Source organism: Hemiscyllium ocellatum, chromosome 2, assembly GCF_020745735.1.
Source record: "Hemiscyllium ocellatum isolate sHemOce1 chromosome 2, sHemOce1.pat.X.cur, whole genome shotgun sequence".
NCBI lineage: Eukaryota > Metazoa > Chordata > Chondrichthyes > Orectolobiformes > Hemiscylliidae > Hemiscyllium > Hemiscyllium ocellatum.
The window spans coordinates 40,899,573-41,149,242 of NC_083402.1; the positions used below are offsets into that span (position 1 = coordinate 40,899,573).

Genomic DNA, 249,670 nt, shown 5'->3' on the forward strand with positions numbered 1-249,670 from the left:
AGGAAAGACTGGCATTTATATGGTGCCTTCACAACCTCAGGATGTATTGGAGTGCTTTACCACTGGATGAACTATTTTTGAAGTGTAGTTTGTTTTAAGGAAGGAAACACCACAGCCAATTTGCATATGGCAAGGTCTCACAAACAACAATGAGATAATGACCATATAATCTGCTTGAGTGATGTTGGTTGAAGGATAAATATTAGCCAGGACTAAGGAGAAAATTTTCCTACCCTTTTGTGAAATAGTCCCATGGAATCTTTTATGTCCTTTTGCAGGGTCACATTGGAAGGACAGCATGGGGGATGGGTGTTATTTTAACATTTCAGCCAACAGGAAACATTATTGAAAGTGTGCATTCCTTCAACATTATACTGAAAGGTTAACTTGGATTATATGCTCAAATTTCTAAAGTGGGACTTGAACCTACAACCTTTGTGATTCAAAGACTAGAGTGCTGCCATTGAACCATAGTTTAACAGTTCCCAGATGGTCTATGTCTAAATTATGTACAATTATGCCCGCTTTATGGGGGCTCATGTGCATAGTGGGAGTGTCCCTACCTCCCTGAGCCAGAAGTCCTGGGTTCAAGTCCCACCTGTTCCAGATGAGTATTATAACATCAATGAACAGGTTGATTAAAATGGCTAAATTCTAGACTGTGATGACATTTTTTTTGGCTAAATGTAAACTCAAATGAGTGCAATATCATTTTCTGATGATGGTGCCACAATGCTTGGGTTTTGGTACTTTCAAACATTAAATAAAATCATGATGCTGAAATTGTCATTGTAATTGCATGATAATGGCACCCAACACTGCTTGTAACTTGTAACTTTAATATGAAATGCTGTAGGAATTTATTTCAGTGATTTACTTTATATCATAATTAACACCCACTTGTCCCATTTAAAAGAAATATTTAAATCAATTGAACTTCTCCACAAGCAAGGCCGGAAATTACTATAATAATTCATGGGCAAATATATCACAGAGGGCAAACTGTGTATGTTACCCCTTTAATGTTTGTAAAATGCAGCTATTCTCCAACTGCTGATATTGTATGTATCTATGACAGCAATAGCTCCCGGCAATACATCCCTGGCTCCCAATAAGGGTCAGAACTGAGCACTTACATAAAGGAGGACTTCTCTCCCGGGCCTTCCTTTTTAGCTATTATGGGCCAAAGATCGTTTATTTGAAAGATTATCTATAGTTCTCTCTCCAAGGATGTGCCCTGATATTTCTGCTTTTACATACAGTAATTTTTGAGACCTCGATTAGGAGCACCTACTTTCTCAATTTTTTTTCTTGATTTTTATAATGCCCAGAGCGTGTGCCTACTGTGGGCTGTCAAACAAAAATCCAAAATCTCAGAGATCATTTCAGGATCTAGGATGTATCCAAGCGTTTTACGGCAATTTAAATATCAAACACTTGCAAAATAAGGCTGCCAATTTTGTCGGCAGAAAGATTCCATAGATAAGATGATTAAATGATTTTTTTGAAGATGTTATTAAGGGGTAGCTCTTGACCAACTCACTGTGAAGCACATACTTATTCTTTGTTGAAATAGTATCATGACATTTTTATATCAAACTACGAGTCGGCTCCACTTTGAACACCTCCCCCGTTTGCCAATATGGTCCACAGTACAGGGCTCCCTTATTACTGCACTGGACAATCAGTGTAGACTTTAACCCTATTAAACCAGTGAAATGCAATAACCAGACTAGGAACTAAACCCTTAGTTTAACTGGGCATGGAATGTTATTGAAGCACAGTGTAATTCAGGGTAATTCCTCAATATGTTTCATGGCGAATTGAGACGCGAAAGCAGAGTAAATTGCAATTTACCGGTGAAATATAGACAGATCTAATTGCACAGAAATTCTCGGTGTTTCCAGTTTAACTGGATGTGATAGCGAGTGTGAAGAGACAGTGCTCTCGATGCTGGTCAGAAACCTGGAAGCACAGCTCTTTGACATTTCCCTGGAAGTCAGCGCCGAGTGCCTCGGGTTGGGTGTTCAGTGCAGGAGCCTGACCACTCCGCAGCCTTCCCAAAGCAGGTCATGCAGCGGTTAATACTGAGGCGAAGACAGACCGACCTTGCTTGGCTGTGCGGAGCTCCTCTGTCCCATCCAACAACGAGTTACCATCGGGAGCACCCACCGCTTCTTCCGGCTCTGTCCCTGACGGTCAGGGAAGGTCAGTGATCTGGACCAGGCTCTTGTAACCACATTACCACAAACAGATCGATAGCAGTTATTTATATCTAACAGAATTGGGAAACATCCACGCCCCTGATGTCTGCGAGATAGTTACGTCTCCCCAGGCTGCCTTGTCAAACCTACTCCCAACTCGCCCTGACTGGTCCCGTCTGGATCCAGATCCCTGCTCAACCCTCCTCACTTGACCCCGAGTGAAGGAGGGCGACCCACCACTCCGAGATCGTTTTACCATCGGGTGCTATATAAAATACAGACTTCTTAAGAATGAAACTTCTGTGCCCCAAATGTGCTATTTCTGGGCCAAGGTCTCCGTGAGAAAAACGACAGCTTTTCACCAACTTTGTAGGGTTCCCTTCGAAATGATACCTGAATTCCATACATCTCGCTTCTTACATCCCTTCCTGCCTTTGGCTAGCAAAAAGCTGCCATCTCAGACTAAAATTATTCATTGAACTAACGTCTAATGCATTCTTTTTTTGCGGGAGACAGGCAGTTATCCTTGGCGTTTCCCTGAATGGCGTGGCTTAGAGTTTAAAGGTTCCATTGTCAGAAAATTCGACAATCAAAGTATCCCTTCATACATATTCCTGGGAGTACCAGTCCAGTTTGTGTAATCCTGCCTCAATACCTCTAACCCATATGTAATCTTGGTCAATCTACACTCCCACCAAAGTCAAAATAAGACTTCCATAGTGCCCTAGACCCATTAACACAATATTCTCCCAGTGTCTGCCTGGGTTTCTTCCGGGTGCTCCGGTTTCCTGCCACAGTCCAAAGATGTGCAGGTCAGATGAATTGGCCATGTTAAATTGCCCATAGTGTTAGGTGCATTAGTCAGAGGGAGATGGGTCTGGGTGGGTTGCTCTTCAGAGGGTCGGTGTGGACTTGTTGGGCCAAAGGGCCTGTTTCCACACTGTAGGGAATCTAAATCTAAATTAAAATCTAAATGAAGTGTCCTCTGAACAGGATTTTTTTTTCAGGGTTTTGGAAGAAAAAAGTTTTTTAAAGCTTTTCATTAGCCTCTTTGATTTGCTTTGTAAACATTGTGGTGATGTGTTGTGTTTACAAAGACTACTCTATCTCTCTGGTCCTCCAACTTTTTAATTCTTCACCATTTAAAAAATACGTTGACTTCTCTTAGAACCAAGGGGATGACTTCACCTCTACCTGTTTCAAAATCCATCGACCATACTTCTGTCCATTCATTTAATCTATCAATGTATATCTTTATGGTCCTACTTACTATATGATTTGCTATTGTGCCATTAACAAACCAGGATCTATCATTATTATGTTCACTCAGTCATAGCATGGTGATTGTCAAAGTATCAACATAGATATTTGTGGGATACCATTGGGCACTTAATTTGAGTCATCTCAAATATATTACACAAAATATTTACAATGGAGGAGATAGCACTAATGTGATTACTCCAGCAATTTGTAATCAGAAATCTAGGCTAATGCTCTTAGAACATTACACATCACAATAGTTGGTGGAAGGTAAGTTCAATTATTACATTTGGAATTTAAAAGCTAACCTAATCATCTAATGTTGACCACAAAACAATTTCCAGAAAAGATATATCTGAATCACTTTTCAGAGCAGGAAATCTGCCATCCCAACAGACCCTCAGCATTGTAATTGAGTCTTAACCCACTCTGAAACAGTCTTGTAAGAAGCATGTTTGTGTCAATGTGCTACCAAGCCAAAAGAAAGGGATGAAATTCAACTGATGATCCAGCATTGTGCTCATAACCCAAAACAATAATAAAGTCAACATGGCTCTATGCCAGAGTCCTCCTTCTTCATATTTAGCTTGTCTTCAGCTAATTTGATTCACTCCAGGTAATATGAAGAAATGGCTTGAAGACACAGGAATTGCAAAGGCCATGGGCCCTGACAATATTCTGGTAATAGCACTGAAGACATGCTCCAGAATTAACTGTTTTCCAACTAAGTTTTTCCAGGACAGCTACAATATTGGCATCTACTGGGCAATTTTGAAAATTGGGTGAGCACATGAAATCCAAACAGAATCAGTGAGCAGGTTATGTCTTTCTAGGCAGAACTTGATAGCACTGTCAATGAACCCCTTCCGTCACTTTACTGATGATCAAGAGTAGACTGATACACAGTGAATTGACCAGGTTGAATTTATCCTGCTTTTTGAGCACAAAGACATTTCTGGATAATCTTCCACCATGTCAAGTAGATTATAATGTTGTAAATGCACTGGAAAAGCTTAGCAGGAAGTGCAAATCATTCTGGAACCAATCTTTAGTACTATTATTACTTCATATTGTTAGGGCTCAGAACTTTTGCAGTCTCAAATGCTTTCAGCCATTTCTTGACATTATGTGAAGAGAGTGAAATTAGTTGAAGACTAGCTCTGTGAAAATACGGACCACTGGAAAGGCCTGGAGTGTTTTAACCGCTTGACAATTCCAGCTGAAGACTGTTGCAAATACTTCAGCCTTGTCTTCTACACTGATGTGTGAGGCTCACCCATTATTGAAGATTGATAAATTTGTAAAACCACCCCTTCCAGTTTGTTGCTTAATTACCCTCAAATACTTATGACTGAATGTGTCAGGACTGCAGAGCTTAGATCTAATTTAGTAGTTATGACATCAATATGCTTTGTCCCATCACTTGCTGCTTCTGCTATTTGGTACACAAGTAATCCTGTACTATACCTTCGCTAAATTGACACCTCATTCTTAGGTGGGTCTGGTGCTGCTCCTGCACTCTTCATTGAACCAGGTCTCTTGGCTTGATATCAGTGGAAGAGTCAATGCTCCAAGGTTACAGATTGTGGTTGAACTCATTTGAATACTGCTGCTGTTGCTGACCCACAGCACTTCGTGAATGCCCAGTTTTAAGCTGCTAGATCTATTTAAAGTCTGCCACATTTAACATAAAGTTAGTACCACTCAACAAGTGGAGGATATCTTCAATGAGAAGAGTTCATCTGGACAAGAACTGTGCAATGGTCACTCCTACCAGTAGTATCATGGACCAGTGCAACTATTGAATGGTGAGGACAAACCTAAATAGATTGTCACTATTGGTCCCTTACCACTTGCCACAGATCTAATCTAGCAATTACGTTAAAATGAAAGAACCGTGGATGCTGTAATTAGGAAGGGTCACAAATATTAACTTTGATTTTTCTTCATAGATACTGCCAGCCTTGCTGATCTTTTCCAGCAACCTCTAGCAATTACATTCTTTAGGTTCACAATAGCTTACGTTTCCATCTGGCTTTGTACCATCAGTAAACTTAGATAAGTTACTTTCTCCCTGATAATGTCATTAAATTGTAAGTAGCAGAGGCCCTCATAGTGCTTGACTATTCACTGCTGGCCCTTTGTATTCCATAGAAGAAAAGACAGAGGGTCCATAAACAGATCCTTGTATGTGAACTGATAATGGATCCCTTGTCTTAAATCCACAGAATATCGGGGTTCAAACATGAACCTATTATATATGCTTCATCTCTAAATCCATCCAATGAGGATGCTTGCAGAAGTTTGTGGAAGGACCTGCCACAGGTTTGTTGGGGCCATGGGAAATATATGCCAAAAACATTTGATGGTCCACCAAGTTTAGTCAGGTTGACTGGCACGCTCCTCCAGCTCGTGAAGAGCAAATACCTGTGGATGGAAAAGCTAACCATGGAGTTCTACTTAAGGGGAGTAAGCACATGCAGCTCCTACTGCAAAGGTTGTAGCAACAATGTAGATGGCGTTTTTATAATTTCTACCTCCTTAAAAATTGAAGCTCTATCTTGTTCCTCCCCACAGATATTAAAACGTTTGCTAAGGCCATGTATTCTCACTTAGCAGGCCACATGATCCATTCCAACAGATCCTAATGTTTCTAGTTCAAAGTATCCACAATAGCTTCCACCTGGTTTGTGACCTGATCCTGGCTATCTCGCTAAAATCTCAGAAAAAAAACAGAACTCTTTCTACTTACATTGATTCTAATGGGGCAGCAAAATTGCACATCTGCTGATATGAAATTTTTTTTATTGAACTGAATCTGCTACTGGTCTTGCCACAATCTCTTTCTGAATGGTATCCATTAATTAAGGAAATATTTCCACAACTATCTCATCAGGTAGCTTGTCTAGTCATTAGCCCAGTTTTTTAGAAATGCTGTTTTGATGCAGTGATAAAAAATTGAGCTACTTTTTTAAAAAAAAGACAATAACTGTTAGAGAACTGCAAATTAAAAAAAACATCTACCTGTCCTTCAGATCCCAAGGTCCAAATAAGTTCTTTTGGTTGAAGAAGATGTGACAAATATTTCTTAAATGATAAGAATTGGGGAAACTGTAGATGTACAAAAGGATTCAGATATTCATGATGATGTCACTGAAGGCTAACATGCAGGTTCAGCAAACAATTCAGGAAACTAATGGAATGTTCATTTTTATTACAAGAGGATTTGAGTACAAGAATAGTAAACTCTTGTGATGGTTTATTGGTAATGTCACTGGACTCGTAATCCAAAACTGCAGTCTAATGTCCTGGTTATGCAGGTTCAATCCCAACCATGGCATACGGTGAAATTCTAATTCAATGTGATCTGGATTTAGACTAAAGGGAGCAACATAGCTGTGCCAATTGTTCTAACTAACATCCTTTTGGAAGCAAAACTGACATTCTTGCTGAATCTGATCTACATCTGACTCAGCATGCAGGTACACCACCAATTAGTAAGATAAATGTTATGTTAGCTTTTATTGCAAGGATTGAAGTACAGATATAAAGAAATTTTGATAAATGTGTACACAGTTTTGGTAGAATCACATCTGGAGTATTGTGAGCAGTTTTTATTTCAATATTTAAGAAAGGATATACTTGCACTGGAGATAGTGCAATGAAGAACCACTACATTAATCCCCGAAATGAGGTGTTCTCATATGCTGAAAGGCTGAGTAAATCAGGTCTATATCTTTTGGAGCTTAGAAAATTAAAGGCAATCTCATTGAAACATATACAATTCTGAAGGAGCATGATTAGATAGGTGCTAAGAGATCATTCTCCATTGTATGGGGAATCTAAAATATGGAACCACAGTCTTAAATAAGGGGCCAATCATTTAGAACTGATATGAGCAGAAACTAATTCACTCAAAGGATTGCATATCTATGGAATTCTCTAAAAAAGGTGTGGTGGATGCTCCATTGAGGAATATATTTAGGGATGGGATAGACAGGATTTTAGTTTCAAGGGATATGGTAACCTTGGAGGAAGGTGAAGTGAAAGCCCAAGATCAATCATCAATTATCAATCAGTGACCTTATCCAGCTCCAATTTCTTGTGTTCAGTTATTATGTAATCAAATTCCACACAATGTAAAACTTGTGCTGAGTACGCAGTAGCTATAAAAATCTAATTACGTTGCAGTGAAGCAAGCTTAACTTGCTAAATATAAACATATGATGATCCATTATTGATTATTATAACATTTATGTGATAGATTTGAAATCATTCTAATTGATTAACTAACCAAACTTGAAACACAGGTAACATATTTCTTAACTTAACTGTGGTTGGCTTGGTAATTATTAGTTTTGAGATTGCTTTGATAAATTGAAGCATTTGTTTGGTTAGAATATGCCAAAGATCACAGACCTTTTAGATTACTCTTAGGCATTTCAAGTGTTCCAGGTTATATTGTAACATAGCAGAACTATCAATTTGTTTCAAATACCATAGGGAAAATATTGAATCCAAATGGGGCTATTGTTTGAAAATATTTTTGTTAAGTATTATGTCTAAAGTGTTGTCAGGCTTTATCTATTTATGCATGGAAGCACAAGGTAAGGACATTGTCTAAGTTTATAGAGTAAGCCAAGACCATGTGAAAGCATTTATTTCAAAACTTCTTTAAACTGTTGGTATCAGCAGTAATGAATAGATCTTTCAATATACATTGATCTATTTGGATCCATTTCCAACATTTCAAATATTGTGAGCAGTTTTGGATTCCCTATATTAGGTGTGGTTGGAATTGAACAATGTTCTAGTGGAGGTCAGACTGATGTTTTATAGAGAATTAATTTCCACGCTCTTATACTGTGTATACTATTTTATCAACTCATCCTGTTATCTTGAAAGGCCAGAGCATGTGAACCCCTAGGTTTCTCTCATCACACCTTTGTCATTACTAAATGAAACAAATTAGAGGAAACCTTCAAGACCATCAATAATACCCTTACCAATTCACTAACAAGGAGGAAAACAACAACAAACTGGCATTCTTAGATGTCACAGTAGGATGAACAGCCAATGGGGAATTTCAAACTACTATCTACAGGAAAACAACACATACGGACCAAATATTGAACTACAGAAGCAATCATCCCAACATCCACAACTGATGCTCCCTGCCCATTCATGTATCTGTCTAGATACATCTTAAAGACCATATCTTATAGTCTAATGATCTACACTGTGGTATGTATGCAAGAATAAGATACTGCAATGTATACCTAAATTTCAATGTCTACAACAGGAAAAATAAATTCCCCTTCAAACCTAATGCCAGTGAACCAAAAGTAAATTAATGTATATGGTGCATGAACTTTATAGGTTAATTGTAAATTAAACCATAATGTAAATATAACATTGGAGTGATTTACCTTGTTAGAGTATGTGAAGTAGTTTTAGAACTATGGTATGATATGAATGAAATTGAATGAAATCACTTTTATTTACTTCATTATAAGCAATGATGCCTTTACAAATAAGAGACTGACACTGATGAGCTCACACCAAGTAAATACCCATGCTCCACACAAAAATGATCTTCACTTTAGTACAAAAGGCATTAATTCAAATTTTCCAGTTGTGATATCCTAGATGATGTAGTAAATAATGAGGAAGGCGTGCTACCAAACTTCTGGAAAACATTGAATCCTGAAATGGACACAAAGATGGAAGATAAAATTTAATGCAGAAAAGGGTGAAGTGATGCGCCTTTGAAGGAAAAATATGGGGATGCAGCAGAATGAAATAGATACAAACAAACTACTGCAATCGGAAAATTTAAAAAAAAGTGCTGGGAATACTCAGCATGTTGCGAGAGAAACAAAATTAGCATTTTGAGTTGAATATCACACCTTATCAGTTCTGAAGGTTAGGTAAATAGAACAATTTTTGAAAAAGTGTAAGAACAGAGAAATTTAGGGTTCCCATGCTCAGGCCTTTCAAGATAACAGGATGAGTTGATAAGATAGTATGCAAAGTATAAGAGCATGGAAGTTAATTCTCTATAAAACACCAGTCTGACCTCCACTAGAACACTGTTTGACTCCAATCACAACCATTCAAAAAGTATGTGAAGACCTTGAAGAGGTTGCAGAGGGTATCTACTTGAGTGGTTTCAGGGATGAGCAGTTCACATGCAAAGGCTACAGAACCTGGGATTGATCAACGTTTGGAGAGACCATAATGACTAGGAACAGAGCAGGCAATTCAAGCTTGCACTGCCATTTAATACCATCATGGCTGATGCACTTCCCTGCACATTGAATTGGTTCATCAACTGCTTCAATCCAGAATCTTGTGCTCCTATTGGACCAGGAAACAAGGTGGATGGACACACATTATTGCATGGGAAACAAAATGTTAGTGCCACCTAGGTGGGGAGAAAGTTGAAAATTAAGTTGTTGGCGAATTAAAAGCAGAAAACCATTTTAATGTGTTTAATTTGTCATGCAGTCATGAAAACTAGATTAAATTGCCTTTATAATAGGGCAACTGAGAAACACTTGCATGCTAACAATTGGTTAATGATGGCATGAAACTGATGAGGTAGCCTTCCTTATGGATTTATACTGAACGGGTATCCTTAAGTCTTGTTTGGGAAGATTTTTCTAACAGGAAAGGTGGCATTGATACAGGGAGAATTGATTGTAGCTGTGCAGACATGGGATAGAGGCAGCAAGCGTGATGTCAGCCCTATGAAAGCTCGTGGGGATCAGAGGAAGGAAGCTGAACTATTGAACCATAAAAGGAACATCAATCTATACATACAAGTGATCAAGGTTAACATAGGACAGGCAAACAGTGAAGTCCTGAAAGCTAAGAGTAACAGACGTTAGGTCAGAGATGAGAGAGATTGGGTCGAAGATGATAGATTACAGGTTGAGTGCAAAGTGGGTCAGTGGGTGATTTTAGTGGGGACTGAGCATTGATGACAAGAACGACTGGCTATAGGGTGAACGAAAATTGGTTATGGGTGGCTAAAAGGTCAATGAGGTCGGGCAAGGGTTAAAGAGTGAGGATTGGGTGTGACGGAGGAAAGATCAAAGGTTACAGAACATAAACATATTGATGGGTTAGGACTCCAGGATCACCGCAGGTGTGTCCAGGGTCTTGGCTGTGAAACACACAGGGATATCAGCAGAGTACAGGTTGAGGATGGAGTAGAGACCAAGTTATGGCTAATGCAAAGTATGCAAATCATTCTTTGGATTGATTAGAAGTGCTCAGGTCAGGAGAGTTCCATAAAAGCTCTGATGTCTAGATCTTTGCCTTCTTTGTTTACCTCAGTCGGGGAAAATTGGTCAAGTTCATGCAGCGATGTAAACTCAGGCATAGTTGAAAGCATCCAGCAGGTGGTCCAAGGCCTTATGCAATGCCTGTCAGAATGGCAAGATGCACTAGCACAGGGGAAGGCTGCACAGACAGATCACAACCAGAAGCCACACAGATGATCATCAATGACACATAAACGAATGTACCACATGCAGAGTAACCATCTGTAAAACGTTAAGATAGGAATTAGAAAAGATAACTTAAGATGGTACAGGCTCCATCCCTCACCTATGCAAGTTCTCTCAACAAGTCCTCTGTCTTCATGAATTGCATGGGAATCCAATGCCATTAGCTACAAAAGTCGTGGTAAAATTGATCACAAGCATTCCAGTACTCTCAGGAGCCATGTATGGGATCATGTATACAACCACGGACAAATACAGTGTAGTCACCAAATTCCTGCTCATAAGAACTGATGCATCTGTGCAAGCCACCACAGACCCTGAAAACCAGACAGCCAGGGCTGCACTTTTGCTGGATTTCTCCAGATGTAAGGGCAACTCAAAACAGCTAGTCATACCGATAAAGCCCAACATGGGAGCATAAAACAAAAGGCTGAAACATTACCCAATATCTTTAGTCAGTAGTACCAACAGGATGATCCTTTGCAGACATCTCTTGAATCAAATGGATAAGGACTTTCCTCTATGATGGCAACATCTTCATGTGGCATCAAGAAAAACTGATCGCAGTAAAGACAACCCTGGTGATGCCGTTGCTGTAGTACTGAATATCTGTGCTGTATGTTTACTAAGTTGTTTCAGAACAGTTATAACACTGGCAAGCAGGGAGAGAAAAAATGTCCACTATATTGTGTTCGTGAAAAATGGAACATATTCAAACTAAGCAATCACAACTCGATCAGCTGATATCAAATTATTACCAAAGTGATAACGATTCATCCCTACTGCTCTTCAGCAAGATGTTCAGCAATCCTGAGTGCATGAGCCAACAGGACTACTGTATTCCCAATTTCATTGCAACCTTGGTCCAAACAAAGGTATGAGACATAAAAATGACATAGGGTCGGATGAAGTGGAGTCTGTGTGGGTGGAATCGAGGAACCACAAAGGCAAAAAAACCATAATAGGAGTTCTGTACAGACCTCCTAACAGTGGTCAGGACCAGAGGCACAACATGTACCGGGAAATAGAAAAGGCATGTCAGAAAGGCAAGGTCACGGTGATCATGGGGGACTTCAATATGCAGGTGGACTGGGTAAATAATGTCGCCAGTGGATCCAAAGAAATTCTTGGAATGCTTACAGGATGGCTTTTTGGAACAGCTTGTTATGGAGTCTACAAGGGAGCAGGCTATTTTGGACATAGTGCTATGTAATGAACCAGACTTTATAAAAGATCTTAAAGTAAGGAAACACTTAGGAAGCAGCGATCATACTATGGTAGAGTTCAGTCTGCAGTTTGAAAGAGAGAAGGCAAAATCGAATGTAATGGTGTGACAGTTAAATAAAGGAGTAAAAAATGAGGTCTGCAGATGCTGGAGATCACACCTGCAAATGTGTTGCTGGTCAAAGCACAGCAGGCCAGGCAGCATCTCAGGAATAGAGAATTCGACGTTTCGAGCATAAGCCCTTGCTTATGCTCGAAACGTCGAATTCTCTATTCCTGAGATGCTGCCTGGCCTGCTGTGCTTTGACCAGCAACACATTTGCAGCTGACAGTTAAATAAAGGTAATTATGAGGGCATGAGAGAGGAACTGTTGAAAATTGACTGGAAGTAGAGCCTAGCAGGGAAGACAGTAGAGCAAAACTGGCAGGAGTTTGTGGGTATAATTGAGGACACAGTACAGAGGTTCATCCCCAAGAAAAGAATGATTATCTGGGGAGGGATTAGACAGCCATGGCTGACAAAGGAAGTCAGGAAATGTATCAAAGTAAAAGAGAGATTCTATAAAGTGGCCAAGAGCACTGGGGAAATCAGAAGATTGGGAAGGCTACAAAAACAAACACAGGATAACAAAGAAAGAGATAAGGAAGGAGAAGATCAAATATGAAGGTAGGCTAGCCAGTAATATTAGAAATGATAGTAAAAGTTTCTTTCAACACATAAGAAACAAATGACAGGAAACCAAATCATCCACTTACAAACCTTCGCATAAACCACTCATCCGCCGACATTTCCGCCACCTCCAAAAAGACCCCACCACCAGGAATAAATTTCCCTCCCCACCCCTTTCCGCCTTCTGCAAAGACCGATCCGTCCGTGACTACCTGGTCAGGTCCATGCCCCCCTACAACCCACCTTCCCATCTTGGCACTTTCCCCTGCCACCGCAGGAACTGTAAAACCTGCGCCCACACCACCTCCCTCACCTCTATCCAAGGCTCTAAAGGAGCCTTCCACATCCATCAAAGTTTTACCTGCACATCCACTAATATCATTTATTGTATCCGTTGCTCCCAATGCGGTCTTCTCTATATTGGGGAGACTGGGCGCCTCCTAGCAGAGCGTTTTAGGGAACATCTCCGGGACACCCGCACCAATCAACCACACTGCCCCATGGCCCAACATTACAACTCCCCCTCCCACTCTGCCAAGGACATGGAGGTCCTGGGCCTCCTTCACCGCCGTTCCCTCACCACCAGACGCCTAGAGGAAGAATGCCTCATCTTCAGCCTCAGAACACTTCAACCCAGGGCACCAATATGGACTTCAACAGTTTCCTCATTTCCCCTTCCCCCACCTCACCCTAGTTCCAAACTTCCAGCTCAGCACTGTCCCCATGACTTGTCCGACCTGCCTATCTCCTTTTCCACCTATCCACTCCATCCTCTCCTCCCTGACCTATCACTTTCATCCCCTTCCCCACTCACCCATTGTACTCTATGCTACTTTCTCCCCACCCCCCTCTAGCTTATCTCTCCATGCTTCAGGCTCACTGCCTTTATTCCTGAAGGGCTTTTGCCTGAAACGTCGATTTTGCTGCTCCTTGGATGTTGCCTGAACTGCTGTGCTCTTCCAGCACCACTAATTCAAAAGCAGGCATTGGGCCACTTCAAACTGATGCTGGAAGGGTAATGATGGGAGATAATAGCTGGAAAACTTAATAAGTACTTTGCGTCAGTCTTCACAGTGGAAGACATGAGTAGTATCCCAACAATTAAAGGGAGTCAGGGGGCTGAGTTGAGTATGGTTGCCAATACAAAAGAGATAGTGCTAGAAAAGCTAAAAGGTCTTAAAATTGACAAACCTCCTGGCTCTGATGGGCTACATCCTCGAGTTCTGAGGGAGGTGGCTGAGGAAATAGTGGAGGCGTTGGTTGAGATCTTTCAAAAGTCACTGGAGTCAGGGGAAGTCCCGATGATTGGAAGATCACTGTTGTAACCCCATTGTTCAAGAACGGATCAAGACAAAAGATGGAAAATTATAGGCCAATTAGCCTAACTTCGGTTATTGGTAAAATTCTAGAATCAATTGTTAAGGATGAGGTTTCTAAATTCTTGGAAGAGCAGGGTCGGATTAGTACAAGTCAACATGGATTTAGTAAGGGGAGGTCATGCCTGACAAACTTGTTAGAATTTTTTGAAGAGGTGACAAGTAAGTTAGACCAGGGAAATCCAGTGGATGTGGTCTATCTAGACTTCCAAAAGGCCTTTGATAAGGTGCCACACAGGAGGCTGCTGAGTAAGGTGAGGGCCTATGGTGTTCAAGGTGAGCTACTGGCATGAATTGGCTGTCTGACAGAAGGCAGAGAGTTGGGATAAGAGGTTCTTTTTCGGAATGGCAGCCGGTGACAAGCGGTGTCCACAGAGTTCAGTGTTAGGGCCGCAGCTGTTCACGTTATATATTAATGATCTGGATGAAGGGACTGGGGGCATTCTAGCGACGTTTGCCGATGATACGAAATTAGGTGGACAGGCAGGTAGTACTGAGGAAGTGGGGAGGCTGCAGAAGGATCTAGACAGTTTGGGAGAGTGGTCCAGCAAATGGCTGATGAAGTTCAATGTGAGCAAATGCGAGGTCTTGCACTTTGGAAAAAAGAATACAAGCATGGACTACTTTCTAAATGGTGAGAAAATTCATAAAGCCAAAGTACAAAGGGATCTGGGAATGCTAGTCGAGGATTCTCTACAGGTAAACATGCGGGTTGAATCCGTGATTAAGAAAGCGAATGCAATGTTGTCATTTATCTCAAGAGGGTTGGAATATAAAAGCAGTGATGTGCTACTGAGACTTTATAAAGCTCTGGTTAGGCCCCATTTAGAATACTGTGTCCAATTTTGGGCCCCACACCTCAGGAAGGACATACTGGCACTGGAGAGTGTCCAGCTGAGATTCACACGGATGATCCCTGGAATGGTAGGTCTAACATTTGAGGAATGGCTGAGGATCCTGGGATTGTATTCATTGGAGTTTAGAAGATTATGGGGAGATCTAATAGAAACTTACAAGATAATACATGGCTTGGAAAGGATGGATGCGAAGAAATTGTTTCCATTAGGCGAGGAGACTAGGACCTGTGGGCCACACAGCCTTAGAATTAGAGGGGGTCAATTCAGAACAGAAATGCGGAGACATTTCTTCAGCCAGAGAGTGGTGGGTCTGTGGAATTCATTGCCGTGGAGTGCAGTGGAGACTGGGATGTTAAATGTCTTCAAGCCAAAGATTGATAAATTCTTGATGTCACAAAGAATTAAGGGCTATGGGGAGAATGCGGGTAAGTGGAGTTGAAATGCCCATCAGCCATGATTAAATGGCGGAGTGGACTTGATGGGCCGAATGGCCCTACTTCCACTCCTATGTCTTATAAATCTGAACTTCAGCAATTGATGAGGTAGGTGCAGCTGCAACAGCACTGAAGAGTCTTGGCACCATTCAACAATTCACCAGTATTAAATCAGCCCAGCTTTCCCACTTATATTCTTTGAGTTGCTCCCAATCCCACAGTATTCATCATTTAGAATGATAGATGCATAAAAATTCAAACAAATTCACAGCTCACCCTGACTTAAATATTTATTGCGGTATTTATCACCGACAAAATTCTGAATTCTCACTTTGACATACAGGAGCTCTCTCAATTCTCCATTACAGATCATTGGAAGTCTTCATTATTATCTTTTTAAGGTTTAGTCCAAAGGGTAGCACCTCAGGTAATCTTTTGTAGCTGGACTGACCTTCAAATGAACTTCAATTATTTCTCTTTTTCCAGAAAAACACAAAACAAAAACTACATTCTCAGCCAATTTTTTTTTTAAAAAGAGTTTTATGTTTATTGCCTGGAATCGACTCTACAAGACTAACACGTGTAAAGTAAGAAATAGCAGGAATATACTTAACAGATCTTCAATTATTTACACCATTTAATAAGAGCATGGAACTCACCTCCCTTAATTCCTACATTATTCAAAGATCTATCAACCGTAGTCTTGAACATACACATAGATGGAACAACGACAGCCCACTAGGATGGACAATCCCAAAGATTCAGATTCTTATCAATAAGACTGGGCCAGGAGCTCTATCATCACAACAGCATCAGTACCAGGAGTCGTCAGGATTGTGACCACTAGCCATCCAGTGATTCAAAGTTTGGGAGTCCTGGAAAAGGTAAGTAAGGTGATCTCAAGGTGGGATGGAAAGAGGGGAAGGTTTCCTATTGTAAAGTCTCGTGAAAACACCTTTTGGGTGCCCAACGTGTAAAGGACCCCATTGACAGAGGTGTTCTCTTCTTCTTGCCTGAAGTCTGAGCAGAGTAACATGTCAAGTTGAGCCCTGTCCTTGAACTTCTCCCGCCAATCTCAAAATTGAGCCTGCATGGGAAATATGCTTAAGTGGTGATTAATTTCCAGTGAAAACATTCTCTGATAAATACATGAATTTCATACAGCACACAGTAATCAAACTTATAGTATATTTATTTATAGGTACAGATTTAAAAGATGTAACAAGATACACTGATAAAATTAGCACCATGAAAATCAAAAGAACCTGGATATTTGAAGAAAGTAAATCAATACATTCACAATCTGGTTTAGATGATCTGAAAGGCCATCACTACAACGATGCAAGAACTAGTTCACTAAATATTCATACTTAATAGATTACACACCCATACATTTTGGATCATCTAATATAGGCTTTGAAAAGGTATTATTGATCTCATACATATTTATAAATATTTGCTCCATACATGCAATTCAACTTATTAGTCATAGCCATTTTATGTTCACAAATTTTCATTTGTTCAGCTATTATAATAAAACTCTGCAATATAATCAACTATAGAATGGACAAATATTGTGATTTATTGAAGATCACATTCAGGAAGTTCATGTTCTGTTTAATTGGTGGTGTTTTATCTTTATAAATTATATCACAACTAGTTTCATGTCTATTTATATAAGCAAATGTCACGTCAGAAAGGACAATATGGACCATGTTAAATTGCTTGGTGATATTGGAAGAAATAATTGCCATTTACATTTTATTCTTAAATAACAATTGCATATTGATTTATTCTTTGCATAATTGATTGTATGATAACAAATAACTTACTTATTTCAAATTCATGTTTCCATATATACCGCATAAGCATTTTATTAATCTTACCTTTTTAAATAGCACTATTTCATAAGTTTATTTCTGGCATTACTTAGCAATTTCAATTACTTAAAGAAATGGGACAAATATTGTTTTACAGATAACTCAAAAATATTCATGGTGATGCATAATTCAATAAACTGCTGTTGTTAATCCTTAGAATAACCTTGAGCTTCATACCTAAGCTCAGGATTTTTAACATTTGTTGATCAGGTGTGGCCGTTACTGGTTAGATCAGCATTTATTGCCCAGTCCTAATTGCCTTGGAGAAGCTGAGAGTGTGCTGTCTTCTTGAATCACTGCAGCCTGTTTGTGGTGTTGAACCACAGTGCTGTTACAAAGTTCTAGGGTTTGACCCAGAGACAGTGAAGGAATATAGTTCCAAGCCAAGATGGATTAGAACTTGCAGGTGGTAGTTTTAGTTCAGTAGAAAGTCAGACAACCTTTGTGCAACAAATGTGTCAGGCTTCAAAACTAGCATGTGCTATTCCCATCAACCTTCCCTACGCTTCTTTCTAGGCTTACAACACAGCAAGGAATAAGTTGGATTTTCTTCAATTTTAACGTCAGGCAACTCAAATTCAGACATGTTTTGATTTGAATCACACAGAGATATCAACCCCTCAGTTTATCATTTAAGAGATTAGCTTTAATGAGTTGAGTCAGCAAGTATTGACAAATTATTCACTATTGGTAAGATCAGAATGAAGTACTATACTGTCCTCAACCAACGCAAGCATATCATCACTATTTATCACAGCTCACAGGATTTTAATCAGATGCTGTTTTTTTAAACCCTCTTCTAAAACAGACATATCAAATTCAACCATAATGTCCCAAGACTGCTTTATTTGAAATTAACTTAGGGATGGAACAGAAATCAAACTTTCTGTGGCTGTGGTAGTAAACTTGCTTCTGGGTCAGAAAGTCTGCGTTCAAATTCTGTTCCAGTCTGGAGCAAAAGAGAGACTGACAGTTTAGTGGTTGAAGGTGCAGTATTTTAGATGAGACATCAACCCAATGCTCCATTATCCTCTCAGATGGGCATAGAATAACCCCTGGTAGTATTTCAAAAAAGAAAAAGGAACTCTCAGATGTAACCAAGCTGAATGTATATCCAGCATCAAGTAACCCTACTAAAACGGATTGTCTGATTATCTGCTGTTTGTTGGACAACAGTACAAGCAAATTGGTCGTATTTGTTTTGTATTACCAACAGTGACTATATTGCAAAAATATCAGTGATAAGGTGCACTCAGACATTCTGAATTTACAAGAGGCCTAATGAATGCAAGTCTTTCCTTCCTTCTAATATTTGTCCTCTTAGCTTCTGGACAGCTGGTTGTACTTACGTTAAGAATTATGATCAAAGTGATGATACTTGCCACAGACCTTCGAAGAAGCTGCCTATAAAAGATCTAGCAAATTACCATGACATTCATTTCTTCTTTTCCAATTTCATTTTTAATATAGAATCAAGTTAAGAGATCTCCAGGTTTCTAGCAACAGTGATGTCATCTGGCAAATTGCCAAACATGCTGAAAATGCCCACTGATAGCATAACAAGTGAAATGTATTGTATTTTCTACATTTAATTTTTAAAATTACCACACTTTAGGATTTTGCAGATGAATCATTGTTAATGGCAAATATTAACTCCGTTTCTCTCTCCACAGACTCACACAGCTTCTCCAGCACCTGTTTTTATTTTAGATTTCCAGCATCCCAGTGTTTTGCTTTTGCCTTCTTGAAGGTACAATTCCGAGTAAAGAGCAAATGAATTATTCAAATAGGTGGCCATAACCATGAATTCCAAGTCTGTTCCCATAAAATATCCATGTAGATACATTTCCAGCAGGCATCACCAGACAGCTTCTCTGCAAAGTAGTCAGATGGTTTATTGCTTTGCTAATCCATGGGAGTTTATGCCCATTATATAGCTAAGCCTAGAAAGTCTGGAATAAAATTAAACCTTTTAAATATTTTGCGGTTTTTCAGACTTTGTTTAAAAGTTGACTGTGTTCTCTACACCCCAAGATTATTTTAACACTCACCTGATCATGAAATATTACATGAACGTGAATTATTATAGCAAATCACATGTTAAACAGCAGGTGTATCATTTATCAGGCTAAAAACACAAATATCTTATGTTTCCCAATACAATGGCTACAGTTTATTGCAAATAGCCCATCAAAAGAAATAACATTTTTGAAATACACTGTTTCCACAGACTCCAGTTTTATCACATTCATTTCCCTTCCAAGTCCAAATACAAAAGTATTTAAGGATTATAGCATATTTATATACAAGTTTTTGAAATATTCATACATAAGAATAATTAGCTTAATAGAGTTTCATTGAAAAAACCTAGTGGCACAATAATTGACATAAAGGCACTTTTTGTTTTGAAAAACAAACTTCCATAAAATAAGTCTCAATGCTGGCACGTGAACCTTAGCTTCAGTACATTGTGTGTTGGGGTTTTTAAAGAGCTTTTATCTGTGTGTGTATACACAATTAGGCAAAATAATAAATTGACCTGAAACTCTGCAAGATATAAAAACACTTCCAGTTTTGCTCAACAAGATAACCTGGCGAAATACCAGATGACATTTATTTAATTTCTGAAGTAACACAAGTACACTTAAAAAAGGACAGATAAATCCAGGCACTCCCAGTTCAAGAAAGTACTGGAATACCACCCCTATGATAATTTTTTTTAAAATGCTGCTATCTTTTGGACAACAAAAATATGTGTAACTGTAGACCAGCAACTACATTCTCAGTCTTCACAAAATATTCTCAACTATTGACAGTTGTTTTAGTGCATCTATATTGACAACAGGAAGCCCACAGTAGGAGGACGCACTGAGTGGATAAAGCAGTAATGGCAATAGGTCCCAAATGATTGGTAGCCAATTTTATAGGGATTAGTGAGAATTCAATTATACAGAAATCTATTCATTAATTGCACTGTAAATAAAAACAATTCAGTATTCTTCATCTTGCAATGAACTGGCAGTTTGTTCTGAACTCTTTTTTTGTACTGCTTGTGACATTGTGGGCCTTTTCGCAAATTTGAAAATTTTTTGCAATGATCATTGGTATCATAACTTGGTTTTATTATATCTGCATGTGTATAAAAACTTAAAAATTAATAACCCACAAATTGACAATTGGATATGCACTAACAATCCAAATACACAAATAATTTAATGGTCTGCAGCAATGTTTCAGAATTAATCTGAAGACTACGAAAGTCACTTGCCAATAGTATAGTGCCAGATGATTTTTCATCCTACCAACTCCCAACAATCCTTGCTTCGGGGTAAGAGTTCAGAGTCCTTAAGAGTTCTGTAACAAGCACTACAACTCACCATCATTCAAATATTCTCCAGTTACAATCATGACCAAAACTTTGCGTTATGTTAGTTTATGACGTACATGGTACCACCCTTCAGAAAATTACCTCCTTGTATGGCACAAGAATATAACATTGAATCAGAAAAGTTGTAGAACAGTTCATATTCACCTATATAAATTTCTGTAACTTATAGATTTATCATTGATTTAAATTTTTTTTGTTGCAAGAGCAAACCTTACAATCAGCTAAACTTGGTAATTTGTAAAATTTTATATGTTTACACAATAGAAGCACAGTGAAGGCAAATGGTTAATGCTGGTTCTTCTATTATATATATTTATGTGTGTTTGATATACATTATACATTTTTACATTTTCAGCATAACTACTGATCACTTGTTGCTCTTCATTAAAGTCTACATAAAATCATGTATTCAAAGACATTTACTTTATACTTCCTGAATATTGCAGGTTTCAAAAAATTAAACAGTGTTGAAAATCACATCAGTGCTAATTTAATGTAATAAAAATACAACTTATTCTCCCCCAAAATGACTTTTTTTTCTAAAAGAAAGTGCATGTTTAAATTGTGTAGTATGGATTTTCCTTATAATCCAATGACCAAAACAGGCAAAGGCAGAATTTAAATTTTAAAGTTTTCATATCCTTGAAAATACTCTTCTTGTCCATTTTGTACTCCTGAATGCAGTACTAATTGTAGCTGGAAGGCAAGTACAAATGTACCATCAAAATAAACACCTGACAGTCAACTTGTCCTTCACCAAGGTTCAATGTGCTGATGGAACTGTCAGCAATCTGCCATGTATCGGCCTGTTCAAGAGAGAAAACAATAAATACTTTCTTCAAAGACATATCCCATACACATGAACAGAAATCCAATTTAAAATGAAAACTCCCCAATAATGACATACCATAGATTATTTTGTGCACAGCTCTTAAAAAAGCATTGCCATTGAGCAGTTTATTAATCTATAATTAGCATGAACCAAATGGCAACAGAGAAGCTACAGAACGCCCAACAGAACAATATTTTATTTTGAAAAAAGTCAAATGCAATTTTTTTTACACAACTTATCATTTTTGGTGTTTGGATTTCAAAGTAGTGGCATATGGGGGTTAGTTAATTTTGTGAAGTGCTTTCATCGTAAAAAAGGTCAGAGCAACGTTCTGGAACAATGATCTAATATAGGAGAAAGTGAGGACTGCAGATGCTGGAGATCAGAGTCAAGAGTGTCATGCTGGAAAAGCACAGCAGGTCAGGCAGCATCCGAGGAGCGGGAGAATTGACATTTCGGGCATCAGCCCTTCATCATTCTCCTGCTTCATGGATACTGCCTGACCTGCTTTGCTTTTTCACTAATCTAATAAAGTATTGCTCAGAAAGTGCTATAGCCCCTATGATGAGCAAATGAAAAACTGTTTATATTGGGTATTTACAAAAGATGGGTAAACATTGAAGCTTTTAACTTTCTTTCAGTTCAAAATAACTGTGGATTGATTTTAGTATAGAAAACCAGAAATTTAAAGTTTTAAAGGTATTTTGGAGGAGACTTAACCGAGGTCAGAAGCAAATGAAGTTTCTCTTCTGATAGAAGTCTAGGAAAATCACAGTTACCTTGGTAGAAAAGCTTAGTTCTTGCAGCTTCCAGACTGTAAGAATTTGGTTAGAAATCTGAAGGATATTTGAAGCTGAGAACGTCTAAGCTCTCAGTTTGTGGGCATTCATGTAACACGCCACCACATCTCACAAGAAAGAAACTGAGGATAATCAATTAGGTTGAAGTTAAAGATTTATCATTGAGGAGTAGTTTTTCTAAATTTAAAGGTTCAAATCGATGGCTTTAGGAGTGTCTAGTACCAGAGAACACAATCTCAGAATAAAAGGTCCAACATTTACGTCAGAGGTGGAAAGGAATTTCTTTTCTCAGAGGCTAATGAATCTGTGGAATTCTTTATCTCAAATGGCTTTAATGGCTGGGTTGTTAGGCATATTCAAGGCTGAGATAAACAGATTTTTCATCAGTAAGGGAATAGATTATGGACAAAATAGGGGAAAAAGTAGAGTGGATTTGATCTCAGCCATAACCTTATGGAATGGCTGCCAGACTCAACATGCCAAATGCCCGACTTTGGCTCTATGTCTTATGGTCTTACAGTCCTCTGACCTCAGACTTTCCTGCAGTGGCTACGTCAAAGAATATTTTTAAATATTACTTGAGAGACTACTTATCATATATATACCCAAGTAATACTCAATTCATGTAAAAGTCGACCCCCTAATTTTGGCCAAATAGCCTGGAATTTTTCATATATCTTGTGTAAAAGTCGATCCTAATTCTTCACAGCTAACAGATCAATGTTTATGAGTCAGTGTGCCAAACGTCACGCTCCAGCTTTCTAGTCTGCCAGTTGTTCCGCTCCGCTCCGCTCCCAGTTTTCCAGTCCGCTGGCTGTTGTTTTCCGCTTTGACTTTTCAGAGTTACCATAATTTGGGTTTTTTTTCTTTATTCGTTTAGAGATCAATTGGGCTTCTGCTAATGGTACAGTATGAATTTTGATGGGCGGGAATTTCAGCCCCTCAAAAGTAGTATCCATATATTAGTCAAACTCATAAATTTAGCCTTAAAAAGTAGTCAAAAAAATCAACTATTACTCGGGTGTATACCGAGTAATAGTTATGCTTGTTTTCAAGATGTTGATATTTTAATCTTACTTTTATATTTCTTGTCCCGAGCATCAGTTTCCACAGTATTGAATTTAGTCTCTCATCCACCTGAGTTTAACTAACTTTTAGAATCCTTACAGTGTGGAAACAGGCCACTCTGGAGGGACTCTACGATTCTAGTTAAATTCTGATGGATGACAGACTAAATTCAGTGCTGTGGAAACTGATGCTTAATTTGTCATCAGTCTTGATTAGTATATCACAACAATCCAATCTTAATTTTAAATGGAAAGAACTTTAAAAAGTAGCAGTTTGTATGATTCCCAACTGATGGTACTACAAGAAAAGTCAGACCCTAGAATAAAAGCTGACTTGATAGGTTTTTATTTAGTTATTTAACCTGGTGCTCAGTCACTGTATTTAGAAAGGCTGCAGATTTTCTGTAGCAAAATTGCATAGCTTACTATAGAAAAGATACATGATTAAGTAGCATCAGCATGGCTTCATGAAAAGAAAATCAAACCTGACAAATTTACTAGAATTATTCAAGAAGATTACAAGCGAGTAGATAATGGGAAAGCAATGGATGTTGAAAAGGTCCACACTTTTTTTTCATCCATTCATGGGATGTGGGTGTAACTGGCCATTATTTATCACCTGTCCTTAACAGCACAGAGGGCAATACAGACACACCTTGATGTGGGTCTGGAGTCGTATGTAGGCCAGACCAGGTAAGGATGGCAATTTCTTTCCCCAAAGGACATTAGTGAACTCGATCAGGTTTTATGGCAATGGACATGGATTCGTAGTCATCATTACATTTTTACTTATTTCAAATTTTACCATCTGATATGGAAATACATTAACAATGATAGAGGATTAGGTAAAAACAAGGACTGTAAATGCTGGAAACCGGAGACTAGATTAGAGTGGTGTTGGAAAAGTGCAGCAGGTCAGGCAGCATCCCAGGAGCAGGAAAATTGACGTTTCGGGCAAAAGCCCTTCATCAGGAATCATCAGAATCATATTGCAAAGACTCCCAACAGTGAGTGAAAATATTTTCTAATTTCTGCTCTAAATGGCTGACCATCATCCTGAGATGGCGACCTTCTAGATTCTCTCACTTGGAGAAACAAGCTCTCCATATCTAAAGACTGAACTATAATCTGCAAAATCCCATGATGGGATTTGAATTAATTTCTAGGTTTTGAGGCCAGAAACAAAAACAACTATAACCCTAGTGTGTCTGTTTGTTAAAATTTCAATAAGTCACTCCATGATTGTTCAATTGCATCCAGAAGTCTAAAAGTTCTGCAGCTCTTACCTGTAGCAAATCTCTTCTTTATTAAAGAAAGTCTATAACCAGTGCCTACAAGCTCTACATCTGCTCCTGATAGTGTGGATCCTTCACTGAGAAATTGGACTGCAAGAGTTGATGGCTTGGTTGGACCTTCTGACACGTCAAATTTTGCTCTGAGGGATCCAGAACCTGAAAGAATAGGAGTAGTTCAATGTGCAGTAATGCATGCAAACAAATTCATTACTGGCTCAAAATCCTGGAACTCTCTCTTTAAAAATAAATACTTCCATCAGTACATCCTTCGATATGCTATCCTTCAAATAGATTCTGGACTTAGCTCGTTGCTGCACCTGTCTCTAAACTTTTAAACAGTTGGTCAATGTTCCATGTCAACATGAACAATTTGAGAGTAAACTGGGTCTATGCTTAAGTTACCTGTGCACCAATATATAAACTAGGTCGTTACCATGGAACTTTTTGCAGTCCAACCTTTTCTTCTCCGTTTTCTATCTGCTGTCTACGTATCATTATGACCAGATCTCCTGAACAGGATTCCAAAAATTGGTACAGTTCCACATGGATACCCCAAATTGTTAAGCTCTTGGCTAAAGATGGTTGAACTGCCTTCCCATCTTATTTGTCTGTGCCCTTGGTTGGTTGTAACAAGGTTAATTCAAAAATGATCCCTCTGTTCTTAAAAGGAGACAAGTTAACTAGGTTTTCTTTACTTAACAAAATAATTTTATTAGTCATTAATAGCAAATAAATAATAATACAACACACAAATATGTAATAAAAAGTGAGTCAAAAAATCAAAGTTAAAAGATACATGGATCAGTTTCTGAGTGGCTTGTGAACAGCAGATAATGTAACATTGATAGCTGAACAGTTACGTTCAGAGCTCGTAGCTTTGCAGTTAGTTGAAACCATTTTGTCCCATCTCCTTTTTATAGTAGTTGGCTGGCGGTTCTCAGAGTGAGGGTCTTTTAGACTGATTTGCTGGCTGCCTGGCTTCCAGCACTCAAAATTGAGAATCTTTTTACCTATAATGCAAAGGTGACTAGTGGATGATTCTTCAACTGTGACCTTCACAGCACACTAGTGTTCAAACTCAGGCTATACGTCAATGCCTCAGTTCACTAGCACACCTTCTTCCATTCGTCAACACAGATCAGGGTTGGAGTCAGTTTGTAAGACCTTTGTGTATTTCTGAAAGGACAAGTGTCCCCAAAATGTGGCTTTCTGCTGAGTGGCATTGGAGGTGAGGGGAAAATGAGTGAGCCCCTTGTTATCTCCTTCTGTTACACCTCTATCTCTGAAAGTGCTGGACACTTACAGGAGCAACATTCCACAGGTTTCACAGCAATCTTCTTTTAAGAAACACACTTTGGAACTAAAAGTTTAAAAAATGTTGATAATACTTTGGATTCTGATCTGTCATTGTGATAATATAGAACAAATAAAATGAGATCCATTTTAATTCATTACAAAGGATGAAAAATAATTAAACATAAAATAACAAACATACTGTCACATATAATCATTCCCTTAGTCTGGGTCTTGTCTTTTCAATTCTAATCGGGTTTCTTTAAGTTCTGCACAAGTCCTGCACCAATGTTGATGTGACAGTCAAAAAGGTGCAGCAATGCCTCTTCTTCCTCAGGATAAGGAAATTTGGCATGTTTGTAAGGATTCTCACCAACATTTATAGATGCACCATAGAAAACATTCTATCAGGATACATCATAGCTTGGTATGGGAACTGGTCTGTGCAGGGTCGTAAGAAACTACAGAGTTATGAACACATCCCAGTCAATCATACAAGCCAACCTTCCATCAATTGACTCCATCTACAGTTCTGACTCAGAAAGGCTGGTAAGATTAAAGATCATTCCCACCCCGGTTATAAGCTCTTCCAAACTCTTCAGTCAGACAGAAGATACAAAAGCTTAAAACGCACATATCAACAGTTTAAGAACAGCTTCTTTTTCACTGTTATAAGCCTGAATGGACACTTCAAATTTCAAATCTAATGTTGATCTTGCTTTTTGTGCACCTTCTTTGCAGCCTTGCTCAGTTCTATCACTCTATGATCTGCCTGTACTGCATGCAAAATAGAACTTTTCACTGTGCCTACATACATGACAATAATAAGTCAAATCAAAAGTTCATTCAGGAGGTTCAACATGAGCCCTAAACTGACTGGATCTTGGTTGGCAGACCATACTTGATGAAGAATTGGGTCAATTCCCTCATCAATGTTTTGACAATAGGAAACAAGTGGCATGGGAGAATCATGCGTGTAGGTTTTACTGCAGGTACAGTTTTCCTATAACATAACTGGTACTACAAAACTCTATGCAAAAACCCTATTATGTTCTATGGAGCTGTGGCCAGTAGAAATGCTGGCTGATGTGGACTTAGGTTTTTGCATAAGTCTATTGGAATTCCATGATCAAGCCAAAATATCGCCTTATGATATTTTGGTGTCATCACTACTTTAATGGTTCACTGTCTGTTCATTACTTGCAGGTGTCTATTTCCATATTAGCACATTATTTTTAATATAGTAATATTCAGGGACAGGTTGTGCCTCAGCTTCAGTGTGATCAATCTGAACTATTGTTTTTAACACTGGACCAGCTCATTGAGCTGCCACCAAAGAAGTTCTACTTATTACCTCATTGAGATCTTCTAGACACCCAAAGGTTTCAGATAACTGGTTTTGAAGGTCTTTTGTCTGCAGTGCCACCTTAGTCTCAACTGGCTGAGTCTGTCAGGCAACAGATCATGTGACTATATAGTCAGGGATATGCTGGGCATTTCACCTGCAGCTGATGGGTTTTCCTGACTTCCACAGACTTTTCAGAGAGCCCATGAGGATGATATTACCTTTGATCTCAATAGGTCACTGCCAAGGAACAAGATGATTCTATCCACAGGCAAAAAAGGGATGATCTCACTGGTCGTTACTCAGGTGCAGTGAATGGCAGGAAACAAGAGAGTTGGAATTATGGGTAAACACTCAGTTTGGCAGAAACTAACCAGGAGTGTCCTGCAAGGATGTGTATTGTGGTGTAAATTATTCACAATATCATTAATGACTTGGATAGTGGCATAGAAAGTCAAATATCCAAATTTGCTGATGACAAAATTGGACAGCATTGTAGACAGCATTGATAGATTAGGTGAATAAGCAAAGCTGTGGCAGATGGACTTTAATATAAGCAAGTGTGAGGTTATCCATTTTGGACTGAAGGAGGGTTATTTTTCTCAGAATGTAAAAATACAGTGGATGTCCAATGAGATTGGGAGGGGTTCAGGTGCACAGCCATTGAAAATGCCTAGAACAAGTGCAGAATATAGTCAAGAAGGCTAATGGAATACTGGCCTTCTATCTAAATGGCTACAGGATACAGACATTATGCTGCAGTTATATGAAAGACTATAGTTAGATACCACTTACTGTACTGAAAATTGATCTGGGCACTCCATCTTAGGAAGGATGGAATGAGTTCAATGCACCTTTATAAGGATTTCTGGAGTTTAGTCATGAGGAAAGACTAGGCAAGTTAGGCCTTTAGAATTCAGAAAATTAAGAGGTGCTGTATTGAGGTTTTCAAGATATTAATATGAAATGACAGAGCAGATAAACTATTTCTAATGGTTGAAAATTCTAGAAATGGGGGCATAGTTTAAGAATAGTGGCAGGTCAATCAGGAAGGATAGGCGAAAGTGAGGACTGCAGAAGCTGGAGATTGGAGTCAAGATTAGAATGGTGCTGGAAGAGCTCCTTCCCGCAACATTGATTTTCCTGCTTCTTGGATGCTGCCAACCTGATGTGCTTTTCCAGCACCACTCTAATCTTGACTCCAATCAGGAGAGATGTTAAAAATTATGTCTACACAGTAGTGAAGGTTGCTAACTCTTTTCCTTAAATAACAGTCAATGTTAATTCAATTGTTAAATTTAAATCTGAGATAGACAGATGTTTATTAATTAAGGGTACCAAAGGCCCAAGCCAGGGACATGGAGTTATGCCAGAGTTCAACCATGATCTTAATGGATGGCAGAGCAGGCTCGAGGAGCTGAATGGCTTACTCCTGTTCTTACATTCCTAACGAGAAATGGGAAATCTATCAATCTTCAATCCCATTTATGAGCACCTTGGCAATTACTATACTCACTGATGGGGAAAGTCACACCTTTTCCCAGCAGTAGAGTTTAGTTGGCTCCAGTATTCCCTAGTTTACTACCAGCTTGCCTGTATTACCCTGGGGAAATGTGGCCACGCTTCCTTTAGATGTAAAATCCTGGTAACTCTTAGGATTTGTTTAATTTCATCTACACTCTCAGCAGTGTCTTTACAGGGATTTGCAGTTGTAGTCACAGCCATAGCCTGATCTGCTACGCTCTCTGACAAACTGCCATTCTCTGCAGTGTGTTGTGTCTGACTAAATGCTCCTGGTGTTTCTTAGCCTTCTAGCAGTTGTACTGGACATGGCCTGCCTTTCAGCCATTAAAACAAAGGTTTCTTGGAGCTCAACTTTCATCGCAGCACTACCTTTTCCATCCTGAGGACTGTTCCCAGCATTTTCCTCTCTACCATGGGTGCTCAGTTTTCTATCACTTTTTGCTTTCTAATAATAATCGGAGGTGGCTAGGAGAGAGGTTGTCTTGGAATAGGAGTTTGTGGATCAGCTCAAGCATCAGCCAGCATGGCTGCATACCCTGACCCAGTCACACTCTGTTCCTCCTACAGCACTCTTATTGGGAATGGGGGGTGGTGGTGGGTTTTTTAAACCCTTCAAGAATTGTTTCACTGAGATTTTTGTAAGTGGCTTCTAAATTAACTACCTACTGCTGCTTAAGCTTGTCAAATTCCAGATATGTCTGGTTAGGCTTTTTCTTCAAGGCACATAATTTTTATGGGCACCCTCTGGTATATAATTAAGATAACCACTTTTACTACCTTGTAAGTGCCTGGCAATTTTCTCAGGCAAGAGGGAATAAACTTCTTGCCTCACCCTAAAAGCCCAATCTGCATTAGTATTGACCAATGCTGGACTGGCTCCATAAATTGCTGAGTTACCAGCTCCAAAGAGATGTGAGAAGTTTCCACTTCTGTCTCCTCAAACTTTGGAATTAAATGAGCAAATAATGTTGCCTCCACCCTTAAGTCTGGGCCAGTAGTGTCTTCGTGGGACACAATAGGTTTCCTGCTTTTCAGCTTGGCTGTCTCAACTCAAATGCTTTGCTTGCCATTTTTCCTGCATTTCTCTCTCTACCCCCTTGCTCTTTTCTCCATTCCCTATTTCTCTCTTTCTCTCTCTGTCATTCCTTTTCTTTTTCTTCAAATGCTAATTTCTTTGCTCGAACTTTAATTTCTCTATTGTTAATTTATCACTGTCCTCAATTTAGCCCTGTAAACAATTAGTCACCCCTTTAAAAAGTAAACTTTAAATCTTCACCCTCTTATTTTCAAGTCATTACATGGCATCATCCTCCCATCTTTGATATATCAACATTCAAGATATCTTTCAATTTTGGCTTAAGAATATGAAACTTTAATTTGCCCATCAGAGGTAACCTAGACTTCAGCAGTCAAGGCTCTAAGCTTGGAAACTCCTCCCATGAGTAACTCCTCCTTTCTTTTCTGCCTTAAGGCATATCTTAAAAATCCACCCCTTTAATGATGGCTATCTGTTCTAATTTATCCTTAAGTAACATTTATTTGTTTCATAATTGTCCTCTGAAGCACCTTGGGAATGTTTTTACTACATTACATAAAGACTCCAAATAAATAAAAAGTATTAATATTCTCTATCAACAAGAACAGAATTAGATTAATCAATTCTGGCATTATTACAGGTTGTTTCTGTGACAAACGAGCAGTTATTAATGAAGGGACATATCGCTAGATTGGAAGTAGATGGCTCTGTGATATTTTGGATATGGAATTAGACATTCTCCTCCAAATTAAAAAGGTGTCCAAATCTCTGACAGTCTGCTCTTGAGATAGTAGCTGGGAAGGAAACTTGCTTCACCATAAGTGTTTGTGACAAAGTTTGGAGAGTTATCACCGGCCTTAATGATTCATAAATAACGTTTCATTTTCTGAATTTAACTCCAAAAATAAAAATGCACTCACTGTTGGCAGCTAATTGAGAAATGAAAAGTAGTGATTCACATATTCTACCTACCTCCATTTTCAGATTTCTCCGAAATTTCAGACAGCTTCCATAAGGCCTTCTTCTGTTCTGCATTCCTGAATCAAGGCCAGGTGAACAAATGAAATGTATGAATATGCTAGCACTTATACACTCATTAGAACATGACGCAACAATGCAAAATCCACAGAACATTAGTGTCTTACATTGCTTGATGCCCTGCATTAACCCAATTCGTGGGATGTCCTCAATTAAGGCCCTTAAGTGAGAAATAAATGTCCTTCTAATGTATCTCACCACTGCTGGGATCTAACAACCAACAGATGAATAGCACCCTTACCTCTGGATTAGGAGTCCAGGGTTCAGGTTCCACCTGCTCCTATTACTGTACACCTCTGCGTAATAACATCTCAACAGGTAAGCCCCACTGGAACTAGTTCTTCCTCATATGCCCCAACAAAATCAGTAATGATCTTGAATACCTCTAGCAAAACTTTGTTTTTCTTACTTTGCTCCAAGGAGAATAGCCCCAGTTTTTTTCAATAACTTTGCACAACTAAATCTTTTATCTAGAAACATTACAGAAAATCTGCTCTACATCTTCTTGGATTGCAGCTTCCTCCAGTCAAGGAAGAAGGGAGAAATTTGATATACAAGACAAAACAATGACTGTGCCAACATATTGTTAATAGTAAATGGAACATACATCTTAATGGGGAGTCTTAATAGGTCAACTAAACAGAGATCTATTTAAGATATATTAGTAACAAGCTTCAGAATGCTCTTTCTTTCTGATGTTAAACAAAATTCTAAAATGAATAAAAGGTTCAGATTTCTAAATTACCAAATAGCTGTAGGCAGTGACTGCATGCCAGTAACTCCACCATCTACTGGCATCAAAATCTGAACATTTGATAGCACAGAAGGAGAAACCATAGCTTCTGGGTTATATTTGTAGTCCACTCGAATGTCAGTAGTGGTAAGACTGCATTTCCAGTATGTAGCTAGGTTTAGTGGTGTTGATTGGATACCATTGGAAGATACCTGCGCCACAGAGAGAGACAGACATCCATAAAGATCAGAGCACTCAAAAGTTCTCTTCAGATAAATACCAACACTTACACAGATTTGTTTGAAGAGGCCAAAGAGGACAAATGATGAGTTTTGAGAAGATTTGTAGCTCAGGTTGAGGTTCTGGACGTAAGTTTGCTCGCTGAGCTGGAAGGTTCATTTCCAAACATTTCCATGCGAAGCTTCTGAAGATGTTACCTATTAGGGTGACGAAATGTCTGGAAAATGAACCTTCCAGCTCAGTGAGCAAACCTACATCGAGAACAAATGATGCAAGTCATGCCAAACAGTATATATTTTACAATAAGGATTTCATTTTCCACAAATATAAATGAAAGAATCGTAATTGTTGTTCCTTTGTATCATTCAATTGGCTGCAAATACAGATGATATTTTTAGATTTATCAATTTGTCTTGAAGACTAAGGGACCATTCTAAAAATATTTTTTTTCCCTGATTAATGTTTTGTTTAAGCAAGAATTCAAAATATCTTGAAAGAAGCTGGTTAAACTTAAACATTACGGACATATTTTGCTTTGTTAGCTTGAGAATGACTATAGTGTTGAATTGAAGTGCAATTAAGACAACTACAAAATGTAAGGGAAGTAGTAATATGCCACTTGGTTCATTTGAGTCTACTCCACCATTCAATGAAATTACGGTTGATCTGATCATCCTCAACTCCACTTTCTTGCCTTTTCCTGAACCTTCAGTTCCCTTACTAAGATTCTGACTATCTCAGCAATTAATATACTTAATGACAGTCTCGACAACCATCTTCAGTAAAGAATTCAGATTCAGAGTGGTATACATTTGGGAGGGAGTTACCCTGGGAGTCCTTGACATCGACTCCGGATCCCATGAAGTCTCATGGTGTCAGGTTAAACATGGGCAAGGAAACCTCTTACTGGTTACCACATAGCATACTCCTTCGGCTGATGAATCAGTACTCCTCCATGTTGAACAACACTTGGAGTAAGTACTGAGGGTGGCAAGGTGCAAAATGTATTCTGGGTGGGAATTTCAATGTTCACCAGAATGAGTGGCTCAGCAGCAACATTACTGATCGAGCTGATCGGGTCCTAAAGGATATAACTGCTAGACTGGGAGAGCAGCAGTTGGTGAAGGAACCAACAAAAGGAAAAAACATACTTGACCTCATCCTTACTAATGTGGCAGCTGCAGAAGCATCTGTCCATGACAATATAGGTAAAAGTGACCACTGCATTATTATTGTGGAGACAAAGTCCTGACTTCACATTGAGAATAACCTCCACTGTGTTGTGAGCAATATCACCGTGGGACAGACTTCGAACTGACCTAACAGCTCAAGAGTGGGCATCCATGAGGTGCTGTGGGCCATCAACAGCAGCAGAACTATACTCCAGCACAATCTGCAACCTCATGGCCAGGCATATCCTTGACACAACCATTACCATCATGTAGGGGGATCAATCCTGGTTCAATGGAGAGTGCAGGACGGCATGCCAGGAGCAGCATTAGGCTTATCTAAAAATGAAGTGTCAACCTGCTGAAGCGACCAAACAGGACTACTTCCTGCAGCATAAATAGCAAGTGATAGACAAAACTAAGTGACGCCACAACCAACGGATCAGATCTAAGCTCTGCAGTCCTTCTACATCCAGTTGTGAATGGCGGTGGACAATTAAACAACTCATTGGAGGTGGAGGAGGCTCCACAAATACCCCCAACCTCAACAATGGAGCAGCCCAGCACATCAGTGCAAAAGATAAGGCTGATGCACTCGCAACAATCTTCAGTCAGAAATATCAAGTGGACAATCCATCTCGGGCTCCTCCAGTTGTCCCCAACATCACAGATACCAGTCTCCAGCCAATTTGATTCACTCCATGTGATATCAAGAAACAGCACTGGATACTGCAAAGGTAATGGGCTCTGATAGCATTCTGGCAATAGTACTGAAGATATGTGCTCCAGAACTTGCCACTCCCCAAGTCAAGCCCTTTTAGTACAGTTACAACACTGGCATCTACCCAATAATGTGAAAAATTGTCCAGGTATGTCCTGTACATAAAAAGCAGGACAAATCCAACCCAGCCAATTACAATTACCGCCCATACAGTCTACTCTCCATCATCAGTAAAGTGATGAAGATGTCATCAACAGTGCTATCAAACATCACCTGCTCAGTAACAACCTGCTCAGTGACGGCCAGTTTGGGTTCTGCCAGGGCCACTCAGCTCCTGATCTTATTACAGCCTGGGTTCAAACATGGATAAAAGTGCTGAATTCCAGAGGTGAGGTGAGAGCGACAGCCCTTGACATCAAGCCTGCATTTGACAGAGTATGGCATCAAGGAGCCCTGGCAAAATTGGGATCAATGGGTATCAGTGGGCAAACACTCTGCTAGTTAGTTATACCTGGCACAAAGGAAGATGGTTGTGGTTATGGGGTGTCATCATTTCAGCTCCACGACATTGCTACAGGAGTCCCTCAGGGTAGTGTCTGAGGCCCAACAATCTTCAGCTGCTTCATCAATGACCTTCCTTCTGTCATAAGGTCAGAAGTGGGGATGTTCGCCAATGATTGCACAGTGTTTAGCACCGTTCGCGACTCCTCAGATACTGAATCATTCCGTTCTCAAATGCAACAAGATCTGGTCAATATCCAGGCTTGGGCCAACAAGTGGGAAGTAACATTAGTGCCACACAAATGCCAGACAATGAACATCACCAATAAGAGACTCCAACCACCACCTCTTGACATTCAACGTTATTACCATCACTGGATCCCCCACCATCAACATCCTTGGGTTACCATTGACTCAACTGAACTCACCACATAAACACAGTGACTACAAGTGTAGGTCAGAGACTAGGGATACAGTGGCAGGTAACTCACCTCCTAACAATCCAAAGTCTATCCACCATCCACATGTCAGGAGTGTGATGGACTTGCTCGGATGGGTGCAGCTCCAACAATATTCAAGAGGCTTGACACCATCCAGGTCAAAGCAAACTGCTTGATTGGCAACACATCCACAAACACTCAATCACCCCACTACTGGCACTCAGTAGCAGCAGTGGATGCTATCTTACATGGTTGAGCCCCTACTCTGAAATTATGCCCCCAACCCTAGACTCTCCCCAGTCTAGGGAAACAATTTCTTAGGGGTTTAACAGTGTAGAAACTAAGAATCTTACATGTTTTAATGAGGTTGTCTCTCATTCTTCTAATCTCCTTTGAGTAAAGGCCAAACCTACTCGACTTCTCCTCATAAGAAAATCCCTTTAAATCTGGGATCATGATGTTTGTATTCTAATTCCTTTGAAATAAAGGCCAATATTCCATTAGATATCCCTTTTACCTGAAGATGTGTATGATGCATACACAAGGACCCCCTAAAGCACACTGTATTGTAATTTCCTATAATCTTTCCTTACTTAAATAATAGCCAGATCCTTTAACATTCCTGTCAAAGTGCATAATATCACATATTCCCACATCAACTTCTGTGTGCCCATTCACTTAATTCTCTGTAGACTCTTCGTGTTATTCTCACCACTTGTTTTCCCATCTATTTTCATGTCATTCACAAACTTGGCAATTGTATGTTCACTTCCCTTACTTAAGACATATATAATATATAGTAAACAACCATTGCTCCACAAAGCAAATTATGTCCGTAATGTTTAAGCTTAACCAGCTTCTTTCAATACATTTTGAATTCTAGCTTAAACAAAACATAAATTCAGGAAAAAAGAAATATTTTTAGAATGGTCACTGTTGCCCCTGCAGCACTTCACTAGTTACAGACTCAATTCTGAAACTGCACCCTTGGTTCCAACTCTGTCTTCTACTGGTTAGTCAATCTTCTATCCATACCATCCCCAACACCATGAGTTGTTACTGTATTAAGTAGCTTATATGCTGTACCTTATTGAATGCCATTTGTAAATCCAAATAGATATACCTACAGGTTCCCCTTTACCTATCCTGGTTGTTAACTCCTCAAAGAATTTTAATAAACTTTGTCAGGCATGATTTCCCCTTCATGAAGCTACGCAGCTGCTGGTTGATAATATTACTGATTACTGTCTGTTTTTATATAATTTGCTGGCCTATCATCAAATTTTATTTTCTCAACTGTTTCTGGTCATCCTTTCCAATAATCACTATTCCCCAGGGATCTCTTCCACTCAGATCAGTTATTAAACCTGCCTCATGATACAATACCAGATCCAAAACAGTCTGATTCCTCATTGAATCCACTTAAAATTGTTCAAGGAAACTGGCATGAATACATTCTCGAAGTTCTTCCTTGTGGCTACCTCTAGCAATTTGATTTTCTCAAGGTACCTGAAGAATACAGTCAACCATGATTAATGTACTGCCTTTTTTACATACCATCATTATCTCCTGACTTATTCTATGTCCTTCTGCTGGATCACCTAAAATCTACTCTCACTGGCGTTGTCTTCCCTTTGTCATTTCTTACTTCTAATTTTGCATCTTCTGATCCAAGAACATTTCTTGCTATCATACTCTTCCATCTCACACTATTGAAATTCCTTGTCACCATTTCCTTCCTGCCTGCAGTTTCAAAAAGTGATGCACACCTGAATTTTACTTCCCAGCCTTGACTATCTTGTAACCACATCTCCATAATGGCTGTAAGATCATGACTTGATTTATGCCGTTAATTCATTTACTCTGTTCTTAAAACTACAAATATTTAAGTAAATAACCACTAATTTTGGCTTGTTATTATTTTGCACACCTCCTGCCCCTCCCTTTAACCCTATTTGCTGCTCTTATTATGTTTGCACACTTTGTCCCTTCCTGGGTATCATTACATTAATACTGCCCTGTGATGCTGCCATGTTCTTTTACTTCGTAAGCCTACGTATCCCCTCTCAGAACCCTCCACATACTTACAGTTATTTAATGTTCTCTCTACAGCTCTAGATATTCAGTTTATCAAGGAAGTTATCCTGGCATGGTTCAATTAAAGTTTGTTCTATCAGAGCAGTTTCCATTTACTCCAGTACTGGTATCAGGGCACCACAAACTGAAATCCATGAATAATATTGAAGTCTCATCTGCAAATATGGTGACATTAACATTGTAGCATATTGATACATGGATGCAGAGCACCATGAAGCACTACTTGTTAAGTTTGTTCCCTACTTCATTAAGGTCTTATTTAATCTGTGTTATTGTGAAGATGGCATCTGGCAGACAGAATTTCTTTGCAATGGGAAGGGTTGAAAGAGAGCTGTAAAATTATCTAGCGCTGTTGACAGGTGGTTTCCATAAGCTGGTTTAGCAAGTCTGACAAATCCTATTGCATAGTGTGCATGTAGGTAACACACCTACAGGCTTGGCAGGGTTTCTTTACTGAATGTACCCATGATCCTCATAATCTAAGCTGACAAATGAATAACGGCTGTTTGGGAGAGATGCTAGAGTCATATTGTTCAACAAAAATAATTAATTAGCCACATGTGTGGCTATTACAACATAATTTCAATCACTTTCACCAATACACTACATGTAATTTCACAACAGTACTGTTAAGTGCAGTTCACTTGTACTTTTATTGTACCAAGGATAACCAATGGTCAACAGGAACCTGAATACTCTTCTTGCCATTGTGCCAATACACTTGCAAATGCTGTGCAATTATAAGTCATTGAGATCGTATACATGCAATTATGCATTTTATTTGCTAATCAGAATGTGTTCAACCACATTTGAATTACAAATTAGCCATATGTGGTTAGCATTAATGTACTATATTAATATGTGAACTAGAGTGAACAAATTTCATAAAATTCCATACCAATGTGGGCCTTAAAAACAAAGAAACCAGAAAATTGAAGGCAAAGAATCAGTTCTTGATTAAAACAATTTCTACTATGATTAACTGAGCTTAACTCAGCTTAACTGAGCATCTCAAAAGGCATCAAACCAGCAGCTTGCCCTGGGAAATGTTAAAATATTGTTCACATTTATATGCATTTCTAATTGCATTAAGAACTCTAATTAAATGTTCTACAAATGTAGAATAACAGGCTGTTAAGGATTAATTAGCTACATATAGCATATATTCTACCTTTTCATTTAAATTTGAGGGCATGGGAAGGACAGAAGCAAAGGACATTTAGCATATTCATCATTCAGCAATTGAGCTAAATTCTTTCTATTTAAGTATTATTCATAAACTCTAATGCAAAACATTTGTTTTTCATTAGTTCAAAAATGCTGAACTTTACATGTCATTTAAAATAGTTTGAATTTTTAGTTCAGGGTGTAGTGCTCCTTGACACAGATTTAGCAGTTTGCAAGAGGATAAATTTACTTTAACTTTAATGTTCTACATGATTTAATTAAAACAAAATAAAGAAGTCTGCATTCTATGCTGTGAATGTTAATACACAACTATAGCCAAGAGCTCAAGTTTGTTTAACTACCTCACTTCATAGCTCAATGGTGAGAGTCAAAATGCACTTTGTTTTATAAATAAACCAATCATAGAACATTCATCTTAAAAGTATTACGCACTTGTTGAATGATGAACTATAGCAGCTTTAAGGAAACTTAAACTATGATCGATATCATGATCTCAAATTTGGACAAGTCAGATCCTAGAAGTCAGTCATGGAAACATAGTCACACAAGACGGCAGATGTACTGTAACAAGAGAACACAAGTTTTACACACAAATATGTGCATAACAAAGTTATGTTCCCCAACACCATCCATTACAGGCACTCAATCCCAGAGAAATATCACACTCACTTCAGCTTTTAAATCTTTACTCAACTGACACCCTTCAGTTTTGTTCCCTTAGGCTGTTCAGGCAGATTCATTTTTATGATTCCGTTCCGAATCTGATAGCATTAACATCTCAAAATTCTGATAGCCTAAACATTTCCAGTTGAAACAACATAAAGATGTCTGTCTGAACTCTTCCATGTAACTTCTGTGAAATTCTGAGTTTCTCACAGCAAGAGAATCAAGACAGTTCAAGGGAACCAGTCACACTGATTTAAATATTTGAGATTGGAGTTTCCAAGCCACAAAAGTTTAGGTAGGTGTCTGCATATTGTTCAAAATGAAAACATTTAGGCTAACAGAAGTTTGAGAAGTTAATGCCAGTAGATTCAGAAAGGAATCAAACACAAATCTGCCTGAACAGCCTAAGGGAACAAAACTATGAATTCTGTTCTATGAAACAGTTCCATCTTCTGAACTGAACCTTGGGTTGCTTTGAAGTAAAGCTCTGGATTTTCTGAAATCAAAATTAATCTAATCACCTTAATGTTTTTACTCTCTTATCAACCCAACAGCATAAACATTTCATTCATGAACAATACATGCGATTCTTGTGGATACTCAACTGCAATCACACACTCCTATGAAATGGATGTATTTAGGTCACCAAATGGCTTCCTAACTTTTCAAAAAAGAAAGTTACAGAACTAACCCGCATTCCTCTACCTCTATTTTGAAATCCAAATCCAAGAATCTCAAGAATATAATTGTACAATACATCCAACATCACAACAGCCATTCAAATTGCATAGAACACAAGAAACTGAAGCAAAAGTACACCATATGGTCCAACAAAGCCTGCTCCACCATTTAGTATGATCATGAGTGAACACAGGCTTCAATTCCAATTTCCTGCCCTCTCCCATATTTCTCAGTTTTTTTGAGAGATTAAATGATTTGGTATGTAACGATATTATGGTTTTAAGAGGTGTATTTTGTCCTTTTTTAAAGAGTGGTTTTAAGATAGAGGCGGCGAGCTGTCTATTTGGATCGAAAACAGTAAACAGCGTGTGAGGCCTTTGGTTATTTTTAAAATGTAGGAACAATAGAAGCAGCCTGAATGGATGGGGCAAGCTGTCACACAACCATGATATTTAGATTTTCAGTAGCAGCGTTCTTAAAGATGTGGAAGGTTGTTTTCTCTTTTTCGGTTACAGCCAAAAGGTGGGAGTTCTCTCCCTGTTGCTGGAGTTGCATGTGAGACAATTTGTTTTTTTTTAATTTGCCTTTGTCAAGAATGTGTTTATGGAATGTTACTATATTGGAGTAGGTAATTAGTAGTAGTTAATAATCTATTAATCTGTTAAGTCTTCCAATAGAGTTAAGTTATTCCAACTTCTTTCTTTTGTAGCATTTTAACTGGAATGTATGAATAAAGAGTATTTTGCTCCAAATTGGGTAGTTTGATCTTTCGAATTACACCTGGAATGCAACATCTTACACTTACCTTTAATGTAAGAAAAGTTAGGGTCTAGACTCTGCTGAATATATTTTGATGGCTTGGCCTGGTCCATAATAAGCGATGGAACATGTACAACCATCTTGTATAAAATGTATTCATAGATTTACAACCCTTTGAGTTAAGTAACTCTCCTCATTTCAGTCCTGAATGATTAGCTCCTCATCGTAAAGCTGTACTCATGTTTCAGGTTCCCAACCAGCAGAAACAATCTCCTAATATATACCTTATCAAAAGCCTCTTCAGAACCTTATATCCCTCAACAAGACTGTTTCTCATTCTTTAAAGCCCAGATAATTTAGGCCCAATATAATCCAATGTTTCATAGTATTATGAAAGCTAAAAAAAGTCCTATTACTCTTCACTACTTCAATGCATCTGTAAGCTTCCTGCACCAGTAGTATTGCAAAAAGTGCTCAACTTAGTTACTTTTCAGAAACTAAATCTGACAAATCTGAACTTGCATTGAAAAAATGCATATTACAAAGTATGTGCTTCATTGCTTGCTTTACCTGATATTTCAGGATGTCCACATTATAATAGGAGGAAGATGGGTTCTGTTCAGCCAGTTTTTTGAGGTAGGCAGTGAGAGTTTGCATGTTCATCCAAAAGTCCTTTGAGTTTGAATCATTCTGTGATGGATCACTAAAAGAAAAACAACAAACACTTCTGATCAGGCTGCACAACTGCAAACATTCACAAATTCTACATGTATTAACATGATTGTTGAGAACTTATTCTTAATTCTTCTGTGCATTTTGAGCAGTTCATCAACATCTTTCCTTTTTCAAATAAAAGAACTGTTCAGCAATAATTTCCAATCTCGACCCAGCATTGAAAAAGTATTTTAAAAATTGTTCAACTCTTTAGAGCTAGGAGTTCTAAAACAAAAAGACTGGTTCCTTCTCCTTAGGTCTTTTAATTTGCAGAAGCTCATAAAAATGCTTATTGAAAAATCTGACAACTCAAAACATTTGGAATATAAAGCAATGGCTAGGGCAACTGGTTATGCTAAGTAAGATCTCTGCTCAGTAACTGGCCCCATTTTTCTATGAAAATTAAAACCTAATGGACAATAAAGTTTGATCTGACCATAATTTAAGTTGCAGATTTACTGTACATACCTTTTAGTTTACATACTTACGTAAAAATTAAAAATTTGAGACCAACATTTTAAACCAAAAGTTAGGCTTTTATGCCTGTAGTATTCGTAAGGGGTGATATACATTCTTGGTTTGGGATAAAGTAGACACAAAATAAAATTGTAACAATGGAATAAAGAATTCACATTGTTTAACATTTATTTTATAATTTTACAAATTACTTATAATACATTCAATGCAATGTAATTATATAATTAACTACAGCAATTCACATTGAAATTTTCAGAATAACGCTCATCACCATCTGTCAAATTTATAAGAATTCTTTGAGGAGCTAAGAAGCAGGATAGACAAAGGGGAAGCACAGGATAAAACACAATTGGATTTTCAGCAGATGTTCAAGAAGGCACCACACATTAGGCAACTTCATAAGAACTGATGGTGTTGGAGGTAGTATATTTGCATGGATAGATGATTGGCTAATTAATAGACAGAATCACGACAAGGAGGACATGTTAAGGATGGCAACTTGTAATCAGTGAAGCCTCAAAGATCGATACTGAGGCCACAAATTATTTACAAAATATATTAATGACGTATATAAAGAAAGTGAATGCACTTAGCCATACTTGCGGATGAAAAAAATGGGTGGGAGGCAAATGGTGAACATCATTCTGCAGTGTGTTAAAGACAGGTAAAGTGAGTGAGCAAATACTTGGCAGATGGAATATAATGCTATGGGGTCAGCTTTCACACAAGATCAACATTACATGAGTATGTTGAAGAGAAAATCTCAAGTGAACAGAAGTACGTTTTAGCAGTGATAATCACAGAAATGTCTGAAAACAAATGTACATAATTAAGGTGCAAGATTTATCTTCTGAGGTAGACAATGGAATGTGACTTCAACAATTTTGATTTCTAATTTTCCCTCTGCAATTACCTCCAATTCAACATTTCATTCTAAAAATAACTTATTCTGCACAGTTCACAGACAATTTCAGTAATAATAGTTGTTGCAAATTCTGGCCAGTTAGACAGGCAGAAGATACGTGCAGAATTCTGAGGTGACCTTGAGTGCAAGGATTGTTCAAATTCCAGGCTGACAAGACATACTGCCAGCTGTGTGAAATGTTGATGATTAACACGTATGCTTATTATTGAAGCAATCATTCTGTAAATCATTTTTTCTTAACTAGTGGGTGGATTTAATGTAGTTAAGCTGGATGTTATAACTTGCAAGCTCAACGTTTGCATGCAATACGGGTTTTGTGTACTAGCCATTTTACTATGAATTCACCTCAAGTCTTCAACCTAATGACCCCTTTGAAAGAACCTACATCTGACAAATGCAGTGGTGCTTATTCTTCCTGTCATTGGTGTTATTATACAACATAGTGCAGAACCCACTTTTCAGGACAAAACACAGTTTCAAAGCTGAAGAGAATTCTCGATTTTTACATTAGTAATACAGCAACCTCAAAGATAACACAAACCTACAGTGGAAAATAAAGAGCCTGCAGGGTATGGGCATGGATATTTTTAGACAACCTCAAAATGACTTGACGTGCGAATTTCAAATTCTGATTTCTGCCAGAAAATAGCGATCAACAAAAGCCTACTAACACTGACTGGCAGTGTAAAAAAGCTTGAGGCTTGCATATATATCTCATTTCATCAATGAGACAGTTGGCCACTTACATCGTTCTGTTCTTAGAATATTCTGTGCTTTCATTCCATTGTATTGGCAATAACAGTATGCAGAGAATAATCATCTAACAGAAATATGCAAATGAATTTAAACCAGAAAAATGAACTATATTCAATTTAAGCCAGTTAAAATAGGCCCAAGATTGGATGACACCCTTGAAAGTTAGAATTTTGTTTTAATACAAGACAGGAAGGGATCCCTCAGTGATTTTTCAGCATGCAAATCACATGGGCTATTTTAACTCAAAACAAGATCTTCAAATGGTTGTAGCATACTTTGTATTCAAGAGGTCATTCACTCTAAATTTGGAATATTTGCAATAAGGATTGTAAAATGAAATGCGACACATAAAAGTTTGTAATTTCAAACTATGTAATGTCTGTGTCATCTGGAGATTAAGATTATGAAGGTGGAAGAGCACTTCGCACCTGTACTTTGAATACTGTCAATAGACTTTGAAAGGCAGTTGCTCAAAACAATGCACAGAATCACAATGAAATCTAAACTATGTATTCAGTGCCTGAGCCTACAACTTTCTGACGTTAGCAAGTCTTCAACCAACATACAAATACATGATTTATAATGCTTGTCACTAAAAGTCTACACGATTATACAATTACAGCAGACAGCACAGTTTTATTTCCTTTTTTAAATTAAATTCTAGCAAATATAAATTTTGTTACTGGATAACCCAAATAGAACAAAAATTACCTATATACAAGCTGTGCATTTGGGAGGATTTGTTCAAATTTGTTGGTATTCCGTATTCGGAAGCTAAGCACTGCTGGTGATGGATTGCTGGTAAAAACTTTAATTATTCCACTTGGAAACGACATGGTCATATCACCAGTGATTTTGACTATGCATCTGCAAAAAGAGGACAAAATTAAAGCATCACCAGATAAGCAAGCAGAAACAGAAGGCTCGTTTTTTGCTTTAGACATTCCTAGGCTTCTGTTGGCAAAATACTTACATCACTACAATCCATCATTGCAGTTTAGCAGGCAACTTTCCATTTGGATTGATCACAGATATATGATGCAAATTAGATTTCAATTAACCTTTATTTTGTTCTTTAGTGAAATATAGGAAACACTAGTCATGTCAGCATTTGTTGCCATCCCAAACTGCCCCTGTGAAGGTGGTGGGCTGCTTCTTGAACCACTGTAGTCCATCTGTTATTAGTATTATGTAGCTGTTTGGAACAAGTGAACAGGTTGCTCAGCCTTTCTGACGGAAATGAAAAGTCAAGCACACTTCTGTGGCTCTCGACTCATGAATGCCAGACCAGGTTTGCACATATCCTTCAGGTAAGGCAGTTAATGATATTTTGTGATCACAATTATTGAAATTATCTTTTTATTCCAAATTCATTAATTCACGGAATTTAAATTCTACGAGCTGCTGTAGTGGAATTTGAACCCACATCCTCAGTACATTAATCTGGGTTTCTACATTATGAGCCCAATGACATTACCATGAGGCCACAACCTCCCTCATATGATTCAGGGGTTTAGGGGAAGAAGAGAAAGAAATGTTCCATTGTTATTTGATTTTTGTAAAATTTTCCGCCTTCAGCAAATGATGCTTACTCTGCTACAGGAGACGAAACTGGTAAACTTGATTACCATGCAACAGATTAAGATTTATTTGATTGCTAGTTAAAAAAAAAGCAGTTGAGGGTAAGGTTACTACAATATACAAAAGTATAACTATATATAAAGTTCAATATCATAATTAAATAGTTCCTTCGAACATATTAAGGATGGCAGGATTGGTGATGTGTCACAGTTTTATTGTATGTGGGACTTTTTGAATACCAGTTTGGTCCAGAGTAAATAAAAACTGAAAGAACTGCAGATCCTATCAATCAGAAACAAAAACAGAGGTTGCTGGAAAAGCTCAACAGCTTTTGAAGAGTTACTGGATCCAAGACAATAACTCTGATTTCTCTCCACAGATGCTGCCAGAGCTGCGGAGCTTTTCCAGTAACTGCTATTTTTGTTTCTGGTCCAAAGTAAACATGTCTGCAGCAATTCTTGAAGTCCCCAGCAATTCAAACTTTATGAGATGGAAGCTAAAGTACAAACACTGCAATGGATTGGTGGTGGGTGGGGGAGTTGTTAACTGGATTTTTTGCACCAGGAGATTGTTGGACCTTTTAGCAGTGGATTAATCAGTGTTCTGGGACAGTAGTGCGACTGAAGTGAGGCACGTAAAAGAGAAGCCACAGTGCAGGACTCTCAGGTTTTTGCAATTGTCCAACAGATTTGAGCTTGTTTCAGTGAGGGCTCCAGGGAAGTTGAGCTAACTGACCATACTTACATGGTACAGGAAGCCACTCAAGAGCAAAGAGTAAGAAGGAATGTAGCGATAGAAAGAGACAGTATAGTGAGGGGCACTGACATTTCTCTGCAGCGAAGAGCACAAATCCAGATAGCTGTGTTACAAGGCTAGTGCCAGAGTTTGGGATGTGTGCTTAAAACTAGAGAGGAACTTGGACTGGAGAAGGAAAATTCAGTCATCGTGCTCCATGTAGGTACCAATCATTTAGGTAGAACAAAAAAAGGAGATACTGTAAGACATGATGAAAATCTAGGTATTAAATTAATAAGCAAAACATCAAAGGTCATAATCTCTGCATTATCATTCGAGCCACATGCGAATTGGCACAGGGCAAATCAGATTAGAGAGATAAACGGTAGCTCAAAGTCTGGTTTCGATAAAGTAGCTCCCAATTCATGGGTCACAGTTAGTTGTTTTTTTGGGGGGGGGTGGGATGCACTCATGTTCTTGCTGGCCAAAAAAGTAGGGAAATACAGAGGATTTTAAAGTGAATATTGGTACAGAGGATCAATTTTGGGAAGGTGTGGTATATCAAAGAGTAGAGTCAAGGCTTAAGAGACAAAGGTATTAACATGGAAAATGGGACACAGACCATCACAAGTAGGGTTTAAAAAATACAAATTCAAGAGTCAACCAACAAATAGGATTAGAATTTATCCTTTCACTGTTAGGAGTAATAGGATAAAACTAAACGCATGTCGCATTCAAAAGCAAACAGATGAATGGAGTACAAATAGAAATGACTAAGTATAAAATGGAACCATTAGAGAGACACACCTACAGAATAACAGATTGGGACCTGAAGTTTGAAGGGAATACAACTGTAGGAAAGTATGAAGAAATGGACAGAGGTGTTGGTTGGTTAATGATCAAATTAGCACAATACAGAAGGATGACTACAGTTCATGAAATCAAGATGAGGAAACAGGTTTTGTAGAAATGAAGCAATAAGTTCCTTGTGGGACTCCTAATTATACGTACAGTAGGGTGGTGAATAATCAGCCTCCTAATCATACCATACAGTCGGGTGGTGAATAATCAGCCTCCTAATCATACCATACAGTCGGGTGGTGAATAATCAGCCTCCTAATCATACCGTACAGTAGAGTGGTGAATAAAGTAAGAAATAATGATTGCTTGTCAGAAAGGCCTGGTGATTATCATGGGAGATTTTAGTCTACATAGCGATTGAAAAAGTCAGGTAAAAAGCTTAGGTGAAGAGTTCATAGAATGCTTTAGAAGCATAGAAAATAGGAGCAGGAATAGGCCACTCATTTCTTTGAACATGCACTGCCTTTCAATACGATCATGACTAATCATTCAACCCAGAATCCTTTTCTCACTTTTTCCCATATGCTTTTATTCCTTCTAGCCTGAAGGTAACTCTTTCTTAAAAAACATTTAATGTTTTGACCACAACCGCTTTCTGTGGCAGAGCACACCACTGGCTCATCACTCTCTGAATGAAGAAATTTCTCCTCATCAAAAATGGCTTAATTCATATCCTTAGACCAACTCGTGGCTCTGGACTCCTTGGTTATCTGGATCAGTGTTCCTGCAATGACCTGTATAGATCTGCGAGAATTTTATAGGTTTCTATTGAGTTCCCCACTCATTCCTCGAAACTCCAGGGAATACAGTCACCAGAGTCATACAACACGGAAACAGGCCTTTTGGTCCAACTTGTCCGTTCCAAGTTTCTGAAACCAAACTAGCGCCAAATATCTGCATTTGGCATATATCCCTCTAATTCTTTCTTATTCATGCACCTATACATATGTCTTTTAAAAGTTCTAACTGTACCTGCATTTACCACTTCTTCTGGCAGTTCATTCCACATATGAACCACCCTCTGTGTAAAAACATTTCCCCCCTGATACTTTTTAAATCTTTCTCCTCTTACCTTAAAAATCATAACCCCACCCTATGGAAAGGACTTTTGCTATGCATCTTATCAATGCTCCTGGTGATTTTATAAACCTTTATAAGATCACCCTTCAATCTGTAATAGGACATGCACTACGCAGTTAAAAGTTCTGCACAGGGCTCATCTGGCACCAGGCCGTCTGGCAAAGTCTAAAAAAGGGGGAACTTCAGTGTGCTCCAAATGTAAAATAAATGTAGATACTCTTACCCATTGCTTCTGGACATGCCACAGCTCCGTGTTTATTGGAGCACTGTGGCGGAAGAGATAGGGAGGGTATTTAGGACTGAAGTCAAAGCAGTCCTCAAAGTTAGTGGGCGGCACGGTGGCACAGTGGTTAGCACTGCTGCCTCACAGCGCCTGAGACCCGGGTTCAATTCCCGACTCAGGCGACTGACTGTGTGGAGTTTGCACGTTCTCCCCGTGTCTGCGTGGGTTTCCTCCAGGTGCTCCGGTTTCCTCCCACAGTCACTAAAATGTGCAGGTCAGGTGAATTGGCCATGCTAAAGTGGGGTAAATGTAGGGGTATGGGTGGGTTGCGCTTCGGCGGGTCAGTGTGGACTTGTTGGGCCGAAGGGCCTGTTTCCACACTGTAGGTAATCTAATCTAATCAGACCCAATATCTCTCCTCTTAGGTCTACCGAGTTTACCATCTTTAGATGGGCATGGGAAGAAATTATTTAATATTCTTGCATATTGTGCACAGAAGAATATTCTGATGAACTGGGTGTCTGAGAACCTGCTGGCCTTGCTGGGATTGCAGAAATTAATTATGGAGCACATTCCCTTGGACATTTTTACAAACATGGTGCACCACACAACAGACCATTTTTATAAGACATGGCAGCCCTACTTGAGTTATGTGGATATAGATTTGTCAGTTATCTTAACTAGGGTATTTGTTTAACCAGGATGGTTAGGTTTGTCAAGCCCTGGGCCCTGGAGGGGGTCTCCTGAGCGCAGACAATGCTTCCGTTCAATTGTTTGGGTGCTTTGCGCTGAGCATAGCTGTTCTGTATTTTGTGTTTTTTTTAGCTTTTCTTTTTTTTGAACTATTAATTATTTACCTATTTATTGGTGTTACTTTGCACAGGGTTAGGGTTTGCTTTGAATTATAGGGTAGGTTAGTAGTTAGTCGACAGTAGCTGTATTGTAATTTATGATTTTTTTCTTTTTATTTTACTGATATTTGTTATTGATTGTATTTTTCAATAATTTTATGTGTTTATAAAGTTAAAAAAATTTGCTAATAAATATATTTACAAATAAAAACCACCCTTCAACCTCCTATACTCAGTGAAAGAATAGGAGCCTATACAGCCTTTCCTTATTACTCAAGCTCTCAAGTCCTGATAACATCCTCATAAATCTTTTCTGAACCCTCTCCAATTTAATAATATCTTTCCCACAGCAAGGCAACTGGAACTACACACAGTACTCCAAAACTGGCCTCACTAACATCCTGTACACCCTCAACTTGACATCCAAATTCCTATACTCAATGATCTGACTGATGAAGGCAAGCATGCTAAATGCCTTCTTAACCAGCCTGTCTACACAACTTTCAATGAACTATGTACCTGAAACCAAGGTCCCTCTCTTCTACAACACTACCCAGGTCCCTACCATTAACTGTATAACTCCTGTCCTTGTTTATTTTACCAAACTGCAATCCTTTGCATTTATCCAAATTAAACTCCATCTGCCACTGCTCAGCCCATTGGCCCAATTTGTCAAGATGTCTTTATAATCTTAGATAACCTACTTCACTGATGACTATACTGCCAATTTTGGTGTCATCCGCAAACTTACTAAACATATCTCCTAAAGTCTCATCCAAATCATTTATATAAATGACTAACAACAGTGGATGCTGCACCAATTTCAGCATTTATTGCACATATGTAATTGCTCTTGAGAAGATCTTGGTAAACTGCCTTCTTGAACCACTGAAATCCATTTGGTGTTGGTATGCCTCAAATGCTGTTTGGGAGGGAGTTCCTGGAACCAACAGTGAAAGAGTAGCATCATACTTTCCGATCAAGATGGTGGGCGACGTGGAGGGAAATTTGCAGATGGTGGCACTCCCATATTTCTGCTGTAATTATCTTTCTAGATGGTAATATGTGGGTTTGAAAGGTGCTAAGTAGCCTTAGTGAATTTCTGCATGCATCTTGTAGATAGCACACACTATTCCCTTTAATGTGTTGTTGTGTCCCAAACTTTCATACAAGTATGAAAAATTGACAAAGGAGGAGCTATTAGGACAAGAAGTGATGTCAAGTTCAGACAAACAGATGGATTTTACTGAAAGTCTTAAAGCAAAATAAAGACAGAGATCAGGAAGTATAGGGAAGGAATCTTTGGTTTAAAAATGGAATGGGGGATCCACATGAGGCTAGAACTGGAAGCATGCAAAGTTCTCAGACAGTTGTAGGACTAGAAGAGATTATACTGGTAAGCAGTTAGTCCTTAGAGTAAGTGAACAGGAAGTTGAAAACGTTAAATTTAAAGCGCTGGTAAAATCACAGCACTGATGGACATTGAAATCAAGGTTGATAAATGAGTGGCAATATAGGACGCAGCCAGTAAAGTTTTGGATGAATTCAAGCTCGCATAGGTGGAACCATATCCTGAAGAACATAGCAGACAAAAAAATCATGGACAAACTGAAGGGTGTCTCTTGATTGGTTAAGGCACTGGAACTTCAACTTCAGTTTGTTGTAATGGAAGCATGACTCTCATCATACCTTAGCCTGCCTGGCACCCTCTCCTCATTCCTGATGAAGGGCTCTGGCCCGAAACGTCAAATTTCCTGTTCCTTGGATGCTGCCTAACCTGCTGTGCTTTAACCAGCAACACATTTTCAGAACATAGAAGGAGCCTGATTCAAGGAAATTGAGGGCTATAGTGACCTTGGCAGCCATAGGCATTGTGTGACTACCTAATCCTCATGGGGGGGGGGGGGGGGGGGGGGGGGGGAAGTTGTTTTTAGAAGGTAGCAGATTTTGCAGCTATCTATCATGAGAACCACAGCCATCTCAGGCACTTTTATTTTTGGCACTGCTTCCTGCAAGAAATGGTCTGAGAGAGAAAATATATTCTTAATATATATCCTATCAAGCCCTCTCAGAATCTTATATGTTGCGATTTAAGTTTAAGACACGAGTTTCAAATCAAAGTTTCTCAGGCTCAAACTGAATGCTCATAATGTTAAAATCACAAAACATTTTACTGAGAGATCATTTATTATTTTGGTGTAATTTCACATTGCTAGGTCTAAATCACCCTGTGGACTGGATGATTCCAGAACATATTATGCTCCGCAACTGTCCTGAATATACTCTGAACTCATCTCCAAAATTACCTTTGCCAATTTGATTTTTCTAATTAATAACATGATTACTATCACCCACATTTTGCAATACTTTTCTTTCAAGTCCCTATTATATTATAATTTACATTCTGTCGTACTGGGTAACTATGGCTATGCCTATAAAATAGTGACTTCTTTCTATTATTATTTTATATTCTCAACTGAGACTGTATCACTCCTACCCTGATAGATCTAATCCCATCACACATCTTCTTCAACAGCTTTTCTTCCCACCCTTCAACAATCTTGGGAATTATCTGGAGTTCCATCCTTATTTTTTTCTCATGCAAGTCAACATGCTGCTCCTTTGTGACTTTTTTTTTGCAAATAAAGAATTGATTTCCAGATAAACAAATATAGCCAGCTATAAATCTCCATCCATCTCTCAATCCCCATGGTCTCAGGCTCATATTCACCCCCTATTGCAAACCTTTTGCCCTCTCCATGACTTCACTCTTCTCTCATTACAAAGAGCAATACACTTCAAGATGCAAGTGGTCTAACTCTGCCTATTTGTCATCCCGAAAAGCTTCTACAACATTGTCTCCTTCTTCACTTCTCATCATCTGCTGTTTAAGCTCCTGTCCATGTGTCTATTGCCTTATGAATCAAAGTTCTTCTAGCCAGCCTCCTTTCTACTATTTAATGTAATCTGCAACAGATCCAAACCTCTTCTATCTCTTAAACTGAGTCAGACTGCATTCCTCATCATCTGCTCTCGCTGACTTTCAGTGATTCACAGTTTCTCATTATATCCTGAACTGCCCTGGTTCATTCTCTTTCTTTTATAAAATTCCCTCATGGGATGTGGATGTGCTGGCTAGGCCAGCATTTGTTGACCATGCCTAATTGACCAAAGGGCAGTTAAGGATCAGCCACATTTCTGTATGTCTGGAATAACATACAGATAAACCAGATAAGGGTGGCAGGTGTTAGTGACCAGATAGGTTTTAACCTGCAACAGGGTGTCCAAATCTACAAACAGCTTTAACTGTTGCTTAATCTATGTTAAATTAATGCACACAGGCACAGGTATACCTGTACTAATGAAAAAAACTGTCAATTCAAGAAAATTGACTCAATTTGGTTAATAAAAGGAAAACCTAGTTCAGGTTTTTATTCTTATAGATTATTGTCTCGAACCACATTTAAGCTTTTCATAACAAAATTGTAGAACTTGTACTTTTATAGTCATTAAGCTGCTTTTCTCATGAACAGATATAGCAAAAAGCAATTTTATCCCAATTTTTTCCTCATCTCTACAGAAGAAACAGATTGTTACTGATTATAGTTCTTGGGGTACATTTAATATTTTATCCTTTCTTTCACATATTGATAGACCATCACTCATAATAGCGAATCTTTTCATGGCCATACCATACACTGATTTAAGGACTCCAGCAGAACCTACAAGATAGCCATTAAAAGTGTGAATGCCTGTTGACTTAATGTTTTTCAACCAGGGAGGGAATTGAGACCAATTGCAGAGCTTGACTCTTGCTTGAATGAGGTCTGCTAACTCAGCACAGGAGGTGAGCCAGAGACCTTCCAGCTTGCATGCCTAGAGCACATAGAGAAATTCCTTTACTTATTAGTGATAGGAGAGTAAATTTGTAACAATATGTCTACAAATTGCAAATCTAAAAGACTCCTTTAACTGAGAAATGTAATCATTTGCATTTCAATACACCAGTATAGGTTGCATAACAGACTAAATCATGCTTACGATTAATCTCATTTGCATTCAATTATAAACATAGTACTAATTACAGTATGCTCTGCAATCAAAATTTATCTGTAAAATTTCAAGTTTTAGAGCACCACTGTTTGATGCCCTGAGATTGAACTTTCATGTTACAATTGCAATCATTCAAAATGCAACAATTTAATAAAAATACATGGGCAAGGTACTGTAAATCAGTTATAGTTCAACAGGTTTATTTGGAAGCACTAGCTTTCGGAGTGCTGCTCTGCACAACCACCAGATGAAAGAGGAGCACTCCGAAAGCTAGCGCTTCCAAATAAACCTGTTGGGATTATAACCTGGTGTTGTGTGATTTTTAACTTTGTACACCCCAGTCCAACACCAGCGTCTTCAAATCATAAACACTGTAAATCAGATCCACTTACTTTGATGGGTCTGCTCCTTTGAAATAAGCATTAACTGACTCTGTGAAAGCAGTTGCAACTGGTAAGGAATCTTGTGTCCCAAGACTTATTGGACTGGGTCCACGAGAAGTGCCTAGCAGATAAACACAGGAAAATAATGTATTTTATGTTAATTTATTTCAACAATAGGTTTTGTGCCAGTACTTATAGAACATTTTTACATGTTTAGAAATCTTTGTAAGTTTCAAAATCAAATCTTGAAGTTGTACACAGACCGTTAGGTTCATACTTTTAAACTTGAAATTATCAGACATACAAATTTGATTATTTGAAACAAGTTAGTCAAGTTGAGAAATTCTGAAGAGCAAAATATAAAACAATTTTCTTTTTTAATAGTGCAAATTGTAATAGTAAAGCAAACGTTTGGTGATGCACAACAACAACAATTTCGCAGCATTTTGATAAATAATGTCATTATTGAAACGCCAACACCCAAAAGAGAGAAACTTGCAATGGTGTTGCTCTGCCAACTGCAATACAGTGCCAAAGGTTCGAGTTAGTGTCTCAAAAATTCCAAGTATCTTCCATTTAAGCTAAATTAGATAAGAAGAAGCTACTCACAGAACCTTACGGTGCAGATAGAGGCCATCATGTCTGCACTGATCCTCCAAAGGATATCTTACTTGAACACACCCCACCACCTTGAGGATGTAACCGCACATTTAAATCCGCCTAGTGATATACAAGCTATGGGGCAATCAACCTAATCTTTGGACTATGGGAAGAAACTCATGCAGACACGGGGAGAATGTGCAACACACAGTCACCCAAGTCTGGAATCAAACCTGGGGCCCTGGCATTGGACCCTGGCGCTGAGCAACAGCAGTGCTAACCACTATGCCAGTGTTTATTGGTGGAAATATATTGGAAAATAAGTAGAAATAACATAGAACATAACAGCGCAGTACAGGCCCTTCAGCCCTCGATGTTGCGCTGACCAGACATACCTATCTGAAGCCCATCTAACCTACACTATTCCATGTACGTCCACATGTTTGTCCAATGACGACTTTAATGCACTTCAAGTTGTCGAATCTACTGCCGTTGCAGGCAAAGCTTTCCATACCCTTGCTACTCTCTGAGTAAAGAAACTACCTCTGACATCTGTCACGTATCTATCACCCCTCAATTTAAAGCTATGCCCCCTCGTGCTCGCCATCACCATACTTGGAAAAAGGCTCTCCCTGTCCACCCTATCTAACCCTCTGATTATCTTATATGTCTCTATTAAGTCACCTCTCAACCTTCTCTCCAACGAAAACAGCCTCAAGTCCCTCAGCCTTTCCTCGTAAGACCTCCCCTCCATACCAGGCAACATCCTAGTAAATCTCCTCTGCACTCTTTCCAAAGCTTCCACATCCTTCTTATAATGTGGTGACCAGAATTGTAGACAATACTCCAAGTGCGGCCGCACCAGAGGTTTGTACAGCTGTAACATAACCTCATGGTTCCGGAACTCGATCTCTTTATTAATAAAAGCTAAAACACTGTATGCCTTCTTAAACATGGATGCATCTTTAGCCCACTCTCATTTCTCATCTTAATGCAGCTCCTTGGTTACAATAGCTGAATGCAAAGCGTTGGTTTTATAAGCTGACAATACCCAGTTCTACCTTAACATTATTCATTTTTCTCAATCTTCCACTGCTGCTAAATTATCACATTGCTTCATCTGACATCCAATACAGAATAAACAGTAACTCCATCAAAAAAACACTGGGAAGACTGAAACCGTGAACTTTTGTTTCAAACTCTGTTTCCCAGCTACTAGCTGCATCCTTTGTCTCAGAAATTAAATTCGTCTGTTCACTACATGGATGTCACACATCATCATGACATGATCCTCCAACCTCATATCAGTCATCATTATGACTCCTATTTCCTTCACCTATATTGCCTGTCTCAGCTAATTTGCTGATTAAACCCTCACTTATTGCTTAATTACCTCAGGTCTTGACTATTTCAATGCACTCCTGGATGGTCTCCCACATTCAATCTTTGTGTGCAAGTTGGCAGAAATCATTCCATCCGGAGCTCCTGTGCTTGTCAGTTGCTATCCCTTCTTCTTTATTTCCCTGTTTGTGGCAATTTTTCTATTCCCCACTCCCTCCAAACTTTTAACTTCTTAAACTAATGGAGGTGAAATGAAGGGAGATGAGTCACGAGCTGGAGCACAGAGCACGGAGTAGAGAGAGTGCAGGCCGAGTCCCGAAAATGAGTCATGGTCGTGCCAGGAGTGGGGAGCAGAGAGAGCACAGATTGAGTCCTGGAGAGGGGAGAGGAGCCACTGTGGGCCAAGTCATGAGAATGAGTTGTGGCCGGAACCTGGAGCAGGAAGAAGAGCAAACGCTGGCCGAGTCCCAGAAACAAGTTGTGACCGAATCCCGAGCAAAGCGAGTGTGGTCCGAGTCCCGGCCGGAGCCCAGAGCGGGGAGTAGAGCAAGTGCAGGCTGAGTCCTGGAGCAGGGAGCAAAGCAAGCGTGGGCCAAGCTGGGAGCTGAGTCACGGCCGGAGCCCAGAGCTAGAGCATTGTGAGCACAGGCTGGCTGGGTGGATGAGTCCTGAGGCAAGTCTGGGACAGAGGGAACACCTCGTGTTCTGAAGTCTGGCAGAGTACTTTAAAGACACTTCTTATTCTCATTCTGGACTTTTAGACTTTGTATTCCCATGCTCGTTTTTTTATTTCTTCTATTTCAATTCTGTGAGTACAATTAAAGTATCTGTACCTAGGTACTCGGTACCTAAGATGGCACCGAGAGGTGACATTATAAACTTTTCACGATACCCATTCGAGTGCACATGACAATATGGGCTATTCTATTCTATTTTATAAACTACAATCATTCAAAACTTTGTTGTTGATACCTTAGTGCACGCTAGGTCCTATATACAATTGCTACTTGTTCACACTAATTTACAAATACTCTTGGTCAAACCATTACCTGATTTTAAAATATTAATCCTTGTTTTCAAATTCTTCCATAACTTTACTCTCACTTCTTCCTCTAGCTACATAATTTTCAAATATCTGTGCTTCTCTAATTCTAGCCTCTTAAACACCCTCCAGTTTTAATCAATCCAACACTGGTGGCCATGTCATCAGCTGCTTAGGCTCCATGTTCTGGAATACTGGATGTAGGTTTGCTCGTTGAGATGGAAGGTTCATTTCCAGACATTTCATCACCCTACTAGGTAACATCTTCAGTGAGCTACTGAGTGAAGCACTGCTGATGATTCCGGCTTTCTATTTATATGTTTGGGTTTCTTTGGGTTGGTGTTGTAATTTCCTGTGATGATGCCATTTCCTGTGACATCACCAACTCAAAGAAACCCAAACATATAAATAGAAAAGAGAAATGCACAGGAGAATAGTGCAGCAGTGCTTTGCCCGGAGGCCCACTGAAGATGTTTTTCATTGGCAGAGCATTTTAAAAAGTGTGCACATCTTTCTGTATGGACAATATAAAGCTTTTGGGGGTATCAGGCAACAGCAGTCTAGGTAAAAATCAAAATAATTTGCCTAGTTAATTGTAGTTACATGCTTATAGTATTCCTACATAAATACTGGAATTGACATCAGAATATTAACCTTCTTGGGCAGATGGTTGCAGGTGAGTGAGATTCAATGAGAAATGTGATGCAATGCAATTTGGCAGCAAGACCATGTGAATTGTACCTCTTCTTTTATATTATCTTTCAAAAGAGAATAAAGGAACACAGGGACCTGGGTGTACATATAAATGATTCATTGAAGGTGGCAGGACAAGTGGAGAAAGCAGTTAAAAAAAGTATACAGTGCCTTTGGCTTTACGAAAAGAGCCACTGACAACAACAAGGAGATTTATGCACAGTCATGAGTGCCATGTAATAGGAAAGATGCCAATGCATTGGAGAATAGTGCAGAAGTAGTTTACAAGAATGGTTCCAGTAATGAGAAACTTCAGTTATGAGAACTGATTCAAAAAGTTGGGACTGTTTTCCTTGGAGAGAAGACTGAAAGATCTGATAGACGTTTTCAAAATCATGAGTGGGCTGGGTACAGTAGATAAGACAAAGTTGTGCTCATAAAAGGAACAAGAACAAGAAAGAGCAGATTTAGAATGGTCTGCAAAAGAAGCAAAGGGGATGTGAGAAAGATTCCTTTTCACTCAGCATGTAGGTAGAGAATGGAATACATTATCTGGATTGTGGTGCAGGCAGATTATGTGGATAGAAAAAGAGTGCAAGGATATGGAAGAAAGCAGGAGATTTGCACAGGGTAACAGCAGACAAAGATTGGCCTCCTTCTATGCTGTAACAATTCCATGATTCTGTTCTCTTTAACATCAAAGTTACTTTCTTAATAATCAAAATTGGTACTTTTCTGAAAGTCTAGCTGCGCAGAAAGTTAACCCAGAAAATAGATTTTCCTAACTAGGTGATATACCTTGTATCACATTATTTTTTCACCCGTTGAATGTAAGCATCACTGACCAATATTTATTGTAGCCTTTGAGAAGGTGGTGGGGAGCTGCCTTCTTTAACCACTTAAGTCCATGTGCTGTAGACAGACCCATAATGTTATTAGTGAGGGAACTCCAAGATTTTAACTCAGCCACAATGAAGGAAGCACCAACTATCTTGTTGCCCTTGTGTTACTGAAGTGCCTACCAGCCTTTATTTCTTGGTCCTTTACAATAGGAGGTATGACAGGCTGAAACAAAAGATGTGCGGCCTGTTGGTAAGGAATCCTTAACAAACTCAATTACAGAATAAAGATGACGGATTCTCGGGACCTGTTTTTTCTTCAAATCACATTTCACAGATCTAAGCTCGCAATAGTTATAAGAACTCATTGGATTCACAGGAACTTCACATGAATGAAACCTTTTAAATTCAGTATGACTAATTTGTGTTATCACATCAGTACACTTCAATATATTAATCTGCACATAAAAATGATCAAGTAATAAAATAAAAAAAGTTTACCTTCAAAGAAAGGATACCTTATTGCCAGTAGAGAACAGATAACTTCCTGGAAGGGTATATACTTTTGCACAAATGTTTATTGCCAATGTAGTCAGTTGTATCCATTATTTATTCAAAGAACTCACAACTAAAAACTAGTAAGTAAAATCTTTTGCAATAGTAGGACTGATGCCTCTATGAAATGGTTCAAAGCTTTTCATCAATTACAGTACCTGCAGGTGTCTCACTGTGCCTCTCAAATGAAGAAAGTTTTCCAGTAAATATATCACCATCTAGTACAACAAACACATAAACATAGGGACAGAGACCAAAAGACAGTGACCAGATATGAAAGCAAATGGGTCATGCAGAGAGATGCTAAATTTTCTAGCTCTTAATTGTGCAAAATTTAAATGTCAAGATTTGGAACAATGAAACTAGATACTTACTGATATACAGATAACTTCATCTAAATACTAAGGACATTCATAAATTGTAACAGAATGTTCATTTTAGTTTTATAGATATTTTTAAAAATCTGATGAATTTATTTGCAGTTAAAATATCTGACAAAATATGAAAAACATTTAGGAGTGGTTGCAATGGTGCACTATTTAGTGCCATTTTAGCAAGCTTTTAAACTGACATCACATATTTGGAAAGAACAGAATTCAGCAAAAAAAATGCAGCCAGTTATAAACATTTTATGATTTATATTAAGCGTATATGAACCAGCAGATATGATATACCAAGTTTCTAAAGTATCAGTTTCATCACAACTTATATGCATTTTCCTTCATTGCAAAAGCTAGCTGAATGACCAAACCATATCCTTTAGAATAGCAGGTCAAAAGATTTAAGAAGAATGCAAAGTAGTGTGAATTTAACTGAAGATATCTTTAACAATAACATTTTTCTTTGTTTCCAAACCAATTATTTGAATGCAAATGAAATTGAAATGACATCTAAATGTTTTAAAAATATAGTGAATAAATCAAGGTCAGTATAAAACATTCCCTTAAGACTTATTGAATTTATTATGCTTTGAAAGCTAGATTTCTAGATAAAATTAGATAAGAAACTGTAAGACATGCTCAATACTATTCTCAAAATGCATCAGAATACAGTATTAAGACAGTGATTAAACAAAGCAGAATTTAAGTTAACAGCGCAGAAAAACACAAACAATGCAAACTAAATAAATAAATTTATTAAAATATTAAATTAAAATTTGCAGCATGCACAGAAGATAAAAAAAGTGGTGTTCCTATTTTGTTCATTTTCCAAAATTTGGGTAACTTCAACAGTTAAGATGGCCTGACCAATAAACATCAATTAAACAGCACCAATTACTTACAGGTGAAACTGAAACTTGGTTTCAATGTTATTGTTAGAAATTGTGCCTTAATTTGTTCTGATTAGAACAAGTCAACATGGATTTAGTAAGGGGAGGTCATGCCTGACAAACCTGTTGGAATTCTTTGAAGAGGTGACAAGTAGATTAGACCAGGGAAACCCAGTGGATGTCGTCTATCTAGACTTTCAAAAGGCCTTTGATAAGGTGCCACACGGGAGTCTGCTGAGCAAGGTGATGGCCTATGGTGTTCGAGGTGAGCTGCTGGGATGGATTGAGGATTGGCTGTCTAACAGAAGGCAGAGTTGGGATAAAAGGTTCTTTTTCAGAATGGCAGCCGGTGACAAGTGGTGTCCCGCAAGGTTCAGTGTTGGGGCCACAGCTATTCGCATTATATATAAATGATTTGGATGAGGGTACTGGGGGCATTCTAGCGAAGTTTGCAGATGATACGAAGTTAGGTGGACAGGCAGGTAGTACTGAGGAAGTGGGGAGGCTACAGAAGGATCTAGACAGTTTGGGAGAGTGGTCCAGGAAATGGCTGATGGAATTTAACGTGAGCAAGTGCGAGGTCTTTCACTTTGGCAAAAAGAAGAAAAGCATAGACTACTTTCTAAATGGTGAGAAAATTAGTAAAGCCAAAGTACAAAGGGATCTGGGAGTGCTAGTCGAGGATTCTCTAAAGGTAAACATGCAGGTTGAGTCCGTGATAAAGAAAACGAATGCAATGTTGTCATTTATCTCAAGTGGGTTGGAATATAAAAGCACCGTTGTGCTACTGAGACTTTATAAAGCTCTGGTTAGGCCCCATTTAGAGTACTGTGTCCAGTTTTGGTCCCCACACCTCAGGAAGGACATACTGGCACTGGAACGTGTCCAGCGGAGATTCACACGGATGATCCCTGGAATGGTAGGTCTAACATATGAGGAACGGCTGAGGATCCTGGGATTGTATTCATTGGAGTTTAGAAGATTAAGGGGAGACTTAATAGAGACGTACAAGATAATACATGGCTTGGAAAGGGTGGACGCTAGGAAATTGTTTCCATTAGGCGAGGAGACTAGGACCCGTGGACACAGCCTTAGAATTAGAGGGGGTCAATTCAGAACAGAAATGCAGAGACATTTCTTCAGCCAGAGTGTGGTGGGCCTGTGGAATTCATTGCCACGGAGTGCAGTGGAGGCCGGGACACTAAATGTCTTCAAGGCAGAGGTTGATAGATTCTTGTTGTCTCGAGGAATTAAGGGCTACGGGGAGAACGCTGGTAAGTGGAGTTGAAATGCCCATCAGCCATGATTGAATGGCGGGGTGGACTCGATGGGCCGAATGGCCTTACTTCCACTCCTATGTCTTATGGTCTTAATGAGTTTCCATTTTCTCCTAAACAACTAGAGTGGTAATAATGAAGCATTCCACCACCAGAATGAGAGATGTATACATATACTTGATATAATTTACTTTCAAATTTATATTAGCGTTTCTTGGCGGGATTTAATGATTAACTTGAGATATTTCTGGAGTCATGGTGATTTTTTAAAAATCACAGTGAAAGAAAGACTTCCTGGAGAACAAAGGGTTTTCTTTTACATTGGGAAAATATGAAAGAACAAGGAAAAGAGTGTTTTCAAGTGCACGGATTTTCTTTTTCTTTTCAGTAGAAAAACACCCATGGCTTGAGAAAAATCTTTATCAGTTTGTTTGGGCAGATCTGATGGGTTCTTAGCTGAAGCTGGATTTGTAAAACTGTTGATCCTGAGAAAGAAAGAATATGTTTTGAATGGTCAGAAATAGATTACCTCAGTGAAATGCATTTAGGAAAAGTTCCTGGCCAGAAGTATTTAGTTAAAATCCTGAAAAAGCTATGTGAAGCTGAGAAAGCTTAAGCTTAGTGATATGAAAACTTCAGGAAAAGACCACCTAGTTTTCAAGACTAAGAGCTGAAATCACAGTTAAAATAAGCTCTGTGGAGGTGATGGAGAAAGGAATTTTCTGACTATGTTAAAGAGATTAATGGAATTATATTTTTTAACCATATATTTTGAAAACATGTTTAAAATATTATACATAAATAGTTTAATTTATATTTTAACTTCATTTCTTTTGCATAATACACTTTCGTTTTACTATTGAAACAAAATCTACAGCATGGTATGCTAATGTTTCAGTGAAAGATCACATTGGTAAAATCAAGGAATGAACTATCGAGCCAGATATGTCTGGGATCTGACAGATCCAGTAATAACATCAGTTGGGATCATAACATGATTATAATCAGATGACAGATTTCGAATTTTCCAGGTTTGCAATCAAATTTTCTGCGATGAAGAATCTTGGTATCTATTGTCTTGCTATCACCATATAATTTATTTATCACGGATAAGTGAACTTCTGACTTTAGAAGAGTAAAGGTTTTACTCACAGTTATTGGCAGTGTTTGACTGCATAATGACATGTGTTTACAAATGCATAATTAAATTCTAAAGCTGAACAGTTTTTTTATTATTTTAATGTATGATAGCAATTAGAATGCATAGTATTTTGAAAAATAAATGCAATTAAAATTAAAATCTTTATCTCCTGTGCTTTTCTACTTACTGAGTAGAGCCATTAGTTGTTGTGGGGAGGACATTTAAAGGAGTATATCGTTAAATCACATCCACATGCAGCTTGTTGAAACAGCAGCTGGAATTTTCAGAAAAGTGGCAGATTCTCAACGTAAGGTGGGATTTGGGAAGGGTCTTTTTATGGGTCACGATGTCCCCAGAAAGAATAGACACTTCCTCAGAATTCACTCACAGACCAGCTAATGGTGCTCGTCATATCATGCCAGTTCCCTCAAAAATGAACAAATTACCTACAAAGGCAGGAAGAAGCCTTTAAATGCCCACTTAAGTGCCTCAATTGTTCTGTAGGTGGGAGCTAATCTGCCACTTTTCCTGCCTCAGGAAAGACAGCATGTCATTGGAAAGATGTTGAGGTTGCCACTCAAAACCTTCCTGCACCATTATGCCATCCAATCTACTTCCTAGTTTACCCTAAAGGGGTGGTAAAACTCAGCCCAGAATCTTTCCAAAATTCACAATAGCCAATATGTATGCTTAGTTTCAAGAAACTAACTATTATGCAAATTTTCACTTACATAAATCTAATATTAGCATTTAATTCCTGATTATTTTGGGCAACAGTAACAGTATATCACCCACTGATAGTTTCTCTGAAGCATTAGGTAGCTTAAATTTATTTAGAAATTAGTTTTGAGATTTTGAAAGCATTTTGTTCTGTTATTTCTGACGAGATGTTAAACTTAGTGTTTACATTATTTAAATGAAAAAGATCCAATGGCCTGACCCAATACTTATTCCACTACAATGCAAAACAGAATTATTTTTTATTCATTTATATGTTGTGGGTATCACTGGCTATGCCAGCAATTATTGTAATTCCTAATTGACCTTGAGAAAGCTATGATGCTTTCTTGAATTGCTGCAGTACATCTGGGGTAGGTAAATCTACAGTGTTCGAAGGAAGTTCTAGGATTTTGAAGCAAAAATAATTAAGGAACAGCAATATTGTTCCAAGTCTGGAAGCTAGTCAGTATCCTATGTGAACTTGCAAATGGTAATGATCCCATCTAATTGTTGCCCTTGTCATTCTAAGTGGCGAAGCTCAAAGGTTTGACTATGTTGTCTAAGGAGCCTTGGTGTGTTGTTGCTGTGCATCTTATAGATGGCACACATTGCTGCTGCGAGTGTGTCATTGTTGCAAGGACCAAATGTTGAAAGCTTTAAATGGGATGCTGTGAATGTGGTTGGAGCTGACTCATCTAAACAATTGGAGGTAGTTCAATTGCATTCCTAACTTGTGTCATACTAATGGGGGGTTAGCTTTGAGTTAGCAGGAGAGGAGTTAGCAGTCACAGAATTCTGAGCCTCTGGCCCACTCTTACAAATTATTTACTGTATAAGGCTAATCCAGTTCAGTGGTCACAGGAAACACAGAGAGAGTGTCAAGAGGCAATTGTTGGATTCTCTTGTTAGGGATGGTCATTACCTGAAACTTGTGTAAATGTTATTTGCCTCATATCATCCCTAGCCTGAATTTCAGCAAGGTTTTTCCCTTTTTGGGCATGGATTGCTTCAGTAAAAACAATATCTCAATAGTTCTACCAGACCATAGATCTGTTCTCTCATTAGAGAGGGATAATTGTGGTGGCTTAACTTGAGGGGAGAGGTTGAAAATGAGTGTCTTTCATGGTAATCTTAGTTGGTATGAGAATTGAACCCATGCTAATGGCATTACTCATTGGTAGTGCTGCACAACATGATTGTGTGGGGGTCGGGTTGTGGGGGGCACAGGGTTCAAACTTCAATGTGAAACTGGGATTTCACATCCACAAGGATTGTTAGGTGGTCATACCTAACTATACTGTTGTGTATGGATGCATCTTTCACAGGCAGTTTGGTGGGGACTAGGTCAAGAATGTTTTCCCTTTATAAGTTCTCTCATCTCCTGCCGCAGGCCTATTTTGGCAGTTACATCCTTTATAACTTTGTCAGAGGTGGTGCTACTGAGCTACCGTTGATGATGTACATTGATTTTTACTACCCAGAGTATATTCTATGCTCTTGTCACTTTTAATGTGTCCTCCAAGTGGTGTTCAAGGTGGAGAAGAACTGAGGGAGGAGGTGGCAATCAACAGGTTTCCTTCCTTATGTCCGAACTGATATGATGAGATTTCAACTTCAACTCCCTCCCTCAACTACCATTATGTTGACACTACTTGTGGATACTTCCTGGAGACAGTCATACTCATGGAATCACAGTTTTGCAAACAATGTCAGGCTGTTGCTCAACTAGTCTGCAGGACAATTCTTTCAATTTTGGCACAAGGCCAAGATGTTAGCAGGGAGGCACAGGGTTATTAGGGGCTTGGTTGATGCTGAACCCATCTGGTTTAATTCCTTTTAGTAGACTTTGCAATGGTTACTTAAAACAGAATAGCTTGCTAGGCCAGTAGGCATTTAAGTCAAGTTATGTCACATGAAGACCAGGTAAAGATAGCAGACCCATTGCTAAAGGACATTAGAGAACCAGATGGGTTTTTACAACAATGGTTTCATAGTAACCATTAGACTAGCTTTTAATTCCACCTTTATTCATTGAATTCACTATCTACTGCAGTGGGATTCAAACTCATATTTTTCAGAGCATGAGTCCTGATCTTTAGTTTACTAGTCCACCGCATTCCCTCAGTCTTAAAGATCATTAACTTCTTGTTTGTACAAACATACCAGGCATAACTTAGTTGTTGTGGTTCCCTACATTACATGAGTGACTACATTCAAAGTTACCTAACTTGATATAAATTTTAAGGAACATCTGGAGGCTGTGAAAAGTGCTTTTTAATGCAAGCTCTTTTTTATCTTGAAGAAATGCCAAAAAAGATAGACTAACAAATGTCAGGTATAATGCAAATAGTTTGAACCATGGTCTAATACTGTCATAGCTGGGAATCAATAAGTTTCGTTATATAATAAAATTAAATCATTTAAATATTCACTACATTACCACATTAGTATTATTGGCATAATAATGCCAATGGAGAATTATAAACAGTTTATAAACACTTGGTAAAATGTGAAGTGTTATTTGGAACAATATTACAAAAAAAAAATCAGATTTAAATAAATTTTCCAGACACAGAATTATCATGGAATGAAAAATTGAGTAAACATGCCTCTGTTGATCTTGTGATGCACATTATACACCGAAACTAACCAGGTAGAATAGTTAATAGATAAAACAATGCCAGATATTGGCTTTTCAATTGTAAAATTCATATGAAAAACTCAGCAACTAACGGGAAATTTTAAAAAATGTCTATAGACAGAATTTAAAACACCAAACTGAAAGAATTTCAAGTGATCTGATATAATGACACTACTGAGAAGAATCATAACTGCTCCAGCATTAATTAATATTCTGAGATGTTACAATTATTTCTCTCTTTCAACTAGAAAAAAAACTTTACAAATGTACTGCGCATTTTGGTTTATCAATTTAAGCTGCAGAATTTATTTCTAAAGAGTTGTCCACATTCTGAGTATCAAGCAACTAAAACTTTAATGTAGAGGCTTAATTTTAAAAGTGTCAATAGGTTCAGAAGTTGCTTAGTAAATGCAAAATATAAGCCTACAACCTCAAAAACACAGATGTATCAATTGAATCAACTTACAAAAATATTATGTATAATCTAGCTAAAGAAACTCACAAATGACTGGTCAACCATCCCCCTAATAATTAGGATAATGGCTTTTGAAGAAGAAATGAAATTAGATGTGGTGCATGTTCCAATTTATTACTAATGAAGGATACTTAAAATTGGCAATACCCTCACCACATGACATACTAGGCCTCATCCAAAGCAATGAGCACACTGAGCTAGCTTGTTCATTCAATGTCGTCTGGGTTGACTTACAAATATGCCAAGGATATTGCTTGACTTCACTAAGCTTTTAGACTTTCAGTACTAAAATGGCTGAGAAACCAATATTCAGAAATGATGTATAGCCAATTCTAATTTTATGGAGATTGCTTCCATCTCTAAAATGCTTAACAGATCTCTGAAAAAATCTGCAGAAAGGTGTTTATCAACAGATGCGTGTTCATACATCACTTGAATATCCCTTTCCAGAAATATGCTGCCAAAGTTTTCCATCTTGCACTTATCAGGCCAAATGCAAGAATGCCAAATTTCAAACAATGACAATTTACACTGTAGGAGCTAAGAGCATTTTAACTCTGACTGCCAGAGGCATTGCCATGGAGAAAACAATTGAAAACCAGAGGGTTCGCAAGTATTGGACTAATTCAGAAAAGGTTGAAATATATCCCCATCAAATTGCAGAGAAACGTTCCCTGCATAGGAAAATGCATTACTTCTGGCAAGAACAAATGAAACATGCTAGGAACTCATCTAATTGTATCTTAAACTGGTTATGAATGTAGCTATTAGCACCACTGGGATTATTTAGCAAATACTGTGCAATTGCAAATCACATCAAATGTCCATGTTTTATACAGCAAGAGGGGAACAAGAGAAGACCATTCAATCCATTGAGCTTGGTCCATTCTTCAATGTGATAATGGACTTTTCCATTTAAATGCTTTTTCCCTACACTATCCCCACATCACTTTGAATAATCATGAGTATTTAGAAAGCGGTCAATCTTGACTTTAAACATACTCAATGAATGACCTTCCGTACCCCTCTGGGATACAGAATTCCGAATGTTCACAACATTCTGAGTAAAAAAAAAGTAAATTCTCCTCATTTTGGCCATGAGTTGCTTCCCTTTATTTTGGAAATGTGCTCTGCTGCTAGACTTATCAATAAGAGAAAACATTTTATTCATCAGTCTCTGTAAGTATCTACTAAGTTTCAATAAAATAACCATATTCTTTAAATGCAGCATACAGGCTGTTTTACCCTCAAACTCTTCATTGAACAGTCTTATTATGTCCCTTACTGGCTCCTTCATCACCTGTTTCAGGCAGGCTAACGGCTATGTCATTTAAGAACTCAGCCAGCTAGGTCAGTGGTCAGGATAGGCATTGAAGATCCCCCACCCAGATCACATTCTGTGCCCGTGCCAGCCTCAATGCTTCCTGCAAGTGGTGGTCAACATGGAGGAGTGCCGAGTGAGAGTAGGGTGAGAGTGCAGTGCTGATTGGTTGATTTACTTAATTTCTAAGTCAAGCTTGCAAAATGAGCAAATGGTTCAGGTGTCATCTGATTAGACTGCGTATCAGGTCAATCTCAGTGCATAAAGCTATGCAGATTCCAGCATGTATATTCAATCAGCACCCATTACCCTCAACATGCAGGAAAATGTAGCATGTGAGACTGCTTCAACAAGTCAATTTCAGCACAGGAGGGATTACACATAGCCACAGATTCAAAGATCATGAATGCATATCAGAAATAGGAGGTTAGGACTTATTCCATTAAAATGTGTGTTTTTGGAAACCAACCAAATTATTAGGGAAAATGGATGAAAAGGTGATCCCATGGCTATACTATCTATTTTGTCATACATGGTGTCAGGGGTTTTTTTGAATTAAAAGGTACCTATAGCTCTCCACTGGCTGAGGAATTATGTAAAAGAAAGCCATCAGAATTGACTTGTAACCCCAGTCAGAACCCTTTACTCTTGTAGTATAAGTTGTTTTGATTAGTTGAAATTTGATGTTCCTGCATTTCTCCTGATGAATGAAAAACAAAAGCTTTGGTAACATGCATCTTATTTCAGCATCTTAAAAGTGAATATGTAGGCCAGCAGTCTTCAATATAAAGCAAATACTAGCTTCGCCAGCTATGACTAAATGAGCAGATATCATGGTTATTGTACAAAACTATTCAATAATGCAATTATCACATGCTTATCTATTATTTTTATACATTTTAGTCCTATCACAAATTAAAGTCAATTGCTGATGTTCAGAGCAAGTAAGGCAAGAATTCATTAGAACATTTGTTTGTTGAGTTATATTACATTAGTATCTAAAAGAATTTAAATGCAACAGACACCTAACATGTACCTACCAATGGTAGGTGTTGTTGCTGTACTCAGTGAAGCAGAGGACCCGATTGAGGATGTACTTTCTGCACGTGCCAGTGGGGCTACAGGAGGTGGACTGGTAGATGACATTGACGTAGGACTGAATGATCTAGACTGAAAAAAAAATAGCATTACCTCAGTTTGTTCATGAACAAGTTGCTATCCGAATTAAATAATTGTGTGATATATTAGTAAGGGTTCAACTTTAAGTTAGAAACCAGATGGTAAATTGTAGTATATTTTAAAGTAAATGGCATTTTAGTCTGTATAAAAACAAAAACAGGCCATTAAGTAATTCAGCTGCAAATGTGTTGCTGGTCAAAGCACAGCAGGCCAGGCAGCATCTCAGGAATAGAGAATTCGACGTTTCGAGCATAAGCCCTTCATCAGGAAGTTTCCTGATGAAGGGCTTATGCTCGAAACGTCGAATTCTCTATTCCTGAGATGCTGCCTGGCCTGCTGTGCTTTGACCAGCAACACATTTGCAGCTGTGTTCTCCAGCATCTGCAGACCTCATTTTTTACATTAAGTAATTCAACTAACATAAAAAATGTGAAGAAAATACAAGTTTAGTTTTCTTATTTCATACAATGCAGTATGATTTTTTGAATATAAAATAGGTTACATTGTTGAACATGAAATAATTTCCATTTTTGAAGATGTTACAAAAGTTATGTAGAAGAATACTCTGCTTTCTGTTCCCTTAAGGTTTAAAGGATATAATTCACTGATTTGGTCACATTGGACTTGACCTCTGCTGCATAACTGCAGACTCGGAAGCAGTCAAATATTGGAGATTCCAACTTCAACAGGCATTGTAGAGGTTTGGTTGAAAGACTGAAAATATAGGGCAAAGCGCAAACTTGATGTAACTGATGTTTTTTTTTACATGTTATTAAGCTCTTTTTTCTTTGCCTTAAAGCACTTTCTTTCTATTTCTGAAGCTGCTTAATCACATTAGGCAAATGCTTTACTGCTTCCTGGGTGCTGACAACTCCCCAAAACACTGCTTAAGTGTCTGATTGCCAGGGAATTGAGTCAATGAGTATTATAGGTTATTGGTCCTGTGGGAAATCTAATGATTCATCTATGCCATTATGTTATTACAGTATTATACAAAAGTAGTTATAGAAAATTAATAATTTTAAAACATATTTCTGTTTCATAACAAAGAATGAGAAATTACCTATAGAAGAACCTCCATTCCCAACATATGGCAAATAGAATTAAGGAGAATCCAACAAGTTTTTACAAATATATTAAGGACAAAAGGGTAACTAGGGAGAGAATAGGGCCCCTCAAAGATCAGCAAGTTGGCCTTTGAGTGGAGCCACAGAAAATGGGGAAGATACCAAATGAATATTTTGCATCATTATTTACTGTGGGAAAGGATATGGAAGATATAGACTGTAGGGAAATAGATGGTGACATCTTGCAAAATGCCCTGATTACAGAGGAGGAAGTGCTAGATGTCTTGAAACGGTTAAAAGTGGATAAATCCCCAGGACTGATCAGGTGTACCCAAGAACTTTGTGGGAAGCTAGAGAAGTGATTGCTGGGCCTCTTGCTGAGATATTTGCATCATCGATAGTCACAGGTGAGGTGCCGAAAGACTGGAGGATGGCAATTGTGATGCCACTGTTTAAGAAGGGCGGTAAAGACAAGCCAGGGAACTATAGACCGGTGAGCCTGACCTCAGTGGTGGGCAAGCTGTTGGAGGGAATCCTGAGGGACAGGATGTACATGTATTTGCAAAGGCAAGGACTGATTAGAGAAAGTCAACATGGTTTTGTGCATGGGGAATCATGTCTCACAAACTTGATTGAGTTTTTTGAAGAAGTAACAAAGAGGATTGATGAGGGCAGAGCAGTAGATGTGATCTACATGGACTTCAGTAAGGCGTTCGACAAGGTTCCCCATGGGAGACTGATTAGCAAGGTTAGATCTCATGGAATACAGGAAGAACTAGCCATTTGGATACACAACTGGCTCAAAGGTAGAAGACAGAGGGTGTTGGTGAGGGTTGTTTTTCAGACTGGAGGCCTGTGACCAGTAGAGTGCCACAAGGATCGGTGCTGGGTTCTCTACTTTTTGTCATTTACATAAATGATTTGGATGCAAGCATAAGAGGTATAGTTAGTAAGTTTGCAGGTGACACCAAAATGGAATGTGTAGTGGTCAGTGAAGAAAGTTACCTCAGATTACAACAGGATGTAGACCAGATGGGCCAATAGGCTGAGAAATGGCAGATGGAGTTTAATTCAGATAAATGCGAGGTGCTGCATTTTGGGAAAGCAAATCTTAGCAGGACTTATACACTTAATGGTAAGGTCCTAGGGAGTGTTGCTGAACAAAGAGAGCTTGGAGTGCAGGTTCATAGCTCCTTGAAAGTGGAGTCGCAGATAGATAGGATAGTGAAGGCGGCGTTTGGTATGCTTTCCTTTATTGGTCAGAGTATTGAGTACAAGAGTTGGGAGGTCATGTTACGGCTGTACAGGACACTGGTTAAGCCACTGTTGGAATATTGTGTGCAATTCTGGTCTCCTTCCTATCAGAAAGATGTTGTAAAACTTGAAAGGGTTCAGAAAACCTTTACAAGGATGTTGCCAAGGTTGGAGGATTTGAGCTATAGGGAGAGGCTGAACAGGCTGGGGCTGTTTTCCCTGGAGCATTGGAGGCTGAGGGGTGACTTTATAGAGGTTTACAAAATTATGAGGGGCATGGATAGGATAAATAGACAAAGTCTTTTCCCTGGGGTGGGGGAGTCCAGAACTAGAGGGCATAGGGGTAAATGAATAGGAAGGATTTGGAGGGATATGGGCCGGATGCTGGCAGGTGGGACTAGATTGGGTTGGGATATCTGGTCGGCATGGACCGGTCTGTTTCCATGCTGTACATCTCTATGACTCAGGTAATATCAGAGCTCCATCTCTCCATTGTATTCCTTGACATTCTACATTCTCTCTGTGCTATCTAACATTCAATATTATATAAAGGGTAACTTGCTCCAATTAAAAATGATAAAACCCAAAGTTATTTTTTACATTACTCATCACATTTTCCCTCCCATTGTTATCAATTCCATCACCATTCCCCCAAGAAACTTCAGCCATAAGTTGAATCTGAACCAAATTTACCAGCTCTAACTCAATTACCTTACCATCAAAAAGATCACCCGACTTCCATTTTGGTAAAAATCATTCAACTTTACTCATGTATCATACCTTTGAAGCTTGAAAAATTGAATACACCAATAATCCCCTCTCAGTCTGCATTATCTCTAACTCATCCAAAATTGTGATATCCATATCCTAGATGACACCTCATATCACTGGCACATAATTAATGTAGATGCTGACATAAATTGGCTTAGTTTCCAATGGCAAAAAATTTAACATGTCTACTCTTATATTCAACTATTTTCATGACCTCACTCCTGTGCGACAACTCACTATTGGTGCCTGTTATTTCAATTGTATTGTCATATTTATTGGAACTCCCTCATTACCACTACCCTCTTCTTCTTCCAGTGAAGAATGTCCCAGCCTGTCCAAACTCTCCTCAAAACTGAATCTCTCCATTCCTGGCAACATACTCTTCTGAACCCACTCCATCTTTCCTAATAACAGGGATCCAAGATGAAGGACAGGAAAAAATTGTGGCTGTAACAGCTGCTCCTTTTTTGCGGTATTTTAGGTGTTGGAGGTGATTTCCTAAAATTCCAGGAGCAGCAATTACTGTTTTATATGTTGTTACATTGTTTTGGAACTTTGGGGGGAGAAATATTCAAAACAATGGCACTGTAAAAAAGGAGGAAGATAGGCAAAAGCAGTGACCATGTGTCAGAGAAGAAACCGACACTGCTGTCTAACATAGCGGTGAGTCTGCACAATTACTGCTTTTGCAGTTTGAGTTCAGGTATCTCTGGACATCAGAGTCTGTCTAGGAAAATTTAAGAAACAGCGAAATTCATAGCTGACCTTGGAGGAGCCTCTGTGAAACTGCTCACAGCAGAGGAACACCTAAGTACATAGTTGTTAAGTGTAACCTTGCTATAAATCTACAATAGTGATTCATCGGGTTCTTTCTTGATTATATGTTTTATTGAGATCTGTCTCTTGATTAAATTTTAAAAATATAAACCATAAGTACTAAGTTAATCTGGAGTAGAGTTTCTTTAGAGCAATAAGACAGTGGTATTTTCTGGGTCTACAGATTGTGAAGGAGCAATGATGGCCATTAGTAGAGTGATGTGCTCTTCCTGTCGGATGTGGGAGACTAAGGAGAGTTTCCATATTACTGATGATTATGTCTGCAAGAAATGTCTTTAGTTGTGAATCCTATCAGATTGCATGGATTAGTTGGAGCGGCAGTTAGACGTAATAAGGAACTTACAAGAGGTTGAGGTTGTGATGGTTGGCAGTTATAGGAATGGAGGAAAGCCACAGATACAGTCAGGAAAGGTAGGCAGGTACTGCAGGAGTCTACTGTGGCTATCCCCATCTCAAATAAGTATGCTGTTTTGGAAAAAGTAGATGGTGATGGACTCTCAGGGGAATGTAGCACGAACAACCAGGTTTCTGGTATCAAGAATTGCCTGAATGAGGGGTATGTCAGGTTTCAAGTGATCAATTGTGATGGGGGTCTCTCTAGTCAAAGGCACAGACAGGCATTTCTGCAGCTGGCAGCGAGAAATCAGAATGATGAGTTCCCTCCCTGATAATATGATCAAGGATATCTCTGAGATGGTGCAGAATGTTCTCAAAGGGAAGACGGGCCAGCAGGAGGTCATTGTACACATTAGAATTAACCATGTAGGAAGGGAAAAGGATGAGGTTCTGAACGGAGAATACAGAAAGTTCGGCAGGAGTTTAAAAAGGAGGTTCTCAAGGGTAGTAATATCTAGATTACTTCCAGTGCTACAATCTAGTGAGAATAGGAAGAGGAGGATGGGGCAGATGAATGTGTGGCTGAGGAGCTGGTGCAGGGGAGAAGGGTTCACATCTTTGGATCACTGGAATCTCTTCTGGGGTAGAAGTGGAAAAGGATATGGAAGATATAGACTGTAGGGAAATAGATGGTGACATCTTGCAAAATGTCCAGATTACAGAGGAGGAAGTGCTGGATGTCTTGAAACGGTTAAAGGTGGATAAATCCCCAGGACCTGATCAGGTGTACCCGAGAACTCTGTAGGAAGCTAGAGAAGTGAGTGCTGGGCCTCTTGCTGAGATATTTGTATCATCGCTAGTCACAGGTAAGGTGACGAAAGACTGGAGGTTGGCAAATGTGGTGCCACTGTTTAAGAAGGGCGGTAAAGACAAGCCAGGGAATTATAGACCGGTGAGCCTAACCTCAGTGGTGGGCAAGTTGTTGGAGGGAATCCTGAGGAATAGGATGTACATGTTTTTGGAAAGGCAGGGACTGATTAGAGATAGTCAACATGGCTTTGTGCGTGGAAAATCATGTCTCTCAAACTTGATTGAGTTTTTTTGAAGAAGTAACAAAGAAGGTTGATGAGGGCAGAGCAGTAGATGTGACCTACATGGACTTCAGTAAGGCGTTCGACAAGTTTCCCCATGGGAGACTGACTAGCAAGGTTAGATCTCATGGAATACAGGAAGAACTAGCCATTTGGATACACAACTGGCTCAAAGGTAGAAGACAGAGGGTGGCGGTGGAGGGTTGTTTTTCAGACTGGAGGCCTGTGACCAGTGGAGTGCCACAAGGATCGGTGCTGGGTTCTCTACTTTTTGTCATTTACATAAATGATTTGGATGCAAGCATAAGAGGTACAGTTAGTAAGTTTGCAGGTGACACCAAAATGGAATGTGTAGTGGTCAGCGAAGAAAGTTACCTCAGATTACAACAGGATGTAGACCAGATGGGCCAATAGGCTGAGAAATAGCAGATGGAGTTTAATTCAGATAAACGCGAGGTGCTGCATTTTGGGATAGCAAATCTTAACAGGACTTATACACTTAATGGTAAGGTCCTAGGGAGTGTTGCTGAACAAAGAGACCTTGGAGTGCAGGTTCATAGCTCCTTGAAAGTGGAGTCGCAGATAGATAGGATAGTGAAGAAGGCGTTTGGTATGCTTTCCTTTATTGGTCAGAGTATTGAGTACAAGAGTTGGGAGGTCATGTTACGACTGTACAAGACATTGGTTAGGCCACTGTTGGAATATTGCGTGCAATTCTCGTCGCCTTCGTATTGGAAAGATGTTGTGAAACTTGAAAGGGTTCAGAAAAGATTTACAATGATGTTGCCAGGGTTGGAGGATCTGAGCTATAGGGAGAGGCTGAACAGGCTGGGGCTGTTTTCCCTGGAGCATTGGAGGCTGAGGGGTGACCTTATAGAGGTTTACAAAATTATCAGGGGCATGGATAGGATAAATAGATAAAGTCTTTCCCCTGGAGTCAGGAAATCCAGAACTCGAGGACATAGATTTAGCGTGAGAGGGGTAAGATATAAAAGAGACCTATGGGGCAACTTTTTCACGCAGAGAGCAGTATGTGTATGGAATGAGCTGCCAGAGGAACTGGTGGAGGCTGATACAATTGCAACATTTAAGAGGCACTTGGATGGGTATATGAATAGGAAGGGTTTGGAGGGATATGGGCCGGGTGTTGGCAGATTGGACTAGACTGGGTTGGGATATCTCGTCAGCATGGACAGGTTGGACCGAAAGGTTGGTTTCCATGCTGTACATCTCTATGACTCTAAGTGATCTGTACCGGAAGGACGGATTGCACCTGAATTAGAAGGGGGCTAATATACTGGCAGAGATTTGCTAGAGCTGTTCGGGAGGACTTAAAATTATTAAGGTGAAGAGTTGGGACCCGGGGAGATAGTGAGGAAAGAGATCAATCTGAGGCTGATACAGTTGGGAAAAGGAGCGAGTCAAACAGTCAGGGAAGGCAGGAACAGACTAGAATACAAGGTAGGACTGATAAATTAGACAGCATTTATTTAAATGCAAGAGGTCTAACAGGGAAGGCAGATGAATTCAGGGCATGGTTAGGAACATGGGACTGTGGTATAATAGTAATTACAGAGATGTGGCTCACGGATGGACAGGACTGGCAGCTTAATGTCCCAAGATATAGCTGCTATAGGAAGGTTAGAAAGGGGGTCAAAAGGTGGAGCGGCGTTTTTGATAAGGGATAGCATTATAGCTGTATTTTGGGAGAATATTCCTGAGAATACACCCAGAAAGGTTATTTGGGTAGAACTGAGAAATAAGAAAGGGATATCATCGTTTTGGAATTGTATTTTAGACCCCCGAATAGTCTGCAGGAAATCGAGAATCAAATTTATACGGAGATCTCAGTTATCTGTAAGAATAATAAGGTGCTTTTAATAGGGGATTTTAAATTTCCAAACATAAAATGGGACTGCCATAGTACGAAGGGTTTAGATGGAGAGGAATTTGTTAAGTGCATACAAGAAAATTTCTGATTCAGTATGTGGATGTACCTGCTAGAAAAGGTGCAAAACCTGAACTATTCTTGGGAAACAAGGCAGGGCAGGTGATTGAGGAGGCAGTGGGGGAGCACTTGGGGCCACAGACCATAATTCTATTAGTTTCAAAGTAGTGATGGAAAAGGATAGACAAGATCTAAAAGTTGAAATTCTAAATTGGAGAAAAGGCAGTTTTGATGGTATTAGGCAAGAACTTCAAAAATTGATTGGGGGCAGATGTTCGTAGGTAAAGGAACAGCTGGAAAATGGGAAGCCTTCAAAAATGATATAATGAGAATCCAGAGATGGTGTATTCCTGTTTGGATGAAAGATAAGGTTGGTAGGTTCAGGGAATGTTGGATGACTAGAGAAATTGAGGGTTTGGTTAAGAAAAAGGAAGCATATGTCAGGCATTGAAAGCAGAGATCGAGTGAATTCTTAGAAGAGTATAAAGGCAGTAGGAGTATACTAAAAAGGGAAATCAGGAGGTCAAAAGGGGACATGAGATAACTCTGGCAAATAGGATTAAGGAGAATCCAAAGGGATTCTATAAATACATTAAAGACAAGAGGGTAACAAGGGTGAGAATAGGGTCCCTCAAAGATCAGCAAGGGAACCTACGTGTGGAACCACAGGAGATGGGCAAGATACTACATGACTATTTTGCATCAGTGTTTACTGAGCAGAAGGACATGGAAGATATAGTATGTGGGGAAATATATGGTGACATCTCAAGAAATGTCCGTATTACAGAAGAGGTGGTGCTGGATGTCTTAAAATATATACAGGTGGATAAATCATCAGAACCTTATCAGGTGTACCCTAGAACTGTGGAAAGCTAGGAAAGTGATTGCTGGGCCCCTTGCTGAGATATTTGTAACATCAATAATCAGGTGAGGTGCTGGAAGACTGGAGGTTGGCTAACATGGTGACACTTTTGAAGAAAGGTGGTAAGGAAAAGCCAGGGAACTACAGACCAGTGAGAGCCTGACACCATTGGTGGGCAAGTTGTTGGAGGAAATCCTGAGGGACAGGATTTTCATGTATATGGAAAGGCAAGGACTGATTAGCAATAGTCAACATACATTTGTGCGTGGGAAATTATATCTCAAAAACTTGATTGAGTTTTCTGAAGAAGTAATAAAGAGGATTGATGAGGGAAGAGAGGTGGATGTAATCAAATGGATTTCAATAAAGTGTTTAACAAGGTTCCTCATGGGAGACTGGTTCGCAAGATTACATCTCATGAATAATGAATCATTTGAATATAGAACTAGCTCAAAGGTAAAAGTCAGAGAGTATTAGTGGAGGGCTGCCTTTCAGACTGGAGGCCTGTGACCAGTGGTATGCCGCAAGGATTGGTGCTGAGTCCATTATTTTTTGGTATTTATATTTATGATTTGGATGTGAACATAGTAGGTATAGTTAGTAAGTTTGCAGATGACACCAAAATTGGAGGTGTAGTGGACAGCAAAGAAGGTTACCTCCGAGTACTTGATCAGATGGGCCAATGGGCTGAAGAGTGGCAGGTGGAGTTTAATTTAGATAAATGTGAGGTGCTGCAATTTGGATAGGCTAATCAGAGCAGAACTTATAGACTTAATGGTAAGGTCCTGGGGAGTGCTGTTGAACAAAGAGGCCTTGGAGTGCAGGTTCATATTTCCTTGAAAGTGGAGTCACAGGTAGACAGGATAATGAAGAAGGCATCTGATATGCTTCCTTTATTGGTCAGAGCATTGAGTATAGAAGTTACGAGGTCATGCCGCAGCTGTGCAGGACTTTGGATAGGCCACTTTTGGAATATTGTGTGCAATTCTGGTCTTCCTCCAATCGGAAAGATGTTGTGAAACTTGAAAGAGTTCAGAAAAGATTTACAAGGATGTTGCCAGGGTTTGAGGATTTCAGCTATAGGGAGAAACTGGGGCTGTTTATCCTGGAGCGTCGGAGGCTGAGGGGTGATTTTATAGAGATTTATAAAATCAAGAGGATATCAAAAGGGTAAATAGACAAGGTCTTTTTCCTGGGGTGGGGGAGTCCAGAACTAGAGAGCATAGGTTTAGGGTGAGAGGGGAAAAATGTAAAAGGGACCTAAGGGGCAACTTTTTCACGTAGAGGGTGTTGTGTGTATGCCAGAGGAAGTGGAAAAGGATCTGGATGAGTATAAGAAGAGAAACAGTTTAGAGGGATATGGGCCAAATGCTGGCAAATTGGTCTAGATTAGGTTAGGATATCTGGTCGCAAACAGACCGAAGGGTCTGTTTCCGTTCTGTACATCTCTATTACTCTATATTTTGTTGACTCAAGTTTAAAAAACTATAATGGATTGAATTTTAACAGGGCCATGGAGCAATTTTAAATATTTTAATGAGTTCATGAGATTTATGGTCTTGCAGGTTTAAATCGTCTTTAAAACAATGAGGAATCTGTTAGTTTGTTTGAGACAAGTACTTGGTGGAATTAGCAGGTAAGTGCCTTTTTGCCTATCTCCAGAATTCAGTTGCCTGCTTGGGATTCATCTGTGATCAGGCACTTCCACAACAAACATGACTTCCCCCTCAGGATCAGTAATCCTTCCACAAGGCCTTGAAGATTCCTCCTCTGATTGATCAATGGGAGCAAAATGTTCAAACTCTCTGTCCAGTTCTAATTGACCACAAACCCTCAGTCTCTCTGATCAACTACTTTCTCAACCAACTATCCCCAACCTGGTTACATGTTAAGTAGCTAGGTTCTCACACACAGTCATTAAATCTTGGAACCACCTCATCCATGCTGACCAAATTTCTCAAAGTAACTTAGTCCCACTTCACTGCATTTGGTCTATATCCCTCTAAATCTTTCCGATTCATGTACCTTCCTCAATGTCATTTAAATGTTGTAACTGTACCTACATCTACCATTTCAAGATGTCAAGATCTCATAGCAATAGAATTCAGGACAGAGATGCTGTTGACAGTGTGGAGTTACAGAAGTAGAGAGAGAAGATTGTGAAGCAATTTAAATAGGAGTATGAAATTTCAAACTTGAAGCACTGTAGGAGAAGAAACTAATGCAATTCAATCAAGACACTGTGATGGATGAGTGTGGCTCAGTGCAGAAAAGGAAACAAGCAGAGGTTTTGACAACAAGAATTCATATCATTCTTGAGGGCATGTAATTTTGACAAAAGTAATAAAATAAGTAATTGGTAAGTCCATATTAGAATGGCTCATCACTTCACACTCAAGGTAATGGGTAACTTGGACAAAGTAAATAGGGAACACTGACAAAGATCATTTTGCACAGATTCAAGAAATTAAACAAGATCAAAGTTTTGAAATATTGGCAGGAATGGATTCTACAGATGTTTATGTGGCTCTTAAGTTAAACTATGATTAAGAATGTATTTAGAGATTAAAAAGAAATTACCTTGTGGAATATTATCACATTGAAACGCATGCAAGTGATAGTTAGAGAGACACATTATAAACATGCACCCTCCATCCAACCAACAGTTTCAGAATGTTTTATATATATATATATAAATAAACAAACACCTCTGGAACAAACCAAACAGTGGATGGGGGAAAGGCGACCTGTAGTCAATGGGGTTCTATAGAGTCAGTGCTAGGATCACAGCTGTTTACAATATATATTAATGACTTGGAGCAAGGAAGTGAATGTATTGCAGCCAAATCTGCAGACAACACAAAAATAAATCAGAATACAACCTGCAAGAGGGACATAAACAGTTTACAAAGAGATATTGATTGGGTAAAGAATTGGGCCAAAAAGTTGGCAAATGGAGCCTAATGCAGAAAAATGTGAAGTTGTTTATTTGGAAGGGAGAACAATAGAACAGAATATAATTTAAAGGAGAAAAGCTGCAGAGAACTGCAACACAAAGAGATGTGGGGGGTACTTGTACGCAAAACACAGAAAGCTAGCACATAGGTGCAGCAGATAATTAGGAAGGCCAATGGAATGTTGGCCCTCATTTCAAGGGGGTTGGCGGATAAAAGTAGAGATGTCTTACTGCAACTGTACAAAGTGCTGGTAAAACTATATCTAGAGTACAGTGAGCAGTTTCAGTCCACTTATTTAAGGAAAGATATTTCATTGGAAGCAGTTCAGAGAAGGTTCACTAGGATGATCCTCAGTACAGATGGATCATTTTGTCTGCAAAGACTGAACAGTGATTCTCCACCCTTTAGAATTTAGAAGAATGAGAGGTGATCTCATTGGAACGTACAGGATTCTTCAGGCTTGACAGAGTAAATGCTAAGAGGATGATTTCCCTTCATGGCAGAGAGAACAGTCTCAGTATTAAGGAGCACCAATTTAAGATTATGGGGAGGAAGAATTTCTTCATTCAGAGGGCTGACAGTTTTGACAGTTCCTTGTCGCAGAAAGCTGTGGGATCCTTGTAGACATTTAAGGCTGAGATGGATAGATTCTTGATCAGAAGGAGAATCAAAGGTTACATGGAAGGGCAGGGAAGTGTAAATGAGAAATATCAAATCAACTATGATTATATTGAATGATGAGCAGGCTCAAGGAGCCGAAAGGTCTCTCCCTATTTCACATCGTCATTCATTGATTTTAAATTGTCAATCATGAGGAACCGAGTGCTGAAGAAAAGTCATGTTGAACTCAAAACTTTAACTCTGTTTCTTTCTCCACAGATGCTGTCAGATTTGCTGAGTTTCTGCAGCATTCTCTGTCTTGTTTTGGAACTATGTGCCAATTGGAAAGGGACACCACTAACAGATTTTTTTAAAATCAACCTGTTCAGACATGTTATAACACACCTCCAGAGCAGGTAGGACTTGAACCTAGTTTTTCTGGCCCAGCATAAACACTATCAATGCACAAAAATCCCTCAAAAAACCAAAACATTAAGAAGATTTAACAAATCAAATTAAAATAACATTCCTAGGGCAATGGTGCAGTTCAATCTCCCTGGTGGCCTTCTTCACAGCTGCTATATATTTAAGAAATTTCTTATCTCCGTAATCCTGCATGCAAACTCTCAAAATCACAGTACACCAAAATCCAACTGCCACAACCCAAAAACAAATTAAAGTGGATAATGCACCTGGACTTTGTAGAACAGATGATCCTGAATGCATGTTAATCAAAATGAATGGGGATAATATTAGTCAATATTTATATAACATACTTTGTATTGTATTAGTTATTTTCACAATCATGAGGGGAATTCCCCAAAGCCAAAATTTACATTAATTTAACACCTTATCACATCTCTCAGAAACTTTACAAATTTTTTCACACAACTGAACCACATTGAAGTGAGTGGCTCCTCTTGCTGCAGCTAAATATTGCAGATATCATATCCCAAGACAACAAACTACATTTTTTGCTGTTGATTGAAACAATATTAACCAACTGAACTCTGTCCTTCTTTGAACAGAACATGGGAATATTGATCTTAGAATATTCATGGAGCACACATGTAGTTTAATGTTTCATCCAGAGGACATCACCTGCAACAGTTCGTCATTGCCTCAATTTCGAAACTCTCATCCTCATGTTCAACATTCTCCCGAACTACACCTTTCCCTACCTGTTACTTCTTCTAGCTCCACAACGAACTGCATTCCTCCAACTCTAGCCTGCTCTGCATTCCTCAAATCCTTCGGCCATCCAGGTCCTATGCTGAATTTCATCTCCACCACAAAGCTCTTACTCTCATTCCTTCTTTAAGACATCTTTCAAAACAAACTCTCTCTGATCAAGCTACTATGCACTTCTTCTAATATTCCTCTCTTAAGCTCAATCACTATTTGTCTGATTGAGGCCCAGTGGAATATAGGAGCAGGAGTAGGCCATTCAACCCACTTAACTTGCCTGCCATTCCAGATCATAGCTGAACATTTCTTCAATGTCAATTTCCCACTGTATCTCTTAATGTCATTTGTTTCCAATAACCTACTGACTTGTCTTGAACCTTAGCTTCCACAGCCCTCTGTGGTAGATAATTACGAAGATTCACGCACTTTGAATGAAGTAATTACTCTTGATCTAAGGTTTAAATAGCTGTCCCCTCTCCTCAGATTATGTCCCTTGGTTTTCTAGAGTTGCAGACTGGGAAAAACATCCCATCTATATCTGCACTGTCATGGCCACCAAGAAGTTTAACAAGGAACTAAATGACAAACAGTGTAGAAGAATATTTGAGGGGAATGATATGTATGTTTGTGGATGACACAAAGACTGTCAACTTCTGGCCAGCTGTCAATTAGCCAAAGGCGATTTTAGATTACAAGAGGATATAGATGGATTGGTCAGATATAATTTAACCTTGATAGGAGTGAGGTGATGCATTTTGGAAGAAGTAACAAGACAAACGGAGTGGTCAATGAATGGCAAGACACTAGGAAAGCTCAGAGGAATACAGGGATCTTGGGTGCTAGTCTACAGATCCTGGAAGGGAGCAGGGCAGATTAATGGGTCAGTTAAGGCAGCATACTGGACACTTGCCTTCATCTGTCATGTAATAGTTTATGAAAACAGAGCGGTTATGATGGAGCCACACAAAACTTTGGTTCAGTAACAGCTGGAGTCAAGCATGCATTTCTGGTTACTGTACTCGAGCAAGGGTGTGATTACACTGGAGAGGATGTGGAGGGTATTAACCAGGATTTGCCTGGGATGGAACAGCTTAGCTATATAGAGAGGCTGTATGAATTCAGGTTTTCTTTAGAACAGAGAAGGCTGGCAGGGAGTCTAATTGAGGTGTATAGGATTATGAAGGGCATGTGCATCTTGGAGAAAAAGCAGCTGTTTCCCTTAGTCAACAACAAGAGCGCATAACCTCTCTGCAGGTACAGAATGTCCAACATCGTCTGGACCTCCTCCAGCAAGACCTTCACTGCTGTATTCACAACATATCCGCCTTCTCCTTTGGTCCCCATTACCCTGCATTATCCAGACCACTCCAGATATTTAATGGAAGTGGCTGCATGCAGTTCTACAAAGATTGCTTGTGTCCTAGCAGATGTCTGCTTTAGCGTCTCTACGTAAGATCAAATTATGCTAACAGCTAACTGGGTCAAAACTGCAATTTAATACCAGACTTTCAAATATGTGCAGCTGTCACCATTCTAGATTTTTTAATCAACCTATTTAGTGATGTTAAGATGCACATCTGGAGCAAGTAGGACTTGAACCTGGGCCTCCTGACCTGTTACCATTCTAGAATTATGTTATTATAACATCTATTTAGTCCCTAATCTCAATTTTGCAGAAAAATAATCTGAGACCATATCTTTGTGCTCCGTTTTACCAGTTCTACACCTGTCTATCTATTACTGCAGGTGAAACAAGGAAGATGTAAAAATATATGGAGCCATTTATTTGAAATTATTTGTACTTGTAACAAATATCTTAAAAACAGAACAGAACAGACAACATACTCTGGTTTCTGTGTTCATACTCAAGAATTAACACAAAGTAAACTTTAACATTAACTTGCAAGCTTTTTCTTAATTAATCCAGATGTAAATATTCTTAAAATATTTTCCATTAATAAAAACAATTTATGCAAAAATTAATTTCAAGCGTTGAGAAAAGCATCTTACTATTTCATTAATTCCACCCAGTTTTCCCGCCGAAAGCTTTGGTCTGGAAGTGGGACGAGGTGGTGGCACAATCATACTTGTATTAAGTGGGGTGGTAGGTCTTGCTGGGGGTGAGACTAAAAAGGGAGATTGAAAGAAGTAAAACACAATATTGAGAGAAAAACCAGTTTGATTTTTAATTTTTTTTAAATTAAAAAGTTCTTGTAATGAGAACTCTCATACCACATGTTGCTGAAATTCAAAGCTAGTCTGCATAACTCATAGTTAGTTGCTATTGACTAGAGACTATATAATTCAAAAGGCTAACAGAGTGAAGTTTCAAAATATCATAGGAACTTGTATCTTATTCTGCAACACACAACATATTTAAACAAAACAATTCCTCCAATCACCTACAGTAATATTATTTTGTTTCCGTCTGTCAGGACTGCTTTGATTGGTCAGTTCAAGCGGCAGGTCTACTGATGGTTTATTAAGTGCCTGTCGCTCGCACACTCAAGGAAGCATATGGAAGACTGCAGCACATGGTACACCTGTGCCTGCTAATAATTCATAATTGTAGGTTTGAATTTGGTTGAGAACATGAAAAGCAGATATAAGGGAGGCCCAACAAAAATACGGATTGTAAGAGATTGTTTCCATGAGGAATGGGGAGTTGATTCAACAATGATATCAGTCTATATCCTCTAAAGTCTCTCTTAACAAGTGTATATCGAATGGGCATGCTATTATACAAGGAAGGAGCAGTTAGAACTTTTCTGAAAAACTTGAATCCTAAACAAGGATTTTGTCATGAATATTAGCAACAGAGAAGCCACTTTCTTTGATGCTAGATACTGAGATTATAATAGGTGATGGGAAAGAACTTCCAGTAGACTCTCCATCATTACTCAATGTTAAAAGGATCTTAATTTAGCTTGCTTTGTTGGTATTTCTTAATCAAAGAATCAAAATCTAGCATCACATAATGGAAGTCAATGTCAGCTTTAAACAAAGTAAAGGTTTGTTCATTTGTCCAGAAAAAATGGAAACAAACTCAAGCAAGACTGTATGTTAACTTAATAAATAGATTTTTTTATATACTGCCTCTGGTTTAGGGCCCATGCAGTCCAAAGTAGTTCGAAGACTAGGTGAGCTCAAATCCAGAGTTCTAAACCTTAGTCTAACCACTGTGGAAAGATGAAAAAAAGTGAATACTGTATTATTCCTGCGCTATATGTAGCAAAATTACTGGTTTCAAAGCAGTAAAGGCCAAGGAAAAAAAAAAGTCTAAAACTGACTTTTAAAAAAATTAAATAATATTCACCAGAAAATTAAATGATCAAACTCTATAATATTAGTGATTGCTTCTCCTAATTGCACTGTATTGATGAACCAGCCATTAAATAGTATAAAGAGTGTAATATTGACAACCCTCCTTTCAACAAGTAGGTGCTTGGTATTAACTTGGTAATCAGAACTCTAATATTTATGAAGAAGAGAAATGCTGTCGAAGCTTTTTGTCTTGCACTCATCAAGGCAGAGTCACATGTAAGTAATTTTTAAAGAGAGAGAAAAGTTATACGCCACAAGATGAGGATACGGATTACGAGGTAGTGGATTCTGATTGGTACAGAAGTTGTTACAGAGTCATTGAGCCTGGAAATGGACCTGACAGTCCAACTCATTAATGCCTACTAGACATCCTAATCTGATCTAGTCCCTTTTATCTACATTTGGCCCATAATACTGAAAACCCTTCCATATCACATACCCATCCAGATGTCATTTACATGTTGTAATTGTAACCACCTCCACCGCTTCCTTTGGCAGCTCAGTCTATAAAAGCACCATCCCCTGTAAGGAAAACTTGCCCCCTCAGATCCTTTTTAAATCTTTGTCTTCTCAACTTAAACATATGACCTCTAGTTTTGGACTTCTCTGAAAGTGTTCTTTTTCCAATTCACTTGTAGTATGTGGGCATCACTAGCTGGACAATGTTTATTGTCCCTCCCTAGTTGTCCTCAATAATGTGAGGATGAGCTAGCTTCTTGAACACTGCAGTCCATGTGCTGAAGATAGACCAACAATGCCCTTAACAGTGTAGGAATGGCAATATGTGCTGTCCTTGTCCTTCTGGATGGAAATGTTGTGGGTTTGGAAGGTGCTGTCTTTAGGATTGTTGATGAATCTCTGCCATGCATTTTGTAGATAGTACACACTGCTACTACCAAATGTCAGTGATAGAAGGAATGGATACTTGTAAATGTGCTGCTTTGTCCTGGATGGAACACAGTGGATTAGAATAAAATAGATATTTATTGTCACGTGCCATTTTACATGCAAAATTCAGTGTAAAGTTTTATAAGTTGCCGCACCAAAGCACCTATATTAATGACAGAAGTCTTACATAATTTTTAAAAAGTAAAATGAAGACAAAGTTCATCACAGTTCAATTAACAGCTCCTGGGCTCAGAAAAAGCCTTTTAAGGAATGATGGAATACCCTGAAGTCACAGCTGGAATGAGACCGCCATTCTGGGACAAGAATGTCATGCCAGGCTGCTGGAAACCACCACATCACTGGGGCAGGAGGACCCTCCTGTTCCCCCGCCGAATGCTCCTCCTGCTGCTGATCCGCCCCTTTGAAATGTTTCTGCTCCTTCAGACGTTCAGGCCTAGCTGCGGTACTGGAGGCTTAGACCAGCCTGAGTCCGGGCCAGGCGAGTCAGCCCATGCCCTACTCCTTGATCGTTTGGAGGCTTCCTTCTTTGCCCTCCAGTCTCCAGGCTTTAAAGAAAATGAAGAAAAAAGAAAACAAAGAATAAAAAGAATGGAGGTAAAGAGACGAAACAAGAGAGAAAGAAAGCAAATGGGAGTGGATGAGCCCCAGGCTCAGCTCCCCTACTCTGCCGTCATCTTGGGTCATGCTTGATGGTGTCTGGCTTCTTGGTTGTTGATGCAGTTGCATACATCCACAGTATATTCCATCACGCTCTTAACCTGTGCCTTGTAGATGGTGGACAGGTTTTGAAGAGTCAGGAGGTGAGTTACTTGCCACAGTATTCCACGTTTCTAACTGCTCTTGTAGCCACTGTGTTGATAATGCGAGATTTAGTGATGGTAGCACTTTTCCATGTCAAAGTGTGGTATTTAGATTGTCTCTTACTGGAGGTGGTCATTGCCTGACATTTGTGTGGCATGAATGTCACATGCCACTTGTTAGCCCAAGCCTGGATATTGTCCAAATCTTGTTGCATTTGAACATGGACTGCTTCAGTATCTGAGTCGTCATGCATGGTGCTGAACACTGTACAGCAATCAGCGAACACTTCTACTTTTGATGTTACAATGGAGGGAAGGCCATTGATGAACGAGCTGAATGTGATTGGGCCAAGGACACTAGTCTGAGGAACTCCTGCAGAGATGTACTGGAGCTGAGATGACTGACTTTCAACAACTACAACCACCTTCCTATGTGTCAGATATGACTCCAACCAGTGGAGAGTTTGTCCCTTGATTTCCATTCATTCCAGATTTGCTTGGGCTTCTTGTCCCATTTGGTTAAATGCAACCTTGATGTCAAGGGCTGTCACTCTCACCTCACCTCTGGAATTCAGCACTTTTGTCCACGTTTGAACCAAGGCTGCAATGAGGTCAGCAGCTGAGTGATCCTGGAAGAACCCAAAATAGGTGTCACTGAGAAGGTTACTGCTGAGCAGGTGTTGCTTGATAACATTGTTGATGATATCTTCCATTGCTTGGCTGATGAGGTGGTAATTGGCTGGATTGGAGTTTTCCTGCTTTTTGTGATCATACCTGGGCAATCAGCCAACTTATCAAGTAGATGCCAGTGCTGTAACTGTACTGGAACTGATCGGCTAGGGGAACAGCAAGTTCTGAAGCACAAGTCTTCAGCACTATTGTTGGAATGTTGTCAGGGGCAATAGCCCTCGTAGTATCCAGTACCTCTAACTGTTTCTTGATATCACATGGAGTGAATTGAATTGGCTGATGATTGGTATCTGTGAATGTGGGGACCACTGGAGAACACCGAGATGAATCATCCACTTAACATTTCTGGTTGAAGACTGCTGTGAAAGCTTCGGCTTTATCTTTTGTACTGATGCGTTGGGCTCTTCCATCATTGAGGAGGAGGATATTTGTTGTGGCTACTCCTCCAATAAGTCATTTAAATGTCCACCACCATTCACAATTGGATATGGCAAGACTGCAGATCTTAGATCTGATCCATTGATTGTGGGACTGCTTAGCTTTGCTTTCACTTGTTGCTTATGCTGTTTATCATGCAAGTAGTCCTGTTTGATGGCTTCACCAGGTTGACACCTCATTTTTCAATATGCCTGGTCTTGCTCCTGGCATGTCCTCCTGCATGCTCCACTCAACCAGAGTAGATCCCCTAGCTTGATGGTAATGGTTGAATGGGGATAGGTCAGGACATGACATTGCTGATTGTGCAGGAATACAATTCTGCTGCTGTTGACAGCACACAGGACCTCCATGGATGGTCTAGTCTGGAAGTTGCTAGATCTGTTCAAAGTCTGACCCATGTAGCGCAGTGATAGTATCGCACAAAACGATGAAGAGTATTCTTGATGTTGGAAATGGGACTTCATCTCCCCAAGATACAGTGGTCACTCTTACCAAAACTGTCATAGTCAGATGCATCCGCCAGCAGATTAGTACGGATGACGTCAAGTATGGTTTTCCCTCTTCTTGGTTCCTTCACCACTGCTGCAGACCCAGTCTAGCAGCTATGTTCTTTAGGGCCCAACCAGCTTCATCACTAGTGTTCCTGTCGATCAATTCTTTGTGGTGGACATAGAAATCCCCCACCCAGATTATATCTGTGCTCTTGCCATCCCAGTGCTTCCTCCAAGTATTATTCAACATGGAGAAGTACTGATTCATCAGCAGTGGGATGGCAGTACTTGGTAACAGCAGGTGGTTTCCTTGCTCATGTTTAACCTGAAGCTAGACACTTGATGGAGCCTGAAGTCCCAATCTGTATACCAGTGTCCCACCCACCTACGCTGGTTGTGTCCTGTTGGTGGGACAGGACATATCCAGGAATGGGATGGTGCTAAGTCATATTTACAGAATCATACCTTCCAAATAATGTCAGGCTGTTGATTGACTAGTCTGTGAAATACTCTCCCAATTTTGGTGCCAGCCCTCAGACATCAGGAAGGATAGTCAAGTCAACAGGGCTGATCCTGCAGTTGTCTTTTTCAGTGCCTAGGTCGATGCCAGGTAATCCATCTGGTTTCGTGAAGAGTTCATTCTCGCACAGGCTTCAATTCTGGTATGCTTTGTCCCACATCAAACATAAAGGGATATTTACTGAGTGTGAACACATGTTTATCTATTACATTTTTTCAATTAAATAAAAGCTGAAGACAACCATGACAATGCTTTCATCAATCAGAGTGGGCTTGTTTGGTTAAACAAAAGCCTAGCAGTTTATTGTTCATGGTTCATTCTTCATGGCAATGCCCCTGGCAATCAGCTCTTTCTTCTCATGAACTACAAGTTATTGTTTCCTTTGAAATTGAGTATTCTTGCAATGCTGTCTTGATGAGCACAAGACAAAAATGTCTGTTTTCTTTCTGCAAACTAAAATGAATATATAGTTGAATCTATACTTAGATCTGAATATATTGAAACTTCTCAAAGTGATTTTGTGCAGGGACTGCAGCAAGACGTGACAACTATTCCTAGCTTCTAATCAGCACTTAATTAGATGGTATTTTCTTCATTTGAAACATGCAGAACTAATGCCAACTCTAAGTATCTCTCTGCTGTAGCATTTATGCCTTTGTAAAATTCACAAAGGAAACACAGATACTAATCAAGCCTTTTATGTCAGACACAAAATACTTGGACAATCTAAATTCTCCATAACTTGAAATTTTAAATCTTGAAAAAGTATGTTCTGCAGTACTAGCTTCAAAGATCTACTTTCAACAGTCAACCTGGCTTGAATTAAATTCTTAAAGGTAATGCCAGTTGGATATCAGAATATTTCTTCAAAAGGGGTAATCAATCAGACCAATGTGCATTTTGCTGATGATCCTTACGTGAATTTTGAATAATGTGGATCCCATCTTCTTCTCAGAAAATTAACATTTTAATCGCAAAAGTGACATGCTAGTTTAACATATTGCCTGTACGTCTTACGTTTAAACCTCTTCCACTTAATTTAATGGTACTCAAACATAATATGATTGTTCAAATTTCGTCTTTTTAATGCACCTATTACTAACATAAATTCGATGTCACTACAAGACACATATATGCCCATTATCTGACTTATATCTGATCTCAAATTACATCAAGGATTGAATATGGTAGACATTTTGAAAATCACATCAACTTTGTTATCACTAATGAAACAATGCCTTTAGTAGCTCAATTTCAAAAGTTAGGAAATTTACATATTTAACTAACGAAGGTTGGCAAAGTCAGTGTAATCACATGTTTACGCGGCTAGTCCACAGTTGTACAATTTGGCCATCTAGAGAAATGTCTTGCTACTTAAAGAGAAATTGATTTGACCTATTACGCTTAAAAGTACAGGACATGCTGTTAATGAAAGATATGTGCACAGTCAGAATATTAAGCAGTATTGTAAATCTTGCCATACCATCATTTAAGTGAGTAACCATAGCTGTTAAACTAACATCCACTGGCTGAGCTGCAGGAAAACGGAATCCTTCAGATCCAGTTTTATTCTCTTCCACGCATATTTTCTTGTCGCCTGTAAAATCACCCTGAAGGTCACTTTGGTCATCAAAAGTGCTGCTGGAAGACGACAACTGAAAAGAGGCCACAGGAGGATTGGAGTTTGGTGAAGTTCTAGTTTGTGCTGTTTGTTTCAACTCTGAGTTTAAAGGTTTTCTTGGATTTAGTTCATCAGTAAATGAAATCCACTTGGTTCGTGAAGTAGGAATATCAGAAAGACCATTTAAGGTTTCTAAACTTGCTGCTACACTAAAACCTGAGCCAGGACTAGAATTAGACTCACAGCTTGGCTGATGCTTCACTGAGGCCTCATATTCTACACCCCATGGTGAAATAGGACTTGAGAAAGTTGAGCTCCCTTCATGCCATGTTAATTCAGCTAAAGGAAAAGGAAAAATTGAAAGCTTGGGAAATAAATGCATTAAAAAGGTGTGCAATATTAACTTAACTATTTACATGTTTGTCATAAAGTACTTCCACAATCTTTGTGACAAAGCAATCTAAAGCTAGGTTACAGGGTGTATCAAGCAAAGTGCAGGACTAAATAATTTATGGGAGTCTTGAGCAGTACTTTTAAAAACTTACACAAATTAAGTAAAATCAAAGTTAGTCATAGCACATTATTAAGTTGGCCACATGCTTAGAGATCAACTTATTAATGTCAATTGCCCAAATTAAATAAATATTATGGTATGAATCTATTATTTCACACCTTTGCCAGTTAGGTAGCAGAATAATCTCACAAAAAAATACATTCCTGTAAAGATTGAAAATACTAATCATAGCAAATCATGAAATAAATGGTGTAACCTACTGCATTAATAGAATGAAAGTCATCACATTAAATAAATATGAAAACCAGGGCTGTCCTCAGCAAGTCTCTATAAAACTAATATTCCAATATTACACCAATACATCAATTTGAACTTGGTTTGTTCAAATCAATTAAAGTGTCAGATAAGTTAATTAGTGTCAAATGAAGAACCTGACTATTGCTGAAGATGAAGTACTACCATACGGTTTTTGGCTTTCCAACTATTCACATGAATGTATGATCAAGTATGTTCTACCTGGTATGAAAATAGACATTGTAGTGAATATGGAAACTAAATAAAAAGAGAATTCAAAAGTATTGTCTGATTGAGTACTCTTCCAAAATGCTTCAGTAATAATTTCGTAATTGCATCAATGAGTTTTTAGTTTTACTTTCTTTCCAAAATGTTGCACAGTGGATTTAATTTAAATGAAGAGTGCCTCACTTCAATGATGACAGTTCATCAAATTTCAGAACCAACCCCTCCTAAAACTGTAAATGGGTCTGTGAAGAAATTCAAAGTTGTTTTATCCCTGAGGTTAAAGGTTTGTTTCTAAATTAAGACCGACAAAGTTTAAACTATAGCTCCTTTGTCTATACTAATGGATATAATCATTTGAAATAATTTGTATCATAAACAAAGATTTAGCTTTAAAAATACAATACACACATACACATTCAAACTATCTGTGCAGTAAGAATAAACTCATGGTTACATCAAAAATACCACTGTCCATAGTTGACTATGCAGTGATTTGACCAGTTTATCAGATTGCACATGGAGAATGAGCACAACAGGAATTAGCTAGGAGCTGTAGAAGACCAAGATGTGAGTTAATGAAAGCATGAAGGCAAAGATTTAACAATGAAAGTTAAAAAAAATGAAATTACTACATAAACCAGACATATATCATTATCTTGCTGTGTGTCTTCAGATGTATAAATAAAAGAGGCATTTCTACAACTCCCTAGTTGACTTGCTGAACAAGTTTTGAAATAGCACAAATCTATTCACATGGGTGATTTCAATGCAAATACTGTAGCAGGCAGTGATTCATGGTCAACCTGTCTAGGCCATGACAGGGTTGGCAAGATAATCAGCAACCAGTGCTTTCTTCAGCTTTGAAACGTGAATGAATACTAACACTTTATTTCAGGAGCTGCATCATTACAAGGATTTATAGTATCATCTAAGGTCAAGATATTAGCCCCAACCAGATCTAGTCATCTTGAGATGGTACGATTTACTTAGTATTCTCTACACCTGCACCTACCACAGCACAGTCTGTGACACCAATCACTCTTTTGTCAGCAGTAGAGAGTGTACCCTGAACATTTCAGGGTTCTAAACATTGTGGCATCCCTTGCACAAGTAATGATATTAAATACTAAGTCTTCACACTTCCAGTAGAATGATTACTATCCAATGAAGACTTATCAGGAAGCACCAATGCTAGAATCGATGAACTTCATGACTTTTGAGATTTAATCATCTGCGAAGCAGCAGAAGCATCATTTGGTAAGTGTGGAATCAACAACAAGAATTGGTTTGAGACCTACTTTAGCTGAAATCATAGTATGTGTTAATGCACAGCATACACCCAGAAGCAAAAACACTGTATGACCTGAAAGCAGATAAAAACAATGACTGCAGATGCTGGAAACCACATTCTGGATCAGTGGTGCTGGAAGAGCACAGCAGTTCAGGCAGCATCCAAAGTGCAGCGAAATCGACGTTTTGGGCGAAAGCCCTTCATCGGGAATAAAGGCAGTGAGCCTGAAGCGTGGAGAGATAAGCTAGAGGAGGGTGGGGGTGGGGAGAAAGTAGCATAGAGTACAATGGGTGAGTGGGGGAGGGAATGAAGGTGATAGGTCAAGGAGAGGGTGGAGTGGATAGGTGGAATAGAGCTAGGCAGGTCGGACAAGTCATGGGGACAGCGCTGAGCTGGAAGTTTGGAGCTAGGGTGAAGTGGGGGAAGGGGAAATGAGGAAACTGTTGAAGTCCACATTGATGCCCTGGGGTTGAAGTGTTCCGAGGCGGAAGATGAGGCATTCTTCCTCCAAGCGTCTGGTGGTGAAGGAGCGGCGGTGAAGGAGGCCCAGGACCTCCATGTCCTCGGTAGAGTGGGAGGGGGAGTTGAAGTGTTGGGCCATGGGGCGGTGTGGTTGATTGGTACAGGTGTCCCGGAGATGTTCCCTTTAGGGCCCAGTCTTAGCCCTGCTAAGAGGCGCCCAGTCTCCCCAATGTAGAGGAGACCGCATCGGGAGCAACGGATACAATAAATGATTTTAGTGGATGTGCAGGTGAAACTTTGATGGATGTGGAAGGCTCCTTTAGGGCCTTGGATAGAGGTGAGGGAGGAAGTGTGGGCACAGGTTTTACAGTTCCTGCGGTGGCAGGAGCAAGTGCCAGGATGGGAAGGTGGGTTGTAGGGGGGCGTGGATCTGACCAGGTAGTCACGGAGGGAACGGTTTTTGCGGAAGGTGGAAAGGGGTGGGGAGGGAAATATATCCCTGGTGGTGGGGTCTTTTTGGAGGTGGCGGAAATGTCGGCGGTTGATTTGGTTTATGCGAAGGTTTGTTGGGTGGAAGGTGAGCACCAGGGGCGTTCTGTCCTTGTTACGGTTGGAGGGGTGGGCAGTCAAGACAGCTGTGCAAAAGGTAGAGAAACACTGCAAAATTAAATACTAGGTCAACTTACACTAAGAAATCCAATCTGCCTGTAAGAATGGAAATCTATGAGCTGCATTTGCAGAGTTCAAGGGGGTATTTTGTTCCATTATAATCAAAGTTATCCGTGTGAAGTTGGCAGATGATGAATTACTCCATCAGAAATAAACAGAGGTGCCATTGGGCTGAACAGCACGATGAAGTGTAGTTCTTTTAGACAGAAACCTCCAAATTTGCACTTGACATTCTCATGCAATTTCCAGCCATGGTTGAGTTACATGCAGCATCCTCATCACTTGAGTTGGAGAACACCAAAGACTGCTTAACAAACAGAAAGGCAGCAGGAATGGAATATCATTCAGCTGGTCAAGCTGGTCCTATCTACAACTATATGTTTGTGACCTTCTCCTTCTCTGCTGGAGATGCACAATGCCAAAATCATCACACTATACAAAAGTAAATATTACAGAATACTACAGGCATCTCACTCCTAAGTATCACACCGAAATCCTTCGTTTGGGTTGTAAAAACCACCATCTACTTTCAGACTGACTATCTGGAAGCACAGTGTGGTTTCCATGCTGGCAGATGTATCGTGATCATGATCTTCTCCAAATGACACGACAGAAAAAGTGCAAAGAACAGTGTATACCTCTTTACTTCAGTACATCTCATCAAGGCATTCAACACCATTCGCAGAGCAGGGTTTTACAACATTTTAAGAAGACTGGCTGTTCATCAAAGCTCTTCAGTCTCATGCATTTCTTGCTTTCCCTAACAATAAGCAACAAGAAAACATTGCTCATGGGACCAAGTGTAGTAGCTCCAGTCCAATCACAATATAAAACACACTGCTGAAAGTGGCTGAAAATTCTGTTAGCTTGAATCTGTGGTTATATACAATCTTGATGCAGTCAAATATGCAAGTATAGAGAAATTAGCAACCATCCTTGGATGACTCACAAAACATACTCTGAACAACATCAAGTTGACTCTGTGGATCCTGCAAATGGCTTATAAGGCCAGTGTTCTGAGCAAAGAGTGTGGTGTTGGAAAAATACAGTAGGTCAGGCAGCATCCCAGGAATAGGAGAATCGCCGTTTCGGACATAAGCCCTTCATCAGGAAGCCTAACCTGCTGTGCTTTTCCAGCGCCACACTCTTGACTCTGGTCTTCAGCATCTGCAGTCTTCACTTACTTCCAGTGTTCTTAGCATTTTGCTGTATGGTCTTGAAACTTATAATGACTTACAGCTATCAAGAAAAGAATTCCAATAATATTTTTCTACACTGTATATTGCAAATTACATATATATTCTGGCAGGTTGAAGTCTCAATTTCCACAGTCTTCTCAAAAGCAGAGTTCTCTAGCTTATTAGCACTCATCAAACTGGCTTCACTGGCAAGTGGATATACATAAAATGAAAGACCAAAAGGTTTTCTGTATGGCGAGGTAGTCTGGATCCAGACGATCATAGGACTTGAAAAGAGTGATTATTGTCCTCAATGGCCACTAGCTGACAACAAAGAAAAATATTAACCCTTCTCAGCTGAGAGACATCAACATGGAGAAGTCAACAACACTTGGTAGCCTTGTGCAAAACTTGTGGTGGGACTTGCCTCTCAAGGAGTGGCCTCTTCAGCCATGAGCAAAAGTACAGCATATGGAGACACTCCCTGAAACAGTTTCTTCCATCATTTTTCATAGATGAAAGAATGAAGGGGGTACATAATTAGCAACGGCATAGAAAATAGTAGTATGAAGGTTATACTAGAACTGTTTAAAACACTAATTAGGGACCACAGCTAAAATACTACCGACATTCTGGTTATTGTGTTACAAGTCAAATAATATTCCACTAGAGTACAAAAGAGATTTTTGCGGATGTAGTTTGGACTGGGAAACTTTAAGTTTTAAGCAATGATCAGATAAGCTGAAGTTAGTTTTGTGAAATGGAAGAGAAAGAGAGGTTTAACTGTGGTGTATAAAAATTGTGAGGCCTCATGAAAGTGGGCAGGAATTGCTATTTCTTTTAGCTAAAATGACAATAACCAAGGAGAATAGATTTAATCAAGGAGAACAGATTTAAACAATTTGGCAGAAGGATCAGAAAAGAAATTGGAGAAATCTTTCACAACAGGTGGGTGAGGGATGGTGTGACAAAGACACGTACAGCATTTGAAAAGTAGAAGGGTAAGCACCTGATTTTTTTTATACTACAGGGTCACAGATCAAGAAATGCAATGTATAATGAGCCTGACAGTTTTTCTTATTGCTGGCACTGACACAAGGGGCTGAATAGCTCACTTCTACCTTGCAATGTTTCTAAATTTTAATATGGTGCAAAGTTCTATGGCAATTAATTGATTTATAACTAAGGTCTACTGTAATTCTGTTTCATTCAAAGCATCTGACAATCTAATAAGAGCGAATGAATTATATTAACATGAATGTCATAAATCTGACACATCATTAACTGGAAACAACTGTGTGTTCTTCAATTATCAATCTAGCTGCAAGAATGCAGAGATGTGAAGTGTCAAATATTTTGTCAAGGATGTCTGACAAAATATCATGCCTATTTCAATTAACTATAATGCACAGCCCTGGAATTCATGAAACATCACATTTACAAACTGTGTATATGGGAATCTAGACAGACTTTGTTTAAATGTCTAAAAAATAGAAATAGGCCAACTTTTTTAAACAAATGGTACAATTAGCACACAGTATGCACATAATGCATGCCAATCAGCAAGGTGGAATCACAGCAATTTACATGATCTTTAAGAGCAGGTGCAGTAGCTTGTAAGTAATTTCAATTTATGGTTTATTTGGAAAACTTAATTTGGGATTACTCAGGTGCTTTTTATTGAAAACACCTTAATAAGCTATTCAGAAATATTTGAAGGTATAAAGCTAGCGAGGCTTATTGTAGTTTTGATGCCTTATTTTTTAAAAAAAACACCTGGTTTCCAATTTCTTTTCATAAAACCACTTTGCTGGATAATGCAACAGAAAAACACATGTTCAACCATTCGATTTTCCAATACACTATCGTCTTATTTACCTGAAGCAAGCATTGTGTATACTTCAGAAGTGTTACTGACTGGAAGGAAAGGAAAAGCTAGAACAAAGGTTCAGAAAAACAAGAAGGAAGATGAAAGCAAAAGTAATTGATAAAATATACCACCAGCATGGTTAATTTTAAAATCTAGTATGAAAGCAAGTTTTAAGCTTTTACCATTCAAGTCAAGTTGCATTATTTACATTTAGAACTGCCTTGCTCTTAACACATAGGTAAAACAAAACATTGACTGAGCTGTGCCACATTCAAACATTTACCCTTCATATATAAAACCAAAACATTTACAGCACAAGAGGCAGAAGTTCACTCCACTATGTTCATTAGTTGGGGTAATCCAAAACTAATTCAACCACCATTATTTTTTCCTGTTTTTCAAAACATTTATTTAATTACTCATTAAGAGATGTAAAGTTTCAGTCTTAATCATGCCCTGTGATGTGACTTTTTGTGTTTGTAAACTGATGTATAATGTTTTTCTACATTCTCTTCATAAAAGATGTTTATTTGAAATGGATAAACTCCAGTCCTGTCTTCCCAAAGGTAAATGTTTCTTCTACTCACAGTTATCAAAATTCTTCCTAACTAAAAGTCAAAATTAAAATCTTTTTTGCAGTCTCTGATATCAATAACTTAAGCTTCTGCTTGTAACTATTGTTTATTCATCCATGGTACATCCTGGCATGGACCAGAACCTCAACTGGACTCATTATATCAATATAATGGCTACGAGAGCAGATCAGAGGCTAGGAATACTTGAAGAGTATTCATCTCCTGACTCCCAAAGCCTGGCCACCATCTTCTGGGCACAAGTCAGGAGTGCAGCACCAGCAGCACTCATGAAGCTTGAACCATACAGGGCAAAGCAGCCCACTTAATTAGCATCACATCCATTGCCTCCAACACTGACACTCAGTAGCAGTAATGTGTACTACCTGCAAGATGCACTATTGAAAATTGCCAAAAATTCTTAGAGAGCACCTTCTAAATCCAAGTTCATTTCTATCCAGCAGGACAAGGCACCACCACCTGCAAGATCCCTTCCTAGTCACTCACAATCCAGACTTGGAAGTATATCACCATTCATGAACTGTCGAGGGTCAATATCTTGGAATACCAACCCCCAGCCCCCCCCCCCGCCCCCCGCCCCCCCCGGGGTTGTTGGAGTAATGGAGTAATGCAAACAGATATTGACAATTTTCATCAATGGCTTGGATGAAAAGACAGAAAGTAATGAATCTCAAGTTTGCTGACGATACAATACTATGTGGAAAGATAACTGTAGGAAGGACACAGAGGCTACAAAGAGGTGTAGACAGGTTAAGTGAGTAGGTAACAATAATATAGGGAAGTGTGAAGTTATTCACTTTGGTCATAAGAATAAAAAACAGAATTGTTTTAAAAGATCCAAAACTTGTAACCATTTACTTTCAAAGAGACATGGGTGTTTAAGAAATGTAGCAAGTCATCATGCAGGTACAACAACAACTAGAAAGGTAAATTAATAAAGTCTAAATTATACAGGATTTTAGTGAGACCACATCTGGAGTATTGTGCACAGTTTTGATCTCTAAAGATCGAGTCAGTCAGGTCTATTTCTCTGTTGCTTACAAGAATGAGAGGCACTCCTATTAAGAAATACAACATTTTTGAGAGGGCTGTTAAGATAGATGATGAGAAATTGTTTTCACTGGTCAACAAATCTAAAATGTGGAGTGACAACCTCAGGCTAAAGGGCCAAAATTTTAGGACTAAGATGAGGAGAAATTATTTCACTTAAATAGTGAATCTACTGGGATTATAAATCAGTGGAAGTCTCTACCTAAGGTGCCTGTGGATGGTTCATTTCTGGAAATATACAAGGCTGGAATAGACACATCTTTTGTTTCAGAGAATTAACAGACATGTGGAACAGGAAGGAAGGTGCAGTTGAACCTCAACCTCAACCTCAACTGTGAATGTATTAAACAGTGGAGCAGTAATATAAAAAAAAACCTTATGCTCATGCAGTAATGAGAATAATTTAAATTTAAACATATGTTAACAATCTCTCAGACATTCTACCCAACACATTGTAAAGACACACAAATATGTTAAATTAAAGACGCTTTCTAATTGTATAAATTACTTTCCAAGGCAAATTAATAACCAAAAAATATTTTGGTCTCCAAAATAGGTGACAGCAGTGGAAAAAAAGTAACAGAAAAATCATAGTCAAAATACTTAGTAACATTCATGCCCCTCGAACACAAGACAATGACAATTTCCAATTTGATACATTCAAACTACTTTCCCTTGACATTCAATGGTATTAGCATGATTGAATCTCCTACTCGCAACATCCTGAAGGGTTACCAAAAACTAAACTGGACTCGCCATACAAATACAGAAGCTGCAAGAGAAGGTTAGAGATTGGAAAAGTTCAATGATAACTCAATTCCTAACTCATTGCAGTAGAGCATTTAATGAGTGGTTTCACTAAATGAGAATTCTACGTTGATCCGCAAATGCACCATTATACCAATGATCAGATACAAATCTTGAATTATTCCTCTGTCTCCAATCCTTCTTTGCTAACAGCATAAAAACCATCATTTTCCAGACCTCTTCAGATCCAAAGAAGTCATATTGGACTCAAAACATTAATTCTGTTTTTCCCTCCACAGATGCTGCCAGATTTCTGAGCTTCTCCAGCTCTTCTGATTTTATTTTGGATCCAGCTTCTGTAGCAGTTTGCTTTTATTGATATGATTCTACAATGGTTACTTTTCCCATTGTTTTAACAATGGCTTAATTGTTAATGGTTTAACTCAGTTTAAACAAATGAGCTCAAGTTTGAAAAGGCTGGATCTTAATAGCACTGACATTCATCTTTTAGATAACTAATATTTTGGATGAGAAAATGCAATCTTTATAGAATGATTTTTTAACAATATATTTTGAGCATCTTAAATAGAGAAGACTTTAAAATTGAGTATTTAAATGAGGTGACTTTGTTGTACAAAATCAGATTTGCTACTGGCATTTAGTAAATGTGAGAAGAATTAACAATGACATTGTCTCTTCCACATTTCATTAAAAAAATAGCAAATTCTCTCACCATTACAGTCAAATACAAACAAAAAGTAATAATAATGAAAAAAAAACTTTTAGGAAAACACAACTTAGTATCGAAACAATATTATCCCTTTTTCTTAATGGCATCCAACTCATGCAAAGAAATGAAACATTAGCATGGTTAATGCATTCATCGCATCAATTTGTTAATATTATATACTGATAGCAATAACAGTGAGGAAATTATAATGTATACAAAAAAAACATACCTGACTTGAAAGTGGCATAAACAGTACTACTGTATTTAAAATATTTACACTATTGAGCAATATCAGAAACTAAATTAATATTCACCTGATGAAGTTGTTGATGTGGATGAAGACGAGGAATCAAGTGGAGGTCCAAACAACGGATCCAGTGAAAACAGGTCATTATTGACCCTTCTGGCGCTAAATGAGTTAAACAAAAGCAAAAGCTTTAAGTTAATGCACAATTGCAATAATTAGCAATTACTTTCTCCAGTTAATTAATCTTGATATTTCTGTTTTAATGCCTATATAAAAACTTCGGTTCCTAAATTAATCAGGCACACTTGTATAATTGATAGCATTTCTTGAAAATGTTTGCAGAATGCAGCATGGAGCTATAATTTTGCTCCCCTGTTGGCAGGTTCATAGAATGTGTATGTAAAATCTAGTAGGTGGATCTTTGAAAACCTCCAACTACCTAACCTTGATCTGTCAGACATTTTATGGGATGGGCATGTTAGGTAATTTACTCCTCCTTGGGTTTACTGAAAAACCTTTAAGGCTTCAAGCTGTTGCTATTTCTGATATTTTACCTTTGGCTGAGGGAGATTCACGTCTTGCAGGAAGCTTAACAGTTTTAGCCATGCATATTGCTATCTATCTGCAATGAAGCTGAACCACTTTTAAAGATAAATGTAAAAGCATTATCAAACATCTCCTGCTATTCAGCTTTAATCTGCCTACAAGGTCTGCCTGATAAAAATTAGTCTTTGAGAATTCTCCTTTACCCCAAGCACTATTATTACTAGGTACAATTAACTTATGTTGTGTCAATTGTCTGAATCCTTTTGTCCATTGGACATGGGACAGCCACTCATGACGTTAAGTGATTGTTCTCCTCTTACCTGCATTCACCTGTGTTAGTTTATAACTCTTTCTAAGAAAAAAATACTTATTTTTAGAAAACACATTAACAATAGGATGCAATTGACACCAGATAAATTGCCGAAACTAGTTCAATGGCTATTGCGATCTGTGTTTCCAGTAGCTCTTCTCTTTGTTTTCAAATGCCTAGAACTTTGGAAAGTTAAGAATTGCTGTAATAGCAATAAGATGAAATCTTAGGCTAGATTATAACTACTAGAAAAATTCAGTGTAAGGGGTCCCCAATGTCTTCTAGCCTCTTAGATTCTCTGTAACATTCAAGGCTCACATTAGGCGTATGATTAGTTATTGACTACTTGCTGCATCCAACCAGACTTAATGTTTAACACCATCCCAGACAGAGTATTCCACTTTATTCATGGACCTGGCTGAAGAAGAACTACAAGTAGTCATTAGCAAGTCAGTCCCTAAAGGCTGTTCTGTCATTTAACATGATCATAGTGGATCTCATCTCGGCCTCAACCCCATTTTCCTACCTCCTTTCCAATGCACTTAGCCCATTATTAATTAAACAGACTCCTAATTTGCTGGGTCTGCCAAGCAGATATTAACCTGGAATCCATGATTCTTCTTCCACAAGTACTGCAAATCAACCCAGCAATTGCTACTACTCAATCCTAGTGCTGCTGGGATTGCAGAATTGCCAGTTAATCTGATTGGCCAGCAATTCTCTCGTACTCAGCATAATATTCTTAAAGGGTGGAAGATCCACTGTGACCTAATTATGGCAGTCACCAGCATAGACATTTTGGTTAAGGGGAGGGTGCTATGATGTGTCCTCTTGTAAAATTCACAATGCGATTTTTCTCCACAGATGCTGTCAGAAGTGCTGAATATTTACAGCATTTTCAGTTTTTCTTCTTATTTCTCACCATGTCTTGCTTTTGTATCTGTATTTTATTCAATGCCACCTTTCTTTCCCAGGAATGCCTATCTCTGCTCTTTTCTTCCAGGGGCAGCTTATATATCAGAAGACACCACGTAAAAAATCCTTCAATATACTAAATATTTTAATAAATTGTGACATAAAAACATTATTTTCCTGTCTGGCATAATTTTAAGAAAAACAAAATACTGCAGATGCTGGAGATATTAAATAAACACTCAGTAGGTCTGGCAGCACATGTGGAGAGAGAAAAACACTGTTTCAAATTCACATTTTTAAGCTGGAAAGGATAATAAGGGTGACACCAATGTTTGGCTGACGCAAGTGATAAATATCAGAATTAATGAAATTAATAATTAACTAAATTGTAACATTCAAAATCACTAACACAGCTGAAGGAACAACTGTTTAGTAAAAATAACTTAAATATTTGAAGTTACTATTGGTTTTATCATTGAGCCAAACAAAGTGAGGAATAAATTATATATTGTCAAATTTCAAGCATACAGCAGGTATGGTCGTAATGATCGTAACAGGACTTCATCACTGGTCACAATTATCAATCAGGGAACAGGACTGATACCTATTCCTAACATAAGACTGCTTTTTAGCCAACCCTCCTTGTGTTCCTCTCCAAATGCACAAAAAGCTGAAATACCTGTGGTGCACTGATAATGCCCCTACCTCTGTGTCAGAAGGCTTAAGTTCAACTCCTAGCTCCTCCAGAACATGTCTGAACAGGTTGATTAAAAATATCTATGAAAAGGTAATAAATATGTTTAATATCGTACTGACTTACTCAGGTGATGGAACACATGATCTTGGTCGAACCAGCTCTTCACCTTGTGGAAAGGAGACAAAGTGAGGAAAATGTTTGAAGTTATTCCGGTCATTGAACATACCAGGTTTTTATATGTTTTCAAAGATACTTTCTGAAGCATTTTGAGTTGGATGCTATTCCTTTTCTAAAGCTTATAACTATTCCTTTTTGAGTATATGATAGCAGAAAAATTTACTCAGGAGTACAAACATTTTTCAAATTACTACATTCTCTATCACAGTACTTGCAGTGAAGAAGGCAGCTATTCAGTTCAGCATGGCTGTGACAGCTCTTTGCCCTAAAAATTAATCCTATTTCACTGCTCTTTCTCCAAAATTGCTCTTTTCAAGGATAATCTAATTTCATTTTTAAATTTACTGTTATAACAATTTCTTTGATGGCAGTGCATTCCAGACCACCATAACTCTTGTCATGAAAGAAAATCTAATTTCCCCTGTAGGTTATTTATAATTTTAACCAAAATATTATTATGTTCCCTTTAGTAGCAGAATGAACAGCTGTATCATAGGCCTTCCAAGTAATCTATCTCCATTTAAGTAATATTCTGTTTTACGTTCTTCTGAACATAATCCAAGTGTAACTTACTCTAAACTTCTCTTTAAACCTCTCTGACTTTTTCTATTCCTCCACATATTAAGTTCAGTGTTATATTTACTTTCTTTGGCCGTATTAATCTAATTGCTTCTCACCAAAGAATAAAACAATAATGTGTATTTATATAATGCCTTAAGCATATCAAGACATCCCCTCAGCACATTATCAAACATAATTTGACATCAAGACATCTCAAGAAACAGTGAAGAAGACAAATAATAGTGTGTTTAATGAGGCTTTAAGAAATGATCAAGTTTAGGATTCTAACAATTGAAGGCAAAACCTCCAATGGTTGTACGATTAAAACTGGGATGCTCAATAGGCCAGATTTGGAGCAGTACAGGGACAGGGCACGAGGATTTTCCTGAAACAGGGAGGATTGGATTGGAAATAAAGCATTGTAATTTTAAAATTAAGGAGCTACTTATTTGGAAGCCAATGTAAGTCAGTGAAGGGTGACAGGCAAATGTGACTCGGTACAAGTTAGGAAATAGACAAAAGAGTTCAGAACTACCTCAAACTTATGGATGGTAGAAATTTTAAAATGTCAACCTTGCATCATTTGGAATAGGAGAAAGTGAGGACTGCAGATGCTGGACAGAGTCAAGAGTATGATGTTAGAAAAGATAGCAGGTCAGGCACCATTTGAGGAGCAGGAAAATCAACAATTCGGGAATAAGCCCGAAAGGAGTTTGTGATAAAGGGTTTATACCCGAGATGTCAATTCTCCTGCTCATTGGACGCTGCCTGACCTGCTGTCCATATCAATTGGAGTAGGCATGAATGCGAGTAACAAAAGCATGAATGAGTGTTTCAATAGCAGATTAGCTGAGGAAGGGGCACAGTGAGGAAATATGCAGAAATATAGTTAATTTGACTCAACAGCATATAGTACAAATATACAGACAAGCTTTAATCAGTTAATTTAATACCTCTTTACCTGCATACGTCTAATAATAGATTATTTTAGCAAAGCACAATATTAAATACACTTACTGGAATGTAAAAGTAAGTAGTACAGTTTCCAAAAGGGAGCAAGATGCTCCATATCATTATGGGTTAAATGTTGACTAGCATTTATTTATTTCTTTAGCCTCCCAACATAACAATTAGGAAGCACAGAATTGTTAATGTGCAAAATTTCATCATTGGCTCAACATGCCTACACAGTGCTCCAAGTTAGCATCACATTAATTGTCATTCTCCTGTCTTAGCTTCATAACCTTGCACATTGCTCCTTTTCAAATAGCGGTGCAATCCTTTTTTGAATGCCTCAATTGAACATAGCTCCACTGCACTCTTGGTCAGTGCAATCTAGAGTCAGCCACTCGTGAAAAGGTTTTTTCCTAATATCATATTTTCTTCTTTTACCAATCACCTTAAATCTGTGCTCTCTCAGTCTTGATAATTTCACAAGTGAGAATACTTTATCCCTAACTCTATAAATATAGCTTATCAAATTTTCTCTCAGCATTCACTTCTCAAAGGGAAAAAAGTACCAACTTTTCCAACCTATAGTCTGTGAATACAAACTAATAAATTATAATACCAGTTGGAGAGAGCAAAACATAAAGCAGAAACCCATCAACTATTACTTACTAGATGAATTTCTTTTCATTGCATTCTGGAATGGCAAATAAAAATTAATTAAATACATTAATAGTGCAATTCAAATTCTATTCATATCAAATGTATAATACAATTATTAAAACAATGCAAACAAAAATAGTAGTTCAATAGTTATTGCAAGTTGTAATAACAAAATTCAAAAATATAATTCCCATTAGTGCATACACCAAAGCACAAATAAATAACAAAAAAAACATAAATTAAGCATACACATTTTTGCATGTATACACATACATATATGTAATTAAGCAAATACTCACTAAAGGGCCCTTCAAAGATGAAATACATACTTACCGGGCTATGCCTCTGAAGTCAGCATGTAAAAGATGAAAACCAAAAGAATAGTTTAATTATTCAGTTATGGAATTACACAGTAATATAATTATATCAAAAGGCAGATTTCTGACCTTAGAGGTTTATAGAATCATGAGGGGTATAGATAGGGTGAACAGCCAAGGTCACTTTTCTAGAATGGGGAAGTCCAAAACTAGAGCACATATGTTTAAGGTGATAGGGGAAAGATATGAAAAGGACCTGAGGACAGTGCATGTATGGAATGAGCTGTCAGAGGAATTGATGGAGGTGGAGGCGAATGCCTCTTAATGTGACAATTTTAAAAGGTACCTGAATGGGGATTGAATAGGAAGTGTTGAGGGGGATATGGGCTGGCAATTGGGACTGGGTCAGATTGGAATGTCTGGGTCAGCGCGGATGATAGATCTGATTCTATGCTGCATGACTCCATGATTTTATAAAAAATATTTTTACAGTTATAATTATTCAGCTATACTTCTAGCCTTCAGTTAAGAATACGAAAGTCAGTTGGTATGGTAAACTGAAGTTGGTGAATAAGCCAAAGGCCAAATAATGAATCCAATAAAGTGAAAGGTGTTCTTAATGGAAAACCTATTTTAAGGATCTTGTGAATTTTTGCACTGGCCTTCAAGTTGTACGTGTTGATTACATACTGCTCAATATTAAGTTTGATAGATTAAAGTTACTATCAATAATAAAAAGTCATAGCTTCCATCATTAACATCAAAATTCATTATTTTATAGCTTCCTTTTTCACTCTTCAGCCCCAATTCTCAATAAAACAAATGCCCTTGAGCTAATTACCCAAAACTGCACAACCCCTGTAATGTCAATTCTACTCAGAATTACAAAGATGTGCTAAATCTCTATGCAGAAACTGAGGATCTTCTCAGTCTGAATTTAATTGCATGATTTTTGTATTCAAATTAGGACTGTTTGGAAGTGCAGAGTTTGGTGGTTTATATATAAGCGGGCATGAAGCTCAGGAAAGACATACAAAAATCCATCTGACGTTTTGAGGATTTCTTGATTTGCTGTGCCAGAATCAGTAATGGGTTGAAAGATGCATGATAACCATGAAACATCTCTTAAGATGGCTTTCAGAGAACCTAATTCAATTCGAACTTGAACAAATATTGAAAAACAGATTAGACATTCACCAGATTGGTGAAAGTGAGGATTGCAGTTACTGGAGATTCGAGTCGAATATGGTGCTGGAAAAGCATAGCAGGTCAGGCAGCATCCAAGGAGCAGGAAAATTGATGAATTGAAGGTGAAAGTACTTCATCAGGCCGAATGGCTGATGAAGGGCTTTTGCCCAAAACATCGATTTTCCTGCTCCTCAGATGCTCCCTGACCTGCTGTGCTTTTCCAGCACCACACTCTCAACCTCATTCACCAGATTGAACTATTTATTCCCTAAAGAGTCAATATAATACGGCACAAGATATCCAATTTCATCTTTAACTTCAATTAATGATGAATCAATGGTATGACACTTCACAGCAAGGAACAATGGAGTGTCATAGCATTTATCAGATTCATTTAAAATATGTATTTATCTGGAATACATAATATACTTATTATGTATCTTAAAAACATATGATTTAGGAGCAGAAATAAGCCACTCAAGCCATTCAATATGATTATGGCTGATCTGATTACTCCACATTCCCACCTACCCCAATAACCATTAATCACCTGGTTTTGTTATGGATCTATCCACCTTTATCTTGAAAGAATTTAAAGATCCTACTTCCACCAACCTCTGAGGAAGCCAGTTTCAAATACTCTCAAACCTTAAGGGGAAAAAAAAATCTCTTCCTCTGTCTTACGTAGGCAACATCATGTTTTTAAAGTGATCCCTAGATCTACATCTTCAATAGGAGAAAAGCTCCTCTTCACATGCACTTCGTCAATATCTTTTATAATCCTGTATGCTTCAATCAAGTCATCTCTCATGCTTCTAAATTCCAGCAGAAAAAAGTCCAGCTTTTCCAGCCATTGCTCATCAGTCAAGCCACATTCTAGCTATTAAACTAGTAAATTTCCCTGAACTGCTTCAAATGCAGGTATAATCTTCTTTTAAACAAGGAGACTAATTCTGAATAAGTCAGCCGATTATTGCATTTTGACCACCATCACCCACAATGAAACTCTGCCTTCTGATGAACAAAACCGGTGACAACAATTATGCTATAGTATAACACCAACACAAAAATAACTAGAAGCAATCATCATTGAAAAGAAACAATCATCAAAGCATAGTAAAATATTATGTAACATTATAAATTGAACATTTTTATGCACATTTTCAATGGGCCTCTAAGAACCAGTTAGTATTTTAATATACTTCCAAAATTCCCAAACAAGCTTCACATCATCATTACTAAATAAAATGAAAATATTACTTACAGATGGGGAGGGAGAAAGTGTAATATTCCCAATGGATGCTTTCAGTTCTTCCAATGTGTGGTTAGTACCATTATTTGGTTGAACAGGTTTGATTTGCACATGGAACTTCCTGGGTTCCTCATCCTCAGAGCCTGAATCACTTGATGAGTAGAAATTGTTTTCTTTGGCATGTTTTCATTAGTCAAGGGAGAGAAACACACTTTTATGATTGCAAATAGGATATTACGTTAGCCTAGGTATAACATTTCAATGAACAAAAACATGTTCAATTTCTTCTTGCAATTGTATGCAGGCATGAAATGAATATTAACTTTGAATTCCAAACAACTAAATGTTTAGAAATCAGAAGGATAAAGCATCTTTTCCACACCTGGTGGCACTTCACTAAAATCCAATGTAATAATTTAGAATGTTAGCAAACTTTTACTTTCCAATAGTTTTTGTTCCAAACATTTAACATTTCAAGATTAATTACTATATTGAAGTGCCAGTGAGAAATGAAGTTCTCATTTTATGTAACATTCCTGTTATACCTAGTTAGTCGAAAGAGCAGTTTGTCTGAAATACAATTGCAGCTATTTTCTGTAATGATCTGTCTTATTTCCATTTTGTACCTTACCGATTACCCCAAAGTATTAACGAAATGAAGATAACTTGAAACATCTAATGTCAAACATAAGGATATTAATTTGGTTCACTTCTGGCTTGATACAGTAACCCTCTTCATCCACCTCTGGAATATTCTATTGGAGAAACAGATATAATTGTTAACCAACGATGAGAACCAATTTTGTACAAGATTAAAACTCTGCCAATTATTATTATAATTAAACCATTTATATCAAGAAAGGCACTTCCAGCTGTATGCATACTATTAAACAAAATATATATAGTACCATTTAAACTGTTAAAGGTGCTGTGCTGTGCAATAAAACTACTGTACATATTTTTTTCCTTATGCAATTAAAGATAAGATGCTTTAAAAATAATTTGTGAAACAGGTGAGCAACAAATTTCCATGATATCCTGGTCAGCTGTATTGGGAACATGGGAAATAGAACAGGAGTAGGTTATCCAGCCGATCAAGTCTGCTATGCAATTCAACTAGATTATGGCTAATCTTGAACTCCAACGTATTTTGCCGCACTATCAATGTATTATATGACATCAATTGTTAGTTACATTCTCAAGTGAACTTTAAAAAGGATCTGCCATTTACATATGAAAGAATTGAAACCAACATGTTCATTCTAAAAGATGAGAGACTTAACAAACAATCTAGGTCTTTTTCAATATATAATTACAGTTACATCACACTGTAAACTTTTGCTATAAATTCTGTGTCTTACGATCTTATATTCCATAACCACCTGATAAAGAAGCAGCGCTCCGAAAGCTAGTGCTTCCAAATAAACCTGTTGGACTATAACCTGGTGTTGTGTGATTTTTAACATTGTATAAATTACTTTCTTTAATATCCAGAAATCTATTGATTTCTGTCTTGAGTATGCTCAATGGCTGTACCTCTGCAACCCTCTTTGATTGAAAACTCTAATGATTCGTCAATGCTGTTGAAGAAATTCATCCTCATTTTTCATAAAGGGCCTATGTCTTATTTCCTGACTGAGACACTTGGACACGCCAGCAGGCAAGAGAAAAAGCCCTTTCCTCAGCTACCCTATTTAGCCCTATAAGAGTTTCACATGCTGATTGGGATCACTTCTCATTTTCTAAACTCTTGAGAAATCAGGCACAGTCTCCTCAGTCTCTCCTCATATGGCAATACATCCAACCCTGGAATCAGTCTGGTGAACTTGCTTTGCACCCTTTCTCAGGCAAGCATACGTATCCTCAGGTGAGGAAATCAAAACTGTACGTAATACTCCAGATATGGTCTCACCAATGATTCCTCACTCCTAAACTCAAATTCTTCAACAATAAAAGTCAACCCAGATTTCTTTTCTTCCCAATTCCTTACCATATATGTCACGCTCTATTTCTGCTTGTTCTATTAAAATGGATAATTTTCCTGTTATTAAGCACAACCTTCTGGCACAGAACAAACTCAGGTGACCAGAAGAGAACAAATGTGGAAATGTCAAAGATAATGAGTTTACTTTCAATTCTCAAAACTGAATGAGTTTGGATCATACTAAAACCTGCATATTTCTAGATTAGAATTAAGGAGAACAACTCGCAAACAATTAACTGGGATATAGGTTGGTTATTCAAGTATTGCAACTTGCAGTCATGCTGCTTGCCTTCATTTTAACAGATATTCAAGTTTTAAGCACAGATGATCAAATTTCCCATGCCTTGGGGAGCCCAGTAGTTTGGACAGTTGAAAGAAAAGAGCTGAGGCTAGGTGAAAATATAGCATTGCTTATGGTCAAGGACTGTGAGTGTTTCCTCAAAGCCAACACCACCTACCTCCTCCCGACTCTAGTATCATCAGAAACAATTGCTAATACCACAGCACCTCCAACTGGGACCTTACCACTGCAATGTAGCAGGTGGTGTCATGGCAATGTCACTGGATCAGCACTCCAGAAGTCCAGGGAAATATTCTAGGTTACAAGGGCTCAAATCCCACCAGAGCAGAGAGTGAAATTTGAATTAAATTAATGAAGCTGGAATTTTTTTTACTCAACAGGCTTGTGAGGAAAACTGTAAAGGTCTGACATAAAAACTACATGGATGCAAAATATTAAGAATTGGCTGAATAATTGGAATCAGAGAATAATGGTAAATGGATAGTTTGGGACTGGAGGAAGGTTCCCCGAGGTCAATATTGGGACCCTTGCTTTTCCCATAATATAGTCATGGTCTGGACTGTGGTGTGAAGTGGAAAATTTCAAAGTTTGCAGATAGCACTAACTTGAAAGAGTTGTAAACTGTAAAGAGGAGAGCAGAACACCAAAAGGACATCCACAAGTTGGAGGACTGGGCAGATAGGTGGAAGATGAGGTTGAATGCAAAGAAGGGTGAGGGGTGAGAGGTGATGCATTTTGGTTGTATGAACTTGAAAGACCACATAAAATAGGGAGTGCAATTCTCAAGGGAGTGCAGCCAGGTGATGGTATAGTGGTGTTATCACTGGATTGTTAATCCAGAGGCCCTGGTAATGTGCTGGGGACCCAGGTTCAAATCCTACCATGGCAGATAATGGAATTTGCATTCAATAAAAAAATCTGAGTAAGAGAGTAATGATGACCATGAATCTATTACCAATTGTTATGGGCAGCATGATGGCTCAGTGGTTAGCACTGCTGTCTCACAGCATCAGGGTCCCAGGTTTGATTCCAGCCTCGGGCAACTGTCTGTATGGAGTTTGCACATTCTCCCTAGGTCTGCGTGGGTTTCCTCTGGGTGCTCCAGTTTCTTCCCACAGTCCAAAGATGTGCAGGTCAGGTGAAGTGGTGCTAAAGTGCCCGTAGTGTTAGGTGCATTAGCCAGAGGGAAATAGGACTGGGTGGGTTACTCTTCGGAGGATTGGTGTGGACCTGTTGGGCCGAAGGGCCTGTTTCCACACTGTAGAGAATCTAATCTAATCTCATGAGCACAATCATTGAAGAGATGGGTGGTGAAAGCAGCAAATAAAGTACATAGTGCTCTCGGCTTTATTAATAGAAGCACAGAGTACAAGAGCAGGGAGGTGATGTTGAACTTGTACAAGACACTTAGCTGTGGTATAATTTACAGTTGTGGGTACTACGTTATAAGAAAGAAGTGAATGCATTGGAAACAGAATAGAAGTAACTTATAAGAATGGTTCCAGGTTTGAGAAATTCAGCTATGATAAGTTTACAAAGTTGTTCTCCCTGAAGAGAAAACTGAAAGGAATTCTGATTGAGACTTTCAAAATCATGAGCAGGCTGGATAGAATAGATTGGGAGAAGCCGTTCCTGCTCATAAAAGTGAAAAAAAGAGCAAGAAGGCATAGATTTAAAGTGATGTGCAAGCAAAAAAGGGCAATGGAAGAGGACAGATCCTCTTCACATGCACTTCAAGACCCTTTATGATCCTGGCAATAAAAGAAAACACTTTTTCACGCTTTTTCAGTGAGGAATTAGAATATGGATTGCCCTGTCAAAAAAGGTTGTGGAGGCAGGTTCAACTGAGGCATTCAAACAGGCATTTCATGATTACTTGGGGAAGAAATGGTGTGCAGGAACATGGGGAAAAGGCAGGCAATTTACACTAGGTAATAGAAGTGTGCAGACACAATGGGCCAAATGCTGTCTTTCTGTGCTGTAACAATTCTGAAATCCTGTGACTTCCCTCATCCCCTGTCCCTCACCAATGAGGAAGATCCAAACCTACTCCCACATCAGGACTGAACCATAATTTCTCTTCTCCCAAGCACTCCTAGCTTCACCTTCTCCCAATTTTTGCAACACATCAATCCCCAAATGAAATCTAGTCTATCAGGCTGCCTGTTACATGACAGGTGATGTCAAGAAACAGTCAAGTTCAACAGATTCAGAAAATGCTACAGGATCTGACAATATCGTGGCCACAATGCTAAAGAACCTATCCTCCAAAACTAGGCAGGCCTCTAGCTAAGCTATTCCAGATACAGCATTAGTATCTATGTAAAAGTTTGGAAAACTGCCCAGTAATGTCATGTGCACAAAAGGCCAAACAAATCCAATCAAGGCCTATCAGTCTATTCTCAGTCATCAAAAATATGATGGAAGTTTGTCCTTGACAGTTCTATCAAGCTGTATTACTCACCAATAGCCCAATCATCCATACCTATTTTGGCTTCTCCCTCAACTACTTAACTCCACGCTGAATTCCAGAAATGAGGTGAGAGTGGCTGTCCCTGGCATCAAAGCAACATTTGACCACAGAATCATTTTATTTGGCCTATTGTGCCTGCACCAACTCTGTGAACGAGTGCCATGACCTAGTGCAATTCTCTTGTCCTATCCTTATAAGGCTGCACATTATTTCTATTTAAATAATCATCTAATGCCCCGTTGAATGCCTTGACTGAACCTGCTTTCTCTACATTTCAGAGTCCCACATAATGTTTCAGGGATTTCTTAAGGGACTTTCTTAGGTCCAATCATTTTAATTGATTCATCAACAACCTTTCTTCTATCATTTGGTCAGAGGTGGAGAGTTTGCTGGGGGCTGCAATGCTCAATCATAGAGTTTACTCTTTCATTCAACATGATCACTGCGGATTCTCTATCTGAACACCAAACTCCATTGCTCTCCCCATACCACTGACACCTTTAATTTCTAGAAACATATTTCTTTCTTAAATATATTTAATGATTTTGCCTCTGCAATCTTCAGTGGTAGAGAATTTAATAGGTTATTGGGACCGTGAACCCTTGTTCTGAATCTGCATCCACTCTATCAGACCTGTCAGAATGTTTCTAACATTTCATTGAGAATGGCCCACATTCTTCTAAACTCTAGTGAATATAGTCCCAGGCAACCCAAACTCTCCTCATCTAACAAACCTACTACAGCATATCCCAGGAATCAGTCTGGTGAATCTATGTAGCACTCCCTGTATGACAGGTATATCTTGGGGAAGGAATCCAGACTTCCACATAATATTTCAGGTGTAGACTCACCAAGGCCCTGTCCAGCTTTTGTAAAACCTTTCCTCTCCTGTACTCAAATCCTCTTGCAATGAAGGCCAACATACCAATTGCCTTCCCAAATGTTTGCTACATCTGCATGCTTGCTTTCAATGATCAGTGTACAAGAATATTTGAGTCGCTTGGTGTATCAACCTTGCCTAATCTATCCCAACATTTCCCAATTCTTCAGAATATGCAGTAGTATGCGTCAACAGGTACTATTTTGATTTGATCAGAGGTTGGGAATTTGCAGTAAGTTTCTAGCCACCTTACTTCTCAAAGCTTTCACACCATCTAGAAGTCACAAGTCAGGAATTCTCTGGAACACTTCCAACTTGCCTGAACAACTGTAGCTCCAAAAATGCTCATATTCAACATCATCCAGAACAAAGCAGCTGTTCACCTAAATGGCACCTCATTCACAGTCTTAAACATTTATACCGTGCTACAGGTTACTTTCAGTGCAGTGTGTACCAGCACTGCAGCAACTACCAAAGCTCCTTTGGCAGCATGTTTCAAATCTGTAACTCAAAGAATAATCCATCAGGCCCACAGAAACACCATTCCAGGCAAGTTCAATTCCAAGTCACACAGCATCAGGACTCTGAAATAATGCTGATAGATCAAATTCCAGAATTATAGAATGATTGTAGTTTCAATGGAGGCTATTTGGTCCCTCATCTTTGCCAGTTCTCTGTAAGAAAAATTCTGCTAGTCTAAAATTTCTTCTTTAACCCTGAGCCCTGCAAATAGAAAATAGATGGAATGGGCCACTCAGCCCTTCAAGCCTGTTCCGGAATTCAACATCGTCATGGCTAAACATCCAACTCAGTACTTTGTTCCTGTTTCCTCTCCATGTCACAAAGGTAAGAGACAGAGGGCGGTGGGGGAGGGTTGTTTTACAGACTGGAAGCTTGTGACCAGTGGTGTTCTACAGGGATCTGTACTGGGTCCACTTTAATTTGTCATTTATATAAACAAATTGGATGGTTAATAAGTTTGCGGATGACACCAAAATTAGTGGTATAATGGACAGTGAAGAAGGTTATCTAAGATTACAAAGAGATCTTGTCCAATTGGGTCATGGGCTGAAGAGTGACAGATGAAGTTTAATGTGGATAAATATGCAGCAGAGAGCGGCAGGAGCTGGGCAGAAGTGAGGTCAGAGCGCAGAGCCGGTTGGGAAGGTAAAGTGATTGTTATTTAAGGACTTACCTCGAAGCCAACAGTCTTTTTGCAGCAGAGAGCGGCGGGAGCTGGGCGCAAGAGAAGTCGGAGCGCAGAGCCGGTTGGAAAGATAAAGTGATTGTTATTTGAGTGAGTGCATTCTAGACCCCCTACATAGTAGGGCTTCCCTCCCACCCTCCTCCTCTAACCTAACTTTAAAGTCCACAGACTTGTCCCAAAAAGAGAGTCCAGGGAGTTTCTGTTGAGAGAAGAGAGAGTCTTTAGCTTAGGAGTCTTCGACAAGGAGGTTGAGTCAAGTGATTACGCCACAGTTGAAGAGGGTGAAGACATGACTGCCCAGCTGGTTCAGTGCGCTACGTGCATTATGTGGGAGGTCAGTGACTCTGGTGTATCTGGCTTGTATATCTGTGGAAAGTTTGTGTATGTTCAGCTACTGACAGAGCATATCGCAGCACTGAAGAAAGAACTCGAGGACCTTAGGCTCATTCGAGAGAACGAGATCTTTCTGGGCAGGGCCTTCAGCGAGGTTATTACACCGACCATACCAGAAGAGAGAAGACAATGAGGAAGGCAGAGAGGAGACAGGTGCAAGAGACCGCAGGGGAAGTACCTGTCAGGAACAAGTTGAACCTTTTGGAAACAGTAGAGACAGATGACACTGCCAGTCCGCGAGGCAGTCAAGTCTGTCAATCAAACGTTGGCGTGGAGGCAGAGCCGAGGAATCAGACATCGCACAGAGCCGTGGTGATAGGGGACTCCATAGTGAGAGGAATTGAATGGGGTTTCTGTGGCAACAGGCGGGATTTAAGGATGGCGTATTGCCTTCCTGGTGCCAGGATTAAGGACATCGCAGACAGAGTGCAGGAAATCCTCAAGGACGAAGGTGAAGAGCCAGAGGTGGTGGTACATGTCGGCACAAATGATGTCGGGAAGAAGAGGAGGAACATACTACAGCGGGACTTCGGAGAACTAGGAAGGAGGCTGAAAAGCTGGAAGTCCAGAATGGTTATCTCCGGTTTGCTTCCAGTTCCTCAGGCTGGAGAGGCCAGGAACAGGGAGACAATGGACTTGAATGGGTGGCAGGGGAACTGGTGCAGGAAGCAAGGATTTAAATTCTTGGATCACTGGGGTATGTTTTGTGGTAAGCATAAATTATACAAAAGAGACGGTTTGCACCTTAATAGGTTGGGGACCAGCATTCTGGCAGGCAGGTTTGCTACTGCAACACAGCTGCGTTTAAACTAAATAGTGGGGGGGAGGGGACAAACTGGAAGTTTAAGAAGGAAATTGAAGGGAAAGTTAGAACAATGGAAGTCAAGAAAGACAACGGTATCAATGAAGAAGAAAACTCAAAAAGGTATCATGCTGTAAGGTTGAGTGAAACAGGGGTTGATAGGAAGGGTGAGAGCAGTAACAAATTAAAAATACTATATATGAATGCACGAAGTATTAGAAATAAGATGGATGAGCTTGAGGCTCTTTTGGAAATTGGCAGCTACGATATTGTGGGGATAACTGAGACGTGGTTTCAAGTGGACAGGGCCTGGGAAATGAATATTCAAGGCTATATGTGCTATTGTAAGGACAGACTGACGGGCAGAGGGGGTGGGGTGGCCCTGTTGGTAAGGGATGATATTCAGTCCCTTGCACGGGGTGGGGGGGGGGGAACCTAGAATCAGTGGATGTAGAGTCAGTATGGATAGAGCTGAGAAATTCTAAGGGTAGAAATACCCTCTTGGGAGTTACCTACAGTAGTATGGATGTAGGGTGTAAGTTGAATAAGGAGCTGAAATTGGCCTGTCGCAAAGATGTTACTACAGTTGTTATGGGGGATTTCAACATGTAGGTAGACTGGGAGAATCAGGATGGTATTGGACCTCAAGAAAGAGACTTTGTGTAGTGCCTCAGAGATGGATTCTTAGAACAGCTGATGCTGGAGCCTACCAGGGAGAAGACAATTCTGGATCTGATATTGTGCAACGAACCAGAATTGATCAGGGACCTCGAAGTGAAGGAACCATTAGGAGGTAGTGACCATAATACAATAAGCTTCAATCTGCAATTTGAAAGGGAGAGGGTGCAATCAGTCGTGACAATATTTCAGTTGAATAAAGGGAACTATGGAGCTATGAGGGAGGAGCTGGCCAGAGTTCAATGGTGCAATACCTTAGCAGGGATGACAGGGGAGGAACAGTGGTGGATATTTCTGGGTATCATGCAGGAGATGCAGGATCAGTTCATTCCAAAAAGGAAGAAAGATCCTAGGAGGAGGTAAGGGTAGTCGTGGCTGACGAGGGAAGTTGAGAAATGTATAAAGTCAAAAGAGAAAAAGTATGACATAGCAAAGATGAGTGGGAAAATGGAGGACTGGGAAGCTTTTAAAGAACAACAGAGGATTACTAAGAAGGAAATACGCAGAGAAAAAACTGAGGTATGAAGGTAAACTGGCCAAAAATATAAAGGATGATAGTAAAAGCTTTTTGAGGTATGTGAAAGGGAAAAAAATGGTTAAGACTAAAATTGGGCCCTTGAAGACAGAAAACAGGGGAATATATTACGGGGAACAAAGAAATGGCAGAAGAGTTGAATTGGTACTTCAGATCTGTGTTCACTGGAGAAGACACAAGCAATCTCCCAGAGGTAGCAGTGGCTGAAGGACCGGAACTGAAGGGAATTTATATTTGCCAGGAATTGGTGTTGGAGAGACGGTTAGGTCTGAAGGCTGGTAAGTCCCTAGGGCCTGATGGTCTACATCCCAGGGTCCTGAAGGAGGTAGCTCTAGAAATCGTGGATGCATTGGTGATTATTTTCCAGAGTTCGATAGATTCAGGAGCAGTTCCTGCGGATTGGAGAGTGGTTAATGTTGTACCACTTGTTAAGAAAGGAACAAGAGAGAAAGCAGGAAATTATAGACCAGTTAGTCTGATCGCAGTGGTGGGAAAGATGCTGGAGTCAATTATAAAGGATGAAATTACGACACATCTGGATAGCAGTAACAGGATATGTCAGAGTCAGCATGGATTTATGAAGGGATGCTTGACTAATCTTCTGGAATTTTTTGAGGATGTAACTCTGAAGATGGACAAGGGAGATCTAGTGGATGTAGTGTACCTGGACTTTCAGAAAGCTTTTGATAAAGTCCCACAAAGGAGGTTAGTGAGCAAAATTAGGGTGCATGGTATTGGGGCAAAGTACTGACTTGGATTGAAAATTGGTTGGCAGACAGGAAACAAAGAGTAGTGATAAACGGCTCCCTTTCGGAATGACAGGCGGTGACTAGTGGGGTACCGCAAGGATCAGTGCTGGGGGGACTGCAGCTTTTTACAATATATATTAATGATATAGAAGATGGCATTAATAGTAACATTAGCAAATTTGCTGATGATACAAAGCTGGGTGGCAGGGTGAAATGTGAGGAGGATGTTAGGAGATTACAGGGTGACCTAGACAGGTTAGGTGAGTGGACAGATGCATGGCAGATGCAGTTTAATGTGGATAAATGCATGGTTATCCACTTTGGTGGCAAGAACAGGAAGGCAGATTACTACTAAATGGCGTCAAGTTAGATAAAGGGGCAATACAAAGAGATCTGGGTGTTCTTGTACACCAGTCAATGAAGGCAAGCATGCAGGTAGTGAAGAAAGCTAATAGCATGCTGGCCTTCATAACAAGGGGGGATTGAGTATAGAAGCTACATCTTCTGCAGCTGTACAGGACCCTGGTGAGACCGCACCTGGAATACTGTGTGCAGTTCTGGTCTCCAAATTTGAGGAAAGACATTCTGGCTATTGAGGGAGTGCAGCGTAGGTTCACGACGTAAATTCCTGGAATTGCGGGACTATCTTATGTTGAAAGATTGGAGCAAGCGGGCTTGTATACCCTTGAGTTTAGAAGACTGAGAGGGGACCCGATTGAGATGGATAAGATTATTAAAGAATTGGACACTCTGGAGGCAGGAAAAATGCTTTTGCTGATGGGTGAGTCCCGAACCAGAGTACACAGCTTAAAAATAAGGGGTAGGCCATTTAGGATAGAGATGAGGAAAAATGTTTTCACCCAGAGTGTGGTGGGTGTGTGGAATGCTCTGCCCCAGAAGGCAGTGGAGGCCCAGTCTCTGGATTTATTTAAGAAAGAGTTGGGTAGTGCTCTCAAGGATAGTGGAATCAAGGGTTACGGAGATAAGGCAGGAACAGGATACTGATTGAGGATGATCAGCCATGATCATAATGAATGGTGGTGCAGGCTCGAAGGGCAGAATGGCCTACTCTTGCACCTGTTGTCTATTGTCTAAATATGAGGTCTTGCATTTTGGTAGAACAAAGACAGGACTTATAGAAATAATGGTAGGGTCCTGGGTAGTGTTGCAGTATAGAGAGATCATGGGGTTCAAGCACATTATTCTTTGAAATTTGCACTACAGGTAGACAGGGTGGTTAAGGCGGGGTTTCGTTCAGATCATTGAGTATAGCAATTGGGTGGTCATATTGAGGTTGTAGAGGATGTTGGTGAGGCCTCTTCTGGGGTACTATGTGCAGTTCTGGTTGCCCTGCAATAGGAGGGATGTTATTAAATTGGAGAGGGTTCAGAAAAAAATTACCAGGATGTTGCCGGGAATGGAGGATTTGAGTTATAAAAATAGACTGGATAGGCTGGGATGTTTTCACTGGAGTGTAGGAGTTCGAGAGGTGACCTTACAGAGGTTTATTCAATTATGAGGAACATAGATAAGGTGAATAGCAAGGCTATTTTCCCTAGGGTGGGGGAGTTCAATACTAGGAGGCACATATTTAAGGTGAGATAGAAAGTTTTAAAAAGGACATGAGGGGCAACATTTTTACACAAGTCATTTATGTGTGGAATAACTGCAAAAGGAAGTGGTGGATGCAGGTTCAGCTACAACATTTAAAATGAAACTAACAGCATGGAAATGGCTGTCTCTGGGTACTGTGATCCCGAATCATGTTTTACAGTATATTCCCTACATGTTTGTAGGCTAAATTGAAAGTGTCAGTTCTTGGTCTTCCCATGTACTCACTCCGTATGAATTTAATTTTAATTTGCTAGCTATTTAAACAATTGGGCAACAGGTGGGAGACTAGTTAGAATAGTTCTCAAATGAATTTGGATAACAATTAAAATTCAACTAGTAAATTGTCAGAATTGAAAATTCAGCAAACACCTTAATTTACATGAGGCTGTGTAAGCACATGAGTTTTTCATAATTAATGCTCCTGAAAAGATACTGGGCATAGGAGGGATTTGACATTTTCCTTCAGACTTTTGCAGGTATTCATGCAGAAGACTCAAGACACAGTCCAAAAGACATTTGGATAAGTACATGAATAGGAAAGGTTTGAAGGAATAATGGCCAAACGCAGGCAAGTGGGACTAATTTAGTTTGGGAACATGGTCAGCATGGACTATTGGGCTGAAGGGTCTGCTTCCATGCTGTATGACTCTATAACTCTTTCTTGAAAGCAGTCACTGTGTTGGCGTCAACTATTTTCTTTCGCAGAGAACCTGGGTTTCTCCTCATCTCAATCCTCAATGGCCTATCCTATATCCTTAGATTGTGACCCCTGGTTGTGGACTCCCTCAGAAATCAGAACCATCCTTCCTGCATTTGTGCAAATGTGTGACCTATGAGTAGGAATAGATGATTATTTTAATCACATACTGCATTAAAATGTTTTTCAAAGAATCACAGAACGGTTATAGGAGGAGGCCATTTAGACCTTCATGACTTTGCTGATCCTTTTGTTTTACATTGCCTCTATCAAAATAAATCACTTCACTCTACTCTGTATTAAATTTTACATGCCACTTCTTTAACTATTCCTCCAACTATCCCTTTGAAGTGCCTTACTATGCATTTTTATTATTCACAATTTCCCAAGTTTTGCATTATCTAGAAATTTGTGTCCTTTTCATCCTTTTTACATTCAACTTAAATTGGTTCTCGATCTTCAGCCAAAGGGAACAGCTTATTCCAAACAGATCATCTTGAACCCTTCCTAATCTCACATTCTAGCACTCTGTCCACAGATCTGCAAGTTACAGCACACCCATATACCTAGGTCTCTTTTAAACGAATCGTGGGTTTCTAACCCCATTACTCTTTGAGGCAGAGGGTTTCAGGCCTCTGCTGCTCTTTTGGAGAACATATTTTTCGCCGTTTCCCCACTAATCATTCAAACAATTAAATATATGCCCCGTTGTCATCGATCTCTCTGCTAAGGAAGATAGAATACAAAAGCAAGGAACGTTTACAAATCACTGTGTTCAACCTCACTGTAGTGTTGTGTTCTAATTCTGGACAACACACTTTAAAACAGGATTCCAGTGATTCAAAGAAGGCTGCTTACAATAACTTTTCACGGGCATTTTGGGATGGGGAATAAATTCTGGCCTTGTCTGTGACGCCTACATTTCACAATAAATTTTAGAAATACTTAAAGAATCACTGCAGTAAAGCTCTGAAGGACGTACAGGAAACCAGCAGCAACAGTTCCTTGAATCCCACAAACATGCTGAATCTCTAAGTTGAAATCTGGATTTACATGTTCGGCAGCGATCACTATGAGGCTCTAGCAGAAGATGCAAAGTGCATGGATGACTTTTTTAAAATGACAAAAATAAAGCAAGAACACTTTTGTAGAGTAGCAATAAAGAATATTCTTCTTAAAAACATATTTTGTTTATTGTGATTATGCAATTGCTTAAAAAAACTTCATACATAGTCCCATTACTTTTTAGTTACATCACATTGTAAACTTTTGCTATAAGTTGTATCTTACAATCTTATTCTCCACAACCACCTAGTGAAGGAGCAGTACTCCGAAAGCTAGTGCTTCCAAATAAACCTGTTGGACTATGACCTGTCATAGAGTCATAGAAAAACAGGCCCTTCGGTCCAACTTGTCCATGCCGACCAGATATCCCAACCCAATCTAGTCCCACCTGCCTGCATCCAGCCCATATCCCTCCAAACCCTTCCTATTCATATACCCATCCAAATGCCTTTTAAATGTTGTAATTGTACTAGCCTCTATCACTTCCTCTGGCAGCTCATTAGATACACGTACCAGCCTCTGCACGAAAAGGTTGCCCCTTAGGTATCTTTTACAAAGCAAACTTGATTATCCGAATACCAATTTCCTAAAATCGGATTATCCAAAGGAGATCTCGAGGTCCCAATGGAAACATTACATCAAAGATGTGTTTCCAACAGTGATCGAGTCTTTTGTTTACAATGATTAAATAGGCACCATCTCCAAATGACTGTCTGCCTGCCCTCCTCTCTCCCCACACTTTCCCTGGAGTTCTATAGAGGGGTGTACCCTAACCCCACCCCCCTTCCCCAGAAAATCTCTCCAACATTGTCCTGTACAGGGCAGAGGTGGAACCTGTCAAAAAGTTGCAGTAAAAGGGTGTGTGTGTGGCTGTAGCTGTGGCTGTGTCTGTGCTATTTGAAGACTTATCCCATAAAGGCTACTGCAACAGTAGCAGCAGCAGCAGTCTTGTTGTTGGTGTACAGTCCAGCTCCCCGGAGAGGGGGCGAATGTTTACTGGGTTGGGGGCAGTGTTGGATGGGATTGGGGGCGGGGGACTGTTGCATGGGGGCAGGAGCGGGGTGGGGGCGGTGTTACATGGGGTTGGGGACAGTGTTACACGGGGTTGGGGTCGGGGGGGGCGGTGTTACACAGGAAGGGGGCGTTGGTGTTGGGGACAGGGCTCGCTTGCTGTGTGTTGCTGCTAGTCTCCTAAACAGGGAGCAGACTTTAAAAGCTCCGAGCCCCAGAGAAAAGGCATCTGATCAATTAACCAAATAACTGATTATCCGAATGAAATAGTGCCCGCCCATCACGTTCGGATAATCGAAGTTCCCCTGTATATCTTTCCCCTCTCACCCTAAACTTATGCCCTCAAGTTCTGGACTCCCCCACCCCAGGGAAAAGACTTTGTCTATGCCCATTCCTTTTCAATTTGCAAAAATGTGCAGAGGATTAAATATTATGGTTATTAATTATGTATAAAGCAGTCGAATTGTCTATCCTCCCCTAAATAAGATACAACTCATTAGCTCACAGAAGCCTGTTATTTATATGTGTCATAGCAGTAAAGGCAATATATTCTAAGGAAGAATGTCTATGAGCTGAATCATAAAAGAAAGTATTGGACTGGTCAAAATTTATAGCTGTTGCTATACTAACACCAAATAAATTATAATGCCTTGAATATTTATCCAACTCTTCTTCAAGTGTGCCATTCATGTAAATTTCAACATCATTGATTTTAAAGTTTGGATTTTTAAATTTGAACTTACGGCACATGGGTTTTCTAGGTACCTGACTGGGTTTACTGATTAACTTGTGAGCATTTCTTTAGCCACAGTGACTTATTTTAAAATGCTTGAGTGTATGTGAGCAATGGGTTTTGTTTACTTTGGGAGACTTTTATGTGTGAACAAAAGAAGCAGTTGTGCATTAGATTTTCAGTTTAGAAAATCAGGTATGATTGTTGTTTCTTTAGATTAAGGAAATATCCATAACTTGAAAAAAAACCCTTCAAAAGCATCACTTGGTTCTCATTACTTCCATGAAGGTTGTTTTAAAAGGTCAAAAAGTCATTCTGGAATACTCACCGAAGTGAATCAGTTCTAAGACAATATATATAACTACAGTAAAGTGGTGGTGGATCACTATAGTATAATATAGAAGATAATGATGCATTTGAGTTTATGACAGGTAGAATAAACAGAATTAAACAATTAGTTTTGTCGTGGCTTCATTTCTGAAATAAATATGCGGTTAGTTCAAAAAGGAAAGGGTTTTCTCTTAGTTGGAATCTTTTCAATTCAGTTAAATTCAGGTGAACAAGTCACCTTCCGTATTTCTGTTTTCTAATCTTGGGAGCATTCAAGGAAATTATTAGGGATAGAAATCTTCATGTTGTTAAAACTGATAAAGTTTAGGCCATTAATACTATGTAACGCTCCAAATAGAAATCGTAAAATTGTCTCCACAGCTCAAAAAGAAACTCGAAAGAGTTAATCAAGTAGAAAATTAATGAATTAAAATAACAGTGATATTTCTCTGGGATTGAGTCACTATTAAAGGATAGTGATGAAAAACAGGTTGAAACTTTATTTCCATGTTTGTATTTGATGTTCTCTCTAAGCTGCGTGGCCGCTCAGAGGGTCCATGCAAAATGCAAGCAGGTGCACTGATTTCTGCTTCTAGACGCCATTGCCACCAAAGACTTCAGAGGTCCATGCAGAGGCAGGAAAAATTGGAGGGAATGTAATTTGTATTAAGGTATTTCTAACTGGAAAAATATTTTGTATATATAGTTTTTATTTCTTTTGTGTTCTGTACTACTATTGAATAGGACAATAATATTTTAGAAATGCATCCACACAAAATGTAGCTGCTTGAAAACTGTTTAGCATTTAAACTCTCTAGTCTATGGTCATCAATATGTAAATCAAGGCTCTGTTTGCTCAGCTACTCATTGAGCTATTTACTGGGTACGTTATTGAAATTCTTATTTATAAGTTTTTCTCATGATGTGAACTCAAATGGTTATTTCTGTTCCTGTAGCGTAGATGCAACATTTTATCAAAGTGGTATAGTTCCCTGAAGAATGAGCTGATTTTACTGCCAAACACTGTCCATAATTAGATTTGTGCCTTGCATAATTTACTTACAACTGAATCAGCATCTGGAGATTCCCTATGGAAGGAACAAAAAAAAAACAAATGTAACCGTTCAACTTATTTCAATCAGAAACAAAAGTAGTATTTAAAATGAACTGGCCAACATTTGCAATTTTGTGTAAAGAAGGATTACTCAGACTTTATCTGTACTATTATAAAATACATTTCATACATCAAAGAATTATATTCTAAAATATTTCAAAACAGGCATAAAAGGAACTGGACATAAATCTATAGATGTTACAATAATTGGAAGACTGCACTGAGAAAGACAATAAAACAAACAAACAAATTTAAATTGATCATGCAGGATTTTCATCGACATGGTGCAAAAGCTATTGTTTAACAAGGAATATTCCATTTAGCAGCTGTTAGTGCCTAAAACTATCAGTGAAAATTCATCAAACCCAAGACCCAATTATTGCTTCAGATTCACTTCCAGGTATCATCCTATTTTATCGTTCTTATTACTTTATTTATATGGCATTGTATGCCATGTACATTACGGTATGGCTATTAAATAAATGCAACATTAGAAAAGGCCCACAATATCCATCATCTTAGCAAATGACTGAATAAATTATAAGGAAAAAAATTATGTAATGTCAAGCTTGAGTAAAAATGTTGAGTATCAAAGGGAAGAAAGACTGAGCAAGTAAGAAGTTCCAGAGCTTAGCAGACATTTTCCTATCATCTCTCTTGTACAACAGACCTGGATCAGTTTAGAGTCCTTACAAGACAAAGTTTGAATGCCAGCTGTATTAGGATCTGTTCTCAATCATTCAAGTCATATCTACAGTGACTTACCACCTTCTACCACAAAACCAATGGCAACAAAACAAATTTTTATAGATTTACTAAGGTGAATAGGTTAAGGAGACCCAACTTTAAAACTGGCTCTTTCCAAGTTAGCTTAGCAAATTTACCTTTAAAGCATTTATTTGCCAGGCCAAACCCTCATGCCAGAAGTTGTGGAAATTTCAGGGAACAATGGTAACAGCAAAGGGACTCTAATTAACATCACAAGTGACAAAATTCCAGAAAATCCTTCCTTTGTAGAAGCTTAAAAAGTGGTGAAAAACAATACCACAGAATGCATGACCTTTAGCTAAAAAGAAACCTTTAAAATATGATAGCAATAGAACATTCTTATGAACACTGCATAACCTCAAGAACCTTCTGAACATTTGACTGTACCATTAAAATAAAACTCACATTGAATCTGCATCTTTTTCTTTTTTTATCCGTCCTGGTATCCCAAAAGGTTTTCTTTTTGACTTTTTCACCCCTGCGATACAAAAGTACTGGTTAACAAATCAATAATTTCAATTAAAATGACATCCAATCTTGCAAAAAGAAATACGCTTCTTTAAATATCTGAAAATTCAGTTAAGCCTCCAAAACCAAATTTTCTCAAAAGTTAACATTTTGGGTTGAGTGACTCTTCCTTACTTGTGATTTCTCTCCACAGATGCTGCCAGACCTGCTAAGCCTTTCCAGCAATTCCTATTTTTGTCTCCGATTTACAGCGTCTGCAGTTCTTTTGGTTTTCATTTTGCTCAATAATTATTAAACTATTATTTAATGGTTTCCCTGAATTACATAAGCATTTTAAAACTGTTCGCTATCTCCATGAGAATAATTTCTCATGTCTCAAACGCAAAGAGTTTTTTCTTATGTTGCTATAGTCATGTCTGAGTTGTTCTCTTCTTGCTGGATTGTCTGGGGATGAAGGATGAGTGAAGGGAGCAGAAAAGAGAATGAAGAAGGCAAGAGCTAGCACACGAGTACATGTGTGAAATGAAGGGGAAAGGGAGCAAGAGAAGGAAGAATTGCAACTTTTTTCTTGTGGGTGTGGCGGGCAAGGTAGTATGGGGAGAAAACAGAAAAAGAATAAACATAGGCAGGGAAGGGGGAAAAGGAAGTCAACCTTCAGTGGTAAGAAAAGGAAAAAATGGTGAATGAAGAGGAAGTACACGATGCAGGCTGTTAGACAGATCTGCAAAGTGTTAAAAAGAAAAAGGAGAATGAACAAGACTTTTTACTTAAAACCACCCTTCATTCTGTGTTCAGTGGCAGAAATTGTCTCTTTCTCCCCAACCATTTTATTTCCCTTCTTTCTACTTGGTTTTCTCCTTTGATATGAGGATAGAAAGACTTTGTGGAGGACATGTACAGAGAGTGAAACTCTAGTGAGCAGAAATTAAAGAGACAAGCAATTAAATATGCTGTAGCAGCATGCTATGTGGAAATCAATTAAGAAAAAGGATTGTAGAAATAAGAGCAAACAAAACTTATTATTGGCTGTAGAGGTTTAGGAAGAAATCTGTAGAGGTTTAGGAAGAAGACTCTGGTGAGTGAGATGAACTGTTGCTGTTAGGATCTTGAAAGACAATGTGGGAAACATCAAATGCTATAATACATCATAAACAAAACTACTGAACCGTATATATTTATTAGCAGCTGAAAATTTACCTTCTAGAGCATTGGTTACATTACATTCTTCAAATTCAACAGGACCTAAAGCAAGAAAACAAATCACGATGCTTCAAATTGAGTTTCCTTCACAATTCATCATAGTTTTGAAAACATAAAGTTTCAATTTAGCAGTCAAAATATCGCTTAATTTTTTGTGTGGCAAGATAAATATGTGTATGTGTAAAATGCACTATCAAAGAAATCCGATAATCTTTTATGAAATTATACACCTGAACGTCTTGTGCTTTGCTTCCAGAATATATTCCCTCAGCACAAAGCAACAAATAAAGCAAGACTAATGACACCTGGTTTCCATTCCTTTGTGTTGCCCTCTGATTTCTCTCAAAAGAAATATTCAAACTCATTCTTTTCAGGTAGGAATTATGCAAGGCAACATCGGTCTTGTTTTTCTGCTCCCATCATCAGGCAGCAATATACCTGAGCACCCACAGTAGACATTACATTTTTTCAACTAGCTTCCCTCAAAACAGCAAATGACTTAGGACAATCTTAAAGGCAGCAGACATGCTGACTGATGCTTCTGTACAGAAGTCAGAACATCCTAATGATTAATCACTTAAAATAAGTTTCTCAAGTGTGTAACAACAGGTAGATTTCTGCTAGTTAACAAACTCAAAGCCAGAGGCCTGCATGCCTACTCTGTACAACTTAATTTCCTGAACACACAAATAGGAACACTAATTACACCAAGGCCAGGAAAAAGTGTAGAAATCAGCCAAATTTTGTAGCATGAAGCTTAATTCAATCTCATACAAAAAAAATATACATATAATGTGACTTTACTGCTACTTTAATGTCAGATTCTTTAAAATTAATTCAACAATATGCTAATCTTGCCAAGAATAATTAAAGCACCTTGTTTTGTAATTGTAATCCATGAGTTTACAAGTAATCAGTTCAGAGGTAAATAAAATGAAAAATAAAAGCTCCCTCATCTACCTAGGAGATGAAAAGTCCATTTCACATTAAATTTTACTTCATAGTGGATTGTCGGATTTTTGGAAAGGGGTTGCATCAGATAAATTTGAAAAACTCTTGCAAAAGGACCTGGGGCAGAATTTTACAGTCATCTGCCAGTGTGCTTGTGTGCAAAGGGGTGGAGTCAAAAATTCCCCAATGCCTTCCAAATGCTCTTCCTCAATCTGCACTTTCACACCATGTGGCCGGTGAAGGTATACCTCGTTTCAGTTCCATATAACCCTTAAGTAACCAATTATTGATTACTTGACGGCAACTTCCAACCAGCCTTAATTCTGATGCCAATCAGAAGAGTTAGTGCTTTGGAGGAAGGAATGGAATGAAGTCCAGTGGTTTATCCTTCTTGAGTCTCTGTTTGGGAATGATGGGATCCCTTTCTGTACCAGAGGTTCGTATCCCTTGTGTGCTCCCTCCCACCTGACTGCTTCATGACAACACTTCTCTCCCCATTGTAAGGCTTCATCTTCCCATTCTAGCATAACACCTCATCACACTTAGTTGGCCCTGGATTTTGTGACAGAAGCTCGGGTTGCCTTGTTATCCCAGTTTTAGCCAATGCTACCCATGAGGCTGCTTGGACTGAAACAGGTCAGGTACAGGAGTCCCGTTTGTAGGCAATTAGCACTACCCAGAAGCCCCTCCAGCTAAAAGATCCTGGCCTTGGATAGCCAAGACTTTTAGTATGATATTTCTGAAACAACAGGGTACAAAATGCACTTATGTTCCACGTGTAGAAAATAGTCAAACATGCTCAGAGAAAGAATAAAATAAATTTTGAAGAGTAATTTTAAAAAATTTATTCATGGGGTGTGGGTTCACTGGCTAGGCCATTTCTTGCCTATCCCTAATTGTCCAGAGTACAGTTAAGCGTCAGCTGCATTCCTCCACTAATGGACATTAGCAAAGCAGATCGATTTTTTGAAAATTGATAGTGGTTACATAGTCACTATTGGGCTAAACCTTTTATTCCAAATTTTCTATTGAATTCAAATTCTACCATCTGCTGTGGTGAGATTCAAACCAATGATTTCCAGAATACTAACCTAGAGTTTTGGATTACTAGCCCAGTGACTCTACTACTACTGCCATTGTCTCCACTCAGATAAAATCATAAAGATAGTTTTAGAAAATACATATGATTGGTAGATGTAGGTTTTATTTAATTTAGTCAAGGAATGCCATCCCACAAACCTTCACAAACCTTGCAATTAGTCATATATAATTAAATATCTAAATTAAATGTAGATTAAAGTGTGATTAGAGATCATTCATTCCTTTCAAATGTCAAGACACTTTCAGGGGATCCAAGATGACAGCCATCTGAGCAGATCTGCCTTGCTCAGCTCTGCACCCAGCCCAGATGTAGTGATACTTTTTACTCTGCTGCCCCTCCCCCCAACCTATCTTTTTTCAGAGAAAATTGATGTTAAATGGTTGTGAAACCATTTAAATCCGTTTGTATTGGAACTTTGTTTGTCTGAGTGAGACGGGAAGGGAGTTTGGGTGGCTGGAAACAAGCAGTTATGCATAAGTGCCAGTTGTCAGAGTGTCTCGCGATTATCCAGCAAATCACATCATAGTGCCGGTTATCAAACATCTCTCGATTATCTGGCAATGTATACTATAATGTATACTATATAATGAACTGATAACTGAATGCTAGGTTGCCTGGTGCTGTTTTTGCAGGGCCTTAGGATCTTGTTCGGATGGTCCGGGATTCGGATGATTGATATTTGGATAGTCAAGGTTCTACTGTAAATCCTTTTTGAGTGAGCTAGGATGATGAAAGGAAAGCATACCGGCCTTAACGCACAGGACACTTGCTGAAGGCATCGGGCATGCTGAGAAAGAGGTATCTGCGTAGCAGACCGTCGCTGAAGACCTTGTGGCGATCCAAGGATGATCAAGGAGTTGATGGAAGACAATCGTACTCAGTTAGAGCCGATATCAGTCATGCTACAAAAGCATGAGAAGGAGTTGGAAGGGCTTGGTAAATGAGTTGAAGAGGTTAAGCGGAGGACCGCGGCATCGGAAATAGAGTCCTTGGTGGGGCAGATCCAGGCCCTCGTAAAACAGGTCCAGGCCTTGACTGACCAGATCGATGAGCTGGAAAATCGAGGTAGGAGGAAAAATATCCGGATCGTTGGGCTGCTTAGGGAGTGGAAAGTGGACAGCCAGCAAGCTTTTTTTGAAGACTGGCTGCCACAGTCTGTTGGCTGGGATACCGAGGCCGCTCGGTTGAAAGTTGACAGAGTTCTGACAGAGTTCACCGGGTTGCAGGGTGCAATCCGGTCTGGATTGGCACGCTCGCCCAGTCCTGGTATGATTTCAAAGCTATAGGGACAAGCAGAGAGTCCTGGAATATTCTAGAAGGATGGGGAAAGATCCACAGTCCCTGACTTACCAGGGAACTAAAATAATATTTTTCCAGGACTTTTCTGTAGCGGTGATCCATAAAAGGAAATCATTTGATGAGGTCAAAAGTAAGGGATCTTGTTTTCAATATTTCATGAGTACCCAATGGTGCTTTGTATTACTCCCGAGGAGACGGTACGGTTATCTGTCTTCTCAGAATAAGTGAAACGTTTCTTGGACACTAAAATAATTCGGATGGATTTATAGACATGGGCAATAATGTTTCTTTTCTTTTCCTCTTGCTAGCTTTCTTGTAATGTTCTGAAGGAAGCTGTTGTTGGTGTGTTTTTTTCTCTCTGATTAGGATTGGTGTTGGTATACAGTTGGCGGCGGGCAGAGTGCTCATTATTTTGTCTGTTTTCTTCTGTTGTTTGGGTCTGGGGTGTGGCTTGAGCTGGAAAGGGGAATGGAGTTTGTGTGGGAGGTGTAAGCGCCCTCTAAGCTCAGGGCGTAGAGTCCCCCAGTAAGTGACTTTTGTGTTTTGTACTTAGTTTTGTGTTCTGGTTTTCGAAAATAGACACGAGTCTTCTTTGGTATATGCCCAGTGTGCTGTAAGTCGAATGTTTTCCTTCGGCAGGTCAAAGGTGGTTGTAAAAGGTCATGGCTAGCAGTGTCCTTAAATGGTGCACCTGGAATATTAGAGGGATCCATTCGCCAGTTAAATGGAAAAAAGTGTTGTTGAGCCTTAAAAAGGAGAGGGTGAATGTTGCCCTGTTGCAGGAGACTCGCCTTAATGACAAGGTACACTTGAAGTTACAGCAGGGAGTGTTTGATCGGGTGTTTTTCTCATCCTTTAACACTAAGAGCAGGGGGATGGCCATACTTGTCCAGAAGAATCTTCCATTTAATTTAATAGATTGTGTTAAAGATGAATATGGCCAGATTGTTATCCTTAAGCCCTAACACATGGTGAGGAGTTTGGTATTTTGAATGTCTATTGTCCTCCGGCCCAATCCCTTAAATTTTTGATTGATGAACTATCTGAACTGATGGCCTTTGCATCGCGGTATGTTATTATGGGGAAGTTTTAATGGATCCTGTGCTGGATAAAATGCCCAAAGGCCCCCCCCCCCCCCAAAGCTTTCTCCACAATCTAACAGTTGGGTGATCTATCTGTGGAACTGGGGTTGGTAGACATTTGGAGACATTTTCATTCTATGGACAGGGACTTTACGTTCTTTTCCAAACCTCATAAGTGCCATACAAAGACTGATTTTTTTCCTAATTCCTGCGGCTCATCTAGATTCAGTTATATCTTGTTCAATTGGGAATATTGCCAGGTCTGATCATGCAGCAGTATATTTAGGGTCAGGATTAGGGCTATGCAATAAGCTCACAGTGCTGGCAAATAGATCCCATCACCCTCAAGGACAGCAAGTTCGTTGAGTATTTTTCTAGGGAATTTGAAGTATTTTTGGCCACCAACTCTGCTACAGCTAGTAATCCATCCATTCTTTGGGAGATTGCTAAGGCCTATGCTACAGAGATAATGATCTCACACTCAGCCAGTCAGAAGCGATGTAAGGGAGAGCAGCAGCATCTGCTCAATGCACAACTGAAGGCAGCTGAGACAGCATATTACACTACACCATCAGTGACTAAGTTGCAGCGGATCACAGCTCTTTGATCCGCCTTAAACTCCATGTTCATGCATACAGCCAAGAAGGAACTTTTCTTTGCGAAGCAAAGCTTGTTTGAGCATGCTGATAGGTCGGGTAAATATTTGGCATACCTGGTTAGGAAGAAGAATGCCTCCCAATCTATTGCTTCTAGTAGGGAAGGGAATAGGGCGCTTGCTTGTAATGCTAAAAAGATCAATGCGGCATTTCAGAGGTTCTGGTCTGAACTGTAACAGTCTGAATGTTGAGGATAGACAAGATAAAATGGGATTTTTTTTAGGAACTTAGATCTTCCAGGAGTGTCTGCTGAGCAGGCGTCTCTCCTTAGTGCTCCATCTCCACAAAAGATACAGGAGACGGGTGAGGCAACTTTAAAGTGAAAGGGCACCCAGCCCTGATGGTCTTCCCAGAGATTTCTTCTCATTGGGAAATTCCTAATGGGAATTTGTAAACATACGGTCAGGACCGATACTAGACATGTACAACTATTCATATAGTTGTGAATGCCTCCTGCCATCCTTGAGAGAGGCTAATATCTCTCTTATCCTCAAAAAGGGGAAGGCCCTGGAGGACTGTGGTTCTTACAGACTATCTCGCTCTTAAACTCTGATTATAAAATTTTGTCTAAGGCTTTGGTATTGAGGTTGGAAGGAGAATTGTCCTCTATTGTTAAAGAAGATCAGACAGGCTTTATAAAGGGTCGCCGATCCTCTAATATTATGAGGCTACTTAACATGATTCAAGTGTGCCAGCAGCGATCCGTTCAAGGGTCAGTGGTCTCTTTGGATGTGGAGAAGGGTTTTGATCGGGTGGAATGGCCATATCTTTTTATATCTTGAAGCTGTTTGACCTGGGTGAAGTGTTTATGAGATGGGTAAGGGTCCTTTACGGTGATCGTCTGGTGGCAGTTCTCACCAATGGTTTAAGTTCTGACAATTTTAACATTGGTGGGGCAGTCGGCAAGGCTGTCCCTTTTCACCTTCACTTTTCACATTGGTGATTGGTGTTGGTGGAGGCCATTCATGGGGACCCTAATCTAGCTGCACCAAAGCTGGGGTCGAACGTGCATAAGACTACACTATATGTAGATAATGTTCTTATTTTGCTCCCAAACCCAGCAATCTCAGTGTCCTGTTTGATATAGTGTATTAATTCACTAATTAATTCATTTGGTTCTTTCTCAGGTTACAAGCTCAATTTTTCAAAGTTGGACGCTATGCCTATGAGGGCCTTAGGGGAATGCCTGGCGTGAGAGGTGGGTTCCCCTTTAACTGGGCAGAGGCAGGTTTTCATTACTTGAGCCTCTCAGTTACCCCTAGCTTTGATGAGTTATTCAATGTTAATTTTGTTCATTTGTTTGACACGATTAAACAAGAGCTTAAAAGATGTGGGGGCCCTTCCAATATCACAGTTGGGTCGAGTCACTCTTATCAAAATGAATGTTCTTCCTCACTTATTGTACCCTTTGTGGATGCTCCCTTTGCTCTTTCCTAAGCAAACATTTCAGAAATTGAATGGCTGGTTTAGTTCTTTTATTTGGCACTATAAGTGGCCCTTTATTAAGCTTGCCAAACTGCAACTGACCAGGAACTAGGGGGAATGGACCTCCCGGACATTAGACGATATCAACTGAACTCTTTCCTATCTTTATGTAAGTGACTGAGCCTGTGGGGACTTGGCATCATCATGGTTAGACACTGAGACCTCCCAGATGGAATGTCCTCTTATCAACCTGTTGTTTTTAGACAAAATGAGGACAGTTGTGAAACATTGCCGTAATCCAACAGTTACTAACACAGTCAAAGCATGGAGGGCAATGAGGCAGATGGAGGGTAATATGGTTAACACACCTTTGCTTACTCTCATAGTTGGCATGCTGGGTTTCCGGCCAGGGACAATGGATCCCAGGTTTAAACTTTGGACAGATTGGAAGTCTCCTATCTGGGTGATCTGTTTGAGGGTGAAATGTTGATGTCGTTTGATCAAATAACTCATAAGTATGGATTATCGAGTAGGGACCTCTTGCATTTCTGTCAGATTTAGAGATTTTATCCGAAAGGAGATCACGCTCTTGACTGAGTGTTATAGATCTGATACGGAAAAGAGATAAGAGCACTCTTTCAGTGAGTACTCTCTATCATTTGTTGGGACGAGGTTCCTCAGATTACATTGAGTGTCTACATGAGGTCTGGGAGAGAGAGGGGTGAAGATCACTTTAGAAACATGAGAGGACATTTGAGAGAATATGAAGAGGATTTCAATATGTAATAGGACCCATGCTATACCTTTAAAGATTCCTCATAGGGCTCATCTGGCCCTGGCAGGGAGCATCTTCAATGTGCCCCAAATGTAAGATAAATATGGGTACCCTCACTCATTGTCTGTGGTCCTGCCACAGGTTCCGTGTGTATTGGAGCACTGTAGCAGGTGTAATAGAGGGGGTCTTGGGGACCAATGTCAAAGTGGACCCAGTCTCTTTACTCCTGGGTTTGCTGAATTTACCTCCCTTAGATGTACATGGGGAAAAGATTTTTAACATTTTCACATTTTGTGCGAGGAAGAACATTCTGATGTGCTGGGTGTCTGAGAATGCCACAGGTCTGTTCGAGTAGCGCAAGTTAAATTATGGAACATATTCCTTTAGACTTTTTTACAAATATGGTGCACCAGAAAATGGACAACTTTTACAAGACATGGCAGCCCTTTTTGAATTACTTGGAAGCAGATACGTCCGCCATTTTGATTAGGGCTTTTGTCTAGCCATGATGGTTTAGTCTGATAAATCTAATGCCATGAGAGAAAGAATTTCGAACAAATACGGGTTTAATAATTGATGCTCTCAAAGGTTGAGAGCTAAGGTCTTGTTGCGCTGAGCGGCGTTACTTATTTACTTATTGATTTGCAATAGGTGTAGTTTTGATTTCTTTTGTAAAGCAGAACAATAGTTGATTTATTGTTTATTGTGTTTTTGATGTTATGATACTCTATTTTCATATTCATAAAGAAAAAATTTTCAATAAAAGTTTTTTTTTAAAAAAGACATTTTCAATTTTCTTTTAAAAAGGCATTTTTGATGCTTCCTTAGCCTCCAGTTGAATTCACTTAAAGAGATAGGAACAAACATAAAATGTTCATCTGGAGCAATGCATCTAGTTCTGGGCACTGTACTTTAGAAATGAAATGAAGGATGCTGAAGAAATTTGTAACGATAGTTCCAGCAATGCAGAACTTCAGTTTCAGTAAAAGATTGTAAACGTTGGGACCATTCTACTTGGAGAAGGTTGAAAAGAGGTTTGATACAGTTATTCAAATTCATGAGAGGTCTGACCAGTGTAGATTGGGAGAAACTGACTGCACTCATTGAAGGATTGAGAATCAGAGGGCAAACATTTAAAATAATTAGCGAATGATGCAATTGTACATGAGGAAATCCTTTCCCATGCAGTGAGTGATTAGGATTTGGAATGTACCTTCTGAGTGTGACAGTGGCAGATTTAACTGAGGCTTTCAAAAATAATTGGAACATTATATAAAAAGGAAAAACAAAATGCAGGGCAGGGGAGTGGCAACACAATGGACTGAATGGGTTTCTTTTCCATGCTGTAATCATTCTCTAATTCTATAGACTGCAGAATACCTATCTGGAAAATAGTAAAGAAAGGAATAAAACTAACCAGTTGAATCTTTCACAAAATATTGTAGCACTCAAGGGTTTTTTAAAAAACACTATTTTTGCTTTTATACAGTTTTCAAAACTATTGCACTATGTTAATAAGCTATGACATTTTTTTTGCCTTAGCAACATCATTTTCTAGTATTATTAACAAGTTTTTTTTTCAAATAAACCTTGATGATCTTAAACTTGAATATGCAATAATTTCAAGAAGAACTGTACACATCAATGGAAATCTTACTTTTTTAATTAGGCGTGGGATTGAAAAGTAAGAATGAATGTCTATGACTGTAAAACAAAGCTCTCGGTGAAAATACACCACTAGCTGTTTAACTAGAAATGTTCCTATTAGCTCCATCTTTGATTCAAATCATTTAGAGCTATTTATGCTGAAACTGTCTCAAATCCCAAAATTTGCTGTAGTGAGGGAACAACCAGAAGAAAAAAAATGCCAGTACTAAAAACAGGATTGTTTAAAAATGTAAACAGACAACAGACCAATTTTTATAATGAGATATGTTTTTGTGTCATGAAATCATGCATGAAAGGATAGTTTTTAAATTGCATATGCTTCAAATGTTGCTTGAAGCAACAAAGGCTTTGCGTGCCTGGCTTAGAGCCAGTTGACAACTCAGCTGGATGTGAGTGAACATTCTGACCCCCCTTGCAGTGCATCACTTCTGAATTGTTTCCGCAGCAGAAAGTTTATTCAACCTCTCTCTTAAAAGCACTGAACCGACTATCATTCTGCTGTTTAATCATAGCAAAACATGTTATTTTTCTGACAGCACTGAAGCCAGAGTGCAATCCTAATGAACAGCTTGATACAAGAAGAATTTGAAATGTTTTAGTCTCAATTAATTCTGCTGTCAAAACAAATGGTAATCGTTGGTACTTAGATGTTGAGCTCGCTCACAAAGGTCAAGTTTTGTATACAGAAAACACATCTAAGCAATTTCTAATTTGTGTTTGATGCCTTTCATTTCTAAAACAAAAATAGAAAATTACAGCTTTGTAATAATATAATGAAATAGCTGGAAATCAACATGCACATATATTGCTAAAAAGCCTTTTTTACATTGGGACTCGGAAGCTATGTAAATTATTTATGTTACATTAAGAAAGATATTAGAAATACTAATGTATGAATTGATATATAAAACCAAAAATGTGATCAGAAAATATTTTTCAACAGAACCACACTTTTTAAAAAAAATACACAGGTCTTTGCCAAGTGTCAAATGACAGGTATTCCTATCTGTAAGAAACGAAAACAATTCCGGACACCCTAATAAACAGTAACAATCACATACTTTTAGAACTGAATTTTTCATTTTTTTTAATAAAACATTAAAAGATGTGACTAAATTAAGATTAAAATCTAGATATAGAGTATCATATAACAACTGTGAGCTAGTCTTGTGTCCATGATACATTTACAAATAAAAACCAGAAACTGCTAAAGAAATTCACAAACTCTGGCACCACCTGTAATGTTTTGAGTCCAATGACTCTTCTTCAGAACTATTCGCAGTGTAAATTAATAATCTAGACTCAAATGAAGGATGTTTGAATAGCAAGATCATAAATGGTACAAAAATTGTTGGTATAGTAAATAGCAAGGAAAGCCTTAGACTGTAAGATTTAAACAGACTGGTTTGATGGGCAGAACAGTGGCAGATGGCAATTCAATCTTGAAAAGTGCAATGTGATACATTTGCGAGACTAACCAAGCAAGGGAATACACATTGAATGTAAAATCCTAGGAAATATAGAAAATCAGCAGGACCTTGGTTTGTCGATCCATATACCCTTGATCTCAACTAGGGTGGTGGATAAGCAAGCATATGGAATGCTTGTCTTTATTGGTTGAGATATTGAACAAAATGCAGGCAAATTATGTTGGAGCTGTATAAGATATTAGGCCACAACTCAAGTATTCTGTGCAATTCTGGTCGCCACATTATCGGAAGGATGCAACTGCACTGGAAAATATGGAGAGGAGAGTCATCAGGATGTTGCCTTGGCTGGAATATTTCAGCTATAAAGAGAGACTAGGTAGGCTAGGGTTGTTTTCTTTAGAGCACAGATAGGCTGGGGGACTTCAAAACTAAGGGACATATTTTTAAGGTGAGAAGGGACAGTTTTAAAAAGTACAAGGGGGGTCTTCTTCTTTTACACAGAGATGTTTGTATGTGGAATGAACTGCCACAGGAAGTGGTGGATACAGGTACAGTTACAACGCTTAAAAGATGTTTGAATAAAATCATGAATAGGAAAGGTTTGGAGGGATATGGGCCAAGTGGAAGCAAGTGGGACTAGTTTAGTTTGGAAACATGGTCAGTGTGGACTGGTTGGACTGAATGGTCCAGAGAACATTTACTAGGCTGATCCGGAATGTGCTTTACGAAAAGGAGTTGATTAAGTTGGGCCAGTACATATTAATGTTTAGAAGACTGAAAGATAACCTCAACGAAACATGCCATGTTCTTAGGGGATTTAACGGTAGATTTATAAAGATGATTTCTCCTTTTGGGAGAGCCTGGGACCAGAGGGCATAATCTGAGTATAAGTGGTCATCAATTAAAAACAGAGATGAGGATGAATCTAGTCTCTCAGAGGATAGTCGATCTGTGGAATTATTTACTGCAGAGCTGTACAGTTGGATCATCAAGTATATTCAATCTGAAATAGACAGACTTTTAATCAGGAAATTAAGGGTTATAGGGAAAAGATAGGAAAGTGAAGTTGAGACTATCAGATCTCATTGAATGGCCAATTAGACTCATTGGGCTGTAAAGGTCTTCTTTTGCTCTTACATTTATGGTCTAAGGAACACACCCATTCTCTGTCTGGGAAGTATCTTTCCACCCCTTCACTGTCACCAGATCAAGATCTTAAAACTCCCTGCCGAACTGCATTGTGGTGCACCGACAGCTTAGAGACTAAAGCAGTGCAAGAACACATCAGCTTCTGCAGCGCAGTTATGGATGACAACAAATTCTAACCAAGTCAGTGATGCTCACTTCCCAAAAACAATTTTAAGAAAGTATCCTTGATTTGGGAATGGTCAATAACTTCCAAGTCAAGTCCTCCTTCAAGACTTTCACACAAAAATCAAACATAGAACTCCACTGTTGTGAGGATGGGAATGTTGTCGTAAGTACCACCTTTCAGGTGTGACATTAAATTGAGCCCCAATTATCTCGTTAGGTAAATGGCACTATTTTGAAGAACAGTAGGTAGATGGTCCTCGGTGTACTTGTCCATGCTTATTTATCCCTCAGTCATTGTCACAAAAATAGTTATTCTAGTCATTATCATAGTGATTTATGTGTGACTTTGTTGTGTGCAAGTTTGGCTGCCACATTTGCTACATCACAATTTTTTGCATCACATTAATGATTATACTTTAAAAACACTACAATGGATTGGAGCACATTGAGACGTCCAGTGTTCATGAAAAGTTCTACATGAGTAGAAAGCTTTGTTTCTTTCACAACATACAGTTCAATTTTTACCATGTTACGGCATAAAGTCTGAAGGCATGATTTTCTGCACCGTATTTAAGGCCATATTGTTCTTCAAAAAATGATTTCATCAGCATTGCAGTTACTCAATTTTCACCATGTAACTGCATCGAGTCTATTGGCGTGCCTACATGATTTTCTGCAGCATTTTAAAGGCATTTTAATTCTATAGTTCAATGAACCAAATATTCCTTATGCTGGGCAGAATATAAGCACTTACTTTTAGTGAGACCACATCTGGAGTACAGCTAACAATATGAAGAATTGCTCTTCATTTAGAATGGATACAATAGAATTAGAAGCAGTTCAGGGAAGGCTGAAGGGGCTATCTAATAAGGAAATACTGTGCAGGTTGGGCAGGTATCCATTAGAACGCAAAAGAATGAGATGTGATCTTATCGAATCACATATGGTATCTGAATGGGAAATGACCTGATGATGGTGAGATGATGTTTCTCTTGTGAGAGAAACGAAAACCAGGGAATACAGTTTAACAATAAACGCTGAAGGTGAAATCAGCACCGTAATACCGAGTACACAGTATCACAAATATAACTTATTCCAGTTTTAATCTCAGTCAGGAAAAATAACCAACATAAATTCATTAACACACAAGCCAATATAGTATCTTACCAGGTCTGTCTTTGCCAGTGCCTTTTGTTTCAGCAAACTTTTGTATTAAGCTCTCAACTGTAGTGCTCTCCATGTTCTGTACTAACTCATCATGCACCTGAAAATAGATTTATTTTAATGAATAGATTTATTTAAATATTTGGAACTGACCTTGGTCATGTTTTTCTTTAATTGTATTTGTTAAATGTTATCATTATCAAGGCGATTATTTATTCCTCCTTCCTCGAACAAATAGTGGAGAGTCATCTTCAACCACTGTAATCTGCGTAGTGTGGCTCTCCCATAGTGCTGTTGTAACTTGAACAAATTTGGTTGTGCCTGCCTTTGTCCTTCTGGGTTATTAGAGATTGGGGATTTTGGTAGTACTCATAAATAAGCCTTGGTTAATTGTAATGGCATATCTTGTGAGCAGTAGTTAACTGAGGTTAAATAAGGTTGTGGATCAGTGTTCTCTCTAATTTTATTTTCCTTCTGCACAAGTCTCTGAAGTTTGTGCGTGGTACATACTTCTAGAATTGGAAATCAATGCTGCAATCCATGGCAACACTCTAATTGCTGAGCGCGAAACTTGCTCAGCTTAGAGGAAATGTTGTCCATGGTGGCATGCTAATAAGGTGGACTGTTTTACTATAACAGTGTTAAACTTCTTGACTGTTGGTAAAGCCACACCCATTCAGGCAAGTGGAGACTATTCTAGCACATGTAACGGCATGTGCTAGAATATCTTGTCGATAGTATGGATTTGAAGAACCAAGAGCAAATTACTTACCACAGAATATTAAACCCCTGACTTACTCTTGGAGCCATAACATTTGTGTATCTGGTCCAGTTGGGTTTCTGAACATTGGAGACGCCTCAGGATGCTAATGAAATGGGGATTTTGTGATGATAGTATCACTGGATATCAAGTGGAAGTGGTTAAAATCATTCATGTTAGACAGAATTATTGCTTGACATTTGTGGGACCCATATTTTATCAATGTTCTTAGAAAGTCTTGCTGCAATGTCCAGAGATAAAGGCAACTGGCCTCAAATAATAGCAATTACTTTTTATTTGTGCCAGGTTTGAAGGCTTTCCTACTAAATTTTATTTTACTAGAACCCTCTTTGTTGCTGCACTCGGTGAAATGTTGCTGTGATGTCAAGGCACATTCACTTAATTTCTGGCATTCACCTCTTTTGTCCATGTTTGGACTAATGCTGTAATGAGGTGTAATGTCATATAGTCCTCATAGAACTCAAACTGTGCCTCAGGCAGGACCTTACTGGTGATTAAATCCTCCTTTTAGCTACTGACATTTTCCATCACTTTGCTATGAATGTGAGTTGGCTGGTGGATATAATAATTGCCCAGATGGAACTTGTCCCTTTGGTGGGAAGGGCATTCCTTGAAACTTCACGCATTGTTAAGTAGATGCCGGTGTTGTATCTGTAAAGAAAGAGCTTAGCTAGAGATGACACTAGTTCTGGAGCACATGTCTTCAGCACTAAGGTTTGTAATGTGTTTGCTGGCCATGAATTTTGCAACATTCAGTGTGGCCAAACATTCCAACATATAGATTGAACTGAATTAAAATTGGCATCAATGGTGCAAGGTATCTATGGAGAAGGTGAGATCATCCACTCGGCACTTTCAGCTGAATATAACTGAAGGTTTCAGCATCATCTTTTGTGTACATATTGGGCTCTACCACCTTCAATAATGGAGACTTTCCCAAAGCCAACTTCTTCTCGTAAATGTTTAATAATTCCACCATTCATGTTTGGATTTGGCAGGACTACAGAGTTTTGATCTAATCAATTGGCTGTGAACTCACCCATCTCTGTAGAATACTGCATCTATTGTTTAGCTGTTTTTTTTAATACATTTGTTTACAGGATGTAGGCCCCACTGGCTAGTGCAGCATTTATTGCCCATTCCTATTTACGTTGGAGGAGATGGCAAAATGGCAGTGAGATTCAGTTTGAACAACTGAGTTGGAAAAGATTATGGATAATGCAAGCTTTTGGAAAGCACAGGTGACTGCCAGATATCCTCAAAAACGAAGTACAATGTTGACTATATAGCTCTCATTAGACTAAATTATGATTAGAAGAGTGGCTTTGACAGCTTCCAATAACTCGAATATTAATTGCTCCATTATATTACCTTACGGACTTGGTTGCCTTCCAATATTTGCTCACAACGTCAAAAGGATTCAGAAGCTAGCAGCAATACTGCATTTTGTACAGTTGCAGTTGCTACAATTTATAAGTGATCTGTTGAATGAAGCCTGATCAATGGATTTTCAAAAAGAATTCCTTGCAAATCATATTACTCAAAACAATAGCCTTCGAAGCTTGAATGTTACTATATTTAAAATGCTTTGTAATTTAGCTTCACTGCTTACATACCTGACCAATCTGTATGTGAGTCTCTTCTATTGATTGTGCAAAAGAACTCAATATTTCTTTCATGTGCCTAAGATGAGCTTCTTCAATTTCCTGAAATTTCTAAAGAGCAAAAAAAAATGAAATTCCACATTTTAAATCTAAAAAGGAAAATTTTATATCAAAGACTGAAATACAAAATAAATTAAGCTTTAAATATGCATTTAATTGGTTGCTGCAAGAGATGCTGTTTTAAAAGATTGATAGCAAATAGAATATAGATCACAGGTTAAAAATGCAAGATGGAACACATTTAATGAATTTCTAGGCTCAGTTTAAACAAAAAGTCCAAGGCAAATAAAATCCAGGCCATTCTGTATCATTAAGTCTTCAGTTATATTATTTAAGAGAATCCAGAAACCTAGAGAATGAAGTGTTAAATAGTGGACGGCTAGGGTCCAAACCCATTTGTCATAATTACTCTTAAAGCACCGAAATGATGACAAAGCAATTGCTTACGATCAGTAGATATGGTGGTGGTCTTATGAGCTTTGACGGTGTAATATTACCCAATATTAGAACCATTCTCATAGCAAATACAAAGTAACAAGCAGTAGTTTTTTTGCAGCAAAATTCTAATTCATGATACTGATTTTAAAAATTCCATTCATAATGCAGATGTAATATTTTTAAAAAACATTTACACCATCACTCACCGACGTCTATCCTATTTTTCTCAATCTCTTACATACCTTCTAAAAGCCCGTATGTAAGCTTCAGAAACAAAAAAGAAAAAGAAAGATTTTATCCCGGTAACCATTCACACTGCTCCTTTAAGAGCAGTATTCCTTCCCTAATGGTAGGCTTGTTAATATGATCAATCCAACACCGATGACTTACATTTTGAACATAATTTTAAGGTGACATTGGTACCACGGGTGAGGACATCTCCTTTTGCTTTGAGGCTATATTCAAATATTACAAAGACCAAAATGATGATTATCACTTTCCTATACTGAATGACAGATACAAAACAATACAGGTAATACAAACTTATGCCCTGAGTCTTATGCATTAAATGAGCCTTCTTCAGCACAGAATTTGGAGCTCGTATGGATTCTTAGTTCAGGAAATGGAAACATGTGCATTACAGCAAGACTACTCATTTTCAATTGTGGCATTAACAATGACCATTACAAGTTACTGATGTTAATACTTGCTCTATGATCCCAACCTTCCTTGCTGTCTCCTGTTCCGCCTGAAAGCAACAACATATAACCTTGAATGCAACAGCAATTGATAGTTCTTGTCCATGTGTTTTCACGTAAACCTAGGTACTGAGTTTCTGATTGTTCAGGCTTAAAGATAAGTCAAACTCAAACCTTATTTGAGACATGATCCTGTAATTCATTTTGGCCCACACTGATTATGTTGATATGTCGTTAACTCAGTAAACCTGATGAGGGACAAATTAAGTAACAGCAACAAATAAAAGCCAGATAACATATTCTTATTCGAACGTAAGGACCAGGAGAAGGAATGGGCAGTTCATCCCCCAGAACCTGCTCGGTCATTTAATACGATCACGACCGATCTCATTTTGGCCTCAAATCCACTTTCCTGCATGCTCACCATCACCCTTTAACCTGCTACTAATCAAAAATCAGTCTATCACCTCCTTAAATTTATTCAGTTTCCTAGCGGACAATGCACTCTGGGGTAGTGCATTCCACAGATTCAGGATCCTTTGACAGAAGTAATTTTTTATATGCTTTAAATCTTTATTAGCCTAAACTATGACCTCTTATTCTAGGTTGCCCCAAAAGGAGGAATATTTGCTCTATGTCTACTTTGCCAATTCCCTTTAGCGTTCTGTATACCTCAATTAGATCTTCTCACATTCTTCTCAACTCTTGAGAATATAGGCCTAAATTGCTCAATTTCTCCTCATAAAACAAGCTTCTCACCCCTGGAATTAATCTAGTGAACCTTCTATGAACTGACTCCAATTCTGACTACAACCAACTTCAACTGACTACATTCTTCCTCAAATGAGGACACCAAAACTGAAAACATGATTCTAGGTGCAATCTCACTGATGCTTTATACAGGTACAGGAATATTTCCATATTTTTACACTCCATTCTTTGAGTATTCAATGTCAAAATTCCATTTGCCATCCTTATAACCTGCTATACCTGCACACTAGTTCATTCATGATGATATCTGCTCCCTCTCCACATTTAGTTTCTCTCCACTTAATAAGTTGCCTTTTTATTCTTCTTACAAAATGGATAACCTCACACTAAGCCACATTAGGTGAATTGGCCAAAATTTGGCAGATGGAGCCTAATCTATCCATATATTAGGATGCAGCACGGCAGCAATGTTACCTCTTGGCTCCAGGGACCTAGGTTCAATCTTAGCCTTGGGTGACTGTCTATGTGGAGTTTGCATTGTATTGCACTGGGTTCTCCGATTTCCTTCCAAAGTCAAAAGATATGTAAGTTAGTTGGATTTGCCATATTGAATTGCTCCATAGCATCCAGGGATGTGCAGGTCAGGTGGGTTAGCCATGGTAAATGCGGGGTTATGAGAACAGAGTAGGCTCTGGGTGGGATGCTGTTTGGATGGTCAATGCAAACATGATGGGCTGAATGGCCTCTTTGCACACTTTAGGGGTTCTATGATTCTTCTGTGATATCCACTGCAAGTTTCCTACTTCTTCATTGCAATTTTCTTGCCCATCTATTTTAGTGTAATCTACAAACTTGGCTCATTTGGAAACAGATTTCCTAAAGGTGTAAAATCCTTTTTTAAAAAATATACTAAACACCCAAATTGAGATAATTCAGAAACCAAGTTTAACTTAGAAAAGAAAATTGGGCTTAAAAATCTTTGTAATTTTATTTTTTGTATACGTAAATCAAGAACTCCATCAATAAATTATTACATAACATATATAGCAATTCTTCCAGTATTCCCTCATGTCACTTTGTCTTAATTCATATATCAGAATACTATTTCCATGATCCTCATTTGCCTTTCTTATTCTAAATCATCAGCACTTTCTTGTATTTTTATTCATGGTTCTTTAATCATTGTTCCTGATCACAAGTTGAAAAATTCACCTCCCTGCCCACATAACTTGAGGCTGTTAGGATGCTGTAATTCTGAGGAGTAGAGGAGGAATTCCTGGAGTGTGTATGAGATGGTTTTCCTCAAGCAATATGTTAAGGAACCAACTAGAGAACAGGCATCGTAGACTGGAATACAAATAATGGCAAACAAGCTGTGTGAGGTCCTTTGAGGAAGAGTGACAGTCATACAACATAGAAACAGGCCCTTCAGCCCACTCTATATGTAATATATATATATATTTATCTGAACTTGGTCCATATTCTACTGTGCCCTGGCATTTTAAGTACTCATCGAGATGCTTCTTAAATGTTGAAAGAGTACCTGCCTTCACCACACTCTCAGGCAGCAGGTTCCATATATCTATCACCTTCTGGATGAAAAAACCTTTTCCTCAAATATCCTTTGAACCACTTGCATGTCCTGTGATCTTAAATATGTCTGCCATACAGAAAAGATTTTCTGATTTACTTTATGCTCTCATAACTTTGTACAACTCAATCAGATCCCTACTCGGCTTCTTTTGCTCCAAGGAAAACAATCCTAACCTATCCAGTCTCTCCTCATAACTGAGATTCTTCATCCCAGTCAACATACTGGTGAACCTCCAGTGCAATCATGTCCTTTTGATAATTTGGTGTCCAGAACTGCACACAGCATTCTATCTGTGGCCCACCAATGTTCTATAAAGTTATAACAAGACTTCGTTGCTCCTATATTCTATGCTGAAAATGTGTTGCTGGAAAAGCACAGCAGGTCAGGCAGCATCCAAGGAGCAGGACAATCGACGTTTCGGGCATGATTCCTGAAGAAGGGCTCATGCCCGAAACGTCGATTCTCCTGCTCCTTGAATGCTGCCTGACCTGCTGCGCTTTTCCAGCAACACAATTTCAGCTCTGATCTCCAGCATCTGCAGTCCTTACTTTTCTATATTTTATGCCCAAGCTAATGGAGGTTAGCATCGTGAATACGTTCTTCAGCACCCAACCTGTGCTGACATCTTCAGGGATAAATGGGCTTGTACACCAAGGTCCCTTTATTCCTCAGTGCTTCCTAGGAACCCAGCATTCATAGTATTTATCCTTCCCTCATTAGACCTCAAAAGCTGCATCACCTTATATTTATTGGGATTAAATTCCATCAACCATTTACCAGTTGATCAATATCAGACTGCAAACTGAGACCATCCTCCTCATTTTCAACAACATCCTCACTAACTGTGTCATCTGCAAACTTTTTAATTAAACCCTTTACATTTACATCCAAGTCATTAAAGTACATACAAACAGCAAGGCTCCCAGCATCGATCCCTGTAGTACACTGCTAGTCACAGGGTTCCGATCACAAAAACCATCATTGCCCTTTGCCTGCTTTTAAAAGCTAATTTGGATCTACTTTCATACTTTGGCCACCAATCCTGAAACCTCCAGATGTGAGCCTTTGTTCAGTTTTAGCATCCATGTATCTCAAGTCAGAAAACCATGGATTCAAGCCTGATTTCAGAAATTTAAGACATAATTTTGGCTGGCAATTTGGCATAGTATTAAGTAAGGTGCGGTCTTCTGATAAGGTTTTAAACATATAACTGTTTGTCCTCCCAACATTAATTGCTATAAAGCTCTTTGGAACTTTCTGGAGTTGTGATAAGTGCTATGTAAAAGCAAAGTCATTGTTTCAAAATTGCTGTTGTTGTACTTCCCCTTCAAAAACTCTGGTGCTCTATAACCACCCACTCCAACTGCCCCTCGCTGTCCAAATTTTCTGTCCTCTCCATCATTCCCCACCCTTGCAATCTGAGCCTGGTAGGATGGTGTCATTCTGATCCCAGTGACAGGTCAAGTACTATCAGCATAAATGCTTCACTGCAACAAAGTTTCTGCTGTTGACAACTTCCCTGTGTATAATTTAATTTGACAATTTCGCTGATGGAAACAAAGCAATTGTCTTCATAGAAATTTCTCCTACAATGAGCTTTTTCCAAAATTCTATCCTTTCCACAACTGCTCCTCTGCATCCCCCGGCCTAATTCTACTGCCCCTTTCATGGGAAGACTGAAGATGAAGCTGATCCCATTTTTAAATGTGTTATTTGAATTTCTCATTTGATGTAACAAAAATCTCTATTAGCTTGCCTGAGTTCCTCATGAGCATTATCGAAAGTTATAGCACAGAAGCAGCATTCAGCCAACACACATGCAAAAACAGCTATCAAGTTTTATCTCACTCTGGAGAGCTAAGTGCATATTCAACTATTCTACAAATGTGGTGAGTGTTTCTGCCTCTACCAACGTATCAGTCAGGGAGTTCCAACAATCACCAACAGGAAGGACAGGAAATTCAACTTCCTTGAAACTGCTACAGCACTTGGTTAACCATGCAGCTCATCACAGAAATGGATTCACTGCTTGCGCCCTTCTCTCTCAATAAGTTGCTTATCAGGACAATTTGCATGAATAGACTACAATTTTTCATCTCTATTTACATTGATAGAGAATCATGTGCTGCAAGTTCAATATTTATATCAAAAGTTTGCAAATGGAAATTTTAAAGTCGTCTTAGCCTCCATTTTAATAGATATAATTTATGTATTTCTCGTCTGTGAAGACATGCAGATATGAACAATCAAATTCTTAACTGGACTCCATGTGACTTGAGCTTCTTAATAAATTAAATAGCAAATCATATAGTTCACACCAATTATTAGCCAGCATACAATACATACCCGAGCTGTTTCTGTCATTTTCTGCTCAAAATCTGTTCTGGCTGCAGCATATTTTTCCACATACAATTTATAAGTTTCTGTAGCTTTTTTAGATTTCACAACTGCCTAAACACAACACAAAAGACAAAAAAAATCTATTAACTACTAAAATATTTACAATTCGAAACGGGTTATATGCATTCTTACAGAGCTAGGCAGTACATGAAATTTAAAGCAGTAGATTGCCATAGTCATATCAGGCCATAGGCTGCTGGTGGTGATTTATCCGAAGGGTCACCATGCCTCAGTTGAGGGGAGAGGTTCAGATGGAGAATCCTTCATGGCAATCTCAGTTAGTGCAGGAATTAAACCCATGCTGTTAGTTTCACTTTTCATTGCAAACCAGCAGTCCAGTAAGTAAACAGGTAGAACATACAATTACAAGTACTTTAACTTCTGCTTCCGTTTTAAATTGAACATACTGTTACTATTCTGTTAGGAACCGTTAACATTTAGCAAAGTTGAACACCAAGTAATTAGTCATCGTTGAAAAGTGTGGCAATGGAAAATCCCTTCCTGATGAAGGACTTTTGCCTGAGACATCGTCTCTCCTGCTCCTTGGATGCTGCCTGACCCGCTGTGCTTTTCCAGTGCCACACGTTTTGACTCTGATCTCCAGCATCTGCAGTCCTCACTTACACAAAGTAATTAGCCAACAGAAATACACCTCAAGATTTCACATTTTAAGCAGTGGTCTCATAATGGATCAGCGATTCTTTGTCTTATTAACTATCAATTTCATTTTCAACTATCATCGCTGATCTTCTAACACAGGTTAATTAAAATGTAGGCAACCTAGTTGTCCTTCGGAAGGTGGTAGTGTACTGCCTTCTTGAACTGCTATGATCCATTCAGTCACTACAATTTCCCAAATATATTATAAGCTTTGTTACTGTAACACCTCTCCCAAAAGGATGAAAGATTATCACCAAACCATTGATTCTTCTACAATACCACCCAAATTATAACATACTACAATCTTTAATAACTAATATATTACATACTATGTAGTAATCTTTTCCCTTCTGTCACATTTCACCATTGCAAAATGCACGTCAACATATTTATACAGATTAGATTAGATTACTTACAGTGTGGAAACAGGACCTTCGGCCCAACAAGTCCACACCAACCCTCCGAAAAGCAACCCCTACCTTTATCCCTTCACCTAACACTCCGGGCAATTTAGCATGGCCAATTCACCTAACCTGCACATTTTTGGACTGCGGGAGGAAACCGGAGCACCCGGAGGAATCCCACGCAGACACGTGGAGAATGACTGTGTGGAGTTTGCACAGTCGCCTGAGGCGGGATATTGAATCCGGGTCTCTGGCGCTGTGAGGCAGCAGTGCTAATCATTGTGCCACCGTGCCACCCGTAAATCCAGTATGACAATCAAAATCTACAGTATACATCTTGTATGCATCTTTAAAGTTCTTTGTCTCATATAAAATGAGAAATTTCATCATTGCTAGTGGCTTTGTCTTCTGTTAATGGCACAGTTCTGTTTGCTCAGCACAGTTTATACAGTTTTCCAGTGTCTTTGACAAGGATGGCACAATCAATTTGCACTGGATATTTCTGTTAAAACAGTGTAAATTGTTGCGATTAATCTTTTTAAAAACACTATTAGGTATAAACTCTAAATCATGATAAAATCTTCCATCACAACTCCTCTAAGTGACATTAATATGTCCCTTTGTTCTTTTTTAGAATTGTTTAGATTGTTAACATGGTGTTGATTTTTAAGTACAGGTTTTGAACCGTCTTGTTCTAGATTTACATGAATTTCAGTAAGCTTTTCACAAAGTTCCATGTGGAACGTAGTTCCAAAACATAAGAGCTGGTGGGATCTAATGGCAAGGTGGCACACTGAATCTAAAACTGGCTTACAAATAAAATAGAAGATAAAGGTTAATGCACAAGGATTGTTTTTGTAATTGGAAGCCTGTGACCAGCAGTGTGCTTCAGGAATTGGAACTGGAACCCTTGCTGTTTGTTATGTACATTAATGATTTGGATGTAAATGTAGAAGGTTTAACTAGTAAGTTAGTAGATGACATAAAAGTTGGGGTATTGTTGATAGAGAGGAGGTTGGTCTCGAGCTACAGTCTGATATTGATCAGCTGGTAAATGGGCAGAGCCATGGCTGATGGAATTTAATCCCAATAAGAGCAGCGTAATGCATTTTGGGAGGTCTAATAAAGGAAAGATATACACAATGAATGCTATGTTTTTAGGGAGCACTGAGGAATCAAGGGACCTTTGTGTACAAGGTTTCAGCACAGATAGACAGGATGATGAAAAAGGCTTAAGGGATGCGAACAATCATTATCTGGGATGTGGAATGTAGAAACAAGGAAGTCTTGTTGCAACTTTATATAACATTGATTTGGCCACAGATAGTATTCTATGAGCTGTTCTGGTCAGCATAGTATAGAGAGGATGCGATTGCACTGGAGAGGGTGCAGAGGAGGTTTGCCAAGGTGTTGCCCGGGATGAAAGATCTCAGTTAGGAGGAGAGACTGGATGGGTTGGGTTTATTTTCTTTGGAGCAGAGGAGGCTGTGGGGAGATCTGATTGAGATTTACAAAATTATGAGAGGGATACACAGGATACCGTGAGAATCTCTTCTCCATGGCAGAAATATCTAAGACCAAAGGGCATAAGTTTAAGGTGAGGAGTAAATGGTTTTCACCCAGAGTGTCAGATTTATGGAGCATGCTGCCCGAGCTTAGTAGAGGCAGTTAGTCTTGCAAAATTTAAGAAGCACATGAATGAGTACTTAAAATGCCTGGGCATAGGAGGCTATGGATCAAATGGGATTAATGTATTTTGCTGTTTGTTGGTCTGCATAGACATGGTGGTCCAAATGGCCTGTTTCTATGGTGTATAACTCTATGACTCCATCTCCATTATCAGTTATGTCTATAGGTACTTCAATGTACAGATCTGTAAACAGAGTCTCAGCTGTCTTAAATATCTGATGCATCCTCTTTCAGATTAAACATAGTACCTCAATGCTGTCAGAATCTTGTTATGATCAAGTGATGATCAGTCAAAAAATCCAGTCAAAAACATTGCAAACCTTTTCCATGTAAACCTTTTCCATGTCTCAAACATTTTATAATCTTCAAACTGCTTTCCGAAAAGGATCAAATAACATTCAATGTTACCTTAAGTAAACATCTTAGAGTAAAGTTGCCCAAATTTTGTTCACACATTCTAACTTTGCTGTAATTTTCTCAAGCAATACAATATATATTACAACTCCTTTCTCACGAAATTTAGGCACTGGGTATCAAAGTATCAATTCAAATATCAAATCAAAACCAGTAATGAAAGCAGATTCATAATCAAGGTTCCCTGTGATAACATATTTGTTAAGTGAAGGCATTCAATCTCCAGTTCAAATATGAAATGCTTCCCTCCTTTGCAAGTCAAGGGTTTCCTTTTCTTTTGATGTTTTGAAAACTTTTCTTTAAAATTGTTATTCCAGTTATAGAGTCAGAGAGTCATACAGCACGGAAAAAGACCCTTCAGTTCAACCAGTCCATGCCGAATTTAATCTTAAACTAAACTAGTCCACCTACCTGCTCCTGGCTCATATCCCTCCAAACATTTCCTATTTACGTATCTATGCAAATGTCCTTTAAACATTGTAATTGGACCCGCATCCACCACTTCCTCAGGAAGTTGATTCCACACATGAACCACCCTCTGTGTAAAAAAAAACGTCCCCAGGGCCCAACTGGTATCTAGCCCAGTTTATTTAGAGAAGCAAGAGAGGAGATTGCTGGGGCCTTGACCAAGATCTTTGTAGAGAAAGTGAGGTCTGCAGATGCTGGAGATCAGAGCTGAAAATGTGTTGCTGGAAAAGCGCAGCAGGTCAGGCAGCATCCAAGGAACAGGAAAACATTCCTGATGAAGGGCTTATGCCCGAAACGTCGAATTTCCTGTTCCTTGGATGCTGCCTGACCTGCTGCGCTTTTCCAGCAACACATTTTCAGCCAAGATCTTTGTATCCTTGCTAGTCACTGGAGAGGTTCTGGAGGACTGGCGAATAGTTAATGTTGTTCCTCTGTTCAAGAACGGAAATAGGATAATCCATGAAACTACAGATATGTGAGTCTCACACTGGTGGTTGGGAAGCTATTGGAGTAAACTTTTAGGGATGTGCATTTGGAAAAACATGACCAAATTAGGGAGTGCAGCTTGGCTTTGTGCAGGGTAGGTCATGTCTTACTAACCTGATTGAATTTTTTGAGGAGGTGACAAAGGTGATCAATGACATTACAGCAGTGGATGTTGTCTAATTGGATTTTAGTCAGGCTTTCGACAAGGTCCCTCATAGTAGGCTCATCCAGAAGATTAGATGCATGGATCCACGGTGACTTGGCCATGCGATTTCAGAATTGGCTTGCCCGTAGTAGGCACAGCACAGTGGTGGAAGGGTATTTTTCAGGCTGGAAGTCTGTAACTGCTGCTGTTCCGCAGGAATCTGGACTGGGAACTCTACTGTTTGTGATATATATAACTGACTTGGATGAATATATAGATGGGTGGATAATAATTTTGCAGATGATACAAGGAACGGTGGAGTTGTGTGTCGAAGGTTGTCAAAGAATGGAGTGGGATATAGATCAGTTGTAGATAGGGGCGAAGAACTGGCAGATGCAGTTTAATCCATATGAGTATGAGGTGCTGCGCTGTGGGAGATCAAATGTCAAGGAAAAGTAAACAGTTAATGGCAGGACCCTGAATAGGTAAAAACAATGACTGCAGATGCTGGAAGCAGATTCTGGATTAGAGTGGTGCTGGAAAAGCACAGCAGTTCAGGCAGCATCCGAGGAGCAGGAAAATCGATGTTTCGGGTAAAAGCCCTTCATCGGACCCTGAATACCACTGATGCACATAGGAATGGTTGGGTTCACGTCCACAGCTCACTGAAAGTGGCTACACAAGTAGATAGGGTGGTAAAGAAGGTGTATGGCATGCTTGCCTTTATTGATCAGAGACTGAGTACAAGAGTCAGGATGTCATATTGCAGCTTTATAAGACTTTGATTAGACCACACTTAAGAGTACTGCGTACAATTCTGGTCACCACATTACAGGAAGGATGTGAGGCTTTGGAGAGGGAGCAGAAGAGGTTTACCAGGATGCTGCCTGGATTAGAGGGTATGAGCAATAAGGAGAGGCTAGAAAAACTCAGGTTGTTTTCTCTGGAGTGGCGGAGGCTGAGGGGAGACTTGATAGAAATCTATAAAATTATGAGATGCATAGATAGGGTTGACAGTCAGAATCTTTTTCACAGAGTTGGAATGTCTAAAACTAGGAGGCATGCAGTTAAGGTGAGAGTGGGAAAGATCAAGGGAGATATGAGGGGCAAGCTTTTTGTACAGGGAGTGGTAGGAGTCTAGAACGCACTGCTGGGGTTGGTGGTGGTGCAGGTGGAGGCAGATACGGTACGGGTGTTTAAGAGACTTTTAGGTAAGCACATGAAAATGCAAGGAATGAAAAAACATGGACCAAGGGCAGGCAGAAGGGATTAGTTTAATTTTGCATCATGCTCGGCATAACATCATGGCCCAAAGAGGCTGTTCCTGCGCTGTACAGTTCTATGTTCTAATTAAAGTTGCTGCATTTGCAATAGAACTCTGGCTAACTCAGTCTATATTTTATCTGGATTACTCTTCTCAGATGTTCAGCAAATACCTCTTCAATTTCTGACTTTTTATCGTTTCCAGCCTCAGACAACTGTCTGTGTGGAGTTTGCACATTCTCCCTGTGTCTGCGTGTGTTTCCTCCAGGTGCTCCGGTTTCCTCCCACAGTCCAAAGATGTGCAGGTCAGGTGAATTGGCCATGTTAAATTGCCCATAGTGTTAGGTACATCAGTCACAGGGAAATGGGTCTTGTGTAGGTTACTCTTTGGAAGGTCGGTGTGGACTTGTTGGGCCAAAGAGCCTGTTTCGACACTGTAAGGAATCTAATCAAATCTAAGTCTGCAGTAGTGAATAAATGGGTTCTTTCTTGATTATATGTTTTATTGAGATATGTCTCTTGATTAAACTTAAAAAAATATAAACCATAATATGAAGTTAACCTAGGGCAGTGTTTTGTAGAGGAATAAGACTGTGCTATTTTCTAAGTCTGCAGATTGGAAGAAGCAAAAATGGCCCTTAGTAGAGTGATATGCTCTCCCTATCAGATGTGGGGGTTTAGGGAGAGCTTACGTGTTACTGAGGATTATATCTGCAATAAATGCCGTTGCTTGCGAATCCTATCAGATCAAATGCAACGTTTGGAGTGACAGTTAGAGACAATGAGCAATTTACAACAGTAAGGGGAATGATGGATCGCAGTTATCGGAAGAGAGAAAAATCCCAGATAAAGTCAGATAGATGGGTTAACTCTAGGAAAGGTAAGAGAGGTAGGCAGGTAGTACAGGAATATTCTGTGGCTATCCCCGTTTCAAACAAGTATGTTGTTTTGGAAAAAATAGGGGGTGATGGATTCTCTGGGGAAAGTAGCACGATCAGCCAAGTTTCTGGAATTGAGACTGGCTCTAATGCAATGAGGGGTACATTGGGTTCCAAGAGATCAATTGTGCTAGGGGACTCTCTAGTCCAAGATACAGGCAGATGTTTCTGCGGCCAGCAGCAAAAAAATTAGAATGGTGTGTTGCTTCTCTGGTGCCAGGATCAAGGATGTCTCAGAGAGGGACAGAATGTTCTCAAAGGGAAGAGGAGCCAGCAGGAGGTCATTGTAACATTGGAACCAATGACATAGGAAGGGAAAAGGTTGAGATTCTGAAGGGAGATGACAGAGAGTTAGGCAGGAATTTAAAAAGGTGGTCCTTGAGAGTAGTAATATCTGGATCACTCCTGGTGCTATGAGCTAGTGACGGCTGGAATAGGAGGATAAAACAGATGAATACATGGCTGAGGAGCTGGTGTATGGGAGAAGGATTCACATTTTTGGACAATTGGAATCTCCTCTGGGATAGTAGTGATCTGAACAAGAAGGACGGATTGCACCTGAATTGGAAGGGGACTAATACTGGCAGGGAGATTTCTAGAGCTGCTCAGGAGGATGTAAACTAGTAATGTTGGTGGGGGGGGAGGTGGAACTGGTTGGGACCCAGGGAGATAGTAAGGAAAGAGATAATCTGAAGCTGGTACAATTGAGGAAAGAAGCGAGTCAAACAGTCAGGACAGGCAGGGACAAAGCAGAGAACAAGGTAGAACTGATAAAGTCAACTGCATTTATTTCAATGCAAGGGGCCTAACAGGAAGGCAGATGAACTCAGGGCATGGTTAGGAACATGGGACTTGGATATCATAGCAATTGTACAGATTAGAGTGATGCTGGAAAAGCACAGCAGTTCAGGCAGAATCCGAGAAGCAGTAAAATCGATGTTTCGGGCAAAAGCCCTTCATCACGAATACAGGCAGAGAGCCTGAAGGGTGGAGAGATAAGTGAGAGGAGGGTGGGGATGGGGAGAAAGTAGCATAGAATACAATAGGTGAGTGGGGGAGGGGATGAAGGTGATAGGTCGGGGGGAGGGGGAAGTGGATAGGTGGAAAAGAAGCTAGGCAGGTAGGACAAGTCATGGGGACAGTGCTGAGCTGGAAGTTTGGAACTGGCTTAGATGGGAGGGGAAATGAGGAAACTGTTGAAGTCCACATTAATGCCCTGGGGTTGAAGTGTTCCAAGGCGGAAGATGAGGCGTTCTTCCTCCAGGTGTCTGGTGGTGAGGGAGCGGAGGTGAAGGAGACCCAGGACCTCCATGTCCTCGGCAGAGTGGGAGGGGGAGTTGAAATGTTGGGCCACACAGCGGTGGAGTTGATTGGTGCGGGTGTCCCAGAGATGTTCCCTAAAGCGCTCTGCTAGGAGGCGTCCAGTCTCCCCAATGTAGAGGAGACTGCATCGGGAGCAACGGATACAATAAATGATATTAGTGGATGTGCAGGTAAAACTTTGTGGAAGTGGATGTGGAAGGCTCCTTTAGGGCCTTGGATGGAGGTGAGGGAGGAGGTGTGGGCACAGATTTTGGAATTCCTGCGGTAGCAGGGGAAGGTGCCCAGATGGGAGGGTGGGTTGTAGGGGAGCGTGGACCTGACCAGGTAGTCACGGAGGGAACGGTCTTTGCGGAAGGCGGAAAGAGGTGGGGAGGGAAATATATCCCTGGTGGTGGGATCTGTTTGGAGGTGACGGAAATGTTGGTGGATGATTTGGTTGATGTGAAAGTTGGTAGGGTGGAGGGTGAGCACCAGGGGCGTTCTGTCCTTGTTACGGTTGGAGGGGTGGGGTCTGAGGGCAGAGGTGCGGGATGTGGACAAGATGCGTTGGAGGGCATCTTTAACCACGTGGGAAGGGAAATTGCAGTCTCTAAAGAAGGAGGCCATCTGGTGTGTTCTGTGGTGGAACTGATCCTCCTGGGAGCAGTTATGGCGGAGGCGGAGGAATTAGGAATACGGGATGGCATTTTTGCAGGAGGTAGGGTGGGAAGAGGTGTAATCCAGGTAGCTGTGGGAGTCTGTGGGTTTGTAAAAAATGTCGGTGTCGAGTCGGTCATCATTAATGGAGATGGAGAGGTCCAGGAAGGGGGAGGGAGGTGTCAGAGATGGTCCAGATAAATTTAAGGTCAGGGTGGAATGTGTTGGTGAAGTTGATGAATTGCTTAACCTCCTCGCGGGAGCACAAGGTGGCACCAATGCAGTCATCAATGTAGCAAAGGAAGAGTTGAGGAATGGTGTTGGTGTAATTACGGAAGATGGACTGTTCTGTGTAGCCAACAAAGATACAGACACAGCTGGGGTCCATATGGGTGCCCTTGGCTACCCCTTTGGCCTGGAGGAAGTGGGAGTATTCAAAGGAGAAATCGTTAAGGGTGAGGACCAGTTCAACCAGGCAAATGAGAGTGTCAGTGGAAGGGTACTGTTGGGGACGTCGGGAGAGGAAGAAACAGAGGGCTTGGAGGCCCTGGTCATGGCAGATTGAGGTGAAGAGGGATTGGATATCCATGGTGAAGATGAGGCATTGGGGGCCGGGGAAACAGAAGTCTTGGAGGAGGTGGAGGGCGTGGGTGGTGTCTCAAATGTATGTGGGGAGTTCTTGGACTAGGGGGGATAGGACAGTGTCGAGGTAGGTAGAAATGAATTCAGGGGCAGGAGCATGCTGAGGCAATGGGTCGGCCAAGGTGGTCAGGCTTGTGGATCTTGGAAAGGAGGTAGACCTGGACAATGCGGTGTTCTCGGACTATGAGGTTGGAAGCTGTGGGTGAGAGATCTCCTGAGGTGATGAGGTTCTGTATGGTCTGGGAGATGATGGTTTGGTGATGGGGGGTTGGGTCATGGTCGAGGGGGCGGTAGGAAGAGGTGTCCTCGAGTTGGCGTTTGGCTTCAGCGGTGTAGAGGTCAGTGCGCCAGACTACCACTGCGCCTCCTTTATCTGCTGGCTTGATGGTAAGGTCAGGATTGGAGCAGAGGGATGGAAGGGCTGCACGTTGTGATGGTGAGAGGTTGGAGTGGGGGAGAGGGGTAGACAGGATGAGGCGATTAATGTCCCGGTGGCAGTTGGAAATGAAGAGGTCGAGGGCAGGTAATAGGCCAGCACGGGGTGTCCAGGTGGATGCAGTGTGTTGGAGGTGAGCGAAGGGGTCCTCGGAAGGTGGGCGGGAGTCCTGATTGTGAAAGTAAGCTCGGAGGCGGAGGCAGCGGAAGAAGTGTTCAACATCATGGCGTGTATTAAATTCATTGATGTGGCTCAGGGATGGACAGCACTGGCAGCTTAATGTTCCAGGATACAAATGCAACAGGAATGACAGAAAGGGAGGCAAGAGAGGAGGGGGAGTGGAGTTTTTGATAAGGGATAGCATTACAGCTGTACTGAGGGAGGATATTCCTAGAAATACAACCAGGGAAGTTATTTGCATGGAACTGAGAAATAAGAAAGGGATGATCACCTTATTGGGATTGCATTGTAGAACCCCCCCCCCCGGTAATAGTTAGAAGGAAATTGAGGAACAACTTTGTAAGGAGATCTCAGTTATCTCTAAGAATAATAGGGCGGTTATAGTAGGGGATTCTAACTTTCCAAACAGACTGGGACTGCCATAGTGTCAAGGGCTTAGATGGGAGGAATTTGTTAAGTGTGTACAATAAAATTTTCTGATTCAGAATGCGGATGCACCTACTAGAGAAGGTGCAAAATTCGGAGAAAGTGAGGTTTATAGATGCTGGAGATCAGAGTCGAGAGTGTGGTGCTGGAAAAGCACAGCAGGTAAGGCAGCATCCGAGGAGCAGGAAAATCGAAGTTTCAGGCCAGAACCCTTCAACATTCCTGATGAAGGGCTCCGACCTGAAACATCAATCTTCCTGCTCCTCGTATGCTGCCTGATGTGCTGTGCGTTTCCAGCAACACACTCGAAGGTGCAAAACTTGACCTACTTGTAGGAAATAAGGCAGGGCAGGTGACTGAGGTGTCAGTGGGGGAGCACTTTGGGGCCAGCGACCATAATTTTATTTGTTTTAAAATAATGATGGAAAAAGATAGACCAGATCTAAAAGTTGAAGTTCTAAACTGGAGAAAGGCCAATTTTGTTGGTATTAGGCAAGAACTTTCAAAAGTTGACTGGGGTCAGATGTTCTCAGGTAGAAGGACGGCTAGAAAATGGGGAGCCTTTAGAAATAAGATAACGAGAGTCCAGAGACGGTATGTTCCTGTTAGGGTGAAAGGAAAGGCTGGTAGGTATAGGGAATGCTGGATGACGAAAGAAATTGAGGGTTTGGTTAAGAAAAAGGAGGCATATATCAGGTATAGACAGGATAGATCGAATGAACTTTAGAAGAGTATAAATGCAGTTGGAGTATACTTAAGAGGGAAATCAGGAGGGCAAAACGGGGACATGAGATAGTTTTAGCAAATAGAGTTAAGGAGAATGCAAAGGGTTTTTACAAATACATTAAGGACAAAAGGGTTACGAGGGAAAGAATGGGCCCCTCAAAGATCAACAAAGCAGACTTTGTGTGGAGCCGCAGAAAATGGGGGAGATACAAAACGAGTATTTTTCATTACTATTTACTGTGGAAAAGGACATGGAAGATATAGAATGTAAGGAAATAGATGGTGACATCTTGAAAAATGTCCATATTACAGAGGAGAAAGTGCTGGATGTCTTGAAACGCATAAAAGTGGAAAAATCCCCAGGACCTGATTAGGTGTACCTGAGAACTCTGTGTGAAGCTAGGGAAGTGATTGTTGGGCCCCTTTAAGAGATATTTGTATCAACGATAGTCACAGGTGAAGTGCTGGAAGACTGGAGGTTGGCTAATGTGGTGCCACTATTTAAGGAAGGTGGTACGGACAAGCCAGGGAACTATAGACCGGTGAGCTTGACATTGGTGGTGGGCAAGTTGTTGGAGGGAATCCTGAGGGACAGGGTGTACATGTATTTGGAAAGGCAAGGACTGATTAGGGATGGTCAACATGGCTTTGTGCATGGGAAATCATATCTCACAAACTTGACTGAGTTTTTTGAAGAAGTAACAAAGAGGATTGATGAGGGCAGAGCGGTAAACATGATCCATATAGGCTTCAGTGAGGTGTTTGACAAGGTTCCCCATGAGAAACTGGTTAGCAAGGTTGGATCTCACAGAATACAGGGAGAACTGACCATTTGGATACAGAACTGGCTCAAACGTAGAAGACAGATGGTGGGTGGTGGAGGGTTGTTTTTCAGACTGGAGGCCTCTGACCAGTGGAGTGCCACATGATCGGTGCTGGGTGGTCTACTTTTCGTTATGTATGTAAATGATTTGAATCAGCTTAACAGGTATAGTCCGTAAATTTGCAGATTGGAGGTGTAGTGGACAGCGAAAAAGGTTACCTCAGATTACAGTTAGATGAGCCAATGGGCTGAGGAGTGGCAGACGGTGTTTAAATTAGATAAATGCAAGGTGCTGCATTTTGGAAAAGCAAACATTGGCAGGAGTTATACACTTAATGATAAGGTCCTAGGGAGTGTGGCTGAACAAAGAGACCTTGGAGTGCAGGTTCATAGCTCCTTGAAAGTAGAGTCGCAAGTAGATAGGATAGTGAAGGTGGCGTTTGGTTTGCTTTCCTTTATTGGTCAGAGTATTGAGTACGGAAGTTGGGAGGTCATGTTGCAGCTGTACAGAACATTGGTTAGCCACTTTTGGACTACTGCGTGCAATTCTGGTCTCCTTCCTATCGGAAGGATGTTGTGAAACTTGAAAGGGTTCAGAAAAGATTTACAAGAATGTTGCCAGGGTTGGAGGATTTGAGCTATCGGAAGAGGTTGAATAAGCTCGGGCTGTTTTCCCTGGAGCTTCGGAGGCTGAGGAGTGACCTTAGAGAAGTTTGTAAAATCATGAGGGGCATGGATAGGATAAATAGACAAGGTCTTTTCTCTAGGGTGGAAGAATCCAGAACTAGTGGACTTAGGTTTAGGGTGAGGGGAAAGATATAAAAAAGACCTAAGGGCAATGTTTTCACGCAGAGGGTAGTGCGTGTGTGGAGGCTGGTACAATTGCAACATTTAAAATGCATCTGGATGGGTATTTGAATAGGAAGTGTTTGGAAGGATATGGGGTGAGTGCTGGAAGGTGGGACTAGATTGGGTTGGGATATCTGGTCGACATGGACGAGTTGGACTGAAGGGTTTGTTTCCATGCTGTACAACTGTATGACTCTATGACCTCCTGTCAACTACTTACTATCCCATCTGACCTTCCATTCTGATGTTAAATGGTCTATACTTAGCAAAAGTCTTCGTTTTATCCCTGTGTACCTCCACCTCAATGAATTTTGGGGACAACTTGACACTAAAGTCTTCTTCTGTTGCTTCCACCTCTATGCCTATTTCTTTGGTCAAGAGTTCTCTCCACATCCCACAGACCCCTAATCCAACCTGGACCCTCCCTCTGGCTTTTTAATCGATTCAATAACTTTTGACATGACATTGCTCACCTCAATTTTCCCTTTACCAATTCAAACCTATCTCCCTCTGAGCTGAATAAAGTGACTCTGTGCTCTCAGGTCCAACCCTGACTTTGTAATCAATCCTGCTGACAAGGGCTACTTTATTGTTGTCTGGCAGATTAACCACTACATTGCAGAGGCTGAGTGCAAGTTCTCAGATTCCTCCCATCTCCCCCTAGATCATGACTCCACCATCAAACACCAGGCTATTGTGTTAAACAACAGTCACTAATTTAATTTCATCTCGTATCACCCCTTGACCAACTCCAAGTTCACAGAAATGGGCTGTATGGGGTTGGGGATTATCACCTTCCCAAAATCCATAAACAGGACTGCCAAGACTGATCCATTGTTTCTGCCTGTCCCTGCCCCACAGAACTCCATCTCTTCCTACCTCAACTCAATTTTCTCATCCCCTTGTTCAATCCCTTCCCACTTAGATTCTCTCATCTTCCAATGCTTTGCATCAGCTTCAGAATTTTCAACTTGTGGGATCTAGCCACCTCCTCTTCATCATGGACGTGCAATCCTTTACACATCCATCCCCCATCAGATGATCTAGGTCCCTCTGCTTTATCTTGGAAAAAAGGCCTGAAACATCCCTATCCTTCACTATTCTCCTCTGCCACGCTCGTCCTCACTTTGAACAACTTCTCCTTTAACTCCTCTCATTTTCTTCAGGGAAAGGTTTGGTCATGTGTATCTGCATGTACTCCAGATATGCCTGACTCTTTGTGGGATAGGTGGAACATTCATTACTCCAGTGCTAGTCAGGCCCCCACCCACATCTCTTTTTCTGGTACATCGATTATATCATCAGTGCTTCTTCCCTCTCTCAACTGGATTGGAAAGATTTATCAATTTTGCTTCCAATTTCCACCCTACTCTCACTTCAGTTCGTCTATCTCTGATTCCTCCTTTCTCTTCCTCAACATCTCTGTTTCCATTTCTAGAAATCTAATATCCACAACAACCCATTGACTCTCAGTTACCTTGATTTTACATCTTCATACCCTGCTTCATGTAAAGACTCTATTCCATTCTCCATGTTTCACCATCTCTGTCACATCTACGCCAATGATACCAACTTCTGTAAGGGGTCCTTCCACATGTTCACCTTCCTCCTCAAATGAAGATTCCTCACCACCAGGGCTGACTGTCGTGTCCAACTCATCTCTTGCATTCTGTCCTCACCCCTTCCCTTCTCTCCCACTACAGTGAAAATGTGTCCCTAGTCATCACTTACCACCCCATGAGCATCCCCATCCAAAGGATCATTAGCTACTATTTCCACCTCCAGAGGGATACCACCATTACATACATATTCCCTTCCTCTCCTTTGTTAGCCTTCTGCACAGACCCTTTCATCCAAGACACTTTGGTCCATTCCTCCACAATTCCCAACATCTCCTCACACTTTTATAGCACATTCCCATGCAACTGCAGAAGGTGTAACACCTGTTCATTTATTTCCTCCTTCCTCACTGCTCAATCTAGTCTACCACATTCACTGCACACAATGTGGTCAGCTCCACAGTGCGGAAACAAAATGCAGACTGGGTGACTGCTTTGCAAAACACCTATGTTCTCTCAGTAAAAATGACCCTGAGCTTCCTGTTGGTTGTGACTTCAATACACTACCGTGCTGCCTGGCCAATATCTGTGTCTTGGGCTTGCTGAAGTAAACTGTGAAGCTCAACGCAAGCTGGAAGAACAGCATCTCATTTTCCACTTGGGGACCTTGCAGCCTTCAGGACTCAATAGCAATTCAATAATTTAGGGCTTGAACATCTTCTCCCATGTTCTCACCCTGAATCCACATGTTAATCCTTGTCATCACATGGGTTGCTACCACAAATAACCCATTGTCAGCCATTAATCCCAGTAGCAGCTGTTGATTCTCCCAGACTGACCTTTACCAATTCCTTTGTCTGACCAACTGTTGTTTACTCTCTCTCTCTCTCCGGGCTCCATCCCCACCTACCATGTAATTTCCCCACCCCTTCAGGATTTATGCCAACCTTTTCCTAGCCTCAAACAGTTCTGAAGAAGGGTCACTGGACCCAAAAGATTTAACTCTGCTTTCTCTCCGTACATGCTGTCAGTCCTGCTGAATTTTTCTAGCAATTTGTTTTTATTTTTGATCATTTCAGTTCTTTTGTTGTTGTATAAAAGTTCAAACTTACTACAGGAACAGGAAGTGCAATTCATATTTATTGCACTATTGCAGCAATTTTGTTGATAAGGAGCTCCCATTTCTGTGGGGTAAAACAGCAGAATAGATGACTTCTGTTTTTTTCTGCAATTCACAGGGTGTCTTTTCCCCCATCTAAATGGCTGGATGATTTGCACATGACTAACAACAGCACATTAAATTTAAAATTATTTTCCTACTATTCTGAGTATTCTTACACAAGTGTTCAACTCCACCAATCTTCTTTTGATCCTTTTAATCGGGACCTCTCTTCCAACCAGAGAAAATCTTGGGCTATCAGTTCTATCTTTTTTCTTTATCAGACTGTTTATAGAGCTTACTTTTTCTATTTCTTTCTGTGTTGCTCCTTCCTTTTTTAATCTTTCATATTCTACACACTTGACACTGTAGTTTTCTTTTGATTTCTGCAGGGACTGAGTGATGCTCTGGATATTCTGTACAGCATCCAAGGTTCCTGCCACTTCTTCTTTTGTCTGTAATAGAAAACAAATGTCAAAAATGAATATTTCCCATTTCGTAATCATCAGTTCCAAAACTTAATTTCAATAACCTCTTACAATTGGTCTGATCAATCAGAATTTATCCAAAGTGCAGTTTTAATCAATGATTTATATATCCTTCAAAGTACTTAAGAACATTTAACAATTCAGATATGAATTGTCAATGAAAGATGCATTTATTCAATTTTGCACAAAATGTCAGTATAAAGCACACAATGTCATGGAATCGTACAATGATACATACAGAATGAGATCATTTGGTCCATTGCGCTTGTGCTACCATTTTTGAAGAGCTATCCGATAATCCCAGCCCAATGCTTTAATACACAGCCATGCATTCTTTTTTCTTTTCACAAATATATCTAATTATCCTTTTGAAAGTTATCATTGAATCTGCTTTCTTCTCCTTTTCAAGCAATGTATCTTAGATTATAACTACAGGTAGTGCTTCTATACCGCAATGGTTGCGTTCTTGTGCAACCCCACATTATAGAAAAATCGTGCGGTAAGTGAGAGAATCGCATTACAGCCTACACACGCTTTAGAAACAGTGTACCCAATTTTTAATCGTGTTACAGCGAATTCATGTTAACGAAACATGTTACAACAGAACGACCTTTACATTGCGTTTTTGTCGTCATTGGCCGGATGTCTTGTTACATAGCCGAGTATCAAATTGTGCTTCATAACTCTTCTGTGAGGCACCGTTGGATACTTAAAGACATTAATCAAATGCAAACCCTTGTTCTTGGTGGCCCAGTAGCCAAAAAAGAATGAAACCACAAGATTCATGAGTTTTTTTCAAATATTACACAAACTACAAAATGAATACCAGTAACTACACTCTATTTTAAATAGGCAGTCATGCTAAAGATATTAAAATGCTTATTCTTTAGGCCAAAACTTCCTTCTAAATCCATTTGTCTAATATCCCCAACAATTCAAGTCAAATCAGACCTAACCGATTAATTATGTTTCAACGATTTGTACAAGGGCTTACAGCAAGGTTGTCCCTTCAAACCATCTCCAACCGTCCCACCATTGTAGATTTGCAGCTCAACAAGGTGTTGCTGGCATCCGAAGCATACCCAACTCGGGTCATAAGCCTTCTGATTCTAATATTCTTTAACTATGAAATCTTAAACTATCCCCATCCTCTCATATTGCCAAACCAGAAGTCTAACTGACTGTTGGGAATTTTTCATTTAATTGGTGGTTTAAACTATTTTTATACTAGAACACAGAATTTCATCTCAAGTCTACTTGAAAAAGATATTTCCTACGGCAAGCTTGTATTAAACTAAAAATCTGGTTGAAACCACGAGCCATGTGTATAATTAATCTTTTGTGGAAACTCTACTCTTGTTTATCTTCAGGCAGCTTGGTCACATGATCAGTTAGTGGCAGCAAAGCCTTAAAGGGACCATAACCCAACATACAAATTAGCTAGCACAGGTGACTAGTTTGCAAAGCAGTGTGAACCATTAGGGTTAAAACAATGACTGAAGATGCTGGAAACCAAATTCTAGATCAGACTGGTGCTGGAAAAGCACAGCAGTTTGGCAGCATCCGAGGAGCAGGAAAATCGACGTTACGGGCAAAAGCCCGTCATCAGGAATAATGTTCTATTCCTGATGAAGGGGTTTTGCCCGAAACGTCGATTTTCTTACTCCTCGGATGCTGCCTGAACTGCTGTGCTTTTCCAGCACCACTCTAATCTAGAGTGTGAGCAATCAGTGTGGGTTCAACCCCCACACTGGCTGAGGTTACCATGAAATAGTAATCTCTCAACCGCTCCCCTCACCCAACACATGGTGATCGACCACCACGACCACCAGTCATCTCTCTCTTTCGAATGACAGAGCAGTACTCTGGTCCAGCAAGGCTATGGCGACTATCTTTTAGTTCTAGATTCTTCACAACAGAAACTATCCTCTCCACATTTACCACATCAATGTCTATCAGGATCTTCTATGCTTCAATCATGTTGACAGAAGCACATGGGCCATCTCAACCCTGGATATATATATATATATAGCTTCAGAAAACAATGCTGCAATTGAAGTCATTCTGTAAATTGTCCTTAACCCTTGATTAATTCTCTTCATTTATGACCAACTTTTAATACAATTTGCTATCTTCCAACAATTCCATATCTTTGAACTGTTTCTGTAATCTGTTTGGCACTTGCTAAAGGCTTTCTTGGTGCACACATGTCTGCTACATCCATTGAATTTCCTCAAATTCTGTAATCTCTAATGTTTATTAACAACAGTTGTGTCTTTCACTAACAAAGTTGATTATTTCTATTTTCTCTTCAGCCATTTACATAATAATTTCATTCATGGCTGGAAACTCTCCAAAATTTTACAACTACAGATGTTAAATTATCTGGATTATAATTACTCATTTGTTGAATCAAACTGGCTGATCAATAACTTTAAAAAAATCTAATGGCACTGCTCAGAGGAAGGGGGGAGGTATATTAATCTTGTGTCCAATAATTTTCTCTTAACAAATTTCATCAAAAAAAAATAAGCAACCCTTCATTTCAATTCTATACAAGAGATATAATTGATGCATACTGGCTACTACTTTTGCTTACATAGCTAACACTGCAAATTCAAAAACTTTTCAATAAATGAAACTCAAACATTACAATTATATAACAAGTCATTATTAAATAATTTTATTAGATTAAAGATGGGTAGCAAGTTATCGGATTCACTGCATAAAAAAATGTACTATTCTTTCAGGAATTACATTGTTTATAATTATTGGTGAAGTGCAAATTCTAATTTTGTATCCAGACACATTTTGTTGTATTAATAATAAAGATATCATTTGTTTTATTACCTTTTTGTGCGCCTTGGTCTGTTCATCTCCATACTTCTGTACTTCTTTAATTAATTCTTGCAGTTTTCGTACTAGATCTAAATGGCTACTGGCTAGTTTCTCAGTTGACAATTTTAAAACATCCCATACCGGTGCAAATGTTCTGAAGAAGTACATAATGGAGAAAAATAAAGCATCATAGCAACAGTAGGCAGAAAATGGTATCAAATAAAAAGGTGACATTTTCAAATTAAAATCTTAATATTTAAATTCATGAAAAAATTCTCAATTCTTAAAATTTAGTTTCTACATTAAGTTACATTTGGATCATACTCACCCCAGCTGACTGTAGTTACTTGTTGTTTTGGCTAATTTGGTCATAGACCTTGAATAAATATCTTCTATTGTTACACTGTTTGGGGAAAAAAAATACATTTTTAACTTTATTGTGAAAGAACTTGTCAGGTCACACTTCAGATAATTTCCTAACAACTTTTACTACAGAACTTTACATATTTTATATTTTTCTTCAAAGATTGCGCAAATATACAAAAGAAAGAAACACTGAACTGAAGGAGAGCTGCACTCTCGAAGATACTGTCTTTTTGAATCAGGCATTAAACCAAGGCCAACTGCCCCTCTTAAATGAGCGTAAAAGATTCCTAGACAGTATTTCGAAGAACAGCAGGGGGTATTACCAGGATTCTATTTATTTATCTTTCAATAAACATCATAAAAACAAATACTTTAGTCACTATAACACTGCTTCTTGTGGGAATTTGCTATACTGTACTTAACATAGACATAGGATTGCAATTTCCTTTATTATAACATTTAGCAGCCCCGTCTGCTAAAACTCAGACAGATTGCCAACTTGACTGAACTGCAAGGAATGCTGGGTACATTGGCCAAGTGAAACTTTGAAATCACAAAACCCACACATCAGACACAGTGCAAATACAGCAGCCAAGTGCTAATGACATTAGCATAATCTAAAAGGCAACAGTTAATCTGGACAGACACGCCTATCAATTTATCCACGAAATAAAGGAGATTCAGATAAAAAGGCACTGGGTCCTGCTACACAAAGAACCTAATACAAGTACACAATCCTTTATCCAATATTCCGAAATCTGAAATTTTTTTCATGGAGTGTGGAGCATCATTTTGGCGTGCGAATAGGTGACCAAACTCCACACCAACTCAAACTATGTCACTCAGATGTGACGTGGTGGCATGGCCCAGCACTGGCAAGTGTCAAATATGTCTCAGCACTCGTACTATTCACACATGTGTCTGCTGTTCGGTAATTTCTTAAATTTCACTATGAAAAAGTCATTTATTCCAAAATCTGAAAAATTCCAAATTCCGATAAACAACCAGCCCTAAGGATTTTGGATAAAAGATTGTGTACTTGTAGTAGCATGCCATCTAAATGATTGACTCTTGTTTCAAACCATTAAGTGTATCTCCCTGATTGGCTAGAAGTTCCAGAAAACCATCTAAAAGGTATAAAGCAGAGTTCACCTGCAGACCCCTCTCTTGGAATGTTTGGAAGAAGCAATCCGATCTCTACAAGGACAGGAGATGTCTCTTTTGCCTGCAGTAAAAACCACTTTGAGTTCGGAGAAAACCAGCTTATCTCCCTACATCAGGTGCTGCAACCTGTGGCTTTTAACTAATAAGTCAGAGAACTTTACAAGTGTGAACCAGTCACCTGTGCCTCCTGCAATCAAGTAAAAGCATCTGGAGAATGAAGACTGAGAAACAATCTGATCAGCAAAGGATCATATCAGTCTATGGACAGCAACCACTGAACAGCCTTCCCAATCTTTCCCTCTGCGCATAACACCCACTTTGTTTTGTGCTTACATTGTCTGTCCATTGTGTGTGTAGAGGGAAAATTTAAAGAGGATTTGAGGTTTAACCAGTTGAATTATATGTTAATAGCTCAGAATTATCTATCTGTAGTTAGAATCTATTTATTTGTAAAAAATACCAATTCTTCTTAAGTACAGAAGCTTGGTTCATGCTTTCTGTAAACCTGTGTCTAGAAGACAGGAAGATTGGGGAATATGCATACTATGATAAAATCCATAACTTTTTCACAACTCGCAGAATAGCGGGTCTTGATTTCCAGTGTGCTACTCCAGTGAGGCATAGGAAATTTAGCCTAATAAAATAAGCTGTAAGGATATTTAAATATATTTAGGAATGTACATATATGATGAATTTCAAATATATTTCAGAATTGATTGGAGAACTGGCAGATAAAATCAAAGTAGAAAATTCCACGTGCTTCACAAGAGGCGAAAAAGAAATTCAGGAATGGATTACTTAAATGAGAAGAAAGTAACATATATGTAAAATGAAAGAGATCTGGTAGTGTTCATTGACAAGTAACAGAAGCAACCACAACAGTGATTTGATGGTAGTGAATTAAGCAAATAAGATATTGACATGTATTAAAATGTCAACCTTAACAAGAGACAATCCTTCCATTTAATAAATAATTAGTTCCATTATACTCAATGCTATGGACTGTAAAAGTACAAAAGTATAAATTAAAATTCAGAAGAGTTCAATTCTGAAAATCCTTGACCTAAAATGCTAACTCTTTTCTCTCCCCACAGACCTGTTTCCTGATCTGAATATTTCCAGCATTTTTTGTTTTAATTTTAGATTCCCAGCATCCACAATATTTTGCTTTTGTTCTATGATAGCAAGTTCATTTATGAGGAGCAATTATGTAAATTAGGTGCATTTTTACAAGACGCCATAGGACTGAGAATGGATATAGGGCTGGGATTTTGTGGATCCAGTGATATATCAGGGACCTTCAAACATAGTGGCTGGGACCTGATTCCTGGACCCATTTCCAGCAGCACCAATTTCCTCAAGCTGGATTAAGGGTGCAGACTGTCTGATTCCCAATCAGATAGTTCCATTGCAGAGAAAATCATGCCCTAACATACTGTAACTTCCATGAAGTCAAGCCACCTTTTCAAGATATGTTAAGTTCACAGCCCTCCAGAGGTGTCATGACCACTGTCTGGGTAAGGAAGCATTTTGAAGCAAATGTTCAAAAAACATTTCTCTCCCATGCTAAGCTATGCTGCTCTACACAAACCCCATGTCTCAGCTTGCCTTCCAAGTCAATATCCCTTTACTAATAATAACGCATGGAAAAGCTCTTTTTTAAAAAAATGAATTCATAACAAAAATTAAGAAAAGCCTTACAAACGTGTCAGTCATCTAGACCTTCAAGGTCTCATCTGCTGAAACTACGAGCATTTGTATAAATTAAGACTGATCGGTTCTGTCAATTGCACAGAAAAAGAGCTGTCAATGGTACATTTGTTTCAATATAATGAAGCTATCTGGAGTAGTAGCCTTAATCCACAGGGGTGCCAAAAAGATCAGTACTGGGGCCTGAACTAATAATTACTTGGTTGAAAGTATCAACTCTATTGTCACCAAATATTTTGATGATGCAAAGATAGATAGAGCAACACACTGTGAGGAAGATACAAAAAAAATATGCAAAGAGACATAGACAGCCTATGTGAGTGGGCAAAAAGATGGAGTATAATGTAGCAAAATGGAAGTTGTCCATTTTGTTGAAAATAACAGAAAGCAGATTATTATTGAAATGAAACAGAATACAGAACATTGTGGTATAGAGCAATAGGGTTGCATTCGTAGATGAATCATCAAAACTTCGAATTTAGGCACAGAAAGTAATTAGTAAGACAAAAGGAGTGTCAGCCATTATTGCAAGGGGTATGGAGCATAAAGGAATGAAGCATTGCATCAGCAATGAAACAGTGCATCGGTGAGATCTCACCCGAATACAATTTTGGTCTTATTACCTTAAGGGAGATATCTCCACATGGAGGCAGTTCAGAGATGATTCACAGCTGAAAATGTGTTGCTGGTCAAAGCACAGCAGGCCAGGCAGCATCTCAGGAATAGGGAATTCGACGTTTCGAGCATAAGCCCTTCATCAGGAATGAGAGAGAGTAGCCAAGCAGGCTAAGAAGCCTGCTTGGCTACTCTCTCTCATTCCTGATGAAGGGCTTATGCTCGAAACGTCGAATTCCCTATTGCTGAGATGCTGCCTGGCCTGCTGTGCTTTGACCAGCAACACATTTTCAGCTGTGATCTCCAGCATCTGCGTACCTCATTTTTTACTCACAGATGATTCACAAATTGATTGCTAGGATGAAGATTGTCTTAGAAGAAAATGTTAAATATTAACTTCCTTTCATGAAAGCGGCTTCAACATCAGGCAGCTCAGTACCATCCAGGATAAAGCAGCGCACTTGAGTTGAACAGCACCCACCTCCAGCACACAGTGGCAGCAACGTACAGCATCTAAAAAATGCACTGCAGCAACTCACCAGCCAAACCCACAACGTATAACATCCAGAATAACAAGGACAGTAAGTGCACAGAGACACCACCACTTGCAGGTTTACCATCTTCACCTGGAAATATACTGCTGTTCCTTTGGTCGCTGGGTCAAAAAAAAAGGAGCTTCTTCCCCATTAACACTGTGGCAGTTCATGTAGGCCACCCGCCACCAATTAGGGGTGAACAATAATACTGCCTGCCAGTGAACATCCACATCTCATAAATGAATATAAAATATGTCTTAGAGATGCAAAATGTTTTGCATTCATATCAGCTTCCGGTAGTTACAATCTCTGTTCTGTGTTTGTCCATTAACATTGTTGCCGATGTGAATATTGAGTCACAATTAATTAGAATGGATGGCTTTGAGGTATGTAGGGAAGAGGTGTTGGAAATTCTGGAAAGGGTGAAAATAGATAAGTCCCCTGGGTCTGATGGCATTTATCCTAGGATTCTCTGGGAAGCAAGAGAGGAGATTGCAAAGCCATTGGCCTTGATTTTTATGTCCTCATTGTCTACAGGAATAGTGCCAGAAGATTGGAGGATAGCAAATATGGTTCCCTTGTTCAAGAAGGGGAGTAGGGATAACCCTAGTAACTATAGGCTGGTGAGTCTCACTTCTGTTGTAGGCAAAGTCTTAGAGAGAATTGTAAGGGATAGGATTTATGAACATCTGGATAGGAATAATGTGATCAAGGATAGTCAGCATAGTTTTGAGAAGGGCAGGTCGTGCCTCACAAACCTTATTGAGTTCTTTGAGAAGGTGATTAAGGAGGTGGACGAGGGTGAAGCGGTAGATGTGGTGTAAATGGATTTTAGTAAGGCGTTTGATAAGGTTCCCCATGGTAGGCTACTGCAAAAAATACAGAGGTATGGCATTGAGGGTGCGTTAGAGGTTTAGATTAGGAATTGGCTGGCTGGAAGAAGACAGAGGGTAGTAGCTGATGGTAAAGGTTCATCTTGGAGTGCAGTTACTAGTGGTGTTCCGCGAGGATCTGTTTTGGGACCATTGCTGTTTGTCATTTTTATAAAGGACCTGGAGGAGGGGCTAGAAGGTTGGGTGAGCAAGTTTGCGGATGATACGAAAGTCGGTGGAGTTGTTGACAGTGAGGAAGGATGTGGCAGGTTACAGCGGGATATAGATAAGCTGCAGAGCTGGGCAGAAAGGTGGCAAATGGAGTTCAATGTAGGTAAGTGTGAAGTGATACACTTTGGTAAGAGTAACAAGAAGATGGATTACTGGGCTAATGGTCGGATACTTGAAGTGTGGATGAGCAGAAGGATCTTGGTGTCCATGTACACAGATCTCTGAAAGTTGCCACCCAGGTAAATAGTGCTATGAAGAAGGCATATGGTGTACTGGCTTTTATTGGTAGAGGAATTGAGTTCCGGAGTCCTGAGGTCATGTTGCAGTTGTATAAGACTCTGGTGCGGCCGCATCTGGAGCACTGGTCGCCATACTATAGGAAGGATGTGGAGGCACTGGAACGGGTGCAGAGGAGGTTTATCAGGATGTTGCCTGGTATGGTAGGAAGATCGTATGAGGAAAAGCTGAGGCATTTGGGGCTGTTTTCATTGGAGAAAAGAAGGTTTGGGGGTGACTTGATAGAGGTGTACAAGATGATTAGGGGTTTAGATAGGGTTGACAATGAGAACCTTTTTCCACGTATGGAGTCAGCTATTACAAGGGGGCATAGCTTTAAATTAAGGGGAGGTAGGTATAGGACAGATGTTAGGGGTAGATTCTTTACTCAGCAAGTCGTGAGCTCATGGAATGCCCTGCCAGTAGCAGTGGTGGACTCTCCCTCTTTATGGGCATTTAAACGGGCATTGGATAGGCATATGGAGGATAGTGGGCTAGTGTAGGTTAGGTGGGCTTGGGTTGGCGCAACATCAAGGGCCAAAGGGCCTGTACTGCGCTATATTTTTCTATGTTCTGATACAACACAATGAATACTTTTAGCATGTTTTCCTATGGAATGCAAAATAATCATCTGAATGTTATTTTCATTTGTAACTCTACACCTCACAATATTGTGGAAATATCCCAAAAGCAAGGAAATACCTTTCTCTTATGAAGTCTGCCAAATCTTTTGTCGATGTTTGACCATGTTTCATATTATGATAAAGGACATCAAAGCCATTGTTCTTTTCCCCCTGAAATCAACAAATAACCACTTTTAATACTTAAACTTTAAAAATACATTTAGATTTGGTGTACTGTACAAATTGTAACTTAAAGCAAAATAACACATTAGGCCTTTGTTTTGTATTTGCACACACATTTTTAAAAATACAATAATTCAAAACAAACTTCCAGAAATAAAATGTCATTTCAGAGTTCAAATTTTTCAAAATTGAATTCTAGTAGTCATTGATAGATTTAATCAGCAATTCCAAAGTGAAACACATGCAATTGAACAAGTACAAAACTGGATTGCCTAGTGTGCTATGCATTACGGTTGCACACCTGTAACACTAGTAACAAGAAAAAACTGCAAATGAGACTGCATATCTATCAGAGTCAAAGAAATATCTGACAAAGTTTTACATATGTAAAAAAAAGTGTTATTTAACTCAAAAAATGTGTGATCAAAATAGCGTCTTTATTGAATCATTAATTATTGTAATTATAGGATTTCTGGTGATGCATTAATCAAAGACTATTACAGAATCAAAAATCTCATCCAAAGAAAAATGTATATAAAAATGGGTGTGAAAAAAGCCTGGGAATATAAATACAAATTATGTGAGTGCATAACTTGTAATTGTAATAGCATTTGATAGTTTGGAATTGTTTTATCCTCAGTTGAAATGGCATATCTACATCTCAATATTGAAGAAACAGATTTCTTTGAAATCTGCTATTAAAGTTTCATTGTCTAATATCAAAGAAAAAATCTCCAGAACTACCAGCCTTGCTCAATGACAAGGTTCTTGTTTAGGATTCAGGTTTCATAGTAACAATAATAGCTGCTCTTCCTCAAACTTAAACTTGCAATGTGGAACGCCCAATGAAGTTAGACTGTATAAACTTTATTGCTGATGGACTATCATCCTCACCTATGGAATCAAGAATGATATACAGTTTCAACTTACGCAACAGCTAGAATTATAGAATCATACAGTACAGAAAAGGCCCTTCAGGTCCTCTCTGACTACTTTCCAACACTTGGTTCATAGTACTCGAAACCATCATAGTTAAGACATTCTAAAGGTTGTGAGGTTTCCTACCTCAACAATTTTCCCAGGCAGTAAATTACAGACTCACATCAGATTCTGTCTGAAAACATGTTTCCTCAAACCGCCCTGCACTTCACTTTAAAATTATACATTCTTGTTATTGACTAAGGGGAACAGCTGCTTTCTATCCACTCTGTCCATTCCCTCATATTCTTATACACCTGAATCAGGTTCCCACTCAACTTTCTCTGCTCTAAAGAAAACGACCCATGCTTATCCAGCCTCTCTTCATAGGTAAGCTGCACCATCCCAGGCAACATCCTGGTGAAGCTCCTCTGCACCCACTCCAATGCAATCACAGCATTCCTGTAAAGGCTGTGACCTAACCAAACTTTGTACAACTCCAACATAACCTCCTTGCCCTCATAATTTAAGTCACAATGACAAAGACAAATGTCTCTTGAGCTTTCTTAACTCCCTAATCAACCTGTCCTTTGCCTTATCACTACCATGCTTCCTGAAAAGTGGAACCTCATTAGTTGCCCTCCAGTCCTTAGGCACCTCAACTGCAGCCAGACATAAATTTAAAATTCTAACTTCCTTCCTTGTCTCCTATAGCAGCCTAGAATACAACTCATCCAGACATGGGGATCTGTCCACATTTATGACCCCCCAAAATCTCCTCATTTCTATGTCATTCTGTTCAAGAACTAAATTTTGAACCCACACCCTCTATCTCTCAAGTGAAGATATAGATGAACTACTCATGTAACAGCCTACCAATATTCTCTAACTCCACGCATAGACTGCCACTTTGTCCCTAATGGGCCCTACTCTTTTCCTGGATTTCCTCTTTCCCAATATACCTAAAAAAAATCTTAGGATTCTACCAAATCTCATCTGCCAGTATTTTCTCATGCCTTGTTTGTTGTGAATTGCTTCAGATCCCCCTGCAACTAGGGCCTCTAATGATATCTGCCTTTTGTACCTGTTAAAAGCCTCACCTTTTCCTTCTTATCCAGTTCTGAATATAACATGGTACCCAGGATTCTCTGGGTTTCATAATCCTAAATGTCCCTAAAGGAAAAATGTTGGCCTTCCCCAAATCCTGTTTGAATGACTCCACTGTTCTGCTGCAAATTCACACAAAGTTGCTGTCCCCAGTCTACTTTGGCCAAACCATCATCTCTTAGATGGCAACAACATTGCAATCCCACGTGTAATCAAGCCTTCAAGTCTTATCTATAATACTTCTAGCAATAAAGTCAAGGCCATCCAGCCTCACCTTGATAAGTCAGTACCATTGGTACCAAAAGTATAGATAGAATGTGGGTTGCATAAAGAATTGAGGGAGGTAGGCAGTAGATTAAAATGTAGGATCTCAAAGGTTGTAATCTCTGGATTAGTCCTTGTGCCATGTGCTGATGAGTACAGAAATAGGAAAATGAGTGGCTCAAGAGTTGGTGCAGGAGCAAAGGTTTTAAATTCCTGGATCGCTTGGACCATTTCGGGAATGATGGGACCAGAGCAATCAGAATGGTACCAACATTCTTGTAGGTGGGCTTACTAGTGCAGTTGGGAAGATTTTAAACTTTTCTAGTGGGTTTAAACACAGAGCTTTAGAACAATAGTGATACTGTACAAGTGATAGTGTACTTTAGTGACGGAAGCCATACAGACAGAATTTAACCATGTTGAGGGAGTAGTCATAGAGTCGGAGAGAAACGGACCCTTTGGTCCAACTCTTCCATGCAGACCAGATATCCTAAATTAATCTAGTCCCATTATTTTAGGTTCATTCAGGACCTCATCCCTCTCCCCACCTATGGAGTTGTACCAATGTGGACTATGAATTGTGGCTGATGCCCCTCCTCTGGAAGGATGCCCTGCGATCACACAATGATATTTTTTACCCTGTTATCTACATTTCATGCTGCAGTAATTCTAGTCTGATGCCCAGACCTGCTCTCCGCAAACAGCTGAGATGCACTTTGTGCCATGTCCTTGTCTCTGGCTGTACTCCTTGGAGAAACCATTACTTTCATTAGTTTCCAAAATGGAATAATACCTATCTGGTAGGTAGCCATTCCCACTCTGCCTATACACTTTTAATCTGTAGTGTAAATTATCTTCCTCTATGGGCTATCCATGTGGTCTCCTACATCATGGATGTATAACTATGACTGCTGCTTTCAGGTTCCACACTCTCACCAATATGTACTCTTCTTCATGAAGATCCAAGCTTTTCCCAGCTTTAATAGGACTTACTTTGCCTACTCCATCTGAGTAACTCTTCCTTTTAACACAAAGTCCCTTCATTCAATTTCCAAAAGAAAAAGAACGGACATTAGTACCCCGGGCAACTACTTGGTCTTTAACTCCCCACGACTTGAGTCTTCAAATGAGAAATCTGTCCTCACCAGCACTCTACTTGTTGATTAACTCAAAAACAGTCCTTTCAGCTGCCCAGCATTGCAGCAAGTCTTCTACTCAGAGCTCCATGTCTGACTGTTTCGGTGAATCTGCAAATCAGTCCCACAGTGTGGGCGGCACGGTGGCACAGTGGTTAGCACTGCTGCCTCACAGCACCTGAGACCCGGGTTCATTTCCCGACTCAGGCGACTGACTGTGTGGAGTTTGCACGTTCTCTCCGTGTCTGCGTGGGTTTCCTCCGGGTGCTCCGGTTTCCTCCCACAGTCCAAAGATGTGCAGGTCAGGTGAATTGGCCATGCTAAATTGCCCGTAGTGTTAGGTAAGGGGTAAATATAGGGGTATGGGTGGGTTGCACTTCGGCGGGTCGGTGTGGACTTGTTGGGCCGAAGGGCCTGTTTCCACACTGTAAGTAATCTAATCTACAGTCCAAAGATGCACAGGTCAGGTGAATTGGCCATGCTAAATTGCTCATAGTATTAGCTGTATTAGTCAAGCTGTATTAGACAACTCCTCCATTGAGTTTAAGCGTCAAACCTTGCCCCTTACTTTCAATATGTTTTGCCTCGAGTTTGTTTCCATAAAACAAGCAGGTCAGATGGGATTGTCTCTGAAAGGACTCAATAGCAGACTGCATCCCTCCTCAAAAGTATTCAATTTTACCTTTTTTTAAAGGAAATAGTGTAAAACATAACTCTCTCGAAAAGGCCAGTGTTCAGAACAGAAGGGAGCAAAGAAGCCAAATGACAAAACATAATAGAAATGAATTCATTTTCACTTTGCTAGAGCAGCAGAAAAGTTGGAGGAGGCTCACATTGAGCGTAATCACCAGTATTAAAAGGGTGGGCCAAAAGGCCTATTTCTGCATCACATCTTCTAGATAGTCTCATGTCTGTATGTACTTCTGAGTTCAGGCTGTTGAGATGGCAGCTGAGACACTAAGCCGTAGTCACATATCTTCTGCCACTGGGTGGCACTGCAAGAGGCTGCCCAAGATTGCCCATTGCTAAAAATCAAATTTCCACTTTTTTTTAAACAAAACTGCTTTTGAGTGTTTACATACAACCTGGTGTGGGGCAGGCATTTAACACAATTTAATAGGCTTCCCTGATTTTTGATCTAATTGAATACCTATCCCTTTTGCACCTCGGTACCTGTTCATTTAGTACTATGCACAGTTCTAGTCTCTATTATAAAATGGACTTGGAGCCTAAGGAGAGGATAAGTTATAGAAGTGATTGATGACAACTGAGTGAAAGGTTTTACATATTAAAAAAGACACTGAATGTGGCTTTTCTCTAGGAGATGTCAATCTCACACCTCGAAACATGCCAGCTGTCTGTGCAGCAAACACACTGCATGTTTATTCAAATAGCCATGTCAGAAAACAGGTTGGGGCTAATCCTCAGTCCTGTCTGGGGAAACATCACTATTGGTTGAAGGTTCTGGTACTGATGGGCACAGGCACATTTGGCACAGGATAAACCTTGATATTACAGATTGGTGAGTCTAACAAGTATGACTGGGAATTACTGGGAAAAAGTCTGAGGATCAGAATTAATCTCTACTTGGTGAGGCGAGGATTAGTCAAGAATAGTCAGCATGGCTTTGTCAAGGGGAGATCACATCTAACAAATTTGAATGAATCTTTTGAAGCAGTGAGTAGCTGTGTGGTTGACGATAGTGTGGTTGATGTGGTCTACATAGACTTCAGTAATGCTTCTGACAAGGTCTCACATGGCAGATTGGTTAAGAAGCTAAGAGTCTATGGGATTCAGGGTAATTTAGCAAATTGAATCCAAAATTGCCTTAGTGGTACGAAGCACAGGATGATGGTCAAGGGTGTTTGTGCAACTGGAAGCCTTCATCCAGTTGTGCACTACAGAATTCAGTGCTGGATCCCTTGCTGTTTGCTGTGTACATCAATGGTCTAAATATGGAGGAGGTACGATCAGTAGACTTGCAGATGACACACAAAAAGGTGGTGTGGTTAATAGCAAAGAGGAAGCTTTGGACTAGATGATGATATTGACGAGCTGCTGGTCAGATGAGAAGAACGGTTGCAAATGGAATTTAATCTTGAAAAGTGTGAAGTAATTTTTACAAAACTAACAAGACAAGGGAGTTTATGTTGAGTGGTATTAAATACAGAGGATCAAAGGGTCCTTTGTACATATATCCATGGATCCTTGAAGAAAGCAGGACAGATAAATAAGGTAGTTAAGAAGACATGTGGTAACCTGTGTTTATTAATCAAGGCATTGAATACAAGAGCAAGGAGGTTGTGATTGAGCTGTATACAATATTAGTTAGGCACAGTTGGAGCACAGCATGCAGTTCTGTTCACCACACTACAGGAAGGATCTGAGTGCACTAGAAAGGGTGCAGAAGAGATTCACCAGTATGTTGTGCTGCAGCAATTCAACTATGAAGTGAGGCTAGTAAGGCTGGGGAAGTTTTCCTTGTAGCAGAGAACGCTTGGTGGTGGTTGGGGTGGGGGGACTGACATGTAAAAATAATTCTGAGGAATAGAGACAGGGTAGATAGGGAGAAATTGTTCCTGTTAGCCATGGGGTCAATACCCACAGGCACAATTTTAACATAAGGAGCAGGTGTTTTAGAGAGTATTTCATCACGCATTTTTTGATGACATATTTTTACTCGGAGGTTTGTGGGTAGAACTCACTGTCTGGATGGATGATAGAGACAGAAACGTTATGATATTTAAGAACATTTCAGACTAACATTTGAAATGCTACTGCATGCATGGCTATGAGCCAAGTGCTGGAAAATTAGATTAGAACAGATCAACGTTTCATGACCAATGGGCCTGTAAAACTCTATGACTTGACCATAGCCATTTGCCCGCTCCGGCTGAGCAGTGTCAAGAGATGGGTGTGACTACAGTCTGGGGAGGTGGCAACTGTCAGTCTTGCAGAAACTTCAAAAGAAGCCAAGCGAATCATGCATCATCAGATGGGGAGCTGGAAACATAGTGGTTGGGGTCTAGTCAGTTATGTCTATATGAGCCAGATGTACTTTGGAAGAAGTAACAAGACAAGAAAGGACTCAAAATAAATGCCAGAACGCTAGATAGCTCAGTGGAAGAGTGTGATTTGGAGGTGCTTCTCCACAGACCCCTGAATGCCAAGGCAGATAATAGGGTGGCTAATAAAGCATATGGAAACTTGCCTTTGTCAGTTGCGGCATAGATTATAACCGCAGTGGAACTAGAGTAGATTAGAATAGTTGTTGTCAGTGCAGACTCGATGGGCCAAAGGGCCTCTTCTGTACTGTATGATTCAATGAAAAGGAGACAATGGCATTGTGGTATTGTCATGCTCTAGGATCCAGAGACCCAGATTGAGGTCTCATGGGAGGTGCAAGAATACAGCATGCAAATTAGTTAGACAGCAGATGATGCTGCAGAACAGAAGGAGGCAGAGTCCAGGCCAAGGCAGACCAACCACATTGGAGTATGACAAATTTTAGAATTAAGAGTGAGTGGAACCATTTTACTGTGTTCATTTTCAAAAGTTAACTGTGGGTGCGTATGTATTTTGGAAGTACTGGATATCAAATTTATGGCTTCTCATGGGTACCACGTATCAATGTGGTGGCCCTGGGTACAGACGTACAAAACTGCTATCGCAATATCTCGATATTACATTTAGCTGCACTGTGTTTTAAACTAAGCTAACTTTGCTGTGCCTATATTATCCGATTCTATACTGGGTCTCGCCTGTGCTATTGTCCTCTACATGAATGGATGATCCCTCTGAGTTTAGTGGCAGAAATGTAGTAGCGGTGAGACTGAATATTTATTCTGCTGCTGAACATCTCAAACGCAAAGAAAAACTAACATAGTTCTGAATAATACATTGTAGAAAGAAGAGATCTGGCCTTAATGGATACTAAAGAACCATCAGGCCATTGTCTCTTGTATATAAATCTGTTAATATTTAGGAAATCAGCTGAAAAGCGCAGACAAGTAAGACTGAGCAAGGTAAACAGAATCATAAAACTACTTTGATACACAGAAATGTCATCGCAATTTTATTATTTAGACTAAGGTAAGGTTATATTTTCCTTAAGGACACCATACATATTAAAAACAAAATTGAAATCCCATATTCCAGTGAGGAACTGCATTCGTTTTACAGAGCCTGAAAGGCCTCATACTGAAATCTCAAGAATCTAAGTTATCTGATGTCAGTCATGGAGGCTCAGAAATAGAATGATGAGGTAGCAATCAGCTTGGGATGGAAGAGTATAAAAATGGGAAGTGCTAGAAACAGTCAGCAGGTCTGCGAGCAATTCTTAAGAGAGAAATACTAAATATTTCAAGTAAAATGTGATATTCCTATTTGAGAAACAAAGAATTCATATTTGAATTATTATCTCTATTTCTCTCTCATATATATTGATAGACCTGCTATTTCTAGCACTCTCCATTTTTATTTCAGATTGCCAACGTTTGCAGTTTGTTGCTTTTACTATGGGAATGAAGGGAGCTCTGTTAAGATTTCTACTCCCAATTTCTGCCTTATGATATGCAGTAAACTGTAGATGTTCCAAACAAAAATATGATTGCACAAGTCTACAATATTGTCTACTCAACCAGATTCTGTTGCTTAAATAATTAAGCTCACATATAAAAGAGAAGACAAAATAAAAGGTGTTAATGTCTTTCTAATCACAATTCACTCAGGCCTCCGCATTCTCGAAACGGGGGGGGGGGGGGGGGGGGGAGAGGATTTGTTGAGCAAATATGATCCAGGTTTCATAATTCAATCCTTACAATTATGGTGTTCCCATAAAAATATTAGACAGGGAATTCCAGAACTTTTAGTCAGCAGCTACAAAATAAAGACAATATATCCAAAATAGGAAGGTATATGACTTATAGTGGAATTTGATTACATTTTCATGATAGTAATAGCAAGATTTGGAGAAGTGTATAATAAACATATAATAAACAGTGAACTACTGAATTCCTCCTCTGAAAAATGTGTTGCTAGAAAAGTGCAGCAGGTCAGGCAGCATCAAAGGAGCGGGAGAATCGACGTTTCAGGCATAAGCCCTTCTTCAGGAATCATTCCTCACTTTCTCCTAGTTGAATTCCTCCTCTGCATAACACAAAATACAACAACAGTGTACTGATGGTGAAGTAGCTGAACAGCATCCTGTAGCATCAAAGTAACAGGCTGCTTTATCCTAATGGTATTGAACTCTTTGGGTGATGCTACCACTGTACATCCAGAAGGTGGAGGATATGCTTCAAGGGGTCAAGTGGTTAGCCACTGATCACACAGCATGCATCCTCTATCTTTGTAAACTTGATGTCCAATTAGGCTTTAATAACAGTGACACCAAGATGTTAATGGCTCACTGAAGTTCAGGGGAGGGAGCTGCTTTTCTTTTAAATTGTTGAGAGATGATCAATAGCTAACATCTAAGAGATACAAATGTATCTGATAAGTGTCAGCTCAAGGCTGGGTGTTCTTTAAGCCCTACATCAGCAGTTCCATTGTGAAAGGTTTGGAGATGCCGGTGTTGGACTGGGGTGTACAAAGTTAAAAATCACACATCAGGTTATAGTTCAAGTGTGCTTCCAATTAAACCTGGGACTATAACCCGGTGTTGTGTGTGTGTGAATGAACCAAGGCATAATAGAAACGAGGTAATGCTGAATCAGCTAGAAATTACTGATTCAAGACCATTGCTGAGGAATTCTTGATGAGGTGTTCTTTAGCTCTAGTGACAAAACTCTGAAGGCCTTGCCCATCTCCTGGTTATAATTCCAGCTGCTGAACGGTTTTCTCCTGAACTCCAAATGTTCTTGGTTTAGTTATGCTTTCTGTGTGTCATACAAAATCAAATGTTGCCTCAACCTTAACTAAATAATCAAGACAGAAATATTCTGAAGGAAAATGGTTTCTGAATGTTTGCTTTCATAATTTCAGCTAAAGAAACTCCATCTTGCCTATAAATAATCACCAGATATTGTCAGCCATAAACTTTTGTTTCTATTTCATGAGATGTTTCTTGGCAGTGTAGAACAGCTGACATAGCAAACTGTTCTTATTTTTATAGTTAATTAGATGCTTTCATTTTCCATTACTTGATAAAACAGGATGTGCTTGGAGGAAACTTTCTTTTGTTTTCCTTCCTGGGAACATAAAAATTTTTACAGTTTACAATATTAATGCATCTTTAATTAATAAAAGTGACAGAGTACAAAGAAAGAGGAAAGCTAGAATCAGCCTGGAATCGTTTAAAAAAAGTGAAACATAGGGCAGAAAAAATACATAAACATTAATTGAGTTAAAAACATTTTTATGTACAAAATAAATGAGTTCATAAGTAATCTGATTGGTAGAAGTTTTAAACAATATCTCCAATTCTTGATTGTGTAGGAAAAGTTGTGAAGACATTGCAAACGGTTTTCAATATGCAAAATAGCCTGAAGTATTTAATTCTGTAACAGCCTGAAATGCTTAACTAGATTGCAATTGTCCAATGTAGTTCTCAACTTTAATTGAAGTTAGCAATTTGTGGTAAGAATTGCAACTTGAGGGTTGTGTTTCCTGACAGTGTTCACAATGTTATGACTAAGCTCTGCTCTGTACCTAGTTTGTTATATAGAAAGAACTAAATTCTCTAAGTACGGGCAGTACTGCCGACACAATATTGAGCTTCTTCTTCTATGAAGCAAAGTTTGAGATGTTAAGGCAACAAATGTAGTGAGCTGGAACCAAAGTGTAGGTACACAAATTAAAAATGTACATTGCCAGTATTTAAAACAAATATCCTGATGATTCCTCTCAACAAAGCCACAGTTTCATATTCAATTATAAGATTAACCCCTCTTGGTATTAGCCCCCAAATGTTAGTAAGGAGGACTTTGCAGGGTCAACAAGGCTGTTTCTACCATTGTTTCAGTGCCTAGATCAATGTCCGTTAGTCTTAATTTCTTTTTTGAGACTTCGTACTGTTATTATAGATGAGTGACTTGCTAGGCCTTTTCAGATGGCAGATGAGAGTCAAATGTAGGCCAGACCCAGGTGAGGATGGCAGATTCCTTCCCTGAAGGATATTCGTGAACCAGATTGGTTTTTCCAACAATCTACAATGATCATCAGTTGATTCTTAATTCCAGATACTTGTTATTGAATTTAAATTCCACCATCTTCTGTGGTGGGATTCGAACCCAGGTCCCCAGAACATTAGCTGAATTTCTAGATTAACAATCCATTAGGTCATCAACTAGTTGCTGCGAAGTCGGCGTTAGGCCTTAATATTTCACAGAATATATTTATAATTTAAAGGCATTAAATGTAATGTATCCAAGTTTGCTGAAGATACAGTGCTGAATAGGAATATGAGCTTTGAGGACACAATTTGAGAACCCACAAAAGGTTAAGTAAGTGGGCAAAAACCTGACAGATGGAGTATAATGTGGGGAAATTGGGATATTCACTTTAGTATGAAGAATAGAAACAGAGAACCTTTTACAAATGGTATAAGTAAAAATGTTGATTCATGAGTGCATGTACATAAAAATGTGAAGTTTTCATCCGTCCAGAGCAAACAATTGGAAAGAAACATCGTATATAGGTCTAGATTTTAAGGGGAATGAAATACAACAGTAAGGAAGTCTTGCAGGTTTTGGCAAGATCAGACCAGTATTGGTGTGCATAATTCACGTTTCCCTCTTCAAATGAAGAGACCTTGGGATGCAGGTTCATACTTCCTTGAAGGTGGAGTCGCAGGCAGATAGGGTAGTGAAGACAACATTTGGTATACTTGCCTTAATTGCTTAGTATAGGAATTGGGATATCATGGCGTGGCTGTACAGGACATTGGTCAGATGATTTTTGGAATACTATGTTCAATTCTAGTGTCCCTCCAACAGAACAGATGTTGTTAAACTTGAAGGGGTTCAGAAAAATGTTGCCTAGGTTGGAGAGTTTGAGCAATAGGACGCTGGGACTATTTTCCCTTAAGTGTCAGAGGTTGAGAAGTGATTTTATAAAGGATTATGGATAGGGAGAATAGCTATGGTGTTTTTATGAGGGTAGGTTGAGGGGCAACTTTTTTTATGCAGAGGATGGTGCGTGTATGGAATGAACTGCCAAAGAGAAAGTGGTGAAGACTGATACAATTATGGACACATGAATTTAGAGGTTTAGAGGGGTCAAAAGCAACTAGATGAATTTAGAACATCTAGTCACCATGGACTAGTTGGACTGAAGGGTCTGTTTCTGTGCTGTACAACTCTATGATTCTATCTAAAGAAATACTTGCCTTAGAGGAGATGCGACAAAGGGTTCACTAGATTAGTTGCTGGAATGAGTGTGTGTCTTTTAGAGACTGAGTTGAGTGTGTCAATTCTCTGTGGAGTTTGGAAGAATGAACTGATCTCACTGTAATGTACAAGATTCTGAGAAGACTCGACAAGGTGGATATAGAAAATCTATTTTTCTTACCTGGAGATTTTAGGACCATAGTCAGACAAGATTCAAGTAGTTAGGACTGAGATAGGAAAACATTTCTTTACCCAGAGTTTATAAATCTTGGGATGCTCAGTCACCCAGATCAACTGTCTTTTTTCCTGATTGTCAAAAGTGGAGATGGGGTTGAAGATAATGCATGACTTGTGATTGATGGAACAAGCTCAAAAGGACAATATGGCCTATTTATTACCTTATGCTCTTTGCTTACTTCTGTTTTCTGCCCTGATTCATTCCTCATTATGAGAGCAAAGATTCCTTGACCTGCCATTAATCAATGTTTAAAATATTCTTGGAAAATCTCAGAAGGTCTGGCAGCATCTGTGAAGAGAAATCAAACTCAATGTTTCAGAACAGGTCTTGGACCCATAATGTTAACTTTGATTTCTCTCCACAGATTTTTACAGACAGGCTGAGCTTTTCCAGCAATTTCCGTTTTTGTTTCTGATTTCCAGCACCTGCAGTCTTGTTTTGGTTTTTAAAATATCCTCATTACATATGGCTCCTTGGTACAAATTAGTACCTCCAGTTCCCTTATTCTACTATCAGCGCCTACAAATTTAGCTTGACAAGCAATTTAAGTCATTTTTACTAATTGCTCTATTTAAACTTATTTTGTACTTGTTTATTTTATATGTTCCCTGACCATTTATTCTTTAATAATGCCAGATCTTTATTCTCAGCTCTTTTTCCTTTAACTTCAGAGTTTTGTTATTTTTCATCGTATTTCCCTCCCCAACTTTCTCAGTTTAAAAAATTTTATCCGTAGGCTCTATTCTTCCTTTCCTGTAGGACCTTTGTTATAATTCTAATTCAGGTGGAGCCCGATGGGACAGCTCCTTCCATTTATAGTGCCAGTCAACCACAAAATGGAACCTCAAATTCACTTTCCTCACATGCCTAATCCTATGTCAATTCTCACATGACTCAGGTAGTAATCCCAAGATTACTCCAATGAGATCCTCTCTTTCGAAATTTCATTCCTAGCTTCCGATATTCTCATCATGACTTCCTCCCTTTCTTCCCAATGTCACTGGTTCCTTTCTAAATTTTCTTCTAGGTGCTCAGAGAAATATTTTATTCTTGGGCTCAGGTGGCAACATACCCATCTAGAGGCTAAGTCACAGTTGCAGTTACGTTAACTATTCTTTCTCCTGGAAATGTCTGCTCTTCCATGATACCACGCTGAGCATTCTAGCCATTTTCCCACCTGAGGAGAGAGTGGAGTTGTGGTCATGTCACTGCACTAATCAAGAAAAGTGGGCTAGAGGATTTAGGGACATCTGGTGTCATTGAAATTCAATTAATTAAAAAAAACTGGAAGTGAAAGCTAATCTCAGTCATGGTATTGATGATTCTAAAGTTTACTCCGAATTATACGTAATGAAAGCATGAAAAATGCGTCTGCAGCTGCACATCAGTTTTCTCACATTTGAGTAGATTGGGACTGCCATAGTGTTAAGGGTTTAGATGAAGAAGAATTTGTGTGCACAAGAAAATCTTCTGATTCAGTATGTGGATATACCTACTAGAGAAGGTACAAAACTTGACCTACTCTTGGGAATTAAGGCAGGACAGGTAACTGAGGAGTCAGTGGGGGAGCACTTTGGGGTCAGCGACTATAATTCTATTAGTTTTAAAATAGTGATGGAAAAGGATAGACCAGATCTAAAAGTTGAAGTTCTAAATTGGAGAAAGGCCAATTTTGACAGCATTAGGCAAGAACTCTTAAAAGCTGATTGGGGGTAGATGTTCGCAGGTAAAGGGATGCCTGGAAAATGGGAAGCCTTCAGAAATGAGATAATAAGAGTCCAGAGACAGTATATTTCTGTTAGGGTGAAAGGAAAGTATAGGGAATGCTGGATGACTAAAGAAATTGAGGGTTTGGTTAAGAAAAAGAAGGAAGCATAGGTCAGGTATAGACAGGATAGATCGAGTGAATCCTTACAGTATAAAGGCAGTAGGAGTATACTTAAGAGGGAAATAAGGAAGGCAAAAAGGGGACATGAGATAGCTTGGCAAATAGAGTTAAAGAGAATCCAAAGGGTTTTTACAAATACATTAAGGACAAAAGGGTAACTAGGGAGAGATTAGGGCTCCTCGAAGATCAGTCGGAGAAAGTGAGGACTGCACATGCTGGAGAGCAGAGCTGGAAATGTGTTGCTGGAAAAGCACAGCAGGTCATTCCTGAAGAAGGGTTCATGCCTGAAACATCGATTCTCCTGCTCCTTGGATGCTGCCTGACCCTGCTGCGCTTTTCCAGCAACACATTTTCAGCAAGGCAGCCTTTGTGTGGAGCCACAGAAGATGGGGAAGATACTAAACAAGTATTTTGCATGAGTGTTTACTGTGGGGAAGGACAGGGAAGAAACAGAATTAGGAAAATAGATGGTGACATCTTGAGAAATGTCTACATTACAGAGGAGGAAGTGCTGGATGTCGTGAAATGCATAGAAGTAGATAAATCCCCAGGACCTGATGAGGTGTACCCTAGAACTCTGTGGGAAGCTAGGGAAGTGATTGCTGGGCCTCTTGAAGACATATTTGTATCACCTATAGTCACAGGTGAGGTGCCGAAAGACTGGGGTTTAGCTAACGTGGTTCCACTATTTGAGGATGGTGGTAAGAACAACTCAGGGAACTATAGATTGGTGAGCTTGATGTCGTGGACGGCAAGTTGTTGGAGGGAATCCTGAGAGACAGAATTTAAATGTATTTGAAAAGGCAAGGACTGATTGGGGTGGTCAACATGGCATTGTGCATGGGAAATCATATCTTACAAACTTGAATGAGTGTTTTGAAGAAGTAACGAAGAGAATTGATGAGGGCAGAGCGGTAAACGTGATGATATGGATTTCCGTAAGGCGTTCAACAATGTTCCTCATGGGAGATTGGTTAGCAAGGTTAGATCTCATGGAATACAGGGAGAACTAGCCATTTGGATACAGAACTGGCTCAAAGGTAGAAGATAGAGGGTGGTGGTGGAGGATTGTTTTTCAGACTGGAGGCCTGTGACCAGTGGAGTGCCACAAGGATCGGTGCTGGGTCCACTGCTTTTCATCATTTACATAAATTATTTGGATATGAGCATGAGGTATAGTTAGTAAGTTTGCAGATGACACCAAAATTGGAGGTATAATGGACAGCGAAGAAGGTTACCATGGATTACAACGGGATCTTGATCAGGTGGGGCCAATGGACTGAGTAGTGGCAGATGGAGTTAATTTGAGATGTGAGATACTGCATTTTGGGAAAGCAAATCTTAGCAGGACTATACACTTAATAGTATGATCCTAGGGAGAGTTGCTGAACAGAGAGACTTTGGAGTACAGGTTCATAGTTTCTTAAAAGTAGAGTCGCAGGTAGATAGGATAGTGAAGAAAGTGGTTGGTATGCATTCCTTTTTTGGTCAGAGTATTGAGTATAGGGGTTGGGAGGTCTTGTTGCAGTTGTACAGGACATTGGTTAAGCCACTTTTGGAATACTACATGCAATTCTGGCCTCCTTCCTATCGGAAGGATGTTGGGAAACTTGAAAGGGTTCAGAAAAGATTTACAAGGATGTTGCCAGGGTTGGAGGATTTGAGCTATAGGGAGAGATCGAATACCCTAGAGCTGTTTTCCCTGGAGCGTTGGTGGCTGAGGGGTGACCATGAGGGGCATGGATAGGGTAAATAGACAAGGTCCTTTCCTGATGTGGGGGAGTCCAGAACTAGAGGGCATAAGTTTAGGGTGAGAGGGGAAATGTATGAAAGAGACCTAAAAGGCAACGTTTTCATGCAGAGGGTGATGCGTGTGTGGAATGGGCTGCCAGAGGAAGTGGTGGAGGCTAGTACAATTGCAACATTTAAAAGACATCTGGATGGGTATTTGAATAGGAAGGGTTTGGAGGGATATGGGCTGGGTGCTGGCAGGTGGGACTAGATTGGGTTGGGATATCTGGTCAGCATGGAAGTGTTGGACTGAAGGGTCTGTTTCTGTGCTGTACATCTCTATGACTCTGAGTATATGCACTGCAGTAGTCCATCTTCAGAGTAACTTCACCACATACTATCCTCAAGCTGTCACCCTCAATTGAGATCTGGATAGATTTTGTATTCTACAAGATTTAGGATTACCAACTAACTCCTTCACACCATTTTCACAGGGATAGATAGAAATTGCAGATTTCTGGACCTCTGACCTAAAAGCAGCCAGAATGTTGTGATCAGAATGTTCTCAGCATTGGAATGGGTAGTATTGTTTATATGAGTATAAAAAGCTTTCACACATTTTTTTGTTTAAACCCTCATTTTTTTCCCTTCTAATACTGAATGAAAATTACATATAGTTTTCTGTTTTTAGTCCAACTTTAAACAAGATTGAAGAAACATGGTGATAATGATCTCAGGCACTGTGTTGTTGATTATTGAAAAATAAATTTGTAATGTGCCTGCTCCCTTAATCGTGTTCTTTGGAGTCCAATGCATCACCTCACTAGCTAGAACTCAGTAAAAACATTTCCAGCTCTGCTGACCGTATCACCTCAATCACAGCCAGCAGCATCAGGGCCACTGGCAATAAGGAAAAAAAAAACAGACCTCTCATTGACTTGTAATCCCAAACGTTTTCTTATAGGTTGAGACTAAAACACCTCCTTTACCCCAGCACAGATGTTAATTCACTGCAATGGTCTTAGATCATGTAAAAGCACCAACTTGCGGTTCTAACCTCTTGAGCCAAGAATGGCCTCTTCACTCATGCACCAATTCTGCTCCAGGAGCATTGCCCTAGAGAAGAATGTTTTCTGACAACTCCAGTTTTTACATATCTGACTTTGGACGAGTGTATTTGCATTTGCAATTGTTGGTATACTGGAAAATGTATGGGTTGCTGTCAGAATGCCCAATTTTCCAAAAGTAGGTAAAAATGCCACAATACTCTGAAGAGTATTAATAAGCATTCAGTGACAGAAATAACACAGCATCCGAGGACAGGAAACTGAGTTAACATTTCAAATCCAGTGATCCTTCTTCAGAACAGTTTTAACCTTAAAATTACTTGCCCTGCCAAATATCAAAGTAAGTACAGACAGAAAATTTTTGGGAAATGTCAGAGGTCCACAAAACATTTGGGGTTCAAATAGTGTCTTCATTGCAACAACACTTTCTTTTCAAATTCAGGATTTCTAGTTACATTTTCAAAGATGTTAAGAAAAGCAAAACTTCTCATTCCAGAATAAAAGGTACAAAAGCTGTCCATCTAGGAATATAAATATAAATTGCCATTTGCTTTCTTTATAAGTCAAAGAATATGAAGTCTATTCAAAAATTATCTTTTGCCAAGTTGTAAAGGTAGTATGGAATCGGAGGGCTTTACTGTATTTGAGGAATAAACTCTCTTTCCTTTAAATCTGCCAGTTGTAATTTCAACATCTGTTGTCAAAGAACACAGCTTCCTTATTATCAGTCTTGTTCCATGACAAAGTTCTCACTTATGATTCTGTCTTCTTAGCAACATTATATCCTCTCTTTTCCTGTGTGCAAGCTTAAGGGCAGGCATGTTCACTGGACTTAGGCTGTGATTATCTTCCTTATCTACAGAATCAATGTTGACATATTCTGTCCAAGATGCAGTTTCCTCCACATTAGGAAGAATTAAACGTTCTGTAGTGATAATTTTGTGTAACACCCCCATTCAGTTTTGCAGAGTAAGCTTGAACTTCTGGTATATGTCACCTTAATTCATCTTTCCATTCTGGCATCTCTATCTTTGGTCTACTTCACTGTTCAAATTAAGATCAACATTAACTTGTAGAGCAAACAGTGCCTTCTTTTCAATTAGGCACTTCACACACTTCTACATCCAAAATTTAACAATTTCATAATTTTTGCCCCCCTTTTTTTAGGCATTTTACTTCTGTCTCCTTTTACCTTGTATTATCCTCCCTTCTGCTGTTTAATCTCTCTCGTCTTCCACAGATTATCCCTTTTTTCCTCCACTGCTTCCTTTCTATAACTTAATGTTTATTTAAAATGTAACATTTTCTGCTTCTAGCAAAAAGTTATTGATCTAAAATATTAATTCTGTATCTCCATGGATGAAATTGCCATTTCCAGCAATTCCTGTTTTTATTTCAAACTTCCAGCTTCTGCAGTATTTTGCTGTTCTAATGTGCTTGGCTTTATCTGAAGTTGATGGATGCAGATATGTTAGTAAAAGCAAAAAAGGGAAGTTATGAAAGACTTGCATACTTATAGTACCTACGTGCTCTAAAGCATTTTTCCACAAAGGAAGTACTGCGAAATACAGTGTTGTTACGACTGTAATGCAGGAAACCACACAGCAAGTTCTCATGAACAGCAAATGATAATGACCAATTAATTCAGTTTATTAATGCTAGGTGAAGATTAATTATTTCTGAGGACAAAGTGAGGACTGCAGATGCTGGAGATCAGAGCTGAAAATGTGTTGCTGGAAAAGCGCAGGTCAGGCAGCATCCAAGGAGCAGGAGAATCGGCGTTTCGGGCATGATTCCTGAAGAAGGGCTCATGCCCGAAACGTCGATTCTCCTGCTCCTTGGATACTGCCTGACCTGCTGAGCTTTTCCGGCAACACATTTTCAGCTATTTCTGAGGACATCAAGCTCTACTTCAGAAGTGTGTCACTCAACACCTCACTCAATAGGGCAGACAGGATCTCAGTTTAACATCTCATCCAAAGGAGGATAGAGCAGATGACTGCTTGGCTGAAGACCTGGTGCAGGGGAGAAGGGTTCATATTTTTAGATCATTGGAATCTCTTCTGGGGTAGAAGTGACCTATATAAGGAGGATGGATTGCACCTGAACTCGAAGGGGACTAACATACTGGCAGGAAGATTTGTTAGAACTGCGCAGGAGGATTTAATCTAATAAGATTGTGGGTTAAGACCCAGGGAGACAGTGAGGAAAGCGATCAGTGTGAGACTGGTACAGTTGGGAAAAGGAGTAAGTCAAACAGTCAGGACAGGCAGGGACAAAGCAGAGAACGAGATAGGAATGGTAAATTAAACTGCATTTATTTCAATGCAAGAGGCCTAACAGGGAAGGCAAATGAACTCAGGGCATGAGACTGGCATATCATAGCAATTTCAGAGCTGTGGCTCAGGGATGGACAGGACTGGCAGTTTAATGTTCCAGGATACAAATGCTACAGAAAGGATAGAAAGAGGGGGAACAAGAGAGAAGGGGAGATTTTGATAAGGGATAACATTATGGCTGTATTTGGGGAGGATATTCCTGGGAATACATCCCGGGATATTATTTGGGTGCAACTAGGAAATAAAAAAGGGAAGGGCATCTTACTGTGATTATACTACGGACCCCACAATAGTCAGCGGGAAATTAAGAAACAAATTTGTAAGGAGACCCCAATATCTGTAAGAATAATAGGGTGATATTGGTAGGGGATTTTAACTTTCCAAACATAGACTGGGACTGCCATAGTCTTAAGGATTTAGATGGAGAGGAATTTGTTAAGTGTGTACAAGAAAATTTTCTGATTCAGGATGTGGTTGTACCTACTAGAGAAGTGCAAAACTTGACCTACTATTGGGAAATAAGGCAGGGCAGGTGACTGAGGTATCAGTGAGGGAGTACTTTGGGGCCAGCGACCATAATTCTATTAGTTTTGAAATGATGAAGGAAAAATATAGACCAGATCTAAAAGCTGAAGTTCTAAATTGGAGGAACACTAATTTTGATGGTAATTTTGGGCAATGATCCTGCCCCCGAGCTACCTGACAAAGGAGCAATGCTCTGAAAGCTTGTACGTCCAAATAAACCTGTTGGATTATAGCCTGGTGTTGTGTAATCTTTAACTTTCTGCACCCCAGTCCATCAGCTGAGCTCCACATACTGTGGAGAAGGAAATGGAAGATCTAAAATGTAGGGAAATAAATGGTGACATCTTGAAAAATGTGTATATCATAGAGGTGGTGTTGCTGGATGTCTTAAAATGCATAAGGGTGGATAAATCCCCAAAACTTGGAAAGGCACAGCAGGCCAGGCAGCATTCGAGCAGGAGAATTGACATTTCAGGCATAAGTCCGAGCTTGTGGCCGAAACATCAATTCTCCTGCTCCTTGGAGGCTGCCTGAGCCGCTGTGCTCTACCAGCACCACACTCTCAACTCTGATCTCCAGCCTCAGCAATCATCACTTTCTCCTACTTGATCAGGAGTACTTTGGAACTCTGTGGGAAGTTAGGGAAGTAATTGCTGGGCCTGTTGCTGAGGTAGTTGGATCATTGGTAGTCACAGATGAGGTGTGAAAGACTGGAGGTTGGCTAATTTGGTGCCACTATTTAAGAAAGGTGGTAAGGACAGCCAGGGAACTATAGAACTGTAAGCCTGACGTCGGTGGTGGGCAAGTTGTTGGAGAGAGCCTGAGGGACAGGATGTACATTATTTGGAAAGGCAAGGACTGATTAAGGATAGTCAACATGGCTTTGTGTGAGGGAAATCATGTCTCACAAACTTGATTGAGTTTTTCGAAGAAGTAACAAAGAAGATTGATGAGGGCAGAGAGGTGGAAGTTATGGACTTCAGTAAGATGTTTGACAAGGTTCCTCATGGTAGACTGGTTGGCAAGGTTGGATCACATGGAATGCAGAGAGAACTAGCCATTTGGATACAGATCTGGCTTGAAGATAGAAAACAGAAGGTGGTAGTGGAGAGTTGCTTTTCAGACTGGAGGCCTGTGACCAATGGTGTGCCATAAGGATTGGTGCAGGACCACTGCTTTTCGTCATTTATACAGGTTTGGATGTGAGTATAGGAGGTATAGTTAGTAAGTTTGCAGATGACACCAAAATTGGAGATGTAGTGAACAGCCAAGAAGCTTACCTCAGAGTGCAATGGAATCTTGATCAGAAAGGCAAATAGGGCAGGACTTATATAGACTTAATGGTAAGGTCTTGTGGAGTGTTGCTGAACAAAGTGACCTTGGAGTCCATGTTCATAGTTCCTGGAAAGTGGAGTTGCAGGTAAATAGGATACTGAAGAAGGTATTTAGTATGCTTTCCTTTATTGGTCAGAGAATCGAGTATAGGGGTTGGGAGATCATTTTGCAGCTGGACTGGACATTGATTTGGCCACTTTTGTAACATTGTATGAAATACTTATAGGAAGGATGTTGTGAAAATTGAAAGGGTTTAGAAAAGGTTTACAAGGATGTTGCCAGGCTTGGAGGGTTTGAGCTATAGGGAGAAGCTGAACGGGCTAGGGCTGATTTTCCTGGAACATCAGAAGTTGAGGGGTGACCTTACAGAGGTTTATAAAATCATGAGGGGTATGGATAGGGTAAACAGGCAATGCCTTTTTCCTTGGATGGGGGGAGTCCAGAATTAGAGGGCATAGATTTAGGGTGAGAGGAGAAAGATTTACAAGGGACCAAAGTGGCAACTTTTTCACGCAGAGGATGGTGCTTGAATGGAATGAGCTGGCAGAGGAACTGGTGGAAACTGGAACAATTAACAGAATTTAACAAACATCCAGATGGGCATATGAAAAGTTTAGAAGGATATGGGCCAATTGCTGACAAATGGGACTAGATTAGGTTAGGATATCTGGTCAGCATGGACAAGTTGGACTGAAAGGTGTGTTTCTGTGCTGTACATCTCTATGATTCTAATTGTCTCTCTAGAAGCTTCCAATGGTTTGTAAGTAGCACAGAGAGACTGATTCAGTTGGAAAATGTTTCCGATTTAATAATTCAAAAATCACAGCTCACAGCAACTGCTGCAAAAGGTAACCAGTTTTCTTCAAGTTTAAAACCGAATTTTGTTGAATGCATAAAATAGGCAGCATCTGTTCAGGAGAACAACAGAACAATCTCCAGTCTTTCGCTCGCTCTCTGTCTGTATCTCTGTAACTTGTTACCAGTTCCAACTTGCTTAATTAGCTGAGAACCAAAAAGCTTCTCCTGAAAACAACTTTTCGACTCCTGATCATCTGCGTGTTGCAAAAACCCTTGGCACAAAGTTCATAATAGGTATCAAATTCCTTGCTATGAAATTATGCATCCTGTAAAGCCATTTTTAAAAACAGTTCTTTCTTCATGCAATCCATAGACTTTGAAGAAAAAAATATAAAAGACATGGACTGTACAATACAAAGCTGGACAATATGGTTAAACCTGAAGTGTTTTGACTGGGGAGTTGGTGAAGCTGATACTGCTCGTGGAAAATCCTGGCATGAAGCAACATGCAGATAAAGAAGGGAAAATTCCACCTCCGAGTTTGTCATGCAATCAGACATTCGATTTAGCTCCATATAAAACATTATTGTCTGAAGTATGAGCTCACGATGTAGCAGGTAGACAAAGTTAAAAATCACAACACCAGTTTATAGTCCAACAGAATTATTTGGAAGCATTAGCTTTCGAAGCTCTACTTCTTCAACAGGTGGTTGTGAAGCAGGACCACAAGAGACAGAATTTATAGCAAAAAATTACAGTTATACAATGGTGCATTGAACAAACCTAGACTGTTAAGTCTTTCATCTTTTAGAATGGATTTGCTGGTTCCAGTTCTTTAATACGTAAATCCCAAAACTTCTTTTTAGTCAATTCTTAAAATAATTTAAGGTTTATAACAAAAGGTGACATTCAGCTCAGACAATGCCTTGAAGGTGTGAATCAGACCAATCTTGTGTCAGACTGGTTCTATTTCCCAAGTGGAATTTACAAATATATATGGATTCACTGTCTGCATTGACTGCTTGCAGGTTCTGCATTTTTTGAGCAAAATAGAATGTATCAGTAAATATAATTCTGCAAATACAAATTCATCCCATAAACCAGTGTGTGTGCGCACGTGCAGCAGACAGAGCGACACAGTGTGTGCGCGCGTGTGTGTGTGTGTGTGTGTGTGCACGTGCGCATGCGTGAAAGAGATGGGGCAGAAGCCTGAGAGAGCGTGCACACCTGGGAGTGAGTGTGGGAGGTGTTTGTGCATGTGTATGAGAGATAGTCTGTGTGCATGTGCGTGAGTATGTCAGAATGTGCGTTTGAGTGTATAGTGCTATGGGGTCACCAGTAATGTGACATGAACCCAAGGTCCTGGTTGAGGCCATCCTCGTAGGTACCGAACTTGGCTATCAGCCTCTGCTCGGCCACTCTGCATTGTTCTCTATACCGAAGTCTGCCTTGGAAAATGGTCACCTGAAGTTCTGAGGCTGAATGCCCTTGATCACTGAAGTGTTCCCCGACTGGGGAGGAAAACCCTGCCTGGTTGTCCTGCTTCACAACCACCTGATGAAGAAGCAGCACTTCGAAAGCTAATGTTTCCAAAAAAACTTGTTGGAATATAATCTGGTGTTATGTGATTTTTAACTTTGCCCACCCCAGTCCAAAACCGGCACCTCCAAATCATGATGTAGAGGCTAACATACTAACATGGATAGAAGATTAGCTGGCTGACAGCAAACAGAGTACATATGAATGGATCTTTTCCACATCGGCAGAACAAGTGGAGTCCTACAGCAGCCTGCACTGGGGCCCAACAATATTACAATTAGTATCAATGACTCAGATAAGAATATTGAAAACCTGTTGACTAAATTTGCAGATGAGACAAAGATAATTAGCAAAGTGTTATGAAGATGACATAACCTACTGTAACAATCTATAATGTCGTTAACTGACTGGGCAAAAACCTGGCAGATGATGTATATTGTAGGAACCCACAAAGTTATTTATTTTGGTAGTGAGAACAAAAAAGGCAAAATATTATTTAAATGGAGAAAAACTTCAGATCTCTCAAATGTAGAGAGACCTAAGTTTTCTAGTGGGTAAATCAGAGAAGATTAATATGCAAGTACATCAAATGATTAAGATGGCTAATAGGTTGCTACCTTTTATTACAATATTACAAAAGAAAGAGCATGGGCTTATTTTATTGAAACGTACAAGATTCTGAAAGGTCTTGACTAGGTGGACATGGAGAAAACATTTATTTCTGTGGGGAGTCTAGAATTAAGGACATTGTTTCAAAATTAGAGAATGCCGTAACAGAATATTTTTGTTTCCTCACAGAATTGTGCGATTTGTGAACTCTCTGCCCCAAGTAATGGAGAGAATGAGTAATTGAATATTCTCAAGCTAAAGGAAGATTAAATTCTTCTTGGGTAAGAGAATCAAAAATTACGAGGTAAATGGAAATATGGAATTTAGAGCACAAACAGATCATCCATGATCTTATTGAATAACTTGGCTGACTTTATGGGCCAAATGGCCAATTTCTGCTCATTACTCATAAGTTTGCACATATTCACATTTAAGTAACCATTCTGAAACACATGATGAACATCTTGGAATACTCAACAAACAGGCTCCAGCAAGAAAAAGAATGAGAATGGCTCCTTATCTTAATATTAATATGGCTCAAGGCAGCTCAAGCAGAGAATCCCCAAATCTAGTTCAATCCTCCAGAAATGCGAGTCACGCTGGCAAAGAGGCTAAGCACAAGGAATTCATGTGCACTGACACTTGGCTAGATTGACGCACAGCATTGTATCCCACGTGGTAAGCAGCAATGGTTTAGCAATTATAATAGTAATGACAAATGACTGGCTCCAAAATGACCTTGCCCAACTCTTGAAAGGTATCCATCAATAGATATTTTTAAAACAAATGAAGCCATGCTGTTCATGTTTTTTTGCCATTCACACTTTGTTTAAAGGTGAAGTGGCAATGGAGGCAATATTTGTCAACTGTTTACACTATCTTGGCATTTAAACAAGTTATAACTGCTCAGCACAGAAGGGTGAGATCAACATTCACTCTGTTTCTGCTCACCTGCAGTTGATGACATGGAAATTCCAGTAAAGACAACAAATGAGTGCCCCCCCCCACTCACCCAACTGTTTCCTTAGCCACAGCCAAAAGCACTTCGAGAAAGTGAGGACTGCGCATGCTGGAGTTCAGAGTCAAAAAGCGTTGTGCTGGCATTTCTGAAGTGCTTATGCTCAAAATGTCGACTCTCCTGCTCCACGAAAGCTGCCTGACCGGTTATGCTTTTCCAGCACCATACTTTTTGACTCAAAAAAAAACTGTAGACATGATCTGGAAATTTGCATTACAGCATAAAAGCACCAATATATTTGTCTGCATTGTTGACATGGCTACATTGCATTCATCTGAAAGGAGCACATCAAGCTTCGCTGTTCTAGAGGTCAGTCCTATCATTTTTCAATGCCTTTTACAAGATCAGGTTATTGCAAAGTTGTAAAGACTTATTTTTCACACATTTACTGTGTCTTCATTTGGCATTTTTTGACAGGGTGCATCCACAGACAAATATTTTTACGTTGTCACCTTGGCTATATGAAAGTTCTGCTTGACCCAAACTTGAGGGCAAATCCCTGGGATTCAATTCATTGGGATTTAATCCTATTGCAATGCAAAGAATGGCAAATATAAACTGAGAAACTGGAAGAAATTATTTTAAAGTAAGATCAAGAATTACTGTGAATAACAAATTGGGCTGCAAACAAAACAGAATTAAAAAAAGAAACATACTGCAAATATAATAAAGGTGGACTGATAAAAAGCAAAACTGTCATATCGGGGAAAAATGAATATTTATTAACAGAGAGATTAGATGAATATATAATCAATATGGTTAGATCTCAAGGGCTTCAAAAAGAATAACTATATTATTGGTGAGTGTTTCAGATTTCCAAATTGTGAAAAGAAAATGAAGAGAAGACGCATATGAATGACAATACTATTACTGCAGCAGATTTTAACTATTCGCACTTTTGGGAGTGTGGAGGAAGAAAAAGAAATTAAACTCCAAAAACCAATACAGCAGTGTGCAACATCTACAAGGAGGAGTCTGGCTGCATCTGCTTTTAAGCAATGACTAGAATCAGGTTGGAGAACTAAATCCCATGGGATTATGAAATCAGTAACCAAACTAAATTAGCTGAAAGCAAGGTGAAAAGATAAAATGAACAAATAGGATTGAGGAGCGATAACACAGTACATTTTTAATAAGAGATTGCAAAGGCTCAGAATAAACAATGATGAAAAATGGCAAACATTTAAGAAAGTAGCTCATGACTTGCGATAAAGATATATCCCAGACAGGAAGAAGGAATCTCGGAAGGGGATAAACCAATCAAGGAAGTTACAGATTGCATCAAATTGGAAGAAAAAATACATCCAATGTGGCAAAAATCAATGGTAAACCAAAGGATTTCGAAAGTTACAGAAACCAAAAGATTAGATTACTCACAGTGTGGAAACAGGCCCTTAGGTGCAACAAGTCCACACCGACCCTCCGAAGAGCAACCCACCCAAACCCATTCCCCTATATTTACCCCTTCACCTAATACTATGGGCAATTTAGCATTGCCAATTCACCTAACCTGCACATTTCTGGACTGTGGGAGGAAACTAGAGCACCCGGAGGATGTGCAAATTCCACACAGACAGTTGGCTGAGGCGGAAATTGAACCCGGGTCTCCGGTGCTGTGAGGCAGCAGTGTTAACCACTATGCCGCCTAACCACTAACCACTATTGCTTGAGAAGATAAACTTTGAGCATATATTAACACTAAGAGCTTCTTTAAGCATATAAAAAGGAAAGAGGGGCCAAAGTGAACACCGGTCTTTACAGAATGATGCTGAGGATTTAATAACAGGAAGCCTGAAAACAGCAGGAGAGCTGTATAAATATTTTGAAAGGCAGAAGACTTGAATAGCATTCCAAAAATACTAAATAATCAATCAGGGACAAAAGCGGGGTGGGGGTGGGGGATGGGGGGAAAGAAGAGGAAACAAATAAATTAACTATCACTGGAAAAAATTTAATTGGGAAACTTTCAGGTCTAAAGATTGTTAAGCCCTCATGATCTGATGGGATGCATTCTAGGATATTAAAGGAAGCAGCTACAGAGAATATTATTAGTACATCCAGTATCTAAGAATCTTAGATTCTGGAAACGTTCCAGAGGAATAAAATACTATGTAATAGCTATATTCAAAAAATGAAATGAATCAAAAACATGAAGCTATAGGCCAGTTAGCTTACACCTACAACTGGAAATTGTTAAAGACTAATTGTAAAAGGATTTAATAGCAGAACATTAGTTCTTAGGGTAAGTTTTTATGGTGGAACCTTCGAACGCCCCGTTAATACGAAAGAATAAGTACCACCACCATCACCAGGCAAGTGGCATTAGACAAATTAATGGGATTAAAGGCAGATAGCTCCCTTGACCTGGTGACTTAGTCATAGAGTCATTGAGATGTACAACACGGAAACACTATTCACATACCCATCCAGATGTCTTTTAAATGTTGCAATTGTGCCAACCTCCATCACTTCCTCTGGCAGCTCATTCCATACTGCGTGAGAAGTTGCCCCTTAGGTCTCTTCCATATCTTTCCTCTCACCCTAAACCTATGCCCTCTAGTTCTGGACTCCCCCATCCCAGGGAAAAGACCTTGTCTATTTATTCTATCCATGCTCTCATGATTATATAAACCTCTAAAGGTCACCCCTCGGCCTCCGACACTCCAGGGAAAACAGCCCTAGCCTATTCAGCCTCTCCCTATAGCTCAAATCCTCCAACCCTGGCAACATCCTTGGATTCTGGAAAAGTACAGGACTGGAACACAGCCAATGTGACACTCCTATTGAGCATCTATAAAATCATAATCTAATCAAGCAGAGTCAGCATGGCTTCATGAAAGGGAAATCATGTCTGATTTATTGGGTTTTTTTGAGAAGTCTCGAACAGAGAAGAACCAGCAGATGTACATTTATGGACTTCAAGAAGCCATTTAACATGGCACCTCACAAGAGCTTAAGTCATAGGAGCACCGTATGTTGGAGCCAACTTTCCATCCATTCCAATGTACTAACAAATAGGAAAGTGAGTGGGGATAGGAGTTCTTTTTCAGGTTAGCGACCTGAGGTTCTACAGGAATCATGTGGGACTGCAACTGTGTATAATATATATTAATGACTTGGAGGAAGAAAGCAAGCAAATATACTGGAGCCAACTTTGTAAATGACACAAAATAGGTGGAAAGACAGACTGCAAGGTACAGTTTACAGAGAGATATTTATAGGTAAGTTGATGAATAGAGTATAATGTGGAAAATGTGAAATTGTTCATTTTGGAAGGGAGAACAAAAGAACAGAATATTATTTAAATGGAGAAAATTTGCAGAAAATTGCAACACATAGACTTGGGTATATTTACAGAGTCATGGGGATGTACAACACTGAAACAGACCCTTCAGTCCAATTCATCCACGCTGACCAGACATCCTAACCTAATCCAGTCCCATTTGCCAGCAATTGGCCATATCCCTCTAAACCTTTTCTATTGATAAATCCATCCAAATGCCTTTTAAATGCTGTAATTGCACTAGCCTCCACCACTTCCTCTGGCAGCTCATTCCATTCACGCACCACCTTGTGTGAACAAGTTGCCCCTTAGGTGCCTTTTATATTTTTCCCTTCTCACCCTAAACCTATGCCCTCTAGTTCTGAATTCCCTCACCCCAGGGAAAAGACCTTGTCTATTTATCCATGCCCCTCTTGATTTTATAAACCACTAAAACGTCACCACTCAGCCCCCGACACTCCAGGGAAAATAGCCCCAGCCTATTCAGCCTCTCCCTATAGTTCAAATTCTCCAACCTTGGCAACATGCTTGTAAATCTTTTCTAAACCATTTCAAGTTTCACAACATCCTTCAGATAGGAAGATCAGAATTGCACATAATAATCCAAAAGTGGTCTAACTCGTGTCCTGTACAATGCAAAATGACCTCCCAACTCCTATACTCAATGCTCTAACCAATAATGAAAACATGCTAAATGACTTCTTCACTATCCTATTTACCGACTCCACTTTCAAGGAACTGTAAATCTGCACTCCAAGGGCTCTTTGTTCAGCAACACTCCCCTGACTGGTAAGTGTATGAAACACAGAAAGCTAGCACACAGACGCAGCAGGTAGTCAAGAAAGCTACTGGAACGTTGACCCTTCTTTCAAGGGGGCTGGAATATAATAGGGAAGTCTTACTGCAACTGTACAAGACGCTAGTAAGACCTCATCTGGAGTGCCAAAAGCAGCTTTCGTTCCCTTGTTTAAGAGCATATATTATTTCATTATAAACAGTTCAGAGAAGATTCATTAGGATGATCCAGAGTAGGGAGGGATTGTTTTCAGTTTGATTTGAGTTTTTTGAAGAAGTGACAGAGAAGGCTGATGAAGGCAGAGCAGTGGACATCTACATGGACTCCAGCAAGGCATTCGACAGGGTCTTGCATGGTAGACTGGATAGCAAGGTTAGATCTTATGGAATCACGGGAGAGCTAGCCATTTGGATGCAAAATTGGCTTAAAGTTAGAAGTCAGAGGGTGATGGCAGAGGGTTGCTTTTTAGACTGGAAGCTTTTGACCAGTGTGCTCCAAGAATCAGTGCTGAGTTCACCGTACGTTTTGTTATCATTTGTATAAAGGATTTGGATGTGAATATAGAAGGTATGGTTAGTAGGTTTGAGGATGACACCAAGATTGGTGGTGTAGTGAGTACTAAAGAAGGCTATCTCAGAGTATAAGGACTCTTCATCAGATGGGCCGATAGGCCAAGGAGTGGCAGATAGAGTTTAATTTAGATAAATGTGAGACGTTGCATTTTGTTTAGGCAAATCAGGGCAGGACTTATACACTTAATGGTAGGGTCCTGGGGAGTGTTGCAAACAAAGGGACCAAGGTGTACAGGTGCATAGTTCCTTGAAGGTAGTGTCCCAGGTAGACAGAGTAAGTCCCAGAGACAAAGGTGGTGTTTGGTACACTTGCCTTTATTGCTCAGTGCATTAAGTATAGGAGTTGGAAGGTTATGTTGCTGCTGTATAAGACACTGGTTAGGCCACTTTTGAAATAATACATTCTTCAATAATGGCACCACATTAACCACCCTCCAGTCTTCCATTCTTCAATCTCTCTACATAATTCAATACCTTACACATGGAACCCATCCTTTGTATCCTTTCCAAATCCTTCATGTTTTTCCTCAAGCAGCTGTCTGTAATTAGGTACAATATTCCAGCTGGGTCAAATAGGCATTTTAAGCTTATTTCAATTTTCTCTCTGCCTATTTATAAACTCCAGCATCCCACATGATTAGTCAGTGTTTTATTAACTGGAACACAAAAATCAAAGAATAAATAGTCAGGACGAACACAAGGTAAAAGGTAGCATTCATAGCTGATGCTCAGTCAAAATCACTCTCACCAGTGAACCCAGAAAGATGCAAACTTATCAGTAAAATCAGAGTTACTACAAGTGAGGTGGGAAGCCCTGGAGAACTTTCAATTTGTAGATGATGATCAAAATCCACCAAGGCATATTTTAATAAATGATTTAAATTGATGAGAAAGTGAATCCTGAAATACTCCAAGACAAATAAGTTACATTATGATGATAAAAAGGGACATTTTTGACAAATTCGTTAAGTTAAAAGGTAACAGGATCCAAATGACATATATTCTAGATACACGAAGATGTTTAGGGCAAAATCTGTTTAGACCCTAAAAATTATGTTTTAGGTTTTGAAGTCTTACAATAGTTTGGCATTCCCTTACTAGATTAGGTACTTAGTGGGGTGGGAAGTTACTGAAACTGTAAACTGAAATTGACACTACAGAGGCAAAAAACAGAGTCCAAAATGTGGGTGAACCAGGAAAGCAACTGTGCAATACTTTAACCAAAGAGACTGAACGGTTGTGGATTTAACAGCAAAGGACTAAAAGGGTACTAATTCATGTGGATGGATTCAATGTTAACTCAGGAACAGAAATAAAGTGAGAAAAAAGATAACATTGAGTAAAGTACGAAGGAATGAAGTGGTCATGGTTAAATTTCAGTGCCAGAGAGCTTTCTTTTAAAAAATCATAATTGGCACTTATTGTATCATTAAATAACTGCAACTATGCTATCAGAAAATAAATTGTCCATTAAAATAAGCTCAGTGCTGTTGAAGAGCAATAAATTTCATAACAAATATTCACGATAAATTAGAAACACACATATAAACTAATGGCTGTTAATAAAAACACGAATGGAAGTCTGGATTTCATCACAAGAAATATAGAATAAGGGATCAAAAGATTAATGCAGCTAAACAAACCTAAACTCTGAGTAATGCAGTATGGAGTTCCACAAAGTAAGGATATGCAGATCACTTGCGTACAATGCGGATTCATCATTATGCTGCATAGTATGAGGAAATATTCACAAAAACGTTTGAAAAGAACTAAAAATTGGACTTCTTTGCTTTAACAAAAAACACATGTTACAGACCAGTGTAAGGTGTTTAATATTTTGAAAGGTGAGGAAACTACCAGATTGTTTTGATCTTTTACAAAATACTTCCTGATGCAACAGGTCTACAGCAAATGCCATCTCCCTGGCCCTACACTTATCCCCGGAACATCTGGATTACAAGGATATCTACATCAGGCTCTTACTTATTGATTACAGCTCCACCTTCAACACGATAATTCAAAACTAACATTTCCAAACTCTGATGCCCAGGTCTCAGCTCCCCTAATAACCAGATCCTTGACTTCCTGACCTGTAGGTTGCAATCAATAAAGAATAAGCAACAAAGTCTCTCCATGATGATTCTCAACATCGGTGCACAAAGCTATGTACTTAGCCCCCTACTGTACTCCTTATACACTCATGACTGTGTGGCCAAATTCTGCTCCAGTTCCACTCACAAGTTTGCTGACGCCACAGCTGTAGGTCGGATCTCAAACAATGGCGAGACAGAGTACAAGAAAGAATGGGAACGCTTAGCAGCATGGTGTAAAGACAACAGTCTCTCCATCAACATCAGCAAAATGAAGAAGCTGGTCATTGACTTCAGGAAGCGAGTAGAAGGCACGCCTATGTTTGCATCAATGGTGCTGACGTGGAGATGGCCCATAGCTTCATGCTCCTGGCAGTGATGGGCCACCAGCAATCAGTTCTGGTCCACCTATCTCAAATCAATGGCCAAGAAAGCACAATAATGCCTCTCCTTTCTCAGGAAGCTAAGGAAATTCAGCATGTGCACAAAGCTGGGGCACACAAACAACATTCAAGGTCAAATTAGATAAAGAGATAAGCGAACAAGATTATATGGGATGAGGACTATTTGAGTCAAAAATTTGACAGTGGGAAAATTCACAGCCAAGCCTGACCCATCCTGTTACATACACTTTAAGCATGAAATGCTGCATATCAATCTACAGCAAACTATTGGCCAAGTTTCTTCTCCCCAACTCGAAGGCTCAAATGCACTGTAGCACTAGATGAGATTAACTAATTAAACACAGACCACAAATCACATTGCTGTTTCATATGGCGTAACTATTCAACCAATTATTATAAATTTAAAATTTAGTGAGCAAGCTTGTCAGAGTACAACATAATAATCTTAACTGAAGAAATTAGCTATTGATGTGACAGTAAATAACAATACTAAATGTGTTATTCAGCCAAAGGGTTGGGGTTATCTGAAAATTCCAATGAGCAATGTTTCATGCCAAATAAACTTAATTCGTCCAACTAATTAGGTACATTTTTGTTTAAGTTTGAATAAGCTAAAGACTAATTTTTGGTACTAAAAATTAATGTGCTCAACGTAAAACAATGCGTGTGTGTGTGTGTGGACATGTGTACGTGAGAGACAGTGTATAGTGCAGTAGGGTCACCTGTAGTGTGACATGAACCCAAAGTCCTTGATGAGGCCATCCCCATGGGTACCAAACTTGGCCACTTTGTGTCTGCCTTGGACTTCAGGACAGGCAACAATGCAAAGTAGCCGAGCTGAGGCTGATGGCCAAATTTGGTACATATGGGGAATGTCTCAACCGGGACCTTGGGTTCCTGTCAGACTACAGGGGACCCCACTACACTATATACTCTCTCACACACATGCACACAAGTGCTCATGTGCACATAGACTCCACAGATCCACACGCAGACCCTCTCTTGTACATAAACTCTCTATCATATGTTCACACATACACACCCCACACTCACACATGCTCCCTTCTGACAGACTTATACCCCATTGCACTCACACAGACACTCACCTCCTCCCCCCCACACATATAAGTTTGTGGGATGAATTTGTACTTGCAGAATTACATTTTATTTTGTTCAAAAACTGCATAAATCCATGCAAGATACTGTAAACCCCACTTTAGAAATAGAATCAGTCTGACCTAACATTGGGACACAGACAGACTTTAAGTTGACACCTTCAATGCACCATCTGAGTTGAGATGACACCTACTGTTAAAAACTATCTTGAGAATGTAACTTTAAAAAAGTTCTGGGACTTACTTATGAAGGAACCAAAACTAACATGATCATTCTAAAAGCTAAATGTGTTTAATATTACATTCCATGACACTGCAATCCTGTTGCTATAAAGTCTGTGCCTTATGATTTTGCTCTACAACCACCTAATGAAGAAGCAACACTTCAATTTACAAATGAAAGAAATGAAACTAACATGGTCATTCTAACAGATGAGAGACTCAACAAACAATCAAGGTATTTTTCATCATATAACTTCAGTTACATCACACTATAAACTTTTGCTATAAATTCTGTGTCTTTACAACTGTGTACGCTACAGCTATCTCATGAAGGAGCAGCGCTCCGAAAGCTAGTGCCTCCATTTAAACATATTGGCTTATAACCTGGTGTTGTATGATTTTTAATTCTGTTGGACTATAACCTGGTGTTGTGTGATTTTAAACTTTGTCCACCCCAGCCCAACACCGGCACCTCCAAATCAGATTTACCAGGAATACTTAGCATATTTGTTTACTGGAAGATCAGGTCTAATTAAATTCAATGAATTTTTTGAGAAAGTAAAAGGAGGGTAGAGGAGCATAGCATATTTGATGCAGTCTATGACGACTGAGCAAGACTTTATGAGCAAGACAAGGTTTATGGTGGGCTGGTCAGAAGAGCAAAAGCGCATGGAATCTAAGGATAATGGGCAAGGTAGATCCACAATTGGCTCAGTAGCAGGAAACAAAGGGTAATGGTCAACTCATATCTTTGTGGCTGCAAAGTTTGTTTCCAGTGGAGTTTCTTTTTCTGTTATTCTTTCATGAGAGGTGGTATGACTGAAAAAGCCAGCATTTTGTTGCCTATTCCCAATTGCCTTCAAACAGAATGGCATGGTAAGCCATTTCAGAAACTATATTCCTGCAGATCTGGAGCCAGAAAAGGTCAGAATTGCAAACCACTTAGCTGAATTAAAGCTCTATGAAGTCTAAACGAAGGAATGAAACTGGACAGAATAGCCCAGCATTAATCAAGACACCACAAATGACAACCGCAAACAACCATGTCAAAAATAAATGTCCTGTTTACAAACATATGGGGGTATGTGCTACCGAACAAGTCAAGAATCATACTTATGCAAACATACCAAATAGTATCCTAGACATCACTATTACTGCTGTCTTACCTGCAAGACAAACCCACTAGAGGTGGCAGCACAGTAGGACAATTATGAATGAGCATAAAATGCTAGCCTAGCCAGTGACACCCACAATTCATGACCAATTTTTTTATAATTCCTTCTCTAAAGAGATATTATTTTGGTCAATCAAACATAGTTTTATTGGTCGCCAATACTAGAAGGGCTTTCAATTACATTTAGATTAGGTTATATTAGATTTCCTACAGTGTGGAAATAGGCCCTTTGGCCCAACAAGTCCACACCGACCCTCCGAAGAGTAACCCACCCAGACCCATTTCCCTTTGACTAATGCACCTAACACTATAGGTAATTTAGCATGGCCAATTCATCTGGCCTGCACATATTTGGACGGTGGGAGGAAAACGGAGCACCAGGAGGAAACCCATGCAAACACGGAGAAAATGTGCAAATTCCACACAGACAGTTGCCTGAGGCTGGAATTGAACCTGGGACCCTAGTGCTGTGTGTAAAAAGTGAGGTCTGCAGATGCTGGAGATCAGAGCTGAAAGTGTGTTGCTGGTTAAAGCACAGCAGGTTAGGCAGCATCCAAGGAACAGGAAATTCGACGTTTCGGGCCAGAGCCCTTCATCAGGAATGAGTCCTGATGAAGGGCTCTGGCCCGAAACGTCAAATTTCCTGTTCCTTGGATGCTGCCTAACCTGCTGTGCTTTAACCAGCAACACATTTTCAACCCTAGTGCTGTGAGCCACCATGCCGCACAGTTACAGAAAGTCTTCTGTATCCATCAGCTTACGACTCACAAATTTGCCTCTCTGTGCCAAAAGTAAGTAGCAACAAAATTCAACTTCTGTGGGCAATATCACGTATCCACGAATCTTAACCTTCGCACTCAGATTTAATTTTGATCGGGGGTTCTCAGAAACTGAACTCTCATGCATATGGAGGAATGATTGTAATTGAATTTAAATTCCTCAACTGCCAGAAATATTGGTCCAGTATCATTACTTTTACACCATCAACTCTCATTCTGTAGAAGTCAGTACCAGATCCATTGTTTTTTCTGGTTTTTAACCAATAATTTAAACCATAATGTTGGGCATCATCAAATAGTTTCCTGATGGCTCAAAGGGAAAGGTGACTGCAGGAAGATATTTATGGACAGCTCACATTGGCAGGAAAATGGTAATTGAAAATCAATTCACAGCAAAGCAAGGTAATGCATCAGGGAGAGAAAAATGTTAGGATACAGAGAGTTGCAGAGAAACAGAGGGTCTTTGGAGTGCATGCCCTCAGATCCCTGAAGTTAGCGAGGCAGTTGGTTAAGAATACTTTATTAGTCCTGTAGATGATAGCAGGCCATTTCAGAGACAAAAGCTTCATTTAAATGCATGTAAACAAATTTCTAGACTATGTAATATAACCAGAATTCAAAACTAAACTATGTTTCTCATTCTTAACATAACTTAAAAAAATCAAATACACAACTACACATAGTTCTGTTGACTTTAAACCCACATTTCTGAATAACAACCTTGAATTTTCAGCACAGCATATGAAGTTCAAATATAGAGACATTATCTTAAGACACCACTGTCCTTAAATGTTAAACGTTCCTCTCCACAGACACTGCCATAATAATGCGTGTTTCTATAAAAGAATAATTTTCTTCACAATATAAACTCCTTCAGAGGTATTATCTTAAATATTGAAGAGACACGCAACTGACAAGAATTAACAATTTAATCTTAGTTAACATATTGGTTACACCACTTCTTACTGGAGAAATTACAGCAAAATAATCATCCAGATAAAGTATAAATGACTAGATACTAACAGGAATAGGCCAGTTGGAATTGAATGAAAATTGCAGTCATAGTTACAGAAGAGAATAAGCAGAATGATTACAGGTAAGGGAAACTGATCAGAGATAATTATGTAAACTGGGTACATTGTCACAAAAACACATTTAGAGATGGATAAGAATGCTGGTTTGGAGATTCCAAAGGAACTAAGTAGTTAGAGTGTGACTGTTACTTCACTTTATCAGAACTATACAGCCAAAGTGCATGATTTGCACTTAGAGGATAAATTCAGAAATATTCTGAAGCAAATGGTAAATCCAACGACAGATTTAAAAATACATCGTGTTTATGCCAATACACTCCAATGTAAATTAGGTAAAAACCTTATATTCAAAACTAAAGATTTTAGGATGCAGGTTACATAATTTGAGACATGAATAAAATAACAGATTGTGGAGGATGAGGTAACATGGAAATATGGTTCACAAAGCCATTAGAGTACTTCCTCGCCTCTGCTGATTTTGTCGTAGACTAATAAAGATTGATTGCTAGAGTTAATCAAAAATTCTATATTATTGTAGCATGCCACTAAGATGGTAAAGAGAATTAGTTGTCATATGTTCTTTTATCATATATTCTTCCGTAAATGTAAATTTACAGATTTTGCCAGTAAATACTGAAATAAGACTAAACACAATTGCATGCAACTTTTTAAGAGTGTGTCAATTTTCACATTTCAAACATACAGATTTTATTAGCTATAGGCAGCCATCACGTAGCTGTCACATGGTACAAGACATTCTAGAATGATTTGAGATGTTGTGCCATTATTTATAATGACAATGTTAAAATGCTAAAAACACTAAAATGTTTCCAACATAAATGAAGAGGCAAAACCATTATTTAACAATGCTGTATGTCCTTAACCAGGCATTACCTGCTTTAATCGATATCTGATAGAAACGCAATTTATACAACACAAACAAGGTATGCAATAAATTAACAAATTCTAATAAAAAGTATAATATAGGTAGGTTTTCACATTTCAAAACATCAATCTGATGATAAGCATTCAAAGGCAAGACTTTAGATACACTAGGACATTAAGGGGCAAAGGTTCAGAGTTAATATTTAAGCAAAACCTTGACCTTCCTACTTTAGAAAGATAAATTAAATGTTAACCCACTTTCTTTGAATCAAAGGCCAATAACCGTAATTCTTTTCTCCCCTACATTACATGCCAACATCAAGCAACAGAAAATACCACTGATTACAAAGCATGATTTCTCAGTCAGTCATGGTTAGCATTAGTGTTTGCACACAGATTTATACAGTACCTTTATACTATTCAAGAATACACCAAAGCAAACATGATGATTTCTGTTGTTTCAGCACCACTGGCACTGCAGAATTAAGATCAAACTAAACATTGTCATCGATATTACACAAGGGAACTGCAGCTAAGTCATGGAGTCACAGAGCTGTACAGCACAGAAGCAGACCCTGTGGTCCAACTCGTCCATGCTTACCAGATATCCTAAACTAATCTAGTTCCATTGGCCGATATCCCTCTTAGCCCTTCCTATTCATACAACCATCTAGGTGCCTTTTAAATGCTGTAATGGTACCAGCTGCCACCATGCCCTCTGGCAGCTCATTCGATACATGCACGCTCTCTGTGAAAACGTTGCCCCATACATCCCTTTTATATCTTTCCCCTCTCACTTTAAAGCTATGCCCTCTCAATCTGGACTCCTCCACACCAGGGAAAATACCTTATCTATTTGTCCAATCCACGCCCCTCGTGATTTCGTAAATCTCTATAAGGTCACGCCTCAGCCTCTGACGCTCCAGGGAAAACAGCCCCATCCTAACCAACCTTTTCCTACAGCTCAAATCATCCAACCCTGGCAACATCCTTGTAAATCTTTCCTGAACCCTTTCAAATATCTTTCCAATAGGAAAGGGACCAAAATTGCATGCAATATTCCAAAAGTAGCCTAACCAATGTCCTGTACAACTGCAACAAGACCTCCCAGCTCCTATACTTAATACTCTGGCCAATGAAGGAAAGCATGCCAAACGCCTTCTTCACTATCCTATCTACCTGCAACTCGACTTTCAAGGAACTATGAACCTGCACTCTTAAGTTCTGTTTGTTCAGAAACACTCCCTAGGACTTTACCATTAAGTGTATAAGTACTGTTATAATTTGTTTTTCCAAAATGCAGCACCTTGCGTTTATCTAAATTAAAATCCACCTGCCGCTCCTCAGACCATTGGCTCATCGGTCAAGATACCGTTGTAGTCAGAGGTAACCTTCTTCGCTGTCTACTACACCTCCAATTTTGGTGTCATCTGCAAACTTACTAACTATACCTTCTGTGTTCAAATCCAAACCATTTATATAAATGACAAATAGCAAGGACCCAACACAGATCCTTGTGGCACTCCACTGATCTCAGGCCTCCAGTCTGAAAACAACCCTGCACCACCTCCCTCTGTCTTCTACCTTTAAGCCAGTTCAGTATCCAAATGGCTAGTTCTCCCTGTATTCCATGAGGTCTAACATGCTATCCAGTCTCTTACGAGGAATCTTGTCCAACGCCTTACTGAAGTCCATATTGATCATGTCTACTGCTCTGCCCTCATCAATCCTTTTAGTTTCTTCTTCAAAACACCCAATCAAGTCCGTGAGACATGATTTCCCTTGCACAAAGCCATGCTGACAATCCCTAATCAATCCTTGCCTTTCCAAATACATTTAAATCCTGTCTCGCAGGAATCCCTCCAACAATTTGCCCACCACCAATGTTAGACTCACCTGTTTATAGTTCCCTGGCTTGTCCTTACCACCTTTCTTAAATCACGGCACCATATTAGCCAACCTCCAGTCTTCCGGCACCTCACCTGTGACTATCAATGATATAAATATCTCAGCAATCACTTTCCTAGCTCCCCACAGAGTTCTAAGGTACACCTGATCGGATTCTGGGCAGTTATCCACCTTTATACCTTTTAAGACATCTAGCATCTCCCCTTCTGTAATGTCACCATCTATTTCCCCACATACTATATCTTCCATGTCCTTCTCCACAGTAAACACTGATGCAAAATACTCATTTAGTATCTCCTCCACCTCCACACATGCATTGCCTTGCTGATTTTTGAGGGGCTGAATTCTCTCCCTAGTTACCCTTTTGTCCTTAATATATGTATAAAATTCCTTTGGATTCTCATTAACCCTATTTACCAAAGTTATCTCATGTCCCCTATTTGCCCTCCTGATTTCTCTCTTAAGTATACTCCTACTGCCCTTATACTCTAAGGATTCTTTCGATCTCTCCTGTCTATCTGACATATGCTCCCTTCTTTTTCTTAACCGAACCCACAATTTCTCTCGTCATCCAGCTTTCCATACACCTACCATCCTTTCCTTTCACCCTAACAGCAATATACTGTCTCTGTACTTTTGTTATCTCATTTTTAAAAGCTTCCCATTTTCCAGCCATCCCTTTACCTGCAAACATATGCCCCCAATCAGTTTTTGAAAGTTTTTGCCTAATACCGTCAAAACTGATCTTCCTCCATTTAGAGCTCCAACTTTTAGATCCATTCTATCCCTATTTTAAAACTAATAAAATTAGGGTTGCTGGTCCGAAAGCGCTCCCCTACTGACACCTTAATCACCTGACCTGCTTTATTTCCCAAGAGTAGGTCACGTTTTGCCCCTTCTCTGATAGGTACATCCACATACTGAATCAGAAACTTTGCTTATACACACTTAACAAATTCCTCTCTATCTAAACCCTTAACAGTACGGCAGTCCCAGTCTATGTTTGGAAAGTTAAAATCCTCTACCCATAGCCACTGTATTACTCTTACAGATAACTGAAAATGCTGAAAATGTGTTGCTGGAAAAGCGCAGCAGGTCAGGCAGCATCCAAGGAGCAGGAGAGTCGACGTTTCGGGCATGAGCTCTTCTTCAGGAAGTCGACTCTCCTGCTCCTTGGATGCTGCCTGACCTGTTGCGCTTTTCCAGCAACACATTTTCAGCTCTGATCCCCAGCATCTGCAGTCCTCACTTTCTCCTAGATAACTGAAAATGCCTTACAAACTTCCTTCGCAATGTCCCGCTACTAGGTGGTCTATAATACAATCCCAATAAGGTGATCATCCCTTTCTTATTTCTCAGTTCCGCCAAATAACTTCCCGGGATGTGTTCCAAGGAATATTCTACCGAAGTACAGCAGTAAGCTATCCCTCATCAAAATCGGCACTTCCTCTCCTCACTTGTCCCCCTTTCTAACCTTCTTGCAGCATTGTGTTCAGGAACATTAAGCTGTCAGTCATAGATCAGAGAACATTACAGCGCAGTACAGACCCTTTGATCCTTGATGTTGCGCCATCCTACGAAACCAATCTGAAGCCCATCTAACTTATACTATTCCATGTTTGTCCATATGCCTATTCGATAGCCATTTAAATGCCCATCTACTACTGCCGCAGGCAGTGCGTTCCATGCCCCTACTACTCTCTGAATAAAGAAATTATCTCTGACATCTGTCCTGTATCTATCACCCCTCAATATGAAGCCATGCCCGCTCATGCTAGCCATCACCATCTAAGGAAAAAGGCTCTCACTGTCTACCCGATCTAACCCTCTGATTATCTTACTTGTCTCAATTCAGTCACCTCTCAACCTTCTTCTCTCTAACGATTACAGCTCAAGTCCCTCAATCTTTCCTCTTAAGATTTTCCCTCCATACCAGGCAACATCCTAGTAAATCCCCTCTGAACCCTTTCCAAAACTTCCACATCCTTCCTATAATGCAGTGACTGGACAATTACCTCATTTTTTTTTGCACTAAACCCTGTTTGCCACCTCCCAACCCACTTCTGTAGCTTATCTATATCCCGTACTTACAACATCTTTTGGCACTATCCACAACTGTCCTGACCTTAGTGTTGTCCGCAAATTTACTAATCCACCCTTCTATGCCCTCATCCAGATCATTTAGAATAGAATCATAGAATCTTCCCTGTAGTCCAACAAATCCATACCAATCCTCCCCCCTTCCCCCCCCCACCACCCCCACCCCCCAAGAGTAACCACCCAGACTCATTCCCCTACCTTATTACTCTACATTTACCTGTACTAATGCACCTAACGTACACATCCCTGAATACTATGGCAATTTAGCACAGCCAACTCACCTAACCTGCACATCTTTCGATTATGAGAGTAAACTGGAGCACCTGGCGGAAACCCACGCAGACACAGGGACAATGTGCAAACTCCACACAGTGACCCGTCTGGCGCTGTAAGGCAGCAGTGCTAACCATTAAGCCACCGTGCCACCCATTTAAAAATTTTTGTTATTTTGACAAACACCAGTGCACTCAAAACAGATCCCTGTGGTACACCACTAGTAACTGAACTCCAGGATGAACATATCAGAACTACCACCCTGTCTTCTTTCAGCTTGCCAATTTCTGATCCAAACTGCTAAATCATTTCAATCCCATACCTCCATATTTTGTGCAGTAGCCTACCATGAGGAACCTTATCAAACGCCTTACTTAAATCCATGTACACCACATCAATGGCGTTACCCTCACCCACCTGTTTGGTCACCTTCTCAAAGAACTCAATAATGTTTGTGAGGCACGACCTATCCTTCACAAAACCCTACTAACTATCCCTAATCAACTTATTCCTATTGAGATAATTAGAAATCCTATCTCTTATAACCTTTTCCAACAATTTACTCACAACTGGAGTAAGGCTCATTGATCTATAATTACCAGGGTTGTTTCAACTCCCCTTCTTGAACACGGGAACAAAATTTGCTATCGTCCGGTCTTCTGGCACTATTCCTGTGGACAATGACGACATAAAGATCAAAGCCAAAAGCTTGGCGAAGTCCTGCCTGGCTTGCCAGAGAATCCTAGGATAAATCCCATCTGGCCCAAGGGATTTATTTATTTTCACACTTTTCAGAATTTCACTTCCTCCTTATGAACCTCAATCTCATCTAGTCTCATAGCCTGTTTCTCAGTATTCTCAACAACATTGTCTTCTTCCAGTGAGAACACTGATGAAAAATATTCATTTAGTGCTTCCCCTATCTCCTCCGACTCCATGCACAACTTCCCACTACTGCCCTTGATTCGCCCTAATCTTACTCTAGTCATTCTTTTATCCCTTACATACCTACAGAAGGTCCTGCCCATTCCTGAGCCATGTTTCTGTAATTACCAGTCCCACATTCCTAACCATGCACCGAGTTCATCTACCTTCCTTGTTAGACCTCTTGCATTGAAATAAATGCAGTTTAATTTATCAGTCCTACCTTGTTTGCTGCTTTGTTCCTGCATGCCCTGACTGTTTGACTCACCCCTTTTCCTACCTGTACCAGTCTCAGATTGATTTCTTTGCTCACTACTTCCTTGGGTCCTAACCCTCCACCTTACTGGTTTAAATCGTCTCAAGCAGCTCTAGCAAATCTTCCTGCCAGAAAGATTAGTCCCCTTCCAATTCAGGCACAATCCATCTTTTTTGTACAGGTCACATCTACTCCAGAAGGGATTCCAATGATCCAGAAATGTGAACCCTTCTCCCCTGCACCGACTGTTCAGCCACGCATTCATCTGCTTTATCCTCCTATTCCTACTCTCACTACCTCATAGCACCAGGAGTAATCTAGATATTACTACCTTTGAGGACATCCTTTTTAAACTCCTGCCTAACTTTCTATATTCTCGCTTCAGTGTGTACAATGATCTTCTGCTGGTCCCTCTCCCCTTTGAGAGCATTCTGCATCCTCTGAGATTTTGTTGATCCTGCCACACCATTCTGATTTTTTGCTGGTGGCCACATAAACATCTGTCTGTGCTTTTGACTAGAGAGTCCCCAATCACATTCGATCGTTTGGAACCCGACATATCCCCTCATTACATTAGAGCCAGTCTCGATACTAGAAATTTGTCTGTTTGTGCTACATTCCCCTGAGGGTCCATCACCTCCTACATTTTCCAAAACAGCATGTGTTTGAAATGGGATTAGCCACAGAAAACTCCTGTATTACCTGCCTACCCCTCCTACCTTACTTGGAGTTAACCCATCTACCTGACTGTATCTGTGGCTTTTCACCCTTCCTATAACTGCCATCATCAACACCTCCATCTCCTGTAAATTCCTTATTGCCTCTATCTGCCACTCAAACGGATTGCAAATCCTATCAAAGATACTTCCTGCAGACACAATCATCAGTAACATGGAAACTCTATCTAAACTTCCATATCTGATAAGAAGCGCACATCACTCTACTAAAGGTCATCTTTGCTCCTTCACAATCTACAGACCCAGAAAACAGCACCGTTTTTTTCCCCTAAAAAACAGAGCTCCAGGCTAACTTAGTACATATGGTTTACATTTTAAAAATTTAATCAAGAGACAGATCGCAATAAAACATATAATCAAGAAATAACCCACTCTACTCACCACTGTAGACTTACAGCAAGGTTACACTTAAAAACTATGCACTTGTGTGTTCCTGTGCTGTGAGCTCTCCCACACAGGTTCCTCCGAGGTCAGCTATGAATTTTGCTGTTTTGTTACTTTTCCTTAGATGCACGCTGATGTCCAGAAATACATGAACTTGAACAGCAAAGGCAGTAACTCTGCAGATTCACTGCTGTGTCAGTTAGCAGTGTAGACTTCTTTATCTCTCTCCCTCAATGACCATGTAGTCACTGCCTTTTGTCTGTCTTCCTCCTTTTAAAAGTGCCATTGTTTTGATCTTTTCCCCCCAAAGTTCCAAAACAATACAACATATAAAACAGTAATTGCTGCTCCTGGAATTTGAGGGAATCACTTTCAATACATAAAATACCTCAAAAAAAGGAGTTAAAAATCACACAACACTGAGTTATAGTCCAACAGGTTTATTTGGAAGCACTAGCTTTCAGAGCCCTGCTCCTTCATCAGGTGGTTGTGGAGAATATGATTGTAAGACACAGAATTTATAGCAAAAGTTTAGTGTGATGTAACTGAAATTATATATTGAAAAAGACCTGGATTGTTTGTTAAGTCTGTTATCTTTTAGAATAACCATGTTGGTTTCAGATCTTTCATATTTAAAAAGTGACATTCTCAAGTGAACTTTAACAACTAGTGTCATGTTAGCCCAGATAATGTATTGAAGGTGTGAGCATCCCTGTGCCACAATGGTCACTGATTCTAATCTAAAAAACGGATTTACAGACTCTTTACATGGATTTGTGCAGTTTTTGAGCGTAGTAAAATGTACTTGGGTTTATGTCACACTACAGATGACCCCATTGCACTACACACACACACACAGACTCTCTCTCTCTCTCTCCCTCTCACAGACACACACACACACACACTCACGTAGACCATCTCTCATGTGCTCACATACATATTCTCGCAAATTTGATTTGGAGATGCCGGTGTTGGACTAGGGTGTACAAAGTTAAAAATCTGATGAAGGAGCGACACTCCAAAAGCTAGTGTGCTTCCAATTAAACCTGTTGGACTATAACCTAGTGTTGTGTGATTTTCATCTCACAGATTTATACACCTTTACACTCACATACACACACTCTCTCACATTCACTCATAACTCCCCCCATCCACCCCGACACACACACACATACACATATAGGTTTATGGGGTGAATTTGTACGTGCAGAATCACATTTTACTTTGCTCAAAAACTGCATGAATCCATGTAAGATTCTGTAAATCTGTTTTTTGGATTAGAATCAGTCTGATCATTGTGGCACAGAAAGCCTCACACCTTCGATACATTATCTGGGTCGACATGACAGCAATTGTCAAAGATCACTTGAGAATGTAACTTTTTTAAAAAAAGATTCGCAATTTAGATATGAAAGAACTGAAACCAAACATGGTCATTCTAAAAGATGAGAGACTTAACAAACAACCCAGGTCTTTTTCAATATATAATTTCAGTTACATCACATTTAAACTTTTGCTATAAGTTCTGTGTCTTACAATCGCATTCTCCACAACCACCTGATGACGGAATAGTGCTCCAAAAGTGCTTCCAAATAAACCTGTTGGACTATAACCTGGTGATGTGCGATTTTTAACTCTGTATACCCCAGTCCTACACCAGTGTCTCCATTTCAAAAAAGGAGGAGCTCCCACAGCCACAATTTCTTTCCCCTCCACCATCTTGGATTAGCATTCAATGATACAAAACAATCGTGGTCAGACAAAATAGATATGGCCTTCAAGTCCGAAATCCATCTCAGGATAAGTTGCAAGGGTATTATGTGAAATGAGTTGGAGTAGCCTTAATCAATTCCTACTGGATATGTATCAACTGCCAAAAGTAGCCTTAATTTGACACTAATCTTCAATCTCACTCCAAAGCACAATGGCTAGTTTCAAAAACAAAACAAAATTTACTCATTTGCTGTGTAAGGTACATTTCTGAAGGGGTGCTAAAGTCTGGAAACAGGCTCTCCAGTCTGCTTTTGCATTTAATTAGATCATGACTTATCTGCAGCTGAACTCCATTCACTTGCTTTAGCCCTTGATATTGTTATAGCATAAACTGAAATCAATTCAGTGTTGAAAAACCCACTGACTGTCCCAGGTCTGACAATCCCAACAGGCAGAGAATGTATGGAAAAAGATTTCCTGTCTTTTCATGTGGGTCTAACCCTAACTTTAAAATTATGTCTCCTCATTCTCAATGCCCCTGAGGAAACAGTTCTGTCTTTTAAACATTTTAAGCACCTCAGTTTAACTCCTCAGTCCTTTCATAAAGCACACGCCAACTAAAGCAAACAACCATGGCTGCTGGAGATGTGAAATAAAGAAGTGCTGGAGAAACTGAGCAGGTCTGGGAGATGGAAGTTCTGAAGAATCACATCAGACTGAAAACATTAATACTGTTTCGCTCTCCACAGATGCCACGAGACCTGCTGGGTTTCTCCACAACTTTCTGTTTTTAATTCAGAATACAAGGCATATTTAGTTTACAAAGTCTTTGTAAGTTAACAATATAAACTCAGGAACATTCTGGTGGATCTGCATTGTAAACTATTTTAATGGCAATATTTCCTTCCTGAAGTTCACAACATTGAATTGGATGCTGCATTCGAAATGGGATCTGACAAAGGCTTGATATAAATAAGAGTGAGGCCCCCATTGGGATTGTGTAGCTAAGGGACCACATTCAGAGGAGTAGGCCTCTGTCTCCAATTAAAATATGACTTATTAATTTTTATACCACGATATACAAGGTAGCATGTTTAATTTTAAGATGGGAACTTGAAAACAGAAACATATATTACATCTTTGCATTTCAAAGAACAAATCCAGTAAATTACTACATTCATATATTTTACTGATTTTACTGTGGAGGCAATAGCTTAGTGGTATTATCGGTGGACTTTTAATCCAGGGACCCATGTAATGTTCTGGGAACCCAGGTTCAAATTTTGCCATGGCCGATGATAGAACTTGAATTCAACAAAGATCTGGAATTAGGAGTCTAATGATGACCATGAATCCATTGCCAGATTCTTGAAAAAGTCCATCTGGTTCACTAATGCCCTTTAGGGCATTAGAAAAGTATCACACCCTATTCCTGCCATCCGAACCAGTCTGGCCTACATGTGACTCCAGAGCCACAGCAATGCAGGTGACTTTTATCTGCCCTCTGTGGAATTAGGGATGGGCGATAAATGCTGACCTAGCCAGTGACACAGTCATCCCATGAAACAAATTAAAAAACTAAATTGTAACTGTGAAGCATCTGACAACTATTAGGTTGAACCAGTACGAAAAGAATCTGCTTAAACAAATCAGTGGGATTTTCAAGCCATTTATATTTGACTTGAAAAGATCTAAATATAAATTGATATTACTTGTGGGAAAGGAATGTTTTAAAACCTAGCAGTTTCAAGAAGGCAGTTTACCAAAGTACAAAGTTTGAGGGGCACAGACAGGATAGACGGAGAGGAACTTCTTTCTGTCATTTGTACAGTCATGAAAAGGAGGTGCTGATGTTGGACTGAGATGGACAAAGCTAAAGAAAAGCATCGCACCCTACTCCTGCGATCCAACGTTTCCCATGGTTAGCCCACCTAATCTGAACACTGCAGGCAATTTGGGAATTGCTATCTATAGCAGCACTTATTGGCCATTGGGTGGCACGGTGGCTCAGTGGTAAGCACAGCTGCTTCACAGTGCCAGGGACCTGGGTTCGATTGTAGCCTTCATTAGGAATTTGCATGAAATCCCCATTTCTGTGTGGGGTTTACCTGCGTACTTCATCAGGGTCTTTTGCCCGAAACATCGATTTTCCTGCTCTTCGGACGCTACCTGACTTGCTGTGCTTTTCCAACACCACACTCTCCGCACTAAGGCGGTGAGTTCCAGATCAGAGTGGTACTGGAAAAGCACAACAGGTCAGGTAGCATCTAAGGAGCAGGAGAATCGACATTTCAGGCATAAGCCCTTCACCAGGAATGAGCCCTTCTCATTCCTGATGGAGGGCTTATGCCCGAAATGTCGATTCTCCTGCTCCTTAGATGCTGCCTGACCTGCTGTGTTTTTCCAGCACCACTCTAATCTAGACTCTGGTTTCCAGCATCTGCAGTCATTTTTTTCTAGCAGTTGGCCTATACCCTTGTATGGTAAAAACAATGAGTAGAATAAAATGACATTTCGATGACCAACGGCAGACACGATGGGCCGCAGGGCCTCTTTCCGTGTTTTAGAAGGGGCCACCACTTTTTCCAGACCAATTAGGGGCCAGCGACGCAAACATCTCACGACTGATGTTAAGAAACAAGGTTGGTTTCTTTTTAACTCAACTAACACAGGAGAATTGTACACAAGTATTACCAACACTATCTCAGATTTTACTGTATAATTAAGTTAACTAAGACAGGGGTGCGACTAACAAAAGAAAAGATGTTTAATTTTAAATAAACACTGACATGCCGACTCCACCAGAAGGTACAATGTGGTACCTGAAGTGGGTTGGGGGAGTTCAGTCTCGGGGGAATGGCATACAGCCAGTTTCCAAGCGCCATTTGGACCTCGCTTGAACTCCAGCTGCAGCAATAAGGCACACATCTCTAACAGGTTAATTATAAAATAAAATTCAGAGCGAGAAGACGCTCGTTTAATGTTTGCTCATCAATGTCGAATTCCTCACGGGGATGGATGAGACGCAGGATTTTTTTTGGGGGGGGGGCAAACAGGCTCCAGCCCCTCCCCTTTCCGCTCCCACTAACTTGTTTACGGAAGAACGAGACTCTTGACGGACAGCCCGTGCGGCCAATCGGAGGAGCTGAAACCGCACGGCCGGCGGCGCTGGAGCAATCAAGGGGAAGAGTCCGCTGGCCCCTCCCCCCACGCCCAACCCGGACAACCAGCGGGTTTGGTTGCACCGAGAAGGCCCGATCCTGGAGGCTCGCGTAACTCCCCCCGCCCCCACCCTCCCACATACCGGTTACACGGCCCGGCACACCCGCACTCTGACCCCGACCCCACCCCCTCCCGGGTTGGGGGGGCAATATAAGAATCAAGGGGGGGGGAAAAGAAACAGGCAGGCGCCAATGACCAATCCGCCGCGATTAATAACAACTGAAATAAATCGAGATCCAACCGACGTACCCAGAAATGATCGACGAACTGCGACATGTTGGAGCCGTCGTCGCCCGCTCCTGCTCCTGTCTGATGTTGGCCTGCTCTCGGTTTCACGGAGAGAGGGCGGCGGGGGGCGGGGGGTGAGATAAACAGGAATGATTTGTTCTGTTGGCTGTCGTCTTGTATTTTTTTTTCTTTTATTTACAGATGAGATGAGGTGTCGTTTCCTTTCCTAAAAGAAACGAGTGAGAGGAAGCGCGACGCCGCAGTGGAAAATTCCCGCGGCGCTGCCACTGTCCGTCCGGCCGGCCCCAGAGCAGCCTGTCCGCACGGCGCGTGCACGCGGACGAGCGCGGCGCGGCGCTGCGCGCGCGACTTCCCCTCCCCCGGCACGCGTCTGCGGGAAGAGCGCGCAGCTCGCCACAAAACGGCGTCTATATCTACCACAACGTAGAACAGAGTGTGAGTAAACTGCAGTAGGGGGGACACACAAATAGTGACCTCCTCAACCCCTTTTCCCTAATTCCGGAAAATAAAAGGAGTGCTTTCTTGTAAATGCAAACTTCCTAAACCTCTACACGTAACTTTATAAGTTAAATACATTACCAGCTCACAGCAGCTATCACACCCGACAAAGTCACAATCATCTCAAACTTGCTGTTGGATTGCGGTGTACAAAAGTTAAAAATCACACAGCACCAGGTTATAGTCCAACAGGTTTAATTGGAAGCACACTAGGTTTCGGAGGGACGCTCCTTCATCGGGTGGTTGTAGAGGACACAGAATTTATAGCAAAAGTTTATAGTGTGATGTAACTGAAATTATACATTGAAAAATACCTTGATTGTTGAGTCTTTCATCTGTTCGAATACCATGATGGTTTCACTTCTTTCATGTATAAATCACAAAACTTTTTAAATTTTTTTAATAATCACAACACCAGGTTAAAAAGTTGCATTCTCAGGTTAACTGTAACAATTGGTGTTAGCCAGACAATATGGTGAAGGTGTTAGCCTCCTGTGTTCTCTGTCTGTGCCATAATATTTGGACTGATTCTAATCAAAAAAGTGAGATAAGAGTCTTACATGAATTCATGCAGTTTTTGACCAAAGTACAATGTAACTCCGCACGTATAAATTCACCCCACAAACGTATATGAATATGTGTGTGTGTCTCTGTGTGTATATGTGTCTTGGATGGGGGGTTGTGAGTATTTGTGAGAGAGTATATATGTGTGTGTGAGTGTAGAGTAGTCTAAGTCTGTGAGAGCTTGCATGTTTCAGTGTGGGAGTGTATGTTTGTATATAGGAGTGCCTGTGTGGGTGTGTGTGTGTGTATAGGAGTGTCTGGGTGTATGTATAGGGCAATGGTAGTCCCAGTTGAGGCCCTCCCTATGGGCACAGAACTTAGCTATCAGCCTTTGTTCGGCCACTTTTCGCCGCTGCCTGACCCAAAGTCCACCTTGGAGGATGGTCACCCGAAGGTCCGAGGTCGAATGTCTCAGACCGCTGAAGTGTTCCCCAACTGGGAGGGGAACACTCCTGTCTGTTGATTGTTGTGCAGTGCCCATTCATCAGTTGTCGTAGACTTTGCTCGGTTTCCCCAATGTACCATGCCTCAGGGCATCCTTGTCTGCAACGTATAAGATAGACAACAACGGTACATTGGGGAAACTGAGCAAAAGCTATGGCAACGGATGAATGGGCACCGCACAACAATCAATAGACAGGAATGTTCCCTCCCAGTTGGGGAACACTTCAGCGGACTGGGACATTCGACCTCAGACCTTCAGGTGACCATCCTCCAAGGCGGAGTTCGGGACAGGCTGTGGTGAAAAGTGGCCGAGCAGAGGCTGATAGCTAAGTTCCGTACCCATAGGGAGGGCCTCAACCGCGACCTTAGGTTCATGTCACACTACAGGTGATCACCACTGCGCTATACACAGACACACACACTTCCACATGCACCCCCTCACAGACTTAGACAATCGACACTCACATATACACACTCTCACACTCACAACCCCCCACCCCAGCCAGACACACAGAGACACACACATGCACACATATACATTTGTGGAGTGAATTTGTACTTGCAGAGTTACATTGTGTTTTGCTCCAAAACTGCATGAATTCATGTAAAATTCTGTTATCTCACTTTTTTGATTAGAATCAGTCCAAACATTATGGCACAGACAGAACACAGGAGGCTAACACCTTCAACATATTGTCTGACTAACACCAATTGTTACAGTTAACCGGAGATTGCAACTTTTTTTTAAAAAATTGAGATTTACACATGAAAGAAGTGAAACTATCATGGTATTCGAAAAGACTCAACAAACAATCAAGGTATTTTTCAACGTATAATTTCAGTTACATCATACTAAACTTGTACTATAAATTCTGTGCCTTACAATCGTGTCCTCCACAACCACCTGATGAAGGAGCAACGATCCGAAAGCTAGTGCTTCCAATTAAACCTGTTGGACTATAACCTGGTGTTGTGATTTTTTTAAACTTTGTACACCCCAATCCAACACCAACATCTCCAAATCCTGACCGAACAATATAGAGTTACCCAAGATTTGACAGACAATCTTGCAGAGGAGCAAGGAGTGTGAAGAATAAATGGCACTAGAAATTCTCAAGGTGTTACTGCCTGCCTCCTCATTTGACTTGTTCCTCTGCCTGGCTACTTGCTCTAATTATTCATTGTCCAGCTGGTTTAAGTTTATTAATACAGTGCTGCAACCATAATTTCATTATGGTGATACGTCTGCTGCTCAATGCTTCTTTTAGTTATTGCTGCTTACATGTCCTTGTTGCAATGTTAGTGAATCCCCTCATTCTTCTGGTCAGTGAGTCATGTGGTTTAGCTATGGTTTCTGTGGATCTTCTTTTTCCTGTTGTTAATGTGTCAGGTCAATAAACATATTCATTAAAAAGCCCTTCAAGTTTATTAGATTTATTTGGACTATACTACCCATCCAAACATCAATCCATTATTGCCAGAATGGTCACCGACCTCATTACCTCCTGAGATTTTTTTCCCTCACTGCCTCCAACCTAGTAGCCTCCCAGCTCTTGACAGCCTGCTTCCCAAAATTCACAAATCAGACTGTCCCGGCAGACTCATCATATCAGCCTCTTCCTGCCCCACTGAGTTCATTTCCTCTTACCTTGACTCCACCCTCTCTCCACTTGTCCATACCCTGCCCATCTATATCAGCAATTCCTCTGATGCCTTCCACCATACTGACAATGTCCAGATCTCCAATTTCTGTATACCTCCATTCCCTACCAGGATGGTCTGAAAGCCCTCAGCTTTTTCCTCGACCAGAGACCTGAATAATTCTCATCCACCATCACTCTCCTTCACATGGTTAAACTTATTCGGTCTCTGAATGATTTCTCCTTTGATTCATCCCTCTTCTGCCAAGTCAAAGGAATGGCTATGGGCTATGCCTGCCACTTTATGGGATATGTGGAACAATCCTTAATCCAGTCTTACATTGGCCCTCTCCAACAATGTTTGTTTCAGTACATCGACAACTGCTTCAGTGGCGCTTCATGATCCTGCTTGGCCCTTGAAAAATTTGTTCACTTTGCCTCCAATTTCCACCCCTCTATAAACTTCCACACTGTTCCATTTCTGGCACTTCCTTTTCCTGACCTCTCTGTCTCCACTTTGGAGAATGGACTCCATCCCATTGTCTCAGTTCCTTTTCCAATATCACAGCTGTTTGGATGATGCCCCCCCCCCCTCCAAAATAGTACTGCTAACATGGTTTGCTTCTTCCATGACCATAATTTCCCCAAACACCGTCATTGACAGGGCCCTCAACTGCATCCGACCTATCACAAGTGTTTCTACCCTTGACGCTTCCCATCACTCAACAGCATGAAGAGATTCCCCTTGTCCTCACTTTTCATTCCAACAGCCTCTGCATTCAAAAGGATCATTCTCTACCATTTCGGGTATCTCTATCAGTATGCCACCACCAAACACATCTTCTCCTCACTACCCCCATCTGCATTTTTCAGGAATCTGTCCCTCTGTGACACCACAGTCCATTCCACGACCACACCCCAGCCCCCTCCCCTCTATAGCACCTTCCCACATAACCACAGAAGATGTAACACCTGCCCCTTCACATCCTCCCTGCTCACTATCTATGGGCCTAAACAGTATTTCCAGGTGAAGCAGCATGCACTTATACCTCCTCCAATCTTGGAGGTAAAAACAATGACTGCAGATGCTGGAAACCAGATTCTGGATCAGCGGTGCTGGAAGAGCACAGCAGTTCAGGCAGCATCGTTGCTCGTTGGATGCTGCCTGAACTGCTGTGCTCTTCCAGCACCACTGATCCAGAACCTCCCCCAATCTTGTATATTGTATTCACTGCATCCAATGTGACCTACTCTACATTGCAGAAACCAGATGCAGATTGGGTGACCGCTTTGCGGAATACCTTCTAGTCTGTGCACAATCATGACCGACCTTCCTGTAGTCAGTCATTTTAAACACAACATCCTGCTCCCACGCCCACACATCTGTCCTCAGCATGCTGCAGTGTTCCAGTGAAATACAGCGCAAACCGGAGGAACAACGTCTCATCTTCAGACTAGGCATTTTACAGTCTTCGGGACTTTGTAATGAGTTCAACACCTCTAAATTGTGAACCATTTCTTTCCTTTTAGCTTGTTATCACATCTTTCCCTCCCCCATTCCACTTATTGTGCTTTCAAGTCTCGCAGGAGACACACTATTGTTCTGCCATTTTCACATTCCGATCACTTAATATAAACTAACATCTTTTTGCCACCAGCACCCTACGCCCATAACCACCCCCACCCCCACTCAACTATAGAATACAGGAACTGCTGTCCCTCCACACGACACTTCAGGTCTGAAGAGGAGGTTAAACCTAACATTGTACTGATCTTGATATCTACGAAAGATAGTAAGTAACAACAAGAAATTTATTAAAAAGTACCATATAACTTCAAGGCCCATAAAAGCATCAGAAAGTAAAAGTTTACACCAAATTCTAGGCATATTGTTAGAAACTATTTATCAGTTTGCTCATGAGAGTAAATCATAATCATAAAATCATTGAGTTTGAAAGTAGTCCATTTGGTGCCATTAAGCTTGCACCACTATTCAATAAGATAATGGCTGATTTTGATTACAAGATCATAAGATAGAGAAGCAAAAGCAGGCCATTCATAGAACAGTACAGAGCAGGGTCTGGCCCTCTGCCCCATCCATTTATGCTGACCACAATGACATGCTAACCTAATTCATCTTGGTGAGAGACAAAAACAACTGCTGATGCTGGAATCCAAAGTAGACAGGCACGAGGCTGGAAGAACACAGTAAGCCAGGGAGCATCAGGAGATGGAGAAGTCGACTTTTCAGGTGTAACCCTTCTTTAGGACTGAGGGTGGGTGGAAGGGGAGCTGCAGATAAAGGGGGGGGGGGGGTGGCAGGACAGTGAAGTGAGGATAGGTGAAGACAGGTAGAGGGTAAGACCTAGTTGGTCAATGGGAGGAATTAGTCCTGTTAGTGCCACCTGCCGGACAAATTCTTCCCATTGACCAACCAGGCCATACCCTCTACCTGTCTTCACCTGTCCCCACCTCACCACCCTGCCCTTTATCTGCAGCTCCCCATACACCCACTCCCAGTCCTGAAGGAGGGTTACACCTGAAATGTCGACTTCTCCACTTCCTCATGCTGCTTGGCTTGCTGTGTTCTTCTAGCCTCCTGCCTGTCTAAACTAATTCTATTTGCCTGCACGTGGTCTCTATCCCTCTATGCCCTGCCTGTTCACATGTCTAGCTAAATAGCTGTTAAACATTTCTATTTTGCATGTTTCTGTAATCTCCCCAGCAGCACGCTTCAGGCATCTACCACGCTGTGTATAAAAAAAGTTCCTCTCATGTTGCAGCTATAGAAAACCATCGTTAGACCGCATTTGGAGTATTGTTTGCAGACTTGGTCTCCAAACTATCAGAAGGACGTGGAAGCTTTGGAGAGAGTGCAGTGAAGGTTCACTAGTTATTGCCTGGTCTCGAGAGCATTGACTATGAGGAAAGGTTGAAAAGACTAGGATTGTTTTCACTGCAAAGACAACGACAGATAGGAGACCTGATAGAGGTCTACAAAGGTATGACAGGCATTGATAGGGTGGAGAGTCAGAGGCTTTTTCCCCATGATTGAAGTCTCAATTACATGGGAGCACAGGTTCAAGGTGAGAGGGGGAAAGTTCAAGGGAGACGTGCGAGGAAAGTTCTTCATGTAGAAAGTGATAGAAGCCTGGAACACACTGCCAGAAGTGGTGGAAGCAGGCATGTTGGCAACATTTAAGAGACATTTGGATGGTTACATAAATAGGGAGGGAATAGAGGGGTACGGACTGAATAAGGGCAGAAGATTTTTTTTTAGTTTAGTTAGGGCAGGATGATCAGCATAGGCTTGGAGAGCCAAAGGGTCTGTTCCTGTGTTATACTTCAATGTCATTCTATTTCCTTTAAACTTTCCCTTTCTCACTTTAAACACCTAGAATGTGATATTTCCACCCTGGGAGAAAGACTTAAGTACTCACTGTATCCATTTCTCTCATAATTTGATATACTTCTATCAGCTAAACCTCTGACGCTCTGGCAAAAACAACTCATGTCTATCCAATCTCTCTTTACAGCGAATACACTTGAATTCTTGGCAACTTCATAAACCCCTTTTTTTGGTCCTCTCCAAAGCCTCCACATTCTTCTTAAAGTGTGGTGGCCAGAACTGCATTCTGCTACATGCAATAAGAAATGATCTGATCAAGGTGGCTTTGCTATGCTCTTTTTCAACGTTGGGTGAATTTGTGAACAAACAGATCCTGAATGGTCTTGACAAAGATGTTCATTCTTGTGGGGATGTCCACACGGTTTCCCTACAGATGACACTGCCTTTGTTAGACAAAGATGAGGGGTTTTTTCTCAGAGGGTTGAGAGAGTTTGTAACTCTGCCTCAGACTATGAGATTATTAAATATTTTTAAAGTGGAGGTAGGTAGATTCTTAAGCAAGCAAAATCAAAGGTTATAAGGGAAGGATTGGAATGTGGAATTTGGAACACAAACAGACCAGCCATAATATTATTGAAGGATAGAACTGACTTGAAGAGCTAAATGGGCAAAAGTGAGGACTGCAGATGCTGGAAACCAGAGTTTAGATCAGAGTGGCGCCAGAAAAACACAGCAGGTCAGGCAGCATCCGAGGAGCAGGAAAATCAACAACATTTCGGGCAAAAGCCCTTCATCAGGAATAGATGCAGGAAGCCTCCAGTGTGGAGAGATAAATGGGGAGGTGGGGGGGGCTGCTGGGGAGAAGGTGGGAAAGAGTACAATAGGTACACTTGAAGAGCTAAATGGCCTACTTCTGCTCCTAATTCATATATTCATTTCTTAACCAAGACAACACAAAAAATTACATGCTGATAGAAGGATACTACTTCTTGTAACTGACTAGTTTAGTATTTGCCTATGCACCAAAGTCCCTTGACTGTACTATACATATAGACCAGGAGATGTAATACACATCTATTGACTCTTTCAATATTATGCAATCCACATCTTGTTCCTATGTTACAAGGGCTAAGTATTATCAGTACAAACACCTTGCTGAAGATAAAGCCCACACCATTGTGGCAGATTGCAATGGTAGCATGATTGTAAGCATCAATGGCCACTGACAAAAGAATCCAAGCTTTTAATGGTAGACACTTGGAATCCTCACTGAAGATCAAACAGCCCTGGATATCAGAGCATTTAAGAAAATCAGCAGTCTCAATTTTTGAGAGCAAAGATTTGCAGATCCAATAGCCAGGAGGCAGACTTACATTGTTAAAGTTTAAGTCCTACCAAGTTAAAAGTAACAACCAATGTCTACTCTCTCCTTAAATACAATGCCCTCCTGATTGGAAATACTACTTTTAAAAGGCTAAAAAGCACTTTTATAACTTAAGACAGTTTACCTGTGCACAGAGGTCAGTTGGTTCCACCACTTTACCTCTCTAATTTAGTGCCAGAACAGAGGGAAGCTGAAAATGTGTTGCTGGTTAAAGCACAGCAGGTCAGGCAGCATCCAAGGAACAGGAAATTAGCCGTTTCGGGCCAGAGCCCTTCATCAGGAATGGCTGAAGGGCTCTGGCCCGAAACGTCGAATTTCCTGTTCCTTGGATGCTGCCTGACCTGCTGTGCTTTAACCAGCAACATATTTTCAGCTCTGATCTCCAGCATCTGCAGACCTCACTTTTTACTCCAGAACAGAGGGAAGCCAACATAATGTCATTACATTGTACTTGGCACAAACGCCATCTAGTGGCTAATACTTGCTACTACAAATTCCTTAAAAGAACAGTTTGGAAATTATTAAAACTTAGTAAAGGGGCTATATCAGTTAAACATAAAGGGATCAGAAGCAAAGATTGGCGACTATGAGGACATGTAGGTTTATCCTTTCTTTGTTGTTCTCTTGCTAATTACTACATACTTAGTAGGACAGTTAAGTCATTTAGTACTTGGCCAGCTCAAGTCAGTAGTTATACTGCCAACCCACTCTTGACGACAGGCTTCCTCACCCAGTGTACATTCTGTGCCCTTGCCACAGTCAATGCTTTTTTCCAATGGTATTCAACATGCAGGAGTCCAGGTACATCAGTTCAGGGAGGGTGGTAGGAAGGAGGCTTCTTTGCCCATATTTGAACTGATGTTATAAAACTTCGTGGGATAAAGTGTCTGAATTTAGCAATCATACATTTGTCCCTTCACCTAAGATGTTGATGTAAATTAGGGAATCTAATCTTTAAAAAATTGTAAATTGTAAATGGATGAAGTTCCAATATTAGATTCCTGTGACACTCCACTTATGACAGGTTGCCAACCCAAAAATGACCAACTTATCCCTATTTTCTACTTTGTTTGCTAATCAATCCTCTAACCATGCAAATAAGTCATCTACTACAAGAGCTTTTGCTCAGTAACCTTGGCTATAATACTTATCAACATCTTTTGGAAATCCAAGTACATCACATCTACTGTTTGCTTTCACCCATTTTATTTTTTACTTCCTCAAATACACTAATAAATTAGTCTCACATAATTTCCATTTCACAAAACTGGATTACTGTTTCTAAATCCCTTGCTATAATCTTAATGTAGCACTTTCTTTATAGTCCATATGTCTTTCTGTCTCCCTCTTTTCTTGAGTAAAGAAATTATATTTGCTATTGTCCAAACTAATGGAATTTTTTTTTATATAATCTAGGGGATTTTGTTTTAAGGTAATAACTAATACATTTACTGTTGCGGTAGCCACTCCTTTTAAGATTTTAGGTTGCAGATCATTAGGAACTTGTCTGTTTTGGCTCTAAGTCTTCTCAGTATCTTTCCCTTCTGTATGTTATGTCTTAAATTCCTCCATCTCTTATTTCTTAATTTACAGGTATTTCTTGAATATTGTGCGTCTTCTATGGTTAAGACAGTCAAAAAATATCTGTTTAACATTTGTCATTTCCTTATTTCCCATAACTCAGACTCTCAAGTTCCAATGTTCAACTTAGTAATCATTTTTCTCTTGAAATACCTGAAGAAACTCTGTTTTTACATTTCTAGTGAGCTTTCTTACATACTCACATAAGTTCTCCCTTTCTTTTCTTCACATACCACATCTTAGTGATAGGCAGAACATAGTTTTTACTTCATGATTATATCCCATTAGTGGTAATTACCATATGTTGCTACTTATTGTAGAAGCATGAAACAACTAACTTCACCTATTGCTCAAACCTCTAAGATATTGTCTGGGGTAAACAGAGGTAGACATTTTCCAGGACAAAAAGGACTTCTGTAAGGCCTTTAATCAATTTGTGCTCTCTACAGTAAGAAATTATTTGATCAAGGTGGCTTTGCTATGCTCCATTTCAGAATTGGTTGAATTGTAAACAAATGGATTGGGTCCTACTTACATGCAAACAATTGCATCTGGGATAACAACATATACTACCATAGGTAGGTAAGTGTACTTTAATTGGTCAAGGTGTAGTCATGGAGAGTCCTTTAAAAACAATGAGAGAAGGAAGGAAAAAAAACTAAGATTGCTGGAAAAGCTCAGGTTAGGCAGCATCTGTGGAGAGAAATCAAAGTTAATGCTTCGGGTCCTGTGACCCTTCTTCACTACTGATCTTCAGAATTGAGAGAAGAAAGGAAGCTGTTTGCAACACCCCAAGGGTTTGTCATCTCTAATGGAGTTTTCATTTACCCTGCACCATCTTCCCAAATAAGTAGAAAGTAAACTGCATAGTAATACAAATGGGCAGCAATTTTATAATTTTAGTCAGTGTCGTTTTAGTTAAACACTGTACTTTAAAAAATGCAATATCTGTCTCCAGCTAATGAATTAAACATTAGTATTTGAGATAAATATGTCTAAAACAATTTTCTACCAACTTTGTAGATGAGGATGGGAGGCAATTTCTCAGATTAATTTAAAACTGAAGTCACACCAATACAGCATCCAACTAAAGATTATTCCAGTGATTTAGCTCCACTATTCCAGACATTAATCATTCTTCTTCTTGACATGATCGGAGGTGTAGTGGACAGTGAAGAGGGTTACCTCAGATTACAACAGGATCTTGACCAGATGGGCCAATGGGCTGAGAAGTGGCAGATGGAGTTTAATTCAGATAAATGCGAGGTGCTGCATTTTGGGAAAGCAAATCTTAGCAGGACTTATACTCTTAATGGTAAGGTCCTAGGGAGTGTTGCTGAACAAAGAGACCTTGGAGTGCAGGTTCATAGCTCCTTGAAAGTGGAGTCGCAGGTAGATAGGATAGTGAAGAAGGCGTATGGTATGCTTTCCTTTATTGGCCAGAGTATTGAGTACAGGAGTTGGGAGGTCATGTTGCGGATCTGCAGGACATTGGTTAGGCCACAGTTGGAACATTGTGTGCAATTCTGGTCTCCTTCCTATCGGAAAGATATTGTGAAACTTGAAAGAGTTCAGAAAAGATTTACAAAGATGTTGCCAGGGTTGGAGGATCTGAGCTACAGGGAGAGGCTGAACAGGCTGGGGATGTTTTCCCTGGAGCGTCGGAGGCTGAGGGGTGACCTTATAGAGGTTTACAAAATTATGAGGGGTATGGATAAGATAAACAGGCAAAGTCTTTTCCCTGGGGTCGGTGAGTCCAGAACTAGAGGGCATAGGTTTAGGGTGAGAGGGGAAAGATATAAAAGAGACCTAAGGGGCAACTTTTGCATGCAGAGGGTGGTACGTGTATGGAATGAGCTGCCAGAGGATGTGGTGGAGGCTGGTACAATTGCAACATTTAAGAGGCATTTGGATGGGCATATGAAATAGGAAGGATTTGGGTGCTGGCAGGTGGGACTAGGTTGGGTTGGGATATCTGGTCGGCATGGACGGGTTGGACCGAAGGGTCTGTTTCCACGCTGTACATCTCTATGACTCTATGACTGCCAAACCTGCCTTTTTACTAGATTGTACTTCTATCCATTTGTCATAAAATGATCAGTTATCACGAAATTCAGTTGATACATGTCAGAACACGATTGATACATGTCAGCTTTGTCAATTCCCTCACTCTATCTCCATTGTACAGTAAATCTGTTTCTCTTAGCCATCCAATTTCCTTTAGAAAGCATTCTTTGTCTTCACCTGCACAACCTTTGGCTGTATCAAGTTCCATGTCATTATCATCCAACACATTAAAAAAAAAGTGTTCCCTCATATCACCTCTGTATTTTGCTCCAAATCTTCAAGCTGTGTCCACTAGCTCTAGTACCATCAGAACCTTTTTTGTTTGCTTTATCTAAAAACTTGTCATAATCTTTTGCAAATTATTAAATCTTTGTTCAAACCCCACTGCTTCATCCCTAGAGCCGATACTTCCTGCTTATCACATACAACGTAAAAGACTTGAGTTTTTTGCACAAGTAACCAAAATGATCGATGAGGGCAGAGTGGTAGATATTGTTTACGTGGACATCAGTAAAACCTTTGACAAGGTTCTGCATGAGACACTAATTAATAAAGTTAGATCACATGAGATGCAGGGTGATCTTGCAAATTGGATACAAAATTGGCTTGATCATAGGAGACAGAGGATAGTGGTAAAGGATTGTTTTCCAGATGGAGGCCTGTGACCATTGGTGTTCCACAGGGATTAGTAGTCGATCCACTTTTGTTTGTCATTTACAAAAACAATTTGGATCAGAATTTAGGAGGCATGGTTAGGAAATTTGCAGATGACAACCAAAAATAGTGGTATTGTGGACAGTGAAGGTTATCTAAGATGACAGAAAAATCTTGATCAATTGGGTCAATGGGCCTAGGGAGTGGCAGGTGGTGTTTAATTTGGATAAATGTCAGGTTTTGAATTTTGGTAAAACAAACAAGGGTGGGCCTTAAAGAAATGATGGTAGGGCCCTGGGTAATGTTGTAGTACAGAGACACTGAAGGCATCAGATACATAATTCTTTGAAATTTGTGTCACAGGTAGACAAGATGGTTAAGGTGGCATTTAGCATGCTTGTCTTCAATACTAGATCTTTGCATAAAGAGTTGGAATGTCACGTTGAAATTGTACAGGACTTTGCTGAGTACCCTTCTGAAGTACTATGTACAGTTCTGATTTACCTGCTGTAAGAAGGTTATCATCAAATTGGAGCAGGTTCAGAAAAGATCTACTAGGACTTTGCATGGAATGGAGGGTTTGAGTCATAAAACTAGGCTGGATAGACTGAGACCTTTTTCATTGGAGCATAGGAGATTGAGGCGGCACGTTATAAAGGTTTATAAAATCATGAGGGCCATAGATAAGGTGAATAGCAAGGGTCTTTTCCCTAGGGTGGGAGTGTTCAAAACTACGGGGCATATTTTTAAGGTGATAGGAGAAAGGTTTAAGAAGAGGATACGAGAGGCAATTTTATTTTTGAAAAAAACCAGGTTAATTTGTGCATGGAATGAGCTGCCAGAGGAAGTGGTAGATGCAGGTACCGTTACAATATTTAAAAGACATTTGGACGGATACATAAATAAGAAAGAAAGGTTTGGAGGGATATGGACCAAAAGCAAGCAAGTGGGACTAATTTAGTTTGTGAACATAGTTGGTGTGAACTAGTTGGACCAAAGGGTCTGTCTCCATGCTGTACAACTCTATAACAACTGCAGCTGTCCCAGTTTGCTGCGAGCAAACATATAAAAATGGAAATAAGTTGGTATTTATATTATCAGTTCTGAAGGATGGTCACCGGATCCAAACGGTAACTGTTTTAGATTAGATTAGATTAGATTATCTTACAGTGTGGAAACAGGCCCTTTGGCCCAACAAGTCCACACCGACCCGCCGAAGCGCAACCCACCCATACCCCTACATTTACAACTTCACCTAACACTACCGGCAATTTAGCATGGCCAATTCATCTCTCCTGGCTGCCAGACCTGATGAGTTTTTCCAGCAATTTGTTTTTGTTTCTGCTTTGCTGCCTCTGCAATTCTTTTGGTTTTCCATTTTTAGCATGTTGTAGTGAAGATTCCGCTTCGTCTGGATTTTGAATACAGGTTTGAGGGGAGGAAAAAAAAACACATTTTGAGCAGTTTAACAGTTCTTTTATGCACATAGCCTGCCTCCATTTCTACTAGTCTTATTCTCCAATGCACTTGTTTGAATAACTTATTGAAAACTTTGTAACAAACCCATTCCTATTGCTAGGCAGAATCAAAAGCAGCAACCAGCCATAGGATATACATGTAGAAACTGTTGGAACTGTCCGTACCCTGAATGTTACAATTCAATTGAATACAGTTGGCTCCTACACAACAAAATGCACCCAAAACAAAAATCGCCACAAAGACACCTTGCAAAATATTTTCACTCGATGTTGTATGTACATCCTCAATATTAGTCCCAATTTCATACTGCACAAGCGGCAACATCAAACTTTCTGTATCACCAATGGATGTGATTAGAAAAGTAAAAGAACTCTATATGTAGCTTTATGTACGCATGCCTCCAGACTTTCCTTGATTAAACCAAATCAGAATAGGATTCACATTGAGCGCAAATATAAACTACTGCTCATTTTGGAAGGCTGAACCAGACAGGGCTGGCAGTATTCCATAATGAAAAGCTAATATTCGGACAATTTACAACATGGGCTCCACTTATGAAATCAAAGTGTCACCTGTAGAGTTGCATTGTAACTCTGAAGCCTAACACAAAAGAAGCACAGGAAACATTAACAAATATTGCATTGTTATAAATAAGGTGAAACATATGAAGCAAGTAGAATAATATTTACTATTATTCTCAGGAAGTGGGTGTCACTGGAAAGTCAGAGTATACTGTTCTCTAGATTCGTCAGGTGTAACATTTTTTGAACCATTGAGTGGCTTACTTGATTCATTTAGTGCAGCAGTTAGGAGTAAAACATTTTGATTTTGGACTGAGTCAGATTAAGTTAAGGATAGGTAGATGGTAAGATAAAGAGTAAAAGGATGCTCACTTCAGACACCAAGAGTGGAAAGCCTAGGAATATACAGAAAATGTAAATGTTCAAATAAGGAAAAGTAGCAATGTGAAAAGACAGCAAAGTAGTAAAAATAAATGGCAAGTAAAAATCAAGGAAAATGGTGACTGATAAAATACATGAAAAATTGTATTAATGGGAGGACATGACTGATGGGTGTTTATCCTCCTGGGACACTGCTATCAGTAAGTGTCCTAAGGTCACCTTATAGTACAGTGGTAGTGTCACTATCCCTGAACTGTCACCTGGGTTCAACTCCTACCTGCTCCAGCGGTGTGTAATAACATCTCTGAACAGGTTGATTAAAAAATTAAAAACTCCTGGGTAGAAAAAATAAAGCAGACACTTTTTAAGCCCCTTCCCACCTCTCTGATCACCTTCATCTCTGACTATAGTTTGTGTTGCCCGTAATGGACTTTGCATGTTAATGTTGAAAAATAAAGAAAAAAAAGTGGAGTACTTTAGGGCCCTCTTGTGGTGCAGTATTGTCCCTACCCCCTTGACTGGGTGACCTAGGTTCAAGTCTCACCTGGTCTGGAGGAGTGTAATTACTTCTCTTTGAACAGGCTGATTTAAAGAATAAGTTGTTATTACTTCTTTTTTTCCCAAAACAGTGGGATTCTCCATGGCTAAGTACTCAGTTCCTTGCTATTTGCAGCTTATGTTAAAGATTTAAGCATTCAAATTCAGGAGACTCAACAAAAGATCTTTGTAGATGATGCAAAAATTGACTATCCAGTTAACAGTGAGAAGGAAAGCTTTAAACTGCAGGAAGGTATAAATGGTCTGCTTCTTGATTAGAAATGTGGAGAAAGGAATTCAATACTGTCAAGAGCATTGTCGGTTGGAAGGTGCGAGACAAGGGAATACTGTACTATTTATTTCAAGACATCTTATGCTGCTTTAATTAAACATTGTAAATATCAGTCACCTATTAATGATGACCAATTCTTCAGAACTACCAGACATTTTAAAACTACTGATTGAGCTAGAGCAAGCTTAAACGCAAAACTAATGACCAAGGTTTGCTATAATTATTAGCAGCTTTCAGAGTAGAAGTCGATGCATTGGTAGTATGTGGAACATCGAGGGGCTGCCTGGCTATGCAGTTTATAGAGAGATTATTTGCTCATGACCCTCCAAAACAGCAGGATTCCAATTCATAAAACATAAGACCTACCTAATTAAAAAATGAAATTCCTGTTGGACATAGCTCTAAATTCTGGGGAAAAAAAAAACTTCCAACTCCTGAGAAATTCAAATCCAAAGAGCTGAATCTCTGAACTGATTTCCAACCAGTATCAGTGAACACAGATGAAACTTTAATATGTTTCAGTCACACTCCAAATTCTGCCTCTATTTTAATTTTCAAAACATTCTCCTGTTCAAATCTATGTGCTCACTTATCCATTCCACCGCAACCTCTCCAAACCTAGTCAGCTGTGTTTGCATTTGGACAATTTGGTCACCTGAGTTTGAGAGATCAAGTCCTCATCCAGAACAGTAGGACAAAAATCAATGCTAACACTCAAATGCAATATTAAGGGAATGCTACACCATCTTCAGGTTGAGACATTAGAAGCAAAGAACCTGTCTGAATGTAAAGAGTCTATGGCACTTAACTGGACTTAGCTCTGGCCAATATTTATCCCTCAGTTGACATCACAAAAGATAAATTACGTCGCTGTTTGTGGAGGTTTCTGATACAGATTGGCTACTACACTCCCTGTAAGTGACTCCAGTTCAGATGTATTCTAGTGGCTGTAAAGCAATTTCAAAAGTCTTGCAGTTGTTAAAGGAGGTAGTGAATTTGAGCCTTTTGATTTTTAAACTCAAGAGTTCATCCAACTTTTATCTTGTGCACCTATTTCCTTCTACTACTGTTTCTTCATCTCTGGAATACCTTTCCTATATCACTACTTCACTCTTCCTTAATATTACTTTTTGAAATCCACCTCTTGGATTAAGCATTGGTTTGCTTCTCAAGAACCAGATACCATAAAAATCAAGTTTTATTCAGAAAATTCTTTGGCCTTGCTCATCCTTTGCATTAACTTGATAACTGCTCAGAAAATATTTCCTTTAATTATGGCTAGAAAACTATTTGGTATTCTCAGATGAAACTGAACGATTATTACACATTAATAATTTTGCACAACTGCCGAAGACAACTGATATTGGAACTAGTTAGTTGCTGGATAACTTGCAATTCAATTTTAATATCTGCTTACTAAGTTGATTACTTGAAGCCCCAAGCAATTTGTGTGCAGTCTGCATGAGACCCATACCTCATCCAAGACAAGAATTGATTCATACAGTGCTAATAGACAGCACCATTGTTACTGATCAGTATGTCTAAACTGAAATTTGCAAAGGTAGAGAGATCGGTGTAGAAAAATAGAAGCAAATGGTAAAGTTTAAAATAGTACAGCAAGTTTTCTTTTATTCACGAATTAGACCAGAGTGTCCCTAGCCAGGATCACATGTATTGCTTTTCCCAGTTGCCCTTGAGAAGTTGGAGGAGAGCTGTCTTCTTGAACTACAGCAGTCCAGGTTGTTGTTGGGAGACCGACAATGTAGGGATTTCCAGAATTTTGACTCCATGACACTGATGGAACAGCAATATACTTAAAAATCAAGATGGAGTGGTTTGGAGGGTAACTTGCAGGTGGTGGTGTTCCCATGTATCTGACACCATTATCCTTCAAAATGGAAGTGGCCACAGGTTTGTAAGGTCTTCTCAAAGGAGTGTTGGTAAATGAAAAGGAAAGAATGATGGTTGAAAAGACAGGAGATTTTCCACAAATTCAGTAATACGGTGAAGCCATCAAACAGGACTACTTGCATGCCAAACACCATAAGCAGCAAGTGATAGACATAGCAAAGCGATTTTACAACCATCGGATCAGATCTAAGCTCTGCAGTCATAGAGATGTACAGCATGGAAACAGACCCTTCGGTTCAACTCATCCATGCCAACCAGATATCCTAACCTAATCTAGTCCCATTTGCCAGCACTTGCCCCACATCCCTCTAAACCCTTCTTATTCATATACCCATCCAGATACCTTTTAAATGTTGTAAATGGACCACTTCCTCTGGCAGCTTATTCCATACACGTACTGCTACTACCCTTTACGTGAAAATGTTGCCCCTTCGATCCCTTTTAAATTCTTCCCCTCTCACCCTAAACCTACACCCTCTAGTTCTGAATTCCCCCACCCCAGGGAAAAGACCTTGTCTATTTACCTTATCCACACCCCTCATGATTTTATAAACCTCTATGGTCACCCTTCAGCCTCCGACGCTGCAGGAAAAACAGTCCCAGCCTATTCAGCCTCTCCCGATTGCTCAATCCTCTGCATCCAGTTGTGAACGGTGTTGGTGATTAAACAATTCTTTGGAGGAGGCGGATCCACAAATATCCCCATCCTAAATGGAAACTCCCAACACGTCAGTGCAAAGAAGATAAGGTTGAAGCTTTCACAGCAATCTTCAGCTAGAAGTGTTGATTCAATGATTCATTTCTGCTGTTCCAGTGGTCCCCAGCATTACAGATACTAGCTGAAAATGTGTTGCTGGAAAAGCGCAGCAGGTCAGGCAGCATCCGAGGAGGAGGAGAATCGACGCTTCAGGCATGAGTCCTTCTTCAGGAATGAGGAAAGTGTGCCAAACAGGCTAAGATAAAAGGTAGGGAGGAGGGACTTGGGGGAGGGGCGTTGGAAATGTGATAGGTGGAAGGAGGTCAAGGTGAGGGTGATAGGCCGGATTGGGGGTGGGGGCGGAGAGGTCAGGAAGAAGATTGTAGGTTAGGAAGGTGGTGCTGTCTTTGAGGGTTGGGACTGAGACAAGGTGGGGGGAGGGGAAATGAGGAAACTGGAGAAATCTGAGTTCATCCCTTGTGGTTGGAGGGTTCATAGGTGGAAGATGAGGCGCTCTTCCTCCAGCCGTCGCGTTGTTATGGTCTGGCGATGGACGAGTCCAAGGACCTGCATGTCCTTGGTGGAGTGGGAGGGGGAGTTGAAGCGTTGAGCCACGGGATGGTTGGGTTGGTTGTCCGGGTGTCCCAGAGGTGTTCTCTGGGATGTTCCGGAAGTAGGTGCCCTGTCTCCCCAATATAGAGGAGGCCACATCGGTGCAGTGGATGCAGTAAATGATGTGTGTGGAGGTGCAGGTGAATTTGTGGCGGATATGGAAGGATCCCTTGGGGCCTTGGAGGGAAGTAAGGGGGGAGGTGTGGGAGCAAGTTTTGCATTTCTTGTGGTTGCAGGGGAAGGTGCCGGAAGTGGAGATTGGGCTGGTGGGGAGTGTGGACCTGACGAGGGAGTCACGGAGGGAATGGTCTTTTCGGAACACTGATAGGGGAGGGGAGGGAAACATATCCCTGGTGGTGGGGTCTGTTTGGAGGTGGCGGAAATGACGACAGATGACATGATGTATATGGAAGTTGGTGGGGTGGTAGGTGAGGACCAGTGGGGTTTTGTCCTGGTGGTGATTGGAGGTGTGGGGCTCAAGCGCAGAGGAGCGGGAAGTGGAGGAGATGCGGTGGAGAGCATAGTCAACCACGTCTGGGGGAAATTGCGGTCTTTGAAGAAAGGGGCCAGCTGGGTTGTTCGGTATTGGAACTGGTCCTCCTGGGAGCAGATGTGGCGGAGACGAAGAAATTGGGAATACGGGATGCCGTTTTTACAGGAGGCAGGGTGGGAGGAGGTGTAGTCTAGAAAGTTGTGGGAGTTGGTTGGTTTATAGTTAATGTCCGTGTTGATTTGGTCGCCCGAAATAGAAATGGAGGCGCCTAGGAAGGGGAGGGAGGAGTCTGAGATGGTCCAGGTAAATTTGAGGTCGGGGTGGGAGGTGTTAGTAAAGTGGATGAACTGTTCAACCTCTTCATGGAGCACGAGGCAGCGCCAATACAATCATCGATGTAGCGGAGGAAAAGGTGGGGGGGTGGTGCCAGTGTAGCTGCGGAAGATGGACTGTTCCACATATCCTATGAAGAGGCAGGCATAGCTGGGGCCCATGCGGGTGCCCATGGCTACTCCTTTGGTTTGGAGGAAGTGGAAGGATTGGAAAAGAGAAGTTGTTCAGAGTGAGGACCAGTTCAGTCAGTCGAAGGAGGGTGTCAGTGGAAGGGTACTGGCTGGTATGGTGGGGAAAGGAAGAAGCGGAGGGCTTTGAGTCCTTCGTGATGGGGGATGGAGGCGTACAGGGACTGGATGTCCATGGTGAAGATAAGTCATTGGGGACCGCGGAAGGGAAAATTATGGAGGAGGTGGAGGGCATGGGTGGTGTCCCGAACATAGGTGGGGAGTTCTTGGACTAAGGGGGAACAGGACCATGTCGAGGTATGCAGAGACGACAGACTACAGATACTAGTCCAGCCAATTCAATTCACTCTTTGTGATATTAAGCAATGGTTGGAGGCACTAGATACTACAAAGGCTACAAGCCCTGACAACATTCTGGCAATACTACTGAAGAGTTATGCTCCAGAACTTGCTGCTCCCCTAGTTAAGCTGTTCCAGTACAGTTACAAAACTGGCATCCACCCGACACGGGAAATTGCCCTGTACATAAAAAGCAGGACAAATCCAACACAGCCAATTAGTGCTCCATCAGTATACTATTGATCATCAAAGGGGTCATCAACAGTGCTATCAATGCTCAGTTTGGTACTGCCAGAGGCACTCAGCCCTTGACCTCATTACAGATCAAACATGGACAAAACAGCTGAATTCCAGAGGTGATGTGAAAGTGACAGTCCTTGACATCAAATCTGCATTCGACTGAATGTTGCATTTAGGAGTCTCAGCATAACTGGAATCAGTGGGTATCAGGGGCAAAATCTCCAGTGGTTAGAGTCATACTTCACACGCAGGAAGATGGTTTTGGTTGTTGGAGTTCAGTCATCACAGCTCCAGGTTCATCTCTACAAGAGTTCCTCAGTGGAGTGTCCTTGGCCGAACCACCTTCAGCTGCTTCATCAATGACCTTCCCTCCATCATAAGTTCACTGTTCACCAATGATTGCACAATGCTCAGCACCATTCACAACTCCTCAGATATTGAAGCAGTCCATGTCCCAACGCAATTAAGATCTGGACAATATCCAAGGATTGGGTTGAGAAGTGGTAAGTAACATTCATGCAAAACAAATGCCAGGCTGTGACCATCACTAACAATAGACAGTCTAACCACTACCCCTTGACATTCATTAGTGTTACCATCATTGAATCACCAACATCATTGAGTTATCATTAATCAGAAACTCAATTGGACTCACCACATAAATGCAGTGACTACAAGAGCAGGTCAGAGGCTAGGAATACTGCGGTGAGTAACTCACCTCCTGTCTCCGCACTGCCTGCCCACCATCAATAAGGCAGAAGTCAGAAGTGTGATGGAATACTCCCCACTTGCCCAAATAGTCAAAAAGCATGACACCATCCAAAACAGCCTGCTTGGTTGGCACTACATCCACAAGTATCAACACGCAGTAGTAGTAGTAAGTACTATCTACAAATGCACTGCAGAAATTCATCAAAAATCCTCAGACCTTCCAAACCCACCACTGCTACCATCTAGAAGGATGAGGACAGCAGATATATGGGAACACCACCACTACCTTCAACTTCCCCTCAAAGCCATTCATCATCCTGACTTGGAAATACACCACCATTCCTCTGCTGTTGCTGGGTCAAGTCCTGGAATTCCCTCCCTAATAGCATTTTGGGTCAACCCACAGCAGGCGTTCTGCAGTGGTTCACGAAGGCAGCTCACCATCACCTTCTCAAGGGCAGCTCAGGACATGCAATAAATGCTGGCCAGCCATCAATTCCACAATGAATACATTTAAAACATGGTTAATAATTAGGTAAATACCTCAACAAGTGATAAATCAGGGAAGAGAGCTGGGTGCAGTGCCACAGAAAACATGCAGAGCTATGATGGTATAGCTGTTACAGAATAAAATGGAGGAAGTATGTGGCTTGTGTGATATCAAGTATAAAGATCTGGCTATAATCTAAAGAAATATGTTATATCAGGATGTAGGATTTTAGAAAAAGAGAAACAGGAAAGCAAATGAGGGCTGCACCAAAAAAGACACAAAGATAGCAGAAAGATAGATGTAATCTAACAAATCAAATTATAACTTTTAGGATTAAGAAACCTTTCTTGGATATAGAAACCATGCTGTAAAAGCATGATACAACCCAATTGCCTTTGACATACTACTTAAAGTCATAGAGATGTACAGCACAGAAACAGACCCAACTCACCACATATCCTAACATAATCTAGTCCCACTTGCCAGCACTTGGCTCATATCCCTCTAAAGATTTCTTATTCATGTACCCATCCAGATGCCTTTTAAAATGTTGTAATTGTACCAGCTCAGGAAAGCCAATTGTACATGTCAAGATTCCACAAATTGCAAATGAATGGCCAGCTAACCAAATGGTGCTGATTAACTCAGATAAAGATATTAGATAGTTACCGGGAGATTTGTTGCTCTTATTCAAATAGTGCCACAATATCCTCAGCAGTGACTCACCAGATAGACTGAGCTACGATACACAAAAACAAGAAAATATCAACATAGTTTACGTTCAACAATCCTGTTACATAGCTTACTTGACTAATCATGGTAATCAAAACAATAGTTGTGAGATTCAGATATAAGCCAAAAGAAAATCCAAGCCATTGAAAGCTTCGGAAAATTTGGGCCTAAACATCCCTATTGCTTCACAGCATAACATGAGATTGTGGACATATTCCATCTATTTCTTAGATAAATTGTTGGAAGATTGAAGTCTAAAATCTATAACTATTCCTCTAGGATTGGAAACTAGAAAGAAACAATTTTAGAATTAAGCTAAGTCATTGTAAAGCAATTCACAAAGTATTAAATGAAAACAGAACACACTGTTTCAGTGGGCCACAAGGTTAACTGAGGCATTTGAAACAGAATTTAGAGAAGTAAGGTATTAAAGGATATATGCAGAGAAAACAGGGAGAACAATAAGAAAAAAGTTTAGTATCAAAATACAACAAACTAGGAAGGAGCCAGAATATCTATTAGCACAAGACAACACATATTCTTAAGGAAAGGCCAAGATATACTAAAGGAGGACTGTGAAGATATGAGAATGTACGAATCTAAGGAAATGCACAAAAATTGAGATAAAGATTTTACATAAACAGGAAAACACAGATTTATAAAGCATGATTTGTCATTAGAAATCCTAAAACCTTGAAATTGACAATTTGCAATTAAAATCAGATTTCAAAACACAGCATTTCCAATATACATCTCAATATTTTTCTACTTCTGTTACCAAGTTGTCACAGTTTGTGTACTGCTGTTATTTAAACTATAACAGACTGGAAAGGGAAGAAATAATTTTATAACACCAACCGTTCTCAATTAAAAAGATTACAATTCAGAGGAGATATTCTTGCTTAATATGGTAGTCTGGAGAGAGTGAGGATGACAGATGCTGGAAAGTCGATGAACTCGGAGCTAGAAAAAGCACAGCAGTCAAGCAGCATCAGAGGAGCGGGGGAATCTACGTTTCAGTTCGGAACCTTTCATCAGGACTGGGGAGGGGGACAAGAGAAATAAATGAAGGGATAAGGCTGAGAAAAAGTTAGTAGGATGGTGATAGGTGGATGCAGATACAAAGTGGTTGTGATTGGTCAGTGGGAAGGGTGGACTGGATAGATGAGAAGGAAGATGGACAAGTTAGATCAGTCAAGGGTACGGAGCACAGAGGGAGGGCTGGACGTGGAATGAGATGGCAGATGGGGAGGTTTGAAAGCTGGTGTATTGTGTGTGATGGCTGTATGGTTGTAAGCTCCCGAGACAGAAGATGAGGTGTTCTTTCTCTAGTTTGCATAGCCTTATTTTGGCGTTGGAGGCCCAGGATGGATTTATCAGGGGAGTGGGAGGGGAGGTTGAAATAGTTGACTACTGGTTCCCTGAACTGGTCCTTAAGCTCATGCTCAGTCTCTTCGAAGTACAGACCACATCAGGAGCAATGGGTACAATAAATCAGATTACAGGAAATACAGGTGAATCTCTGTCGGACTTGGAATGGTTCTTTGGGACTTGGACAAAGGTAAGAGGGGAGGTGTGAGGCTGGGTTTGGCCCTGCAGCCTTAGGGAAAGGTGCCAGGTGTGGAGGAGAGGTTGGTGGGGAATATGGTCCAAAAGGGGAAGCCTAGGAGGTGAGAACTGCAGATGCTGGAGATCAGAGTTGACATCGTGCTGGAGAAAGACAGCCAGTCAAGCAGCATCCAAGGAGCAAGAGAATCAATGTTTCGGACACAAGCCCCTTATCAGGAATGAGGCTTGTGGGCCAAAGGGTCTGAGAGATAAATGGGATTGGGGCTGAGGGAAAGGTAGCTCAGAGTGGGATAGGTAGATGAAGGTGATAAGGTGGAGAGGAGGGTGGAACGTTGAGGTGGGAAGGAAGATGGACAGGTAGGACAGATCAAAAGGGTGGTGCCAGATTGGAAGGTTGGATCTGTGATAAGGTAGGGGAGTGAAACCCACATTGATCCTATGTGGTTGGAAGGTCCCAAGTCGGAAGATAGGGCGCTCTCCCTCCAGGTGGCGGGTGATAAGGGTTTGGCAATGGAGGAGACCCAGGACCTGCATGTCCTTGGATGACTGAGGTGTATGGGACAGTGGGGTTGCTTGGTGCTTGTGCCCTGGAGATGTTCTCTGAAACATTCTGCAAGTAGGCATCCTGTCTCCCCAGTGCAGTCTTTGGAGGAGGTGGCCATCTGGTGTGTTCTGTGGTGGAATTGGTCCTCTTAGGAGCAGGTACAGCAGAGGCAGAGGAATTGGGAATAAAGGATAGCATTTTTACAGGAGGCAGGATGGGAGTCAGTGGATTTGTAAATGTCCATGTTGAGTTGATCAAAGTTGATAGAGTTTTTGAGAAAGGGGTGGGAGGTGTCCAAGATAGTCCAGATGAACTCAAGGTTGGGGTGGAACATGTTAGCAAAGTTGATGAACTCTTCAGTCTCCTCATGGGAGCGCGGGACGGTGCCAATAGTCATCAATGTAGCAGAGACAAAGGTGGGTAATGGTGCTGGTGTAGCTGCGGAAGTTGGACTGTTCCACATACGTGACAGAGACAGGCATAGCCGAGGCCCATGGCTACCCCTTTGGTGTGGAGGAAGCGGTACGATTCAAAGGAGAAATTATTGAGGATGAGGACCAGTTCAGCCAAACAAACGAGTGTGTCAGTAGAAGGGTACTGCTTGGAGGCTTTCGTCATGGTGGATAAGAGTTTTGAAAGTACAGTGTGGAGAAAGGTCATTCGGCCAAGTCCATACCGAACCTCCGAAGAGTAAACCACCCAGACACATTTCCCTCTAACTCAGGTGACTGTGTAGTTTGCACATTCTCCCAGTGTCTGCATGGGTTTCCTCTGGGTGTTCTGTGTTAGGTGCATTATGACACCATGGACTATTTAACATGGCCAATTCACCTATCCTGCACATCTTTGGATTGTGGAAAGAAACCAGAGCACCCAGAGGAAACCCATACAGACACTGGGATAATGTGCAAACTCTACACACTCACCTGAGGCAGCAGTGCTAACCACTGATCCAGTGTGCTGCCCTGTGCATAGGGACTGGATGTCCATGGGGAGGACAAGGCTTTGGGGGCTGGATAAATGAAAGTTGTGAAAGAGACAAAGGGCGTTGGTGGTGTCCCAAATGTAGGTGAGGTATTCTTGGATCTGGGGGGGATAGGACAGCATCAAGGTATGTGGAGAAGAGTTTGGTGGGGCAGGAGAGGCTGAGATGATAGGTCGGCCAGGGCAGTCAGGTTTGTGAATCTTGGGTAGGAGGTAGAACAGTGCGGGGTGCCCGGATTATGAGTTTGGAAGCTGTGGGTGGGATATCCCCTGAAGTGATGAGGTATTGTAATGACTAGGAGATTATGGTTTGGTGATGAGAGGGGAGGTCACGGTCAAAGGGGGCAGTAGGTTAGTACTTGGCTACGGTTGCGGCGCCAAATTACCACTGTGCCCATTTCCCCCATCACCTCTCCTCCGCCAGCCCCCGCCCCACCTTGTCTGCTGGTTTGATGGTGAAGTTAGATTTGGTGCTGAGGGCTGCGTATGGAGGGTGAGAAATGGAATGACATGAGGGAACCAGGGGAATTTATCCTTGTGTAATAGTGATGATGGTGGTGGTGGTGGTGGTAGTGGTGGGGGGGGGGGGGGGGTGGGCAGAGCATCGAGGGCAGAGGCGTGGGAAATGGAGTAGATATGGTTGAGAGCATTGTTGATCATTGGGGAGGGGAAATAATAGTCCTTGGAGCAGATTCCCACATCCTGGGAGAAGATATGGCAGACGACGAAGTGTTGCATTTTTGCAGGAGTTGGGGTGAGATTAGTGGGTTTGAAATAAATGTCACTGCTGAGTCAAGTTGAAGATGGAAATATCCACAAAGAGGGAGGAGTCAGAGATGGTCCAGGTGAATTTGAGATCAGGGTAGAAGGTGTGGGTGAAGATTATGAACTGTTCCAGCTCCTTGTGAGAACTGAAGTGCCAATAGTCATGAATGTAGCAAAGGAAAAGATGAGGTATGGTGCCAGTGTAGCTGTGGAAGAGGGACTGTTGCACATATCCTAACAGAACATAGAACAATACAGCACAGAACAGGCCCTTCGGCCCACGATGTTGTGCCGAACATCTATCCTAGATTAAGCACCCATCCATGTACCTATCCAATTGCTGCTTAAAGGTCGCCAATGATTCTGACTCTACCACTCCCACGGGCAGCGCATTCCATGCCCCCACCACTCTCTGGGTAAAGAACCCACCCCTGACATCTCCCCTATACCTTCCACCCTTCACCTTAAATTTATGTCCCCTTTTAACACTCTGTTGTACCCGGGGAAAAAGTTTCTGACTGTCTATCTATTCCTCTGATCATCTTATAAACCTCTATCAAGTCACCCCTCATCCTTCGCCGTTCCAACGAGAAAAGGCCAAGAACTCTCAACCTATCCTCGTACGACCTATTCTCCATTCCAGGCAACATCCTGGTAAATCTTCTCTGCACCCTCTCCAAAGCTTCCACATCTTTCCTAAAGTGAGGCGACCAGAACTGCACACAGTACTCCAAATGTGGCCTAACCAAAGTCCTGTACAGCTGCAACATTACTTCACGACTCTTGAATTCAATCCCTCTGCTAATGAACGTTAATACACCATAGGCCTTCTTACAAGCTCTATCCACCTGAGTGGCAACTTTCAAAGATCTATGTACATACACCCCAAGATCCCTCCGTTCCTCCACCTAAGAACCCTACCGTTAACCCTGTATTCCGCGTTCTTATTTGTTCTTCCAAAATGGACAACCTCACACTTGGCAGGTTTGAACTCCATCTGCCACTCCTCAGCCCAGCTCTGCATCATATCTAAGTCCCTTTGCAGCCGACAACAGCCCTCTTCACTGTCCACAACTCCACCAATCTTCCTATCATCTGCAAATTTACTGACCCACCCTTCGACTCCCTCATCCAAGCCATTAATAAAAATTACAAACAGCAGAGGACCCAGAACTGATCCCTGCGGAACTCCACTTGTAACTGGGCTCCAGGCTGAATATTTACCATCTACCACCACTCTCTGACTTCGACCGGTTAGCCAGTTTTCTATCCAATTGGCCAAATTTCCCTCTATCCCATGCCTCCTGACTTTCCGCATAAGCCTACCATGGGGAACCTTATCAAATGCCTTACTAAAATCCATGTACACTATATCCACTGCTCTACCCTCATCCACATGCTTGGTCACCTCAAAGAATTCAATAAGACTTGTAAGGCAAGACCTACCCTTCACAAATCCGTGCTGGCTGTCCCTAATCAAGCAGTGTCTTTCCAGATACTCATAAATCCTATCCCTCAGTACCCTTTCCATTACTTTGCCTACCACAGAAGTAAGACTAACTGGCCTGTAATTCCCGGGGTTATCCCTATTCCCTTTTTTGAACAGGGGCACAACATTCGCTACTCGGCAGTCCCCTGGTACCACCCCCGTTGACAGTGAAGACGAAAAGATCATTGCCAACAGTACTGCAATTTCCTCTCTTGCTTCCCATATAATCCTAGGATATATCCTGTCAGGCCCGGGGGACTTGTCTATCCTCAAGTTGTTCAAAATGTCCAACACATCTTCCTTCCTAACAAGTATCTCTTCTAGCTTACCAGTCCGTTTCACACTCTCCTCTTCAACAATACGGTCCCTCTCGTTTGTAAATACTGAAGAAAAGTACTCATTCAAGACCTCTCCTATCTCTTCCGATTCCATACACAATCTCTCAATACTGTCCTTGATCGGACCTACCCTCGTTCTCGTCATTCTCATATTTCTCACATACGCATAAAATGCCTTGGGGTTATCCTCGATTCTATCTGCCAAGGATTTTTCATGCCCTCTCTTAGCTCTCCTAATCCCTTTCTTCAGGTCCCTTCTGGCTATCCTGTATCCCTCCACTGCTCTGTAAGAACCCTGTTTCCTCAACCTTATGTAAGCCTCCTTCTTCCTCTTTACTAGACATTCAACCTCCCTCGTCAACCAAGGCTCCCTCAAAAATGACCATTTCTTTCCTGCCTGATAGGTACATACATATCAAGGACACGTCGTATCTGCTCCTTGAAAAAGTTCCACATTTCCACCACATCCTTCCCTGACAGCCTA

General features: G+C 40.0%; 1 protein-coding gene across 1 annotated transcript; it reads right to left on the minus strand.

Annotated features, from left to right (window-relative positions):
* Positions 1-19,578: 19,578 nt before the first annotated feature.
* On the minus strand, positions 19,579-221,672 carry fcho2 (FCH and mu domain containing endocytic adaptor 2). The gene is made up of 26 exons (XM_060836174.1): positions 221,361-221,672; positions 172,295-172,386; positions 166,151-166,225; positions 165,835-165,976; positions 162,799-162,951; positions 147,217-147,321; positions 141,382-141,480; positions 138,988-139,084; positions 126,116-126,160; positions 124,856-124,928; positions 123,632-123,656; positions 107,812-107,871; positions 107,129-107,296; positions 104,693-104,704; positions 104,369-104,393; positions 102,134-102,176; positions 99,610-99,704; positions 82,887-83,002; positions 67,827-67,956; positions 52,881-52,992; positions 43,816-43,971; positions 40,803-40,935; positions 31,783-31,982; positions 30,972-31,036; positions 24,793-24,957; positions 19,579-21,613 (listed from the first exon to the last, which is right to left on the minus strand). Exons 1-26 carry the CDS (start codon positions 221,385-221,387, stop codon positions 21,591-21,593), a joined length of 2,436 nt encoding a protein of 811 aa, XP_060692157.1. The 5' UTR covers positions 221,388-221,672; the 3' UTR covers positions 19,579-21,590.
* Between the last annotated feature and the right edge of the window lie 27,998 nt (positions 221,673-249,670).

Bases quoted from the DNA above. Each gene is read 5' to 3' on its own strand.
- fcho2 (XM_060836174.1), bottom strand. From the start codon at position 221,387: ATGTCGCAGTTCGTCGATCATTTCTGG. The intron at 107,297-107,811 runs ATCCTTATGTTT...TAATGAAAACAT, and splicing joins CAGAAGTGAACCAAATTAAT to GCCAAAGAAAACAATTTCTA. The intron at 24,958-30,971 runs GTAGGTAGAATA...CTATTCTTTCAG, and splicing joins GGAGAAATCTGAAAATGGAG to GTTCTGGATCCCTCAGAGCA.